At 39.6% G+C, this 237,651-nt stretch overlaps 2 protein-coding genes across 2 annotated transcripts in view; one reads left to right on the forward strand and one right to left on the reverse strand.

Annotated features, from left to right (window-relative positions):
* SRBD1 (S1 RNA binding domain 1) overlaps nt 1-48,061 on the reverse strand; it is a 75,687-nt gene extending 27,626 nt beyond the window's left edge. Inside the window, exons 1-18 of the mRNA XM_053458905.1 lie at nt 47,972-48,061; nt 47,099-47,147; nt 46,544-46,614; nt 45,287-45,437; nt 44,660-44,773; nt 43,847-44,188; nt 43,208-43,374; nt 42,417-42,534; nt 42,153-42,291; nt 40,168-40,264; nt 39,596-39,737; nt 36,017-36,120; nt 32,348-32,455; nt 30,915-31,072; nt 30,648-30,744; nt 28,514-28,621; nt 22,373-22,464; nt 5,821-5,903 (exon numbers count right to left, since the gene is read on the reverse strand). Of these exons, the coding sequence (XP_053314880.1) occupies nt 5,821-5,903; nt 22,373-22,464; nt 28,514-28,621; nt 30,648-30,744; nt 30,915-31,072; nt 32,348-32,455; nt 36,017-36,120; nt 39,596-39,737; nt 40,168-40,264; nt 42,153-42,291; nt 42,417-42,534; nt 43,208-43,374; nt 43,847-44,188; nt 44,660-44,773; nt 45,287-45,437; nt 46,544-46,614 (2,091 nt within the window). The 5' untranslated portion in view covers nt 47,099-47,147; nt 47,972-48,061. The remainder of the gene's footprint in view (nt 1-5,820; nt 5,904-22,372; nt 22,465-28,513; nt 28,622-30,647; nt 30,745-30,914; nt 31,073-32,347; nt 32,456-36,016; nt 36,121-39,595; nt 39,738-40,167; nt 40,265-42,152; nt 42,292-42,416; nt 42,535-43,207; nt 43,375-43,846; nt 44,189-44,659; nt 44,774-45,286; nt 45,438-46,543; nt 46,615-47,098; nt 47,148-47,971) is intronic.
* A 12,078-nt stretch (nt 48,062-60,139) lies between these two features.
* Nucleotides 60,140-215,335, forward strand: PRKCE (protein kinase C epsilon). The gene is made up of 15 exons (XM_053460623.1): nt 60,140-61,057; nt 119,229-119,292; nt 144,474-144,633; nt 149,647-149,681; nt 152,553-152,638; nt 153,235-153,364; nt 154,189-154,331; nt 156,361-156,457; nt 157,131-157,345; nt 157,824-157,997; nt 190,361-190,515; nt 198,562-198,700; nt 201,334-201,522; nt 207,391-207,537; nt 212,969-215,335. Exons 1-15 carry the CDS (start codon nt 60,710-60,712, stop codon nt 213,113-213,115), a joined length of 2,229 nt encoding a protein of 742 aa, XP_053316598.1. The 5' UTR covers nt 60,140-60,709; the 3' UTR covers nt 213,116-215,335.
* Nucleotides 215,336-237,651: the final 22,316 nt, after the last annotated feature.

The raw sequence follows: 237,651 nt of genomic DNA on the forward strand, positions 1-237,651 counted from the left end.
AGGGTTCCAAATAGGTCAGGAACCAAGAAAATATGATTATGTATTTTTAATGTGTGTTTCTGGAATTGATGTGCATTGTCTCACCCACTCATCCAAATATTTAAAGTCAAACACTTGTTGGTTTTGTAATGTCTGGCATACGGTCATCTTGGCACAACAAACCACAAGCACATTCCATCCTTCTAATGGCACCGGCTTTGTGTAGCCTGAACATGCCAACACAACACAGTATTTAAAGTACATTGCATAGTGTTCTGAAATAAAAGCCCAAAATCAGCAAATATAGAGAGTCATTCTTTTTTTTGTTCTAAATTAAGTGGGCATTTCACCCCCACACGTTTACCGCATTTTATGAAATCCAGTGGGATGTAAAAGCTGTCTATAGGGGAAGTGCCATGAGCATAAAATACGGCGCTGTATACCGTAATGCAGATTACCATTGATGAAAATTTGGTTTTATTTCATTTTGTTCCAATAAACCTCCTTTTCTGCAGACCTGAAGGCTGACATTGTAGTCCGTCATCTGATATTTTGGGTGATTTGCCATGTTTATTATTACCTTTTATTTATATAGCGCCAAAAATGTACGCAGCGCTTAATACAATACATATATTCAAGGGGTAAGACCAGACGAGAATTGACAGATGAAGACAACCCGATATATAAGGTGGAGAGAGCCCTGCTCGCATGTTTACAATCTTGAGGACACTTCCTGATGTCCAATGAAATCCTTCCCTCCATAGACTTCATTAACAGGATGTCCACATCTGGGTGATTAAAACATTCTGTTGTTTCCCACTGGCACTATGATAAGGAGTCAGGGTGTTTAGTAGATTGAGCCAAGATAACAGACCCTAAACACATACAAATGCTGTCTGAATATCTTATACTATCCAAAACTTTATTTAAGAAAACCACACCTTTTGTTAAAATGTATTTTTAATCTGATGTAAGTGATAAACAAAAAATTGTTCCCCGCCAAATATTTCATGACCGCTCTTCCTACCACCTTGTATATCCTTACATCCATGTAGTATGTTGTATACAGCTGGACACTAGAGCTGTAAATCTAGAGTTGGCTATTTCTAATTACAAAAAGGTAATGAAAATGTGTGAGAACCTGCAAGTTGCTTCTTGTTGACCTCAATGGATACCAATGGGAACTTGTTGACCAGCAACACAACGGGGCACTTTAATTTCACCAGACACACAACCAGCAGGAAAACTGAACTCTGATTGATGACGGTTTCATCCATCCTAATTCATTAATGTTCATGTGTAGTGGACAATATCTGAGCCTGGAAAACCATAAAAGAGGACTCCAAGCACCTGTATGCAGATTAAAGCTACACGAAGAGAGTTCTCGTCAACTAAGTATACGGAAGAGGAGCATTGATTTTGACGCTAAACAGAAAAAAAGTAATCTCTGACACTTTGACATTGACACCTGCCACATTTTCCCTTATGTAAATCCTTGGGACACCCTGGTGTTTTATGCAGTGATGGATACTTTACATACACACTTCTATTCAGTTTACAAACTATTTCCTGTATTTAAAAAATAGGCAATCCAGTGTTTCAGAAAGTGTTTAGAACGTTATCCGATTTATATGGAACATCAACAAAAGAAATAACAAATATTACCCAAAAGCAAAGTCAGGCGAGCTTAATTAACTACGCGCTGTATGATGTGATGTTTGAGAGCTACCATCACAGACCAGTAAATAAAATAATGAAAATAAAATATAATTTGAAGCAACGAAATGAACAAAGAGTACAGGGTGTCCCGCAATATTTACAACTGATTGCTTACATTGTATCATTCTGTACACATGGCAGGATAATAGAAAATAGGCAGGCCCAATAAGAGGTATCATCTCCAGCTGGGCCAGGTCAACGGGCTTATAATGGTCGGTGGAGAAGACATTTAACAAGGACTCCACAAGCACTGCCATAAAGCAGTCAGCACAGAGAGGTTTGGAAGAAACTCCCGGCATTACAAGCTAACCTATAAAAGGGAGCTTTGGGTCCACTTATCAAGTTTAAAAGGACTACAAATAATGGTGGAAAACGTAACACTTTATGAATATCATATTCACAGCACATGGCTATTTTAGAGTATGTGACGTGTTCCCATGTAACGTGTGATAAGAAACAAGCAAAGCACTAAATTTAAGCTCTTAAAGACTAGCGCTTATAGCATGAAGGGAGTCGCAGTCCTAAACAGTTTACAGGCCAGAGGTTGCCTAAACTGTGAACAACACTAATCCTCCTATTTTTAGATTTTTTTCCCTCTAAATATCATAGCACACGGTCATGCTAAACTTCCATTTTAATGCTCTATATCCAGTTTTTTTTTGCCGGTTTCAAGAAGGTAGGAGACAAAATCTCTTTTATTTGGTGATAGGCTATTCTATTTTATTAATGCCTGATACTCTGTATTTCTTTACACCATTACACGTTCATCTGTGCAAAATGACTCAGCCCAGCCTGACCGCTGCTCTTCTAAAACCACACAGACGTTGAGTCTGGGCAACTATTTCTGACCCAAGTATTTGCCTCTTTGTAGATTTTCTTTTTAAATTTAACATCAACTAAACTGAGCTCTGAAAGGTTAAATACTAAGTTAGAGGATTTAATACCAATCCGAACAAGTATGCCATTTAGAACGACAAATGTCTGGTACGAATACAATAAATATGTTAACAACTGTGCTAGATTACATAAAAGTGTCCAGCCATTAATCAATTAGCATTATGGAGCATCACCACAATATCAAATGTCTACACTGTAAGGAAATCAGATCCTCCACACAGGATTGCACAGACTGCATGAAATTAATTGGACAGTTGGTCCCTCTATTATACTGTATATTATGTGATTTCCAAATTGTTCTTTTTCTTGTTCTTCTTTACTTTATTTTCTAACAACTTCTATCTGTTGATTGTTGGCTAACCTTTGGAAGCAAACACCCTAAGAATATACTCAGTATATTCAATAAATCCGCACTACTAGCCGCATTAGATCTGTACAATTTAATATTACAATAAAAGAGGAGACATTTGGATTTTCCTTACTAATTCATGGTAGCAGGCACAAAAGCTCTTTCTCTGGTAGTTAGGAAAATATAAACCGGACCTCTATAAAATCCCCCCCGCAATACCCAAAACACAGTACTACAATAAAAAAAAAACATGCAAAAATACTAATTTATTTGGGAGGGAATGTAGCTGGGTGCTACCATGGGATTGGCAGGAGGAAGAGTTTTCAGGTAAGAGTTAATGCTTGCTTTCCATGCCATCCCTGGCAGCACTCACAAGACATAAGGCATCCACTTAAGAAGGGAACAGTGCAGCATTTAGCACCTTCCTCCCAAAATATGTCACCAAGAGGTCAATACAATAATGTCTGCATAAAGTTTGAGGATCAAATGTGATGGCTTTGTAAATCTGCTCTCATGCAATGCACCTTCATGCCTTCCAGGGTGTAAATATTATCCAACTAGGAGGCAGCAATGGTCAAATAATACATATTGACACAGTCCTCTGGGAAAAGTCTTTCTAAAATCACTAGTCTTAATCAAGAAAGCACACAGCATCTGACTTCCACACAACATAACTTGTTCAGTCTATGTGGCCGGATGGGGACAGAAACCGAAAGAATTACCTTGCTAACATCTGTAAACCATCTTTTTTAGACTTTTAGCAAGAATTCAGGAAGCCCACCTTGGCATGCAGAAGACATGGCCACCAGAAAAGACATCTTGGTTTAAAGTATACTGAGGGGAGTATCTGATATAGGCTCAAACGGAGCTTGAACCGGCTGCTGCAGCAATAAATTTAGATCCTGCGGCCTGTCAACGTAGCTCATAAGAAAAACCATCTGACGTATGGGTTGTCCTCCACGGAAGAACAACAAACCCCAGACACACGAGATTTAATAACAGAGGTTGTTGCCCTCAAATAATCTTTCCAATGCCTGTTCCTTCTTGTTATCCACTGCATTGGAGAAACAGACAGGATCGAAGGTAAAAAGCTTACACAATAGCCTGAAAATTCCTCGCTGGATGCCTCCATTCTTCCAGAAGGACATTCTGTATGGCTTTGTGAAAAGGAAATACTAGAAATTTCTTCCCTAAACAGCAGGTCGTCCTGATCTTCAGATTTCTTTAATTCATCTTTAATTGCCGTAACTAATTTCACAGTAGAAATAAATGTTTATTCAACAGGAGAAAATGAAGTACTCTCTTGAACATCCCCATCATCAGCAGCTGAAAAGGAGTCTCCTTCAAAATTATATTCTTCAGGTTCTGAAAAATTCTCAGGACGAAAGGTAGAAGAAAGTTAAGGAAATTGTGGGAAAGATTGAGAAACCGATGGCTAAAAACTCCAGAACTGCTCCAAGGTGGATAAACTTTCAAATTTTCCACCAATTATGTCACAGATTGCGGAGAACCGGTTTCAGCATGAAGTACACAGTTTCTTCTAATAAGTATCTGGTTAAGTTTTATCACAGGCAAGATGTTTATCATTTTCCTTAGTGGACACACAAATGAAAAGGAGCCACGATCACCAGCTCCAACAACAAAACAGGCAATGTACATATAGGAATGTAAGGGGCAGAGATAGAAAATAATGTGGAACGTCACAAAGCACTGTCTCTCTGTGAACATCAGATGCTTGGTACAACCCCCAACTATAGGGGAGACAAAAGGAGGAGAGGGGCCAGAAGATTCATCAGTGGATAAGAACCTAGCCCGTAAAGACGTTGTCTTAAGGAGTAGACGTGTCCAAGAGAATTGGACTGGCAAGATGCCAGTGCATGTGCACAAATGATAATGAAGTGCTTTGGCACAGAACCTGCCTGTAATCAAGAAAACTTGGCAGCAATGGCCAGCTCTAGTCATAGCTGAGTCTAGGAAAGAAGCATCATCAATGTCGATGTACACAATATCAATTCCTGCGGAGGTAAAGGATTTAAGAAAAGGAGTGGGAACTGGAGCCAAACAGGCTACCATACCTCCCCTCCTTCCAGATCCAGATATCTGTACCTGGCTGACAATTGTTGCTTGGTTTGCGCCATGCCAACACCTGACCACCTCAGTTAGTCAGTACAGTTCTTTACTATTAATAGTAAGGGGCCAATATTTTGTTCTACTGGAACTTTGTCAAGCTTTAGAACACAAAACAAAATCATTGAAAACCTTTGGGCTGAACACAATTTTTAGTGGCTAAATGTCAAATTATCTTTCATTTCTGTAATGCAAAACAATCATACTTTTAACCAAAGGATAAACTATGATTTACTATAATGATTTGCCTTTTGCTCGACTGTGAATACTAGCAGTGCCACTATTAACGCCTTAATGTTAACCTAGTCCTCAAACGGTAACAAATGCAGACATGCATTGAAGTCTTCCAGATCTTGAATATGGGTGTTTAGAACAAAGAACAACTATGGTCTATAACTTTAATAGACAGGATCAATAGGACTACACACAAAGTGCTGAAATCCCAGGGCTGTAATGATGTGAAAAGAGAGAAGGCTCTGAAGATCAGATTACCGGGTCTGATCTGATTTTTTTTTTATAGACAATAAATCTTGCAGAAGCCATTTGTGAAACCAGCACAACAAAGGAAGGAAAACAATTTCTATAAAGACCAAAAAATATATACACCCTATGTTTATTAATTCCCAAAACAAAATATTTCTTTAAAATATTTCTAAAAAAAAAGTGTGTGATGCTTAATTATAAAGTGTGGTAGTCCTGCTTGACTGTGATGGATATATACCAAGGTTATATGGTCTGCAATACGTTACCTGGTACATTCCAACTCCAATATGCTTCGGCTCAATTTTCACAAGCTCAGCTAATGGATCTTGTACACGTCTTGCTATGGAAACTGGAAAACAGAATTGGGAAAACAAATGTGGTTTTTATGCGAAAAGCAATGCCGTATAATTAAGGGAGCTGGTGATTTCCTCATTCAGACTACTACTTAATATAATTCCAGTAATAAGGGGTTCCTTCAAAACATGTTTTGGGAAACCCCTGCTTTTAGTGTAAAAAGGTCATATTACAACCAAAGTGTTAAAAAAAAAAAAAAAAAAAAAAAGTTATCTATGGCGAGCAGCTATCACAAAGAATATTTCTACTGTGGATATGGATCCTGTGAGGTCTTAACCATAATTTAGATTATAGAACACCCAGTAGATCAAGCAATGTAATGATTAGGTTAATCAAGGAAACTTATTGGCCATGCTGACAGATCTTATTGCAGTTACAGTGATATTTTAAAAAGATAGTTCCCCTTTAGAAATAACACAATTGACGTGTGGCTGTTTTTCTGATATTAAATAATGCCCATCTTGGAAACATCTGGATATGTCATTTTCTAGAAACTAGATGATGTGTTCTACTTCTGAAGCCAATTGCTGCAAAGTGTTTTTAAATATAAAATGCAATAAGCAAGAGGACGTCTTGATTCTCCTGATGGAAATGTATATGTGTAGCTTGAAGAACCAAGTAGCTGTTCCAAAGTGGACTTAATGGGGATAGAAAAAAAAATAAAAATTGTACTTGATTGAGTATCCACATTCCGTCAGCATCCAACTGACTTATACAATACAATAAGCTAACATGAGAAGAACAGAACGCTAGTGGGTAGGTTAACAAATAACGAAACATTTTTCTAAAAAATAAAAAAAATGAAATAATATAACATATACTTTGAGTTTTCTGCTGTATGTACATGTATCATAAAATATCTGAAATATATAAAATAGTTTTTTTTCTGTACAGTATGTATGAGTGTGTATATTATACCAATATATATTTTTATAATAATAATGATTTTTGTATATAATACACCTTTATTCTCTGCAGTCCTCCCCATAAGTATTACCAGAACCTTCCAAGTCATTTTGGCAGCCAGAAAAAAATTACACTTTGTGTTTTTTGTATGAATACTTTCAAGAACTTTATTATGTAGCCTACTACCCTTCGGTTCGTAATATTTCAGCGGGCTGTAACCATGGCAGAACATATGAATTGTTCTAAACTTTACCAGATGTAAGATGATGTTAGATTAAGTTATTTAGTGTGTGCTACATGATTTTAGATTAGGGTAAATTAGCATGTTTGGGAGGGATACAGGAATTGCAAACAGGACCAGCCTAATCATGTAAAACTGTTTTAACCCTACAGAGTGGATTTCAGGGTCGGATCGGCATGGTTTAAAATAGGCTAACAGGGCCGGCTAAAAATAAAAAAAAATTAAAAAAATGAAAAGCCATTTTTAATTACAACTCTTGTTTCGAGGTCATAAAGGAATACACTTGTAATGTCTTTCAGGTCACAACTGTCACGCACAGCGTATGGTAGAACCTGTAATCAGGTAGAGCAGCGTGTGCCAGTCCAATAGACAGAATACCAGAGTCCAGTATAGAATAGCCAATGAGCAAGCCGAGGTCAGGAAGCCAGAAGTCAGGATCGTAGCAGGGTAAGCCGAGGTCAGGAAGCCAGAAGTCAGGATAAACGTGAGGGAAGCCAGAGTCAAACGCCAGGAATCAGTATCAGGAACAAGCCGAGTCGGTAACGGGAAAACAACAGGAACGCGTACTGAGATGACACTATGCAAGATAGGTACAACCATCAGAAGGCAAGGCTGGAAGGTTTCTGAGGCTCTTAAATAGGAAGAGGAAGTGTAGTCATCATTTAGCATTTTCCCGCCACAAATTCAAAATGCCGTTACGTCACTTCCGGTCCGCGGCCATCTTGGGATTGGCGAGATCTCAAGTTTCTAAAAGGACCGGTAGTACCGGCTGGCGCCACTAGGTGGCGTGCGGAAGCGCGAGTACACGCGGCAGGTCCGGACCAGGTTCCAGTAGGCAGCGGCGGCTGCCGTGTCGAGTTGCGGGGCCTTCCCCGTCCTCGCGGTGGCGGAAGCTGTCTTGCGGAGGAGGGAGGTCTCCCTCTCCTCCGCGGCGGTTGAAGCTGCTGTGGTAGGGCGGGGGGTCTCCCCCTTCTCCGCGGCGGCTGCGGCTGTCGTGGTAAGGTCGGGGGTCTCCCCCTTCTCCGCGGCGGTAGCGGCTGCTGCGGCAAGGTGGGGGGTCTCCCCCTCTTCCGTGGCGGCTGATGCTGCAGCGGTGAAGCCGGCGGCCTCCCTCTCTTCCGCGGCGGCGGAAGATCCGTGGACCCGGAGGAACCGGCAGCCAGGTACGTTACAGTACCCCCCCTTGAAGGGGCGACCACCGGGCGACCCCTGGCAAGACCCACACGTCTCCTAGCGAGGAAGGCACATACCAGACGGGGAGCGTTGAGACGAGCAGCGGGAACCCAGGAGCGACTCTCCGGACCAAGACCTCTCCAGTGAATCAAATACTGCACACTCCCCTGCTGCCTGCGAGTAGCCAGAATCATCTGAGGACAACGCCGAAGGGAATCTGTTGCAGAAGTGCCCACCGGTGGTGGTCTTATGGTAGTAAAGCGATTGCATATCAGAGGTTTCAGAAGGGAGACGTGGAAAACTCGAGGAATCCGAAGGGTTCGAGGTAACAAAAGTTCATAGGCTACCGGATTGACCCGGCGAATTACAGGAAAGGGACCAATGAAACGTGGAGCCAACTTCATGGATGGTACCCTTAGCTTGAGATATCTGGTGGATAACCAAACCCTCTCTCCAGGCAAATAAGCAGGGGCGTGAGAACGTTTCTTATTTGCTTGACGTTCTTGTCGCCTGCCCGCGAGTCGTAGTGTCTCCTGTACAGACGACCAAGTAGCCCGGATGGCAACCAGCCTTTCTTGTAAGGCCGGAACCGTAGAGACGGGAAATGCCCCAGGGAAAGGCTGAGGATGTAAACCGTATAGGCAGTAGAACGAGGATACCCCTGTAGATTCCTCTACGGAGTTGTTACGGGCAAATTCAGCAAAGGGTAGTAGATCCACCCAGTTGTCCTGGTGATTGTTAATGAACAGGCGTAGATACTGCTCCAGATGCTGGTTAGCCCTTTCAGCTGCCCCGTTAGATTGGGGATGATACGCGGACGAGAAGGCCAGAGTAATGCCCAAGGCTTTGGTGAATTCACGCCAGAAGCGTGCTATGAACTGTGAGCCTCGGTCGGAAACAATCTCGGTAGGTAGTCCATGGAGCCGGACGATCTCGCGTATAAAGACATCAGCCAATGTAGCAGCAGAAGGTAATTTCTTCAATGGAATCATGTGAGCCATCTTGGAAAAACGATCCACCACCATGAGTATGACTGTATGCCCTCTGGAGTTCGGTAAGTCGACAATGAAATCCATCGCAATGTGTGTCCATGGTGCTGGGGGGAGTGGCAGAGGGTGGAGCATCCCGGCGGGCGCTCTCCTGGAGGACTTGTTAGCTGCGCACTTGGTACAGGATCGGACAAACGAAACAACGTCCTTGGCCCAACCTGGCCACCAAAAAGTTCTGGAAACGAGATCCCTTGTGCGTGCAACCCCCGGGTGTCCTGCCGTTCTGGAGCCATGGGATAAACGGAGAACTCGAGACCTGAAACGAACCGGCACGAACAGCTTGCCCGTAGGTAGAGATCCCGGAGCTTGTGACTGCAATCTGGCAATATGATCCACGAGAGGAGTAAGACAGGTAAGGTGGGTGGCAGCTAAGACCTTGGTTGCTGGTACGATATTCTCGGGTTCGTGATTCTCCTCATCAGGACAGGTGTGCATCCGCGAGAGAGCGTCGGCTTTGGCATTCTTGGACCCCGGACGGTAGGTCAAAACGAAGGGAAACCGGGACAGGAACAGAGACCACCTGGCTTGTCGAGGGTTCAGACATTTCGCGGACTCTATATATTGTAAGTTCTTATGGTCCGTCAGGATCAAGGTTGGAACCTGTACACCCTCCAGAAGATGTCGCCATTCCTCTAAGGCCAAAATGACAGCCAAAAGTTCCTTGTTGCCGATATCATAGTTTCTCTCCGCAGGAGAAAATCTTCTAGAAAAGTAACCACACGGGTGTAGTGGCCCACTGTAAGAGGCTCGTTGAGAGAGAATAGCCCCTACCCCAGTCTCCGATGCATCTACCTCCAGGACAAAAGGTAGTCGGGGATCCGGATGTCGGAGCACAGGTTGCGGCCAGTCTCTGATAGCACGTACTTTAGCAGGATCCATCTCAAACCCTTCCGGGGTAATGACGTATCCTAGGAATAGCACCTTGCAAACCTCGAACTCGCACTTCTCCAGCTTGGCGTAGAGCCCGTGTTGTCGTAAACGGTCTAATACTTGAGCCACTTGTGTGCGATGGGTGGAAAGTTCTGAGGAGTAGATCAAGATATCGTCTAGGTATACTACGACGAACTGTTGCAGAAAATCCCTGAGGCAATCGTTAATGAACTCCTGGAAGACAGCTGGGGCATTGCATAGCCCGAACGGCATAACCGTATACTCATAATGTCCTGATCGTGTGTTAAATGCCGTCTTCCATTCATCGTCCTCGCGAATTCGAACAAGGTTGTAGGCACCCCGCAGATCCAGCTTGGTGTAGATTTTCGCTCCGCGCAGTCTGTCAAATAGCTCGGAGATTACTGGAATGGGGTACGTGTTGCGTCTGTTGATTATGTTCAACCCTCTGTAATCGATGCAGGGACGAAGCTCCCCATTCTTCTTTTTCACAAAGAAAAACCCCGCTCCAGCGGGTGATGTGGAGCGGCGAATAAATCCCCGACGAAGATTCTCCTCAATATATTCCTCCATGGCTTTAGTCTCTGGAACCGAAAGCGGATAGGTCCGACCCCTGGGTGGCATGGTACCAGGGAGTAGATCGATGGGACAGTCATACGGACGATGTGGAGGTAGTTTCTCCGCCTCCTTCTTGTTGAACACGTCCGCGAAACAACGATACTGATCTGGCAGCAAAGAAGTTCCAATGGAGCTTAGTGTCACAGGAACAGTCTTTATAGGTGAGAGGCAGTGGTCCATACAAGTGCTGCTCCAAGCCGTAATCTGGTTCGTAAACCAATCAATCGTAGGGTTGTGATTGCGCAACCATGGATACCCCAAAATGATCGGCACAGAGGGAGAGCTGATGACCAATAACTGTACTGATTCGCTGTGAACCACTCCCACCAAGAGGGTAAGAGGTGATGTGTGAAGAGTGATGTGCTCCTGAAGGAGCGGTCTCCCGTCGATAGCCTCCACAGATAACGGGTTGGGTAAGGGAAGGGTGGGAACCAGGAACTGTTTACAAAATTCAGAGTCAATAAAGTTGCCGGCGGCGCCGGAATCCAGGAAAGCCACGGTATCCACGGAGCCCCTAGCCCAGACTATTCGAACTGGAACTGTCATACGGGTGATTTTGGTCTCAGGGGATGGTCGAATCACACCTACAGTAGGTCCCCTCAGCCTACCTAGGTGCGAGCGTTTCCCGGCCTCTTTGAACAGTTCTTCAGGAAATGCCCCGAAAGGCCACAATACAGGCATAGCCCCTCCCTTCTTCTCCTGCTCTTCTCCTTTTCGGTGAGTCTAGCTGCCCCCAGCTGCATGGGTTCCTCCGCGGAGTCAGGCATAGTGGATGGGGACGGAACTTGAAAAAATTGACACACGGTGTCCCTCGCTCCCCTCTCCTGTCGTCTTAGTCTTTCTCGTTGAGTTTGTCTTTCGCGAAGACGCAAATCCACCTGGGAGACGTACTGAATCACCGCGTCCAGGTCCGTAGGAAGGTCTCTAGCCGCAATCTCATCCTTCAGGGATTCGGATAGTCCATTAAGGAATGCGGCGACTAGTGCCTCGTTAGTCCAGTCGACCTCTGCCATCAGGGTACGGCATTCAATGGAATACTCCTGGAGAGAACGAGAACCTTGACGGATGGAGAACAATGATGCGGATGCCGTACTCCTCCTCCCAGGAACGTCAAATACTGAGCGCAGTGTCGAGACAAACTCCGAGTAGGACCGAACTGGAGGAGCATTTCTCTCCCATAGTGGAGAGGCCCATGCCAGAGCCTTGTCGGTGAGCAAGGAAATCACATAGCCCACCTTAGCCCGTTCAGTAGGAAAGGCGTAAGGCGAAAGTTCAAAATGAATCTCACATTGATTCAGGAATCCTCGGCATGCTGCAGGCTCACCACCGTAACGTTGAGGAGGAGGTAGATGAGCAGGTACAGAATGAACAGTTGCAGGCGGAGGTGGATGGACCGCAATTGACGGAGGGCCTTGTAGCGCTGGGTCGGTGCGTTGCAATAACGTCTGGAGGGCTTGGGCAAACTGATCCAGACGGTGATCCATCCCATCCAAACGATCCTCCGTGGAGCTCTGCTGTCCTACCGATGCAGGTCTCATGGTGGCCTTCTGATTCTGTCACGCACAGCGTATGGTAGAACCTGTAATCAGGTAGAGCAGCGTGTGCCAGTCCAATAGACAGAATACCAGAGTCCAGTATAGAATAGCCAATGAGCAAGCCGAGGTCAGGAAGCCAGAAGTCAGGATCGTAGCAGGGTAAGCCGAGGTCAGGAAGCCAGAAGTCAGGATAAACGTGAGGGAAGCCAGAGTCAAACGCCAGGAATCAGTATCAGGAACAAGCCGAGTCGGTAACGGGAAAACAACAGGAACGCGTACTGAGATGACACTATGCAAGATAGGTACAACCATCAGAAGGCAAGGCTGGAAGGTTTCTGAGGCTCTTAAATAGGAAGAGGAAGTGTAGTCATCATTTAGCATTTTCCCGCCACAAATTCAAAATGCCGTTACGTCACTTCCGGTCCGCGGCCATCTTGGGATTGGCGAGATCTCAAGTTTCTAAAAGGACCGGTAGTACCGGCTGGCGCCACTAGGTGGCGTGCGGAAGCGCGAGTACACGCGGCAGGTCCGGACCAGGTTCCAGTAGGCAGCGGCGGCTGCCGTGTCGAGTTGCGGGGCCTTCCCCGTCCTCGCGGTGGCGGAAGCTGTCTTGCGGAGGAGGGAGGTCTCCCTCTCCTCCGCGGCGGTTGAAGCTGCTGTGGTAGGGCGGGGGGTCTCCCCCTTCTCCGCGGCGGCTGCGGCTGTCGTGGTAAGGTCGGGGGTCTCCCCCTTCTCCGCGGCGGTAGCGGCTGCTGCGGCAAGGTGGGGGGTCTCCCCCTCTTCCGTGGCGGCTGATGCTGCAGCGGTGAAGCCGGCGGCCTCCCTCTCTTCCGCGGCGGCGGAAGATCCGTGGACCCGGAGGAACCGGCAGCCAGGTACGTTACAACAACGTTTTTTTTATTCTCCAGAAAGTTGTGAGAACAGATAAAATCCATGTTCTAGCCTCATTGCCCAACTATAGTCCCCTCTGTTAAGATCCATCTAGAAGACCCGAAATTGCAGTACTACGCCAGATAGATGGATGCCATATCCAGAGACGTTATGAAAATACATGCATCAGGATCTGAATGATTACAGAATTTAAACCAAAATCTAAAATTTGTGGTTCTCCATTTTTTTTAAATCTGTGTGACCTTGAATTCAGGCTTTGGGGGCCAATATTTCTTGAATAAGATCTTCCAACTCTTTAACCCCTTAATGACAATTGCCGGTCCTGGCACGGCACGGAAAAGCATGTGCTTTACGACAATTGACGTGCCAGGACCGGCACGTCTTTAAACGGGTGTAGAAAGCGATCTACTATCGCTTTCTGCACCCAAAAAGCGTTGCTGAATGCCTCGACCTCGAGGCATTCAGCAACGCCGCGATCGGCACGAAGGGGCCATCTCTGGCCCCTCCACGGGGCGTCAACATCCGCCATACTTTGTATGGCGGCGGACGCCCGTTTTAAAAGCGTTTAGGAGGCGATCGACGATCGCCTCCTAAACTTAAATGGTGTCGCTAGAATGCCTCGATCAGGAGGCATCCAGCGACACCAAACACTAACCTTTTGATGGGCTGTGACCGCTCCGGAGAGCGGTCACAGCCGCAGCTGCCGGCAATCTTCGCCATCAAGGAAGATGGCCCCCGTCCTGTAACAGGAACCACAAAGTTTAAAAGTTCGCTAGATGGTCCAGACCATCTAGAGAACTTTGGCTCCACTTGCAGGTTGAATACAGGTACTGCATTCACCATGCAAGTCAATGGAGCCCAGCTTTCTAATCACAGTGTGATTAGTAAAAATAAATTAAAAAATAAAATAAAATTAATAATAATTAGAAAAAAATAGTAAAAAAAACAGTAAAATGTAAAAATCATTTCCCACTGATGTCACTATCAGGGGAACCTCCAAGTTGAAAAAAAATGTTAAAATTTTTTTTAAAAAATAATAATAAAAAAATATATATATAAAAAATATATTTTTGTGAGCAAGTTCTAAAATTAGCATATTAGCTTAAAACAATTCTCGCATGGAAAGAGTTAAAATACTGGCATATTAAATGCCCGTGGGGTGTCTACTTTTAAAAAATGTATGATTTGATGGGGTAAATTGAATGGGCCAGGTTCAACAACGTCCCAATTAACACGGGGGGAAGGATGGCCACACATCTAATTTCCAATTTAAAAAAATGCACACGTACCAAATGTGGCCTTTTAGTTCCCCCAAAAAATGACACACCCATGCATGTGGGGTATCACTGCACTCAGGAGATGTTGCTGAACACATTATGGGGTGTCGTGTGACAGCGGCATATACCAGGAGCTGTAAATTCATACATAAAGTAGGTGTGTGTGGGAAAAATACACACACAAAAATATTACTGCAAACTTTGAAAAAATGCTGGTGGTAAAATGTGTGCATGCAAAGAGTTAAAATACCAGCATTTAAAATACCCTGTGGTGTCTAGTTTTGAAAAATATATGGTTTTGTTGGGCACACTGAAATGGCCTGGCTCAAAGATGTACCAAATAGGGCATGGGCAGTGGATCCCAAATGCCAAAGTTCAACATTGAAAAAAGCGCATGCCCCAAATGTGGCCCTTTTGCCCCAAAACAGCCAGGCAAAATCATTCATGTGAGGTATCGCTGTACTCAGGAGATGTTGCTGAACACATATTGGGGTGTTTTGTGATAGTGACATATACGAGAACATTTTAATTCATACCTGAATTAAAATGTGTGTGGAAAACCAAATGCAAACAAATGACTACCACAAAGCTTGACAAAGACTGGTGGTAGATATGGTGCATGGAAAGAGTTAAAATACTAGCATTTGAAATACCCTGGGGTGTCTAGTTTTCAAAAATATATGGGTTTATTGGGCACACTGAAATGGCCCGGCTCAAAGATGTACCAAATAGGGCATGGGCAGTGGATCCCCAAATGCCAAAGTTCAACATTGAAAAAAGCGCATGCCCCAAATGTGGCCCTTTTGCCCCCAAACAGCCAGGCAAAATCATTCATGTGGGGTATCGCTGCGCTCAGGAGATGTTGCTGAACACATATTGGGGTGTTTTGTGATAGTGACATAAACGAGAACATTTTAATTCATACCTGAAGTAAAATGTGTATGACAAAACAAATGCAAAAAAATGACTACCATAAAGTTTGACATAGGCTGCTGGTAGAATAAGTGCATGGAAAGAGTTAAAATACTAGCATTTGGAATACCCTGGGCTGTCTAGTTTTCAAAAATATATGACTTGATGGGGTAAATTGCATTGGCCGGGTTCAAAGATACCCGAAATGGCACAAAGGGGGAAGAATTACCAGATTTGGAAAAAATGGCTTTGAAATAGCAAAACGCTACCTGTACTTATTGCCCCATAATGGGTAGAAAAAAGCAAAAAAACATAAAAACATTGGGTATTTCTAAACTCAGGACAAATAGTAGAATCTATTTAGCAGGTTTTTTCATTACCTTTTATAGATGAGTAAAAGATTTTTCAACTAAAAGTTAGAAACAGTCATTTTTTTCTAAATTTTTCACCATATTTTATAATTTTTTTAATAGTAAATAATATGATACAATTAAAACAATGTCATCTAAAGAAAGCCCTTCTTGTCCTGAAAAAAACAATATCTAATGTGTGTGGGTTCAGTAAACGGGAAAGAAGAAAATTACAGCTAAACACAAGCAGCGCAGAAATGTTAAAAAGGCCATTGTCACAAAGGGTACAAAAAGTAAAATCAGCCTTTGTCTCGAAGGGGTTAATCGAATTAATTTAGGACTCATGTGAATGTGCGTTTGCTCCCTTCCAAGGTTCCAAAGTTCACCGCTTGGTAAGATGGAAATTTCTGAAGTTATTGTTGATTTAGCAGACAGTAATAGTGGCAGTTTGAAGACAGGTTTCTGAGACAGGCCAAAAAACACTGTCATATGATCCCTGCTTCCTTCTCAATTACTGCATTTGAATTAAATGCTATTTGAATGTCATTTTTATACCCAATTCACAAAAGCATAATCTCCCTAAAGACAGCAATTTGCAGATTGTTTGCTTGCTTTGTCTTTTAATGAGAAATAGTTTAAAGACTTGAAAAAATGTAAGATGTGTATGTATATATATACACACACACACACACACACACACACACACACACACACACACACACACACACACACACACAGTATATATACACATATACATATAGACACAACAGTTTATGATCACCTCTTGTTTTATTCTCATGCTTCCTCCTCCCTCTATCCATTTATTCTTTTTTTTTTCTTCTCTTTTCCCTGTTTTTGCTCTTTTCTTACGCCCCCTCTTTTTTTATTCCGCCCTGCACACAACACTACTCACAAGCCCCCAAACAAATCTAGCAACCCCTTCCGCTAAACAAAATATTGTTGTATAAATTGTTTAAAAATGGTCACCATAACAACTAGGGGAGATGTTCCAATTGGCAAAACACTCCATTAGTTGCTATGATATTAATATTACTTTTCAGAGTTTGCTCTTTTCATACATAACTCCCAAAATGCAAACCAAAAAACCAGCTGCCACCACGTACGTATGAGCAGGAGCCGCTAAATTTGGTTGGCTTCCAGGAGCCAAACAAAAAAAATTTGGAGCAATATTGTAAGAAGTGCTGCGTAAATTGTTGGTGCTATATAAATAAATAATAAAAATAATAATTTGTGGCCAATCCAAAGAATAGTTAAAGTCTAACAAACACAGCCAGTGCTTACAGTTTCCAATACTTACATGACTTTTACATTTGCATGGTCCTTCGTCCAAAAGCTTCTTTACATATGACATTTACACGTGTATGGCCCTATCTAGGGATATTTCGGTATACCTCGAAATACTTTATTGCATGAACATTTCAAAATTCCTGAAGCGCTGATAAACATATATAATTTTTTTTACTTGGCACTTCAGAGCCGACAAGTTACATTTAAAACACAAGGTGGAATTGAGGGTAAATTTACTAGCGGTTTAATATGAACTTAAGGTGAAGAAAAATGGGGATAAATATCTGTAGAATGACCTTGAATGGCAAAATGTGCCAGGAAATATAACCATAATGGAAAGAAAAAAAAATATATATATATATAATATACAGATGCATTTAAGACTACAGGATCCACATACAATCAGTAAATAAAAACAAAAGTCACAGAATACAAATGTCAAACAAAATAGAAATCAAATACTGTGGTCTTTTTTTCTGGAAATACAAAAAAATATAATTGGGTCACTCACTTTAACATTCCAACATAACCCATAAATGTAAAATCTTTGAACATTAGCATTTTAACAACACTGGATGCCAAATTTTTTATATCAATGCAAAAAAATAAAAATAAAAACTAATATACACTACCGTTCAAAACATTGGGGTCACTTAGCTGTTTTCATGGGAAACAAGGGCATTTCCAGTTGTAACATAATTGCAAAAGGGTTTTCGAGCGATCAATAAGCCTCCATAACTTGGATTAGTTAACACAATGTGCCACTGGAACACAGGAGTGATGGGAGTGATAAAGGGACTCTCTACCCCTATGAAGATATTCCATTAAAAATCAGCCTTTTTCCAGCTACAATAATCATTTACAACATTAACACCGTCTGCGCTGGATTTCTGATCCTTTTCATGTTATTTTAATGGATTTTCTTTCAAAAACAAGGAAATTTCTAAGTGACCCAAAACCTTTGCGTGACTCACATACACACACACACAAACACGTATACACACACGCGGAAATAAGCCAGCATCAAGTTAGTTTATACTTCTGATAACCAGCCAGGGCAAATATTCAACGTGTTTGGCACTTTTGATCTACGCTGGCTAGCATAATGACGGTATTGTATGAAAGCGTGATGAAAATTCTGCTAAATAAAGAGCACAACGTTTATTTGCTTCATGTATGTAATTAGTGGAAAAAATGAGTTGGCTTCCAAGTGACTCCAAAAGAAAACACCAATCCCGACCTGCCAGTGGTTCCCAAACTAACTGGAGGATCTTCTATTTTAAGCACATAAACCATGTTTAAACTGAAATTCTGTTGATATTTAAAACTGTAGCTTACTGATCACTTCAAAACCAGAAAGGCACATTGAGCACTGCGCACACTGCGGTCTCCTTCGCCTGCTTCAGGCTCCCGACTAACTAAGAGCCAAGATCTAAAGATAGATATTACGCTGTCAGGACCTTAAACAGATCCAGGGCTGTTTGGCCTTTTTTTGTTCGGGGCCGCGGTTGCATGAAAGTGCAGGTCACATACATTTGACAGTTTAGTTTACTAAATTAAGGCATACAATGTTTACAACTTAAAATAAATCAGAAAATCATCTTTCCATCCAGACAGGAAGTTGCAATTCACTTCCTGTTCTGGACGTGCATTATTTCATAGGGGGCTACCACCATTTTTTAAATACTATAATTATGTCATAAAAATGTTACCATAAACATGACTTAGAATTTCATATTAACTCTGCGGGACCGTGCCCAAAACTCAAGACTGTCCCATGTGGTTATCTTAGCCCAATCTACTAGACAGACACCATGACACCTCACCACGCTGCCCTGACAAACAGAATAAAAGTCTCAGTCTTAATCACCCAGCTGGACACTGACTAATAAAAATATAGAAAGGGACTTTATTAGCATTGCCATAACGAATCTTCTCAATGTGGTGTTTGACAGAAACTTGGTTTCATTGTATTTTGGGAGACCTTCCCTGCCCAATGCTATTTATTTCATGGCACTTCTGCCTCTTATGGTGGTGGTTCCTCTGTAATGCTACCCCTACAAATATCTGTCATAAAAATAAAAGTATGCCACCATCTTTTATACACGGCACCAAATAAGATGGAGTGATATAGCTATTTTTTAAATAAAAGAATACGACATGTATATTTTGTATGAATGTTACTGTGACTGGGGGAAACTAGAAATACGGCAGTTCCACTTTACTGTCTTCTTATGAAAATGCCCAAACCTTACCAAAAATAAATTGAAGTTGTGGGTTTTGGGAGCTTTACGGTAAACCAAGAGGCCTGCCATGCTAAAGGGAATATATTTTCTTGATCAAGGCCATTTTTAACGCAATCCGACACCTTAGGATATTTTTATTTAACATGTTCTGGCCTATTTGCGGCTGGATCCCATCAATGGGGACTCAACAAAGGTTGGGTGAGGTAATTTGCTCTCGGACATCTCAACTTTCGCTAGCACATTCGTTGCTAAGGACAAGTTACTAAACAGAAACGACAACCTACACATGACAAATATTACAGTTCAGTAGCTTAAATAAATCTATACAATGGTGATTACGGATTAATAAAGGCATTGCATATGTATTGGACACCTTTTGTGGATGTGAGCAGCCATTTTAACTTCCTGTTCCCAGGATCTTCAGAATTATTCTTCCCCTGTGGTTACTGCTCTCCCTTCGTGAAAGCGGCTTAGAATGCCTTTATTTTTATCTTTTATTTCTTCTTACAGTCCATACATTCAAAGGGCCTGACAAAACTAGAACCGACGGACTAATACACACCAATACCCTTTGTAAGGGTGGTATGTAGGTAGGGGGCAAGAAGGAGGGTATTTGAACACGTTAAATTAAATAAAATGACCAACAACTCTCCTTGAAGTAAAATAGCTCCAGGCTTTTTAAAAAAATAATAATAAAATCAAACAATTCCAAGCTGTAAGAAGAATTTATAAATTAATGTAATAGTGCTAACAGCTGTGGACGTGGCAATTATACCATTGAAGATGGACACTAAAAACAAAGGAAGAAATAATATAATAGCGTGAAATAATCATCCAGACATTTAGGTAAATAATTTATATTCCGATGAACCAGAAAATAAGTTGAATATGAGTATAAGAGTTCAAAAACCCAGTCTTCAAACAATGCTATCGCACCAACGTAAAGCGAGAAACATCCGTATGAGGTAAATTAATAATACATTTAAATGGATTTTTTCCCCAGTACATAAAATATGATCTAAATCGTGAAATGTGATATTGGGTAAAAGTGACAGAATCGCTGTTTTGGTGCATTTTCACTTAAACAAAGTGAACTCACTAGTATGTTACGCAAATAAACCTGAGGAGATCTATCATTTCATTTTTTCCTCTCAAGGTTTAGTCACACAAATACATCTTACACAGTGGCTTTTATATAAACGAGGCACATCTTTATACGATCAAAGAATGATTTCTGGGAAATGACTGGGCATCTAGCGGTACTAGGAATAGCGTTTGTGATGCAGCGTTTAGTTTACAAGTGTTTACAGGTCACTTAAGTATCACTCTCATCCCTTAACGTAGGGCATATATCTACACGGCTCCAAGTACATATATAGTAGAACATAACAAAAACCTATAGTTAATCTTTGGATACATTAACCCGAAACACAGGTATTAGTTAGATGTCACTGACATTGGACCCGATAAGAGCAGCTCCTCGCTGATTAAAAGGAGGCCGCAGAGAATAACACAGAAAAGTAGAGGATGAGCTGCCTGAAGGGACTTCACGTTACCAAGTTCTACGGCACCACAATAGAACCGTCCAATAAATCTCATTCACCATGACAGGACTCTTTCACTCGCTTACTTCACACACTGTTATAACTGCTGATTTATACAGAACTATCATATTCTGTAGAATGGGTAAACATGCCATAACAAGTAGCAAGTCACATCATTTGGACTCACAGAAACAAAAGGTTTGTAAGAGCCTGCTGGAACATGCTTACAAACCTTGGGGTATATTACAAGAGGTAAAAGTTTGAGGTGGAGTGCATCCCAGTGTGAATACTGTTTAAAGAACAGAGTTCCCAAGCACTTTAACGGTATATGACCTTTGCTACGTATCCTGTTCATACAATGCCCTATAGCTTCAAAACAAAGCAAACCCCAGAAGGGAATTGCTTTGAAATGTATATATACGTCCTGGTACTTGCAAGTGGGTCACAGCACAAAAAAGTTAAGTTCCATCATGTCAGCAAGTAATGTTCAGCGACACGATTCTCAACCCTGAGATATACCGAGGCCATGTTATCTTCAGCTTTATATATATATAAAAACAAAGAGCGATATAAAAAATAAAAGACTCCCTACAATTACTGGGGAGCACCCAGGAGACCCTTCTGAGACAGGTGGTGGGAAGCTTGGATAGTCCTACAGCTTTAAAACCATAGTGTTAGCAAAATCAACTGGATTCGTGCGAAGTGATTGGTGCTGTATGAACGTTAACAAAACTTTGTTTAAAGATATAAACTCTTTTCAACAGCCAAAGGGGAATAGTGCTCTTTTTACAAAGGATGAACAATTTGGCTGAAGCTGACATTAAAGCCCTATGTCCCACACATGCAATCATCGTGTGGACTTAGTCTCCTAGAGAAAAACGTCACAGGGAATTACACTGCCTGATATATCTACCTTTAATTTTTTTTGGCACGATGACAGCTATGGCCTGCGATTTCCTACCTGCGATGTTTAACACCCTGTAGCCTACTTGAATGAACCAACATGTCCCGGATGCCCACGGGGCATGCAAAGCGCGCTGTAACCGATGGAACGCAACAGCACAAGATGAGGATTTTCTTTTCTTTTTTTTTTTTAAAACTTATTCTATGAAAGCTAAAACGCTTAACCGCTGGTCAAAACTGTGCTAATAAACATAGTTAAATATTTTTAAAACTTCATCAATGTAGTCGCTGGGGTAGATTCCAGCACACTTGCTATCAGTTAGTAAGATGCCAATAGCTTTGCCGAAACTTTTTGTTGTAAATAGATATGCGTGTGCAGAAGCCTTTTGCAAGACTTTGGCAATATGACATGTTCTATACAGACAGAAGAACCTTTGTTTGACACCTGCATATAACACATTTATAGAAAAAAATATTTATATAGGTCAACGCAACGTAAATATTAAATTGTAACTTTGTTTCTATTGTCCTTGGTGAACCGGAGACGAGTTTGCTTCCCTCGAGCTAGAAAATGTATAAAAAAGATAGATATTGGTGAAAAAAATAAAATAAAAAGGACATACCTGCACTCCGTAGGTTAGGATCTAAATCCGGCATCTCTTTAGAAGCTTCTGGACTCACGCTATAAATGGAAGCTCCGGCTTCATTAGTGATGCTACAAAATAATTAGAAAAACAGTATGTTATTTTTCCAATGGAAACCTGCATTTTTTCCTTACCAAAACATACCTTTCTTTGCATAAAATAACTTAAATGCCTTTTTAATAACATTAACAACATAGTATGATAGGCTCCGTTATAATATAGTAATGTACAAATGATAATTTTAACACAAAGAACAATTCCCAAAGAAGAAGCCGGCATTGTAAACATTATAAGACTATCTACAATGTCAGAAAAAGCTGCTTTTCTTCCTAGAAAAATAATAAGAGGTAAAAGAGGGCAGTGGTGATGAGAGTTGTAGTCACAAAGCAGTGAAAGCATTATTATCGTAGGATGGGGAATTGGGACACATCTAAATCGGGATTTTGAGACTAAAATACAAATAGGAAGAGAGTATTACTTAACGCTCCACATGCTCATTACCCGAGGGGCAACCAGAAGTAACCGTGCCACATTTATAGACAAACAATTAACGGCCACACATATTAACACCCAATAAACACGGCTATACCGAGATATATTACTACTTATATAAAACAACAGTCCTATTGTCGACTGGTAACATCTTAATAACTTAGCCAAAAACATTTCTTTGCAAACCTCAATTTTCACCAACTCACTTATGGAGTAATCCTGTCCATTAGGAAACAATAACTGACAGTACGCCTAAATCACGGCAGGACTTTTAATACAGAGTATACGAACAGGTCTACTTAACAGAAAGGGTAGTAGATAGGTGGTATAGCCTTCCAGTGAAAGTAGGACACTGAAGGAATTTGAGAAAGCTTAGGATGTGCATAAAGTTATCTTAAGGAATAAATAAGTAAGTAGTCCTATAGGTTCGTATCAATATCACAATCCATGTTTCTATGTTATATAAATAAACACAGGGCGAGGTTTCTAACTTGCTAGTGATGTGTCTACTTCTCTTTATTTTTACTTTTACAACAATAAAGCTACAAAATATACAATATGTTTTAGGAAGTTCAATAAAAGTTTAAATATAGATCACAAGCTGAAATAACTCAAGATCCCATCTCTATTATATATATATATATATATATATATATATATATACTATTCTAAAGTTTGGGGTCACTGCTGTTTTCATGGAAAACAGGGACATTTCTAGATGTTTTTTAAGGATCAATTAGTCTTTGAAACATAACCTTGGATCAGTGAACACAACTTGCCATTGGAACACAAGAGTGATGGGAGTGATAAAGGACCTCTGCACATCTATGAAGTTACTCCATTAAAAATCAGCTGTTTCCGGCTACAATAGTCACTGACAACATTAACCCCGCCTGCGCTGGATTTCTGACACATTTCATGTTATGTTGGACATTTGCTTTTGAAAGCTTACACACTACCCTTAGAAATGTCCATGTTTTTGAACCAAAAACTAATTTTGTCCATTAAAATAACATCACACAGATCAGAAATGCAATGTAGACGTTGTTAATGTAGGGTTTTTTCTCTCTAGTAACCCTTCACACAACTTCTTCAGAAAAGGTCACATGGGTCCAGCCAGAATTAATAAAAATAAAGAGAGATTAGCATATTGGCGGTATAGAGACGCTCGATGTCTCAGTCCCTCGCCGGAAGTTTTATGAAGAGATAGAGTCCTACGCGTTTTAAAAAGCTCTGTTTTAAACTTTGCTTAACTTAGACACAGTTTAAAGGGGCCATTTGGCTAGTCCCAGCCAAAAACTCCCACTGAAGTAAAGGATAGATTTCGTACATAACGAGCTTTAACAGCAGCTCCAACCATCCAGAAGTGCCTAGAGGGACAGGCAGTATATCGGCTGACACTGGGAAACCTGCCCACGGCGTGGGGCTGAATTACCGATCCGCTCCAGCATACAAAATAAATACGATCCGCTTTTTACTTATTTTTTTCCCTACATTTATTTGTGCCGTATTACAAGCAAAAAAAAATGTCATAAGTGATGAATTTCTTCAATTAGCTATCTTCTAACCGCATGAACACGATACATTCATTCAAATACAAAAATAAAATTATATATACGGTATATATTAGGTTACGGAGCTAAAGGATAAAAAGTTTCAGACGGGCCACTAAACTGCATACTTTAATTCATACATAATTCAAGCAACAATATCGCTCCGCCAGTGAAAGTTACATTATTTAATTAGTGATAGTTATTTAAGTTAACAGCTTCATAAATTAGACAAAGGATTAAAAGGCAGTATGGGGCCTAACTGTGCAAAATAATTTCCAGTGCTGTTACGAAAATCTCATTATTCATCATGTTTTCCCTGCAATGTTTGACTAAGTCAGAACATTTTGAAATAAAGATTAAAATTAAATAAACATTAAAAAAATAAAGACGCTAAATGCATAACATGCCAAAACTCCAATCAACGTAAAATTATCGTAGATTTTTTTAAAAAAATTATTTATTTTGCAAAAGCACGTTGATGCAGAATGTGACGACATTATACAAGTCAAATGCTAATAAGTGGAAGTTTAATCATCTAAACAAAAGTTCCTTAATTAAAAAAAAAAAAAAAAAAAAAACAGAATTATGGCTGGTGTTCTAGAACAGATCCTTTCAATGTCACTTCACTAAAAAATCACATAGAGAATAAATCCCAATCTCTAAGAATTTCAAACTGTCAATTATTTACAGACGAATGAGCACTGGGTTTAAGAAAGTCAAAAATTGTGAAAATGCACAGTTTTCAAAGAGTTTCTCTAATTATTCCTTTAAATCAGATGGAAGTATACATTCTACTTATGACAGTATTTTTTTCTTCAAAACCGCAGAGAGGCGTCTGGTTGATTTATATGACGTTTTATATTAATTAGAGTGAAAGAGAATGTTATGGGGGGGGAATTGGTGAGTGAAAGTAGAGGGAACTATCAAACTATGTTGCACTAGCGCCACCTAATGGTTACTGCCAAGCCAATCAACACACTTCACAAAAACATATTTCATAATCTTTAGAATATTTACGTGTCACACTTAAAAATGTTAAATGTGTCTCACACCTTAACATTTCATACACCATAGAAAGACCACCACAGTGAAATATTCTAACAAAACACAATATTTCTAATTTTATGTTCATGAACAAATTCAGGGTTTTTTTGTTTTTTTTTATGATTACGAAACCCTATTCCTGTCTACCATTTATTCAAATTATGTCAAAGTATATAAATGCAAAAATATAGACTAAAATAGTACATCAGCAAAGATGACAAACTATTGCAAATAAGGTAATCATTTTGGATATTATTGGATTCTTTTTTTTTTTTGTAAAACACATAAAATAAAAGTAAAATGGAAAAGTAAAAAGCATCAAATTAAAAATGTTACTTTAGCATTCAAAAGTACAAAAAAAGGTTTATAACACCTACATTTTTCAACAAATTATTAAACCTATTCCATTTGTACATTGAAAAATAAAAACATGTTTTGTGCCTTATTATAGCATTATTAAGATTAAAAAAATAATCCTTGAAAGCAGCCATGAGATCTGAATCAAAGTATAGGTTTGCTAACGCCACTTAATGAAACATGAACCAACCACTTCAAACAAGAATGATGAAGCCTATTAATATATAAAAAAGTATAATGCTATTAATGTATGTTAAGATGCGATACTGCATAATTAACACAAAGTATATAAAGAAACCTTATAAAACAATAAAATTAATAAAAAAATAGACCATTCACATAAAAAAATTCAGAAGCTTGAATTAAAAAAGACCTATGACACCAGAAACATTATATATATAATATATAATATGAAGCACAGGAAAGAAAGGCTGAAAACAGTAATTCAGACACTAATGTTTTTTGCTGAGCATTCCTGAAATGCAGGTCTCTCTCGACTTAGCATGAAAATCGATGTCTAGAACACCGTATTCCATAGAAGTGCATGGAGTTTTAATAAAGTAATAGAAACTGTCTATGGCACTGCATCTCCATTCATCTACAAGCAATGCCCTCAGAACATCCACATAAAGGCAAGAACAATCAGATATCTGTCTTTATCTTGTCTGAAAACGATGACATTTTTCAGAAGGAAAAGGGTCCAAATGGCAGGTGTCAAAGACTTTTAGCTTCACACGTGACGCTAGAAGGCAGAAAAGACAACAGAAGCGTGTGCTTATGTCAGCCCCACACGGTACTCGCAGTGAGACCGCACATCTGAAAAGAGCAAACCTCACAGCCGGTTAAATCAATCCAGTGCCAGATGCTATTACAGAGCAAAGCTGGCGCTCTACATTCGACCCGAGGTGAAATATACATCCGCCGACACCCATGAAAGGAGAAGAGCGGGTCTGACACCTCCCAAGCCTCAAGGTGACAGCTACCTGTAGGTGCCTCCACTTTACTTATTGACAGGAGGTAAAAACAGGTTCTGTCAGGACCCAGGAGCTGGTAAGACTTTAAGCCTATGAGAAAGGGGAGCAAGGTATATAAAACTTTCACCAAAGAAGACATGTCACTTTACATAAAACGAGTAAAGGGAGACATGACTCTTCCATAAAAGAACGCAGCAACGAAGAGATTCACGAGATGTCCAAAAAGCCACCGTTGTTATGCAATGAAGACCTCCGAGTAGACATTCCATTTCAGAATGCGTTTCTTAGCATTTGTATCCGTGTTTTATGAAAGTGTGCTTGCTAATGGTTATTTGTTAGACCTGGAGATGAAGCCTAACCTGGCTTCAAGGTATGTAAGACATGCAGTCACTATCCTGTAGTCCTAGGAGTTTGCAGAAGAGTTAAACATTTCAACTCACAGACTTCACTACGCCTCAGTGGGCTTCTCCAGCAAAAAATGCTGTGCTGGCCCCATATTATTCATCGTCAAATCAGTGAGAGGACTTTCAATAAACCTTTTACACATTTACTATGCACCATGCAGGAGCAATACATGCCTTCTTTCATTGGGGAGGTGTTGTCTTAAGATTTCATTAGAGGCTTAAGGGGTTAACTTGGGTGGCTTAAGTCTATATTAAATATATTCATAGTTCTTTTACATAAAAATAAGGCTGACCTAAATATCACACCCTCAGATTATATGAAAAGATTTTAAAAAACGCACGAATAAAACAGACTTTTTAGACACAACAGAATTACTTGATCTGTCGTCTGCATTACTACTTGTGTTACACTCCTTTGAAGCATTTGTTTACACTTTTCTACAAAGAACATCTGTATTAATCAATGCCAAGTCTTAGGAAAAATAATCACAAACTTATTTGTCGAGCCAATAAACGCTGTTTTAACATATCCTTGTGGGTTGAGGGAGCCAGTCTTCTGGCTAAATTCTAGAGGGCAACTTAAAACCATTAGGAATACTGATACAGTAAATCTAGCTGGTAAGAGTTCAGGCAACAACATTCCAGGTGCAGCGTGACAACCGCTGTCCAGCTGTAACAAAGAAAGTGCTGTAAGATTTGTCACCGCCGGCCTGCCTTGTACGATGTGTAACTCCTGTGGAGTAGTGGCTTCAGGGGCAGAGGTAGCCCTGTTTGGAGTAGGCCTACAGGTAGGGCCATCCAAAGTACTGAGAATAATGGGATGGGCATGGCTAAACACCGCTCACTCAAGACTGGCAAAAAAAGGACATGGAGACCCAAGGAAGCAGTGCTTCATCCAGAGTCTCTGTGTCAAACCCAGAGATTCCCCAGGTATGCCCATAAGGCTTCTTTTTCAACTAGCAGACCACAGAAGTAAAAGGGTAGTTTAAAATTTAAGACATAGTAGGAATGGTGTTTGCAATGTCACCTGGCTCCTAATGTTTTACCTAGCTCCTAGATTCCGAGCAAACCTGTGAAGGTCTGCACCAGGGGATACTAATATTATACTTCAAAGGTTTACACTAAGATATTCCATTATAATACTTTATAGCGAAAGCCCCAAAACCATAACCACTTATGAAATATACAATAATAGAGAAAAATCTCCGATCATATACAATAATATTCCAGGATTTCTGCACAGCTGCTTGTGTTGCTTTATTTGATAACTATTAACTATGCGTGAACCACACTTACCAATAGACCACATCGAGAGGAGCAAAAAATCTTCTTTGAATCAAATCAGCAAAATATCTCTCTGTCTCTCGGCACGCTGTCCCGTTCCCAACGGCAACTGTATAGCAGCTTTTAATCCAGAAAACAAAAACATAAATAGTGTTAATTTTATAAAGTTATTAGTGTTATGATGAGGCAACACTATTCACCAAAGCAGAACTTTGCAGGAGAACCCCCCCCCTCCATTAATAGACTCTTGTATAATGTATATTTAAATAAGCAAGATCTCTTTAAAATCATCCTACTGATTGAACTATGCATTATATAGGGACAGCTCAGACACTTTGCAGAATAAAATCACGCCAAGGGTGGAACTTCCTAATGATGTGAAACCACAACTCCTACGTTAATTAATAAAAAAAAAAAATAAAAAAAAAAATACTTAATCACCAGAATCTATCCAAGTTTAAACGACTGCAGTCGTAAAGGGTGGCAGGTATATATCAATCCTTTGTACATACGGTATATAGATATAAGCACGGATTCGATCATAAACTCACAGCTCAGTATAGCTGATGGCTTTAATGGAAACGTAACAAAAATAAAGTTCGCTGCATGCTGGAGAGATAAAAAATCCTCCGATACATCCTTACATGCCGCTCTATAAGCAAAATATACTCATAGATTGTGTTTCTTTCATATAATCCTAGTTTTATGTGTGTATACAGTGTTATATATTCCTCACATACTTGATAAATTTACCAAATGGTTTTTTTTTTCTGTGTGGTTTGACATATAAAGCTAAAGAATATATAATTCATCTTTTGCACTTTATTTATGAATAGCTAAACCTGTCCTAAAATAAATATATGTTTTCTTCAGTAAATTGTAAGCGGTTGGTCAAGTAAATAAAGGAATCTTCAGTAGGAGGCATTTCATTGGACCAATACAGGACATCGAAAAAAATAACATAAGTATCACAAGCTCCAGCGACCTCAGGAGGTAACTTCTTAAAATGCAATGAAGAAGCCTCAGGGTCTCCCAAAAGCTTAGAACACTTTATATGTTTTTGGGTTTTTTTTTTATCTTGGTCTTCAACAACTTTCCACGGACCCCTAGAAGTATATCCAGTTTCCTTAAGATCTCCTAAATCTAACTAAAGAAAAACTAAAAAAAAAAAAAGATGGACTCCAGGATACCCCAAACTGTTAAACGAATGGATAGAAAAAATAAGCAATAAACTTACCTAAAACACATTCTTAAAAATATATTTTTTATCAGCGGGTTACTGAACTGTACTGTATGTTCTTTAAACCCATCCTGATCGTAACTCAATGTATAACGTACATGGCTGTGAGCAAACATGACCGATGCTAATACCGGCGTACATGTTATCACAATCCCGCTCAATTAACCCAACTCTAATTATGACGAGAACAGCTTATTTTGGAAAGCAACCCTTGAGTAACGCTGCAATTACATGATATCTAATTACTGGCTTGTATTTTCCCAATTAGCTTACTTCTAATTAGCTGCCTCTCGAGGTACGTGCGGTATTTTGGATGAAACATGGTGGTCCGGTGCTTAAATATATGACTTACTATATTACCTAATCAGACTTGTATGCTAGCCCGTTAAATCTAACACAGTTTACAAAGCTTGCAATTATGTACTGTGTACATAATACCGAATACTGCCAATATAAACACGGTGTTCAGGAAGGTTATATACATCCTACCACCGTATTAAAAATAAACTACTAGAGAAACAACAGATGCATTGTTATTTATGTATAATTATGTATAATTATACATAAATTTATGTAGAATTTAATTTTATAAAATAATCTAAAGATTGCAGAGATATTTTTTTTTTGTTTACACTGGGTTGCCACGGAAAATAATATACAAATTAGAATAAAAAGAAATCAGGGCTAAAAAATGGTGTGTAGCTAACAATAATAAGGCCGACTGATGAAAAAGAACTAGATTATGTGAAAGGTAGGTATCATGTTTCTGTTTTACAGATCAGAATTAATTTGTCTGACTTCCATTCTTGTACGTCTATGGGAACATTTAATCATTATTTTTTTTTTTTTTTATACAAAAGAACATTCTTCTCAAATATTTAACAGAAAACAATAAACGTCTCATACTTGTACTTAAGCAAAAGCCTCTTAATCTTCTCCGCTTCATGCATTCCATGCGCATGTCCAGTGTGCAAATAAACCACGTCTGTGTGCAAGATCTGACCTAACGATGTAAAAACGAGACACAAAACGCAAAAGGTAAGCAGAAAATCATACATTTACGTATCATAGAGCGCTAGTTTCTAGACCCAGGAGCTCCACGGGTCCAGCGCTGTAAAGTTCTCATGTATCTTAGTTAGTCGCAGGCCTAGAACAACTAAAGAAACTACTCACTGGTAGGAGAAATGACGGCTAGTTTGCAGCCATGTTTATATCCGGGATCGACACCCATGATAGTTCGTCCTCTAACAGGGGTTGCTAGCAGCAGTTGGCGCAGGTTTCTTCCAAACATCATTATGGATTCCTTTTCCGCATCGGATGTCAATTTTGATCTTTCAAAAAATAAAGACTTTAAAACACAAAGATCTGAGACGGAGCGCACAGTTTGATCCTCTACAAGCCTTTTTCATTTGCAAATTTAGTAACTGTCACTAAGCCATTTACGATCATAACGCGTATTTTTAATGCATGGCTTGGACCCAGCGGGTTTTTTGCATACGGCAGTCGGTGACCAGGGGTGGTCAGTACCAGGCTTTGTAATGGACATTCCGCTAAATGCCCCCTGGGCACTGATTACTTCCACAGGTCGCTTATGCCTATGATGGCTCTCTATAGCTGACCCCAGTGTGCCTTCCACCTAATGTTGGCTGGGAAAAGGGCTTTAAAATACGAAATCCTGTAGGGTTTTGAAATTGTGTTTTCGCATTATTTACCGATCACAATTACTATTTCTTTAAGGTTAGTCTGTAACGCCTTAGCAAAAAAACTTTAGGACGGCAAACAGAAGATTAAAATTTGAACCAAATACCTAGACGCTGCCTGTATCGCGTAACACGAAACATATTATCAAAACGGCTAAAGGACACTTGTATGGCAGGTTCCAGCACATTCTGCGCCAAAATATTTTAATATAAACTGCATAATCTTATCTGCATAAGGATCCTACAAAAACATACCGAGGAGAGCCAAACGCAACAGGGTCAGGTTTTCAGACGTGAAAGACAATATCAACATTAAAAGGCGGAGGAAAGAAAGTCATTGAAATAATAAGCGTCCTGCTTGCCCAGTAAATCTAAAAATCTATGAATATTTCCACACCTGTCACTACATAATAAACCATTTAACTGGCATGGAGAAAATTCAGACTGCATGTCTTGGGGCGGTGTGTAAACTTTCCGAACTCCGCTGAACGCCACGGGACTCATTTTTATTGGGTGTAGAAAGGGATTGCTCTTCAAAAAGGATAGTTGGTTGAAGTGGAACGTAGGTAGTCAGCCAGGCTCTGAAGTAGCTGATCATTATTGATCCGGTGTTATATCAACCACAACTGTTTGATGCCAAAATATAATGTTGTCTTTGCCTTCCTCTGAACCATAGTTAAGCTGTTCTTAAGATCACCAATGCTTTATGAAACGTAAGCCTGAGACCAAGCCTATGTTTAGAAGGACCTAAATCAATAAATCCATCAACCGAGCAGCAAAATGCTGGACAGCATAGTAGATTGTCTTGATAAAATATTATAATTCTAGATTGTAGCCCAAAAAACGTATCATAAAAGAATAGAAGTGCATTCACCATGATTTTTGGTTAGTAAGTAATGCGTGTACCTGTATTCACGGCAGAGAAGGGGATAAATAAGGCGTTTGTAGGAATCGTCCACTGAATTATGTAGTGTTTTCATCAGTTCTGGTCTTGCATATTGTTTTGGTCTCCATCTTAAAGAAACAAAGATTCAAACAATGAAAAAACCCAAACCGACCGCAATTATTTTAACCGTATCAAAGTCACATGACCTTCGCTGGATTTTTCAGTGAACCGTGAGTTTTGTCAAGATGTAACATTCCAACAACACTTAGACATTTTGTGAACAATTTGTATTGGTGATTTAAGCGACATATTCTGACCTAGATTGTCTAGGCCTAAAGCTGGGGATTATTATTATTATTTATTGTTTTATATAGCGCCATCAAATTCGGTAGTGCTGTACAACGGTAGATATGACATAACAAGTAGCATGTAACATAACAGTTTGACTTACAGAGATAGCAGGTGAGGAGGGCCCGGCTCAAACGCGCTTACAATCTATAGAATAGAGTAGCAGGTAATGCTAGCAGAATGCTTGGTGGTATAGCGAGAGGTATTAGCAGTAGAAAGAGGGAAGAGCTCATGCCGTTGTACAGATCACTGGTGAGACCTCACTTGGAGTATTGTGTACAGTACTGGAGACCGGATCTCCAGAAGGATATAGAAATGTTGGAGAAAGTTCAGAGAAGGGCTACTAAAATGGTTCATGGATTACAGGATAAAACTTACTAGGAAAGGTTAAAAGATCTTAACATATATATATATATATATATATAGCTTGGAAGAAAGACGTGACAGGGGGGATACGATAGAAATATTTAAATACTTAAAGGGAATCAACAAGATAAAGGAAGAGAGTTTATTTAAAAGGAGAAATACTACCACAGCAAGAGAACATAGCCATAAGCTAGAGGGGCAGAGGTTTAAAAGAAACATCAGGAAATATTACGTTACGGAAGGGTTAGTGGATGCATGGAATAGCCTTCCAGTAGAAGTGGTAGATGTTAATACAGTGAAGACATTTAAGCAGGCATGGGATAGGCATAAGGCTAAGCCAGATATAGGATAAGGGCAAGTACTAAAGAAAAGTACTCAGAGGTTGGGCAGACTGGATGGGCCGAATGGTTCTCATTTGCCGTCACTTTCTATGTTTCTATGGATGTATGGCAACCAGATGATATTATTTTTTATGTAAATCCCTGACCATTACACAAGTTGATTGAAAATGTTGTTTTGCTCAGAAATGTTTTAGACTTGAGAAAGGGAGAAGAGCTCCCGAAAGCTTGTCATTCCAAAATTCTGTTAGTCCAATAAAAAAAGGTATTATCACAAGATACTTATTACATCTGTTATTTGATATATATATATATATATATATATATATATATATATATATATATATATAGTGTATTTGGTTAAAAAGGAGTAATATTCCTCAATGAAGTTTAGAGGCAAATAACTGGCATTAAAGACACCCCTGGCTTGCCCGGTTATAATTTACTCCCAGATAAAGGAAGCTGTTTGGAACAAAAGATGAAACAGTTTTTTGTTGATGGTAACTTTTACCCTTTACAGCATTGTTTTTTGTTCCATTAGACTTTCCCATTAAGAAGAATAAGATGTGTAAACATGTGAATACATGAGGGGATTAAATTATTGCATGCTTTTTTTTTTATATATAACTTTTATTTTGGACATATCAAATTAACATACAAAAAACTTGACTGTAGAATTATCTATCCTAAATATACGTCACAATTTAATAAAGTGTGTATTACTGTTTCAAAATTCATACTGCGTCCATTCATTTATCTTACATTTCATAAGGGGGAATCTCGGAGGCTTCATCGGGGATTTATCTACTTTTATTAATTATTTTCTGTCCCCCCTTCTGATGCCTCTCTTATTTTTTTGCCTCATCTCCCCTTTAATATCTTACTTCAGTAAACGTCTCTATATTCCAAGTTTGCTCCGATCCTCTCCGGGACAGTTCGAGCCGTATCTATATCACGTAGGTTTTACCCTCAGAATATATTATGGTTCCATGATTGCCAAACTTTTTTATAGTTGTCAAATTTTTTGAATTGAATCTGATTAAGGATTTTATTCCAGCTAATTGGCCCATTCCGTTTCCAGTGTCTAGCAATACATATTTTTGTTACTCTCCTATCAATGTATAAAGTAAAGTATGGGCATCCGCTCTAAGGGGGATAGTCCTAAAAAGGTACAACATTTTTGGGATTTGATATCCGTTGATGACATTTAAACAGTCTAGCCAAGGCATCTGAAAGTTTGTCCATTTATTTAGTTGTGTCTTTATACTTGAAAGTAAATTTCTGTAATTACAGAAATTTATGATGTCCTGATCCTGTCCTGATGAAAGTCTGAAAATAAAAGACTGAAACGTTGACTTATAACACAGAGTTTTGAGAGATTTATTGAAACCAAGTCCCAGGAGTGCTGGTAACTAATATTGGAATTTATATACATGACTGCTCCAGTTACCAGGCACCGGGCAGAGAAATTAAGGTTGGTGTGCAATTGTACACTTTGGACTTTATATATATATATATATATATATCAAAAGATATAGAATGTAATGCACTCACTTGACTGGAAGCAGTTGTAATATGCCCGGATGTTAGCAATCCAAAAAGCATATATAGCAAATAAAGTTAAGGCACTCAGTGGGTCTTCTTTTTATAAAATGTATTAACTTAGTGAAGGTCCAAAGTTACCTTCACCAAGTTAATACATTTTATAAAAAGAAGACCCGCTGAGTGGATCAACTTTATTTGCTATATATATATATATTTATAGTGTATTTGTTATTCAACTCAATTTGTGTGAGACGCATAGTTTTACTTAAATTAATTTTATAATTAGAAATTATACCAAATTGTCTAAGCAGGTGAAAAACTGCAGGGATGGTGGAGAGCGGGTCCGTCGGGGACAGGAAGATGTTATGGGATTCTATATCAGCCCTTACTCCGGTAACTTCCTCCGATTGTCTTATCAATTCTGCCAACGGCTCAAAGCTTAATACATAAAGTATTCATCCAAGTGGGCAGTATACCCCAATAGGGCGATCAGGTTCCTTGGTGCACTGCTTAGTCAAAGTGTCAGCTAGGAACATCAGAATCTTCGCTAGCAACTGGCACATTCACAATATGGATGCCGGTGATCTTCCATCTTATACGCTCTCTGCCCACGTCCAGCCCCTTTAAAGTCTAAACCCCACACTGGACCCTAAACCCAAGTCTGACGAACACAGATCCATCACTCCTACTGTTATCGAGTAGGAAAGGGCTTTACAGCTCTTTCACATCTCCATTAACCTTAAACTTCATACACAAAATGACATCTCTGAAGTGCTCCCTTGTTGATTCTTTGAAGGTACGGCATCCTGAAGCGAGATTTGCTCAGGAGCTGGTTGAATTGTTTAAGCAGTAGCTTTCAATTATGCACACAACTGTAAGCCGATAAGATGTGTCTTCACCAAGAACCTCACAAGTAGTTTTATGCCACATGACGCGTATAATGAAATCAGTCAAGCTTCGGAAAAGTGTGGGGTTTTTGTCCATTAAGTTTAGTGTTTGTCTAACTGCTCTGCAAAGCATTAAGACAGCGAAGAGGCATTTCATTCCATGATGGCATTAAATAAAACAGATTCTGTAAGAATGTATACAGACCTTTCATTCACACACCACCTACAGAACGCATCCTTCACCCTGTCAGGAATGATGACCTTTACCGTCAGGATTTTCAGATTTTCCCCTCGGTTAATGGCCAGGATCTAAGCAGAAACATAAATGGTAAAGACAGATGACACACAAAATACCCAAAAGATAAACTTATCAAGTCAAAATTCATAGAGGCACTTTCTCGACATTCAGCAGGAGATTGGAAGCGCAGCAGGTAAAAATAAATGTAAAAAGAGTTTATATATATAATGATTTGCTTTTAGAATGAAAGTAACTAAACAGTTTATCTTAATTCATTATTCATCTTATTAGAAAATCAAATATAAGTGCAAAACAATCTTTAATTTACCTTTATGCATTATACAGGGCAAACTTTGTTTGTGAAGGAAAGCTCACCTGGGTCAGCACTTTATAATGCATTGTAAAGTAAAGGTGCAAACTGGCTGATAACAGGCACGGCAGTCTTTAAGTTTAATGCAGACCTCGGCGGGGGGGGGGGTGTAGCTGTGGATGTGCCCTAGATGTTTGGGCTATAAAAGTTGGCCCTCTTGCAGAGCATGAGGATTGCACATGTGAATGTCTGGTGTAATATTCCATACTACTGAGCTACTGTCCCTGTATATAAAGTCACAACTCATCTTCATAATAGCCATCACTTGTGTAGTAGAGTTGGTGTGACTCTTAAGGGTACCTGATTTAAGAAACTTGGTATCTAGGCAGCATTTATTAGATGGGTTAATTCCATTCCCTATATTTTCTAACACAAAGAACAGAGTTCTGAAGAACTTTCAGTATTTCTCTAACAGATAATACATATGACCCATACCGATAAGCCTTGTAATTGTTATTCACAAAGGCTATAGACGTTATGGTCTGAGGTTAGAGTGCATTGAAACAGCCTAATCAGTTTTTGCCCCCCTGCCTTAGCGGGTCGCTTGACAAGTTGCCGTCCAACTCCTGTGTGTCTGCCTTCTCCATGTTACCACCACAACACCTTGGCGTCTATATGAAAATATCTTGATCGATGATACACAAACAATCCATTGAAAAGATAAACAATTAAAAGCACAGGGCCGTATTTAAAAGAAATTATAATGATTTGGGGGGAAAGTTCAAAACGCAGAGCAGTCACCATGGTAACAATAGAACATTACCTATAACAGCCCCATAACCGAACCGCTCTATATAAATTCGGCTCAAACTATTGGACAAATTTAGATTCTAAAAAGTCATTTATGAAGGAAAATGTCATTTTTAATTTCCACTAGTTTTATCGAATTTCACAAATGAAAGTACAACGACACACTGTTTAGCCGATACGTTTGCTGTTAAAGTGGCGGCCGTCTCTCTTACTTTAACGGATCTGTCAATTTTCGAAGAGGCCCAAAGCACTGTCACTACCAGCCGTGCAGTGTCAATCACGCTCTAATTCAATCACTGGCAAACTCAAGACATGTCACATATGTTAAATGCAACATTTTAAATCACCTCAGGACATAGTAACAATTTATATTCCTCAACTTTACTAGGCAAGTGACATACTAAGCCTGACATATCACCGAACAAGAAAGTTCCTAATAAAAATCTCATGTGAAATTCTACCGCAACGGGCACCGACGACTGCCAAGCCAAATGTTATCCTGCCGAGATCAGATGTTTTTATAAACACAAAAAAACGAAGATGTTTTTACAATTAGTGGCACCGAAAGATAACGTTTCCTCAGAACTATTTGTCTCAACAAAGACGCGTCTCACCAAAATGTTAACATAATGAAAGTTCTTATATTTTTACTTCCTCCGCATACATTCTTCAAGTGTGAAAATATATATGTCTGGAAGTCAAAAAGCTTGTTCCTTTGGCCCTGGAATTAAATAGCTGCTGAAGCTCTCATTTTCATGTGATTTAACCACTTTGAGAACGGCAAATAAGAGAGCCAGGCTTAAGAAAAATGTAAGAAGAAAAAAAAAATATATATATATATATATATATATATATATATATATATATATATATATATATATATAAAAACATCAATTATGATAGTAGAAAAGAAAAAAAATACATAAAAAATTATTTCACCAAAAAAAGCAAGCAAAAATATTGACAATTTGATTATTTGAGAAAAAATAAGAATTATTACAAAAAAAATCATAAAAATTTACTTTACAAAGAAAGGAGAAAATATGCAAGGAAGCAAAAATTTTGACAATTTGTTGGATTAATAGAGAAAAATGAGCATTAAAAAAAAACTTTTCAAAAAAAAAAAATACAAATTGAAAAAAAAATTATAGAGGAAATAAGAAAACACGTTTGTCCACTGGATTCAGGACCATATTGTTTTCAAATGAAATCTAATCAAAATCTAGAACACTGAGGTCATGTCTGAGGTGAGCAGCCTCAGGAAAACAAGTCCTTACTATAAGCTAATACCACAAACTAATGAGTCAATACCATTAACACCTGCACATTAAATGTATTTCAGTTGGCAGAACTCCCAGAAAAAATGTGAAATGTAATACATCGAGGTAGACAAAAAAATACATTTTGAAATGTAATTAAAAAGCGATCTTTTGTGTGGGACTCAGACTTAAATGTTTGCCCCTGCAACCAAACCTAATACTATAAGCCAAGCAACTTGGCACGCACTTGAAGGATGATGGGTCTTGACACCACAAACACTTGCTTTTTGCCAGCAAGGAATGGGCTCAGCAGAGAGCTGAGGCAGCGAAGTTAGACAGTGGGAGAGAGACAGACATAAACAGAGGTTAAATGGAATAGCTGTGGAATACGAACGCCCGGAAATGCTGTGTATCGTACATATATGTGACAATGCCGTCTAGAGCAAAGGGAATCAAGCAGCAACTTGTGCAGCCAAGGTCCAAAGTACATTTTAACCCTTTAGTCCCAAATACATGGAAAAGAACAAGCCCAAAAAGGCATTGTCTAAAATATTGAATGACAAATACGGCAGCAGATGCCCAGTAGAGCCAGAAGTAATGCAATCACAGACAGTGAAGGAGTGGGTCGGTGAAGACATCATGGTATATATCTCCCTGTAAAGCCTGTGTATAAACAAAATGGTACGTTTACCATATCACAATATCTTCTAGTTTTATCCCCTGGAAAGGGAGAATGTTATAAAACATAAAAAGGCCGCCAATCACAAAACATTTGACAACCACTAACTTAAGGGATTGAAGTGTCCTAAAATGTAGATCTACAAGAAAGGGAAGCGACCAAAGGTTTAATGATTTCTCTTTTCTATAGGACATCTTGACTTCCTTATCAAGTTTCTAACAAGCTTTAAGACTTTAAGAATCTAAGACGAGTCCAAGTATTATGATTAAGGTTTGAAACTTTCCATCAGGCAGAGGAGATGAGCGGAATGGTTCTTATCTGCCATCAAACTGTATGCATCTATAGAAACGTCTCAAAGACTGCAAAAGTAATTATTCTCCAGAGATCTATCTAGCCCAACCTTTGTTTGCTACTCAAGAAATCGCACCTCTCTGGCCACCAGGAACAAACCGTGAAACTCGTGGAAAACGCATATATACGTTTCTTACTTGGTGATGCTGAATCCGATTTATGTTGCAAGTAAAATCATGGTATAAATGGAATTTGTCAACATCTTTGACGTGTCCATCCTTTTCTTTCCCCGTTGCTTTAGCCAGCGTGGAATGGATTGTGACATAATTTTGTTTACATCTGAGAAAAAAACAAGAAGATTTGTCATCAAGGAATGAGAAATAATGTTATAAAATGTGTATTTGGTCAAGTCTTTTCAAAATGACCACACCATCAGAGACACAGGAGGAGCTCCACAGGCCAGACATGTGAGATCTAACGTAAGGCTTTAATTGAAGGCATAATCATTTTAACCGGTGCTAGAATTCTCAAAACGTTCAATTTACTTTAAAACAAACTTTAGAGAAATACCAATCGTTCATTTTACCACCATGTACAGCTTAATTTAGTAAAAGTTTATGTTTCAACGTGACAGATGTGCTTAAAGTAAAGTAAAACCGGAGGTCTGGCTGGAGACGAGTATATAAAGGTAAGACATTAGGGTACGAGGAGCACTTGCACACATAACCATTCACATATAGCAAGAGTCGCGCATGGACCGACTACTTACAGATTTCTGATATGGTCCAGGGTTTCCTTGTCCTTGGCTATCATGTCTGCTAAGATGTGCTGCACTCCAGTCTCAACGTCTTGGAGAGTTGAAAGCCCTTTAAACGGAGCACACACTCGTGTCAATATTCCCACTACATAAATCACAATATACATTAAGAGGATATAAACTCATCTATATGTTTAACACAAAGCCATAGTTAGGAAACATTTCCTTCTCACCCCAACATTCAACAGTCAAACACATAGCCTTTCACGCTCTCTGTATCGTCATGAGGACGACCTTGAAGCGCCCTGAAGACCAATGGTGTCTCCCATCCATTATCCCTAACAAACACTTTGCATACGCATGCGGTAAATACTGGGTTTTCACTGCCTTTTTACCATTCAATCCATAAACACTTAATTAATTCTTAACTATGAAGGTTTTTGTCTTTTTTAGGCATATTTGTTTTTTTATTATGTTATTTGCAGCCATTTCTGAAAGATCATTACACCTCCCCACTCACAATTGCAGCAAATTACCGTATTATAACTTGTGTTTTTTCCACCCACACATTACTTTTCTTATGTGATAGTTTCATACCGGTTATAAGAGGGTATAGGTGGCAAAGTGTGGAATTTAAAGTACCAGAGAACAAGGAAATTAGAAGTCAGCTGTAAATACGCATTTTATAAAGAAATTTGAAAATTGTATTAATTTATCCGATATGCTGTTACACAGTGCCCTCTGCTGGCTGACTTACAAACTAGTCCATTACCAATGTCACAATTACTCTAAAAATACATGGTTATCATTAAACAACCTTTAATACGCGGGACTGTACAAGGAGTTATTAAACACATCTGAAAACCTATGCAAACCTAAAAAAAAGTGTGCCTGCTATGAAAATAAGTACATTTTCCTCAATATGATTTTAGTCCATTCAAATATCTTGCTTTTTCTGGAGATATATATATATATATATATATATATTAAAAAAAAATCCAAAAAAAGGCTGCAATCGTAGTAATTGAAACATTTTCTGTCTGAGCCGGGTTCAGCAGAATGATCCTGACAAGGTCCTATTAATTCAGCAGCTACCTGGATGCTTAAACAGTACAGCCCTTCAAACGTTCATAGCTAATCTCAGCAAGAATCATCTCCGTCTAATACATGCTCACTTAACACAATGGAGTTTGGTTAACAACAATTAACACAATGGATTTTTATCCAAATTGGTGTGTGGCACAGAATGATGACAAAGCCGAGGGGGACTTTATCTAAATGCTGGAAGCAAAAATATGCTGTTTTGGTACATTTGCCTGCCTTCCTATATCTAATAGAAAGATGTCAGATCACAATATGTGTGGAGGGGAAAACGTGTGACCGTTTAAAGACAGCGTCACATCTTTATGTGTTATATGTAATTTGGACAAATGCTATAAACTAACTGCAAGGACTTTTCTTCTTTTATTTTATGGACCAATATGTATTCACTAATGCTTAGCATTATGCTTTAGCGCTTGGAATTCTGCAAAGTGGTCGTTCACTGCCCCTCTGGAGTGAAAAGGGCTGTAAGAAGTTACAGTCTGATGTCCGATAAAGCCCCCACCAAAAATAAATGATGAATATTAACGTGGCAAATAGACTGGCTGTAGGGAAAGAGAGCGAATGCATCGTGGGGATTCTGATGATTTGTATGCAAAAAAAAACAAACATAGCTGCCATTTATTTATCGCATGGATTTAAGTGCACTTGATGCCTGGAGTGCGCCTTTTAATCTTTTACAACTTATTGCAGGTTGGTTGAAAATGTCATGTATTTGGCATAATTGAATTATGAGCACGGAAGCTTTTTAACCTCTCCAGAATAGCAAAATTTGATTTTCAGTTTCAGTTTTTTGGTTTAATAGCTGTTTTTAATGTTTTCTGAAGCTCTGTGTGGGTATAGCTTTCTGTCTCTATGAATTATTGGTTTAAAAAAACAAACAAAAAACACATTACCTTCAACATTATTATTAATATAGGAGTACAGGTTGAGTTGTCCTGGTGTTTCAATCAGAGCTTTGGCTGCGGTTTCGAGGCCAAGTTGTCTGGCTCTTTGCGCCTTTGTTCCTTTGCTTCCCGTTTTGAAAGGGGCATACTTGTGTGAGCGGAAGAAAAAAACAAGAGAAAATATTGTATGGCTCGTTATTTGCATTAAAACAAATCACTTCTATTCTATTATTTGCATTAATATTTTTTAAATATATAGACAAATGACCTTACCACATGCTCAAGTTCATCCATTGTCTTGGAGTTGAGCATGGCTGTTTGCAAGCTGGAAATGAGCTTTCCCTCCTTCTTTAGCTTTTCAATCAGGTTGTGGGCTTTCTTGGCTACAGACCTATATCAGAAAAGAACCCAGATAAAGACATTCCATGCAGTATTATTCAAAATAAAGAGAGGACAGGAGAAAAGATGAACTGGAAAAGAGAGAGTGGAGTAAGGTGGAATAAGAGAATATAAAGGAGAGGAATGTGGGGCCATCAATGAAAATATTGGACAACGGAGCAAGGATTGTGAAAGAAAGATGGTGGGACTGGAGAGCTGCAAAAGAAGGGATGACATGCATTGATAGAGTAGGAACAACAAAGCTGGGGTATGTTTACTAGGCCCAAATTAGATATTCACTTAAGTCTTAAAAGCAGCATTCATCAGACCTATGGAATCCATACTAGGGTAATAAAACACAGAAAGTCTAAGTAGAACTCTATTCCAAGCTTATCTAGGGAGGCTGGCGGAAAGCCAGGTACTCCAAGAACGAACCAAGTTAATTTTCAGCTGATATTATGCCAAAGCTTTGACTGCATAGAAAAGAGAAAATGGGGAGTGCGTTGTTTGGAAACTGAGGGTGACTGAGGTTAGACAGAACAGACTGGGTGTAAAGCTGAAATGATTCTGAATGTCAGGATATGTCATGGACACAGTAGCATCATGGTAAGACACTCCCAAGAATATTTGAAAAGATGACTTTGTGTGACTATGTTTTGATGCCAAACCATTTTACTGTTACTTACCGTAACTCCTCCAGCCCTTGTTGGACTTCACGCAAAGCATCAGCATCCAGATTGTTAATAAGCTCCTTTCGGTAGCGGGCAATGAAAGGAATAGTGTTCTCATCCTGAAACAGCTGGATCAGGTTGGAGCACACCCATGGATCGACATTGGTTTTCTCAGATAACACCTAGAAACATTTTCATTTAACATTTCAATTACTACCCAAATAGTTCATAAATAACAAAAAAAACCTGCAGACAACAAACTATTTGTGACGCTCAACATTACTTCCCTTTCTGTAGATCCCTTCCTGCTCTTTCTCCAACAATACAGATGCTGGCCGTGTCCATAACGGGCTGTCTAATCCTCACTGTCAGAAAGCGAGGTTCCAACCGCACATTACGGGCACTGCCAGCACCCCTACTATTGGAAAGCACTCTGCAGTAAGGTAAGTAACGCAGATATTTTACTCAAACAGGTAAGATTTGCTTAATCATTTCGGTGAAAAACATTTTCACTGCTTTAAAGTTCCTGAAACTCAGTCAGTAGGTCTGCACCGCTCCGTGAAACGCATTTCTGTCTACTCTGGTGAAATTGCTGGCTACGGGACACCACTGAATACATTTTTATAACTAAAACATACAGAACTCTAAACACACCTCTACAAAGTTCCAGTTCATGTCCATCCCTTCCCGGAAGCTGGCGGTGGCACTGCGTTTAACCGGTTTGCCCAACGAGTCAGCGGAAGCCTTCAGTTTCTTCAGCGGCGGCTCGCCAAAGGTGAAGTCATCTGGTGGCTCCTCATCATTTACCTTCACTTCCATTTTGACCGTGCTGGTGGAGGGGGATTCCTCCCTTTCTGCCTTTACCTGGGCTTGCACTGGTTTTGGAAGTCTTGGCTTTTTTGGAGGGGCTCTCTTTGGTGTTTGAATTTCCTGCTTAATTGGTTGACCTTCCAACCTTTCTTCAGAGATTTCATTAGTAATAATCATTGATTTTCTCTGTAAGGAATTCAATGAAAATACAAAAATGTTTCACTTCTTCAGTGGTATTAGAGTCATACAAATACTATGTATGTGAAATAAATACAATGAGATGCAAAACTGCACCTCCTGCAGATGTGGAGCCTACAGGAATACGGTTTCTCAAATGATTTCCCAAGTGGGATAAGTTGGGGAAAAGTGCAACTAAAAATTAAATAAAGGCACATAGCTGCACTACTAGACAATAGTTTAGTTCCATGTGCCCTAATAAAAGTAATGATTGTAAGACTGGTCATGAAAAGCGGAACCTCATTAGAGAAATGTGTGGGCAAGCTTACAAGTGTATGAACATAGGAAGACACAGGTAGAGGTGTCACCTCTCCACTACATATCTACAAAAATGAGGCACTCTGGGCACATACGCCCGACATGCCTTATGGAGAATCCAGACGTTGGTCTCTGCACCAGGACAGCACAGCAAAGCTTTACCTCTTCCTTAATCTGTACTCCAGTCACGTCTTTGTCAATCATGGCGTTTCCAGAAATGTGTTCGGGGGTCCTGCGGGTAATGCTGGACACATCAGTAACTTTTCCTGCAGCAGGCTAAAGAGCAAGCATAAATAAATGAGTCAAAATAACATGAGTATCAACCATTATGCCAGAAAAGAGAGTTACAAACTGAAGACTACTGAGTAAATATACACAGAAAGCTCAATTCACTAAACAGCACTGGATTTCCATGTAAAAATTAAATTTGCAAATCAAGTACCATGCCTTCTATCAAGGAGCTTTACAGTACAAAGCAAGATTAGTCCGCTTTATGGTACACCTTGGCATACAGACTGTCTTTATTTGGGGCAAGCAAAGCACAAAGGCTTAGGCGGCAAGTGTTTGCAAGCGGTCTGTCTAAAGAAAACCACCAGGAGGGCCAACAAGTGCGGATAAGAATAAACCTATGATTTATATATAACCGTGCCGCACGCTGTTCGGTTATGAGTCAACATACAACACAAGAATATCCGAGGGATTCCTGCACAATAAAATAAAAAAGTATTTAAATCAGCCTTTAATAGCATTATGGGGCCTTTAAATCTCAGTGATTCTTGCCTTGCTTACCTTCCTCGGCTTAGGAGCAGTTGCACGCTTTGGTTTTGCTGTGGTCCTCTTTACTGGCTCCTTTTTAGCTTTTGGTAGCCTCTTGGGTTTGGGAGCTTTAACCTCCGGTTTCCATTCATCTTCCTCTACAGACTCTTCTTCTGAGTCGGACCTAGTTTAAAAAAATACAGCTGTGTAAAAGCAAATATACCCCAAATAGACTTTCTAGATTGGCTGCCATTCATGATACCTGCAAAGTTAGTTACCTGGCATGAAAGAGGAATGATAGTAAATAAAGAGATGCAATAAAATATATACGTTCATAGCGCGAGAGAAGAAAAGCTTAAGACCCCAGTTCATCTGCTTCCCCCGCTTAGGAGAAAAGAAGAACATTATGTGAGCTCTTTAACACATCACGCAATAAACCATAGAAGATCTGTCATTGTATTACTTCCTTTGAAAAAGCTTTAGAATAGCGTCTCTCTTATTTGTGTGTCATTAAACCTTCCGTTTCCACGGCAACAATCTAATAGGCGACACGTGACAAGCATTCTCTGAAAAATTGTGAATGAAGTAACATTTCACACGATTGAAGATTTATTATCATGAGACATCCAACAATGCTGGGATTTAGAATGTTAATATATTGGGAAAAGGGTGAAAATCCTGCTCGGGGGGGGGGAATATCTCAACAGCAAGGAAGAGATGAAAACACGCACGGCTGAGAAGCAGCATTTTATTCTGTGGTTATTCATGCTATTTCAGCTAAATTTTACTTGGAAATTCTTCACTTAGTTCCCAGCGCCCGTCTCCTTTCCACACGCGGACCCCTAAGAGGCTTAGTAGGCTTGTAGCTGGGTGCAGGGAGGTTGGGGGAACCCAAACGGTTATATTAACAGTCTAGTGAGCGATCAGGCTTATTAAGAAAGGGCTATAAGAGTTTACTTCAGAAAGAATAATTTCCATACATTCACATGGCGATATATGTCTCCATGTACATAACGACCAATATTTAAGAAATTCAGGGGCCGAGGCATACGCCCAAAGCATTGAGACACGTTACGGACATTCCTTTGAAAAAGAAATAAAACTTCTTTTATTCATCTGTTGCCTGCAAATTTGGTTCTATTCTTATAAAGTCCATCATAGCAAATATACTATTCCCGCTGGGTCATCGTTTAAAATCATTGTTAGAAAAGGCAGCGTTTATCTTTCATCTGTTTGAAGATCCAATGCAGAAAGTATATCATACAATGAGATGTACTCGTTAATACTCACACGATAAGGAAGGAAGACTCCTGCGTGGCGACCGCTGTGCTCTGTTTAGCTCTTCTTGGAAGTCCGGACATCTACAATGATCAACACGATGGTCTTTATTAAAATGCAGTATATGATTGAAAAAGAATCATAGAATTTACAGCGGAGGAACACCGACTGCACACTGGAGACAAAATCATAGAGTGGCCCTGCCACCAAAGAAATACAGTATCATTTAAATAGTGTACAAGGGGGGTCTGAAATACTTCCTACAACTCATCTAGGGGTGTATTTACTAAACAGTGAGATTACAAAGTACTGTTAGCTATTCCTACAAGAAGGGCTGAGCTGGCCCTGCATAATGCATAGTTAAAATGGTGAGCTAAGTAATAACTTAGGTATAACGAAACCAGCAAACAGTCCACAAGAAATGGCCACGTATCTTAATGTAATACCCCTGGCTGAGAATGATGGGAGTTACCATTTAACACGCGCTGGGCAGGCTTAGTTGACCCTGTCCTGATGTATAACAACATCTGACACGTCTGGGCACTCTGGGCAGGTTACACTGCGTACCTTTGTTAGATTTCCTCTGTCAGTCTGGAAAGTCTCCTACGACCAAAGCCTGAATTATAAAGAAAGAAGAAGAATTGACGCATCGAAACAGAGCTGGCGGGTGAATCGGGGACTGCATTATATCAGCATTAGATTTCAGGCGTTACACAGACATTTCCGGGAGCACCTGAAAGAGAACCCGTAATTCAGACGCCCGGATCACTCGATCCACTACAAACATCACCAATGGCACTGAATATGTGTATATGTATACAGTATATACAATACACACACACACATGTGACATTACATGAAAGGGGAAACTTTAATTTATATGAAATCCCCTTGGCCCAATGAAGCGCCCGGACATGATTGTCATTTAAATGCATCAGGTAGTGAATCTGCAGCGATCGCACTGATCACAGGTGCTCTATCAATCATAAAGGTAAATGGATCAGCTGCCAGCACCCCCTAATAACACTGTGTACAGTTGTGTAGCTGGTATTGTCTAATAACACTATGCATGGCTGTGTAGCCGGCATTGTCTAATAACACTGTGTGAAGTTGTGTAGCGAGCGTTGTCTAATAACACTGTGTACGGCTGTGTTAGGGGGAATGTTGTGTTGTGTTGTTTCTGCACTGGTCTACAGATAGGGAGATGGCTCCTATACCCCGGGCCCCGGCTCCGTAATGTTTGAATCACACCATGAGCACAACAACAGCGACCGTAACGATTCCACAATGAATATGAAGGCTTTGTTAATGATATACTTTGTTTCCGTGGGATCTGCTGCTGTAAACAGTGACACACACCGGCTTTACCGGCTCCTGTATTGGAGAACACACGGTTATAACGCGAGCCGTACAGGATACTCCACACCGCGCTTCTCTTACCGGGAGCCGAGGGGTGAATATGCTGGGCTGGAAGGATGTACAGCAGCCCGGGTTCATTTGATTCCCTGCTGCGCATGCGCACAGATTCGAGGTATCCTGAGTGGCTGCGTGCTGGTGACGTAATCCTGAGGCCCCGCCCCGAGACGCAATCACAGGAAGTTGGTAGAATCTCGAATTGTGGGCGTTGCTCTGGCTAGCGGTGATGGGAGTGGGAGGCGCTGGGAGTGGGAGGCGCTGCGATGGGGCAGGAGATGCTTTAACCCGACTTGAAGGCCGGTTCCCCCTCCGGGTTTTGTCTCAGTGTTTCATGATCTGTTACCGGGGGAGGGCAGGAGAATACATTAACCCATTGAGTGCTGGGAGTCTGGGCACATTTTCCACCGTGACAGTTTTCGTGGTTTTGCTATAGTTAGGTGATTTACACCCCCCCACACACACACACACACACACCTATGTGTTTTTAGGACAGTAATATTCATAGAGGCCTAGACAGATCCAGACGTGTATTTACCTTCTGTGCCGCCCAAGGCCCTGCCTACGGGTCCCATCTTCCTTTGCATTTAAAGGAGTGGATATGATATCAATATTTGTTTTTATGTTTTTGAAAATTTTGTTTCTCTTTTCACTTTGATCCTCATAGCTAATGCTGCAGTACCTGTGGTTAGCCTGCAGGGGAGCTTATACAATAATTCAGAGAGGTCTGGAGAGACCCCCTGAGAGCCTCTTTACATTTAATATTGTTTCTGGCGGTGGCATTTTCCGTTATTCCGGTGTATCAGGCGCTCACACCAAACGCGCTTGATCGGTCAGCAGGAAGCTAGCGAATGAGACTGATCACCGGTGCAAAAACCATAGGATGTACTATCACATCCTCTTGTCATCTTGAGCGTGTTTTAGAGGACGTAATAGTACGTCCTATGTCACAAATTAACAAGTTAAAAAAGTCCCTACCCCCTTTCTTACAGTCCATACACTCAGATGGTCTGACAAAACCAGAACTTACAGACTAAAGCAAACCGATACATTAGATAAAGTGGGACCGGCTCACAAGCTTATAATTAGTAAATGTATCTGATAAATGGCGTTGTACTGGTAGCCTATATAGGTGACAGTATACAATGCAATTATAATGAAGGGTACACACGAGGAGGCAAGTCCCATAATTGTGTTACAGAACCTATATAAGAAATAGACATGCCCACAAGTATGCTCCAATAGCCCTCATTACCATTCTGATTAAGTGCAATAGGAATTGGGACCCACAAGGTCCATATTTTATTGTAAAAATATAAAAAAATTTAAATAAATGTATGTGTTTTTATTTGTTAGCATTTTTATTGAAGTGAAAGTTTTTCGTGCTGGTGGGGCCCCTGCGATGGTAAAAGAGCCGCGCAATTGCCACAAAGAAAGTGAACATCTGTGGTTGCCCAAGTGATTACGTATCCTATGGGGTGAAAAACAAGGGGCATGCATGCTGCTTTGAAACAGGTTGCTACTACACACCACAACTCCGCGTGTGCAAGGCTGAAAAAGACTTTAGCAGCAATACTGTGTCGATTCAGGTCTCTCTCCAGCTAGGATCATGAGCTAAGCCCAAATGGCGGTGATCTTCTCTCCAGGACACAAGACATTTATTTATAGAGCGCTCTTACAATAAGTGGTAGCAAAAATAAATGACTATTTCAAATGGCATGACTCATGTTGTGTTGACGCATACTGGTACAGAAGGAAGAGAGGGCGCTGCTCCTTGAGCTTACAATCTCGTCAGGGGTTGAGGGGTAAGGGAGACATTAGGAGAGGAGAAGCTGCGTAACACGTGTAACACGCTAACCCCTGCATCATGTAGGATGTATAACTCAGCAGTAGAATCCCTTTTGTGGGCATATAATAGGAGTTATTTAAAAAGAAAATATGAATGATCTTTACTTTGACAAAGCACCACCCCAACCATATTAGATAAGGAGAAGATCTTTGTTAAGATGACAAATATACATTGCACAAGAAAATATGTAATCACCCTTTTCTCGCTTCTTCTTGTTCTTCTGCCTTCTTTTTTCACCCGCTTCTCTCTGGTATCAGCTCCATTGACCAGATCTTCTGGAGAGCTTCAGGAGCCTCAGCGCACACCCTATCTACCTGAACAGGGGAACGTTTTCCAAAAGTATTCCAAGAAGCCAGATGGATTCGCGGAGAATGAGAGGTGCAGAAATGCTTCTCATTCTCCATCAATCCGTTTGCAATATTGTGGCCTCCTGGATTACTTCCCCAAAAGAGCTTCTTCCTGTTCCTCTAATCGGGGAGAGGGTGTGTGGAGGCTCCGCGCTTTGGAGGAAGTGCTCTAGGAGACCTGGTCAACAAAGATGATACCAAGGAGAAGCAAAAGAAAACAGAAAAACAAGTGGAGAAGGTAAAGAGACATTGAGAAAGCATGCATCAGGGATATTCTTGAGTGCGTCAGGGAGGAGGGATAAATAACTGAATTTCATGGAGACCCGTGACCTCTGAGACAGGACAGGAGAGGTAAAAACACACCGGTCACCATCCTGGCTATCTAAACCTCGATTATAGACTCCACCCCTTATTTAAACATTTAAATTATGGAAAATAATGCACCCTATATTAGGGACAATACGGTAAATAGAATGACCGTAAAGTGTGCACTCTTTGAACCCTCTTTTGGCTGATGGGTGCCAGTAGAATATTCTTAAATCCACTTTCTGACAAAAGAAAAATGTCATTGCGGTGCCTGTAACAAACCGTTATTTATTCTCAGTTATTGAGGAGAATTCCCATGATTTATAATAAGCAGCATTCACAGTAGGATTACACAAGCCCATTTGATTGCTACATGATGCGATGCGCAGGAATCCACGACCTGTCAGCTTAACGTGTTTTAAGTAAATTTGTTTAATATATAGGAAATAAAATGCGCAACCTAAGGAATACTAACACCAAAAGCTTAAGGAACGTTTATCAGTAAAAGAAAACGTTATGACGCCTGACATTTTGAATAATGATAATAACTAAAATAAATATGAAGCTGGGAATTTTTAGAGTTTCTATCTATATCAACAGGAGACAAACTGAAACTGTACAGGTGATACTTTCTAAAAGGTATCAGCTTCTTCTCTTTATAGTGCCGGTTAAAAGCCCTGTTACTATCCGTAACTAGAGTGAATTGTTCTTGACCAGCAGCACGATCACCATTTCTGTTCCCTTGTCATATTAATCCCCTCATTCGTTATAAAGGGTCAACATTGGTAAGTTCCTCCATCAAGGAGGCTTGGCTCTTCATATGGTATAGTAAAGTCAACCACAACTCTCCAGCAGATTCTCTTGACAATGCACCCTTTAGTGAATAGACCCCAAGATGACTGATGCATACACCCAGGGAAAGTAATGTGCGGTAGATTTGACCCAGCTTGTAGCGTTTCACTTTTCTAACACTAGGGTGCGCTGTTTCCCTAGCAATTAGTTTGAAAGGCCCAGGGCATTTAAAGGTCATGAGCTACAGAGTGTAACTGTATTCATGTGATCATCTATTCCAGTCATCAGGTAATGCCACTACACGAAGCCGCAGAACGAGATTATTTTACAATATAACACGTATTCCCTTCTGCGCTAGCTTCTTTTTTCTCACTCCCACATATGTGAGAAAGCTGTGCAAAATAAAAAGGAGGTGTTGAACATCTGAAAATGTAGCATTTTATTGTTCTCGGAAACTGTGATACACTTTCAATATTTGCTTCGTTTTGAGTGGCTTCAACATTCACTTTATTCCACCGCCATAGCATTGGCTTCCTACCCCAGGGTCTGTGACTGATTACCTGGCAAAACTGGCAAACGCCCAGTGGGCCAATGCCAGATGCATGGTCCTAGTCGCGCAACAGATCGGGCTCATTAACATGTGGCCGTGAGCTGGATGCAAGTGGCCACAAGCGGTGCGAGTCTAAGATCGTAGGGTGCAGATGCGTGTATCCAGAAGGCGCTGCACATACATAATTAATGCCTGCAAGGAATGACCAAAAAATAATGTATACACCTCTGTGGCCACATTTGAACTGCATATAAAACATTTTTTTGTGGCCCACATTGACATATAGAATCTTAAGTCATATATCATGTATTTCACGTGGCCAACAACAAAGAATCACATACGCTTTGCGGAACACATCGGTTTCTTCCTTGACCTGGAAATATTTCTTATATTTGAAGGAAAGACCTCTATGTTACTCCAATGAAAGGTTTAACCCCTTAATCACAAAGTCTGTACATGTACAGCCTCAAAATGCATTGTTTTCAATGGGTTTAGGGACCGCCCATTCAGTCCTTCAGGGGTTAACTTAAAGGTAAGATTCCAAATTCCTCATAGGGCAGAATCCTAGAGGACAAAGCAAGTGCATTCTAAGTGGCGGTCCAGCATCTTCTCTGACCATATACTTTTCTTATACTACAACTGGTTAATGATGCGGGTTTGTCCCGGTGGGAAGTGGACCCTCGCCGCAGCGTGGTACCTGAGTAAGCCACAAAAGTCTAATACCCTAAGAGTTGACCAGGCTGCCCGCAATTCAGAAGGTTACGCTTGTATTCGTTAAACACTAATAATGGACCCAATGACCTGAACTCTTACTTGGAGTATGCAGCGAGCATGATAATAAAGCACTGGAGCAGATCCTTATTATTATAATGGATTCATACCTTCTAAAACGAGACTATATGACATCATTATTACTGCATTGCACCTAGCAGCTGTTAACATTAATATTAGTTATAAACATACTAAACTGTGTTTAGTTTATAGTCTCCCCAAAACCTGTGTATTTATATCAGTTGTTCATTTTTCGTATTAAATATTTGCAGAGTATTGTCATTTTTATTACATTATGTTTAGTTAGGACTATTTCCGTGTACACTTATTAAATATTTACTACAGAGATGGCATAAACAATAACTTTGTGCTAAGTGCAGACCATTACATAACTGTAAGAGGCCGTTACTTTATCATTTGTATGGGAAAAGCTTGAAAACCTATGCAAAAATTATATTTTTAGAGCTTAATCGAGAAAACCCCAAATATATTTTAATTCTTTTTTACTCTTTCATATAGATATTCTCTGTACTACTGGTGGAAACAGATGCCTCCATGTCCTAGATACTGTATTCACTAAAGACTCGCACGATTTGACTTAAAATCACACACATTTTATTCCGAATGTGGTTTCATCCCAGTCACGTAAGAGAAAATTCTCCATTCCACGGAACCCATACAACAGAACGTGTAGCGTCATTAGCAAAAACTCTTTATTTGACCTCGAAATATTTGTCTCACTGGACAAAGTTTTAGTAGACACAGTCATTTATATAGATTTTATTCCATGGGTTACTTTTCTCCTTTTTTGTTCCAACTATTAATAATCCCCTGATAGATATGCAGTAATCTCGTGACCTTCAGCACCGCTTCCTGCGTCCTCCGCGCCGAAGTCCTTATTTTTTTTTTACACAGCTTACTACAGTTTGGTGTTTTTCTAGTTTGTTTTTTGTCTATATTTTCGCCGGGATATGACATCATATCCCTGCGCTCCACTTTTAAAGGAAGTACGGTGCGGAGGGAAACTATGGAGTACTGGGCCAACTCCAGAGTGTTAATGGGGCTGCTGGGGAGACGAGCGGGCTCCCTTGTAACTAGCCATTTCCGTAGTGGTGTTAATACGGCGATCAGGCTCCCTGTTATGCGGCAGAGTGGATGCCGTCCTAGGCCAGTCTCTCTGTAGATATGGCAGTTCAATAGAATCTTTGGGTTTAGATAATTGTCTACCTACCAGTTATACGTTACACATGATTCAGGAAGCACAGGAAATGATGGATTATTCAGGTAATATAACAGGGGCTTAATATCGCAAATATAAGTGTAAATGTATCTTGTGAAGCTACCCTGCGCACCCCAGATATTTGGAGCTGGAGGTGATTGGAGAGAATGCCAATTTTGGTCCCTTGTAAACGTTTGCGGAACAAAAATGGTTTCTGCATCTAGTTACGTCTTGTGCTAATTGGCATTTACATAACGTAATGTGATGTTTATGGCATTTCACAATTCTGCACATTTTTTTTCCAGAGGCATTCCCATTCCCATGACGGATACCGCGGAAAGGGGTGTAATTGTGTGACTTTCCCAGAAACTCCCGCAGGAAAATCCCTGCTCTAAAATATTTTCTCTTTCTTTTTAAAAAATTGCGTATGTTTAAAGCAATACTTTAAAAAAGGTTACCAAGTTCAACCATTTCAACAACCATGTAAGCAAACAGAAGGCCATTTTGTCACTTCCCCCGCCTCCTAGCATTATTTTCCCTTAAGATTTAACTTTTGGGGACCATTATTGCATGAACGGCTTCCCAGTAGTGGGGCTCATTCAAAGCCGAGGGTGGAAAGTAGAAGAGATCTGCACCCAAAAAAACGGGTCCCAAAACATTTACTATTTAAATGTTAAAAAAAAAAAAATTCTAATATAGAATGTATATTACTGTAGGTGTACTATATTTTCTATGTGTTCAAAATGACCCACATAACCTGCCTAGGAAATGAATTACATACATTGGTTAAGTTGCTTTAAATAACCTTTATAGTTACTCCTTTCTCACGTTTCTCGTAAATGTATTGCCAGTGTTAAAAGTTGTAAAAGAAAAATTCCCCAGATACATCTTTATATCGACCTTGTTTGAATATTTTTGCATATTCTTTTTATATCCCATAGACATCTGTCTTTCAGTTTCATCAATTTTGCCACCCTTTCTTTGTAAGTAAAAACTATAATTACCATAATCCATTTACTAGTTTTACAATGTACTGAAGCATGGAGTGAAAAGAGGTAAAACTTTTTTTTATCAGAGATTCCAGATACCCAACGATGGTCGCACTTGTATATCCTCAAAATGCACAACCTTGTTTTTATCAGTGTTGACTATAGTTTATAGTTAATGCTTAAATAAGGGCTGATTTTAAATTAAGTGGACAGAACTCATAATGCAATAAAAAAATATACGCACCACTCAAATACACCAGCCCAATAACATCTTTCAATCAATTTGATATAATATCTGGTATAACTGGACTAAATGAACACATTTATTTATTTATTTCTCTTTCCCTGTCACGTTTGCGTCTTTTTTGTTGTATAGAGGGTTGGATTTATATGTGTTCTTAAGGATATCTCATTATAATTTGGGTTAAGAATGCTGTACTTAAAGTAATAGAAGTAGTGTTTGTGCATATTAATGTTTCTTTAAAAGCAAATGTTTCTAAGTATCGCTAACATTCATTTTACATGTTGTATTACATTAACCCCTTAAGGACAATGGGCGGTCCCTAAACCCATTGAAAACAATGCATTTTGAGCCCGTACATGTACGGGCTTTGTCATTAAGGGGTTAAAGAAACTTAAAATGAACCAGCCCTCTGAAACCCCATAATTATTTGATATGCTGGCTCTGCTGGCACGGTGTTGCGTACATTGACATTATTTTGCAGCATCACAAATATCACAAAAAAAAGTGATTAAATATAAAATAAGCCACCAATCAACAGGAGGATATCATGTGCATTAATGAAATGTTAATGTATAATTCCAAAACATCTTACATTTTCCATTTCTGAATGTCAGTGGAAGCAATTAAAATTGTTTAAGTAAAGAAAATAATTAAATTTTGTTTTGGAGGATGAAACGTTCTGTCCAAGAGTCAAGATCAAAGAGAATAGGGAGCACCTGAGCGGGGGGGACTTGACCAAAGAAAAGTAATCTAAACATTCAGGGAAGTGGTCATGCACGGATTGGGTCCCTTGTTCAAATTATGTTGTTATTGGTTAAATATGTTTGTTTTTTTGGAAGATATTACTTATTGTGACTTATATGCTGAACATGGCAATGTATATTCCAACCAATAAGCTGTTTATGTCAAAGGCTGGCTTTTAGACCGTTGGGTGGCATGCCTGCTTTCATATTGTGGATCGCAATCACCGTAATAAACGCATAATTTAAAAAAAAAACGAGAATAGGGAGCAGATTCCCCAGCACGGACATGGAGATCCATTCAATATTACTGAAATCAAAGCTTTGCAGTTATGCGACTTTTCTCATCTAAGTTAATCAAAATTTGATGTTATTTTTGCGAATATATTTAAATTTACTGTCTTGGATCACATTATTTCTGGAACATTTAAGGATAATCTGACCCCCAAATCCCATTAGTTCTAAAAGATCTGTATCAGTTAAAAATCATATTACTGCACCAAACTGGTAAATATTACGAAAACCTTCTTATAAAATACATAACCTTTTAAATATAGCAATAAACCACGATAAACTGTTATACTTTTCATAACCTGAGAACTTTCCAACTTTTTTTTTTCCACCCTCGCCCCCAACCTCTTCATAGCGGAGCTGAGTCAGGCCAAAAGAATGAGCGCAAGAGAAATGTAATAAGAGAAATGTTGAATATTTTATTGCTTTGTCTAAAAATTAAACTAATTACAATAAAAACTCTACGCGGCAGGCAATGATCTTGCAGCTGGCCCCAAGTCACGTAGGGAATTCCCCTTTCTATATTATACCATGGTTAAAAGGAGGATCTTCTGCAGGGTTTTATGTTCCCAACCTGTGGTTCTTTAGAGTTTGTGTCACCAAAAAATAAATATTAATCAAAAAGGGGATTCAAATGTTATATGCCACTGTTTAAAATAATCTGTAAACAATTTCCACCTGGTTGTAGTGAAGTCTACTCAATCTCATGTCCTCAGCACTGGTGCAATTAGTTATTTCTAAAGCTGTTAGATGAGCCATCAGTCAGCAATAAGGGGGTCGATGGCATGCTGGCATACATTGGGATTTATTCACTAAGGTGTATTTAATCTCGCCTGACTTCTTTATGAAGTATGAGGGGTTAATTCCAGTGAGTTTCTTCTGCAAGGAGTAACTCTGCCCTTCCGGTAAGCAAAGTTTCTTTGGTTCGGCCCTTTATCAGAACCATTTATACCATATAGGCAAACTAGGTGGCTGCCTAAGAGGATGACCTGGTAGGAAGGTCATTATTATTATTATTATGACTGTGTGCTTTTAAAGCGTATAAAATAATTTATTTAATAGCATTACATTACATAAATCAGAATCACTGCTGTATGGTTACAAGGCAATGCATTTACTTTACTCAGGTACCCTGGATGATATAACGCGTGCAGGCCCGGACTGGCCATCTGGCACACTGAGCAAATGCCGAACACTCAGTTAGACTCATTGCTCTCCCCATGAGGATCGTCACTGGGTTGTTACACCGACCAAAGATAGGACTTTATTCATGTCAAATCTTACCCGAATGACATAGAAGCAGGTACTGATAGCTTGTTGGCATCAGAACTGTAAATACTTCCTTAAAAGTTTCTGGGTTGTTTATTAATGTAATAAAACCAGAGCAATAAATAAAATAAAAGATCTGCTACAGTTTATTTGTTACAAGCGGAATTACTGTTTTGTTGAACAGCACCCCATTAACACAGCACAGTCCTCTATAGTTTTCTTCGGTGCTGCCCTGTGTTAGGCCTACATCAGTGCCGAAGGCAGATACATCACTGACAGCACTCACCGTCCGTGCAAAAGCATGGGTGCACGACTCAAAAGGCCACAAATTATGGATGTCCCAGATTTAAAAAAAAAAAAATTCAAATATTTGTTTTCTAGAAAGGATGCACTAAAATCGCGGTCTGTTTATGAGGACAGGAATTGTGCATCACTGGTGTAGATAGTTTCACATAGAAGTGTTTTAATAGATTTTAAGCTTTCAAGAACAGTCCCTCTTCTCCTTCGCTACTCGTATGACGTGCTGTGTGTTAATCCTTTTGTAAATTTGGCATACTGTCAATGTTAATGTTACTGGTAATTTTCACGCTCCCCCTATTTGTAATATAGCTTTAGAGTCCGCTGGCACTCTACGTGATGTATGGCTGCAGGAATTGTAGTGTTGACAAGAAGCAGGTAGAGCAAATCAGATTGACATCCCTGTTCCTTTAAGGCGTGGGATGACGATAGCAGCCATGTTTTGAAAGCACATACTATCTGATAAAATAGTTGGCTGTTGGGTAACTTTGACCTCACCTCTACCAATAAGAAGCAGCAGGGCTTCCCTGCGCTGACACAAGAGCGAGGCATGGTGACCTCCAAGACCAGTGTTATGATTTGACATACCGAGGCATCGTTTACAAGTTTCCATATAAACACACCGGGGAAATTAAACCTCGCTGACCTTCCTGCTTGAAGACCACTGACTGTGTTGTGTAACTGAAGGAATGGGCGCGATAAGGTGACAGGGTCAACAGTGACTGGCATCCCTCCAGCATACACTTATTTATATTTATATAAACTGTATATTGTAAGCTTGTTTGATCAGGGCCCTCCTCATCTGTTGTTCTGTAGGTCAAATTGTTATGTTACATACTACTCATTATGTCCTGTCTACCCATTGTACAGCGCTACGGAATATGATGGCACTATATAAAACAATAATAATCTATACACTATTACACCAACAGGGATGTTTATGACATCACATTCTAAATACACAGACATTAATATGTAGTTGGTCCCCCTTTGCAGCTTCTACTCTTCTGGGAAGGATTTCCACAAGATTTTGTTGAGTTTCTATGGGAAGTTTTGCCCATTCCTCCAGAAGAGCATTTGTGAGGTCAGGCACTGATGTTGGGCGAGAAGGCCCGGCTTGCAATCTCCATTCCAGTTCATCCCAAAGGTGTACGGTGTGGTGAAGGTCAGGGGTCTGTGCGGCAGGTCAAGTTCTTCCACACCAAACCTACCATGTCTTTATGGGACTTGCTTTGTGCGCTGGGGCACATTCATGCTGGAATAGAAAGGGCTTTCTAAAACCAAGGGCCTTATAAAATCAAGCACCTATCTATGCAGTGTGCATTTACAAACATTTGTGAAAAAATGAATGGTCGTTCTGAACAGTTTGGGGAAGGGCCTTTTCTGTTCCAACATGACTGGGAAAAAAGTCCCTGTTGGTGTAATGGTCAGGTGTCCCAATACTTTTGTCCATATAGTCTATATGTCAATTTAAATGTCATATAACATGCATTGCATTAAGTATGCATTCTATATATTATTATATTGGGGGAACACAGACCCCTTAGATGTGCTAAACTGAGATAGTTTTCTATAGTTCAAGTCAATACTTTTATTGGTCCAACATAAAAAACAATGTCGAGTTACATGAGCTTACATGTTTTTTTATTTGAAGAAAAGACCTCTGAGTTCCCAAAAACTTCACATGTTTTCCTTCATTGGCCCAATAAAAGGTATTCATTTCAACTAAAGACTCCATTTGCTCCTGGGCCAATATTGCTATATTATTATCATCTTTAATTATATTTTCACAGTACTCCTTCCTGTACAAAACTAGAACTGACAGACTAAGACGAACCAATACATGAGGTAAAGAGGACTCGGCTCGCAAGCTTACAATCTAAAGATCCATTTTCCTTTTCAAGATTGTGATATGAGACAGAGGTCTCTTGTGTGATGGGAAACCACCAGTACTCTCCAGTCCTGTGAAAAAGACTAAAGCAGACCGACAGCATCCTCAATGACAGATTCATTTGGCGTGATGATCCCACAGAGACCAGACTGATTTTAAAAAGAAAAAAAAAAGGTCATAGCTGCCTCTGAACCTCTTCAGAAGCAGATCTGTCAATCTTGGTTAGAACACAACTCCAGCCACCCAAGTGTTGGTTAATAATTCTCCTTCTGAGAAGCTGCTACATCAGCTGAGGTCACTGAAACCCCTCCTGTGCCAGTGAAGCATGTTCCCAGCCTCTTCTGTTTAAATACATTGTAACCGTTCTTAAGGTTCTATTTAATACATTTAAACTCTGGCGATCTGTTCGTGTCAATGAGACGTTTCTGCCCCCCCGGGGTAGGAGAAAGGCTGCCGATCTGCCCCACGTAGGTACTGCAAATGAACCGGGGAAAACCTCCAAGCCCTCCATGTGTCAGCCTCTCACACACTCACACACACACTTACAGACACACACACACTCTGACGTCTTTTGTGCATTTCCTGCATTAGAGGCAGAGGGGAGGAGGGGCTGGGTGTTGCTAATGAGCAGCACAAGCCATCCATCGGGAATACACACAGATATTTGCCTTTGCAGCCTGAACCTCTGCAGCCGGCCCAGCCCAGGCTCATGTATATTGCATGCTAGCAGCTGGAAGAGCTCCTGTCCCTGGGGATGTGAGCAGGATCCAGTCCTGATGCGGATGTGAGCTCCCTGGCTGTGTTTTGTGCTCAGCTCAGAGGGAGGCAGGGGGGAGCTGGAGCAGCATTTTTTGCCAGGAAAGCTCACATTGCAAGCAACACAAGCCCCGCATTTGCATGGATCATCTAATCTAGGTAGGTAGAAGAAAGCCATCACCAGATCGTAAGGCAAGCACTGTCCAGCCTTGCTGACCCCCCCTCACCAGGATTACATGTGGATCTTTAAGAGCATTTGCCTGCAGGAGGACACCCCCCTTGTTTTCCCTTAGAAAAGCAGCAAGAAATCCATGTATTGAGTGGGTGTCGCAGGAGGGAAGGCAGAGGAAAGGTAATAGAGGACAGCCAGAGATCCCTACTATCTCCATTGATTAGCAGGGAGAGGTGGCATTGCTGCTGCTGCTAGGGTTTTACCCTGTAATTCTCACCCATCATGGTTGTGTTCAATGGCTTGCTGAAGATTAAGATTTGTGAGGCTGTCAATCTGAAGCCCACAGCCTGGTCATTAAGACATGCGGTGGGTCCAAGACCCCAGACCTTCCTGCTGGACCCTTACATTGCTGTGAACGTGGATGACTCCAGGATAGGACAGACCTCCACCAAGCAGAAGACCAACAGCCCTGCCTGGCACGATGACTTCTCTACCGATGTCTGCAATGGGAGGAAGATCGAACTGGCTGTCTTTCATGATGCCCCTATAGGGTACGATGACTTTGTGGCCAATTGCACCATTCAGTTTGAGGATCTGCTGCAGAATGGGAGCCGGCACTTCGAGGACTGGGTAAGACTCTGCTGCTGCCGCTGCCCCTTATTTGTTTTGCACACACATGGTCATCTGTCTGCCTATTGTTTTACTGCTCTGCTGTAGAGGAAATCCTTTAGCATGGAATGACACTGCCAGATATCCCCAGCTCTTCCTTCTGCACACTCTGCAGCTGACCTGGGGGTAGTAGGCAGCAAAACATGCCCCAGCCCACCATCTCTCCATGACCCATTCTGATGCAGAACATCTTAGGAGGCAGGGCTACCCATCCCCATTGTGCCATTATGATCTGGAGTCTATTTACATGTATTAAGAGTATGATTGACAGTTCTGCCTCCCCAAGAGGTTGTGCAGCAGCTGATGTTGCTGCACTGGCTATGAAATCACTGCAGCCCAGTTGGAGATGGACTGGTGTTATCCCACTGGCTCCAGTGTGGAGGAAGTCATTTAACATGAGATGACAGCAGGTATTCCCAGGCCTCCCATGTGCCTGATTTGGGCACGGTGAGGATCAAAGGCACTCCTGCTGCTTTACAATGTGGGAGTCGGTGGCTCTTAATATATAAGGAGGTAGCAGCGAAGCCACTAATCTTACATTTAACTCCTTATATGTGGCAAGCCAGTGAATACAGGGCATTTATCTTTAAAAATATATATATTATTTGCCCATCAGGGTCATAGATCCATCTATAGGATGTGTCTATCATAGGGTTGTGGGGTTGTTATCATAAGCGGAAAGGGGGGGCATCACATAAATAATTTGATGAGATTTGGGGCTCTTAGGGGTGAGAACCTGTTCCGATTATTCAGCAGATTGTTCATATTTCTGGATATCTGGAATATTTGAATGGTTATTTGTGTTTGTCAGTTAATGTTTTCCTAATATTGTTGCTTTGATAGTACTGATTGCTTTTAAATCATACATGGAGGAGGGTTCTAATGATCTCTATACACCGGTGTGTTTCTGGCTATTTTGTAACATTTGAATAAATAATACAAAATAATAATTGTTATCCTTTGTAGTCATGTTTTGGCTTAATCCATCTGAGGGCCACATGGGTTGGTTAGAGCGCAACTGTGTGTCCCTCATATGGTTAGGCTATGGGAGATAGATTGGAACGAAATGCCTTGCTAGAAACTGATTTACTCTGGTTTACTATAATTATAAGGGTCGGCGTTGAAATGACATATTACCGGCCATTGATGAATCCTTAATGTGTCTGTGGCGGTGTAGGATAGGGCACTGGATCTTATCTAGGCTAACTCTAATAGGCAGATAATTATATACAAACCTCCTTGAACACAGGTGTATCAGCCCTAGACCATTGTTTGATGTTCATTCAATGCTACCTTGAGATCCTGGTATTCCATCACATCTGGTACTCTACGTTGTTGTCCTATACCAGGAAGAGCCAGCAAACTAGTTCACTAGTGGCTGGAGGACTACCACACCGGCAACACTCAGCCAACACCCCAAAGTAAAAGCGATGGGTTTAAAGCAACTTGCTCTTGGTATCCCTATAATACCACCATGATACCTCTGTGTTCTGTAGAGATGTTTGCTTGGGTACCATCTTGGAGCTTACAATGACTGGATTCAAGGATTATCTAAAAATCTAACATACATTTTAAATTCTGCAAATGTAGAAATTTGCATGCTGAAGGTGCAGCCGGCCCTCGCCAGCTCGCTATTATTATTATTATTTTATATAGAGCCATCGTATTCCACAGCGCTGTACAATGGCTTTCCCTTATCACTATCTACGTAGCTCAAACTGTTTAGATAGCAAAACAGAAATGATACACTCAGAACGGTATTTACAGAGCAGAGACAGCTCGTGGAGTGAATCCAGCATTACAATAAGGCACCTGGCCGCTGGTTATCATGGCAGCGTGTCCTAATGCAACATCATAGCTGTCTATGGGGGTTGAAAAGGGGATAGGTTTGCTGTCTGGTGCAGAATGAATACACAATCACTGTCATTGACAACCATTTTCTAATGAAAATTCACACAAATACAAGGGCCTGGAATTTAGAGCAGAACCTAAAAAAATGTACTGTGATATTCCGTGTAGACTCTTACTTTGATTAACCATTTAATCATTGGAATGCTGACACATCTGGAGCTGAAAGGGTGTGCCATTCTCATTCATTTTATATTTATTCGGTTTTGTTGTTACTGCTTGATTATTATGATTAAAGGAATATAACCTTATTCAGTGTATATTGAGTATCATGCGTTACGGTTTGAATCAATGGCATTCTTGGTGGTCAAACCACTATTGCACTATATTTCCCAACCTTCTCCAATCCAGGCAGGTTTCACTAGATAATGATAGGCATTGTAGTCCATGATGGTAGCTTAGAGTGAGAGGGCTGACGTTTCTCCAGTTCAGGCTCAGCGCAAATAACTAGTCCAGTAATGTTCCCCAGTGGGATTTAAATGTATTTAGGGCCACCTTTACCAGAACAACGTGGTCACTAGAGTTAGAACAATCAGGAGGAAGATTGTCTTCTTTGTTTTATGATTTTTGGTTTGTCCAGCTTGATTTTTGATATAAATGCATTTATCTACCAAATCGTTGCTTCAAGCTCTACCTTTCAGAGTGATAATGTGATTATGGAAGATGTCACCTAGCGCTACAGGTTCAGCTCTGTTGAAGAATGCTTCCATCATTTAGTTTACAATACCTCCAGCTTACGGTATTGTCTTGGCAAAATAGGTATACTTTACAATATGAAAAAAGGAATAAGACCCCTTGGAACTCACGTGTAGTGGATTTCTGGGAAGATAGTCCAAAAGCCTAAATTAGTTGTGGGTTAGAACCATGATGTATGAACTTAGAATTAATATCGGGGGGAAAAATGTGCATCTGTTTCCATGACAATCATTAAGGTTCAAATAAGAAAAGCAGTAGGCAAGGTGTGTGATGATAAATTGAGTTTGATGGACTTGATTTTCCTTGACGTTGATTTATTTAGCCAAAATCCAATTGACGATCATGTTTTATTGATAAGGCTGTGTGATTTACCTACAGCAACGAGTCTGTGAGTCACGGTATCCATCCCTGTCTCGTGAGTCATTAGGATAACACAATGCAGGCCTTGTTTCAGTTCTTAGGGCGAGTTTGGTGATGAGAGCAGGTACTTAGTTGGCAGAGGGTCAGGAGATGTGTAGAAGGTGTGGACACTCCAAGCATGTCCTACCGAGGCAGGCTCGCATTTGTTAAATAGTTACTTTAGTGCATTGATTTAAACTTTATATTTAACTACGGGCTGTATAGCTCTTAGACTTGGTTGCATTAGTTCTAACATGTTTCTTCATGACTTTTCCACAAAGTCCATTCCCTCAATTCAATTGGCTGTTTAATATGATTGCCGCTGACGTTGGCTTCCGCCTTTCAAGAGCACATTACATTAGATTTATAAAGCACCACCAGATTCCGCAGCGCTGTTACAATTTGTGGAATAATTTAAAATCACGCACATTAACAAACTGCTACAAAAGGAGAAGAAGACCTTGGTCTTGTGAGCTTACAATCTAGTCGGTGGTTAAGGGGGAAGTGAAATGATAGGAGAGTAGTAGAGCATTGATTCTGGGAGAACAGACAGTGGCGTGCCCCGTATAACACCGTGCAAACAATTTAATGTGATTTGTAGCATTGACAAAATAACACAGACAGCTCCCTGTGCGAACTAGGCCTTGGAGTCCTGTAGACAGACCTCATGCTCCTCCAGCATTTGGCTTTAATGTTTTAACCATCTTGCTCTCCCTGATAATTTAATTAGATTTTATGTTGCCTGCGCACTCTTTTGGCAGCTTAAACCCAACAGAGGATTTAACCCTTTATTTCGCAAGGCGTGTTTTCTTTCCAGCAAAGGAGTTAACACCATACTGCAGTTGCACCGAATGGAAGAGAGAGGAGTGAGGTAGAACCCTGTCCCTGAAAGGCATCTTCCAAAAACTGTTACCAATTTATTTTATTCTCCGTTGATTTGAAGCAATTTTTGTTTCTATATGCATTCTAAATACTGCAAAATTGTCCGCATATGCAAATTTGGTGTGTGCAGCCAATCAGAATACTGTTCACTCCCACGCAGTTGTACCCCGTATAGCAATGATAAAGGAGGCCACTGCCAGGCTGCAATTAATAACTGGGGTATGCCAAAAACTGCTAATAACACAGCGCTCCAAGACACAGAAATCTGTGCAAAGAATGTTTTGTTGCCCCTTCTAGGACTGAAAGGATTCAGCATATTTGACATGCATTTATTATATCAACTTCCATATCAAGGACAATGGCCAGGAACGTATAGCAACCTATATCTAATTTTATCAATGGCAATGAACATTTTAGAGCATCCCACATTTCCTGATTTTGACACCTATGGACTCGGATAATTAAGATTTTACCGGTTTCGTTTTTTTAATGTTATTTTTCTATAATAATTGTTCATAAAACATGTATTTGTTCTTATTGTTTCTGAATCCAGTTACTTGCAGACATGTAGCTTTTGTAACTGCTTAAAGTCCAGACTATGGAGCTCTTATCACCTGGCCTATGCAAGCACAACCAACATTTATCCTAACGTTAAAAACCCTAACAAAGTTATATAATATATTATTATTATTATAGTAAATACATGTATTGCTTTTCCCGAATAATGTATATCATCACACATTAATTTTATGTCCTGCTTTCCACACATTATTAAGCTCCATTGATACAGAACATGTGATCGCTTTACTTTAAGGTGGCTGATCTTTCATGTTCACTTTTTTTTATTGTTTGCTGATTCAGTTTCTAAGAATCATGACCTTTTGGGTAACAGAAGACAGATCAGTTACAGAATAGGAAATAGGTGTGTGTGATACTAGTTAGCAGTGAAAGGTTTCAACAATGACTCCCTATGTAAGCAATATTTCAATTTTTGTAAGTACTGCATGATTGATATTATTATTATTATTAATATTATTATTATACTTTTCAGTGGCGATAATATGGATTTTTGGTATACTTAGATTAGACGTCCAAACGAGGTTATACTCACAATGTTCACGATGTTGACACATTCTAGGAAAAAAAACTTCTTTTATTAATGAAATATAGCCTGTAATATGACACCTGCTGTAGAACCGTTGCCGTGTCCTTAATAGTGATTTTCAAAAGCCCGGCTTTTTGTATTTATAAGGAACTGTTTTATGCCAGGGAGTCTTGGATTGTCTCAAAGGTGGCAAAACATGCATATTAATTAGCTCCTTGTCCTAAGGATATCTCCCCCATCCTCTACCTGCTTTTGCAAAGGCTCTGTGGGCCAATCAGAAATAATCAGCAACCTAACCATAGGGGACCGATAACTTAACGAGGAGGAATAATCATGCAGCTTCCTAAAGAAAGTTAAGATGGCTGCTCGTTTTGATACACATAACGGGTTTCTAGCACTAATATATTTCTGATTTTAATACAAATGACGGCTGTTTAGGGTACGCAGTGTAGGGAGCGCTGAGGAGGGAGCTGCACTCTTCAGTGGTGTTTGCTGCTCATTAATAGAGAGTGCGTGATGCGAGCTCCATGCGTTAAGCAGACACGTTGATACAGAAAGGGTGAGGCGCATCAGTTCACATGATAACACGTACATTCATATGGCACGGGGCTTGTGAGGGCGGGTAGGGAATTTAACACTGACAGTGCCAGAGGAGGTGCATGTTGCTCCAGTACTCGAAAGGTTAAATGGAAAAAAAAAAAGGATAACAAGAACGAAAGCTTCATCACAGCTTCCAAAAAAAATTCTTGAGCTAAAATTGTTGAGCTATATTATTAAAAAGGGGTAAAGTTTTTTGTTTAGGGAGGTTTTTTTATTTTTTTAGCCATGAGGAAATAATCCGTTGCTCATCTCTTCTGGTACTAAAAGGGTTAACGACAGTGGCGCAGTCTGATACCATGGCGACACTGCATCTATTAGCACAGAGTGCAATTACTGCACTAATTTCCCTTTCATCAATATGAGTGAAAAATGCCAATATAACAGTATATGTTACAGAGCTACTGCAGTACACAGCAGCTCCTTCAATAATAGCTTAACCCTTTCACCACCAGGCAGGGAACCATGAGGTGCTATACAGAAATTAAACATAATAATAAAGTATACAAGTGTATTAAAAGCTGGTTTAGCTCATGGCTATGTGAAATTCTAACTAAAACCATTTAGTTATTACATGATAATAATATAATAATAAATCCAGTACCCCATACCCTGCTTAAACAATATTATAAAAGTGTGTGTATGTATACGTGTGTGTGTATGTACATATATATATATATATATATATATATATATATATATATATATATATATATATATATATAAATGTTAATTTTATATGCAACATTATTAATTTCAATATTATTATATTACTTTGTATTCATTAAAGAAAGCACAATGCATCCTCTGTGTGCACTTTGTTTAAAGCTGAACGCAAAATACAATATTTACATTTATAGAAGCATAAAATGCAAATCAAACCAGATAAGAGGTGAGTTTGTTTAACAAATGTTGCACCTGAATGGCTTTCTCCCAGCCGGTATAACTGTCTGACGATGTCCGGAGGTTATAGAACATTTTGTATTTATTTATCTACTTTTTTCCGACTCCGTTACCGCATATACTGTTTATGGGTTGGTGTAAAGCATTGGATTAATTATCACCCGTGCATCATAGCAGTAAAAGAAGGGTTATGGGGACAATTCTGCGATTCACAATGCTCGGTGCACGCTGGGGTTTCATGTGTCGAACAAACTATTATAATTTATTGTTTTATATAGCACCGTCGTATTCCATAGCGGTGTACAATGGGTAAACAGGACATAACAAGTAGGTTATAACAACAATTCAACTTACAGAAAATAGGGGTAATGAAGGTCCTGCTCAAACAAGCTTACGATCTAGAGAGTCTGCGTGTGCTGGCGGCTTGATGTGATCGGGGCTGGCTCTAGGGTTTCTAGTGCCACCATATAGTAGGGCTCACACCTGCTCGGCACCCGGGGGCAACTGCTTTTTTTGCTTATATGGCAAATCCTGCCCTAAATTGAACCAACTCTCTAAATGGTTTATTCACTAAAGTTGAGAATTAGAAGCACAGCTGAACCCAGAACTCATCTACTTCATTATGTGCGATTAGGAACCGACTCTGGAAAGACTCTTCTGCTAGAAGGTCTAAGCTCATATTGAATAATGCTGGGTTCAGTTGATAAGATGACTTACAAGAAATATATATGCTTGGTCGCTAAAACTGGGACCTTAGAGGATGGGACCATAGTAATAAAAATATATAACATTGTGATATTGCATCTCATTGATAAAAGGATTAACTGGGGATTCACCAAACCAACCAGCCAACCAACCTACTCTACTGGTGGCTTGCAGGTTTATTATATAGCCCTGCCTAGCAGAATTTTATAACAATTTTAGGATAGTTGGCCAATATGGTCATGTACAGAGCCAGTTTTTCATGCCACCATATCCATAATCCAGTCTTTATTTATATAAACATCGGAAAAGGTTTCTGAAAATGTTTATCTGGTTTATACAGAGTTAACAGCACCACCCTTATCTTCTTCACCAAGCTGTCTCTACACCCAACCCTTTGATATAATTTCGTACCAACCGCATGGTATGTCTTTGCGCTGAAATCACCTTTTCAAGCAGATATTTTTATAGCGGCTCATTTTTCAGTTTAAAAAAATGATACAGTCCTTCTCTTAAAGGGCCAGTGACGAGGAAAAACTATAAATTGTTTATGAAACCCCTGCAATAGACCTATTTTGACGCGTCCCCTGTAAATACATTGGGTGCAGATTCAATCCATCTCATTTTGTGCTGAAAGGGTTAATAATCCAGTGTCACGGAAGCCTCCGTCTCTTAATCTAATTTGCTGCAGGGATCTAGCGCAGGTAAAAGACATTGGTGTCGGTAACGCACAGGCGCATTCAATTTAGTTGCTGCGTCTGACACAGTGCTGCGTGTGTGCGGAAAAACATTGCATTTAGTTAAAAACATTGCACTTAGTTAAATTTAACCCCGCGCACACTTATTAACAACATGGGACAGAAATGTACCCCTTTTATTGGACCAAGGACCTGCGACATTTGGATACATTTTAAACCACCTGACACTAAAAAATATGTTTTGTTAGGTGCTTTATTTAAATTCTGTGGTTCTGTTTTTATTAACCCTTCCAGCCCTGTTTGTGATATCTTAGCAGTGGGGTTTGTAAACATGGAGTAGAAGCTACTGTTTCATTTAGCAAATGTTTCCTTTTTTCCTCCAATAGGAACACGTCCTTCCGAACCGATGCAGCCTGTCTGTCTCAAGTACCTCTGCATTGTCCTAACCGCATCGATATAAGCCGTGCATATTTAGCACAAGCTGTTTTTAGAACGTAATCGTGGAACCTTTCAATGCAGATGTATTGTGTTTCAGGTGTGTAAGTGCCGCATTATGTGTAATGACTTTGAACATAGCCAGGTAAACAGATGATAAAGGATACGGTACACTGGATTCTGGATGTAATCATTTTCTGAGACATTGAGGTGAAATCTTCCCGTCTCGTTCTCCAGGAAAGTGCCTGCTCTGTGTCTTGTTATTATGTTTCCTATTGAATTGCGGCTGTTCTGTATAAAAGGGAGCCTGCAGATGACTTTTCGTAACCTATACTGCTGACAGTACATAAGCTGTCCACTCCAAGATTACATTACTGAAAACCACTGCTGAAACACTAATAAAGGAAGGCCTAGGTCTGCAAGACTCCAGAAGGTCATGAAATCTAACATCAGGGCCACCCTTAGGCAGAGGAATCCAGGGTTCCCACGTTGAGACTCGCGGTACTGCTGCTTACTGCTCTTCTGCAGGCGCATGGTTTCTCCAGGGCTGAGTGAAACAGACCTCTACTCCCCTCAGGCCATCAGAGGCCACCAGCATTAATGTGAGTGGGCATCCCGCAAACCATGATGGTAACGCACTAAAGTTCTGAATCACATACCATATAACTGCCTAGCTTTTTGTGGCCAATATGATCCATTTTTGGCTGCTTATGGCCAATATGCTTGTAACTACTTAGCATGCTTCTTGTGGCAAGGATAGCTCCATCTGCAGCCTTTGATGAATTCCTTGGCTGCGGATGTTTCTCTTCTATAGCCACAGCTCTGTATTTTCCACAGCCTAGTAATTTAAACTCCTAATAGCCAGATATGCTTCAACTAACCTAGTATCCAGTCAGTCGTCCCTGGAATGGTGTTCATATTGTTGGTAAATATTCATCAAGAGTCATGTTTACTCACATAGATGCATAACATCACAAAGGTATGTTTCTAACCCTACATGTATGTGTTCCTCAGCCCCTAGCCACTTATAGGTTTAACCAGTGACATTTAAATTTCCACCTTGATGTACATTGATATGCATACTTTTTCCTAAGTTAAATAATACATTGTGTTGTTGAAAAACAGGGATTTTCTTCATATATCTGTATTTTGTACGTTTATTTCAAGACGTATTTCATATAATAACCTCCTCCCCCTCAATGTGTTCAATTGTAGACAAACTGTTCCATTAAATCACAAACGCTCCAGCCTGTGCTCGCATCCAGCCATTGCTATTAGTCATGCCGTTGTATGACTCTCAATTATCATTAGTACTTTCTCCGATCACATGTGGAGCTCAGGGGCAGATGGTAAAGTACATGGCAGATGGAATCCGCCGCAAACACCGGAGGGTACAGAAATAACATGCCTTCAGTGAGAACCAGGCTTCAGGTGTCTCTTTAAAGCCCTGGGGTGCTAGATCGCGTTCCCTGCTGCGTGTTATGTGACCATATGGAAGCATTATTATAACCGGCGGATACAATGAATGCTGCTTGGGTTAGAACATGGAAGACGCTGGCTGGTTTAGACATAATTATTCTCCTAGCAGAACATGGTGGTCACGTTATGATTATTGTTGTGTTTTTCTCCTTGGGTCTTCCTCTAGTTTTATAGATAGTCTTATGAAGTCAGAACATGTTGCATAGCAAACAGCTGCACCCGAGTACCACGTAGCTCCTGGAACATGGTTGAGAGATATCTGCATCATCTGGGAAGATTCCTTTCATAGAGTTTCTCCTGTGATACTCCGCAGACCACAGCACTTTGGACTTGGTCAATCCCTCTTTAGTTCATAAGAATGATATACATTAAGATCTCAACACTTGGTTGTTGCTGTATGTTTTTGAAGAGGAGGCCCCTTGCCCATTAAATCCAACTGTAAAGGAAAAGCAAGTGAACCTTATTGTTGAGACTTCATCTCCATGCCAGTTTGTTTTCAAAATGGTTCAAGTGCTCAACAAGCAGGGCCATTGTTAAAAGGGGCAGCTGCAAAGGACCCAGTCTTTACCTAGGGGGCCTTTGGGACCCCCACTCAAAGCCACCGTAGCCAACTGCCGGCACAAACCTCTCCACTAGCGCTTCCTTCATCATGGCCACATCACCGTCGGCATAGGACATTATGTCCTGGTGCCCAACAGCAGGTGGCACGCAGACAGAGAGGTCTGTTCTGGTGTTAATTCCGGTGCAGTAAGCGGCACAGCACCTTTAAAGTGATAACTGTGCATACAAAACACATGATGTACAGGTAAGGGACGCAGCCGCACATGCCGTGCGTTCTCCTGCCAGCCCGAGGCCACAAGTGCTGTAAACGATAGAGTTTTCTCCGGGCTATAGTGCCGAGGTCATAGAAAGGAAAGAGCATGACTTTCTGCCCTTATTCATGTAAACCAAGAAAAACAGGATGATGTTTATTCCACCCTTCAACAGCAGTCATATGATTGTCCACACGCATGAAATATTAAACCTGCATATCTCTTTATGTCTAGACTTGCTTTCCAAATTCACGCTACGGATTGGACGCTTCATGAACGTCTTCCAACAAAAATACATTCTGTAATCCTAAAGATAAATGCGCGATGGCTCTAGTTTTTATATTTCATTATAAGTACAGTACCTCACAGGGTAGAACCTTCTTAGAAGATGGCGGACCTTTTATAAGTTTGGCAATGAGGGAAACGTACAGCCTGTGGCAGTTGAAGGGTTAAAATGCCCAGCTACTTTGTAACCGATAGTGTATTATAATGCTTGCACTTGCTGCAGGGATAATTAACTGACAGCCTTCTTCTTAGCCATGTTTATTGTTAAATCAAGCATTCGCTGCACATTCGACTGGTTTGATATTCCGCTCGTATGCTCATTCTATGAAATTCTTAATGCTTGTTTTCCTCCTCGCCACAGAATTCTGTACGGCGGGCTCTCCACCTACCCATAATGCTGGGGTTTTTTTTTTTTCTTTCTTTTTTTAAATTGTTGTTTTTACATTTCTATACAAATATTTAAGATAATTTAAATGACTCAATTACGGTTGCCACATCGGGAAATTATAATTAGGGATCTTAAAATTCTATGCTGTAGGTCGGATTGCGACAAACGCAGCCTGCAGTACATAGAATTTTTATGCTGACTTAATATACCAATTAAATTTTATGTACATTCAGGCACATTTAGCTTTAAGACTGGCCAGCATCGTATAGAACCCATTGGTGTAAAGTCATAAATGGCCGACAAGTCACCCCAAATGTCAAATTGACCCCTTTTAGTGGAATAACCATTTTTAACCCTTATACTTCTGGTCCTTTTAGCCTTCTGCAGCAGATAAGTAACCCACTTAATGCACAAATCCTACAATTGTTATGCCTAAAAACTGAGATTTTGAAACATTTTCCTTTTTTTTTTTCTTCTTCTTCTTCATAGAAAGAGTAGACTATCCGCCTATGAAGCATTGATAATGTAACAGTAAGAGAGGATTCTACAAGTTAACATGGTTGTCGCCTGACCCCGTTGGCAAATTAGCACATTTACCAGACTGTGCTATTTAATCATCATATGAGCAAAAAACACTCGGTGCTATTATTTTATGCAGCTGATGCGTCAGCAGCGAGTTATTTTAAACTTGCAGATGTATTTCTTCCATAAATTAACATGAAATGATATTATCGGAGAATGCATACCTTGGAAACATTTCAACATGAGTTCCAGGGGCATTTTATGTTTATATTAGTATTTATTATACTGTTTTCTTCCACGTTTCATCATTTTAAGTTATTATTTATTGATTTATATAGCGCCATCAAATTCCGGAGCGTTGTACAATGGGAATTATCATAGTAAATAAAATACGTTCTTGTGGAAATTCTGCTGATACTACTTATTCCAGGGTCCTCCTAACAGATTGATCCCATCCGCGTTTAACCCTGCGGGTAACCCTGTTATAGGAGACAAGGGGGCTACGTGTAAATGTGACTCTGGTGCAAAATGTGAAATGTGGTTTTGTCACCAAGGCAACTGATAAATTGGTCCAGTCAGTTGGAACATTCCAATGGTTGCTATAGTGACCAATTTTCAAACTCTGTACCAGATTTACCTTTTTTATACATAAACCGCAATGTTGCCTGTGGACTAGAAAAGTGGCAGGCTCGCGGACTATTTGACCAAGAAAAGATCAATTAACTATGTATTGGTTTTGTTTTCCACAGAAACGCCATACAATAATCTAATCGCTTTTTCATTAATTGTAGCAAAAAGTTAAAATATAATATTCGTATCCGTTATGAAAAAGGCCAATAAAGGGGTATAATGTTGGAGAGTGAAGGCTCTAGGCAGCTTTATAATCGCAGATCAAAATTTTAGATTTGAAAAGACTTTAAAACTAGGGAACTATCGGGCTGGATGACTGTAACCTGGGACTAGCCCTGCTAATCCATGACGGTTAGCAGGTATGGCTGATGAACTGAATGATAACCAATCACTACTGAGCTTTAGTCTTCTTATGAATAGACATATAGATTATGTTTGTAATGTATTGAAGCGGGACCCAGTGAATGCGTTACTGTCCCACCTACCCTTCCCCTGTACCCAGCCATGGGTCATTTTCTAAATCGGAGGGAAAGGGTTAATAAAACAATAGCCGGGCCAGGAAGGAATTAGGTCGAATTAGTTTGCAGTTGGAAAGACTTTTTAGTTTTTATCATTTGTGGATGTTGACTTGTGCATTCAAAGACCTTTAGATTTGTTGACACAAGATAAAATATCGATGGCCCACAGCTTATGATTGCACGTTTCAGTTAGTGCTGGTAATTTGTCATATCTAAATAAGTAGAGCCATATAATCCCTGAAAGTCATTTAATTATCATTTTTGCACGATTTCTGAGATCTTTATGTTTTTATGTGTTTCAAGTTCTGTTGGAGAATTAAAGAGAAAGTATCATGATTTTTATTCCTCCAGAATATACCGTTAATATTGATCTAATATAATATTAATGATGAAAACCTTTCTCTGCAGACCTGGAGGCTTCTATGGTTGTCGATCATATAGAATGTACGATGACTCCAAAAAAGTCTCTTCCTCCAGAGACCTTTGTTAGTCCGACTGGGTGATTAAGAGTGAGCCATTCTAACAAACTAGTATCATGCCAGTATAATGCCTCCCAACTGTCCCGCTTTTGCTACTCCATCCTGCTGTCCTGCCGAGACTCTGCCCTCAAGAGTCCAGATTCACCGGGGGGGGTAGAAGTTGGGAGTCATGCAGAATTACAAGGATTCAAGGTGTTTGTAGATTGACTAAGATAACAGATCTGGGACAAACACACGTGGCTAATAAGCAGCTGCCTGAACACATTGTGTTATACAAACAAAAACCCTGGGCATTTACAGAATAGGTATTAACCCCTTTGCTCTATAGACTTGAATGATTTAATGTTTCAATTCATATATAAAACTGTATTTAGAGCCAAACTTTTTTTTGTCAGAACTGGGTACATACTAAATTCTGACCATTAAATTAGTGATCCTGCTAACTGGCGTCTCTAGTCTGTCATCAGAAAATAACAAGAAGCCCATAATGCAGAGGTCTCTGATTTCAGGTTTTCCCAATTTTCTTTAATTATAAAATGTATGAAAATGTATCTAATTCCAAGTATGTCTGTCAGGGTTTTGATTATTCACCGTTGAATGTTCTATCAATAGAAGTTTGCAAGTATAAAATCTGCCAGGTTCATAGGTGACATCTTTCAGGGTCAGGTCAGCGTTATATGAGATGTAGTTTTGTAATAATAACCAAACTACTGCCAAAGAAGAATATGATTGATCTGGACATATTTGTGGTTTGTTTTGAAGAAATGTTCTGTCTCTGCCTCGCCAAAAATTAAAGGGGCAGACGCCATTATTATTTTATTTATATAGCGCCAATAATTTATACAGCTCGTCTTACAATATATATATTTAAATGGTATGACAAAACTGAGTACGTTTTTCAGCTCGTTTTTGAAAATTATGGACAAAGTTCTCCAAAATGTAGGGCCTCGGTGGGTACCAGGTCCTCATTCTTCACCTTCTGTGACCTGCTCTCCCCGCAGGGGTACGTGCAGTCTCTTCCTTCCCTTTTTGCCGTGACTCAAAATTTGTGTTAAAAATTAATTGAAAACCACAGGTGTGCATAAGGAACACAAACGTGCTCAGTGAAACATGTGGAGTGCTGTTCCTTGTCCCGGCCCATGGCTGGTGCCATAAAAATGATTCTCCACCCATCAGCCAAAGGCTAGGACATTTTAAGTAAGGAGTCAACGCGGGGAAGAAATGGCGTATTGAAGGGCCCTTACCGGCATGGCGTGTATTGCAAAATCAGCGCCCCATCATGAAGGACCATTGTGCTAGCGTCCTGGTGAACCAAACAATTATTTGTTTCTGAAAGCAGAGGAGCTGCATTTGGTCACGCCCACTCAGTGCCCATGTCCCACCTATTCCCTGCCCACGTCACACCCCCTTCAGTGAGCCAATCACAGGAGAGGGATACCTCCAGGTAGCCTACCGTGGAAAGTTCTTAGATATGATTTTTGTCTACACAGGCATCGTGATACCGTCAAGATTTACTTTTCTGTGAATTATTATATTGTCCTTGACACAGGAAAACGGTTCCTTCTTTATTCATTGAGTATACTCTTTTTATTATGATTACAACTGGCTGGCCTCTATAACTAAACCTAAAAGGGTACCCTTGGCAGCCAGGACCCTGCACTGTTTAGTGCCCAGTCTTTGATGAGCTGTTGAGTTAGATGTTGTCTCTGCCGAGTTCCGTTGAAAACTGAAAAGCTATAAAAGCTAAAGTCCCCAAAATATCCTCTCTTCGTTCTTTGTGTCTGCTGAAATTTGCTCAGTTTGATAATGATTCCAGGTAACTTATAACAATCTTATTTTAATGTTTGGTCCATAGAGAACTGCATTTAGAGATAATTTCCAAAAGCCTTCTTCCGTAATTATTACCGCTTTCTTGCCGTATAAACCTGTCTCATTTGTTTTTCCATAACACCACACCTTGCATTTAAAATTCACAATTTAGCGCCATCAATCACTTTCCAATCCTCCAAATCTTCATACACTTTTAAAACTGGTCTGTTAGCTTTGTGGATGTCTCTAATATCAACCAATTACTAATGTGGCCAGCCCTTGAACCTGCTGTTCAATTGAATGTTTGTGTGTGTGTGTGTGTACGCGTGTGTGCGCGCGCGCGAGTGTGTGATTTTTTCCTATGTTTTTTAATATAACACATTCAAAACCTAAACTCTGTGTAGGAATTTATTATTTATAGCTGTACATCAATGTTCTAAGGGCTTCGTATTCTCTGCTTTACAGTAAACTCAACCAAAAACATATTGCTCTTAATATGATTTTAAAATACAACCATAGCAATTATGACCGTACAAGGCACTCATTGTTAGAATTTTTTTTCGTGGTAAATGTACTTCTGAATTTTTTTATTTTTTAATTAAAACAGATAAGTCTTAAATTGAATTTATTTTAGTGCATTTAAATTTAAATATTTTTCTGGCTAATGAATAATTTCTTTGTTTAATGAAAATTTTTAATAAAAACATCATGGTTTATTAATAATCTCCTTCTGTATTTCTGCTTCATCTCAACAACACAGTACATTGTAGATTGTCAAAAGCGATCCTAACACCAAGGTTAACTAAGGTCATCCATAAAGCATTACTGATAACAAGAGAAACAGAATGTGTGTGCGTGCAAAACAGAAGAATAAAATATCCCAAAGAGATCTTTTGATAATTTATAGTTTCGAGAGAGAGAGACAAGCTTCTTTTAAAAAAAAAATTTAGGTGCATTTTATAATGTTTCTTCTGCAAAAAAAGAAAACAAAAGAAAGAAAGATAAAGCACATGTAAAATATATAAGGCTCCTTAAAAATCGTATCCAGTCCTTTCCTATATGAAACCAAATGAATCATTCATTCAAAATGCAATTAATAACTACACCTTGGACAAAACCAGTTATGCAAGAAGATTTGCTTGGTGTGTTGTAAACAGAACCAAAAATTGGTTTAACCCTTTCAGCAAGTGTTTAGGCAGTAATTGCACTGCGCAAATTCTGAATTGTAACTATCTTGGTTTCCATCATGCGTTGTTACTTTATAACACGTGCTCTAATCCACGCTGACACAGTTTAATATACATTGTATTATATTGTAGAATTAAATTTTCTAGTGTCACTCACTGACCTGGACACGAGGTGTAATAAATACTTTATACCCATTTAGGTAATTGTTTCCCTTTTAAGCTCCAGGCTAAGCTCTGTCTGTTGGAGGATCGGGGGGATGGGCACTTATAAAGCATATTACATCATCAGGTTGAAGAATCATGTTATATATATACAGCTGTGTTTGTTCCGATACAGAAATCTGAATGCGTTTCAAGATCCACATGACTTTATTAAACACAAAAAAGGCATTTACAGGAGAGTAACACAAAATGCTGGGATCCCTGCAAGCTGTTGTCTTAAGAAGACATATATAAATTAGTCTGGTTTTCCATCTAAATAGCAATGTCTTGGGACATGTCATTGTGTATGTCTGATATCATTACATGCCATTTTATTACTATATAAATAAAAGCGAGGTGCCAATTTTTCAACAAAATAAAGGGTGTTTTAAGACATTGCGCATGCCTGATAATAAATCATTATGGTAGTCACTAACAGTAGAGGTCATCTGAGCGCATCAAAGAGTCCACTTACACGCCAAGAAGCCTTAGGGTTCTCCTAAAATCCGGGCCTCCGTCATCATTTTCATAACTTAATGGGATGGAAGTATCACATCCCGCTGGAACGTTTCCTTTGCGAATGCTGAGTTTAAAATTGAGCTCTTCTTACAGATACTATAATCATGGCTGCTCCATGTTTGCACCGTATTTGATGGGATCTATCGGTGCATGTCCACCTCTACATTATTTACTAGGGTAAGAAAAACAAGTACTGGAAAGAGGCCTTCATTGCAACAACTTTTCTTTTAATGAATGTTTTAGCATCCCATCTACATGATGCCATGATTATTGGCAAAATTTACTTTTATTTCGTTCACTTCTTAGAGGTAATTTACTTTATTTAGATGTTGGTAGATAAATGGACCATCCTTCTAGCAGAAGTGGTAGACATTAATATAGTGAGGACATTTCAACATGTATAGGCTTATGGTTCCCGAATCTAAGATGACCAAGAACTGATTAAAGGGAAACTCCCACCAATTTTTCTTACTGGTATCAGATTAAAAATAATTGTGCTGTTTTCTTTAAAAAAAAACAGTTATTTTTGCAGAATATGATGTTTTCAGGCAGCTGCATGTTGGCCATTTGTATGTGTTCTAGCTACGTTATCATAGCCCAATCTACTGGACAACAATCTGATTACTTATCATACTGTTTGTGGCAAACAATAGAAAGCCTCGGTTTTAATATCTCTGTCGGACATTCTGACTAATGAAAGTCTGTAGAGGAAAGTAACTGCTAATCACAAGGTTTTCACATTCCATAAAAATCATCCATACTGGTGGCTTTGGGCTATGGCTGCCTCGCGCACATTGCCGCAGCCCCTTGGGAGTACCAAATGATGCTGTACTTATCTCCTAAAAAATAATCAGCAATATCAATATTAAAGCTGTTTGACTAATAAATTACCACGCGTTTATGAAAGTTCATAATCATTTTTGTTTAGTTTTTAAACATAATTCAGGGCTATCTATATTTGTGAGCAAGTAGCCCATAGAGCTTCAGGGCTATTAAACAGTAAAGCTGATGCTGTTACATTTTACAGCCATGTTGTTGCTTCCACGTGTTTATTATTAATCCCGTTGGAATTTTGTCTAGTCTGTCCATATAATATCAGGCAGGTAATACCCCCTAAACGCAGCCTAAAGCCCGTGGCATTTTCCTGGAGCCTGGAGGGTAATAAAATACATGTATTTTTCGCTCTCAGCCCTGCCCCCCCCCATTAAACACCAAATAAACGTTGTGAGGGATTGGGAGATCTATACGTTTTCAGCGAAGCACACCCTTCTTTAGCTTGCCGAGTGCCAAATACAGAGAACGCACGCTGCTACATGCCGTGAATGAGGATAAGCATATCTGTTTATTGTAATGGCTCATCTTGATGACATCGGGAACATCTGGATGAGATGTATGGAACGGGAGGGGGAGTTGGGGCTTTACTCACAGCGAGTACAGGTTCCAGCTTGCCCCTCTGTTGTAAAAGTGAGTCGACAGAAACCCGCCAAGCCGAAAAGAAAGAGATGTCTTTCAGGCATACGTTCAATCAAAACACATCTGCGTTGTTAATAAAATATATAAAATAAGTAAACCTAAGACGCGTTGTTGCAAATGGGGATCTATCAGACGTCGGATATTAATGTAAGCACAGGGGCTGATAAGATGGGGTCCAGATTATTATTAGCGAAGTTTTTGCTTTGTAAGAAATGAGAACGTTGTATAGTATTAACATAACAGATGTTTAAAGGTTCTAGTGCTAGTGTTCTAGAACCTTGGCAATGGTCAAGAGGTCCGGTATTGGTTGCTCAGCATCAGGACTATACAGATATTATATGTTCTGTATGCAGCTGCCTTTTGTAAAACTTCACTGCTTGAATCAAAAAAAAAATAATCACCATGTGTAAAACAGAACACTGATCAGCTGCCTTGCCAGAGGCATGTGTGGAGGGGTGCATGCGCAGCCTTAAAGAATTAGCAACTATAAAAACAAAAAAAACAACTTATTTCTAAGCATATTCTTATTTCATGAACAAACCTGAGCTTGTTCGAGAAGTGGAGCTGTAAATATAGGGACCTACCAAAGTGTATTTACAAAGCTCTGCCACTCATTGGATGTGCTTTAAGCACCTGGGATACTCACTGTTGGCCTCAACACTTGCAGTTTTAGTGACTGGTGGAGAGTTCCTCGGTGACCGGCTGCTTGGGGTCATTTTTAACGCAGAGGTTGGGAAAAGCCAGCTGGGAAAGACCTTTTGGCCAACGCCGTTTTTAATGAATGAATGTTGCTTGGAAGCCAGTCTCTTGGTGCTGGGAAGCCAGTCTCAGCTCTGGAGCTAAAGGCCTAGTATTGATTAAGAAGATTTTTTCAGGGGTCCGAGCCGACATCACAAATTCAGTGTTCTTAGAAGCTGCCGTGCATTGAGGAACCCTGAAGTCCTTACGGCATTCCTCAAGATTGAATGTATGTATTGTAAGAAGCGCTGCGTAAATTGTTGGCTCTATATAAATAAAAGATAATAATAATAATCTCTTAAAAAGAAGAAACATTTGGCCAAGACAAAAATGCAGAAAAAATTACTTTTATTCTTAAAGTTTCGTGGCCATGTCAGGTCTCGGCCTATCATTTTTTAAATGTAAAAAAAAGAAAAAGAGGAGGATGATTATTTTAACCCTTTAACCACCTCACTGTGTCCTGAACACATCTCTTAACACACAAAGAGGGAGCTTTGTAAAACGTCTCCAAAGGTCACGTCTCACTAAGCGTTTTCTAGATAGTCTTCGGGGAGCATGTGACGGAGAAATACAGTAAGGATTCCGAAACGCAGGAGAAAACTGCCAAAAAATACTAAGGAAAACAGGAAAAACAAGCTCTCTTTGTTTTGTATGAGGCCGCGGCCAATCATCCTTTTTATCGATGACTATCATATATCAGAGCCTTTCTTGCCTCTGGATGCAACGGTTTAAAGCTGAGGGCGACCAGAACATATGCTTTGTTTTAAATGTTTCTGGGGGACGTGATATCCTTTTTTTTTTTTCTTTTTTTTTTAATTTTTAGTTTGTTTGCTCTTCCAAACTAAGACGGCAAGATAGGAGCGTCCTGCTACTTAAGACAATTCAGGCTTTAATATTTCATGCCAGATTTGTCCCAGAACCCCTCCTGTGATGAAGGGGTGCACTCACATGTGCTGGAGGGGGGGGGGACTTTGATCCAGGACTCCAAAGTCAGACTTTTGTAGTAGCAGAGGGAATGAATTAAAAGCTGGCCCTTCCTGTGGAATGCCTCCGCTCGCTGATGGAATACCATTATTTCATATGGTTTCATTTGACCCTTTCCCTGCTGGTTCCTCCTAAAACCCATCAATAAGCATTTCAGTCATCAGACTTTGTGACCCTTTAGGTACTGAAGGGAACGGTGAATGTACTTCTAGCCCTGGAGCGTATATGTTGATAGAAGAAAATAATGGACAGCGCTACGGAATATGATGGCGCTATATAAAACAATAAATAATAATGGTAATACTACTTGACACCACACACCAGTCACAGCATACTAGCGCTCACCATGCATGATTCCATAGAGGGACCACCGAAAGGATCTTTTTAGATACTGCAATAGCTGCCAAAGTGTAATTTTGTGTAAGGTTGGCAAGTTTTACAAAGAGACTTTCCAGTCTTCACCGTTGCATCCGTTAAACCCCTCTTCCAACCCCCTAGCTGCTAAGTATGTGTGGCACGTGGGAAACTGTATGGGTCACAACAAAATTCAATGAAATTAAACCACAGCCAACAATTTATATTTTTAATCCATAAATATATAATTTCTTATCATGAGTGTAGGTGTGTTTTGTCCATCTATATCAAATCATTAATAAATCCCAATCAGATGTTTTTCATGTTTCACAACACGTGGATTTATGAAGCTGTGAGGACTCGGCTGAGATAAATATCTGCAAATATTTGTCACTATGTAAAGACTGGCATTTTGCCAGGTTAGCGTACGCATTAACTCCTTTATTCCTCTCTTAGATAGTCCAGGTTACCAGGATATTAACCCCTTGACTGCTAACGACGGCATGGTGCCGTCGCTAGCAGTCCCAGTCAGGTGCTAACGACGGCACCATGCCGTCGCTAGCACTCTCCTACCTTGATGTGGGTCTGTGGACCCCCATCACCACCTACCCCGGCGATCTGCCCCTCATTTTGAAGGGCATCACTGGGACCACCCGATCCGGCCGGTGACGTCGCGCGTAATGACGCGATGACGTCACCGCGCAACTTTATTGAAAACTGACAATTGTCAGTTTTCACGGTATGGGGGCATGCTGCTTAGATGCCTGTATCTCAGGCACCTGAGCAGCTACAGACCCCCAACATATACCGTTGGAAAGGTAATCGCCTCACCTTTCCAACGGTATAATGCTTGTAAAAAAAGAATAAAAAATATTATGTTAAAAAAATAAAAATGTACAAAAAAGTAAAAAAAATGATTTGGGGGTCTCTAAAGGCAGATAAATAAAGATCAAAATTGCCTAGAGACCCCCAAATTAAATTATCTAAACATAAACTGGTTTAACTTTAAAAAAAAAAAAAGTTTAAGTATTCTAGCTAAATGATCACTGTGGTAGCCAATGTTACCACAGTGATCATACAGCTATAAAAAGTCACATTCCCTTTTTAAAAATGGCCGATACTAAATTTTAACCCCATGATCCCTTTGATCATGGGGTTAAATTTAGCCAATGGTAGAGGAAGGCAATTTTTGAAATCCAGATGAACTGCAAAAATCAGCCGTATAGCCTGTAGTACGTAAGTTAACCATGTCATCCCTGGAGCCCCTTGCATTTTTACTGCAAAACTTATTTTTGCTGTAAAAGTGATTTTTTTCTCCCTTTACGATCATCTCTTTGGGATTGTAAGGGGAAACAATGGTGTGTGTGCGTCTGTGAGTGAATGTATTTAAAGTATGGTGTGTGCTTCTGCGAGTGAATGGAGATATGAAAGGCGTGTGAATGATCAGTAATTAGGGTTGAAGCCTTGACGTGGCATTACTGCTCACGTAGGAAGTTAAATTATGGCACAAAAAGTACATATTTTCAAAAACTACACCCCTCGGCGCATCAAATGAGGGGCTGCATGTGTTTCTAGAACAAACCTGGAGTGCGCAAGACACAAATGAACATGTCGCTATGGTTAGAAAAAACATATTTTCTAGCCAAAGCGACATATTCCACCATTATTTGTGCACTCAACTTTTGTCCTAGAAATACATGTAACCCCTCATTTGAAGCTCCAAGGGGTGTCGTTTCTTGAAATGTGTACTTTATGTACCCTAATTTAACTTCCCAGATGTCTAGACCACCTTAACTTCAGATATGGCAGATTGGAGAATCTTGTTAAAAAATTGTCTTAAAACATTTAGGGGTGATGGCTGCATTTAGACAGCTCTAGACAGCTGGGAAGTTAAATTATGGTACATAAAGTAAATATTTTCAGAAACTACACCCCTTGGCGCATCAAATGAGGGGCTGCATGTGTTTCTAGGACAAACCTGGAGTGCGGAAGACATAAATGAACTTGTCGCTTTTAATTTTATTTATTTTTTATTTTTATTTGTGTGATATTCACTTATTTGTTGTGCAAGTCAGATTTGTGATACAAATACAAATAAGACCTCATTTGCTGCGGCTGGGGGTGTAGTTTCTAAAAATATATAGTTTTGTTGGCATATTTTAACATCCCGGGCAGCTAGAGCGGTTTAATTGACGGCAGCCATGCATTAAATTTAAAGATGTCTTTTGTGATAGTCTAATAAATTTAACTTTTAGCAATAAAATATTATAAAAACACAGTCTACTGTTCTCAATGTCTGTTTATTTTAGACCGGTTACCTACTACAAATATTTAGCAACACAGGTTTTGATATTAGAGTTTAGAAAAATAACATTACGAACTAGTTTTTATTGAGTTGGAAGTGAAAAATTACACTTTTTTCCCATTTTTGGTTGTATTTTGCAAACCTAATGAGACATACACATATAAAAATGGTATATTTGGAATCTGCTGGGTGTGCTGAAAAAAACAATATATGGTTTGTATAGTTTATTCCCAAGAAATTTACTTGAAACACGTTTAAACGTGAGATGCACCAAAATGCCGAAAACTAGCTTAGCACCAGGGTGTGAAATGGCTTAGCAGCCAAGGGGTTAATGGCTGCAGATGCCTCTGCCTAATAGAAAACTGTACTAGGTTTCAGCGGTACGCTCCAACCATCGTGTGCGCTTTAATGCATAATGCATGTCACTTTATGTCAACTTTGTTCATGCGCATGCAAAGAGGGATTTATTAGAATACGTTCTACACATTTGCTCTCTTTTTTTTTTCTGCCCCCAATCTATTTGCCTTGCAGGAGATGCATTTCATTGATTGCATTTACCGCTCAACAGTGCGCATGCGCAGATACTCCCTGCACCAGCTCTGGAGCTGCAGTATCTCCAGCAAGTAAGGGGAAAAAATGAATATTAAAGTACTTACTAAATACTTTTAATATGAGATCGTGGCTGGTGACACTGTAGCTATTCAACCACAGATATCGTTAAAAAGTCCCCATGTGGCCCTTATTGGTCCAATCAGTTGTTTTGTTTTTTTTATTTTATGGAGCGTCTAATGTTTTACCCATTTAGGTATAGGCCTACGGATCAGTGAAGCACAATGATTATTGACCTATACAACTGCTTATACTTTTATTCCTATGCTATATCATGTACAGGGCACTGTGGATTTGCTAATGGGAACCATCAAACAATAAGCTTTTTGATCTATACGTTTGATAGCTGTCCAACTACCATGAACTAGAGAAGAAACACATGGAAGATGGTCGTTCATGTGAGGTCATTGTGGAAAAAAGTCTTTAAAGTTAACTTGGATATATTCACTAACACCGCAGTGAGTTTCTAGAGGGCTAAATGTTTCAACACCCTGATACCACTGTAAATAGTAGAGCTCTTGCTACAGAAGAAGCTCATTGGGGTCAGACATTTGTCACCACAGAGGACTCAAGGGAAGTTTTTGTTGAAAACCTCTTATCTTCAATGAGGAAGTATGTTTGAAAGTCTGCGTGTGCTAATTAGTGAGTGAGATTTAATTGTATTCCTGTATTCACATTTGCTGCACACCATTTTGACACAGAACTTGCACACTGTCTGACCTTCGTTAAAAAAACAAAAGCAGCATTCTTCGTCAGAGTCCTGCTCTGGAAACGTAAGGAATTTGTGGTATTTCTCATCAGAGCCACATGGTGTCAACTTTGCCTTAAGTTGAGGGCCAGCGTTCAATTTTGTTTTTTTATTATATATATATATATATATGTTATTTATTTAAATTGTGATTCTTCTGAGGTGAGGAACATGCGGGTGATTGTGAGCACCGGTTCTGCTGTGGTTTCGCCATCAGGTGCAGCCAGCTGTTTCAGTTTAACTGATTTTATGGGCCACAAAATAAAATAAAAAAAAAGAAATCCCCAAGTTGATCTGCCTCTGAGTCACCGCGATGAATCACAGATGATGATTTTTGATGGCCCGTTTGGGTGTTTTAATTATGTGCTTCCCATAGATGTAGCCAGAGCTTTCTGTAGTGTTTTTTAAAGTCTGCTTCCTAATAGGAACATGTCAAAACTCCTGTCTGGGGAGCGATGGAAGGTGGTTTGCTTTCCAGCATACGACAAATGATATGTGAAGCAATTTCATTTAACCCATTAAATGCATGAGGATCAAGTAGGCATATGGCTATCCTCAATCTAAGACAAGACCAAGGACTGATTAAGGTCCGTACATCAGGGACGACGCACTAAATGGTTCTTATCTGCCATCAAATTCTGTGTTTCCTCAGGCATTTATAGGGTTAATGTGGATATGTAAAAAAAACACTCAACATAAAAGTGGGGTTTATTTTATTTTTTTGAGCAGTTCTCCTTTTTTTAGGCTAATTTAACTTGTCCTTAGGACACACCTGTAACCCACATGCAGCAATGATAAAACTTCAAAGATTTTAAGATATAGATCGAGAAGCTGTTTCTCAGTGCATGATGGGAAATACTACATTTTAACATTTATTTTGACGCTTTAACGTGTCTCTGCGTACTCTGCGCATGTTGAAAGAATAACGACCCACGTTCAGCGCTTTCTGCCATATACCCTCAGAGGATAACGCTAAATCAAGGGATTTGCGGAGTATTTTTGCATAGACATGGATCATTCTAATTCACCTTTGTTCTTCCCTTTTCACTGGAATGCATTGGCATTCTCTATGATCTATCACGGCTTCCGTTTCAAAATAATGTAGTAAATTGTTACGATTACCATTCCTCTCTTTGACTTGAACAGGGCCTTGGGATCTCCATACCTTTTAATCTTTAGCCCTGGGTTTAGCCTTATGTGTTCCTAATCTTTCGGTCAGGAGGTTTGTATAGATGCGATAGAAGTTTTAAGTCTGTGATTCTTAACTGTCTATCGGTAGCCTACCTAAACCAACAAGAAGGCTCCGGATCTCTAGATTGTAAGCTCTTTTGGGAAGGCCCTCCTGATCTGTTTCTTTAAGTCAAATTGTTATGTTACAGGTACTTGTTTTGTTCTGGCTACCCATTGTACAGCGCTACGGAATTTGATGGCACTATATAAAACAATAAATAATAATAATCTAACAATTGTACAAAAAAGGGAAAAAAGTAAAACAGTAAGCAAAAAAGTCCTTGAGCAAAACACCTAGTACAATACCTTGATGTAATGCAAAAATTTGTGATGTCCCTAAAAAATGCAGTATGTTTTCTTTGCCGTTAAATCTTCTTATTGTTTTTTTAAGCTTTGTTTATATAAGTTTCTAAGTTACTGAAATGTCATCTTTTTGTACCGATCTGCATAACCGCATTCTTCGCTGCATATGCTTGGAGTGCTTGAAAAAAAGGATTTATGCTTTATAGATATCCTACATGGGAGATATATTTATAGTAAATAATATGAATCATTGGATGGATTAATGTTCTGCAAGGCCCAAGGTGAGGGAACCAAGATAAATGTAGACGTGCGCTCCATTTACTGCTGCCGCCATACCCACCGCTATACTCTTTGCTGTGGCCCGTGTCCGTCTTCCCACATTGCCCAATAAGTGAGTTATCCCCTCCGCATGCAAGATTTACCGCGCATGATGGGAGTTACATTTCAGAGCTGCTAGAATACCCTAACGCTTTATGTCCATGCTGCACTCATTAATATTTACGAGAGTTATTTTAAAAACAAAGCAGGCACTTCCACTGCAACTTTATATCACAGTAATGTTCCCAACGGAGACTGCGGTAAAACCTCTGAAACAATGATAATCTGATGAACAACTTTCCCCGAGATTAGGAGTAAGGGTGCGCGGAAAGCTTCCTGTTTTTAAGTAACCCTGCAGAACAGATCTTTGCCTGCGGAATGGTTCTTTGTGCCGAACCCTATAAACAACACAATGCAACGTTTTTTAAAAGAGATAATAAACCAAATTTATACCCACTTTTAATTCGTACACCGATATACAACATATCGGGACTCTTCTGGGTTCTCGGTTATACTATACTATAAAAATGCCCCTGTTATCTTCTGTTGTCTTCTCCACTATCTTGATGCAATATTATATTGTCAGGTCGCCCACCAAGAACTACACGATCATCCAAAACCTTAAATGCTAGTCCTTCGGTTACATTCTGCTAAAACCATGCAGAGCGAGTGCAGGAAGTATGTTCCAACTTCCTGCGTAGGCTCAGCAGGATTCCAACATCAGTTATGGGGTTTGGATGAGATTCCCTGGCCTTTGGTGGAAAGCGATAGATTCAATTGTTTTTACGTCTTAAGTGTGACAATCTCCTTTGACCGCTCTTATCTGTAGTTATGTTATTTTTATTACATTTTACATACCAATATATTGCCATACACCCTAAATCTTTTTCACAAGGGCCAGAACTACCTGTGCTGTGACGTTGCTGTTTTATGTATTGTATCCGTCCCATAGTATTTGCTTATTTATTGTTTCTAATATATCCGTACACGCCGTTACATAGGTTTGTATTGTGTATATTGTATTTGTACACGACTCTAAAACCTAAAACTTTGAGGAATACGTTTCAACAAAACTTAAACGCGGTCAGGATTGTGGCCTCCATCCTCAGCCTTCTTAATACCCAACATGCATTCTAGACTTGTAGACAAGAGGTGATTAGTTGTTGCTAAACTGTATATATGTTTTAAGTATGAAGTCAGCAGCTTGTAGAATATGCCTTTCTTACCTTCCCGGCATGCAGAGAGCGACTGGTATTTTTTCCTCTCCTTCCTAATAACTTCTAATAGCTTTTCTACGTAGTTACTGTATCTGACGGCCATTTTTTGCAATAGTTCTGTAGAAATAACGTATCTTAGGTATTTTTTCCCTGCATCTTGGAGTGCTGGATGTGCTGCTCTAATCGCAGACAGAAAGCACTATAGAGAGGTTTCAAAGAGTTACAATAACGTCTTATGGAGGCTGAAAGTGCTTTCTGTCTGGAATTATCTCAGCTCACTAGGGACAGCAAAACCTCCAACTCTTCATGTTGCTTCAGAAAGTCTAACCACAGAAGATGTTTGAACTAATAAAATATTCTAGAATATGTGGAAAACGTAATCGTACATGGGAATTAAATTTAAAAAAGCACGTTCATTTTCATACGATATACATACTTACAGAAACAGTCTGGACCTGTGCTGGAGGCACCATGTATGGAGGCTTGCCTGGCCTCTGGTTCATCCTTTTGGTGTTTAGGTAAGGGAAGAAATGTCTAGCTTCACCTACTACTCAACTGGCCACGTTCTCCTTGTGATTAGTAATACCCGCACGCAGCTCGTCATGTCTCCTTCTGCTGGTTGTCCAACGTCAGTTAGCTAGATTCTGATATGGTTGGGGTAAATCAGCAGGGGTAGGACTGAAGGGATGCAGGAGGGCACCAGCTGCATCGTACAAGTGACTTTCAATCACTCAAGTAAGTGAATTCTCAGTACATCCAAAATAATTTTTTTTATTATTTTGCATTTTGTGTGTAGAAAGAAAAATATACAGTGACCCTAAACATGTTGGTTAAATAAATCCTCTGCAGAATACGTAATGTGACAAGCTTAACCACTGCCAAGAGTCGCGTGTACAGTACATAAACAAACAAAAAAATACATAAAAAGTTTCATCAAAATAAGCCAGAAAATTATAATTCAAAGAGAAGCGTCGCTACCCGATGTTCTGTAGTCCCAATGTTTATCTGGCTCCAACCTGCCGGTGATTAAGCTTACTACGCTGCCATTTACGATGTTCGACTAGATAATCAAACATTTTTCTTTGCATTGGAGTGTTTGGGTGTGCGGGGGGATTTATATAGTAGGGTGTAAGTCGTTGTAGTATGTGTTTCTAATTTCTATATGTCACTGTATGCAAAGGTTAGAGTTAGATCTGCATTATTCATTGGTGGGGCTTTATGGGACACTAGACTGACCCTTATGGCTTTCCTTTTAAGTAATGGGACTTTTGGTAAATAAACCAGTTATGTAAAAAGAATGCACACAGTAACACGTTTAAAGGAACGGGCCACAATATTGGGATCCCACTCAGTTTTTCACATCCGTGGCTCTATACATGCCAGTCTTTCCTAATTAAAACCAGAGATGATGCCCTCTGCAGCTGTTGCGCATGCTGGGTGAGATGAACATGGAAGCTGATGAAAATAGCAGAAAATCCATAATGCGTTCTCTTCACGACACTAAATTGTTTGCAAATAGAATCTCATTATACCTGATTCTGATGCATCAGACTGTGATTAAGTGCATGAAAGACTTTGTTGCTTCCCTGAGCTATTCCAGGGCGCCTTTTAATTCTTCGATTTAGATTGACGGTTTAATTTTAAGTACATTTTAAACTGTATATAACTATGGATTTCTCATGTAGAATAAACTTTCTACAGCATTCTGTTGGTTCATAGATTATACTGAAACTTAACTAAAAATATCAGAGCCGCTTCTGAATGTATTACTAGGACACAGAATGCTATATGGGGAGTTTGTGTATGAGGATGTATTTTATTTATTGGTGGTGATTCACTAATGGAAATATTACACATCTGGATTTCACAGTTTAAGCATACATAGCATGACATAGACAGCGTTAGCCACATATGGGATCATCTTGTAAATTGGGGGAAAAGACACTCTAAAACATGGAAAAAAAATATTATGAAACAGTGTTTTGCCGATTGTATACCTCCAGAGTGCTTTATTTTAGGAGTAAGTCCCTCTTTCTACAGTCTTTCAGCTCGACTTTATATATTATTAGAAATGGGTGGACTAATACCGCCAAAATATCAGGTGGGCTGACTAATGCAAGTTTAAATAAAACTGTTCTGACTACAACTAGGAAGACTTCAAAGAGTTAATCAATAAATGTACCAGAAGGCTTACAATGGTACAAGGACACAATGATATTTCATGACTAGCACCCCAGAAAACTCATTGCTGCCGACAGTCCAATATTGACCGGGACAGCCCTGACCCCCCCGGCAGTCTTCTCACCCAGCAAGTATCCTGGTTAAGTTCAAGTCGCTACTTTTGTAAAGCCCCCCACCCCAAAAATAAAATAGATCGGTGGAACAATAAAGCAATTATTTGTTGAGTCATAAAGCTCTTTCCCGGTGTGACATGCGTTCGGAACAAAACAGATGGAGGTGTGTCACGCAAAACCAAGGAAGCCAATATTCATGTTCTCCTTGCTTACATGTTTCTCGTGCCCACACATACAGCCTACATTTCATCACAGAGATTTCAAAATATAACTAACTTGGAATAAAATTGTTAGATGATGATGAGAGTTTTGGCCCCAATAATCTAGAGGCATTGCGTGGCTAGTCCTGGTTTGAAGTACGTAATCTGGAACCCCAATAAATCAGTGGTCTGGGGCCTCACCTTTTCCCTTCCAGTTGGGACTGGAAATGATGGAGTCCAAAACCAATTGGTCAGCAATAGACAACTTATAGCTGGGTGGAGATTGGATGTACATTGTCTTTTGTGACCAAAGGCATGAAAAAGAAATACTCGGTGTCTAAAATATGATGTAAGTTGAATAACTGATGTTGTGACTCATTGATGGTCACAGAAGCTGCAGGGATCAGCTGCCTTTCATTGCTGCAGATCACGCAGTGAGTCGTTGCCCCAACAGTCATAGAACCTGCAGTGAGACAATGAACCTGATGCTCGCAAACAATGTAACTGAAAGTTGGTCATACTTTTTATAAGAGCTGATGGGCATAAATTACAATAGAATGATGAGGTCTTTACAACCTGCGGTGACAACAATAGTCCAGTAATTGGCGAACAAGAAGTTTATTTAACGGTAAAATTAAAAATCACCTCTTCGTTTGGGATACATATTAAACCAAACAAAAAAATCATTGGTAAATCTTACTTGTAAGAGCCAATCTGAATAAAAAAATAATAATCTAGCAGTGTCCCGTTTTAATTATTGACTGTACGCACGTGTTGTTCCTGTTAAGTCTTTGAATAAACAATAAAGTGCCGGTAGAGTCCAGGAAGTAGGTTATAACTTTCTACTTGGGCTGACAACAGGTCGCGTATGCAATCTTCACAGAGACATGACGGGAAATGAACAGAAATTTGCATGGAGTGCCCTGATTATGTCTCTGGTTGAAGTCAGAACCCAAAATAATGGAATATGAAGAGCTTTATAACAGAACATTAAATGATACATGTAATACATAGGATAACTGAGGGACTCCTTTATGTTTTTTTGTGCTCTTTTCTGAAAAATTCCCCAATGTCGATTTGCCCCAGCTATAAGCCGTGCAGTAGATGTGTTTGGCCAAATACCCCCCTGACACGCGATATACCTACCGCCAGTCCGTTCTAGTGCTGGCTCGGCGAGTGTTGCATGGAGGACTCTCGTTAGACCTAATAATGGAGTGTGTTTGTTAAGTGTATTATGTACCCTTTGCTGCTTAAAAAATATGAAACTTCTGAGGTCGGCCTCTGCTGGGTCTGTTGGGTCGCGCTCCTTCCCCTCCCCCTCTCCCCCCCCCCTTTTTTTTTTTTTTTTTTTTTTTTTTTTTTTCTTCTTCTCTCTCGTTTTTCCTCCTCTGTCCTCCCCCCTCCCCTCTCCACCCTGCCCCCCCCTTCCCATGCTGGCTCCCCACACCCTGTGCCCCTTACGCCCTCGCGCTCGGGGAGCTGGGGAGTTGTGATTCGGCGCCCCGCGCTGTGGACTCCCTTGCGGTCACGCTGGCGCTGTTTGCCCTGTGCTCCCTCACTCCTGCACTCCCGATTTTGTTCCAGTGCCGTACTCGCCTGTCACGCAGCCCTCGCGTCAACACCACGCCCCGCACTTGGCGGGGGCGCCACCCCGGGTGCTCGGAGCCCCCTGCTCACTGGCCCCTGGGCTACTGATCCATCAGGCCTAGGGCCGCCACCCCTTGGCATCCTCTTGGTGGGTGCCTGGCAATGGGATGTGGGCACTCCTGCGTCCCCACTATGCTTTGAGTCTCTGGGGTGGGATGTGGGCAGTCTGTTATCTGTTGCTGGGTACTGTTTTATTCCTGCCGTGTTGATTCTTACACTGTATACATTTGGCTTTGTACTCCTGTAGTGTTGTTGAGTTCTCTGTATGCTGCACGATGGGCTTTGTGCCTATTCCCCTTCCCCCGTCTTCCTCCTTTTTGCGTTCTGTACCCCCCCCCTCCCTCCTCTCTTGTATAAAATACGTTGAAAAACTTTAATAAACATTGATTTGCCATAAAAAATATGAAACTTCTTATATTTAGGAGAAGCTTCTGTGCATGTGCTCCAGGGTTCTCATTAGACTTCCTTGGACATCTTGCATTAACCAGAGATGGAGATGCATCTCCCTGCACGTGGTATAGTTACCTCCAGTCAGCTCCATTGCTGGCTTAGGTTACATTAGGTGGGAGTCTTTTCAGGACCCCAATCTGCATGTGTGGAACGTCGACTTATTGATTTCAATGGGAGCGCTTTCCTGCCTCTGATTAACTGCTTCAAGGAGGACGGTGCTTTACTTTTTTTTTTGGGTTTTAGAATAATAGTGAGGTTGTTGAAGGCTCAGTATCATGTCCCTTCAAGATGTCATCCTTAAAAAGAAATTAAAAATGATGGTACGCATGTTTTAGAAGGTTGGATGCCTTACTTCCTACAGTGACTTCAAGCTGTGTGCGAAGAGTTAATGTTATCTTCTAATATGTTTGAATACAACAATGCATCCAGTACCATAAAAAGCATGTAAAGATGGGATTAGAACAGATAAAGGTAGCCATGGTCAGAAAAGTTTCTGAATTGATACCCATTTTTCTGGTGTATACACCTCATGCGACGGGGTCTTGAAGCCCCTCCGTATTGGGAGATATTGTTCTTAAATATTGATCTTAGATTATGGACTAAAGAGAAGAATCCCTGGATACGGTGTACCCTTTTTGGCCCGACTGATGGGTATTTGTTACCAAAGGAAAAGCAGAAATGTAACATTATGATTTTGCTTTTAATGACTTTTCATAGTCGCATGTATGATTTTAGATGTACTGCCAGACGTGCGTAATGACTTTTTGTGTGCATATGATCATTCTTTTCTCTGTTTTATTTATTTCTCTGTTTTTGTTCAGCTTTGTATGTTAGTCCTGATCACTAATTGGGCGTTCATGCAAATATGGATGAGGCATATGATTTGGAAGGCAATAGGGTACAACAGAATTTGCATAAATGAGTGGGAGATAATGTGTCATTAGTCTGACGGTAGCATGCTTTGGACTGGACTTAGGAAACATCGTATAGGCGAATGTTAACTAGGAGGAGGAATCTTTCTTTTCTTTCTTTTTTTTTTTCTTCTTTTCTTTCCAAGTCAAAACATGATGAGGAGGTGGATTATACAGCACTTGACGGTACCTTGAGTCACAATGTAAGGCGTTTTACATACGTATTTCAATGAATGGACCAATGGAATACAGAAAAGAGGAGATCAGCGAGATGTTTAGCTTTAAGGGGAACTTCCACCATATTTTATTAATCATATTCATTTATAATGGTTCTAGTGTTTGCATAATGCTTCTAGGCAACTGCATCTTAGCTGTTTGTATGTATCCTTGCTCTGTCATATTACCCTAGATTGTAAGCTCCTCACCTGTTGTCTTTGTAAGTCAAACTGTTATGTTACATACTACTTGTTATGTCCTGTCCACCCATTGTACAGCGCTACGGAATTTGATGGCGCTATATAAAACAATAAATAATAATAATAATTACCCCAATCCTGACTCCTTGTCATACTGTCTGTAGTAAACAATATAATGTTAATCCAAAGTCCTATGTAGGAAGGGACTTCATAATCATTGCCATAAAGCATTAGCTCTGTGTGGTGTTTGAGCAGGGAAAAACACCTAAAATAGCATGATTTAGGAAGTTTATTGCAACAAAAGATACAATCTTGTTTTAGTACATGCTAACCTACGATACTGTACACCGCACTGTACTTTATGGTAAAGTTGAAAAATACTTAAATATAATTCATTTATTACTAGAATATGAGAGTTCAATTTTGTGCTAGAAATAGCATACATTTCTGGAACAGTTCCTTTTATCAGCTAAGTTGAAATTAAGTCATTTTTGAGAGACAATTAGATTCTTCACAGTCTGATTCAATTCATTGAACACGTGCTTTGGCAACTACTTCTTATTAACGGCAAAGAATTGTCACATAGTAAAGCTTTCACATATGTATCCGGAAAAAGGTAACACTGTGTTATGATTCACATAAAAGCATGTAACGTGTGTGATTGGCCTCTCTTATAACGTGAAAATAAAATGGAAAACATAAAATGGGAATACATTGGGGGGAATCACGCTATCTGCTGATTATTGTGAGACACATAGAAGTGTGGGTATTGTTAGTTGCATGGCGGCTGTTTTATTGGCTGTCATATTCTGTAGTTTAACAGATCCCACACATGATGCAAGAGTGAATGTATCATTGTTTGAGTATGAAGTTCCTGAGCAGATTTCTGGCTGATGTTCTTGACCAACTCCCCAGCTCCAGAAATACATGCTTCTCTTCTCATGAAATGAAAAATATCAGTCGCTTTTTATAGGATCTTCTTTGTTGCAGTTGATACACTCTCCTCTGTCTATGGTAGATCATGGTTGTCAATGGTGGTTGCAGTTTAATCTCATATGTGCTCCATGACCTTCCAAATGCAGGATTAGAAACATAATTCCTAGTACTGATGAATGTCTATACCTTTTCCAGAAATAATTATTTAATCATGTACAAATTTGCTGCATTTATGAGTTTTGGCAGGAACACTTTAATTGCCATGTAACACAAAAGCAGGTGCTGATAAGTTGTCATATAAACTATAAAACCTTCCTAACTGTGTTCTTATGTGATTAAACCTCCAGAGGTGAGACTAAAATGACAGATCTATACGCTTAGCATACTAGAGTACAGTAAGTGGATGAGCACCTTTTAACACCTTAACAGACAATAACATGCTCATTTCACTTTATTAAGGAGATGTTGCTGAACATATATTGGGGTGTTGTTTGGCTGTGACATATGCCAGGAGCTATAAATTCATACACAAAAAAAATTACTACCACAAATTTTGACAAAGGCTGGTGGCAGAATTAGTGCATAGAAAGTGTTAAAATATGACCACTTCTATTCACTGGGGTGTCTAGTTTTCAAAAAATATATGGTTTGATGGGGTTAATTGTATTGGCCAGGTTCAAAGATGTCCCACATATGACATGTGCGCAGGATGACCAGATTTGAAAGCAAACAGTTTTGAAATAGCAATAAGCTACTCGTACTTAATGCCCTAAAACATGAAAAAAAGAAAAGAGAAAAAAAAACAACATAAAAACATCGGGTATTTTTAAACTCAGGGCAAATTTGAGAATCTATTTAGCAATTTCTTCATTAGCTTTTGTAAAATATTTTTCCAACTAACAGCCTGGTCCCTAAGGGGTTAAAGCTTTACTGGTTTTACTACATAAAATTTTCTACTGTATCGGTAAGTAAATTATAAGACGCTTAGATGGTTTTGCAAGCCATAAAAACTTCATCAGCAAAGCACATATTTCTTCTTCAGTAGTCATGTAGCCATCATATTAATAATTAAAATGATGTCGAAAATCCCGCAGATCAGCTAGTGTTTGCTGAGCCGAGAAAGGGATCTAACAATCTACAGCACAACACAGCAGATGACTCTTCTGGTTCTCTTTGATAAGTGGATGTTTTTTTCCCATGTCGGGGAATGTCACAGTGCTGTAATTACCTGCCCTTTGCATCATTAGCAGGCACACATCAATCACACGGCATCACAGACTAGAAGAACATCCCCTGTCCCCTTCAATGGTTTGATCCACAAAAACCATGTTCTTCTGAAGGGTGGTTCTTCTGCTGATCACCTCCCCAATCTATGCTATTTGTAACTTGGGAGGTAGCTTCAGTGCATGCGCACAATTCTGAGCATGTGCAGTATGCATTCCCAGGTGTCCCATACACCGGAGGGTGAAATGAGGATCCGCAGGATTGCAGCCCAAATCTCGCTATCCCGTCAAGCTCTACCTCTGTCCCGAAATGCTGGACAGAGTTGGAACTTGGTGGGAAAGTGGGATAGAGTGGCAATATCGTGACTGTCTCATGCAAAGCGGGACAGTTGGGAGGCATGGCATTATATTGTGAACAACAGTGAACCTAAATACACATATCGGCCCAACAGAATATTACTCATGCAGTTTATTGAAGGCAAATACCCGTGAGATCTCCCCGTTTCGGTTAGAAAACACCTTCCTCAAGGGATAGATTTTCAATAATTAGAACATTAAATACACCAATAAAATCATTCCTTCCTGCTTTTGCAGTATGCAGACCCCCCCCCCCGACTCATTCCATCTTTTTCATACTCCCTAAGGGCTGCCTCGTTCCACAGTTACTACTATCAATCCTACTGGCAGATAGACTTTAAGTTTTTGTTTATTACTATTTGGTATATATAGCGCCATCATATTCTGGAGTGTTGTACTATGCTAATTGTTTTTAGGGGGGGGAATCCCAAGGCATATTTTATTCATGTAATGCTAATAAAGAACTCCTAAAATGTGGCACTTATAGGAGATAAAATAGTTAAATCATTACTCTTCCTGTTGCACATCTTGTGTGAATTGAGGCCGCTTGTGATGTTGTAAGAGCGCTGGAGCTGTGCTTCCTTCCGTGTAGTTATCGGTTTCTGTGGAGGTGCTTATTAGTGCACCAGGACAGAATTTCCCATTCCCTGGAGAACCACAATAATTTATTCACGGGTTGCACGTTGTGACGCCTGAGAGAATGCCGCCTACCTGAAACACCTACTCTGCCTACAAACTGCTCCCTAGTTTCATGTCCTGATCCACAATGTTTGCCAAACACAAAGCTAGATCAAAGAGGTACTGCAGCAGCTGATGGAAATCCCTCCATGCTGTTATTATGAATGGAAAATGGCCCTCCTTTAAAAAAAAGCTGTATATATATATACTATTATTATATATAATGAACTAGGTTCAGTTGGCTGAATGTGATGGGTGTTGTAGTGCAGCCACCGCATATGTTTTATAGATTTAACCTTAACTTTTAAATTTCAACGCTGTTCAACCTAACTCTGTAATTGTTTATGCTTGGTTTTTCCAAGGCTCTATGAGATGGTGAATTTCATGTAACCGGAGAGCACTATGTAGTTATTAATTAGCTGCGTCAGCTGTATATTTATCACTGAGCTGCACATGAGATTCGGGATGGACTTAACCTCTCTTGGGACTGGACTAATCACCATGTTTTCACAAATCTGTTAAAAATGTTTACTTCTTGTGATGTCTGTGCTAATTAGCAGAGTGCTAAATGCTTATAATCCTATCTGATCCATCACCACGTGCCTGGTTCCACACAAGGACAGACGAGGAAACGGCTCCTAGCGAGACATTCATTGCTTGTGCCGTTTGTTAATTCAGCCACAGATTCCAAAGTTAAGGAAGAGCGTTTTAAGGAATATCAGGAACATAGCGATATATTCATTGACCTGGGAGTTTGTAAATATTAAAGCTTTCGATATCCTGAAATCCCGAATAGCTCCCGGCATCCTTATGCATCGTCATGGCCCAACTCAGCCCTTCTTGCAGGAGAACGTCACTGGAGTTGGTCTTTATAATAAATGGTGATATTGGGAAATTGAAATGTAGAACTTTTAGTTCATCTAGACTTCCTATTTTGTCTACCGATTATAAAACCACAAAGCTTACTTTATCTTTGGTCAGAATAGTAAAAAAATGAGACATCTCATAGCTCGGTTACGATGAATTCGCAAAATAGACTCACTGGCTTAAAATTAACTCCTCAATGGTTTTAGCTTCTAGCATTTCTGCTGTTAGGTTAGTAAGTACACTTATCCAACAACCTCGCGTATCTAAATAGGAATATCATCTAGAAGGAGTACTATGTGAAGAAGACCGTTCTAGATTCAAGTAGAACGCCTAATACAGAAACAGACTATAACAGAATCATGAAACTTCAGGTCAAACCCAGGGGAGTTTAACCTAAAATGTGGAAGCTGTGAATAATGGTATAACTATACATATATAACAAAGCTCCTGATCTCGGGGGGTTGATAAAATATACCGAAGTAATAGGACACATATTGTTTTGTTGGAGATCAAGTGTGGTATCTCTTTTAGGAAGCAGGAGATCAGCTGAAGTCCAAGGTGCCTTAACTCTCCCGTACTCGGTGGCACCTAATTGTTGGGGTTTGGATTAGCACAGAAGGCCTTTTTATGACGAAGCTCACTTGTCAGCCCCATCCTTGTGGCATGCATAGAATAATTTTTACAAAACCCAGCCTCTGGGCCGGGATCTTCTTTCGCCACCTATTTATTTATTCATTTGTTCAGATACACTTTTTTTTAGTTGCACCACACTTTTTTTGTCACAGTGGGTCTGGGTCCCGGGGCTATTAACCCAAAAGGAAAGACATTTCTTGGTAAGTCAAATCGGTCAGTTTATTGGTTCTGAGCAGTCCTTCCCTAGTGATAGGCCAAGTAAAGGGTTCTAAAGCCCTGCTGCATATGGCAGCCAAATACCCTGCCCTTGGTGAAGACCTCATGGATGGAAATACATGGGGAAGAAGACTGAGACAATCCATTGGAAGGTTTGCCACTGGACATAATCTTTAGTTTTTTATTTTCCTGAAGTTGGAGCGCAGCACCTCCAGACTTCAATATAAAACCCACATTCATGAATTACATTTCTAATGCATTAGAGGGGCACTCAAACCATCATGTGTACCTTAATGCATAATGCATACAATCGCTGCAAGGTCTCTTTAATTTTTCATGTGGACTGTCTTGCAAACACAATCGGGGTAATTCTGCATTAGACTGTCCCATATAGATATATATCTATATATATATACTGTATATATGTGTGTGCTTGCTTTTAAACCACAGGCAGGAGTTACAATAGAGAGTTTATTCATGCATGTGGTATAATTAGACAAGGTGTATTATGAATGAGACAGGAGGCCCAAGCACAGCATTTTAAAAATAACTATTTTTACAATATAGACTTTGTGCCTTATCTTTACATTCCGTCAGAGCAGGTGAAGACACTTGTCTAAGGTTTTCCAACGAAAACATTTAATTTAAGAATTCCCAGAAACTCAGAACGTGAGATCCTCAAAGCGGGAAGAATATATTTACTGTTCCATGTCTTTGCATCAGCGCAATGACTGTGTCCACTTCCCCGAGAGAGATATTTCAGTTTCAAAACACACTATTTGCTCATCACAGTAAATATTTATGAGATCGAGCTTGAAGATTCCTGTTGTCACCGGAGGCAGAGGTACTGTAAAAATCACATCTTTTTAACTCTTTATGCCAACGATTCTTTGGCTCCTGCCCAAGAATGTGTGAAATTTATTATCTTTAGTGAATGTCCCAAGAATATGTTTGTTAAACAAGAGTATTACATAAGTAAAATCTCAACTTCTTGACAGGAGCTTGATATGTTTCCGCTAATCCAATGACTAAATGGGGGCAGAATAGCTGAACTTGTACAGAATATGCCAGCAAAAAAAATCCAGGGTTACCGAAAAGAAATTGCGGAATGTGGCTGTTTTGCTTGCAACTCTTGGACTAGTCGGAGGTCTTATGATTGTAATGTTGCTACCAAAAGCCAAATCAAGTGTAACATGTAGACTTTAATGGAGTGGTAAAAATAAAGGATGATATATATATGTACAGACCTTATATTTCATGGGAAATGTGCCTCTTATATAGATTTTACAGTAGCGTTTAATTTGTCCCCGGCTTTATTAAAATATAGAGAATTACCGTATTGGCTCGGATATAGGCCGCCCCCGTATATAGGCCGCACCCTAAAAGTTTGGTGCTTTTTTAAAGAAAAAGTTTTTTTTCTTTAAAAAAGCACCAAAAAAGACATGCTGCCACTCTGTCCCTCCCCCCGAGATACGCTGCCACTGTCCTCCCTCCCCGAGATATGCTGCCGCTGTCCTCCCTCCCCGAGATATGCTGCCGCTGTCCTCCCTCCCAGAGATATGCTACCACTGTCCTCCCTCCCCGAGATATGCTGCCGCTGTCCTCCCTCCCCGCAATACGCTGCCGCTGTCCTCCCTCCCCGCGATACGCTGCCGCTGTCCTCCCTCCCCGCGATACGCTGCCGCTGTCCTCCCTCCCCGCGATACGCTGCCGCTGTCCTCCCTCCCCGCGATACGCTGCCGCTGTCCTCCCTCCCCGCGATACGCTGCCGCTGTCCTCCTCTGCCCCCCCTCCTCGACTTACCGGAGCAGACTCCCGGGTGTCTTGCGGGGCCGGCGAGGGACATCTACGCAATACGCGTATGCAACTTCCGGTACCGGTACCGGAAGTTGCATGCGCGTATTGCGTAGATGTCTCCCGCCGGCCCCGCAAGACACCCGGGAGTCTGCTCCGGTAAGTCGGGGGTGGGCAGAGGTAAAACGCTTAGATAACCTCCCGTGCCGGCACCCCCCCCCCCGTGGGAAGTGCTGGCAGGGGAGGCTGTCTGAGCGTATCGGGGAGTAGGATGCAGGTCCCCTGCACCGCTGCGGGGGATCTGTATCTTAACCCCGCTGCCTGCCCGGCGCCCGGGACTGCATGTCCCGGGCGTCGGGCGCTAGACCCCGAATATAGGCCGCACCCCCACTTTAAAAACTTAAAGTGGGGGAAAAAAGTGCGGCCTATATTCGAGCCAATACGGTAATAACGGTTTATAGGCGAGTACCTGTAAAGTTTAACCTGTCTCCGACATATGTCACAGCTTACCCTGCTATATAGCTATCCGTTTCCGTGTCCTTAATTGACCTGATAGAGCCCGAGCCAAGACACAGCTCTGTATTGTAAGGATATGCGCCATTACTGTACAAGGTAGACTACAGTCTCCGGTCTATGATGATGTGTGTGGTGGGATCTCTAGTTTACTCTTAACGTGATTCAAGTGGAACTGTGGTAGGCCAACCATGCTATAACCCTTAGTGTCTTACTGTGGTTTCATATGTTTTTATTCTACAAGAGATAGAAAATACATGTTTCATTTCATTGGGCCCATAATATTCCACATTTTCCAATACACTTATCAACAGTAAAAAAGAAAAACCCGCTGCCCACCACTGGATTAAACCAAAGCTGCTTACATATAAAATATAATCCCTTGATCCATAATAGCTACTTTTGTATTAGTGTTTGCAAATAAATTAGAATTTCAGTGGGTGTTTTATTACCCCTCGATCATACAATGGAGGGGTATGTAGTAGAAAAGAATTCCCAGAATTTGTCTGTTTGATCTAAATGTCAAAATGATCTTTTTTTAGAGTTGTCCCATGTATTGTTTCACTAATTAAACATTCAGACCTCTGAAAGACTTTGTTGTCTTCTGAGGCACAGCATAGGTACAGTTTTGAGATCCGTCTCTTCTGAGTCCCTTCGTATAGAGTAGTCCAAAGACATTTGTGATACCTTTTAGTGGATCAATATTCATAGCAGAGATTTTCGGTTTAGATGCTGTATATGCGTTCCTCGAAATATATTTAAATTTACTTAATCTTTGGACCTCCTCCCAGTTTGTGCAGATGTTTAAGGCTTTCCGTGAGTAGAGCGATTCTAAAAATCTGCACTTTGCAGATGCGTGAACTGATCCAGGCTTTAGCATTTGCCCTTATTTTCTTGCCTGGAAGTGTATACTTCGTCACAGGTGAATGTTACTAATGCTGATGTACAAACGAACAAAAGCATTGGGGCATTTGCCTCATGGAGGTCACCTGACCCTGGAGTTGCACAATCTGTTTAGGGATCATCAAACCCTAGCCTTGCTCGTGCTATGGGGGACAGCATTTCCTAACTGCCGTTCAGGGACACCTACATTCTCGCTTACTTTCACGAGTACATCGCACGTATCTGCCAATGCATTTTTCGGTATTCGTGCAACCAATCACAGGGTCCTTAAAAAGGTCATACTTCTATAGCTGTTAGACATCTATTAAGAAATACAGGAAACAAAACAAGCTGAACTTTAAAAAACTTGTATAAATTACTAACCATATATATTAACTACACATTTTTTAATAACATATATATATTACTGTAAATATAGTCTGAAAATAAATATATTACTAACAAGACAGGGTTGGTTGTTCAGTGCCAGCAACAAACATGTAAAGCCAGCCAGAGGCTGAGATGCCACCTGTCAACCAGAGGCTGAGATGCCACCTGTCAACCAGCCAACCAAAGGATGAGGAGCTACCATCCAGTGATGTCAACCAGCCAACCAAAGGATGAGGGGCTACCATCCAGTGATGTCAACCAGCCAACCAACGGGTGAGGGGCTACCATCCAGTGATGTCACGAAGACATCCGCTCGCTACCGAAGTCAAAGCTTATTCACCGACAGAGCTCATTCCGGGACACCACATTGTCCATGAATAAAGGTGCCTGGCGCCCAGGACACTGCCTCAACATGTGGGACTGTCCCAGGCCATCCAGGACATGTGGTCACCCTGGCTCATGGTACTGAAGAGCAAATGAATAAAACTGCTAGGTACAACTGCATAAAGTGCCCTATAACTCGCCCTGGCTTGTGCCCCTTCTCCCAACGACAGTCTAGACCCCTGACTCGAGCGGTAGACGACTGGCCAAGTCGTACATATGAAGTATGTTTACAGTGTTCCTCATATCTCTGGTTGTTGAGCCTTTAGAGATAACCCTCTTTGAGGCCATCCATATGTTTTCCATATATTTAATGTCTTCTGATTACACTAATCTTATTTTGTTGCATTGCGTTCTTGCAGGACTCCTGTAAACATATTCTCAAAATGTATTTTTGGCATCGTATGTGTTTGCAGTGTTTTGATTTTGTCTTCAAAGCAAAAGGGAATGTTCTGCTGTTGACCTTTGAAATATGGCATGCTTAGCGATCAGCCCTGCCATCTAGTGGAAGCTCAGACAAGCAAGCAGCTTATTCTTTTGGTAGAATACCTTTCTTATTTAAGAGAACACATGGGGGGAAGGGTGTCATACATCTTCAAAATCTAAAATTTCTTAAAGAAACGTGAATTCTTCACTTTATTGTAAACAGTTCTCATGAATGGAAGCAACTTGTAGATCGGGTTTTAAATAATAGCTCCCATTACCCTCAGCTGGCAAGAGCTGATGGGAATTATTTGGCAACAGCTGGAAAGATGAACTTACAATAAAGGCAGATTCCTGTTATATACCGATGATGTTAGAAAATCACCATATAGAAGTCTGGTAAGGAGTAAGTTTATATTCAGGGTTATAGTTCCGATACGGTTTGTTGTAGGTTGTTTGCGGAATGTGTGTCCTTTAGGTCAGGAGGGCATTTTATTCTTGGAGGTACAATATTATTGGGTTTTTATGGACATTGCTTAGTGTGCTTTTTTTCAGCTTTTTCTTTTTTCTTTTGTTTCAGTTGCAGATCTACCGACATTTAAAATGTCCAATGATAGACTATTATTTTTTTTACAAATACTTTTTTTTAAATGACTTCAAGTCCTATTTTAAACTATGTCAGTAAGTGAGTAATGTGCTTAGAAGAGGTATTTTATTATATGTATTTTATTCATGCACATTATTGTGACTTCTAGGTAGTGGCATATTCTTGCCTAAGCTTAGGGTAGCAGTTCTAGGGGGGCATTAGCCCCGCTGCCGCATAACCTAGTACATAGTAGATTTTTTGCATTGCTATGATCTATATTCCATAAGCTAAAATTGTATCAAGTTCACTCTTAAGTCATTTTATATCTACTGGTATAGTTACTGAAGTTGTAACTCTCCAGGATTCCTCTGTCCCTGTGTTTAGTCTGTGCAGTTTAAAGAGGAACGACCACAATTTTTTTTGTTTAAGAATAAGCTTTTTTCAAAAGTATTGTGCTTTCATTTTAAAAAACAGTTCTAATTTTTGCATAATACAAATGTATTAAGCGGCATATTAGCCATTTGGATGTATTCCAGCTTTGGTATTTTAGCCCAATCTACAAGATAAACACCTTCACTCCTTATCATACTGCTTGTGGTAAACAATAGAATGGCTTGGTTTTAATCACCCAGCTGGACGCTTTGACCAATGAAAGTCTATGGAGAAACAGACTTCATTGGCATTGCCATAAAGAATCAGCTTAGTGTGGCGTTTCAGCAGGAGAAGTCACACAAAATTTCACGACTGACGACAATGGCAGCCCTAAGGTCGGCAAATAAAATAATTTCATTGGAATAAAAGAACATAAAACCAGATTTTGCCAATGGCGACCTATATTACTGTCATGGAGGCTTCCCCTTCCCAGGTTGTCAGTTTCTGGAAATGGATTTTACCCTACTAGCCCGTTGGCTAGCACAATGTGTATATCACTCTCGGGGACAGGACTTTCATAGTCTCTTTATTTCAGTTTGATTTGGCAACAAATTACGTTTAGAACTGAACAGTAACTTTTCCTTTCTCTAATCATATTCTTTATATTGGATTTTTTTGTATTTTATTTACCAAACCCCTCTAAGCCATGTTTTAGAACTTTTTAAGCCATGTTACTAGTTTCTTTTTCCCTTCTTCAGGAGCTGGGGTAGACTTTCCAGGACGTCACTTGGTTTGCTCTATACACCACACGCTAGAAGCTTAAACCATGGACGCATAATTTAGGAAAAATAAAATTAGCTTCTAAAAAGCAGATACATTACAACCAGGCAAACTTCCATCACCATATTACTTAATTTAATGTTTTTCCTGCGGTCTCTCGGGAGCGGAATGATCGCTTAGCTGCCAAAGAATGTCGTGTGAGAAAAGTAAATACTTCATTAATGTAACTGCAGAGAAACATCAAATAAATCCCGTAAGAACCATGGATTATCTTTATTAACACAAGACCAGGAAATGTTTACTGCAGCCGAGCTAACGTTGTAGGAACCAAAGATATCAAACGGTTTATTCCAATTTAATCCACCCCTGCAGTGTTTAAAATAAACTATCCCAACCTACTATAGAGATCAGAGATAATAAATACATTTATTTGAGTTTGGTCAGGTAGGCTTTTGAATCAAAAGGACAACCTCTTTCAAATCACAGAAACGTGGAAGAGTCATATCTACTAACAGGGCCGAGCTATCGATGGCGGGGCAGCTCTGGCACTTTATGGCCAGTGGCCACCTGGCGACGTAAGTGCGGCTGGCGGCTGAGTATGTGTAGCCGCACGCTACATTTTAATGGCCCATTCTGTCACTGGAGTGAGTGTGTGGTGCTGTCGGTCAGTGGCCTACCAAGAACTTGTCTGGTGTGCCAGATGGCTCGTCCAGGCATGGAGCACCACGAGATGACGACATGCCCCAGTGCCCAGCAGCAGGCGGCACGCAGATCTTGAGGGCCGAAGTGTTTGAAGTGGCCAGCAGTCGCGCAGACCTCCATCACACTCGCGTACAATTGGGCTGGGGTGTGATGGAAGCTTGCCTCGGGCCCCATTAGATAAAAAATGTATTGGTTTTTGAATCAGGGAGGGTTTGAGGATATACACCTTTGATTTATAAATTAAAGCAGTGTATCGGAATGCTTGCTGTGACACGTTCCTGGAATGGTGGTAATATATAGTCTGCTTTCATCATACTTTGTGCGGCTGCTTGCTGTTTAGTGAAATATGCCCATGAATGAGGGAACCCACGTGAATTTAGCAAAACAAAACTTTGTTTTCTTTCTCTAAAAATGTGCCATAGTTTACATGGAATCAGTCTGGAGAGCATCCCACGAGGTTTGGAAAAGGAAGTTTTGCTTTAAGCAGTGGAAATTATTCTTTACATTAAGGTCAGCAGGGGATGAAGAATTACTCACCGAGTGGGATTATAAATAGTTAACAGCGTTTATCCCTTCACTGGGATGAAGATATATAAAAAGGGGGCATTGTGGCTGTTAGATTTGGGGACATTTATTTGCCTTTTATACTGTTTATGAATTAGGACACTAAAACTAAGTTTGTAAAAGATAACTACCCTACTAGTGAGCATCGTAACAAGTCATAGGATCTGAATGACTGAACGTACAGTATCTCTTCTGGTGGAAGCTGGTTTTGCGTGATTTATCATACAAGCTCATAGGCATGAGGAGTTAAAAAAACAAACAAAAAACCCCAAAACATTGAGCGAATATCTATAAATATATAAATAAATAAGCCATTTCTCAAGAGCTATTACAATCTCAGTAGACTTCATCATGACCTACATATAGGAAGTTATCCTTCTGATTAATTATTCTCGTTTCGTACTGGTTACCTTGATTTTACACCAAATTCAGGATGTTTATTTATTTATTTTTTTAATCCTACTTTTTTTTCTGTGTATCCGTTTTCATGTTATAGTCTTTAAACTTGTTGCTCCACCTACTTGGCCCAGTTCAACACCATTCCTGGTTATGTTGGATATGTTGCCTTGGTAATTTTTGCCAAAGAACTCAAAAGCAGACACTGATAGGTTGTTGCCATTGAAACAGAAAACCCTTCTCAAAGCTTTTTTGTGGTTAAACCTTTAAAGGAAAGAATCGATGATCTTTTAAGGGTTATTTGCAGTCATGTAACATCACCTTTAATCAATCACTATAACCTTACAAAAGCAGTTGCCCAGCAGTCTCGCGTGGCCAGCTCTGCATTTGTCCAACGATCTAGCCTATAACTCCCACATCAAAGAGAATTCTTCGCAGACATTTACGCGCTAGTATGATCATTTTACGTTATACTTATTAGAGACACATTAGCTTGACGGCATGACAAGAAACGGCAAAGCAAACAGCGTTGTTTTATATTTATAAATTTCCTACCCATCTTGTGTCTTTAATGCCAGTGTTAACTTTCTATGCTTATGACAAGTGGGCACAGAGGGTACATTTTATCTTGGCAGGACACATGTTATAGCTGGCGTGATCTGGAGTCTTCTCTCCTGCCTTTGTTTCCGCTGGCATGGACGAATGTTCTTGCTGTCGGAAAAGTAATGATTAACGGGCACGTTGGGATGGGAAAAAAAATGAATTGGTGAACCCAGGGACAGAGAGAGAGAGAGAGATGCCATCTGGAGGAATGTGGGAGCCGTCTATAGAAATAAAATTGCAATCTGTATGATTGAATAAACGGGCATTATTTATCTGTCTCTGGGAAGAAACCCACAGTGATGTAAGTGGTCTCTCCAAAAGGATTTTAGCGCGATGGATCCAAATCCACTGTAAAGTCCACGGGAATTTATCTTGTGCCATAAATTAAGAATAAAATAAATGAAAAGCAGGTTTTTGTATGCGAGGGAGCGGTTTAATCTGCCGGCACATTGTATATTATGTTTAATTTTAGTTGATTGTCCGCTCAACACTCACTGTAACAAAGCACGAAAGCTCATCTGGTCCAGCGTTGGAGGAACATCTATTTCGTGTCTTCATCCTGTTATTGATTTCTCTATGGAGACGAGGACGTTCGCCTCCCTCAAATCTCATTTACTTTCACTAAGTTGAATTTCCATAGACTGCATTTCAGTTAATTTTTCACTGATAATATTTAACTCTTCCTTGCATGGAATTCCATTTCTCAAACACCACTAAAAGTCATGAACAAACCACCACTAGCATCTCATGTGATATACTGAATATATATATATATATATATATTAAAAAAAAAAAAAAAAAACCCGATCACGATTGGAAATATTATCTGAGACTTAATGAGCTCTCCATAAAACCAATGGTTACCCTTCAGGAGAACGCATTTGATCCAAGCATTGAGCAGCAAACGCATAGATCAAATGTATTCCCTTTTATTTATTCTGTAGTTCTGTACTACAGTGTCATGTTTATAGAGGTCACCAATTTGGGCCTCAAACAGCGCCTCCAGCAGACCCCTCAGACCTCCTGAGCAAAGGGGGACCTCCGCCACTGCCTGCGCAGATGGTAGGGATATAACGTAATATTGCAGCGCTCCGCATTAGTTTTGTGTGGAAACAATACTACAAATGGGCCAGTTTTAAAGGAGATCTTTAATCTCCTCAACTGCCCCCATTGAGGACCTACTAGCAATCACACAAGAGGGCAGTCAGCCCCTAGGAAAGATGCCCAGAGGCTTCTACCCCTCTTGATCTGCTGCCCTTTGCCAGAATATGCCACTGCTGTACAGTGTTACACAGTCTAGCCTCAGCGTGGATCTTTAGCAAGGTCATGTTAGGTGACATCCATTTCATTTTAGGGACAACCAGACATGCACCCATTATCTATGGGTACATGACCCATAATGCAGAGACTCACAGACAATATAATATTATACGTTTTTGTTTAAAGGATGAATCCATTGCTTGTAAAACTAAATCAATCCGCAAAAACATTCCTTTGGTTGAAATGGTGACTGCACCACTTTTACCAGTGTTTATGATTATCGGTGTTTATCAGAAATAAAGAGTGCTTTATCTGCTTGGTTTTGTTTGATAAAATGTCTGTTATCATCAAACAGCATAACTAGCGGAATATCGGCCATGCAGGAAACTTGCGGCTAGCCATCTCAATTCAAACAGATGCTATCAGAAAGTTTACAATAGAAATGTCAGCATTGCCTGTGTATTTGACGACTTGTACAGCGTTTTTATTTGTGTTGCCTGCCAGTTGTGGGCTCCGTAAGAAGAAAACCCACTAAATTAAGAATCTCACGAAGAATCACATCTCTTAAAAAAAGAACATCTCCGGAAGGGACTGTCTGGGGCAGCTAGCCTCCTGAATCCAGTCGCTCGAGGACATTGCATGTTGGTTTTATTTTGCTCCTTGTCAAACTGATGTTTGAAATGAATTAAAAAGCATTACCCATTATTATTATTTTTTATTGTTTTATATAGCGCCATTATATTCCAAAGCGATGTACAATGGATAGACAGGACATAACAAGTAGTATATAACATAACAATTTGACTTCCAGAACAACAGATGAGGAGGGCCTTCCCAAAAGAGCTTATAATCTACACAAGCATATCGTTAAGATGATTTTAATGTATGGATTTTGCTTATTTACAGAACATGAGTTTGCATGGTTTTTGATATACAGGCCTAAATTCCAAGTGCAGATGTGAAAAGTTCCACACGGTCTTAACACACCAACGCAAACCCTTCCTCGGCAAGATCGGCCATTATTCACAGTTACGTTGTAAAGTTAAGCAAGGCTAATTCCATCTAAACACAAGCAGCTTCGATGAGCCATCACCTGCAAGAAGATGCTTCCTAATGAAGGAAAGAACTTCACCGCAGATAAAAGTCTTAATAAAGCCCTGTCCCCTAGCCACCCCCTTAACCACGTCAACTAAAACAAGTGTCCTTCTTTGATCGTTTGAAATGTTGGGAGGTATGGGTAAACATGTTAATGGTTTAGCCTTAATCACCCGCTGGAACCCTCTGAGTGATGAAGATCTATGGTGGAACAGATTCCATTACCATTGTCGTAAAGAATCAGCTCAGTCTGGTGTTTGATTAGAGAAAGTCACCCAAAAAATCACGACTGACAACAATGGCAGCCTCCAGGACTGCAGATATATTGGAACCAAATTAAATGGAACCAGGATTTATTCAATGATAACCTCTCTACAGTACTGTATTTTATGCTTACGGAGAAAATATATATTGTTTTCCATTGTAATATCCCTTTAAGTCTTTTCCAGTCTGAATGGGATTTAGCTATTCATTTTGATGCCGACACCATTGTGAAGTTCAAGTAACCTTTTTTAGAGAGAGTAGAAGTTGATCCATGCCAACAGAGAAAACAGCCCCCCCCCCCGGGAAAAAAGTTGAAAGCAACAGATTTCTGCAGCACGGTGAACGAGGTCAGGGAATTAGAGATGGAACTTGTCCAAAAATCACACTTTGCCATGTAACACAAGCATTACTGAGATCTAAACCCATAAGGATTTTTTTTCTTGTTACGTTTGGCCGCAGTATCCACACGCAAGGTCACCCTCGCTGCTAAATCATTTCCATCATTACTTCGGTGTCACAAATTACAGTTAGAAATCTCTGACAAGAGCAATTAGGGTCGTATCCAAAGTCATTTTGATGTGTGTGTCAGATCCTCAATGGTTTTGGCAGTGCTGACTCTGAAGGCAGTTCATGTTAGCTTTTAATGAGAACTTTATGACTGCTGAAGGATCAGACGGAAAGGATATTCTGGACCGTTGCACATTGTATTCTTATTAGACACATGCTTGGTGAGTTAGAATGCCTCCTCTGAAAAGTTTTTAATCCTTTCAGTTTTGAACGTGTCGAAACTGGATCGGTTTCTTTCACTCTGTGTAATAGGTATTAAGCAAATTACATTTTGTAACAGAAACTTGCTCGTCTTATTTTTGTATCTGCCCTTGATTGGGTGTCACATATCTGAACGACGATATAACTATAGTACACCATCAGCAGGAAGAGTTGCAGGTAGGATTGTCAACATTTGATGAAGATTTACCAGCTAGGTTATTACATCCTTTGTGTTATCTACAGAAAAATGTTAACCAGCTTAGAAGTGGCAACAATAAAGTGTCAATAGGCACTGTTTTTGATTCACTTTCTTTGGACGGTCTTCTTGACAACCACAATAATGGGCATATGAAAAATAATTTGGATGAGAAATATGAAACCCTTGATTCCAACGGTCGTAGATTTGGCGGTTACCATGTATTCCTATAGGGATTTGGATGAGACCAGGACCATAAGTGGCTCTGGTCAGAAGGGTCTGATCACTGTCTGCTTCCTCAGAAGATGATTATAAATTGTTTTTCGACCAGTTAGACAAGGCATAGATTGCTTCAGGTGGGGGGGAGGATTCAGCACCCATAAAAAACTATATATATATAAAGTGGACATTTGAACTCGCAATATTTTCTGCACAGTTGATGAGATGTTATACATTATTTAAGGGTAAAAATAGAAGATAAATGAAGATTATTAGGAGAATGATTTCCTTCTTGAAAAAAACCTCTTATTCCAACTTCAAATATCTGATATTCTGCAGACCCCAGGAACCCCTTCCTTATCTTCTGTTTAGTTGTTAGTCGATGTGAATAGTTCCCTAGGATTAAACAGGTTGTGTTACAGCCAAAGTTCACTACATGTGTTTACAGTGAGAAGAAACTCCAAGGAGTCCCTGTGTATATCATCTTGCCTTGCTGACCTATTAGTCAGGAGATGTTTTAGTGTCAAGTCTTGTATCTTGGTTTCTACTATTGTGGTTATTATAATCTTTTATTTATGTAGTGCCAATAATGTATGCAGCACGGTTTTAATACCTATATATATATATATATATATATATATATATATATATATATATATATACATATATACGCTGAAAATACAAGATACAAGGTTCATTTTCTGGTAAAAGGTTAATAGGGTCCCCAACTGCCTTGCTACAACGTGGATACCAGCTGGATATTTTCGGTTTCCTTAAATAAGCGCTCCAACAAATTGTGCTGCGATAGGGCATGTATTTGGTTTTATGGGAGCCAGAAAATGTAATGTTACATGTGATTGGATACAGCTACTCTTATTGATTTCAAAATAATATTTAAATAGGAACACAAGAGCAGACATGCAGGGAGCATACTTAAGTACTCTTCCTGATTTCATTAGAAGCAGGCAGGGGTGGAGATACATGAAAAGTCTCATTTTCTAACCCCCATAAAAGAATGCATGCAGTGAAATGCATCAGAGACAATGCACGATGGACTCCAATATACTTAAATTGAGTTATCTTTTGAGTTTACTGCTTTTAACTTCTGATAAATAGATACACATTTTTCATCTCTCATCATTTTACAGTTGAATCCTTTTCCCAATATGTGTGTGTGTGTGTGTGTATATATATATATATATAAATATATATCTTTTTCTTTTTTCATTTTTCTCCGGAAAAAAAAGGCCAGGGCTTTGTTAGTGGGAACACCAGTGCGCTGATGAGAATGCTACACACATCTTATCACATTGAACCAGCTACTGTCACCCCTGAATGTATTAAATGGCATAATTCCACCTTATAATAAAATTACCTCTGTTCTTTATTTTGAAGTCGGCATTTGAGTTTGCTGGCCTTTGGAACATCTAGTTCCAAATTCATTTCATTTACTGAGCGAGAACAGATCACGCAGACATTATGGAGAAGGGTATGGCTGGGACTCTATTATTTAAAATATGGAAACAGCCTCCTGTTAAAACAGATACAGACACTATTTATATATGAAGAGTAAAACGGATCTGGTTTTCGTCTTCTAAATCCCATTGCTTTCAGAGAGAGTTGAGAGACGGAAAATACCTTATGTCCTTCAATCTTATTATATAAAGGTACCCAACATGGAAGTTTCTGATCATGATTCTATGCCAATAACAATATGACAACATCTGATAGATTACAATACGAGACACAATCTCTGCATGAGATTGGATTCGCTGCTTCATTCTTCTGTCGGTATTTTGACTGGTTATCCACTTCCTTTCTCTTGGAAATCACTTATTATGTATGCTATAAATAGCCTATGTTTAAATGTGTAGCTTAGAGTAGTTATCTTTTGCTGACTGTGCTACTTGTTTCCTATCTAATCGTGTGACACGTGTGAACCCTGGACTGTGTTTATGGCAGGTCTTTTAGAGAGCTAATCGTAGTGGTTGCTGCGTCTGGAGAAGACTTGGATATACAATAAGTCTCTATATGGATGTATCTGAACTCCATAGCTGGAAACTCACAAAATGTGAACGGTTTACACACCAACTTGGCAGGGAACGGGCTATACAATTAAACTGTGGCTTGTTCATGAAGTTCACCTACAGAAGTAAAAATACGACAATGGAACAATGAACAACCTTCTACCACTTGAAGGTCAATGGGAATTTAAGCTTGTCCTTACACAGGGCAAATGTTTTGGGTTTACCGTTTTCATTGGGCTATAGCTTATCTCCTTTACCCACTGATTGTCACAGGGAGATGGTGGAAGTATGTAAAAAAAGAGAAATGGAGTATTGGTCTAACCCTCTTGAGAAAAGAATTGGAACTAGCTAGATCACATTCTGTTTAAAACAGCTTATATTTGAGTCTAGAGGACTACAAACAGACCAGGGTTGTTTAATCAGTCCCAACTTTTTCAAGTGCTCATGATGGGACCTTTTTGGCTCCGGCTACCTGGAGGTCCCCCTGGTGGGATGAGGGTAGGAGGTCCCGCTGATGTTGAGGGTCTCATGCTATTGTTAATGGGGACGTGGGCAATGAATGGAGTGTGCTTCAACGCCGCTCTTGCGACCCGCGGTTTCCCCACACCGACCCAAAGAGTTCCCAGGTGTGATGAAGGGATATCCAAAAAAAATCTGCTTCTGGCCCTCAAGGCCTGGAATTGGACTCCGCTGTGTCTAGAATGTTTCTGGTAGATAAAAAGAATCAACTCAAGCAGGAAAACATTGAAGTTGAGAGAGTTATGGTCCAAAAACAGCAGATGATCAAAGCATACTTCCCTGGATGTTAACCACTTTGAGTCGGATAAATGTGAACTAGTGGAAGCCGTTCTCCGAGTAAAGAAACAGGGAATGACAAACACAATTCAGTGCAGGCTAAATCCTCATAACAACCAGCGTTCTGCTTAGTATCAGAAAAAAAATAGATATTGTAATAAATTAATTTAGTAAAAATAATCTTCATTAAAGCACGTTAAGCCTTTTTACCCATAAATATATCCTCAATGACCGAACCTATATGAGTGAATTTAATTTAACATAAATGAATATTCCAATAAATGTGATGGCAGCCTTGTGCTCTGAGATCTAATCATTTAATCTCTATTTTCCTCTTAAATCTGATAATTTAATCTCCTATTTTGTTCTCTGTAATAGCGAGCGCAATCTGTCACTTGTGGTTTCCACAGAGACAGAAGTACGGAAGAAAGGTTATACCGGCTTTTTGTTCCTGAAACGAAGAGACTTGAAGGCTTTTTTTTTTTATGGGATCCCAATTGTGTTAAACGGTTTGTTATAATCATGATGCTTGCATATTTATTCTGACCAGAAAAGGTTTCTTATAATTAATTGTCAAACATTTATTGCTTTGAAAATGTAGCGTAATTGACTAATATAATCCAAATATAACTGAAATGTTCTAACTGTAAAGAGATACATAAACCCATTTCTTTATCACTAGCCCCCATCAACTTTTGGCACGGATTCTGCCCCCAGCAACCTCTTGCAACAGCCCCAACACTGGATTTTGGACCTGTAATTGCAGGGTATGGCACAAAAATTTCTTAACTACAAGGACAGCCATGTTGGATATGCTCATAGTATGGTTCATATTCAATATATTAAGTTAAAGATAAGCTAGGCATGGCGTCTTGATCTATACCTCCCTTTGTGATTCTATGAGCACGTTGTACATACCGCCCCGCAATGTCTGAAGTACAGAATAAATTTTGCTCTGCAGAAAATAACCAATTTTTTTTCCATTAAAAATAAAATGTATAATTATTGCTTATGTGCAGAAAAGTTAAAAAAATATATACTATGTATGTAAAAAAAAAAAATGTATAAATAGGATTGCAGATAAAAGCACGGGACGCTATAGAACCAAGTGGAAAAATACTGTATGATTCTGGAGCTGCTTGTATGTGCGAGTAAATCAGGATGTGCTTGTTTAATAAACTATCCTGTTTTGGAAAACACGGTTTGAGGCAGCCGCTACAACTTCTGATAAGCGAAAACCTTAAGTTCCCGATTGGGGGTGCCTTCGGATTATACACTTTTCAGGTGATCGGGCCGTTGCAGCCGGAATGCTCTCCAGCTTTGGCTTTGTGGCATGTTTGAACTATTTGCATTTCTAAAACGTGACATTGCTAGAGTAAAAGGATCCGTATTAAGGCATTTAGGTCTAATAATAGTATAGCGGAATCCTAAGAGGTTTATTCTATTTCCTCCTCTGCCATTAATAGAGATTCTGAACAGGACCGCACTAACAGCAGCGGCAGTGAACGTGTCCCTTTAGGACGTCGGAATAATAATAAAAAAATCATTGCCTTAAAAAAACTTGGTGGCCTTGAGAGTCAAACAAGAAACAACAAAAACGGCCTTGATTTCCATTTTAATGTAATTTACTGAAATAAAGCTACTTGGAGCAGCCATCGTCCAGTTCTAGAAGAGCATGTTGGGGAAGTCCCTTGTTTGCAAACTGGGGGGGGTTACGATTATGTGATAGACATAGAGTTAAGGTTCATCGGTTACTCATATCTCAGACCTGGGAACTTTCTAAATGAGCTGCACTTAAGACTCTGAAATCTTAACCATTAAATAGCCCATTGTGAAGATTCTATGTAGTGACTCTCCAAATGTGTGACCCAAATGGGTCTAAAACCAGTCCCTATGGAACTTGCCATTATTTAAAGATACATGTAATTGAGTCACCTGCATTCAAGCAGGGATATCAATCGTAACACACTGGGAGCAAAAGCACCAGTTGTGAGTCTTTAAATGTGATCACAGCAGTGCAGAATAGGAAGGAGTCCGCTCCAAACTGTGTGACCCTGAGAATCTACCCCTTCACTCTGAGAGCTTGAAATTGGGGGGGGAAACCCTGTTTTTCCAGGTATACTCATATTCATCAATCTTGGTCAGTGCTTTACCAATAAGTCATGTCAGTCATGAGTCCACTATGTTAAATGTGCCTTTGTATCTTTCTATTGTATACTTATATTCATTTTTTTGCGGTAACATTTGTTTTGAGATGACACGAACCTAGCAATGAGTGTGGTTTTAAATGCTCAGGGTCAGCTGTGCAGTGTCTAGCATAGAGTACAAATTATATCCATTAATGGAGTATTCCAGATGTAGAGGGTGGGCTACAATGGAATGTATCCATAGAGCCACTCACTCTAATACTCATTCATTCCATTTAAACACCATTCACACACACACACACTCTCTCCTACCATCAGTACAGCTCTCCCTCCACTTCTCCATCCCAATGCACATTACATGACCCCCACCGATCGCTTTGGTTGCGGGGGCCATCCGCACAACTCCAAGCTTAGAAGAACCGTGCAGTTAAAAACCTTGTGGTGTTGCCCTCTATCTGCTCAGTGCCCTACGCAGCTGTCTAGTTTCTCTATATTTATAAACGGTGCCAAATATTAACATTGCATTACCATTTGGAAAAAAAAATGTTGCAGCCTAAACTCTTAATATTTAACATTTTTTTACATTCCTGTCTTTTTGTTCAGTTTCTATGACAAGAAGAAGAATTATCAATCTTCATTATGGTGTATTTTGTTTATATCGCCATAGCAACAGGGTGGGAGGCTGTCATCAATGGTAGAGTACAGTTGTGCAATATCACTTGGGAACTAGTTGTAATGATGCATCAGACTGACTCACTCCGTATTACACATGGCATCAGCTAAAATGCACTCCGTGTTTCGCAGCTGTCGCAGTCATTGTTAATCTATGTGTAGTTAACAGTAAAAACACTTAAAAAAAATAAAAAAAAACAACAAAAAAACCCCTAAAGAATGACTGTTATTTTTTTCCTTAACCGTGTTCTTTGATTTGGTTTTATTTGTGTAAATAAATTAAATTATTAAAAATGATATATATATATATATATATATATATATATATAGTTTGTGATTTTTTTTATCAATCACTGTTTTTGTTTGCTTTTTGTTTGTGTTTGTGATCTTTGGCAAAGTGTGGCAGATTTTGCATATGAAATTTATTTCCTCTCCTAAGTATTCTTCTCGCCTACCCTTACAAAGGCTGTCTGAACCAGCTGCCTTAAAAAGACTGATATCTGGAGGGAGTAATGATAGCCGCCCCCATGGAATACATATATGGAATATTTCTAAAATATACTGGCCATCTGGCTTTGTCATTAAGGGGTTAATCTTCAGGAAAACTGACACGGAAGGAACTATGCATTTAAAATCCATAAAATTGCATTGAAATACCCGCATTTCTCAGCATATTAAATGTTTCAAATAGATAAAGAAGGTCGGTTGACATTTGGAGAGCCCCGACTTATTCTCAGGTAGCCAGCGGTTTAGAATATGTATTTTAGAGAAATGTATGGTTGAAAACCCCATTGCTCTTACAGAGAGATAGAGGAGAATTAGTGTTCTGTTGCACGGGGTTTCTGAGTGGGTGAACATATTTAATCGCACAAAATCTTAAAGCAGGTCTATAGGTTCTAGAGCTTGTTGGATATTTTTTGTAGAACAATGCGGGCACAGTTAATCCAATTAATTCCTCCCACATCATCGGCCAACGTAGCCTACTCCTTCATTATTATTGTGCTCAACCACTGCTGTGATCAATTTTATTCAACACGGCTTTCTTTCTTCCTCCTCTCCTATTTATTCTGCTTCTACTCGCATACTCCCGGCAGAACATTTCTACAATTATATATATATATATAACTTTCTATAATCATTTCTATCTTTCCTTCCTTCTTTCTTTCTTTCTTTTTCTTTCTTTCTACTTAATCACATCATAAAAATATCAAGGTTGCACTATGCAGAGCTGAAATATTCATCCGTGTATAATAATAATAATAATATATACTACCGTTCAAAGGTTTGGGGTAACTTAGATTTGTTTGTTTTTGGAATAAATAAATAGCATCAGATGGATCACAAATAATACAGTGGAGACATTGTAAATGATTATTGTTTTCATAGGCGTACAGAGGTCCGCTATCACTCCCATCACTCCTGTGTTTCAATGTAATCCAGGTTTAAGTTTAAAGGGCTAATTGATCATTAGTAAAAACAAACCCTTTTGTAATTGTTACAGCAAGAAATGTCCTTGTTTTCCATGAACACAGCTAAAACAGCTGTGACCCCAAACTTTTGAATGCTGCGTGTGTAAATGTATATATACCTCTTTGCATGCCTCCTAACAGTCTTAGTTTTCACATTTCAGTCTCGATATAAAAGCACTGCCCTGCTCTCCTGATTTTGTAGGCAGTGGGGAGCATAGGCTGGTAGGGGAGACCCTTTATAACGTATAGAGCAACCCAGACCTTCTTTGGAGCTCCTAATTTGCATCCTTGCCAATTGGAAACTTGAAGTTGTTATTTGGGTGCCCCCTGGTCACGCCCCTAAACACAGGTGCCCCCTGGTCACGCCCCTAAACACAGGTGCCCTCTATCTGAGTCACACTGGTGCATCCTTTAATGGGCAGGAGAAGGAGAGCTCCAGGGGGCCGCTGTGGGAAGCTCCCAGGTACGATCATGGCCCAGCAGACGCCAGTCATCCCAAATCATCATTTTGTTTTATGTCTTCTTCTGTTATGTGAGCAGATACTCAGTGTTTTCTTGTTTTTGTGTTTGCAGATTGACTTGGAGCCGGAGGGGAAAGTATACGTTATCATCGATCTTTCTGGGTCCTCAGGTGAAGGTAAAAACTCTTAATGATTTTCTCATTGACGCTGTCCATAGCTGAATGTTCTTGACAAACCGAACGCTCTTTTGTTCTTCTGTTTCTTTTCTCTTTTTCCCACAATCCCTTGGGGTTTTCACCTTTTCCAGTAATTTATGATCCTCCTCTTTGTTTTTCCATACAGTTGAAGCTGTGCTTTAAATATTGTATGTCCGAAGTGCTGTATATAGATATATGTATGTAATGCTTGAGTGCATTTTTTACAAGTTGAATAGGAATAGAGACGTTAAATGTCATTTCAACACATATTGTGTTGTCATTTATTATATATTTTTTTTACTAAATACACAATTAAACTTAATCCCTAGCACTGTTGAATGCTCAGAACCCTTAATCATTGAATATTTATTTACTCTTTCATAGTTTGTCAGGGAATGCCTAATTGTCACATGACACAAAAGCAGGCACTGATAGGTGGTTGTTGTAGAAACTGCAAAATATTTCTTAAATTCTAAGCGTTTTATCAAATACCAGATCTGCCAAAATAAGAGAACGAAAGTGTCACAGATCCACAGACTACTGTGGGGTTGTTGGGGAGAGATGTCTGAAATATTCACAGAGAGAATATGCAATTTTTATGAGTTCTTCACAATTTGGAGGAAAGAGAGAGAGGGGATGTGATAGAAACATTTAAATACATAGAAAGATTTAATAAACAGGGGGAAGTCTATTTCCGAGGAGGAGAAATGCTGGAACAAGAGTTGATAATCTAAAACTAGAGGACCAGAGGCTTAGATACAATGTAAGGAAGTTTTATTTTACTGAGAGGGTGGTAGATAAGTAGAACAGCCTCCCATCAGAAGTGGTTGAGGCTAATATAATGGGGGAATTTAAACATGCTTGGGATAGGCATATGGCCATTCTCAATCTAAGCAGAAACCATGAAAAATGGTTCTAATCTGCCGTCAAATCCTATCTTTCTTCTGGAAGAGCGCAGTAACTGTATCTGTTATATAAATATTTTGTATATATAGTTTGTAGACCTTCTCTGTTGAATGGCATTAATGTATCCGTCTATATCCACAGAGATTATTCGTGTGCCATTCTGTTCTTTAACACTGACCTTAAACCATCTTGGTGTTTAATAAATGTACTTGCCTTATCGGGTCATACGGCTAGCGGCAGGGTAACCATACTGTACGCATTACGTAGCTTCAAGCAGAAACATGTGCTTTCTTTGCTGGCGTGGGCTGCTTCAAATTTATTTTATGTGATTACATCATCATCCAGCTGAAAACAATTGGGATGAAAATGCAGTTTAATACAGAAAAGAGGCTTTGTAGTTACAATTCCCATCGCTGAATTAATAGCGTGCTCGATGTGTGCACTTGGCACCTTAACCACATGTCACTGGATAATGAACACATAATGAATGGAGTGGGACTAAATCAAGAAATATTGTTTTAATAAGCGCCTTGTGTTTAATTCTTTTATAAGTGGGAAGTGTTGTCAGCCATTGTGCTTTTGTTGAGTGGTAACGGCCCTGCACCTGATTATTGTCATTGTATGCTCCCCTATATGTGAAATATTACTAAAAATAAGGAAAAAAAATTAGCTTAAAATCAGTAGTTTAATAAAGTAAATGTACCCAACATGTAAATTCTGCATTCCTTACCATACGTACCAACATTTCAAACGGCCAAAGAGTAACACGTCTAGGGGCAATGCTAAGAAATGTGGTTGGAGGGCTCTATTGAGATATTTTGTTGTGACTTTGTGTCTCATTGATTTTGAGCCAGAAGTTTAGAATTTATGGATACATATTCCGCTGTTTCTACCCACATTTTTGTGACTTTTAGGGCTGTAGAACACCGAAACACTCATATCCCACAAAGAGTGACATTAGGGGAGGAAAAAATCGAGTACAAATTATATCCATTAATGGAGTATTCCAGATGTAGAGGGTGGGCTACAATGGAATGTATCCATAGAGCCACTCACTCTAATACTCATTCATTCCATTTAAACACCATTCACACACACACACACACTCTCTCCTACCATCAGTACAGCTCTCCCTCCACTTCTCCATCCCAATGCACATTACATGACCCCCACCGATCGCTTTGGTTGCCGGGGGCCATCCGCACAACTCCAATCTTAGAAGGACAGTGCAGTTAAAAACCCTGTGGTGTTGCCCTCTATCTGCTTAGTGCCCTATGCAGCTGTCTAGTTTCTCTATATTTATAAAGGGTGCCAAATATTAACATTGCATTACCATTTGAAAAAAAAAAATGTTGCAGTCTAAACTCTTAATATTTAGCATTTTTTTACATTCCTGTCTTTTTGTTCAGGCTTTGTAGTTACAATTCCCATCGCTGAATTAATAGCGTGCTCGATGTGTGCACTTGGCACCTTAACCACATGTCACTGGATAATGAACACATAATGAATGGAGTGGGACTAAATCAAGAAATATTGTTTTAATAAGCGCCTTGTGTTTAATTCTTTTATAAGTGGGAAGTGTTGTCAGCCATTGTGCTTTTGTTGAGTGGTAACGGCCCTGCACCTGATTATTGTCATTGTATGCTCCCCTATATGTGAAATATTACTAAAAATAAGGAAAAAAAATTAGCTTAAAATCAGTAGTTTAATAAAGTAAATGTACCCAACATGTAAATTCTGCATTCCTTACCATACGTACCAACATTTCAAACAGCCAAAGAGTAACACGTCTAGGGGCAATGCTAAGAAATGTGGTTGGAGGGCTCTATTGAGATATTTTGTTGTGACTTTGTGTCTCATTGATTTTGAGCCAGAAGTTTAGAATTTATGGATACATATTCCGCTGTTTCTACCCACATTTTTGTGACTTTTAGGGCTGTAGAACACCGAAACACTCATATCCCACAAAGAGTGACATTAGGGGAGGAAAAAAGAGCCAAAGGGATTTGGGTTCTAAAGAGGGAAGCTTGGGAGGTATGGTCGTAACAGTAGATTCAAAACCGATAGGGCCGTTTCTGAATTCACAGCATTTTTGACCAAAATAAAGCATTAATCTGCCGGTGCTCTACAAATAAAGTAAGAGATCATAAGTAAATGAGAACAAAAACAGGGAAGAATTCCATATTCATCTCTCTTCTGGTGGGATTGATTGGCCAATGGTCATGAGAAGTGATCCTTAACTGGAAAGCTACCGGCTAGCTGCCCTTCCTCTACATGCTGTACCTTTGCACTTGTCTGTCTTACACTTGTTTAATACCATGAGACGTTATTACCAAATAGTTATGAGAATCCCCGTTTCCTTGAGTGGGACTCATTTTCTTTACCATAACTGTGTCTATCGCCGTTTGCTCTGCTGACCAATGTAGTAACGTTGTAATGATGTTGGGTGATTCTGGCTGTGCGTGGGTATCGCTAACTGTGCTAACTCTGTGTGGTTTCTCACACACTGTCCTAGAAAACCACAGCCCAAAACCTGGCCAACATCCAGATTTGCTTCTCCTAAGTTATAAATACTTGTCTTAAGTTTGAGAAACAAGAATACTGTGCGGTGTGATCCGAAACTCTATATACATCTTCATATACATCTATCCCGTGAGTGGAAAGACCTGCACTCCCTTATTTTAATTGCTCTTCTTCTTCTTCTTCTTCTTCTTTGGTCTTCTAAGAATTAACTGAAGTATCTGAAGAAGCCCTCTCCACAGTCCTTAGCTGTGTTGGGTTAGTTTTAGCCTTTTGGGAATGGCTGGACTCACTGAACTCTAGAGGTGGTTTAATAATATATGTATGTATATTTCTGTGCACGTCTTTTACCAAGGAGGTCGAGCAGCCGTTACGTCTCGGGGGAATGTCTTCAGCTTGCTCGCTGACATGGAAACTACTTGAATGGAGGCAGTTAGGCTGTGAAGCCGTGTGCCGGTGCACCTAACTTTGATTGTCAGGGCAGTTCGGGGGCACTTATCACTTGGATTACTCTTGGAAAGGGAAGACGATAAGCATAGGTGTAACATGCATGTTCTGCATTGTGTAAAGGCGCTGTTCTACATAATAATATTTGGCCTCCCTAGCTTGTTACGCAAATAAACTTTAGCAGATCACAGAAACGTGAAGATTTTTTTTCAGTTTCGTTGGCAACAATCTATTAATGACTGATTTGGTGCCACGTGGCAATTAGGCGTTCTCTGTCACGTTATGAATGCGTAAGAAGAGTTGATTGCATGGTTAAAGAATGACTTGCAGGGAGGTTTTGTGCATTTAGCGGCACTGGGAATTATGTTTCTAACGCTGCATTGAGTTTCAAAAGCGTTTTGAAACGCTGTATGAGCTCCCAAAGTCAGCCCAGATACGTTATATACACAAAGACACAGCGTCTGAATGTTTGTGGGGCAGCGCCAGCTCACCCTGGTCTTATTGCTCACTGACGCAGGTTGTCCATCCAGTTTCAGCAGCCACGTCCATTACTGATTGGCAGCGACATCAGCCACGTAACGAGGCAAACAGCCGGCATTTACCAGCGGCCCGGCATTGATCTTTTGCAATCTGTGCTATTATTCAACCAGGAATGAGTTGGCAACTGAAACCGGTGTTGCATTTGATTAAAAAAAATGTAGAGATGACTGTGATATTTTCATTCTAAACTTCTACGAGTAACTGAATATAAATATATTGGACGAATATCTCCTATTCCTCCTTAGTGCAGAAGTGCCATGCTTTTCCAAGAACTGTTAATGTACCTCAAAATAAATAAACAAAAAAAAACCAATTGGTCCACAAATGGAAGATCACTTTGAATAATGGAAAAGCCAGCTTTAAAACAAAAGTCGATTTTTTTTTTTCTTTTTTTTTTCTCTCTCTCTACGGACACCAATGATGGCACGGAGCGGTGATGAAGTTGCTGCTGTTGGCAGGGTTTGACTGTTTTTGTGTTATGTTCATATGGCGTATAAATCATACTGGCAGCTCTGTACCCGTCGAAGAGCAAACAAAGCAAACGTAGAATATATACCTAGAGATCTGCCAAATAGTAGGTTTGTCTGTTGTTTTTGCATCCTAATTTATTTCAAGGCTGCTTGGTATACCACACTGATCCAGTTTTTCAAACGCATTCATTTTGCGAGGAACGACTTGTTACGTGTACCTGTGCCACCAGTGTTCTTGGCACTTTTTAATAAAACGCTTCAAAGTGAGGGTTTTTTTTTTTTTTAAAAACTATGTTATTGTCATTAATCTTGCCCCAGTTTCAGCAAATCTCTGTTTATAATTATTAATTACGATACGTGGTTAGCGACCTGGCCAGCTTTGTTCATAGCTTATGTTTTTAGATGTCTCAAAGTCATCTGAAACACATCTAGCTCTTTTGCAGCTTGGTAGACCTGCCTTGGCTTTCTCCCAGCTACCTAATGGAACATCTGGCAGGCACCGCGTTCCCAGCGAAGACGGAGATCAATTCCGGGTTTTTGATCTTTTGAAAGTTTCCATTTGTTATGCTTTGTTATACGGGATTAACATTGCCACCTGGCTTTGTGTTATATTAACAGGTACCTACAGCTGAGTTTTCAAATGAATCTATTAAATAAGCAAAAAAGATACAAATTCTTGACGTGAGGTCCAGTAAAACATATACCAACATATTTCATCCTGAAACTGGCATTAAAATGGTTATATTTTCACAGTTTTGTTTTATAGCAGATCTTTACTTTACTCAAATCCTTTACTCAAATCCTATTTCATAAACCAAATAAATGTGGTGGCATTTACTGATTAAATGCGTGTGTGTGTGTGTATATATATATATGTGTGTGTATATATATATATATATATATATACATACATATATACAGTATGTGTTTGTGTATATATAGATATACATATATAATATTCATATATACAGCATGTGTATGTGTGTATATATATATATTTGTGTATATGTGTATATATATATATATATATATATATATATATAAAACTTATAGCTAGATACTATGTACATGTATCATATTCTATGAGTCAAAATGACATTGGTTTATATAGCAAATAAAAATAGGCAGAATTAATTTAAAAAAGTATTCATCTAATGTTAATGAGGCAAAAGTAGCACAATCATGCTAATGTATTTGCACCTAAAAATATTTTCTTTTGTTTTATTTTGTGTTCAAAGTGAAGTTTTGATTCCAGGCTTTTTCGGTTTTATTGCCAGACAGACAGTACATTCGCTTGGCGTGTTCAGTGCTTTGTGGTATGTGATCATCCTCTTGCTTATTGACGGTTTTACGGTTGTATGATGGCTAGCTGGAAGTATGCATACCGGCATGCGAGTCGGATATATACATGCGCATAACCAGTGAACTCCATGTGCATCTCTACGAGATGCCGGGCATTCCAGACCGAGATTCCTAAGATCCGTGCTCCTTCTTCAGGAATCTGGGTAAAAAACATTCAAAACATATTCATTTTTACCGGTATAAAACTTACAATAACTATAGGAAATAGGAAATCATTCGGTGAGAAGGGTATTTTGACAATAAAAATATTGAAGACGTAAAAAGGTATTCTTTGTGCTGAATAGGCTGGATCATCAGACTTATTATGATTGATGGCAGTTGAAAACTTAAAAATATAATTTCATTATTTCTATAGTCAGGAAATGTCTCAAATTTTCATTATAATTTTAGTGCCAATGTATGGTGAATGGATTTTCCTAATATTAATGCTTCTAGAGCCAAGTTCGGTGTCGACAAATACCACAATTTCAGTAGTTATTTGGTCTCTTGCTTTGAATGTAATGTGTACATATTAACCATTTAAGTGATGTTTTAACCACTAGTAGTGAAAGCTGAGACGTCTGCCTAAACATGGACTGTCGCCGTCATAACCTTTAACGTATATGTGAATCCATTTACTCACGCTAGTTATAGCTTATTCTATTGGTTTGATGATCTATGTCATTGTTTTGGAGGTATTACGTTTCAAAGTTCACCTCTTGGAAGCCAAAATCAATGGCAGCCTGTGGCAGAGCCAGCAATATCAGATTCAGACATTATGGCTCCCACACACCGGATCTAATCCACTCCTTCCTCACAAGACGGAGAAGGTAGTGCATGGCGCCGTGGCTTTGGGTTACTTCGGGTTACATGATCTTGATGAATACCTTGATGAATAAAGTAGCTTATATAGTAGCACAGTGCATCTACTCCTCCTAGGCAGCTGGTGGTGGTGCCTCCAGAGCTTGGGGTCTTCTAGGCATATTCTTAGCATGTTTAATGGATGGTTTGGCTCTGAGGGCCATATTCATTTATCTAATCAGTTTATTCAATCTAATCAGAATCCCCTCCGTACATTTGCTTTGTCTCCCTGTAGTATCCGTATCACCAGCCAGTTCCAATGCTGGCTCGTATTAGATTTCCAGCGGGGGTCTAACAAAACTACACAAAAATAAGGAAATTATCTTATACTACTATTTAAAAGAAATCTTAGCTTAAAAACTATATTTTACCATTTCAACATCTTTTTCACACATTGTAGAAATATATGCTGATTGCTTTAATCTCCATTTGCCGCCAATGACTTATTTTTCTCTGATATATTGTCAATGAAAGTTTAGATTTGGGCTAAGATTTTTAGTAGCCCGTGACATAATTCTGGTTTTACAGAATGTATTCTGCACCGGTTATAAAAAAAATAAATAAATAAATAAAAATGATGTGGCTTTAATCTTGTTGAACAAAATATTAATTTTTATTTGCATTGACACCTTAAATAAGATAACGCTTCCTCTTAATCTAAATAATCAAAGCAAATTTGATTATAAAAAGGCGAGATCTGCTTTCAAGTACAATCATTAGAGTTTGGCGAACATTTTTACAATTAACATTTCCAATGGGAAATATTCTTTGATGTTGTAAGATTATGCTGGCTGTGTACATTTTATTAATCACGTTTTAAGTGCTTCAAGCTTTTGCTGAAAGAACACGGAAATATATTGTGTTTCACAAAGGGCCCTAATGATTTTAGCGCTGAATTTTAATGCTACTTATAGCAAGTGAATAAAGGAAGGATGTTTTTGAACTATTTGTATGCTTTCCAGCTGTGCAATTCACCATTTTTCTCTCAATAACTGATTTTAGTTTCATATTCTTCTGTTATTCCTCTGTGTTTTTCTTTATAGGGACACCTCAGTGTTTTCTTCAAACATACCGAGATTACTTTACAAATATCACATGGTTACAGAACTACGTTTTAATCATTTGGCCCTGTTTTTTTTAAGAGCAATTCATGGGAAAGTGGTAATTCACAAGGGTTCTGGGTTTGGCCCAGAGTCTCCAGGTAAAACCCCGCTCAGTTATTCTCCTGAGAGAGAAGTGTCTAGCCATGCCTACTCTCCCACTCGCTTCCCGACAACTTCCAAACCCTTTCCCCGCCACTTCCATCCACTAATGGTTGTTGGGGGCTAGCTCAGCCATTGTGTTCTGCTTCCCCGGGTCTCTGGGTCAATGTCTTCGTTCCCCAAGGTAGAGGAGTGGTGTGTGTGGCCGTGCCGACCCTCTACCATGTTCTGCCTACATTCTCTCCAACAAAAGGCACTCTGGGTCTAGCCCAGTCCCCTTGTGTGGCAAACTATGCCCCCACATGAAGCCACTCATCCACATGAGAAAGTGCTCCGGGTACCCTGCCCTGAAAAGCTCCCAGGTCTGCTCATTTGTTTCCTTGGTCATTACTCCAGTTTCAGAACTTTGCCCTAGAATTGCGATGCGAGATGAAACCTTGGTTACCTTGGCGTTCACTGTGCGTTACGATGGGCAATCCCCAGGAATGGCTTCCATTGAGAAGAGCCAAGTTAGCCCAGCATAATGTACAGCTGGATCAGTGAAATGATGTCACAGAATCGCTTCCTCTCCTCTGAATCCATGGGTCTGTGAATAAGCCCCATTAAATAGGGCTGCTCTCTATGCAATAGATGGGGGCCCAAGAGAGTGAGATATGTTCGTCGATACGCTTTCTTTAAAAAGTGGGGCTTGTATAATTTCTTTTACTTGCTAAAACCAGGACTGTGAAATGTATACGCCTAGACTGCTGTCGGCTAACAGTCCAGGGTTTCTGCAAATTTCTCTTTGATACACCTGTTCTCAAACACAGATGTCAAGAATCCATTGTGTCTCGAGTTGATAATACCTGATGGATAATAAGGATAATTAGTTTATGGGGTATGTAGTAAAGGCAATAAAAGCGCTTCAGAAAATGCTCTGTTTTAGGTAACATTATGTTTAAGCGCATGCACTAACAATGGCGCCACCTGGTGGATGTTCTTTATATATTGATCTCACTATAAAGTGGAATCCTCAGCGCTGCCCTCAGCACCGGTGTCACAACCTGTTATTTATGAAATCCAAACAGAGACTGCTGTGCTGTACCGTGCAGAATAATATGAAATGTGGCAGGCGGAAGCAGAGGTATCACAGAAGGATAGGGACGTTTTGGAAAGAGTTCAGAGAAGGGTTTGCAGGATAAAAATAACAGGATCTCATTAAAGGATCTCAACTTGTACAGCTTGGGGGAAACGAGCGAGTGAGGGGAGGTGTGATTAAAAAAAACATTTAAATACTTAACGGGCTTTAACGAAGTACAGGAATGAAGTTTGTTTGGAGAAATGTTAGAACAAGAGGTCATAATCTAAAACTAGATGGTCAGAGATTTAGATGTAATTTAAAGAGATTTTATTTTACAGAGAGGTTGATCATTAAGTGGAACAGCCTCCTAGTAGAAGTGGTAGAGGCAAATACAGCGAGGGAATTAGTAATATGGCTATCCTGAATGTAAGTCGAGACCAAGTGGTGATTAAAGTCTTTATTTTAGCAATAATGGGTAGAATAGATGGGCTGAATGGTTCTTATCTACCGTTTCTATGTAATGTGGTGTTAGGCGTACTCATAAGAAAGAAATATACGATTATTATATTAAATAAGTATAATTATATTCATACTTATTTAATATTATATTATTATATATAATATGAATGATGAACTGAAGATTATGTTTTATATTTAATGAAAGTTGTTGGAATGACTAGATGAGAGGACTCTAGGATAATGAGATTAATTCTGCAAAGTATGTGCTGAATCTAAGCGAGGTAGTCCCTTACTCTTAAACCACATATCTCCACAACACCAAGAAACGAAGTATTTTAATGAAACGTGTTTATTAAATGAGTTTATTACCGCTAAAAGTTGCCTTGGTAGTCGTTCCGCGGTAATATCCTACCTAACAGCACACACCGGGAAATCACCAAAGGCCAAAGCTATTTTTAATTCCAGCACCTAAAAATAGCCGTTTCTTCTCCGCGTTCTGTATAACAGCTGCGCTGCCGGCCGTGTCCAACATTTCAAAAACATTCTACAGCGGGAACGTACATAAAACTCTCGGCTCGTCAATCATTAATAAATTAACCCTTTTAGCCCAATAAAAGCTACAAAAACACATTATGTGAAGAAAGAAATCAACTCTGTAAATCTAAATAATGCCTTTCTACAGAAGAAAGGCTTAAAAGTATAAGATTTAGGTGGTAAGGCCTAATGGACCATGACCCTCCATACCGTTTATTGTTTGTGTATAACCCATCCTACGGTGCTAAAGAATCAAGAACTATATAGATAAAAGGTAATAGAACATCTTAAGAGCATTTAGGGGGCTTTATGAGAACTTTGCAAAGGTTGTATCTTAATTGTTATAGTTACTAGATAGCAAAAGTTGCGTGTTCCTGACAATCGTTGACGACGTTTAGGCCAGGTCACACTAGTTGCTCATATTTATTTTTAGTTTTGTAATGTTTGTTAATCTAGTAACATAAAGGAAACACATATCGGTATTATTTAAAGAGACACATACCTTTATGTTAGCCTTATAGCCACGTAATAGAAGATGTTGACTTGAATTATGGAATACATCCTCTCGTCTCCCAGTGCTGTGTACATTCTGTACAAGAAAATTCAATGAAGAGTAACCGTAGGTGACCTTTTGTATGTACGTATATATATATATATATATACGTATATATATATATATACATATATTAGTGCTTTACTTTTTACTAAAAGTAATTTTCAGAGGCATGTTGCGGGGACAGTTGCTCCTTATACAAATAAAAGCACATTTTGTAAAGGGTGGAGGCTGCATAAGAAGGCTGGAAGGACGTAACAAGATGGATAACTCTTATTTAAGACTGAAAGTTTGCTATTATATTGTGTCTGGTTTTGGGTTTTTTCTTCATGTGCATTTAAATGAATAGTTGTATATTTTATTGAAAAGTTAATTATATATATATATATATATATATATATATATTAATATATATCTAACCTTTGAGAAGGGTAGCAGGTTTTGCTGAAAAGTCACAAACAGTCGGCCTTTTTGTTTTATTGCTGTTGTTTCTATTCGGTATGTATTTTATGAATTTTTATGCTATTATAGACTATGTGGAGTCAATGAAATGTATAATAAATGCTGTGATTTATATATGATACTTGCGTGGATCTTATGGTATGTTACATTATTTGTTTTATGATCTGCACTTTCACCGTACGGAGATGTTAATTATTTATCACTGTTGTCTAATATTCCCAAGCGCACTTCCAGTCACGCTAAACTGAGCTACAAAGCACAGTAGACAGCTGCTGATTATCACAAAGAATCTAAAAGTGTTGTTCAGCAGGACCCCCCCCCCAAAGACTCTTGCATCTTGTATGGGTTAGCGTTCTTCATAATGACGCAGCTGTGTAATGTAACATACACAGGGGGCCCTGTTTGTGTGAGGAGAACGGGTGACTTGTGGCTCACAGGGCAAGCCCAGCCAATTGACCTCTTTGACAGTTCCTGAGTGGCAGATTATTCATTAGATATACTAGGCATGTGCCTAGGAACCCCTAAGATCCAGGTGGATTCCGGTGCTTTAATCCATAATCTGTCTGACAGATTTGATTAGCGTGTGTGTGTGTATTCGCACGTGTCTCACCCCAGAGACTTACTTTGCACTTTGTTTTCTTTCCTACTGGGCAGTTGGCCAGATTCTTATGTTCATGGACATTTCTAATGCAGTTATATAAGTAATAAACATGGCTGTGTCCTGTTCGGCGGGGACCTGGTGTGGATATGTGGATTAGTTAAGTGGATATTTTGTCACACTCTGTCCTCATTACATAACCGAATTACTATAGTTAGAAACTGTATCTGATACATCATCTAAGGAAATGAAATTGCAGAAATTTAATTAAACAAGTTGGCCGGTGAGCATATCACGATGACGTTGAAGTTAAAGAACAAGTTAACGTTTAATATACATTACCTTTAGGTTTACGATGGGTTCAGAGGAAACATCTAAGTACAAAGTATCCAGGAAGAATGTTCTCTGGGCAGCTGCCACCTTAAAAGCAAAGTGATCTGTCACCCTATCTGTTAGGACAGATCCTGAACAGCAGTAGTCTATCTGTCTTACTATGTCTCACCCCCTACAGTCAGAATGCCAACGTAGGAATTGACCTCTTGAGACTGCCCGCCGTGCATCGCAGAGGCCAAGGTGCCCTAGGCACTGGTCGAGTCACCTGGCACTAAGACTGGCCCGGCTGCTGGCAGCCTCTCTTAGTTCTTTATGTTCTATAAAATGTTTCACCCGCCATTATTTATAATTTTCTCCCCATTCATTAAATTTAGTATGATCTTAGTGTCCGATGTCTTTACTTATTCCTGCATTTATTGCATGGATATTGCAGAATGTAAAAACGGAGCAGAATAGTGAAGTCAGCATTTTTATATATATTTTCACCTCTTCTACGAGCCACGCTATATAAAGCTCTCAAGTGCGCTTCTTGATTTAGAAATATATCTCAAATTCCAATTGTTCTCCTTGGATAGATGCCTTTAAAAGGAAGCTAGACTTCCTTCCCTACTAATGAGGCTGCGGAGTCGTCCATTAGATACAATCACGGTTAAAGCATTTGTATTATTTGTTATTAAAGAAACAACCCAGCCCTACTTTTATGTAGAATGCTTTTGGAATCCATTTCACAAAGTGTTTAAATGTTATTGCACACATATTGGTGCCTATAATCTTTTTCCTTTCTTTGTTTTATCTTTTTTTAAATCTTTTTATTATTCTTATTTTCCTCCATCTGACTGCTTATCCTAAAATCAAGTACTCTCTGTATAATTAATGGCAATCCAGCTAGCATGCTTGAAAATGTAAATGGGTTGTAAAACTGGGCTGGATTAGGTCAAACATTGTTAAATCATAATATTACACCACCGGTCAAAAGTTTGGGGTCGCATAGTAATTTCCTTGTTTTTGGAAGAAAAGCATATTTTGTGCGTTAGAATAACATGAAATGGATCAGAACTACAGCATAGACGGTGTTAATGTTGTAAGTGACTATTGTGTCTGGAAACGGCTTTTTTTAATGGAACATCTTCCTAGGCATACAGAGGGGCTTTATCACTCCCATCACTCCTGTATTCCCATGGCATGATAGGTTTGCTAATCCAAATTTATGTTTAAAAGGCTAATTGATTATTAGAAAACTCTTTTGCAATTATGTTACAGCTGGAAATTATTTAAACCGTATATATGTATATTTATATCACTAAAGCGCATAAGATCATCATTTATTTTATTGTATTTATTGGTCACTGGCCACTGCTGTGCTATTATACTGCACCATCATTACAAATGTTTAGCTGAACACTCGCCTTGTTGCTATCTGTACAAATTATCTATTTCTTAATTTTTATCTCATCCAATTATTGTCTTAGTTTTTAAATTATAACCTTGAATACATATTTTATAAACGTAATCCAAGGCATAGAAAACGAATACACATAAATAAAAGTAAATAGAATGACCGGCATGGAGCCTACTTAGAAACGCGTGTACTTCCAGCACAATCCGCGTCTGTGTAGCAGCACTGAAGTCTGAGACATACTGAGGCTTGTCTATTTGTTTTAGGCTAGCTGCAGATGGCAAAGGGAATGCGGGCTTTAATGGTAGCCCCATCTGCCGAACTTATACCCCACCAATTTCAAGCATGTTGCATGTTTAGTGAAGGCACCAACCCGTTTCTGTCTGTGCCGGGCTTCTCCACAAAGCCTTTTATGATATATTTTTACTATTGTACAGACGACCACATGTCTTACCCACAAGCCTATCTAATGATGATGAGCACTGTGCTGACCGAAATGCGTTGGGTATATGGTTGGAAGATGTCCCGTATTTCCCGCTTTCCTCTCGTTTGGTTTCCTGCTCCTGTTTTGGCCGTTGAGGTTTCCCAACGCCTCTGATCTCAGGCTTTAGCCTTTTAAATGTGTTTTGTGTCATTGTGTCAGTAAACTTGCTAATGGGATGGATGTGAGTGATTTACTATAACATGCTTCTTATTGATTATTTCACCGAGGACTTTAAAACCCATTTGTCAGATTACTCACTGGAATTTTGGGATTCTATATATGTTCTAATTTTTCACACGGCGTATTTAATTATTTACGCCGTTATGGGAAATGTCAGAATTGTTGCCTCACTTTGAAGATATATGCAACTTTTTTCTTTGGGGTTGCAGGTATATAGAATTAAAAAAAATATGTATATTTCAAAATAACCAATGTTTAATATCTTGTGAAACTTTGGAATATGTATTTAATTCATTTTAGGATCATGGGCGTTGCAGAGCACAAGAGGGAATATTTAAACTTTCATCATATAGTTTCCAAAGACATGCGACGTACAAAATAACTTGCAACAGTAATTTTGCCTAAATTATTCCTCCCCTATTATGTATATGTATTACCTCTGCTTCTTGGAAGCTGGTATGCAGGATGTACGTAGAAATATTTACGGCAAGGTGAGGAGGAGAGGAAACTAATTAATTTATCCTGTCGTTTTTCTTTCACCCCCTTCCCGCATTATACTTAAGATTAATTACATAGAATAATAATGATTAGAGGTGTCATACGCACTATATATATTGTATCCAGTAAATTCCCCCAATGCGTTTTTTCTCTTTCCCTACCCCAACAGATGCATGCCCAGTTATATTGATGGCAGCGCTCTTGTGCCAATGATTGGCTGGTTCAAGCAGCCAAAATTCAGACTACATAGTAGGCATTCCGTTGCAGCTCTGGAGCTGCAGTGCTTTAGCAAGTATTGTACAGATACAAGTAAAAAATAAAATATATACAATACTCAGAAAATGTTTAAGGCAGGTGTGAGAAAATGCTGTAAAGTAAGAACGCTTCCAAAAATAGACATATCAACAAACGTGCATCAGTTCTTCTAGGTACGCTTGCACAAAGTCGGACATTTTGTAGGCATATAGTTAGATGTATGATTAAACAATTATACCAAACGTTTGCCACTGATGATCAATTTAATATGTAGGTTGAAACACAATCATTAACTGAAACAAGAAAGCTGCGTGGGAGGAATAGAACTGGGTGAGGAACGGCTCAACTCAGTAACAAGGTCAGGTTGTTTTGTCAAGTCATACACCGAGGCAAGACTGAACGCAGCGACGAGACACAATGTGGTTATACTGCATTGGCAAGGTCCCTCCCAGGCACAGATGTTAAAGCAAACAGGGGTTTCCAGATGTTATGCCCAAGCGCTTTTGAAGAACGGGCGCAGTCTTGAGGATCCTTGAGTGATCAGCCAAGGAACCTTCTTGCAGCAGATAAGACACGTCATGCTTACTTCTCTTCTCAATTGCAAGATGTCCAGCACTGCCAAACACTGGCAGAAAACAGTGAGACTCTGGTACAACCATCTACTGTCCTGAATAGTCTGGTCAGAAGCGAAAGACTTGCAGCCAAAAGCCATACCACTGATGTGAAAACAAGGCCAAGCAACTCAACTATTCATGCAAACTCAAGCACTAGGGTGTAGAAAAGTGGCAGCGGGTGCTCTGGACTGATGAATCAACATTTTTAATGTAGCAGAAGGCAGTCGGTTCGCTGAAGGCTTGGAGGGCGGTACAAGAATTTGTGTTTGCAGGCATGGTGGAGGTTCATCGCAAGTTTGGGGCTGCATTTCTGCAAATGGAGTTGGGGATTTGGTCGGATTGAATGGTCTCAATGCTGAGAAGTACAGGCAGATACTTATCAGTCATGAAATACCATCAGGGAGGCATCTGATTGGCCCCAACATCTCAACATCATCGCCTCTATCCGGAATGACATGAGAAGATAAATAAACAATGAACGTATCTCTTTTTGCACAGTACTGTGTGTTTGTATGTATATATTATATACTGTGCGTGTATATTTGTAAATGCCGAGCTTTTACTTGGAATATTCCTTTTTGGTTTTAATTCCACATTATCCCAATGATTGTGCTGCCTTACTCCTGTGCAATTGTTTTAAAGGACATAATGAACCCGGGGCCTAATGAGTCCATTAGACGTGGTAATCAATAATGAGCATCTGACTATTATGTTTATTGATGAGCTGATTGCTTGAGACAGTCTTTAGAGAACACAAATCCGTTTTGATACTGGGAAATTGGCTCTTGATGGTCGCAGCAGACTGAGTTTTAAAGGCAGCGAAAACACATCCCGCAATATTCTAAAACTCATTAGGGGCATCAGCAGCTTAGAGAACATTTACAGGAAAGCTGTGCACATTAAGCGTTCTCTCTGGGTTTTGGCAAACATTGTACGGTATTTGCTATAAAATGAGATACAACTTTGTTAGATTGTATCAGCTGAGGTTACAACTTTTGTTGTGTAAGGGCTACAGTACATAGAGCAAGGTCACATAGGCTTTTCACAAATCACAAATTTGGATATATCGGTTAAAATATAATATTTCTTAAGCGGAAATGGTGTTACCCAGCGGAGCAAAAAAATAACATTGCTACTTTTGGTTGTAAGTAGTGGAACCAACGTTGTACCAAAAGGGTTATTGGAGCAGTCATGAGTTAAAAAAAACCCATATATTTATGCAATATAGGGTGTTTCATTAGTAACACTTGTCAGAGCTGTTAGGTTTCTGCTTTACATAGACCCCACCTGAGCCAACTCAGGGCCGTAAGTTCCATAGGGCAAGAAGGGCAGCTGCCCCAGGAGCCACAAGGTGATGGCTGCACTTCTGGAACCACGTGCGACATCAGCCGCAATGTGACCTCTGACCTTGCCATGCACCTGCATAAGTAGGGTGCCGCTGGTAATATAACCCTAATGGCGAATGCATTGTATGTACCTGTACGTTCACTGCTTCATGACATCAAGAGGCTCTCAGTAAATTTTGTTATTAACGAAAACACAGCACAGATCACAATCAGAAAGGGAAAGTGTAACCCAGCTTCAATTAAATCTGCTTGAACAACAGAAGTATATCCGTCCCTTGCTTTGCTTTCTAGTGTACTACAAACGATGTGACGGCTGAAGCAAAGTTTCGCCATGTGTACGTTAGATGTCTACAAATTCCAGGCAAATTCCCCCCCATAGGGAAAATAAAGAGTGCTGTAGACATATTGACTTGGAAAAGTCTATAGGAAAATCTGTAAGGTTGGTAAACAATTTACTGGCTGCATTTACCTGATTTAACATCCAGACTATTACGTAAAATAACATTGGTTTTAGATATTTTTTCACTCATACACTCAGTTTTGGTATAAATACATTAAAACCATATATATTTTGACATTTAATTATCTGTTTTCCATATGTCCTTAATGCACTTTTAGTGTGCCAGTTGTATTATCTTAAGTAATACTGTCCACGTTTGCCCTGGGATCGACGGTTTCATTTTTCCCTGTCTACTCAAAAAAGTTGTAATAAGGTGGAAAGTTTCTTATTAAGAAGTCCTACAAAGTAATGTTCTTGGACCAAAACTATATTTTAAGAAAATTATGACACATTATTGCAAGCTTGGGTTTCAAAGGACGGCACATCTGGGATTTGTCTTCACTTCCAGTGGAAACTTGTCCATTAAAGGGACAGCCTAGCGACCCATGCAGCACCATCAATGGAAAAATTCATATTAAAGTATTTATTATACATTATACAACTTGTATGGAGCAGCAAAACAAGCAAAGACAATTTGTTTCCTGTCCTGGAGTCATCTCCATTCTTCTAAGCCCATTGAAAGGCTTCCAGAACCAATCAGTAGTCAATACCAGTGCTTAATTATTTTATGCATAGACCTTTTACATACTTTTTGTTGTTGGTTTGGCTTTCTAATATATAATAAGACATTTTGTTCTCATGTTACTATAAAGAAGCGGGTTCCATCTTTTCGGATAAATGAGCCTTAAATATTCTTTAAGGGAAGCCTGGGGATAATATAAAATCTAGGAATTAAAATGAAATGTGAATCACCATCCATGTATAACGTTGGTGTACATGAATCTATATATTTTAAGGACTAAACCAATGATTTTGGATGGGGTACAGATACTAAACCCAGCAAACGAGCAGACCCTCAAAATATATTTGATAATTAGACGTTCCCTTACAGCTCAGTGGGGTTTAGCACATTCTGTAAACACATTGTATTCATTACTAAAGAACTGGTGTAAAACCAAACCTAGATGGGACTGGAGAGATCCCATGCGACTTTACCAAGTAAAAGTACCTATACCTTGTAGGCTTTTCATCTATCAGCCCTTCTTATACACTACATGAATTGCATGTCCATGATTTTTTTAACCTCTAGCTTTCTAAACGCTGGCAAAGAATAGTGGAATTTGGGAGAAAGATTCTGATATTTCATTTTTATATTTTATATGGCATTTGGCTTTAACGTAAATCAACCAGGTCAAGCTAAAGGTACAGATTAGACTTGTAGATAAGCCTCAGCTATATATATATATATATATATAATGTTATGAAAATACCGATCTCCAAAATATTGCTCAAAGAATCTCATCATTATTTGTTGATAAATTCATAATCCTAGAAATACTGTGATACCATTTTTTTAAATCTCTAGTCCGTTAATCAAATTAATGCAAAAATAATTTACTGTCTAAGCTTAAATAACAAAACATGATACATCCTTAAAGTAGCTAAACCAAAATGTATGTACCATTAACAAGAAGATACTAAACTACATTTTACCCTCCCCCCATTATTCATATATGAATACTCCCCCAGAGTATTCATCTGCACCACCTGCTCCATTGATTCGCTTTGATTTCTCGTTATAAAGATACATTACAAATCCGTAACTTTTTTATTTTCTGAGAGTGACTTTTCATACTGTAATGATTGGTAACCTAGAAACAGTATAATCACCTTCAGTTGTATAGGAATGGAAAAAAAATACATACTGTTTTGTTTGTATCATAGATGGAGGTAAAGAACCAGCATGTCAATAAATTAGGTTATGTTGGAAATATATATTTTTTTAATGTGATCTGTTTTTTTTACTTAATTGTCAAATCAGATACTGCTTCGTCTGATTATCCCAGTTCTGAGAATTGTGTAAGAGAATAACAGGTTTAGAACATTTGAAGATCATATTTATTTGTCCTAAGTTAATTGCGGCTGGAACCGCAGCAGTGTGTCCTACTTACATCATTAAAACCTTTTCTATCCATTTTTGTTTTTTTTAAATTGGTATATTTGGCACCTTCTCGTACCAGTGAATGGTTCTTTTTCTAAGGTTGCGGAGGGAGGGATATAGTGAACATGTGATGACTAAGTTAATGAAACTATAGAATTTTGGTAACTTATGATCTATATCATCTTAGGTCAGGGTCATTTGCAGGATCTTGTAGTGGTTAAGATGCAATTTAATGGACATTTCAACTTTACTTGTTATTTTATTTAATTGTTCATCCATGTGTTGTCTCTTGACACGGGGAATGGAAGGATAGTGAAAAACTAGCAACTTAGTGAATTACATTATTAACCCAAATGCTTTAGGATAATTAGATTCATTTGTAATCATTAAGAGAATGGTATATTACCTAAAACTGTAAGGTTTCCCCTGTTTCTCGTTAAAATAAAACCCATGTCAGTGAGTATTTTGGTTGGGTAAATACATTTAGTGCCAGGAACATTACTTATGTGTTATTGAAAATCCATTTATAGGCAGATTTTTGCATTGAACTTGTACAAGTTCCAAAGCTTCCTAATGATGTTGGCAGTGTAGCCAGATAACGGAGTATGTCATGCCAGTCAATTCTGTAAGAATAATAAGAGCCTGACTACATATCTTTTCAGAATGCAAAATAAAAATCTTAAAAGATGGGCCCAGCGGATACAGGCAGCAGTTGTATTGGGCTGATCTTTCATGCAAAGGAGCTAGGAAGTGAGAAAGAGGCAAATGTATACGGGGGGCTGGAGGATGCATCAGACCTCAGAAGTTCATTTTTGCTCCTTAGTTAGCACCAGACCTTAGAGGTCTAGGTGGGCTCCTCACCAAGCATCTAACCTTAGAGGTCCTGGTGGGCTTCTCACCAAGCATCTGACCTTAGAGGTCCTTGTGGGCTTCTCACCAAGCATCTGACCTTAGAGGTTCAGGTGTACTCCTCACCAACCATCAGACCTTAAAGGTTCAGGTGTACTCCTCACCAACCATCAGACCTTAGAGGTTCAGGTGTGTTCCTCACTAAACATAAGACCTTAGAGGTTCAGGTGTACTCCTCACCAACCATCAGACCTTAAAGGTTCAGGTGTACTCCTCACCAACCATCAGACCTTAGAGGTTCAGGTGGGCTTCTCACCAACCATCAGACCTTAGAGGTTCAGGTGGGCTTCTCACCAACCATCAGACCTTAGAGGTTCAGGTGGGCTTCTCGCCAATCATAAGAACTTAGAGGTTTGGGTGTGCTCCTCAGCAAGCATCTGACCCAAGAGGTATGCAAAGCTGGGTGAGTGCTCCAAATCACCCCTGCAGATTTAGTTGCCCCTACTGCTTTGTGGAAAATAGTCAGTGGAACTGTCTGCTTGTTCATTGTTTATACCTAACTTGTATATATTTTGTCTTCTCCAGCTCTATTATATTTAGCATTAGTAATATTGATTAGTGTTATATCATTAATAATCTAATTGTGTTTTACATGCTTCTCATATATATGAAAAAGCAGTAACAAAACTACTGGATCACACTGAAAGTGTACAGAATAAAAGTCACAATAAAACCTTGCATGCTTCAACGAGTAAATATTTGAAACTGATGGAATATGCACAAAGAATGCATACTCTAGGACGTTCAAAGCACTTTATACAAAATCTTTAAATATTTATGAAGCCTTTTTCAAATCCTCTAGCACTGCAAGCTATGCATTTAGCGATCCCTACGGGCCCCTTTGAAGCAAAGTTGGAAATATACCAACTAAATTGCCAGGAGAAAGCTGACATCCTGCATCAAGCCTACACTTTAGCATCATCCGGGGGGGGGGGGGAGTCTATTGCTCTGTTAGCACATACATCCTTGCAACAAATAAATAAAAAAGAATATTTCCTTTTTCTGTTTGTTACATATCATTATCCTGTTTTACCGTTGTCGATTTGCTTTATAGTTTAATGCCTTGCAGGCAGATATCTAAATATATACGGGATTAATTAACCCAGTAAGAAAGTACCAATGTGACAAAGTGTTCTTAATGGGAGAGTCCCATGGAGAGGAAAAATAGATTTTCCGTGAACATTAAATACAGTTTGGAACACAGAGAAAAAAATTGTGCTGTAATTCTTCCATTATGTTTCTGCAACTCCTGTGCGTTCCATTTTAGTCTATCATGTAATATCTAATTGTCACCGCATGCATGCAGACCAGTTGTGCTGATTAAAGGTCATTCTTGATGCATCATGGGCCAGGTGGTTTGACCATCTTCATACCGTCCATTTGTCCTGTTTTAAATGGTTCCACTGTTGTAACCATGGTTTGATTGGGAGATGAGTGGATCTTCCGAGATCAGCTTACTCTTCTGTAAATTGAGGTCATATCCTGGTGTTTTGGTTCAACGCTTTGGCACACCATAGGGAGGCTTTCATTTTTTTTAAAATAGCCCCACTTGGTCCAGCTAAAATGTTGGGAGGTATGCATCTTGCTCATGCCGTTCCACCTTGCACCTGTCACAATCGCACTTTAAGGGTGAGTAAATTACTGATGATTTACTGAAACCAGTAGTCATTTGTAATTGTTAATCAGCATCAGGCTAGATTTCCACTTGTTTTTTTTTTGCTAAAAACGCCTATAAAAACGCCAATAGCGCCACCTGGCGTTTTTTTAGTGAAAAACGGCTGCAGCCAGATGTTAGCTGTTCTTCAATAGGAAATCGCAAAATGCCATTTCCACTTGGCGTTTTTCTGTTTGGCGTTTTTTCAGTCCTCTTTGGCGTTTTTCTGCTTTTTTGGGCTCTGTGGCAGTTTTTCAAAATCGCAGCATGTTGACACTCTGGCGTTTTTTGCAAGGAAATCTTGGCGTTTTTCTCCAATAGAAGTCTATGGGAGAGAAAAAACGCCATGAAAAAGCCATGTGGGTTTGTTGCCTTGGCATTTTTTATGGCGTTTTTTCCACAGTTACAATGCAGAGGATGGACCCAGTATCTGTGTGTCCTACGAGAAATAGGCGGAAAACAAACAGTTTCACACAAAACAAAGTCCTGGACTGGTTCATATTGAATTTTACACCATTTGGAACAAACATGCCATTACAAACAAACATACCCAACGCATCAACTGGATCCTGCGTGCCAAAAGCAACAGCAAACAATTTGCACCATCATTTGGGGCCAATCTTCCCAGAGGAGCAGACATTCGGAATAAAGCATGCCTTACAAACCACAGAAAAGAGACAAAAGGGTCTACCAAGTAAATGACATCAGGAGAGGGCAGATACTTGCCATTTATCCTAATCCCTTTTAGCTGGGTGAAACTTCTAACTTGTAAAGGCTGGAAAAACTGCCTAAGGTCAAAAAAAGCAATTTCCACAGAAAGGCTAAAACGCCAGAAAAAACTCCAGAAAAAACGCCAAAACGCAGGTAAATGCAGTGGCAGTTTTCTTGGCGTTTTTCCTGGCGTTTTTCATCAAGAAAAAAACGCAGGACAAAAACCCAAGTGGAAACCTAGCCTAACTGTTTTTTCTTTTATGTATTGAGTTTAAAATGTCACCTTCTGGAAGGGGAGAGAGAGAAATGGTTTAATAATAAGACAAATTAATCAGCTTTGTTTTCCGGTGCCCTCTTCTTATGTGTCAGTGCCCTCTCCAAAATACCATCTAGATACATATGCAGAAAATAAAAATGTCCTGGTTGCAGTTTTTTAAGCAGTCTTGTTTAAGTTGTATCTGTAGCTGTATTTGGGTGTGCAGTTTTATACATGCCGCTTATATTCTGGCTTTGCTGCCCAATTTATCATCTGACTTCTAAGCAATGTACTCGTTGTCTTGTGGGTAATGGAAATATTTACCGTTGTTTCGGTATACAGTGGTGTACACTAACTACTCGACAAACCTGTAAAATTAAAATGTAGCAAGAAAAAAAGATAATAGTGATTTCTTTAAGAGGTTGTTTTACCTTTCAACGCAAAGGGTATATGAAGTCAGCAAAAGCTGTATTTATCAGTGATTCATAGGTTATGTAGTACACTATGCTCACAAAATAAGCTTCATAAAGCTTTAAAAAACATTAGTCTGCCCCAATATGTGTATGTGTTCGCTGTATAAACACCTAGGAATATCTGCAAAACATTATGAAGAGATTAATAGTCTCAGACATCAAGGCTCCAAAACGATGTAAAGTAGAGCCAGAGACAAAATACCTCTATTATCTTTTCCCTCTCTGCTATCAACACCATAATGGTCAATCTGTTAATTGAGCATAAAGTTTAGGAGAAATCAAGTGTTCTGGTTGTGCTGGTTGGAGTCGTGTATTGCCCTAATTCCCCTGCATTAACACCTCTAAGACTTTAATGCTTACATAGCTGTATTCATGGCTTACACACAGGGAATTCTAGCTGAGAACACTAGACTCCATCTATTCAGGAAGAACTGCTGCAGGCATGGGGTCAGCTTCCAATGGAATGTCCAGATTTGCCTTGACAAATGTGATCCATGACCATACCTAGGATTCTCCTAGGTCAGTTGGCCTGGAGGTCTTCCTTTCCATGTGACAATGGATGACCTAGCTTGCAGAAATCCCATATGATCAGCTGTTTGACTGCAGGTTTGCACAATGGATGGTCCCCTGAGACAGAGATCACTTGGGGGTTCCCCTACAGTAATATGTATTAACAGAGGACGTCAACATTTTTGGCACTCCTTACCCTCCTTGTTCTTCCCGACTTATATACCAATTTTATGGTCGAAATTAATAATATAATAACCGTGTAATTTAATAAAACAATAATATATGAAATAACGTTTTATCCAGATTAACCCCTTTGAATGTTTTATGACACACAAGATCCTGGTTTACCCATGTTGATGCTGATTCGTAACAAGGACTGTCTGAACTAGGTAGCAGCAAAGCTTTTGTTCAGAGAATGACTTCTTGTTCCTTCCATACATTTATTTCCCCAGAAAGATTTTGTGCGCTTGGCATTTTCATCAAGTAGATGGAGTGCCGTGGTCTGGTTTTGTTCAGCTTGGAATTTTATTTTCTCATTAACATTATACTCTGACCTTGGGATCTACTTCACAGCAATTGGTTTTTCTGGCCTGCTGGTTATTGTTGTAAATTATCAATATACTCAGAGATTCTACACAGTGTGATGTCCCCCCAGGCGACCTGCCATTGTACATGTACTTAGCCGGCCAGGAGACAGCTCACCACGTAGTTCCGAGCTCTGATGCCTCTTATAACAAAACGGGGTCTCTGTGACTCTAATATGCTATTAACACTTCCCCTAGCTTTTTGAATGTAAAATATAGCCCGTGACTACTAATATGAGGAGCCACGGCAAACACGTGATTTGCATTTTAACTCACCTGTTAACATCAAGAACACAAATGACTTGCCTAAACTGTGTGTTCAGGGAAAACTATTAAAGAAAAACCATAGGTGTCACCAACACCTATCTTGTACAAACACAAAATAAGACATAAATTCTAAAGAATTGTATATAATTTTTTTGTTTCATTTATAAAACAGAGGAGCCATTCTGTTTGATAGACTCTACTTCACCTTGGTACCTTCCACCAGTTTGTACATGCAGTTCTCTGGTGACATGAAAGCTTTATATTCATATGCACTTTTTTGTCTTTATGTTTTGCAGCACCCAAAGAAAATGAAGAAAGAGTGTTCAGGGAGAGGATGCGCCCTAGGAAGCGTCAGGGTGCTGTGCGGCGCAGGGTCCACCAAGTTAACGGGCATAAGTTTATGGCAACGTACCTTAGACAACCAACATACTGTTCACACTGCAGAGATTTTATATGGTATGTAATTATGTGTACTCTTTTCTATAGCTTACCCTGCTGATGTCATTATTACTATATTATACAAAATTATATTACATTTTCTTTACAGAGAACCAGCAAGTTCCCTAACACTTTTACAGAAGGGGAGAGTGAAAACAAACATTGACAATAAAAATACTAGGTCTGGACTGGGCGTCTAGAACAGGCTAAGGGGACTTTGTTAAAAAAAAAGAAAAAAAAAAAGAAAACAAGTAAAAAAAAATGACTAAGGGGCACAAAAAGCAAAATAAAACAAATGTCCAAAGTGTAACATAGTCCAAATTTTTTTTTTTTAAGTCACGCAGTCCTTAAAATGTGTTTGGGCCCTGCAGTCCTGAACATATGGATATGTGGTGTTGCTGAGCATAAATAAGATTTATGTTTTGCATTGTTCTCTAACCCTGTGGAAGAAATCCTAAGCATTTTTTCCAACTTCTGTCTAGCTTTAGAGCTAACAAATATCTCCATAATAAGACAGACTTGGGTAACTAAGTGAGTAACGTAGTATTCCGTTGCATTGTTTTCCTACAGGAGAGCTCAGTAATGACTTTAACAGCTTTTTTAAAGCTAAATTAACAGCAAAATGCCCATTTACCATCAAAGTAAAATTCACTGTGGTATATCGTTTTTTCCAATTTCTGTTCCGCCATGGAGCTGATAAATATCTCTATAATAAGACAGTCTTGGGTAACTAAGTGAGTAGCACAGCATTGTTTTTCAACAGAATAGCTTAATAATGTCTTTTTTAAAGTTAAATTCATGGCAAAATGCCCAAATACATAATTGAATAGCATTGATTGATAACCAGTGCCACGCCCTAGAGGCAATTTTACTGGCATTATAGTGCAATTAGTCCTTTAGGCTAAAAAACTCACCTTTGCTTGTAATCCTAATGATACAGAACGTGGCCTGTGACAGTGTTGTTTACAGTAGCTATTGAATATCATCGTGCTACGTAAAACTAAAATAAGTAATCATTTGGCTCCTTAGATATTGATTTTTCTTTGATTTTTAAACATTTGAAGGCAATTTTGAGTACTTTTAAGTTTTGCAATGAGCGCATGCAAAAGTCAAGTTCAGACTTTAAGTAAGGTTGGAATATATTTGTCCCGACCCGTAAAGCAGTTTAAACCCCAAATGTTGTTTACAAAGTGATGTTTGGTATGTAAGAAATATCGTCTTGTCCGCTGTGTCCGCGGCACCGCAGGCTTTATTATCTAGTTCTATATGTATGAGTATGCCATGGCTGATCTAACTCTGTGCGGGTACACTAAACACAAAAGCAAACATATGGTAACAAATGCAAAAAGGAGGGTTTTAAAGGTTAACCATCTAAATGCTGGAAGGGCATTAAATGCATTGCATTTAATATATATAAAAAACTATATTTGCAACCAACAAATAAGAATACATTTTCTGGGTTTGTGAATCAATAAAATAGAAACAAGAAGAAGATTCTTTTGTATCTGGTTGGCATGGAAACTCCAATTTCTCTAGTATTTAAAAGCTAGAATAATAAGCAGTACGGTTCCTTTCCGAAATTCATAGCAATGATTTAAATAAATCAAATCTGAGTTGATTCTAAGGTTGTCAGAATATACAATACATGTAAGTTTTACTTTGTTTCAGTTTGATGAAAAATGCATTTTCAATTTGATTTAATTTCCCAAAATCATATTCAAATGCATACTGATTGCAAATAATACATATATATATTTAAATGTATAGGTATTGTTGTTCCTTAAGCTAATACATTCATTTTAATTATTTAAAGACCAGAGGGCTGAACCCACACTGTTTATCCCTTTGCAGCGGTTTGCTTGAACCTTTCCTGGCTATCAAGGGTTAAATATACATTTTAAGCGGGGTATACAAAGTCTGTAGAATCAGACGCTGTAATTTCTGGTGCATATAGATATAGGTCTATAGTGCGCACATACACCCTCCTGACTCGTACGGTAGATCCCGGGATTCATTTAGATTTGGAGGCTTTTAAATAACAGGAAGCAGGCCCTCTCCTTGTCTCGGTGAGTAGCTGACTTCCTGGCCAACCGTTTACAAAAGAAATAAAGCTTTCCGTAGGTGATGAGATGGCAATTAACGTACCCAGAGACAACGTCAGCTTGGGAAATAAACGCTCAGACCGGTTATAATGTTATGTAAAAGAAAAATCACTGTATGTTCTTCAAAGGAATATAATGTTCTGAAATTGAGATTGTAATGGGAGAAGCAGTTTGGGCACCACTAATGGCGGTGACAGGGGTTGAGTAAAAAACATGAATGGTCACGGCAGACAGGGAATTAGAATAATCCGTGAAGAGTCGGAAATGGCAACAGGATATCAGATCAAAGGCAGTGTCAGGAACAATGTGGGTCAGACGCAAGGAACCGGTTGTATTTTAAAATGGGTCAATGGCATGCAAAATCAGGTATATTATGTTAAGTTATAGGTTCACAGGATGGCTGACATTTAGCGTATTCTTTTTAGAGCGTATCATTCCTGATGATGAGTAGATGGAGCTTCTATTCCTCTTTCCTATAGGATCATGGGGTCCAGGGCCCTGAAAATGGCAAAATATGGGTGGGTAGTGTGTGGCGGGCTTGGTCAAAGGGATAAAATGTGGAATGAAGTTGTCGAGGGCTAAATCAGTGAGGGAATTTAAACATGCATGGGAAAAGGAGTATGGCTACTGAATCTAAGAGAAGACCAACTGATTACGATGAGTCTTTACATCTTGGAAATTGGGCAGACTAGATGGGCCAAAAGGGTCTTATGTGTAGAGGTTTTAAATATAGATTTGTGCGTTTACCCTGAATTGATGGCACCAAAGTATGCGCTCTACTGGATACTCTTTTTTTTTTTTTTTTTTTTTAGGTGATGTGGAAGCCAGGTCTCCTGCAATAGATGCCCATTCCTTGTCCCATAATATCATTAATATTAGCTTTTAAGATATTAAACTTTTTTTTCCTGTAGGTGCGCAGGCACGTGGTATTATAATTTCCCTTTCATAGAAAGTACATTGTTGACCTGAGCACAAATGCAGAATAATCTTCGGTGGAGGCCTTTGTCTGTGTCACTAATGGAAACGTTGGTCTATTCAAAGAGTGCATGCAGCATGTAAACACTGCCGGCTAAGAATAGACGAGGCTTTCACATTTCCCTCTTGTAAACTTGACATTAAGGAAATACTGGGGTCATCTCGTTTGATTTTGAGCCTCGTGCATCCCGCTCATTTCTCTCTCTCTCTATTGTGATCTCTTCCCTTGTGTTTGGTAGAGTTAACCAACACGCATTGTAATTCTAAATATAGAAGTCTTTGGTAATGAAAATAGATATACATCAGTTTTCACAAAACTGAATGAATTCAAGGAAAATGGTTGAGAAATTTAGCAGCGACTTAAATGCGACCCCAGTCAAGCGTTTAGTCTCTCTTCACACATTTTTATCAAGCCAGTTTATAAAACTTATCGGTAATGCTAATTTTCTTTATAGGAAAAAAGTGTCCAAGAAAAACATAACACATAGCATTCCACAATCCACACGTATTAGCTAGCAACAAGATTCCCTAAAATAAAACTAAAATTACAATATTTATAAAATGATCTGAAACATTAGTTTAAATGGCAAAAAAATAAATATGGGTCAATAAATTGTAATAAAATTAGAGTGCAAAACAACGTGTAATAGTGCAAACCTAAATGCAATCAATAATGCAAGTGCCAATCTTTGATCTCTGAGCTGTTCAAGCATCATTTCACAAAGGCTGTTGGCTCTACACAAAATTGGGACTGTCCCGCATCTGGGCTCTAGGCCAGCTCCCACCTTGCTTAAATGTAGCTTGGGCCCTGTTGCCATTGCACTGCTGGGTTTGATTCAGAATGCTCAGGGTAATATATTGGCACAGCTGCAGAGATCAATGACACAATTAAATATTCCCTGAAAAAAAGGTGCTCCTTTAAGCTGACTGTGCTGTTCCAAAAATAAGCATTTATAGGATATTCTTGGATCTACGTGGCTTCCTGTGTTAGTGCTTTATTTTACAACACAAACATTTTAAGTAGGTAATTCCTTCCTAGACCCTCATCTGCCTTAACAAGAGGTGATGTTCCAGCTAGCTCTAGAAGTTTCTAGGTGTGATAATCTCTATGGGTTGAATTCCAAAAAGGAAAAATGTAAATGCTTTGGATGTCTACAGTTACACTATGTGACCAAAAGTATGTGGACACATGACCAGCATACCTATATGGGCTTGTTGGACATCCTATTCCAAAACCATGGGCATTAATATCTCATGTGCTGATGTTGCTTCTAGAGGTAGTTTGGAATTCTGTAGTAAATGATGCTTGCACACTGACTTGTGGCAAAGTTGGCATCATATGCCCTGCTTAAAGTCACTGAGCTCTTCAGCGTTCTACTGCCAGTGTTTGTCTATGAAGACAGCTGACTATGTGTTTGATTTTATATACCTGTGGCTGAAACACCTAAACTCAACTAATTAAGAGTGGGTCCACATACTTTTGGTCATATAGTATATGCATCAATTCCATAATTAAATATAGGTGTTTGTGGGCTTTACATTTTCATTTTAAACAAGAGACATTTAAGAAGGTTATATTGGATAACTAATAATTAGAACTGATCAGAAAGGGGGCCAAACTGGGGAATAAAATCAGCACTAACACTTTGAGGGCAGTGGCCGATAATATGAGGTACGTGCTATGCACTTATGGTTTTTGCAGCATGTGGCTGACGGCCACCCACTAAAGGACGGGATCTGCTGCCCAAGCGACAATATTTAGGACGCCATGCATTTGCCCAATGGCCGATCCAGTCCGCATCAGATGTTTTAGAAATTGTGGGAGTTCAATTCATCAATTTTAAAGGATCAATAAAAGCATAATTTTTCCCAATACAACTTTTCTTTCCGCAACTTACAGTGCAATTTAGTTGAAAAGGCCTACGTATCTAATTGTTCTTTTTGTCATTTACAGGGGAGTCATAGGAAAACAGGGATACCAATGCCAAGGTAAGGAATAATGTTACATCCTGTGAATTATACTGACACTTAATAAATCACAAGCAATCAGCAGATCCCAAGGGGGAATATATGTGTGCATGATATAATGAACTGAACAGTACCCTCTAACAGACAAACAGATCTGCTGTTGCACTGTCCATATAGCTTTTCAACAGCAGTCCTCAAGTACTCCGAACAATGCGGAATTTCTATCACTCTGAATGAGCGAGGGGCATCTTTAACATGGGGCAAATAGGCAAGTGCCCGGGGCTGAGGCTTATCACGGGAGCCAATGGCACCTCAACAGCTGGCAGGATAAGACTAAATGGAGGTGGAGGCACATGCATCTCCACCAGCGATTCCTCCTTTGGGTCTGGGCACCTTCTGATGTAGCACAATGCAGATCAGCTCAGCATCAGACAAATGGGGAATAGCTGGCAGCACAGGTAAAGATAGCCCTATATAAAACTAGCCAATACAGATGTCTATTACCACTTAGTTATGCTTTCTGCATTATTAACATTAAATCACCCTTTTAACGTAAGAAAAAACTGCCTGCATATCACAAAATGTATAACTGAGAATTGGGTTACATCGGTGTGTGATAACCAAGGAAATTTACACAGTGCGGAATTTTGGTGCTGGGGCATCTGACAGTCTTTCTTAATGAGATGACCTTGAGACCCCTGAAATATTAACCCATTAATAGCCCATTGAGACAATTCTATGTAGCGACTCATGAAATGTGTTATCCAAATGGCTAGTCCTCATGGCAATGTTTATTTAAAGATACATTTAATTGAATCACCTTTATTCAAGCAGGAATGCCAACTATCACATACTGGTAGCAAAAGGACCAATCGGGAGTCTTTTATATATGATCACAGGGGGGTAAAATTGGAAGGAGTCGCTTCCAGACTGTGTGACCCCGAGAATCTGCCCCTTCACCCTGAGACTCGGCGTCAAACCCAGAGAGTTCCCCATTATGCTGACATTGTTCGGCTATTCAAGCATCAACATGAAAGCAGAGTCAATAATTTGTTAAAATGATCTGAGAGAACTTGAGGTTTTTAAGGATTGGCCGATGTTAGCGTGTGTTCGGTTATAGTTAAACCTGCTGTCCGCTAAGTGTAATTTCATCTAAGCTGTGCTGGTTTCAGGGGTGGAAAATGCTCTTCTTTGCCAGCTTTTCTTTCTCATGCTCCTTATTGGGTATCTTATCTCCACCCTGTCTGCTCCCTTCTTGCCCCTTACTTTTTTTGTATGCGTTGGGTTCTTTTGTAGTAACCACGGCTTCTAGCCAGATCCAGAATTCTGGCACAAACTTATTCTTTAACTTAATAACACAAGGGATGCTCATAACTCTTTGGGTGCCAGGGGGCACTAAATATATTTATTTTTAGCACATTTCATGCATTACTAGTAACAAATTAGATTTTCCAATAACTTCATCCACTGTTAAGACTGAAAGCAAAGTTTGGGAGTTATGAAATATATGAACACAATTTTATAATACTCTTTAAATGTAGCTGACAGATTCTTGACCATATTAAAGGGTTATTGTGAGTTAAAAGTGGAATTTACAGCTTTAGGGCAGAATATTATAAAAATAATCTGCTATGGAAACAATTATTAAAAGAAAACTCAAAAAACGTAAAAACGTCGCTGAGCATTACATTTCCCTATAAAATGCTCCCATAGTGCTTGTTGCTTGCGCTGCAATAAATGGATCCCGTTCTGTTTGAGTCGAGTAGTTTTTGGTGACGTTGCTGTCTTGTAGATGTATGATCAGTACTTTGAAGGAGTACTTTAGGAGAAGTCGTCCTGGGTGATTTCAAGCTGATCCCTTTGCAGGAAAAATTACAATTTGCTTATTGCTTGCATACAGACACATTCTATTCCATATTTCTTCCCAATTGGAATTTTCTCTTTTTAAGTCCACCCAGGTCAATTTTAATTTCTAATCCCCGCTCTCCTATTTGTTTTCTCGCTCCTTGGGGTCTAATATCACTTTCCCTCAACCCAGCCCCGTTTTACATTTTTCAGCTAAATACTGTAAGCAAAATACAATTTTTTTTTATTCTAAAAGCCTTACAAATTTAGATTGCAGACCTTATGCAATGTAAAGAGCAAAGCATTTAGGGCCACGGTTCTTAAAACCTCTTTAAACAAGTGCAGCTTTAAAAAGTTGAGAGGTATACTATCCGTCGCTAAGAGCCTGTCCCTGTCATATATGTAACCTCTTTTTGACAGCCTTGTTTTTGCTGTTTTGGTCCTTAAAATAAGACTGGACATAGAACACACATTTGGCTGTTCTGAAGGTATTTTTACCAATGCTTTCCAAAGGCTTGATCATGTTAGGGGTTTTATATGCTATAAATACACCTTCTTCTTTTTGTTGATTTTTATAGCGGCTAAAATAAGTTAGAAATACTAAAAAAAAAAAAAAAATCCTGTCTCAGACTCATGGTGGAAAAATATTTTGTTCTAAGCAGCAGAAACACGCCGTACAACCTTCAGACGGGTCTCTGCTCTGTTATTTCTGAAGGTAAATGTGTCAATTTCTTGGAAAGCAGTTATTTTATTAAGTAGCTTAATGTAGCAGATGGCAGAGGCGCTCTGGAGACAGCCTTTCGGGATTGTTAAATAAGGATGGGCTTTAAATAAAGGTAGAAATACACAGATTTGGGCAAGAAGCGGGGTCTGGAGGAACATCGCAGGCTGTTGATACACACTGCACAGCTACGTGAATACGCACCCAATGCAGGGAACGTCTAAGGAATGTTAAATACGCAGATTCGTGGAAGAGTAATGTAAATGCATACGGTCAGTTGGCACCAGCTCGCCAGAGCTTCTCAATCTCTCATCCTTTGTTTACAGTTTGCACTTGCGTAGTTCATAAGAGATGCCACGAGCTTATTATAACGAAGTGCGCTGGTTTAAAGAAACAGGAAACCAACGATGAGGTAAATATTTACATTCAAAAACGATGTCTTTGTTGAAAAAACAGAAAACATATTTCTGCTTACACACCCTTGCCGTCTGGCCACCATCTTTACCGCCAGAGTGTCCTGCGGTGGTATTGTTCAGCGAAAGGCCTGTATGGCGACACTTTCGCTTAAGTGGTAGTTTTCATGTAATATATTGAAGACTAGCTTAAAAGATCCATATTCCTTAGACAGGAAATGACATAATGTTCTTCATCATCCGCATAAAATGGACTCTGTTAACCGCTATAATATTCATGACCGTATACCTCTAATTAGGAGAACTGTCTGAAACGTGGACATAAGCCAAGGGATGGCATATCGTTATTATACTAAATATGAAACTATTAGAGTGGCTGCATGAAAGTATATTTCCGTTATGATCATGCCAATGGTTTCCATTTATTGAGACCTAACCTGAGGGCTATCACCAGTTGATCATTTGGCTTTAAGAAAACACCAATTATGCTGGGGGTGCTATCCACAGGGGCCATATACAGAATGCATTACCACGTGTGCCTATTATTATTTATTATTTATTGTTTTATATGTCTTCTCTGTTACTCTTTTGGCAGGTTGGCTCCCAACGTTTTAGCGTCAATATGCCTCACAAGTTCAGTATCCATAACTACAAAGTACCTACGTTTTGTGACCACTGTGGTTCTTTACTCTGGGGCCTCATGAGGCAAGGTTTACAATGCAAAGGTAAGAGGACGTGGTGGCATAGAGTACCGTGTCAAGATGGCTTATTAAATATATTACTAACAAATACGTTATGTTTCATTAGATATCATCCCTACTACGGTTGCCCAGAATGCCAAGATGATTTCCCCCAATAATTGTACAATCATTTACAATTTGCTAATTATTCCCAGGAATAATTCATTGTCATGAGAGGTTAAAGCAGGCACTGATAGGCTATTGCCATTCAAACTAAAACAACTAGGTCTTCAGTCATAATACATGGCCCTTTAATTCTTGCTGTGGCCATGCCAGGGTCCTTCCGTTAGCACGGGGCAGTAGACCGTTTCATAGTTTTTCTTTTGTGCCCTATGAAGTTTTATATCTAGAAATTCAGAATAGTAACTAGTAAATAGGCTGACGTTTTATAACATGTGCCACTAGAGGGCAGTGTAGGAGAACAGTTTGCTAAACTTTTCAAGTTTAAAAAAATCTCTGAATTTGATGAAAAAAAGAAAAAAAAGTAATGTGGACAATAGTACATATCTTGTAATCTTCAATAACAGACAAGATCACAATTAAAACGGGTCTGTTTTATTTACTTTTAAAACTGTAGAAGAAAGTGGGGTTGACCTGCACAAAAAGGAAGGTAAATAGTATCATGTATTTGTTATTATTATAATAATTATTATTAGCATTATTATTATTAATAATATATAACAATATATATATATATATATATATATATATATATATATATATATATATATATATATATAGTATATAATTATGGAAGCTGTGTAATAGTAATAAAGTAATACATGCTTATGTTTTCTCTCTTCTCCCAGTCTGTAAAATGAACGTACATAGACGCTGTGAATCTAATGTAGCACCAAACTGTGGAGTGGATTCTAGAGGAATAGCAAAAGTATTAGCCGATCTTGGCGTAACACCAGATAAAATCACCGCCGCAGGCCAGAGAAGGAAAAAGGTGAGAATTCACAATGGGTCCTGTCAAAGGGACAAAGCACACCTTGCTATAGGGTGTGGATATAAGTCAGTCATAAGTATATTCATACATAAAATAATACAAATGTTTGAATCAGCCCGTGGTTTGAAATTAATAAAGTATTCATCTGTCTTCTGACTGCGGTGTCAAGGGACAGTTTATTGTCCCATGCACCCTCACCTGCAAATAATGAGGTTTAATATACATTCTTCAACCTTAAGAAGAAGTTGCAGCTCCAGAGCTGCATTGCACCCCTGCCTCCATACTTTAGCAGCCAGTTCGTGGCAAGAAATCAAGGAGTGCTTTCTGCATATGTGCGAGGAGAGTCTCCTTCGACCCCACTGTCACACGAGCCAACACTCAAGCTGATTGGCAATAAGTATACAACCTGAGTGCAAGTATCAGAGGATGTATTTGGCTGAACACATCTCCTGCAAGCTAAGTAGATGGGGTGCCGAAGAAAACAGTAAATGCTTGGGGGATGGGAGAGCCTACAGGATCCCACCATACATCTGCAGTGGTGTAATGTATTAAAGTGTATAATGTCCCTTTAAGTGCGCTGTCCTTGATTAGTTTAAGTGCTACATATTCAAAAGGAAGTTCACTCCAAGATGTTTCCAGTACTCCATAAATACTCCATAAACTTTCCAACATGTGCAATATCAAAACTTTTACTGAATGTTCACAACAGAAAATTCTGTTTTGTCACTGTATATTTCCATGGCCCAGGCTCCTTAGCCAGTGATGTGGCCAGATAGCCATCATGCATTATACTGAAGCGGAATCTTAACTACATGTGTCTGCACAAAGCCAAATTAGGTCTCGGTAGGACAAGCCATGCTTGTCTCTTGAGGTAATATGAAAAAACATTCAGTGAACAGCTGAGTTTATATTCCCACAGACCTTTGCCTGCCACGCATCCTATGAGTCTCGCTGTAAGCCAGAACTCTGTGCCAGCTCCTACTCCCTTGTCGAGTCATGGGACAGTGGCATGACAAGAAGCATTACATGCTGCAACTCCGTGACTGGCACCGATTTAGTACTTTCACAAAGAGCAGATCACATTAAATATGCAGCAGAGAAATTAAGTGATGTTAAGGAAAATGACTGCAGATCACGAGGGATAAAGAGTCAAACAAAGGTGAAATTTTACCGCAGAAATAATTAAATACGTCTCCACGGCTCATCCGTAAACTAATAGCAGAACTAAGCTTTTTAAAGAGACATAGAAGCCTCCTTACAGTATATGACGTGTTTTGGGGAAATCATGCTTAATGTAAAGACCATTTAGAAATTTGAAGACTATCTCCCAATCTTTCATCTTTATTCTTTCTTTTGATCCATCTTGGCTTTGCTAAGCACAGAACCCATAGATACCCCCTGCAAGGTTACTCAACTACAAAATATCTGAAAGAATGGGCACCAACAGCTTTGAACATATCATCTCATATGTTCTTAGGCACACAATGTTGTAAGACTCTGTGGATCTTCTTCATAGACATGCATACCTCCCAACCATTGCGTTTTCATCTGGATGGTCTTCATGTTAGGGCACTGTCCAGCCCAAACCCCCACCTATCATCTGATCTCCCCTGACCACAAGGTGTGGCATTGATTTTGCAGCGCAGACCTCATTCAAAGCCCCCACATTGGCACCTCACAGTGCAGTTCAACCAACCAAGGTAGCCAGATGGGTGAAGTAGGTAGGTTGTCCTGCCCCCATCCTGCCGTTGACTCTGCAGCCACCATTCCTGTAATCATATTCCTCAATGAAGGTGTCCAGATTTGGTCACCTGAAATGTTGGGGGGGTATGTATATTTATAATGTGATCTCCTCGAGATCATTGGCTCATTATTCAAGAATAGAACACTGATTTTTAAGGTGAGTCTGTAGTCTCGCCTCCTGTGATTGGATCATGGATACTTAGCAAGACGATAGCATTCTTATTTTTGTCAGTTTGAATAGATGTATTTGAGTACTCAACACTTTTTTCTTTGTTTTTTTCCCCAGTTAATTGCAGGCGCAGAAACACAACAGCCAGTTCCTGGGGGTCCATCTGTTGAAGATGACAGGTCGAAATCAGCTCCCACGTCTCCATGCGATCAGGGTTCGAATTTTTTTTTTTCCCGTACAAAATTTGCTGAGCTCTTTTCTGCTGATTCTGCTGATTTATGAACAGCCTTCATAAATGGGCTAAAGAAAAGGGCAATAAATGGCTGACATGTGGAAATGTTAAGGCAAACCATTGGCACACAGTAAGAGATAAGTATCATTTTGTAGCACTGTGTGTGCCACGCAGGTGAGCAGCTTTAAATATACGGTTAAAAAAAAGTAGTTTATAATTAAGGAGGTTCAAGATAATTTAATGGAAATTTACATCTGTAGTGTACGCAATGGCATTTACAAAGAATATATAATGATATATCTTTCCTTAAAAAGCAACGGAAAAACCCAGTGCCAAGTTCAGCTTTCTGTTATTGTAGAAATACTGGAAACCAGTTCCTGGCACTGACCTTGAAAGTCCTACACTTATCAGAAAGACAATGCCATCCTAGGCACCGCTAGATTTTTTAATTCGCCTCTGCAGAACTCTGCAGACCATTTTATCGATCTTGCTAACACATTTCTTGCAAAAATATAGGGTGAGGTGAAATGTTAACCTTTGGTTGGAACAAAACAAAAATCAAGATTTAAAAACCAAGCTTTTTACACTCATTCTTAACGTTTCCGGGTGAATAATTCTCTCGTGTGTTCTTGTTGCTTACTTTTATCTTCACCAGAAATTAAAGAACTTGAAAACAACATCAGAAAAGCTTTGTCCTTCGATAATCGAGGTGAAGAACATAAAGCAGCAGGCACCACGTCAACAGAGAGCCAGCTGCCGATTCCCGGGGAAAATGGCGAGAATGGGGAGATCAAAATTCATCAGACGAAGAAGATAGGTCTGGAAGATTTCAATTTTATCAAAGTATTAGGAAAAGGCAGTTTCGGAAAGGTTTGTAATAACTAATTATCAACAAACTAACGGCTGAAATGAACAGCACTGTTTCATTTTAATGAGTTTTGGTGAAATTCACCTGGTCGGCGACCTAATTCAATTACTCATGTTCAGCTTCATTGTTATAGCTGATGTAGAACCTGTGATGATTCCTCGTAGTGTATCAGCCTTTGCTTATGTTTAGCTGCTAAGCTCAAAATGTTCTAGGTAATGACCATGCATGGCTGGTTGGAATGTTTTTAGCCATTATATTTATCATTAGTGGCTAGTGGGGTGCTCTTCGTCACCCCAATGCACCCATGGGGCTGGTTGTCACTTGTCAGGCCTACGTAAGTGATCCCCCAATAACATTTCTCTTAAATCAGTGGTTTTCAGGTCCACAAGGGCCGCGTATATTTCATGCTCTTGGCTGTCTACTTTTCCCGTAACCAGCCCTGTTGTATCCTATTAGTAACTCTATTTTAATTGGTTTCAGGTCATGCTCGCTGAGTTGAAAGGGAAAGACGAGGTATATGCTGTGAAAGTCCTTAAGAAAGATGTGATTTTACAGGATGATGACGTAGATTGCACTATGACAGAGAAAAGGATCTTGGCACTGGCACGAAGACATCCTTACCTAACGCAACTCTACTGCTGCTTTCAGACTAAGGTACGGGCACAAAACTACATGACTTTTTTGTTCTTTACATAATCATATCTAAAATAATCACTGACTGCATACTCATTTTCTACATTGTAATGGAAGGTGAGTGAAAATATTCACAGAATGTTCACAAGCTTTCCAAGGGCAGCACCTTACCCTCTAGAAAACGTACCTCTCTTACCATGGTGAGTGTGGGTCTCCCGTACTGGTTATATAGAGAAGTAATAGTAAACTCAATGTATCTCTATCTCTTATTATAACACTTCAAGTGGTTATGTGACTTTTTCCAAAATGTCCCCTCGCCGGCAGCATCTTTCGTGATTGAATTTCCACATTGTCATCCTACCCTTGCATGAAAGGGCACAAGCGATTGAGTTTAACGCACACACGGGCAACTGGCATGGTGTGAAGAATAAGTGGAATTAAACATCTCAGGTTAAAGGAGCCACCTGGCTACCCTACTACCAATATTTTATTTCTGTTGTCGATTAATGGGTAAATTACACATGTTGACAAATCATGCAAGAAGAACTGAGCGGGGCTCAGCTGGCAGGGAAATACCATTCGCATTTCAAGTAAACAGGATCTGAATAACCTTAAGATAACGGCAGCGAGATACTTCTGTGTTTAACAATGTATGGATGCAGATCTAAGCTCGGTGTTATTATTCAACAGAGGTTTATATACAGGAAATGGTTACACGCCGTGATACGATCGCAGAGCGCAGTCCTCGGTAGAATCTGCGGTAATCACAAGGGGATTCCATAAATGTCCAGGACAGAGCTGGCCGCTTTCACCCCGGGGAACAAGTCCAGTGATCCCGTAATAAAGCAGCGGACTGGTGTTGGGGTCTTCCCTTTGGTTGCTGTTTTGCTGTCCCATGATTTGGTGGCCCCCTGGATGTGTTTTTGCATCTTGTATGTGCACACGTGCCGCTGCGTGTGGAGTCTTTTATGGCATCCCATTGCATCACGCAGGTCATGGTTAAATGTCAAAACATTTCTGTCTTGGATGGCATTTTGCACATTGACTTATTTTTAACCCAAGCACCAAGTGCATGTCTGCACCCTCGTACTGAGCCTAATTGGTGGTCTTTTGGTGCGCTTAGATTCCCAGAGTTACACATTGGCTGCATTTTGACTTTGTTGCTTTGCTGCCTGTCCTGACCCTTCTGTCTATTCATGGACTATTAGTTTTGGCCCCAAGTTCTGTTGGCGAGAGAGAAGCCGCCGAGTCCTGTTGGTCCTGGTGGTCATAGTACAGACTTAACTGAAGAGTTATGGGCAGAAAACTTACTCTTAGTTGTTCCCGGTTTGCCTTCCCCAAGCGTCTGGACCTTTGACGTGGTTTTGTTACACCCGGGCGGCAACTGCCGACCTACCCCCTACCCCCTACCCAACCCTACGCTGCATATTTCCAGACCTTTCAGTGCATGTAGCTGTTTCACTAGTCCGTACATGAAAGCTAAAATTGCAATGTAACAATATATATACAAAGAAGGTGTACACCTTAGCCAGATTAAGATTACATAGGGCCCAGGGCACTAAACCGAATTGGGGTCCTTATACCTCTATACAGAGGTAACGCTATGCATAGATTTGCTCTGAAACAAGCCTTAGCTTTCTGAAGCTTATTGTGGGTTTTATTGGCATACAAAGTGATCTGCTACAAGTTTACACAAACCAGAGCCTGCAGTGGGGTAAGTAGATAGCAGAAAGTTAGGTTGCAACTGAAACCCCCATCAAAGCGAAGAGAAATGAACCTATATAGGCCTGCCGGTCACGTGGTGAGCACATGGGTGGATATGCGAGAAGAAGCCAGGAACATGGCCCGGTGGTTTGCCTCAGGACTTCCACTAGATGGTAGCAAATACCTTGGCTATGACTTTTGCGTCGCTTTATAGCGATTGTTTGTCTGGACTGAAAGAACCTGATAAGGGATGGGCCGGCTACTGTATATTCTCAAAATATCATCTGAAATGAACGCATACGAAAAATGCTGCAGTAGAAAACGCCCAAAATGCCTACTTGCCCAAGAAAGCAGAAGACTCAAGCTGACTATGTTCTAATTCAGGAATCCAGGAACTCCAATTTATTATTTTATTATTACTTACATACAATTTACTGATATTTTAACAATTGATAGGGGGCTTCCAAATGGTAATTCAGTGCTTACCTGAAGCCTAGAATCAAAATTACAACTTTTTTTTATATTAATTTTATTTTATATATATAGCTGTCATTTTTCTTGGCCCAATTTTCTGGTCAGGTAGCCTTACTTAATAGAGCCTTTGTGTTCGCTACAAAGCTGCAGCTGTACTAAGTATAACCACATTTCTTGGTTTTCTTTAATAAGCATCCCACATTTTTTATTTTTACTGAGAATTTAAAGAACATCTATTCCAGGAATGGAAATTAGTGACACTAAATATAGCTTCCAGTGTCTCTTGAGATGTGTGCAGTTATGACTTGTATGGGACAATAATCAGAGCGGCATAAACAGTACAGTGCTAACATTTAAGTGCAAATAACGAACACTTAAACATATTATTATATAATAAAACATTAGAATAATATCAGCACGGACATTAAAGGGACCGTTTTCTGATGTAAAGACTCAAACTTTAATCAGTTCTTGGTCTTGTCTTGGATTTAAAATGAGCTTATGCGTATCCCATGCATGTTTAAATTCCCTTACTGTTTTATTCTCTGACACACCTGCTGGGAGGCTGTTCCACTTATCCGCCAGCTTTTCGGTAAAGTAAAATTTGCATTACATCCAAGCCTCTGACCCTCTAGTTCTAGACAGCCTCCCATCAAAAGTGGTAGAGACTTATACAGTCGTGGGATTTAACCATGTGTGGGATAGGCATATGGCTATCCTGACTCTAATACAGGACCAATGACTTATTAATGCTAAAGGATCTCAATATGTACGGCTTGGAGGAGAGAAGAGAGAGAGATGGGAGTTGTGATAGAAATATTGAGGTTTATTTCAAAGGAGGAGGAGGAAGGTTAGAACAAGAGGTTATACTCTAAAGCTTGAGGGTCAGGGGTTTAGATGTAATTTAAGGAGGTTTAACTTTACTGAGAGGGTGGTAGATAAATGGAACAGACTGCCAGCAGAGGTGATAAAGGCTTATACACCGAGGGAATTTAAACATGTATGGGATAAACATATGGCTATACTGAATCTAAGACAAGTCCAAGGACTGATTAAGATTTGAGGCTTAATATCAGAAATAATGGGCAGACTAGATGGGCCGGATGGTTCTTACCTGCCAGCAAATTTTATGTTTCTGTGATGTCTTTATTGTAACGTTTATCATTGTGTGAAATATAGTCCGCTCTTTCAGCACTGGCTTCTCTGACTTTATACAGCGGCCAGGCTTAGGGCGCTGACTTCCACACAACAAGAATAAAACAAAACATTTTGAATGAAGTGTTTTTTTATTTACCATGACTTGCTATTTGGGAACTGTCTCCAGTATCCATCTTCAGATAAGAGATGACGTTTTTTCCAAAGATAACTCTGTGACTTGCTTGAAATGCCAAGAAACTGCTTGCTTTGGTCAATATAATTCTATAATCAATAATAGTCAATAATAACTCCCTCCAGCATGCATTATTCCTTATTGAAGTCTATTCTTAATCTTATAGTCATATTGAATTTGAAATATTCAAAGAAGATATATACTGTACGCTGTAGGCAGTTTGGAGCTCTGTAGTGAGTGATGCTGTACACACAGCAGCACTCGGCAGCCCCGCTTTGTGAGTGTGTGTGTGATCTACCGCTTCATGAGTGAGCTTCCACTTCACAGTAATAACACAATAATAGCGCTTACAGCGGACCGGGGAAGATCAGTAAAGCAGAAATTCCACAAACTGGCTTGTGGCAAAGGTGGCATCCCCTGGCAGTACCACGAAGTCACTGAGCTCTTCCGCACGACCCATTACACAGTGTTTGTCTATGAAGGCAGCTGCCTATGTGCTTGATTTTATACACCTATTAGCGATAGGCATGTCTGAAACACCTAAACTCAATAATTAGGAAAGGTGTCCACATATTATATAAAGTACATATATATGGCTGCTTTCATCCAACATAAAGTTAGCTTCTTTCCTCCCCAAATCAAACATAAATTTATTATTTTCCTTTTAAATCATGTAAAGGCATATGCACATCCATGTTTAGTTTATGATCCATTCATAATTAAATTATGGTAACATAAACTTTTTGATCAGGGTGTGTCTGCCCCAGGCTTCTAATAGATAAAACAAATCCGCAGAGAGGAAGGTCTGGATACACTTACAATTATTGCAGGCACAACTATATCGTAGTGTTCAAAAACGCAAATAAAACGAAGTCCCAGATCCACTGTATAGAATACTCTCTCGGGGTTATGTCAGCTCTCTCTCTCGACGCGTTTCATTTGTATCATGTTTATATATAAATATATATATATATATATATCATGTATATGCGCTCCTTGGTTGTCTTGTTGTATTGCTGAGCATCTTGAGGAAGAGTGTTTTTTGGAAGCTGCTATCTTGGGGAGTATTTATTTATTTATTGTTATTTACACTTTTTACACTTCACACGTGGAATTTGGATCTTTGTCTTTGTGGTTCTAATAGATAAATTATGTTATAGTTTACAACTAAGAAATGTAAGATTCTTTTTTTCTTGCTCTCGCCCTTGGTAGGTTTGCTTTAATGTTCAAGATTGTCTTATTTTAATTATCTTTAGAAGATAGTTAATAAACTAGGATTTCTGTCTTTCTAAATGCCACCTAATTCATGGGTAGGTTTATGTTAAACGTGAAACAGATTGTATCCTAGAATCAAGCCTTGGGTAACAGTTTTGAGCTACAATAACTAAATAAGACTCATTATGTGTTACATTTTTGCATCCTGTGTTAAACATAATAACAGTTATTGTGACTTTATTATGTTTTTTTATTATAAAATATTGCAATGGTTGGACTTTATTTGTGCAAGTTATGATTTTATGATTTTACTGGAAATGGATAAAGGCCATTTTTGGATGACATCATCTGTTTTTTTTTTTAATGACTATATAAAATAAGTAGGTTGGTCATCCGCGGTTTTAGTACTGATCCACCTTTCACTGGCACAAAACCTTGGTACACGTGATTTATGATAAGGAAGTAAATTCACAAAAAAATATCCCAACATCATGTAAAAGGCGATGATATGACCCCTTTAACATTGAAAATATGTTTACAGTTGTGCAACGGATGTTAAAAGAAAAAAAAAACTCCATTTATTTGGAGTCTCGTCATAAGCCAAACGCTTGTATTAAACACGAGATAAGCAAGCTAAAATCTTAGCTTATTGGGGATTCCAGCCAGTGGTTTGAAAAGTGTGATTGTGGGAACTATAAAACTTCAAATATGATCCATGGCATGTTTATCACACCTTTATACTAACCCGAGGGGATCAAACCTCTTACTGAAAATACGTAATGTTCTTATTACTTGTAGGATTTTGAGCAAGAATATCTGTATCAGTTTTATTACTAAATTATATTACGCTTTATTTATAGAACCGCCTGTGGATTACAGTAGGGGAAGCGTTAACGGTAACGTTAACACTGACAGTATACAAAATTGACAATAACCTAAATAAATTAAGACATACTGGGACACAATAGAAGTAGAAGCCTTATCTATAGCCTCAGGCCGGCATATGATTGTACTGTGTTGTGACAAGGCAGTAGGTGGTGGAGATTTTGGAAAGAAGAAGTAGGAGTAGGTTAGTGGTAGAAGAAAGAAGAAGTAGGAGTAGGTTAGTGGTAGTCGGTCAATGAGTAGATTGGTTTGTGGAGGTCTTTTAGGTTTGAGAAGCGATGGGAGCCGCGGCAGAGTTGGAGGTTAGTAGATGGTGGTCAGACAGTGAGAAGACGGTGTTAGGGAACTGGGAGCAAGTGAAGGATAACAGATTAGAGGCAATAGGGAAAAGGGGTTGTCGAAGGGTATATCAAGGTTTTTTCATATATCGTTTACTTCTCATGTTTTATTTAGAAAAAAAAAATCACACGTGCACTGCCCATTACCTTGTTTGTCCTCTGCAGCTGGGTTCACCATATTGGTTGGACCTAAACTGTCCATATGGGTTTATTTAACAAAGGTAGAGTTGTGGTTAAAGCTCCCTTGCTTCACTATTTATTATGAAGAACCAATACTTGCACGTTTCTCTAGAGCTAAGCATGCCCTGAATAATGTATAATTCAGTGGGTGAGGAGACGTTGAAGAAATCTCACTGATTTAACTATGGATTATACATGGCCAGCCAACCTCTTCCTGCAGCAGAAGCTCGACAGGATTATATGTTCATAATGTATGAACACTATCAGTAATTTTCACTTTAGTGAATAGACACTATAGAGTGTAAGCCTGTATAATGCCCTGAAAAGATAGGAAAATGAATATTTAATGCAGAAGTGGGCACAGCATACATATATGTGCTCCACACGCATGCCTGCTTCTTCTCAATGACCCGGCCAGCGTAACAGGGCCCTGGAGGTAAGTCCCGAAAACATGTTTCACACTGAAAGGCTGAAAAAAAATGTTAGTGAATACTCCCAACCTTCTACCTTCTAGTGATTCTATCAGGAACCAAAGGGTTCAACACATATATTGTAGATTGTTTAAATTATGCATAAGGTTTTGATTTTAAATTGTTGCCACTTAGATAACATAAGAATTACCGACCCCAACGAATTACCAAATTCTTATTCCCATATTTTTCTTGTATAAACATATAAAAATGTTTAGTTTACTTCCCCTAGGAATATAAACAGTAAATTATTTTATTGGCCTTGTTACACAGGAAAACATATTTAATCTCCTTGAGAACTGATTTTTTTTTTGTTTTATGTAGAAAGCTTAATATAGTTTCCGTACGTATATTTATTTGCATAATGTTTTAATTAAGAAGACATTAGTAGCTTGTCACAAAAAAAACACTAAACCTCAGCCCTCGTCATTCAATTTATAGCCAAGGCACCCAAATTCATTAGGTCAAGACAGCAAGGGCGAATTAAAGAACTACTTTAGGAACTTTCTGGCGGTATGCTCACCGATTCTGTAAAAACATGGACATATTTTACTGCTCGGCCTGTTATATGTGGAATTGAAATACTGAATTTACATTTGTAGCAAACTGCATTGTGTTTTTGTTTTATTTTTACTTATCCAGTATTTTTACGCTCGCTACTATTTTTCCATATGAAATTCTACTGGGCCATTTCACCTTCCGGGATCCCACACACATCATGGATTCAGTTCATGGAAGGCAGGAGAATTGGGCTTGTGCACCTGCTTCCAGATCATTAACATGACACAGAGATCATGGAGAAGCCTGGAGATATCAGATTTGGTGCAAATGTTAGTGGCGAACCAGGAGACATATGCCCGTACTGCTTTTGTCCCCTAAACAGAGCGCCATTCCATGCATTTTGGGTATTGTACTTGGTACAATTGCCTAACACTGCCGACAGTACCAATAGCCCATGAGAACAGCTGGCAGCCGGGTCATAGAGCTGGCTGTATGGATTGTTGGCTGTGATACAGAGTTACCTAAGAGGTAAAATATAAAACCTTCTTTCTATAGATGGCACCTTTTTTCATTCATGGGTTAGTTGCATTTGTACCAAAGAAGTCTCTAGTGACACCATTGGATATCGAGATATACTAAATTGGGGTTTCTCAACTTACCTTTGTAGTAGTTTGCTTAAAAGGTTCCTAGTCTTCGGTGTAACTGGATGGCAATGGAGTTGGTTATTAATCAGATTAGATATAGATAGCATATGATGTCTGTATCCTCTCTCCAATTATGACTGTGCTCGATGGGGTTTTAAAAACTCTTACTGCCCTGGTTTTGAGCATGGATCTATAATAATGCTCACCCTAAAAATAGTTATTAGATTATTAAACCTCTTTATTTCCTCTTTTAGTGGAAGCTAAATTATATGTATGTATATGTATATATATATATATATATATATATATTATACATAAGATATACAAATATAAACATCTGGACCCCCACATGAAGCCCTGCTTCCCAGTTTGTTTCTCCAGGCTGGGTGAGCAGTATGTGGCCACGGCTCTCTACCCTGCCCATGTTCTGCCTACTCCCTGTCCATGTTTCCCTTCTCCCTGCCCACTAAATGCTGTCTGGGGCTAGCCCCACCCCTATATATGGCTAGCCCCACCCATACCATCTACTTGCCCTGCGGGCTTGAAATTGTGCGTTCTTGTTAACACAAAAGTAATTGTGTATACGCAATCCCCGCGCTAGATCTTCATCCGCCTGATATATATATTCTCTTAATCGGTGTCGGCGGCTTTACAAATCGCTCAGAAATATCAGAAAGTTTCCATTTTATCCATTTGCCTGCAGGCGTCTATATTTACTATATATATATATATATATATTTATAAAGCACATTTTGCTTATTTATTCTTTAGCTAAACAACTGTATCACTCACTAAAGAGATTTTAGGCAAATAATGCAGCGCTCACCGTGATTAACGATACTGCTTACAAACAAATAAAACAAATATTTGCCCGCGGAGGATGCCCTGTGAACTCGCTATGCCCTGCAAACATTTTTTTTTATAAACATCCTCAGCTTCTGTGACTTCTGTGTGTGTTTTTTCTGTTATCTACATTGTTTTTCTGAACTCTTAATAAAATAACATTTATGTTTATTTAACCCCTTAAGGCTAGGGCAATTTTACATTAGTCATTTCAGCCATAGCCATACCTATTGCACAATATTTATTTGAACTAAAATAGAAAATAAAATAGCAAAGGATTTCACATAAAAAAAATTAATAAAAACAATTTTGCTGAAAATATCTTCCGCAGTTGCCTTGTGGATCTTTGCAGACCACAGCAATCTCTCTTATAACTAGATGATGTCACCCCTGATGTCATTGTGATATTATGAGGTCCCTTTAAATATTTTGTTTTGTTGTTATTATAATTTTCCTTTTAAAATAGTTTTCTAATATCCCTCTCTGCTGATCACGTATTGTTCGGGATGCAGTACTTCCAAGTATTTCCAATTATTTTATGGATATCCATTTCAAGTCCTTAATTAATGTGAGTGTAACACGTTTCTTTATAGAAGAATACACCAGAATCTTTAACATGTCAAGTATTTTCTGAGATATTTGTTACAAATTTCCCATCAAATTTTTCATAATAAAAAATAAAATAAAAATCAAAACCCATAAAGTGATGTCATACTGAGATAACATTGCATCATACCACTCTAGTCATTGTGAAGTAATATAAATGTAGAAATGGTTCAAGTTGTTTAGGAAACTGCACCGTTGGGACAACTTAACACCAATAATTGGGTTTAAACAGTAAGCTTAGTAACCTAAATGATATTTGTGTAAAGGTCACAAAGAGACATATCAAAATGTTTTTTTTATTTCCACCTAACCCTCATTGTGTCATTACTCATAATTAAATGAGAAACGTCATTAGAATTCAATTTGCCGTTTGTATTCATAGTGAGCTGTGCTGAAAAGTTTTATTCCCGTGGAACTTATTGTGAATATTGCGCAACGTTTCTCGGGAGCACTAGTGCTCGCTGACATCATGATGCACACAAAGACTATATTTACTTTGTGAACGTTGTGGTCTAAACATCGTTATATAACAGGCCACAGAAGCTCTTGGCAGAAAGGTTTTGCCCAACTCTGCTGAGATCAGTTACAATAGTGGCACTTTGTACCCTGTACCATGCATGTCTGATGGTTCAAAGCCTTTAGCTGATAAGCGAATTCAGGTAATGTCCCTAAGATGTTGTGGGTGATGGACGATGCCAAGCACAATGTCTGTCTTCCTGCCTGAGGAATGGGATTTGGTCTACATAGGAGGAAATGGAATGTTAGCATCCAGACAAGTCATTCTATAACTATCTTGGCAAACCACACAGAAATTTAAACAACAATGGGCCGATTTTATCAAGGTAGGGATGGAACAGTTCTGGGTCAAAGTGTAGGGACCCGGCTGGATATCGGGAATAGAAGCCCAAGGGCTGGAGTAGGCAAGAAGGAGGCTGAGGTCGCATAGTGCTTATGGAATAATAACTACAGATTGTTTCCAGCTTTGTTTTGGTAAATATGGAGCCAGTTGTGTATTATATCTATTTTTCCACTTACTTTTGTTTGTGTTTGAAAATGTAGCTTTGAATAGTGCCAAGTTCCATAGGTATGAAGACCCTAAGCATTTCTTGTGGTAACACCTTCTGCCAGAACGGTTGCATGAGCCGCACTACCGCTGAGAATGTCTGGATCTCTATGTCGAGAGCTCTGAAAAGGGTACCTTGGGTTGCAATGCATTCGCTGTTGTGCATCACTTCACAATCTAATGTTTCAGATTAAATGAAAAACATTTCCTAGACCCGCAGGTCTTCATTATTGGCTAATTTTAGATCAATTCTTCAGGAGCCAGACAATGGATGACAAAATTAGGGGTCTGCTCTCTGATAAGGTTAAGCCGTACCTTTGGTCCATTGAAAACTTATGTTTTCTCAATTAAGGTATGCCTTTATTAAACAGTACACATTGTTCGGTTCAATGTGAAAAAGGATACTTTATGAATGTTCTCCAAGTCAACGACGGTTTGCAGTCTTCAAGCTGTTTCCCAGACGCAACAAGAACATTGTGTCTTGGCAGACTGGGTGGGGAAAATGTGATCTTCCAATAAAGAAATCCAAACTATGAAAACTAGTCTCCCAAGATCTTATCGCTCTGCGACAAAGTGTTGTTCTAAATGATTTCTTCCAGCTACTTCTTAGTCTAGCGTGTAAAAAAAAAAAAAAAAATATTCTTAAAATTAAGTATTTCATATGCAGATTATGCAGATATTTAGAGGGAATTCAGGAGAAAGGGGTACTGATCAAGAATATGTTCCCAACCTTTCTCCCTGTTCTAAAATAATATTATTTATATTCTATTTATCTAGGACCAATTTAAGCAGTGCTTCTTACAATACATACATTTAAAGGGTATGATAAAACTAGAACTCATAGGCAAAACTATTACAACCATTTGTAGACTGAACATCAAACATATTGATTCCGGTTGCCCATTGTTACGTACTTTACGTAGAAAACATTTTTGGATCTGCACTACATATCCCATTATTCATGGTGTCTCATATATGCTTTATCGTTGCCATAACCTGATGTAATTGTAGCCCCTTAAAACATGTAAAAAATGTTACATAACCTTCTGCTAACATGTTTAGACTGTTTAAAGTCATGCTTGGCAAAAAATGACATCCTATTGTGATGATTTAATGATGGCATAGGAGAGAAGTCAGAACATGCAGCACTCAGATTTGATTAAAAAGGAAAAACATGTCAAAAAAATAGGGAAGAACATTACATAATAATTATCCGTAAAAAAGAAAGACTTTAGAACTTTGATATACAGAGGAGATTTAGATGTTTTCTGTGTGTGTTTGATACATACACATTACACAAAGCATTTATTAACAGTTAGCGCAATAGCGTATATTGTTGGCTTGTACATATCATGAATGCTTATTCAGATTATTGTGCAGCGCAAATCATACATCCCTTATTTACAATCAAACAATGGGGAAATAAAAAAAAGAGGAAAAGTGTAGGGGGCAAGTTGTAAAAAAAAAAAGAGAGAGAGAGATGTGATGATTTGTAATTTTACACCCATGAGGCTGTAAGGGACATAAGACTGCTAAATAATAAAACCATACTAAAATAAAGACACACACACCGAAATTTGGATGAATCAGGCCGTGGCTTTTATTTAGTTTCACCAACATAACAAAACCATATACCGTAACTCAACTCTGTAACCATATAATATAAATAAACACAAGCCCTTGGCATAAGCCCCAGAGCACCATATAAACCTTTAAACCTTGCCAACCGCCCTGAAAGCCAGCCAGCATAGCAATAATTACAGTTCACCCATAGGGCAACTTTACCCCGATAAAAGCCACGACAATAAATAAAACATAAGGGTGGGTGGGAGGGAGCATCTTCATCAGCTCTTCCATGCTGACTCTTCGGTTCACCACTTCGCTACCGCTCACCAGACTCTTACGGTCAGTGCAGATAATCGCTCAGTGGATCGCCAGGTAAGTGACCGCTCCCCTCAGAGTGCGCCTATTTATAGGTGCAATTCCCGCCCTTTAGCGCGGCGCGAGGCACCCGCGCGGACACTAAGAGGCAGCACGAGCCACTCAAAAAGAGCGGCAACGCGCTAGCGCAGGCGCAAACGAGAATAAAGTTATATAACCTATTTTTTTTTTTTTTTTTACATAACCCCTAACCTGACCTTTCTATGACCTATCTGACCTGCCTTACACTGTATAATACCTATCCCTGTCCCCACAACCTCATGTCAGCCTGCCCTATTTGTTCAGGCTTTTTCATGAGGCTGTAAGGGACATAAGACTGCTAAATAATAAAACCATACTAAAATAAAGACACACACACCGAAATTTGGATGAATCAGGCCGTGGCTTTTATTTAGTTTCACCAACATAACAAAACCATATACCGTAACTCAACTCTGTAACCATATAATATAAATAAACACAAGCCCTTGGCATAAGCCCCAGAGCACCATATAAACCTTTAAACCTTGCCAACCGCCCTGAAAGCCAGCCAGCATAGCAATAATTACAGTTCACCCCAACCGCCTCAAATGAACTATTCTTCATTTGAGGCCCTACCCCACCAAACCACGGCCTGTTCAACCATACCCTGAAGGTCCACATTAAAAATGTCATTCCCAATATCTGACAAATGAACCCCATCCTGCCTATAAAGACCCACACTGCCACCCTCTAACTCTGTATGTCTAAAAGATAAACCACCCTCTAACAACATAAATTTCTCCATTGCTCTGTTGCATTTGCGTCTAACCCTCTCTAAAGCTTTCAATTCTGGCCTTTGAAGCCACAGAAGACGAGGTATTATCTCTGACCATATCAATAAAACATTCTGAAAACATTCTTTAAGACACAAAATTAAACTTTTACAATAACAAATTAACTCCAATGACTTCATTTTACCCATATCGTTACCACTACAATGTATTATTATGGCATTAGGCCAAGGAAAACATGTAACACATTCATCTAAGTATTCTTTAAGTTGCTCTACCCGCAAACCCCGCACACCCAACCAAAATATAACTAACTCTTTTTCGTCAAAACCTAAATTCGTGCCATATCTTCGTACCGCCGCTCTTCTCTGTGCCCAAAACACGAAAGAATGCCCCACAATCCAGACAACCAATGCCTGGTGACCTGCAAGAAATTCACAAATAACATCATAACCACATATCATTATAACAGGTTAGGACGAACATATAACTTGAAACGATCCGATTGCCATCTCCCTAAACGTTTAATAACTGACTCATCCAATCCCAATAAAGCTGCCTCTGTCGCAGCCCCAATTCGAAAAGAATGGGACGTATACCTCTCATCAGCTAAACCCAGCTCCTTTAAACCCAAACTTAAAACCCTACGAAACTGGAACTTAGTCAATGGCAAACCAGACTGATGCACTAGCCAATTACCCTTCACCGCAGGCCTAACTGCATTAAAAAGCTCAGCAGCCGCCACTGGGCAGATATCAACATCATGCAACCTATTCAAAGACACCCAACAACCTCTACGTTTCTTATCCGTTTTAGATGTTTCTATAAACAATCTTAACTGCTCCGAACAGCTAACATTTCCAAACTGTAAACCAGAACATCCATCCTTATTATGCGCCACAAGCTCGCTGACTCTAAAAGCACCAAAGAAAGCAACAACAAAAGCTGCTCTAAACAATCTACATTCGAAACTATTCCAACAAACTTTATGCAACACACCAACTAAATTCCTTAACAACCCTGACGATAACGGCTTCCTGTTATCCAAAACTCTACTCTTAATACTATAACCCTTTAGCACTTGCCTAACCAAAAATTCCTTAAATGCACACTTCTTACCTGCCAATTTAAAAAAGAAAGTAACACCAGCCAAATGCATGTCTATACTAGACCTAGCCATTCCCTTATTGATCAAACTAAACACAAAAGCTAGCGCTCCCTCAATACTACCCTCAAAAATATCCCAACTTCCTTGCTGTACAAAACCAGACCAAGCCTTCCAAGCCTTGGAATAGCAGTTCCACGTGTTCTGTGACAAAGATTTCGCCAAAAGCTCTCTTAGCTGGGTGAAGTCAATTCCCATACATATGCCGGAATTACCATCCCCACTTCTTCCGCTTGTGGAGCCAAAGATCTGAAAACCTTGAAATTGAAACGAGACAGCGCATCAGCCACAACGTTCCTGCAACCTGGGATATGTCTGGCTTTAAGCCAAATATTACCTTGTAAACATAAATAAACCAATCTTCGTAATAAGTTAATAACTGGAATAGACTTAGCATGTAAAGTGTTGATCACCCACACCACTCCCATATTATCGCAATTGAGCAAAATCCTCTTATTCGCCCAATCCTTAGACCACAGCTCAAAAGCAACTATTACCGGAAAAAGCTCCAATAAAACCATATTTTTAACCCACCCGGACGATACCCATGAAGCGGGCCACTCCGCAGCAGCCCATTTCCCTCTCCAGAAAATCCCAAATCCCGTTGAACCAGCCGCATCCGTAAAGAATTCCATAGCGTCATTATCAATAAATTCTTCCTGCCAAATAGTTGATCCGTTAAACTCACTCAAAAACAAATCCCATATTTTCAAATCCTCTTTAATCTGTCTAGTCACTCTAACTCTATGATGCGGCTGCTTCTTACCCGAAATAGCTCGTGCTATATGTCTAGAGAAAACCCTACCCATCGGCATCACCCGCGCCGCAAAATTAAACATACCCAGCAAAGATTGAAATTCTTTAACTCTTAACTTATCACTACTTATAACCTTTTTAATAAACAACCTTAACTTAACAATTTTATCAACTGGCAACCGAAAACACATCTTATTCGTATCTATCACTATCCCTAAAAATTGAAGTTCCGTCGTTGGGAAGACCGTCTTATCACCAGCCAACGGAACACCAAAACAACTTGATAACTGCAAAAATGACTCCAACATGGACAAACAATCATTGGAACCAGCCTTACCAATAAATAAAAAATCATCCAAATAATGTACTATAGAGTCAAAACCAGAAACATCTTTTATAACCCATTCCAAAAATGAAGAGAACGCTTCAAAATAAAAACAAGAAACTGCACAACCCATTGGCAAGCATTTGTCAAAATAAAATAAATTATCAAATTGAAACCCCAAAGAACAAAAACAATCCGGGTGAATTGGTAACAAGCGAAAAGCCGCCTCAATATCCACCTTAGCTAACAGCGTATCCTTACCCATAGCTCGAACCCATTTAAGAGCATCATCAAAAGATGCATAGTGTACTGAATAATCTTCTTTCACAATCTCGTCATTCAATGAATCGCCCTTAGGAAAGGACAAATGATGAATGAGCCTAAAAGCACCCGGTTCCTTTTTAGGCACCAAACCTAGCGGAGATAAACGAAAACAGGAAAAAGGGGGCTCTACGAAAGGCCCTTCTATTCTTCCCAAGCTTAACTCCTTCCTTATTTTAACTCTAACAATATTTTCATTGTCCACCACAGATCGCAAATTATCCACCCAAACCATACCTTTCTTACCATAAATGGGAATTTTAAAACCGTCATTAAAACCATCAAAAATTAACTTAGCCATCCGACGGTTTGGGTACCTGCCTAAAAAGGGGAGCAGATTTATTAACCTCACTGGCGTCACCGCCTTTTGATACCTCTTTTCCTGCATTGTGCAAGTTCTTCCGAAAACACCGAAATGCTGGGTGATTCCCAGCACAAACTGAACATTCATGTTTAAATTTACAATTATTGGGCCACTTGCACTGGCTCTCATTAAATGCCCAGCAAAACCCTTTCTGCCTATGTTGCTGCTGCAAATTACCACTCATTCTAAAACTAACATTCTTCTGGGGCAACATAATGCTCACCCACGAACCCACATCCTTCATTCCCCATTTCAAACTTTTATGTACTGACATTTTCTGCCTAAACGTCTCATCGTAATAGAACCACGCCAGACCACCAAAATTTTTATAGGCTTCTAATACTGCGTCTAGATGCTGAAACAGACCAGCGCAACTATCCTTGTGCTTCTCACAATACACACTAGAGAAGATGCAAAACGATTGTAACCAATTGTTAAATGATCTTACTACTGGCCTGCGTCTTTCTTCCTCTTTATCATTTTTCATAAGAAATTCCTTAGACGCAGGCAACAATGATAAAATGTCCACATACTCATCATTCCAAATTTTCTCCTTGACCCCTTTGCTTAAATGAAAACCAAGAGGTGACACCTCACAAGACATGACTTCTTTCATGCAAGCTTCGTTCACTACACTTGCTCTAGAACCAGCAGTATCCTTAACCCAAGCCTGAGCTGGACCATGACTTTTCTCTTGAATGTCCTTTAAAACATTCACCAAAGCAGCAACAGCATCATTAAGATTTTTAACAGAAACACCAGTAGACTCACCCACAGCATCCCCAGCTCTGCCTTCAGCTTCATATTGCTGCCTTACAGCATCTTGTTCTTGTCCAGCAACCGGGACAGCCAGAGACTGACGCCTGTCCTGGTAATTCAGGTGCTTACTGCACCCCTCACCCGGATCCTCCACACTCCTGGGCCGCTTTGAGGACACCTTCACCCGAGAAGCGGGCCTTTTCTTCTTCTTGGATAAGTCCGGGACACTTGCTGAGGATCTATCACGACTATTAGCCGTGACCGAGACCCTGTCCCGTAATCTGCCTGCCGCGCTGACCTCTCGCGAGCCGACTCCATCTCGCGAGACACTTGCCGGCAACATTTCAATATTCCGCTCCTCCTCCGGCACTTCTTCTTCAGCACCGCCAGGGGTCGCCTGAATCAGTTCCTCGGAAACCGCAGAAGAATAAAGGCATCTCCGAAGCCACTCCTCTCCTCCTCGCTCCGAGACCCGCTCCTGCAGCATCTTCATCAGCTCTTCCATGCTGACTCTTCGGTTCACCACTTCGCTACCGCTCACCAGACTCTTACGGTCAGTGCAGATAATCGCTCAGTGGATCGCCAGGTAAGTGACCGCTCCCCTCAGAGTGCGCCTATTTATAGGTGCAATTCCCGCCCTTTAGCGCGGCGCGAGGCACCCGCGCGGACACTAAGAGGCAGCACGAGCCACTCAAAAAGAGCGGCAACGCGCTAGCGCAGGCGCAAACGAGAATAAAGTTATATAACCTATTTTTTTTTTTTTTTTTACATAACCCCTAACCTGACCTTTCTATGACCTATCTGACCTGCCTTACACTGTATAATACCTATCCCTGTCCCCACAACCTCATGTCAGCCTGCCCTATTTGTTCAGGCTTTTTCATTATGTTAAGTCGCAAATGCTGATATGCATATGGGCCCCTTATTTGATTTATTATTGTTTTTTTTTTAGTGGCAATAAATATCTAAAGTATATAACTAATATTATTGGTTCATTAGTATAGGTAAAAAAATAAAGGTAAAAAGTTTTTCTTCTAGAAGAATAAAATGTCAGTATATATTATTAGATGTAGCTGTTCTTAAGAACAAATAAACCTATTTTTTTGGTATGCCGTCACATTTAGATTGAATATGTTGTATGTGGACCTGGTTAAAAAACAGTGATTTAAAGGGAAAGTCCAATGGAAAAAATATTATTCCTATTAGTCCTTGAGCATATTATCCAGTTTTGTATACAGGAATGTATTTTAGCAGTGAGAAAAACCTGCTGTTATCTCATATCGTTCCAATAAACTTCCTTTATCAGTAGACCTGGAGGCTGCCTTGGTTGTCTGCTGTTATGTCTCAAACCTCATGCTGAGCTCATGCTTTATGGCAATGATAATGAAGTTTGATCCTCTATAGACTTTCATTAGTCAGAGTTGCTGGCTGAGTGATTAAGATCGAGCCATTCTATTATTTACCACTGGCTGTATGTTAAGGAGTCAGGGTGTTTGTCTAGTAGACTGGGCTGATATGAGAACTACAAATGGCTAATATGCATCTGTCTGAAAACATTATATTATACGATAAACTAGAACTGTTTTAGAAAAGAAAACCGCACAGTATTTTTGAAAACTTATTTTTGATCGAATACTAAAAATAAAACAATTAGTGGAAGTTCCCATTTAAACTACAGGTTGCCTCTTAAACCCATAGGATCCTGCAGTCACCCTCTCTGTAGTCAGCCTATGCTAAATTTGTGTCCGTTAATGGAAAGCTAGAATAGACTATTTATGTGAATACACCCCGATTGCTTGCATTTAGCAATTGTAAAGTTGCTTACCTATTATAATAATATATTCTAGTTTTCTGCCAACTCTTACCAGTGGAATTTTTTGATTAATGCTTTTATGAGACACACCTGTTTATTCAATACCCTCTATTATGAAAGGATTGTGACCTTAGCTGGCGTAGAGCCCCGTGTTTATAACTCTGCAGTGTTTGCCATGTAACATAATTCTAGGTAAAGGAGGTGTGCCCTATACGGTAATTACATATACATTGCTTTCTGTTGGTGTTTTTCTAAATACTTAAGTAAATTAAATGGGAAATATCGTTGCGCTTTCAGTCTTACATTTCTTCGAAATAGAATTAAGTAAATATTAAATAAAACAATAATAATGCATAATTACACAGTGTTTTACGTAGGAAAATATTTTCTTATATAGCTTTACAAAAGGCAATTATCAAAACTATTGCATAAAAATGTCTAATTTGCACATATTACTTTTTATTGCAGTGGAAGTAACATGTGATCTTATTAGATGTTACAACAACCTAGCAAGGTCTTTAAGGTTCGTAAGCCTCGGAATCTTGTTGTCCTGCTGAGTTCTACCCCTGTCCCGAAAAGCAGGACAGCGGTATAGAGTGACAAAATCTAGACTGTCCAGTGCAAATTAGGACAGTTGAGAGGTATAGGCTAGTACAATCCCTGCTAGGATACAGCTAAAATATAAAACAAACAAAAAAGAAAAGCACATAAAATAATGTGTTTTTTTTGTATTTTTAAGTATTAAAAAATGGTTTCATGTGCTTTAGTGAAGCAACACTCCCAGCCTTGGGCATAATTATTATGATGAGAATGATGAGAGTTGTAGCCCTCATTAGTGACTGCACTAAAGGTTGCCGTACTCGTGGAAATGTCTTTCTGCTTTTTCTTTAGCGTGTCTATTGTATTTAACCCGTCTTTATGTATGCCTACCCTGTATTGTGTTATGTACATATTACATACAGCTACTCGTGTGGTCTATGTGTTGAATCACAACTTGAAGACTCACTATAGAAAAGCTATGACAATTGGCCCGGCCTTCGATGGGGGAAAAATATGCCCATCCCCTGGCTGTCAGAGGGTTAACATGTAACTTATAGAATTGCTACTTATATGCATTGCATTCATCCTGAGAACCCCAGGGGTTTGACTTTTATTAGTTTGTGGTACAAATGTTAAAAATACGCATTACTAATAGCATTATTTTATGATTCTTGCGTGCAAACACTTTTACCCTTAAACCAGCCACTGATTTAGCTTTCTATTTGTTTTATTTTTTATGAATTGAGCAACTGAAAATAGTTATTAGCTTTCTGTGCAATCAAAAATATAATTTAACATTTCTGGCAAACATAAAATTGGGTCCCGCAACTGCAGTTCGTATGTTTTTTGGGCAGTTGTCCAACTTTTGTTAAAATTTCTGAAAGTGGACACTATTTATAGGATACTCTTCTTTCTCAAGTATTTCCACTTAGAAGATTTTTTTTTTGTTAAAAGCCAGCTTTAACAGAGTTTCAGTAATAATGAAACCTTATCTAAGTTTCCTTTCCTTCCTACTGTAGTGGAAGACCATATTTGTTTGTATTAGCCGGGGTATTGGTGATGGTGCATGCACCTGCCTTCTGAATAAAGTGTGTGGATTTCTTGTGTTTAGTTTAATCATTGTCTGCATAATCTACCTATCCCATGTTTTAAAATGCACAGTTGGTTAAACAACCCCGATATTTATGTTCCCTGTGCTACTGCATCTGCCCACCCAATACATAAGCATGTGTGTATGTATGTATGTATGTATGTATGTATGTATATATATATATATATATATATATATATATATATATATATATATATAATGTGACACACCAAAGTTGATGATATATTATGAGATGGTTCTTTTTTTTTTTTATTAATGAAACCGAAAAAAATGTCTGTTGCTGGAAGATATTTTATGTAATTATACAAATTCCTCCTTTTTGCTGATCATGACTTAATTGTTTTGACTAGATGTGATGGATAAAAGAGAGGGCAGAGACAAGGATGACACCAAGGCAGTGAACTTGGTCTGTTGGTTGAATGGTGGAATTGTCAGCAATATATATATAGAGAGCAAAGGATCACCGGAGCTGCTTATAAATGTGAACTCCACTCTGTAGGTAGCAACAATGAATTTATAAAAATCTCTCAATGAGAGAGACAGGGGAAACCGAGGAGTAGTAGGTCAAAGCAGTTCTTGTCTTTATTTCTGGAAACACCGACCGGTTTCAGCGTGAACAAACGCCCTTGTCAAGGTGAAAACATGTTGTCAACAATAACAGAGATGTCAAGAATTGTGGAAAGTGGGGAACGGAGGGATTACTATAAACCTAGGCTTGGAGATAGTGGGACGCCATCCATGATGCAACTCCTGAAAGAGTTAGAAGAGAGGGTGAAAGGACAGGAGAGGAAATATAGATCAGGATGACATCCCTCCTTTACTGTTTCCATAAAAAAGTACAATTCATTTAACATGTGTCGACTAAAAAATATGAATAGAAGCAGCTCTCTAGGTCATATTCCTACAGACTGAGTATAGTGGATACTTAATTATAAAATGTGCATCTCTATTAATGTTCTTGGATATATTTTGCTATTAATTCAATATGTTTTAACTGGTGATATAGAAACATTCAGTAACAAAATGTCCTAATATGAACTTTATAAGGAGAGCTTAATCTACAACCTAATAAATACATCCTTTATTTTTGTTGCTTCTTTAATATAATGTAATATTCCTATATGATTAACGTTCTAAGGAAGGCGTAGCTTTGGAGAGAGAGATAACGAGCCAAATATTCCCATTCCGTGTTTAAGTTGTCTAATTTTAGGTCACACAAATACTAATCCTCAGTATCTTAAGAAGCTTGAGTTGGCACATGGCCTCTAATGGGCTAATTAAAGAAATCAGTCACAAGTTTTATTAATTATTCCACAGTCTATATGACTGTAATTGGAAAGTTGTTTTATAATTGGCATTTTTAAATTGATTAATTTTCTCCCTGGAGCCATCTTCTGGTGGCCTAAGTTACAATGGTTCTATTCGTATAACTGTGTCTGTAAGTGTCGCCTTTGGAAGGATACTTTCACCCCTTTCTGATACTCTACATAGTCAAAGAACTGCTTGGGCCTCCAGAAATGCTACTCTCTATCTCAGTGATGGCGAACCTATGACACGCGTGTCAGTGCTGACACGCGTAGCCATTTGGGGTGACACGTGCAGGATTTCATCCTCGGCGGCCGTGCAGGAGCCGAGGATGAAATCCTGCACGTGTCACCCCAAATGAAAGAATCTGTGCTGGAGGAACGGAGGGGGGGTGGGACGTGCAGTAGCGTACCTAGCGGGGGAGGGCGGTCCGCACCGGGTGCCGCTCATCAGGGGGGTGCCAACTTGCCGGCACCCGGCACCCCTCCAGAGACGGACAGTAATGTCCGCCGCTGGAGGAGCAGGCTCGCAAGGGAGCGGTATCGGAGGTCTTTAACAGACCACCGGCTCCCTTGAGTGATTTTAAGCCGGTTCAAGGATCTCCCTTGAACCCGGCTTAAAATCACTCAAGGGAGCCGTAGGTCTGTTAACCCCTTCAATCCCAGGGGTTTTTGGTACCTCAAAGCCCAGAGCAATTTTGCCATTTTTGGGGTATGTCGGTTTAGCGATGATTCTCTTTTCCTGTGAATAGTGTACCCATATAAACTATATATCGTTTTTTCAAGGAGAGATAGAGCTTTTATTTGATACCATAGTTGGATGATTAGCTGGAAATTTAGGATGAGAAATTTAGTAAAAACTAGCGAAGATTAGAAAATTAAACTAATTTTTTTTTACATTTTCCCTCTGAATCCTCACAAAATTAGGTAAAGTGATGGAAAATCCCCTCCAAGTTTATTAATTTAGGTGTCCTGATTTCAGAAATACCTAATTTATATAGATTTTCCAGACTTTCCCAGCACCAGGGAGCGTTCTATTAGGTGTACAATTTTGAATAATTTTTATGCCTATGGCTTAACGGGTTTGGGGGTTGTGAACGGGGGCAGGAGGGTTATACTGGGTAGATTTTATGCTAGGGCAATGGGAAGTAAGGTTTTTTAATAATTTTTTTATTATCTTTTTTTATATATTTTTTTTATATTTTTTTTTAATTTTAATTTTTTTACATTTTTTTTTATTTTTTATATATTATTTTTACACAGTAATGGTTAGAGGTCCTCCTAGGGACCTCCTGAACATGCCAGTGATGTCACAATGACATCACAGCCCACATTATAATTTTTTTTTGTATTATTTATATTAATATTTTAATGATTTTTTTAATATTATTTTTAAATGAGTAACCGTTTTTTTTTTTTTTCTTCTCTTCTGTTACAGGACGGGAGGGGGAGTGAGAGAGATGGTTTCTCACTCCCCTCTCCGCGATCCCCCTGCACCGATCACACTGTGATCTCTATGCAGGTCCTCACAGACCTGCATAGAGATCGCAGCGTCTCTGTGCCTCATCGGAGGGCAGGATATCCCCGCAGGGGATATCCTGTCCTCCGATGACCTTCCGGGTTACGTCAGCAGTGACGTAACCCGGAAGGGAATGCCCGATCGCGCGTTTGCAACTGCGCGATCGCGCGATCGGGCACTTTCAACCGTAACAGCTTACCGGCTTTCATGCCGGAAGCTGTTACGGGAGATCGGGCAGCAGAAAGCCGGCAATGCCGGCTTCTGCTGCCAGGGGGGAGTCCAGGCTGTCAAACGACAGCCTGGTCTCCCGTGCAGCGGCAGGGATGTGTCCCTGACGCTGCACGAAAGGCTGGACGTACCGGGACGTCCATAGGGGTTTCTTTGTGGGCGTTTTTTGGACGTCCCGGTACGTCTATAGGGGAACTAAGGGGTTAAAGACCTCCGATACCGCTCCCTTGCGATCCGCGCGGCAACAGCTGTTGGCCGGGGTTTGTTGTCAGATCCCGGCGCACAACACTGAAGCCGCACCCACCGCTGTCCGTGCCCTCTGAACCCCGTGCCCTCGGAAGAAGATAGAAGAACTGAAGAAGAAGAAGAGGAGCGAAGAGCAGGAAAAGGAGCTGTAAGGAGAAAAGAGGAAAGGTAGGAAAGCATACAGTGAGAGTGGATTGGTGTATGTGTGTGGATTGGTATGTGTGTGGATTGGTATGTGTGTGGATTGGTGTATGTGTGTGGATTGGTATGTGTGTGGATTAGTGTATGTGTGTGGATTGGTGTATGTGTGTGGATTGGTATGTGTGTGGATTGGTATATGTGTGGATTGGTATGTGTGTGTGGATTGGTGTATGTGTGTGGGATTGGTGTATGTGTGTGGATTGGTATGTGTGTGGATTGGTATGTGTGTGTGGATTGGTGTATGTGTGTGGATTGGTATGTGTGTGTGGATTGGTGTATGTGTGGATTGGTGTATGTGTGTGGATTGGTATGTGTGTGTGGATTGGTGTATGTGTGTGGATTGGTATGTGTGTGTGGATTAGTATGTGTGTGTGGATTGGTATGTGTGTGGATTGGTGTATGTGTGTGGATTGGTGTATGTGTGTGGATTGGTATGTGTATGTGGATTGGTATGTGTGTGTGGATTGGTGTATGTGTGTGTGGATTGGTGTATGTGTGTGTGGATTGGTGTATGTGTGTGTGGATTAGTATGTGTGTGTGGATTGGTATGTGTGTGTGGATTGGTATGTGTGTGGATTGGTATGTGTGTGGATTGGTATGTGTGTGGATTGGTATGTGTGTGTGGATTGGTATGTGTGTGTGGATTGGTATGTGTGTGGATTGGTATGTGTGTGGATTGGTATGTGTGTGGGGATTGGTATGTGTGTGTGGATTGGTATGTGTGTGGATTGGTATGTGTGTGTGGATTGGTATGTGTGTGTGGATTGGTATGTGTGTGTGGATTGGTATGTGTGTGTGGATTGGTATGTGTGTGTGGATTGGTATGTGTGTGTGGATTGGTATGTGTGTGGATTGGTGTATGTGTGTGGATTGGTGTATGTGTGTGGATTGGTATGTGTGTGGATTGGTATGTGTGTGGATTGGTGTATGTGTGTGGATTGGTATATCAAGGGCAACATACGAAATCGACTGATGAACAAAGAAGTTACTAAGCAGGTATGTTAAATAATTTGTTTTTGGTTTATTAAATACAATTATATATTGCAATTATACATTTTTGTAGTTTAAACTATAAATTGCGCAAAATTATGTTTTTTTGTCGAAGTGACACACCACGCGAGTAATGCTCGATTTTTTGCCGATTTTTGACACACCGCGCCAAAAAGGTTGCCCATCACTGCTCTATCTGGTCAACTAAAATCTGTAGAGTTTCCAAATACTGGAAGTTTTCTAGACGTTCTCAAGACTGTCATTATTAAAGACGTTTTTTTCAGAAGCGAACAGGTAAAGAATGATCTACCGGTGCTTAGAACACTCAGGATTTAGACCATTGAGGAGCTTCTCAATCTAACTAGTCCTTCAGGGGGAGAGGCAAACCAATGCTTCCTGGATCTAAATCCAAATATTCTAGTTTAGCATTTCTTAGTGTCAGTCCTCAAACACCTCAATAAAAAACTATAGTCGTTTTTAGGCCTACTTTAAATCGAGATCTGGATCTTGCTGCGCTCACAACCCATTCTGTTAGAGACACTCATAAAAGTTGTAGTTGATGGATATCCCCGTCTTCTCTTTAGCTAGAGATTCATGAGTTCTCTTGAGCTTGCATCAAAAATGATTGCTCGTCGGACATCTAAGAGCAAAGAGCAAGCGTAGGAGTCTGTGGAGGCCAAACAAATAATAAGAAACAGAAGAAATGAATCTATATAATAAAAGATCAAAAAGACAGAACTAATGTACATCAGTAAAAATAGATACTTCTGTTTATACATTCTTATTCCTAATTTCACAGAAACTCACTTGAAAAAAAATATGTGGGAAACCAGTCTTACTTTTGCATTCTTTATTCAGAAATTTGGATCCAAACATTGGTTCCCATTCCTAATTATAGCAGAAACACAATAAAGTTGATTAATAGCAGAGATTTTGGTTCATGGGGTGTTTTATTTGACTTCCTGAACTCAAACAGTAGAAATAATTCTGTATTGTTTTCTGCTCATTTGTCAGACTGGAAAAGATGTTTTTATTGGCTTTATTTCGGGAAATCCACCTGATGTATAATGGAATTGACTGTCTTGAGACTTGTGCAGTTTTTGCAGGCTCCTGGATTTGTTTCCTTTTCTTTGCATCCAGAATGTGCACCGCATGAACAGAAATGCTCACCGGCAGGAATACTTTGCCGTCCACTGGGACACTTGCAGTCAGGGTATTTTTTATTGCCCTCAGCATGTCTTAAATGAATAGGTTCTATAATAGTACATAAGCTACTTAATGATGTGCCATCAGAACTAACTGCCAGCTCTTTGGCTCCTAGGCGCATGCACATACACACACACCAAAGAGAGCGAGCTGCGGATCCATATGTTGTACTGATAAACCCAGAGACGCAGAAACATTTTGTTAGACAAAGATAAAGCTCCTCAGTTGAAGGGTCCTTTGGCATTCCATTTACCAGTTTTGGTGATGTGTGAGGTCTGGTAGGGGCCACTCGGTGCAGGGGCCCCTCTCCTCCAGCACGGGTATTTCCAGAAACACAGACAGACTCCATTATGGGCATCAGCTATGGCAAAGTAGGCATCCCAGGTCCTGTCATGTGACGGGATCTGCCAGTAACATGGACGCTGCTCCCATGGTTATGGCATTTTGTGTATACGTATATCAGTAAAGCACATGGACAGAAGCCATATAGACGACATATGTAAAGAGAGATAGACTGTGTTATCCCAGGGCCCCTCCTGACCTTGATCTGCCCCTGAGAATGTATGTGGAATCCTTGGACATGATTGCTTATGTATACCATATGGGCTCTTCTTGCCACAAACCTTGTTTTTAACTCCGTATTTTCCATGACCACAATAAAATTGCTATTTTCCTTGTGATTTTAGTAAACACAGAACCCGTTTATAGATGTAGGTCTCATTAAAAATAATTATATGATATCTAAAGGCGCAACGTCTGATTAGTACATAAATATTGCTTGATTTGGATAAATGATCTTCCTGCACGCAATGGGCATACAGTAGGTACCCAAAAAAATCTGGGACAGGCGGGTGGGGTGATGTGACGGAATCGCTGCACCTAGCCGTACATCCTAATTTGCGGATATTTATGTATAGTTGTGTGATAAAAAAGTTTGTGTGTGCGAGGGAGGGTATATATATATATATATAGATATATATATATATATATATATCTATATACCGTATATATATATATATATGGGGCTGCTTGTAGTCACCCCCCGTATGCTGTTTATCAGATGCCAATTGTTATGAAAGTCACATACCTCACATATCTCTAATGCCGTGGGAGATCTGCCAGAGACAGATCGCCAATGGCGCTGACTTGAAGAAGTGGTCTTTTTATTAACTACCACTGTTATTAACTATAGCCAGCATGCAGGAAGAATTCTCTCAATCTTGTTAACTTGTAGATTTTGGTTTGGTCCGACTTGCATACGCATTTGCCTCCTTTCGTCCAAGGCATGCTGGAGATGAGTTTGGGTGAACACATTCCCTGCTGCCTCTGCCCGCTTACCCCAAGTCAATCCAGTGTTGGCTCAGCGAGAGTTCCCATGGGGTCTAACAAGACCCCGTCCATATACACAGAATGTTTTCTAACTGATTTTAGTTGAAGTGCCACTGCTTGTCTGCTTCTAGAGACTACAGAGGGAGATTTGATAAATATAGTATTATAGCTTTCAATCAATGTGTCTTGATTTTCCTGAAAGAAATGTGCCTTTTTGAGAAAAGTGTGAGAGCAGAGAAGCTGTGTCATCTGAGCTCCAGTAAATGCACGCAGTCCGTGTCCCGCATTACCCTTGTGTCATCATTTACATGAACTCAGCTGGTAAGCTTCTGGACAGGTGGCCGCTTCACACCCAAATGATTATCGCCCTTTCCTTTATATAATCCGATTTATCTGTATCCTATAAACACTGGATCTGCTCAAAGTCATTGCCACTCATGGGAGATCACCCTCACGCAAGGAGCAAGTTGATGGAACAAACATTTTCTCCATAATAAGTACAGATACTGTTTAAGCTTAGGAGATACCATATAATATATACACTTAACTCCTTGGTACATGTTTGGAGTCTTATACCCCCTGTGTTAAAGGGACACTCCAGCAATCAATGCAATTTAATTTATAAGACAACGGAATTGTTCCCCATAAAGACCATCAGAATTCAGCGTTCCTCTCAAATGCTTCAAGCTTAAAGAAGGCTATTCAAATGCTTAAAGATTTATACACCTATCCGGCTTTAGCTGGAGAGAAGCTAGCCTCGTGCGGAGTGGGGCGAACCATGCGTACGGATTGGGCTAGATGAGTCCTCCGCGTAAAAAAAGATGCAAGTTGGGTGGTAACAGTCATGGCTACATAAATTCACCCTACCATAGAAAGAGGAAAGTGACCCAGAGACCCAGGGACGCAGAACTTCATCCGGAGTTCCCACGTATACACAAGACCTCTGTCCCTCTTTTATATGCATTCATAATATTTGGTTGGAATTGTTCGAATGCGTTAGTCTATCTATAGTCACAACATCAAATAAAAATTCTTGGTAAAGCCAGGTCCCTTAGAACAAGTGTCCCTTTTGGGCCATCTTAAGCCGTGTTGAAAGGTATTTGAGGATATTGAGTTTATTTTTAATTTTTAAAAGATGAAATGTTATCATACAATACTTAAAAGGCAAAAAATAAAATAAAAACAGTGGATATGTTTATTGCTCTGATATATCCAATGCTTTGTCCTCCTTTTATGTTTCATGTTAGGGGGCCGCCTTTGCCATTTTAATCAGTGACAGGAAATGTTTATTCATAATCGATGGGTGGATACTGTTTTCAGCCTTTCTAAACAAATTCTTGCTGCATCCTGTTTAAATAGAATTGCGTAATAATGGTAGCTGAGTGAAGAAGCCTTCATGGTAGGCAAAGTGTGTTATTTATTGACTATACAAGGAGGCTTTAAGTAAAAGTCCGGTTATAATGTGACCAACAGCATTAGCAATATTTCTGCGAAAGATGTATAGATATAGAATGAGGGTCCTGCTGAAAATCATTCTCACAGGACCAACGAGCTATAACTGATCCTGTCCTTATAGCTAATTATACCCCTATATATTCTTTGCTTAAAAAAATCAGCTAGCCCATTTATAGGCATCTAGCGAATATTTTAGGACAAGGTCTGTGCGTAGTGGATTCCACACCTCTATTGTAAAGAACCTTGTTCTCTGCTTTAAGTGCAAATTCCTTTCTTCAAGTCTGACCTACATGGTTAAAAAATGAAAGCAGGTATAGCAGGTAAGCAATCTATATTATTGTCATGGAAAAGCTCCTCTTCCGTAATTACAACACAGCTTCAAGTAGAGATGTTTTTGTTATTAATCATCTCCCATCCTGTTTTTCATGGGACAGTCACTCATGTGGCCACCTTATGAGTTTGACCCTGAGTCTCCAGGTAAAGTGCTGCTTCTCGAGGTCTCAGGATGATTCTTTTATTACTGTAGGTGGTAAATGGTCTTTAGCTACTCCTACTTCCCATCCTATTCCGCTCCCACCCCATTTAATGCTATATGGGGCTTGCCCTTGTCTGTGATTAACCTGCCCTCATAGAAAGTCATTTCTCCAAAAGAGGGAGAGCTCCACGTAAACTACCCTGGGAAGTTGCCAGGTAGGGATGAGTTATTACTCTATAGGGCTTTTGCCATTTTTTTTGCTGGCCATAAGCATTAATCCTACTACATTTTTGTCCCTATTGTTCCCCAAAAAGAATTTTTTTTTACATAGTTATAAACAGCTATTTCCACTATAATTATAACATTTTGGATAAGCGATGTAAACATTTAACACAGCTATGTATTATGTAATAATGGTAAATTGTTACTTGGCATTTGCTGATAAGGTTTATTGAGCAACTTAATGATAGTTTTCCTGTTTTGGTTAAGAAGTATGGCAGCAGTTGGTGACTAGAGCTTCTGTAGACTTCATTGAAAAGCTGCACAATTACAATACTGCAATAAAGGAGTTTATTCACCGTAGGGGACAAACCAAGATATTTTGGACAATCTTGAGCTTCCAACTTTGTGGGGACAGTTTGGAGGCGGCCCTTTTCTATTCCAGCATGACTGTGCTCCAGTGCACAAAGCAAGCTCCATAAAGACATGGTTGGATGAGTTTGAAGAACTTGACCTGCCGCACAAAGCCCTGACCTCAACCCCATTGAACACCTTTGGGATGAGCTGAAACTGAGATTGCGAGTCAGACCTTCTCTTCCAACATCAGTGCCTGACCTCACAAATGCTCTACTGGATGAATGGGCAAAACTTCCCACAGAAACTCCCCAAAATCTTGTGATAAGCCTTCCCAGAAGATTGGAAGATGTTGGAGCTACAGAAGGGGGACCAACTAACAGACATATTAATGTCTATGCATTTACAATGCAATGTCATAAAAGTCCTTGTTGGTGTAAAAGATTGGTGTTACAATACTTTTGTCCATATAGTGTATGTATTTACAAGAAACAATTGTTTTAACCATCTAAAATTTGCCTTTTTCATATTTTTTTGGGGAAACTGAAAAAAGCTTTTTAAAAGAGTCCCTTCACCTTTAGTGAAACAAATAAGATGGGCTTCTAAGGTGTGTTTTCTTAACACTATAGTAAATTACAGTTAAATTGTGTCTTAGTGGAACAGCGTCTCTAAGAAATCAGAACGAGGCAACTTTAAACGCCTACTGAAGATAAGAAAGCCCCAAAGAATTCCAGTTAGTGACCAATCTGTTAATGTGAATTATTTAGTTACAGATAATCCTGATTAGTGTGACAATATTTAATCAACATCTGTCGGAACGAAACAAAACATCAAAGCTATTCTTTCAGGCAGTTTATCGACAATACTATCCTCCCACTTATAAACAAAAATATCGCGTTCATCAAAATATAGCAGGCTGGCAGAACACTTTGTGCCGGACTTTCAGCCTGCTTGTCCGTCACAAATGAAGTTGCACCTGCCACATTCTTCAATTTAAACTTAGAGTGCTGTGGTTACAAAGATAACTAGATCCCCCCCCCCCCAAAGGACATACTTGTTTTCAACAAATTATTGTTTGCGGTTTACATAGTATATCCCTACACACATCCTTAACCTTTGAGAAGTCATAGTTCAAGAGTGGGCTTTGTCAAAGCAATAGTTTGTGTACATTAATGGTAGAGTTTCGATGTAATGACATGGTGGAAGGAGAAGACTGGCATAGGCATTTTCTAGCCATGTTCTGCATTTGTGAAAAGGTCTCTTGGCCGACGTCCAATTCCATACCTGGAAGTTACTCAGGGTAGACTATCCAGAGCTCCCTCTCTTCTGTGGAAAGGGACACGGCCGGGCTGGGGAAACTAAGAAGGGAGTGGGCAGAAGAACAATTTGACTCGTGAAGCAGGTCTTCGAGGCTGTAGAAAAGTGTAACCAAAATATATTTATTTATATGATTTTGTGTCGGTTGACTAATATCATGAGGAAATATAGAGGCAATATAAAGGAGATGTTCACAGTGTTACGGTACATGTTTTCTGGAACCACTGCTATTATTTAACCGAAAAGACTTGCAATAAATGTACTGTTACAGAGCTAATGGCTGGGTGGGGCAGGCCGCAGGGGTCCAAAAGTCTTGAAAAAGGTCCGACATGAATGAAGGGAGGACAGCTCCTGAACCATGTCCCTAGAGGAAGAGTGCTCTAATGTAAGATTTACCTCCATAGTGTGCCGTAATTCTCGATGAGTCAGTTGAGGAGACCAGAAATTTCCCTTGAAACCCTCCCAGTCGTACAATGCATGGCTAGAAGTTTGGGGCAAGCATAATGAGATAAACCGGGACGAATAGTATACAAAGATGAAATATAGCAAATAATCCCCACTCCCCACCCAGAAAGTACCATAATATTTATGCACAGGGGAGTATACATGAAGTTTTTTATATATATAAAACCTGAAAGATTCATAAATTTGTATGTTGATCTGGCTTTCTCCCCAATTGTGTTTACATTGTAAATTCTGTTAAACCTTAAATGTTCTATTGTGGCAACATTATAAAATGTAATATAATGAAACAGTGAAGGCAAATAATATTTTATATTAATATTTATTGATTGGTCAGTTTACCAATCAATATATGCATAATTCGGAGAATGAAATACTCTTCTACATATCCTTTTAGTTTTTTTTATTTATATTTCATTTTCTTTGGATAAGTAAACTGCAAAGGTCGAGAGAACAAAGTGTGACATTTTAGCGTTAATAGCTTTCAAATGTTGGCATCCCTCAGTAATTCAATATAATTACATGTGATTTCTAAGCCATGGGAACTTCTGCTAGCTTTGAACTTCGTCTTCCCAGTGTTTACTTGTTACTGGCCTGGGAGAATAAATATATACATAAGTCGCATATCAGCTGACCAGTCTTTTGCAATGTTTCCCGATGCATGTTATATCTAACCAGAATAATTATCTAAATGTATGTAACATGTTGTTTTTTAAACATGAAATAAAAAAAAAATATATTCATGGTCAATATTTCCCAGTTGAGGTTTTAGCATAATTTATTTTCATCCAAATACCCTTCTAAATTGCTGCCTGTAGCATGTTACATTGATCATGGTCATTAACAACTTCTTTTTTTTTTAACCCTGTAAGTTCTGAATAGTAATAAAATGATGCCACATCGCCTGTTGGGTATCTTGAAATTTGGGTTCCAGGTCTCAGACAGTGTTACTCAAGTATTGTGATATTTCTTTCTCTAGGATCGCCTCTTTTTTGTCATGGAATATGTGAACGGAGGAGATCTAATGTTTCAGATTCAACGTTCGCGTAAGTTTGATGAACCTCGGTCGCGATTTTATGCAGCAGAAGTGACCTCAGCTCTCATGTTTCTTCATCAACATGGTGTTATATACAGGTAATGCAAATTTGTTGGACTTTATTTTCCACTTGGTACGCTTGAATATTTGTACAACTATTTGTACCTATGATGAACTATGCACACTATGACAGTTCTAAATGACATTCCCTTCAGTGTAACTATCGTGAGTGCAATATTTGTGGGAGTTGTTGCCCCAGGCATGAGCTTGGCCACTGCCCCCTTAGACATAGAGCTGTGGAGAACCTCCCTCCGCTGGGTCTTCTCCTCCAGAATGCCCAGATATGATGTCATATTCCAGCACTCCACATTAGTTCCCATGGAAAAGAGGGTTCTGCTTAGAAGCTTACAGTCTAGAGGATGTTTTGATATATTCTGCTAATATAGGGTGAAAATTCTTAGTTACAGCCTTTTGTATAAACTAAGAGCACTTTTTTACATAACCCAGAACTAGCCATTCCACAGATGATCAGATCCATTCACACTAGGAGCACCTAGATTGCTTTGCAGCAGTTGGCTTGGCACTTATAATGCATAGGACTTTATACAGGCAGCACTGCAACACCAACTGCCTAAGGGGCAGCACTGCAACACCAACTGCCTGAGAGCTTCGGGCAAAACTGATTTATTTAGCTGAGGAACAACTATTGCCAAATTGTGCCCTCTGCTACGCTAGCATGAAAGGTCTTTTGCTCAAGAATATACATTCGCAATCGCATAGATCACATGCATTATCATGAGAAAAGGGACCCCGACCTTAGGGTACAAAGTACCTTTGGTCGGGAAGGGTCAAATGATTATTCCAGTATCGCATATGTAAGCGTTTAGTTAAACAATTGTAATTACGTTCAAAAACAGTGAGTCTAATAGCCTTGGCTTTGTAGGTTGCAGATTGTCCCATCACAACCTGTTCCGGATTACTTGTTTAGAGAGCTGCAGCTGTTTATCTTTCCTGAGTTTTAGCGTTTGATGAATGCCTGGAGGCATCTCCAGTTTTGTGTGCCAGTACTATAACACAAATAAGAGTTTCTGGCACGGTTGGTACACAGTGGCCCATCAGTGACCCTGCGTAGATCAAGGCAATCTAGTTTCTCCTCTTCCCCTTGTGTCTCTACTCACTGGCGCTTCCTGAGTTTGTTCAACTCGTCTCCAGAGTAAAGGAGTCAGTGGGCAGCAGATGTAAGGCTTTTTAACCCAGTGCCCTCTCCTCTCATCACTTTGAACAGAAAGACGCTTTAACAAACTGAAATCAGACTAGAAGAGAAATCTACGAAAACAAAACTCTACATTAAACCAGTTTGTTTTCTTGCGGATGCATTTATTAATTCCAGTTTGCCTGCCAGAAAAATAATTTTTAACCAAAACAAATAAACAATAAACAGATCTACTATATGGAAAAGTTCTAAGCTTGTGTCATTTGCACAAGTCAAGATTTTTAGTGTCTTTTTATGCTTTGACCTGGATATAAACTAATGAAATTTTTAAATTTAAATATAAAACTAGGAAATTTCCCCAATTGTATGTTTTTAGCATTGCATAACCCAAACCGGACACTTGCATTGGGGAACGGCTATTAGAGGCAGGCGGGAGGGTATGGTCAGAGCATTGGTTGGGATGTGGATTGGGCAGAGCCGGGCCATGCACTTTCTTCACCATCTATTGATATGTGAAGACGTACGTTGAGATGCATCATCACTTCGTGGCACACAGCTCCAGTGCCATGCGAGGGGGCCATGTGAGAGCTGGGATTGTGGTCCGTGCTGCAGACCTCAATCAATGTTACAGCTCAGTGGGCCACTTAAGGGACTGTTTGAAGGTATGGCAATTTAATGCGTCTTTAAGCTTGTCAGTCAGTAGAACTGTATTGTATGAAGTCTCTAAGATAATGGAAGCTGAGGTCCTTGCCAGCCTGTGGCAGAGCCAGCATTATATGAACAATGTCCTGTCCTGAACTTATCTCCTTTCTTCTCACCGCACCCTTACCAAGGCTCTGATTAGAGACAGAATAATAGGGAGAAACGCTGATCCCGGGCAACAAGAACTTAAGATGGTTTTGCCATAGTATACATAAGTGTTTTGTTTAATTGATATATATTGCTTATTTTAATCTGTGAAAAATATTAGATGGGCTCATTTAGTGCAAAGATCTGTAAAATGACTTGGAAAGTGACATTCATATTATGTATAGATTTATATACATATATACACACACAGCGCTGTACATTTGGTATACAGGACATAACAAGTAGTGAATCCCATAACAATTTGGGTTTATAGAAAGGAAAGGTAAGGAGGCCCTGTTCAAACAAGCTTTCTTGAGTGTTGTTGTCTAGCGGAACAAGTGTGTGTTAATGTTCTACCTACCTACCCAACCTGCACGGGCCTGCCCTGAACTCCCACTGACCCAAGCTTGCATCATTTACTTATAAGCTTTAATATGTTTATGTTAATGCAGGTATGTGCCAAATTCAACACATCATAGCGTTCAGTTATTATTATGACATTACACTCAGATTACATTTTGATTTTGTTTGCCCGCTTATTTAAATCATCATCAGCTTCTTCCACTCAAAGTGTACAGTTTGGAGGTACCAAGTTCTAAGGGAATAGTTAAATATAATTCCAAAAATGTTTAACTGGGGGGGAATTGTGATCAAGTTATAGTAACAAATACATCTATATATTAGACATTTCCATTATTAACTTAATCTTTACCAGTTCTTTCTTACTCTTGGCTTTACCGTGCACACAGACTAGTCTGATTTAAAGGTTGTGTATTATATACGGTAATAATATAGAATTATAGAAGATACCTTCTATAATTCTATATTATTATATAATACACCACCTTTAAATCAGACTAGTCTGTGTGCACGGTAAAGCCAAGAGGAAGAAAGAACTGGTAAAGATTAGTTTGAATTGTCTATATTTTGTCTATATTTAGCGGGTTTCTGCCAGCAAATAATGCCTACATATCAGTTTTTAGTGACGCCTAAATATAATTAAAATATTGTAAATTAGATCATGGTATTAACAAAACCATAACAGTGTATTTAATCATATATATAATATTTAAATACCTAATACATTTACAAAAAAATATGCTGTTTTCTTTTTTATAAAATGATACAAAGCATTGGGTATAGCACCCAGGAGCTGATTATTGTGGATCCCAGAGGCACAACACTTTTCAGATTCATAGATACAAAAAGAGAGCTTCCTATTTATTTAACTTTTAAATGACTGCTCTCTATTTCCATGAATTATTTTGATTGAACAAAAACAAATAACAAAAATTCTGGGTTTTAATATTATTTAATTCCTTTTCCAAGTTCTGGGTTGTGTGGACGTTTGGTTCATATATCCTTTTCTGCCAACACAGCATGTTTTTATTTGCCAATCGTCCTTTAGACACAAAATACATTTAATTTGCCAGACACCGTCTAACAACTACAATGGCTCCAAATTGGCATAAATGAAGGCCTCTTCAGTGTATACAACCATATTATGTCATCATGTTACAGAAAATATTTTTAAATGTCACATTACTTGAAAGGGAAAACCCATCTCCTTGTTTGCTGAAAGACATCCTGCTCCAGAGACATAATTTATATTATTCTAGTTGGCACAATAGCGTTTCCTGCCTTATTCCAAGTATTTTTGTTTAAAATTACCACCATGATTAGAGGAAAGACAGGGTGATGTTAATGCAGTTGTATAACCGGATTTCTGTGAAAATGCCGTCTTCCTTCATTGCGCAAACAGATCAAACTTTTTATTAACTTTAACATTTGAGCACAGAGATTAAATGTACCATTATGAAAGGATTCTTTTCAAATCTTCTTCTTTTGGACAGTCTGTATGTGGATGCAAATCCCTCTGTCCCTCTCTTGCTGTGCTGTTAGAATGGACAATGAGTAGGAATGCAGTGAAGTTCTCTCCACGTTGAGTTTCATTCCCTCCAGCATTGTGGAGACCGTTCGTTCTGATCAAATCCCCAACTCTATTCGCAGAAATGCAGCCCCAAACTTGTAAGGAACCTCCACAATGCTTTACTGTTGCCTGCAAACACTCATTCTTGTACCGCTCTCCAGCCCTTCAGTGAATAAACTACCTTCTGCGTCCTTGGCCACAAGTCTTCCATGAAGACCACTTCTGGCCAGACTTCTCAGGACAGTAGATGGTTGTGGAACAATAGTCTCAAATAGATGTGATGGTCATGTGCCCACATACCTTGTGAGCTGTGTAAGTTTGCGTGTTGATATATATATATTTATATATGTGCGTGTGTGTGGTGGCTTCAAAAGTCATGGTTTTTAGTTAATAATATCTTAACCTAAGACATAGTATGTGTTGGCACCACATTGTTGGGTTATTATGGAACCCCTGAATGTTGTCTGAGTATACTGAGTGCTACAGAGGAACCGGTGCATTTTCTAGCCGTCACCCTGAGGTTCCAGAGAGTTCAGTCTGTTCAAAAGCTGCCATTCACAGTTCACAATGTTCTGTTCTCACTAGACTGTAACTGAAAGTCAGATCCGTGCGTGCTTTACAAAGAACACAAAAACATAGATTTAAAATAAACCCCGTTTCAGGAAGCTAGAAAATTTGACTTGTTATGCAAAATAAGCAATCCCTGAGATCTGTGGAATGTGGTAAGTGCACCCAACATACCAAAATACAAATATGACGTACCTGCTTCAGGTATTCACAGGGGCATACAGGCAGCTTGTGAGAGGGTGGGAGTAATATTGCTATAAATCGATGGATCATACCTTTATATTGGCCAACCCTTCTAATAGCATGTTAGCATAATAGCCTAAATCCGTGAAATTGCATAGACTTCAACACATTTCTGATGTATCCTAATCCGAATAGGATAAATATATAGGAAAAGTACCACTTTAAGGAGAATTCCCAATAAAATACGTCCCAGGTATTTATGCAGTCATTATTATACGTAAATGAAGTCTATGTCTTGTGATACTTATGTAACATCTTAAATTGGGTACAAAATAAACGTTCCGCTTGGATGTCAGAGTACAATATTTAACTTAGATGAACTCTTAAGCCGTACAGTATGCCTTGAGGGAAAATTACATCATAAAACGTTTGTTGACATATTTTGAGCATTGAACCATTAAGACTTGAACTGACAAGAAAACGCTTAATGCCATTGGTTACTCCTTTCATCTAGTGTTTTCATCTAATAAACTTTAGAAATTGTTTTGCTTGAGAACACACAGAAACTCCTTTCTGATTGTATTTTGTAAAAAGTGCTTGTTTTTGTTTGGGTATGTTAGGTGATCGCATTGCTTTGTTTTTATCATTTGTTTTATTTAAGCTGTAAACGTGCAGGATAATGTATTGTGTAGACATCGAGTCTGATGAGGTCCTCAAATGACCAGCTTAAACCATGAGAACTAGGCTAGATGAGCTTGGGTTCTAGGCTCACATTCATACTCACGTACCTACTTAGCCCAAATGTAACGGTCAGAGCTGGGGTCATGTTTTAGTGGGTTCATACATAGATGTATCATTTCTTAATAGAGAGAAGAAGCCCAGTGATCCCCTGAGGCTCTCGATTGCTGTAGAAGCAGATTTCAGTAATGGTGTCCATATCCAGAAAACCAAAGAGGTGTAAATGAATTATTAAACGAACAATGTTATTGAATTCCGTTGACCTCCAACCCCAAACAGCTTTATACCTTTATACCTACTATAGAATGCTAGTATACATGGTCTCTGTAAGTGTAGATATATGGACTCTCAGTGTTTACCCCCATGTCTCAGGGTTTTTGCCCCAATCTCATACTATGAGTATGTTATAATTGATATTCCTGCTTTAATGCAGGTGACTTAACCCCAGATATTGCTCCCCTGTATGGAGACTCTATGTAGAGGAAAGCCCTTTGTATTACCTTACCTGTCAAGTTTTCAGAAATGCATACATGTAAACATAGTGGAATTATCAATAAGGCGATTTCAGGTGCACCTAATGTCCCTCGTGGCAAAAACATTATGTAGCAGCAAAAATAGTCCCCTATAATCCCACTCTAAAAGTGGTGTTACGGTGCGAAATTAGATGAGCCCTCATATAATTAATGTTTTAGTAAAGCCTCATAAAAACATTCTTTTTCTAGCAATGAAAAAGTCTGCGCAAATGAGCCTTTAGACTATCGGTGTACCAAACCACCGAGACAAACACCTTTTTAATCTTAACTGTTTATTTCCATTTACTATTAGCACCAGCAGAGCGCAGAATGCCCTATATCACTAAATACCCTGTATCACAAAATACCCTGCTACCCGGTGGCCTCATAATCAAGCTCTAATACTAGATATATGAAAAGAACAAGTCTAGAGCGCACAGGAATCGCAGATTACTGGCGTTTATTTTAGATGTAGCGTGCATGCACATCAGAAAGGGCAACTGAGAACCCAATAAGAAGCCTTTATTCACACTTTATCATTAACATTATTGAAAGTGGGACACCACTGAAATCATCTTATTTCATCACTGTTTAAATGTTAAATTGATTTTCGAGCCAAATCATTTGTTGCGGATTAACTATTCCACCAGGTGTCCTTTTCAATGGTTGATATACTGTAATTCTGTGTCTACTAAAGGCGCTGCTTTGAGCTTGATCTGAATTTCAAAACGCAAATGTGTTCGCTCTCATCGTTTCTTCATTTATTAGGCACACAAATGTCCTTAATGTTTGCCAGCACTAGCTTGCCAAGCAAAACAGGACACAACGGCACACACTGAAGTGTGTTCCAATATTAAGGAGATTGTTTAAAGTGAATTGGAACAGTTTACCATTTCACTCCTTTCCCATTCTACGTATATATATATATATATATATATATATATATATATATATATATATTTGTTTTCATACTCCCAATACACAAAACCTTTTTTTATCTCATATGATTCCTTCTACTCATTCCTTCCAGAATTAATTTGACAATGTAAAGAATTAAAATGGCCTTTAAAAATACAAAAAACTAAGGTATTCTCACATGCTATAAATGATTGAAAAGACAAATTATTAGCTAAAATGTATCCACAATGGTAATACTGTTAAGAATGTATTCTTGCAGTGATCTGTGTCCAGCAGATATGATAATTGGTCTTCAGTTAGGAGTGTCCTGTAATACCGATTAGAGTTCCATGTTAAAGAGCTAGCATTTTTATTTTTTATTTTTAAACTAGAGGGCTACAAAAATAAATTGGATCCTAGTTTATAGGACGTATTCTTTAATACCTTTCATTAAAAAATGTTTTATCCATAGATTTATTTTGATGGTTTTATTCATGTGTTACAAAACTGCATAAAATCTCCCAATACATCAAACTTTTTAAAGACCTCTTCAATAAGAAGCTATTGATTATTTCATCCAGCCGACAAATTTAATCTTTCTATAAATGTTCTTCATAGTGTCGTATACTAACATACAGAAGAAATGATATATGTTTAATTGAATGCATTGGTTAAATGTTTACAAAGTCTTTGTAAATCTGGTATTTTAATCTCAGTTTTCAAGGCAAGTCATTCAGCGTACAGCTGATATCTGGAGGCTGATAACTTGCAGGGGGGTTTTTGCTCCACCATAAAATCTATTTGTTTTGAATACCCCCGTAGAATCTATACTGTGCTTACTTCTTTACTAACATGTCGCAGACTGGGCTTGCATTGCACAACATATGGAATACCTTTATTATGATAACAGTCAGGAAAACAGCTTTTAGATCAAGCCCGGGAAAGATGTCATCAACGTACCTTATATTTTAAAGAGAATGAACTTTATAAAGGTGCATGTGTTATCACGCCTCATTATTTATAGCACAATATATCTTGTAAGTGCCATGTTTTTGGTTAACCTTCTGAAAACTGTTAACTTTGGTAGAAGTGATAGCAAGTTCATGTACTTATTAGTATAATTTAAGTACATGCACTTCATGTCTTCTCTTTCCATTAAAGACATTTAGATAATGATTGTGTATGAATGATGATGGAGCTTTTACAACGTATCCCAATGTTCTATTTTGCTGACACATTTATCCTCTCTTTTAAGGGATCTTAAACTGGACAACATACTTCTGGATGCAGAAGGTCATTGCAAACTCGCTGACTTTGGGATGTGTAAAGAAGGAATATTGAATGGAGTTACTACTACAACATTTTGTGGTACCCCAGACTACATTGCACCAGAGGTGGGTCTTCTTACCTTCAATTTGTTAATTGAAGCTGTATGGCAGCATTTGTTCTTTCACGGCCAAGTATGCCATAGGAAAAGTGTTGGCAAATGTGAATATAACTATATAGACGATGGGTTCTAACTGCTTCTACTAGCTCGAAGATTCTGTCCCATTCTTTGAATGGAAGGTGAATCGCAAATATAATACTAAAAAAACTGATATAAAATAGTCAAACAAAAAGCACTGTATCAAAGAAAAAGATGCAGCACTACGTGATCTCTCTTAAACCTAAGTAGTTATTTCATAGTTTGTAATTTTGTTGTATTTGCGAACCAATTGCAGGTTTGATTATATTATAGCTTTTATTTTTTCTGTAAATTTTCTTTAACGTTTCTATGCAGATGGTGTGAGCAGTTTTTGTTTCAGCCCACTATTGTCCCAAACTAATGGACATGAGATGAACATTCTTCTTCCCTTTTTGTTATGCTTTTTCATGTCTGCAATAGCATTTATGTTTATTGAAGATGAGCATATTGCAAAAGTTAATTCCAGATGCCTCACAGTTTTCTGATCTGAGTCATTACATTTGACCTTATGTTCCAGTTCCCAGTTTTTGTAATGTGGGAACAAGTCTTAATTTGCCAGCTCATACTACATATGATCTCAGACATTCGTCTGCATGGTGCTGTAGATGCCATTTTTGGATCCAAGCCTAGATACTTGTCACAAAAATGTGGCATCGCTTTGATACACGCAGATAATGCCATCTTCAGTCTTGAACCTGTGCGAATGTATTGGATCCTGCACATTTATCCACATGCTTAAAGAACTAAAAGACAGTGAAATAGATTGTATGTACCTGTGAGGGGCATGCTTGAGCCACCCGGCATAAATACCCCTATTACTTTCACTTCATTAACAATTTCACAAGCAGGTGTGAGGTCCATGCAGGACGTCCGACCCTGCCCCAGGCACCAAGAGCCCTACTTACTGCTCTGACACAACAGTAAAAGGTGAATTCAAAGTACCCAGAAGTAGACAAACCACTTACCTAATATTTTGGGCTGTTGTTAATTCCATCTGGCCTTAAGCAAACTCTAAATCCTGGGCTGGAAACGTATCTCCTTCAGGATCTTGGAGTCTGTGCCCATTCTGTATGAATTATTTTTTATTTCAATTGTCTTTAACTCTGTCTTAATCCTTAAAATAGAGACTTTGACAAACATTATATTTGACACACTAACACACCTCAGCGTTCAACTCACTCCCTGGGACTGTTCTGTCAAATGCCGGTAACTTAGATTTGGTCAAACAGCAGATACTTTACCATTTATAGCTTAATTACCTGTATTTAGTATGAGTATGATTACATCACATGTACATAATAAAAAATGAACTGTTCACCTGGGTTCTTATTCAGAATATATGCATTATATGTGGAATAGGTGGTCATAGGTTAGAGGTGTTACGAAAGATGGCTTATTTTCCAGCAAAACAGATTTCAAAATGCGATCATTGTACATGCTAAATTTTCATCTAGTTGCCAGTGTAATGCATATATAAACGTATATTTAAATGTATACCGGATAACCTCATTAGACATACAAGTCCAGTGCCTCAACATGCTAATATTGGTATGGGAGTAACATGTGCCTATCAAACATATTATATTGCATTTTATTAATAGAGGGCTATAAATTATGTAGCGCTGTTACAAAAGCGAAGTGAAAACTAAATATTAAAATTTACAATATCCTAAATCAGGGGCGTCCAACGTGTGGCCCTCCAGCTGCTGCAGGACTACATCTCCCATAATGCTCTTTCAGCTAAGGGGCTGGCTGAGGAGTATGGGAGATGTAGTCCTGCAGCAGCTGGAGGGCCGCAGGTTGGACGCCCCAGTCCTAAATGATCAATAACATATGTTGAGACATACTGGTACAGGCAGAGAAGAGGGCCCTCGCAAGCTTACAATATATACAATTTGTAGAAAAGGTTCTGAATTCTCTGTGTAGGTACAAAATATTCCTTAGCATGTTGGATCTCAAAGCCATTGTCCACCTGACGTAGCAATGCGCTGCATGGGCGGCCTATCATTCAGATGCTTCCCTTCTCCACAACGATATTGACATTTTGTGGAGAGTTCAGAGGAGGGCTGCGAAAATGGTGAATGGTTTCCAGGATAAAAATTTAGGAAAGACTGGGGGAACTCAATGTGTTTTTAAATTAAAAATAAGTCTTCTGATCGGATTTTGCTTTTATGTATGTTAATCAGTGCAGATTGTGTTGAGCGAATGTGACTTTAGAACACTTAATTTACAACACTAGCCCTCGTATTATATAAATTAGAGTATGACATTATGAGTAGAGTATGACATCATGAGAAGCACTGAGGTCCTTATTCTACAATCCACGTATGTTCCTCCTTCACCAAGCTAAGCTATTGTCTCATTTGAAACCCTTATATCTCCTTGGACAAGAAATATAAGCTTTGTGTTTCATATTGAATCCATGTTTTTAATGTTTGTTTAAAAATCCAAAAATATAACCCATTATCACCTGAGAGTTATGCTAAAAGTAACGCCAAATTGAATTTGAATGCAGTAAGCCCCTCTCTGTAGCTAATATTTCATTTCATTTTGTCATGACAGATATTGCAGGAGTTAGAGTATGGACCATCTGTGGACTGGTGGGCTCTCGGCGTCCTGATGTATGAAATGATGGCCGGCCAACCTCCTTTTGAAGCCGACAATGAAGATGACCTCTTTGAATCCATCCTTCACGATGATGTCCTGTACCCAGTTTGGCTCAGTAAAGAGGCTGTCAGCATTCTGAAAGCAGTAAGCCTTCCTAATTTTTCCCCAGTTTCTTACATAAAAAAATCCTCAATTTGGCTAATACAGAACAGTTACCCCACTGGGAGTTCATACACAGTTCACAGTATCACTGGTAGGATAATGGAGCCTGGGACGCTTCTTGTGGGAAAGGAACATCATGTTTGTGTTTTCTGTTGTGCACTGTACAAACCTGACTATTGCACAATTGTGTTAAATCTGTAAAACGCAACAAAGCAGATCTCTGTTATCTCAGTGACAGTGTGTAGTTCAGGGTGTGAAAGAAGGGGATTCCTACTTCATAGACTTTTATTTTCATAATCACTCCTCAGTCTCCAGTGGAAACTATCCTTAGAGCTATATAGTAATGTTATCCTAACTGCAAAATCTCGCACACTCCTGGCTTAATCATTCACTATAACATCGAGAATCCATAAAGAAGTATTTTCAGTACCTAGAACCAGGTGTTCTTTTCTCTCACCTTTATTCACATTATTTTCCTGTTCCTGGAGCATCTTCTTCTATCTTCTGGGCTAAAGGTGTGGGAAAGTAGAAGGGTAAATTACCTTGTCCCTAAGGTCACTGGTATATCATAAATGAAATCTGCTAAATGACAGGTTACTTAATTAAGAATATAATTATCTCCTTATCTTTACAAGTATGAGTTATAATGAGAACTATTAAAATAACCATGTGACTGCCACATTCCGCAAATAGCCGCAATACAATGTTTCTGACGGACTATTAATGAATACATTTTTTTTTTTATTGTCAGGGTGAGGAGCTTCCCAGTTAAACAGCAGCACTGATTCAGCTTCTCTCCTTTCTCCATAGCCAGTTTAATTTTATTGTAATAATGTATTGCACTTAAAATATAAAAGGTACTATCCCTACTCCCAGACCTCAGCCAGGAATCACATCCATCCAACAGATTATTAACCCCCTTGGTATGGGATGAGTGGATGGCCTTCACTTACCTCTCCTTGTATGTTCCTCGTGTTAACCCGTCATTTTCAGCCTGAAATGGGGCTGTTCCTTCCTAATCTACTCCATTTAAGCCTGGCCAGTAAATCCTAATGTACATGTCTTGCCGTTTTAAGGCAGCGTTGGGTATTATCCTGAGTTATTTGCAGAATAGTTAAAGACTATGGCTAACAAAGGCAGCACAAATGATTTCGCTTGTTACTTTTGTTCACTATGGTTGGTTTCCTGGCCCGTAGCCATTGCCTGGTGACTTTTGCAGCTGTTTTCAGCACACTTTGTATTAAGGAAGTGTGCAGAACAAGAAAACCCATTCTGTGTTACAATTATTTCCTTCTGAGGTCATTACATGTAGCTGGCATTGTCAGTTTAACTAGATACAACAGCCTACAATTTTATCAAATGAGACCAAGCTGAAAACCTCAATGGATTTGGGACTTTTTTTTTATATACAGATGCGGTGTTTGTAATTGTTACAAACTTCTTAATTCATTATTTTAACATGGAACAGTTCCTTCCGCAGTTCTTGCAGTACCTAACTTTTCATTACTATTGGATTTTATTTAACTCCATTGGTTCCTCGGTATACATATATCAGTATAACAAACCACTCAATATTTCAGGTGTCCAAACCAGGCGTGGAGAGCAGGGCCAGTACCAGAAGTCAGCAGCTCTGACACTGGTGCCACAAAGTAGCCACAAGGGAGCTACAATGGACGTCAGGGCAGGTCAAAGCATCTCCTCAACTGGCTCCTCATCCCTACTGCCTGCAAAAGCATGACAGTGCCTTAAAATCGTGAATATCCCATAAAAACAAGGACTGATGTGAAATACATTCTTATAACAATATATATTATTGTCTCTTTAGAGAAAGCGTTTCCTTTGATCACCTCTGTAAAAAGAACAGGTTGAGGAGGTTTATTATAAATATAAAGCTATAGATATATACACTTCTCTTTTGGTTGAATGCTACATTCAGCTTGACTTAACAGAGGGCAAAAATGGTCCCCCTTTTTTACCATATCGTGTGTATCCAACCTTAGAGGTGGGTCATCCAGATCACTGTAGCTTGCCGGAGCAACACACAGTGAAGAACAATACCTATTTACTAATAACACCAGGAAAAGCCCCTGGTTATAATTTGCACGTTTATTTGTATGCCCCCTTTTACCTCTATACCCGTAGACTCGCAGGAATTGTAGAGCCAGTGGTAGCTCAGTTCTATGTGGACGTGTTTATATAATGAAGAATTAACAATATCGTTTTAGCATTTAAGTATTTCTTTTTCCCTTTCCTCGCTTATATCATAAAACCACAGAATCATTTATCATAAACTTTACTACTGATTAACAAAATGTTTGACATAGAAATTGTGTTGCATCAACATTTGCTCGATAAGACATGCACAATGGGATGTTTATTTTGTAAATTTAAACGTCTGAAACTAGGAAACTCTTCCCAAAGGGAGATTTTTTGGCACCAAAGACTCACCAGGTTGCCAGACTATTTCTTTTTTTTTCATATATTAAGATGTTAAAATGTCCAGTTATTCAGTTCCCTTGTTTTGTGAATACTGGTATGATTCTTGCAAAAAATCAGATTTAAATACTTTTTAAAACTACAGTTCGAGTTTTTGCATAACATATTTTTACATGTATTTTAGCTGTCTTAGCCTGAACTGCTAGACTCCTAATCGTACTGCCTTGTAGTAAAAAGTAAAATGCCTAAGTCTTAATCACACAGCTGGACTCTGTGACTAATGGAAGTCTACGGAGGAACATTGCATTAATGAGTTAGTCTGATCTGACAACAATGGCAGCCTCCGGTATTGTTATGATCTATGAGTAATGTTACTATAGATTATGCCGTGCGGTAGAATTAGGAAAGTATACCCCTTGTGTTATTTAAGGAAACAGATGTGTGATGGAATGTGTGGAAAGATCATTTGGCTGTATGTTTTTTTTTGTTCTCCTTCATCACTGGCTCATGAACCATTTGATTGGATAAGAGTCAAGATTTAGGGGCAGGATGAGAAGAGTGATAAGCCGGTGTTGGTGGAGAGAGGGTCCAGCTGGTTAAGAGGTAGCATTATCCAGTAGCCAAGGGGAGGTCGGTAACCACAAATGAAACAAACACATAAGCCAAGCCAAGCCAAGCCTGAACTGAGCCAGGCCTTAGCTTGACTCTAAGGGAAAGTAGAAGATATGTTATTGATATGTAAATAAACCACCATTTCCTCTACCTGTACAGCTTTACCATTTAGTCGAGCAGGCACTTGACTCTATTCTAAAGGGTCACCATTTGGTGTTACTCCTTTTTTTCCTGATTAAGGTCATCTGATAGATTATGACATTGATTAAAAAGAAGGTTTTAAGTAAGGTCTGTACACAGAATCCCAGTTACCTGTTATATATAAAAGGGGAAGGCTGACTCTACATATTGGCTAAGACGTTTACACCACTGCCCCAAACAAGTCCAGGTACTTTTGCTATTGTATGGCAACATACATGTGTAACTGGCCCATGCGCTGCTCCACCACATTTTCCCTATGTGACCAATGGCCAGCCCATGCCTCATTCCCTTTAAAAAAAGCACATCCCACAGTAGATTATGTTTGTATGTTTAAATTAAGGCATCAGGCACTTCCTTCATTTTAATACTTGTTTAATAAGGTTCGGTGTGCAGAATTTGAATAATAGTCTCCATTGTTTGCGCTGCAACCTACAAGGGCGTGCACTACAATTACAACAAATTATACTAAACGAGGCTGGAAAACCAAAGTATCAATGCTGCTCCAAAACAAACAGAAAACAAAAACAGTTAACCTAATGACGCGGATTATCCGCCTCAGAAAATCCATTGGGAATATTACCATAGATTTTAAAAACAATATCCCCCCCAAAAAACTACATCTTGTGGAAAATAAATTAGAAGAGTAAATCCATTGTGGTATTGTGATTGTTGTGGAGTACGAGTGGGCCGCTGCTTCAGAAGCATAGAAGGTCAATAAGCCATCCAGCGGGAGCAGATACAACAAAATGCTAGAAAAAAAAATAATTGTATACTTATTGTATATTGCATATTGTCCTGGGCTATTGAAAAAAATGATACTGCGTGGGTAATGGTCAGGAGGATATGGAATCATCCCCACATTTAAGCAACACTAGTAAAACGCGTTGGTCTATGTGACTTCTAGAAGAAATCCAATTCTAAGATTGAGCTCCAGAAACTTACCACTGCATACAGATGAGAACTAGCAAACCTAAAGAGGGTAGTAAACCTCACGTGGGTGCCCGAAAACTTTAACCGTGAGCGGAGTATTATGGGAAGAATAGACAATGAGGTCTTACATGGATTTTGTTACAACCAGAGCACCCGCACACATGCTCACGTAACATCATTCTCCTGGTCAGCTTACCAGCCATATGACCAGAAAAGAGTTTGGCCCTCACTTGTTCATTGTTTCATGGAAATGGAGTTATATGTGTGAAAAAAAATGAACCCCCCCCCCAGCACCATTAATACCTATTATTCTAGGTATACTTATCTAAGGATTAAAAACAAACTAAGAAAACATTAACTGTATCAACAGTCTAAACATTCAAGAATCTCTTGGATGGCCAAAGTTAACATATATCAAAGGATAGGGGGCTTGTGTATATTACTATGGCTAAATACTGTATATTATGGAAATAAATATATAGAAAGCTAACGGGAAAATTCTGTTTCATTTCTCAATTATTAATAGCTTTAACATTTTCTGTTTTGTGATCTCAGTCACATACCCAAGTGATGTTGTTCTGTGCTACAGGAAAAGTAGAGGAAACAAGGAGGCGTCTGTGCGGTTCACTGTAGAATGCTAGCAAGGGATTAGTGTTGGATCCCTTGATTTCCTTACATTGTGCTTGCAGACACTGGCTTTCAAGCTTGAGACAGAGGCAGGTCTATGGGTTTCTGCAGTGTGACCTTAGGCATCAATAAAGCAAATCTGATGAAGATGATACCCTTATAGACTAACTTTGAAGTATAATAGATTGCAAGCTTTCAAGACTACCCAGGTCTCTTCTGAGGCATTCTCTAGGATTTGTGGAATAAGGGATAAAATGTCTGTTCTTCAACATTATAAGCTAATAAAACCCTGCTGGGTATTACGGGGTTATTTATTAATCCCTTTGTGACAATGGCTGATTTTATTTTTTGTACCCTTCGTGATAATGGCTGTTTTAACATTTCCGCGGTGCTCATGTTCAGCTGTCACTTTCTTCTTTCTCACTTACTGAACCCACACAAGTTTATTTATTGTTTTTTTCAGGACAATCATTATTTTGATTATCATATTGCTACTCCACACAACAAATTTCATTGATTTTCGAAAATTCCTTTTTATTTCTATGCTTTGCAGTCTTTTTCTGAAAAAAAAAACCATTTCTCTTTCCAAAGAGAAAAAATGACAGACATTAACAATAGAGGGCTGGCACCTTCTGGTTCGGGACCAAGTAAAGCCAAGCCTGCCTTCCATAACGCACATTCTGACACCCACACTTACCTTGCCTGGTACCTGTCTGGATGGGCCATATTTTGGACAGTCTGCCCCTGGGCATAAAATCGGTCAATATCTAATAGTACATTAGGTGAAAAATTTGAATATGTTAAGAACTGGTAAATTATAGTGGCCCCACAATGTGTCCTATTTATCTTTGTCAGTCTAGATACATAAATCCCAAAGTGACATTGCATCCACATTCATATTTTCATAGCCGGTAGATAAATTGGCAGTGTATGGCCCCATATACCACACAGGTTGGCTTCATGCACAGAATTGTTTTAACATTAATGCCAGCGTAACCAGAATATCCATTACCAAGTTTTCTTATGTAACTTTTTTCCCCACAGTTTATGACAAAGAATCCCAACAAGCGATTAGGATGTGTTCCATCGCAGGGACTGGAAGAAGCCATTAAACAACATCCTTTCTTTAAAGAGATTGACTGGGTACTTTTGGAGCAAAGGAAAATCAAGCCGCCTTTTAAGCCTCGAATTGTAAGTAATTTCTTGTCTCAAATACGCAATTTAGATTTTTTTTTCAGCTTTTCACAAATTTCAATAAATATTATTGTTTAACAAACATTAAAAAATATTTGCGTCTCAACCCTGCTTTTCCCAACCCCAAATTCAAATTCTTCTTTTCCAAACATGAAATAATGTGGATTACGGCTTAAACTGTGGTGTTGTGACAAGCTTCTAGTACAAAGGGCGCTTTCGTAACAACTGAAAAAATTGGTTGAAAAAGCTAAACTGACAGCCAGCAGTTTACGTAAAGTGTGTTCTTTTTAAATACCTACCCCTCCTGTTAAGAATTTTGGTTTCACGCTTTCATAACAACTAAAAGTGGACAGGTAACAGCAGAAAAAATACTGAAGTGACAGCCATACGTGTCTCCATGTTAAATAACTGCTCCTGCTGTTAAGTATTTTTGGTATTTTTCTTCCTCCTGTTTCTTTAGGAGGTTACGGCCTAGCCCGGTTCAGACCAAACTTGGGTTGATGAGCCTCGTCAATCTCAATTAACATAGTAATAGTGAAATCTGGAAAAGTTTTTTAGCAGCTGCTTGGTTCCACCTCTCCTCCACTCCCTGCAGCCACCGATGGCCCTGACCTTTTACGTCCTCTTTATCAGTTAAATTAACTTATTTTATCATTACTAAATTCTACATATTTTATTATTACTTCCTCCACATGTATAGCTCTTGATATACATCTGAGATATGACATCTATGCATTCTGTGCATGCAATGAGAGAAGGCTGCATCAGCGCAGTTCCGTCACTCAATGAGTAGACTCCATTCAGTGGTGGCATAGACCAGCAAGACCATAGGCAGATATTCTACGTTTTTATGGGTTGTAATGCTTTAATTGTGTTCCATGTTTACAATTAAAAGTTAAATTGTGGCACTTAAAGTCATAGTAAACAAATATAGTCTACATGTTGCTTGGAGAAACGCTGACTTGGCGTTTTGTTGAACCTAAGAAACCTAAGAAAAGAACAGAAACCTCTTACTTTAATCACTACCGCTGTCTGTATGCGGTATTAATATTTTAGGAGAGTTGATCGATGTTTTTAGTAACATTTTCCATTACAGTCTCATTCATCTATGCCACATATTTTATAAGTTGTGGAACTTGTTTTGTAACTAGTGCAGAAATCCAGAAAGCGGTAGAGGGTCATATCTACCCCCCAGCATAGTAAACTCAGAGACAATAGGGTTAACTTTTTTACCAAGCAACCCTAGACACATTTTTTTTTCTTTTTGCGATATTATCAAATGTAGATTATTGACATAAGAAGGAAATGTCACCAATAAAAAAAACTTTTCTTAAGTTATATAAAACGCGTGCTCCCAATGCAGTAACACACTTAGAAACAACTTAGAAACACTGAATTTGATGGTATATCAGAACTGTTAAATCCATCTAGTCCGCCCATTATTCTTGCTGTAAAAACCTTAATCAGTTCTTGGCCTTGTCTAATATTCTGCATATGAATATGAATATCCCGAGCATGTTTAACATCCCTTAAAGTATTACTCTCTTGTAATACTGAAAGGTTGCTTCATTAATCTACCACCTTTCCAATAAAAACTGAATTATGACCCCCTTGTCTTAACATTTGTCCTCCTTTGAAATAAATTTCCCTCCAGTACTGTTATAAATCTCTTTATATATATATTTAAATGTTTCTATCACATTCTTCTCTCCTCCAAGATATACATATTATCTAAATAAATGCATACATATTTTTTCCTGCAAACCATCCACAATCTTAGTAGCACTTCTCTAAACGCACTCCAAAATATCTATATCCCATAACGCATAACACAGAATCCTGGGGACCCCACTTCAAGCTCTCTTGATGGGTCTCCTTCATGTATTCATCCTGTTTTGGATATAAATATTATTATTGGAGCAAATAAATGCAGTTTTGTTCAGTATATGAGCCAATGGTATGTTAACAAACACCATGGCTATACTTAGTAATAAGTCGTTAGCGATTGGGGCCAATTAACAAAATAGTCCATTTCACTGCCAGAAGCCTGAAGACCCCCTAAAACCCGTGACTATGTTACACCCTTGAATGCTTCTTGATATCGGTTGTCCACAACTATACCAATACTCTTGGTGGATAACAGATCAGTTGAGTGATATAAGCGATAAATAGTCTCACCAATTTAACTATATTATATGCTTTAGAAACCCTTTTAAAGCTGCATTGATACCAATGGCGATGGCTTTATTTATTACCAGGGATACACAAGTATTTTTTTTATCATCTGCAAAATTGCATGAAAATAACACAGAATAATAATGACTCTGTCTGTAATTAGTTCTGGGTGTTATTACACCCTTATATTTGCAGACGCCCCTTAAGGCTTCGGTTAGTGATGCAGCAGTTTTGGACAAGTTAAACCAGATTCCTGTTTGTTCAGAGAATGTCAGAAGCAGGAATGTTATTTTGAGGTTTGTGTGACTGACATATAGTCAAGCAGCCCCAAGAGCTTTACTGGACATACATTCCCACATAACAATCCCTTCTCTCCCGGGAAGCCAGAAATATGCCCTAAGTGGCCCCTGGTGAAGAATTATGCGTGAATCTGTTCTGTACTTTACAAAATGGAAAAAAAATTATGTCACGGCATTCACTGGGTTTGGAGGAATATGTATGTATGTGTGTCTGTATATGTTTATGTATATATGTGTGTATATATACACATATATATATATATATATATATATATATATATATATATATATATACACATATAATATGCACACACACCACAGAGCGCTGCAATTCTAATATACCTTGGTGCATATGGTAAAAGATAGAGGCATTAGGTCACATTATGTGGTTTTCTAGGGAAAGTATGCTTAGAGACAATTTTCAGAATACGGTTTAGCAAAGATTTAAACTCACACCCTGCTGGTGATCGGGATGTAGCAGGTTGGAGGTTTTTTTTGTATATTGTTATTGTTCTTTTGGGGGAATGGGAGCACCTTAGTTGATCCTTACAACTAGATAAGGACCATTTCTTCTTGTAACTTCTTCGTTTTTATTATTTTCCATCTTGTGGTAATTGGAATATAGAACTCCAGACATCCAAGGACATTACATTACGGTTAAGCTGGCATATTCGCTATTGCGGGCAAGATGACTGCTTGTCTATAAAAAAAATGCATCATAAATGTTAAGTAGCTGTATGTTAATGTGAGTGCAGATGTGTGTGTTAGTGTGAATATGTCAGCATAAGTGTGTGTTTGTGTTGGCATGAATGTTAATGTGCGTGAATGTTAGTGTGCCTGTGTAAGTGTGTATTATCATGAGTGTGTAAATGTCTGTGCTAATGTGCATATTGCTTATGTTATGGGGGGGGGGTTAATTATCCAGGGTGGATAATTAAACTTTTGGGATGGAAATTCCCTAGCAGCCTCTCTTCAGAATGTAGTGTGTTAAATGTACACCGGCTTAGCTTTGAATATATGAAACATCAGGACCAGTCCCCTAGTCAGTTCTGGGTGCGTAGACAGAGGCATTACTTGTTTTGTTATGATTGTATGTCACAGGACAAGTAATATTTCCAATGTGACTTACTGTATAATTTAATATTATATAATGTCATTATCTGAGGAACGGCTGCGTAACCGGCTGAACATTATAGGCAAGAAAATAGACTCTGGTCACACTTGTTTGCACCTAAAATCCTTTCTTACAGATAAAAACATCTTGCATGTCAGTCTTAGTCATCTTAAATCACACAACAAGGACTTTTTACTTCAGACTTTCCCTAAAATATTCTGCAACTTGGATTACTCCAAATATTACTGCAAAATATGAAATGCAAAAAGGTCTTGAAAATGCACTGTGAAAAAGATGAAAATTCTTATGGAATGTCAGGAGATTTCATTTTTTTTTTTTAAATGCCTCATTATGGGTTAATTTGGTGAAGCCTAATTGGTCACATTTAAAAGAAATATTAGCAGATTGTAAATGAAATTACACTTTATTATTATTATTATTATTATTATTATTATTATTCATAGAACTTGAGCACTTCCAGGGAGCAAATTTTACATTTTCTATGCATTGTATAAATTGCTCTGCACTCTTGTGTATCCCGGCACAGTGTAACATTTTCTGAGCAAGTACGCTTGGACGCTTCAGAGGTTTAGCAAGGGTTCACTGTTATTTCATCAATTACAGGAGTGCATCAGGGTTTTTTGGGACACAAAGAAAGAAGGGCTCTGAAGAGTTACATTTGCGAAGACTGAGTTGACTATCTATTCTGCTACACAACACAGCTGAGGAATAATCAAATGTTTCACTTTTAGGCCCAAATGCCTTAAAATAGATGCTTTTTCACGCAAAGGAAATAACATCATTGGGGAATCTTGTAAGCAATAATTAGTAAATAGAATTGAAGATACATAAGCAGTTATGAGGTTATATGCGAAGTTGCAGAATATTTTTAGTACTCGACAGACTAATAGCCCGCTTATTAACCATTTCATATGTGTGAACTATTTCTCTACATACATGACTGAAAAAGATAACGCAAACTTCAAGCTCATACAGGCTACGGTATAATCACAACCAATTAAAACCTAAAGTTCATTCGCTGCGGAGATCCCCTGCCCCAAACGAGTGGTGTAGAGTTCTGGATTACTATATGCCATAGACATTTTGTCTTCTACAGATGGAACTGAGATTATTAACCCCTTAAGGACAACTGGTTGTTCCTTAAACCCATTAATGACAATGCATTGTGAGCCCGTACATGTTCAGGGTTTGTCGTGAAGGGGTTAAAAAAAACATTAACAAACAAGATGTCAAAACATTACATGTATACAGTCATAACAGAGAATGTGTGCAAGCATTGCATAGTTCCAAGTACTGTCTAAAAATAATATATGCTTCATTTTTCCATGTTACCCGCTGCATAATCTTGCACCTGTATCAACCATTACTATGAAGGTGTTTTGATCTCTTGTTCCATGGGATAAATGGTGGCGACGCAGGCACAGAGAGTGCTGATAAGTGACAAATGTCAATGTGTATGTAAATCTTGGTTAGATCACGGAGGCTTCACCATTAAACTTTGCATCGTGCAAGGACAGTGCACCCCTTCTAGCAGAAGAAGCCTGACGGCCTGGCTCCTCATAATGCACGGTGGGGTTAGTTACTTCAAACCGTAACTTTCTAATACTTACCTTAAACGCCTGCCTCTGTGAGATCATCCATAAATCATATGATTTAACACTAACTTCATAAAAATCCAGCATTCACAAACTACAGGCTGAAACAGAAATACAGAAGTAAAGGAGATGTGAAGATATCTACCAACTATCTAAAATAGGTATTACTGTCATTGATCTTTTTTTTTTTTTGCTTATATATATTTTTTCCCCCCTCATTTTAGAAAACCAAACGTGACGTAAACAACTTTGACCAGGATTTCACACGAGAAGAACCTGTTCTAACACTGGTGGATGAAGCCATAGTAAAGCAAATCAATCAGGACGAATTTAAAGGATTCTCTTATTTTGGAGAGGAGCCGCTGGCCTAAAGTGGATCCTACGCTGGCCGTTCTTCAAGCAGTAGTCCTATGGAGACAGACACGTGACTGAGATTCAGCGGATCCTTACAATCTTGTTCTATTATGAGCCTGCTCGTGTAAAAATGCTATTTATTGTTGTTCATTTTATTAAACTGAAGGCACTCCTAATTTCTGTCTTACAGAGCAATGCAAAACCATGTTTTCTTTCAGTAACTGTAACACACTGCCATGTCTGTGACCACGGTGTACTAGACAATCTTACAAAATATATATATATATATTTTAATTTTAACATACAGCAAACATGACAGGGACAAGAAGCAGGGCAGGTATGAGTACTGAATGTGTCGCGTATCCTTTTCAGTGGTTCACTTGAAGCCACTTCCACTGATTTGTGCACCAACGTGGAGAAATAGCTGTTTTTATGCTGATACCCCACACAGATCAGTAAAACATGAAATTACTGCAAAAGGATATGTTTACTCTCTAGAGAGTCAAAATGTGAAAACGCACACCTTTTTTTTTTTCTTTCTTTTTTTCTCACTCGTGTAAACACACACGCGCACTCTGGCACACGTACACTCAGATAAAAATAAAATGGTCCGTTACAATGAATCCTGTGTGGATCTATACCCCATAGTGCCCAAGGAACTCATTGCAGTGTAAAAGTCATGCTGTGTATTACACGTTCATTAAAGCACATTTTGGGGCTATGAACAAAGCCATTGGGTTTTTTTAGGCAGCTTCACAAGGGCTTTTTTTCCTTATATTAAACCATTCTAGTGAACTTTAATGCAACACATTTCCCGTGACCTGACACTATTTACCGGCATTCCTTAACCCTTTACAGTGGCTGGGGTTACTTCAATATTTAATAGTTCTGTGGTTCTGCTACCACCCAGCCGCCCTCCACAGTAAAGGGACATTGAAATACGGTGCATTGCAATTGCCTTTAGTTACGCAATCCTTTTATTTATTGAATGGTCCTGCAAAAAAATGTGTTCTTCATAGGAAAAAAATATGTTTAGAATTTTGAGGGACACAGCTAAAAAAAAAAAAAAAAAGGAATGCAAATCAAGGCTTACCGATGTCAATTCAGTTTTTGTCTACTGAATTCTACATTTCCCTGAACCTTTAACCCTTTGGCTTCCAGGAGTGGGGTGTGAGTCTCACCGTTATGCAGTTGTGCATAAAGGATTAGGCAGTTACAGTGCATTGTATTGCTTTTGCACACATTAATTAGAACTTGGCACTATTGTGTGTGTTTTTAAAATCTTTCTTTTTGTTAAGACTTCTTTTTTTTTTTTTGTCTAATGTGACAAAGTGATACGCAGAATGAAAACAAACAAAAAAATGGATAGAATTAGAATCCAGGATTTCACACTTATGGGGGAGTGTGCATATGATCAAAATATTGTGAAGAGGTGTAAATTAATTTTTAGGTGTGTGTGTATGGAGAAGGAGAGGAGTTACCGTTTGTTAGATGCGCTAACAGTGTTATGTTTGTGTGTACATGTATTGCATTTGATGATGTATTTTACTGGACTGGTAACTAAGCAGTTCAAAAGATTCATTTAAATAGCTTATGTCACGGATAGACAGCCTGGTCCTCTTGTGCTAGCTGGGAATAATGGGAGTCGGAGGCGTACAGTAACTGGTTGTCCACCCTTGACTTGACATGAATCTTCTGCTTCTTGAAAATAAAAAAAAAAACACATAATAAATAAATATATGTTAGTGGCAAAGTGGCACTAAATAAGCTTTTTTTGCCTTTTTGTACAGGTGAGATTTTGTAAATAGTGTTTGCTGCAAGGCCTGTGGAGTCTTATTCATTATAGAGGTATTAAACTGCTGCATGTTCAGGCATATTATAAAATGTTAGTCCATGGAAAACATTAATTATAATAAGGTCAATGTGCAATACTCTGTATGTGTATTGGTTCAAGTCTCTGTGAGAGATTATTATTATTATTAATATTATTTTTGTTTGTTTTTAAAGATGTAAACATATATTATGCTACCAGATCTCTTGTATAGTACTTCTGAAATTTATAACTGAACGAATAGGAAAGAATCACAGATAATGTACTGACATAAAAGCAACTGTGCTAGCACCACGGGCAAGTTTAAATGTGTTTTTTTAATTTTATTGTTTTTAGTGTTAATGATTTTGTGTTTTACATCCACTACCTACGTTTTCCCTAGTTATTTTCTAAGAAAGAAGAAAAATCACTGGTATATTCTTCCCCGGCACCCGGATAGGTAGCATTAAATTAGTATTGGCAGATCTGGGAAACTTCCAGTGCTGGTCCTCTGGAGGTTGTCCTCTTCCCTGGGAGGAGGTTGGGACAGGGCTGAGTTGGGGAGGCGCAGGCAGTCATGTGTAGGAGGTTGGCTAGAAGATTGGTGGGGAGTGGGCCGAGTCAAAACAACCCTTCCCAAATATCCAGCGCCGCCTGGAGGTCAGGTATTCAGCTTTGATTCCTGAAGCATTCAGGAGAGTTCCCAGGTATAAGTGTTGGCCGGGGTGGATATTCCTTAAGGGAGCGTCCCCAACTGAGTCCCCAAAGCGCACCAGAGAACCCCTCTATTGGAATATAACGTTGTAATTACTGAATCCTGCTGTTAGTCTGCCTTGAGGACTAGGTTTCGAACCATTGTCCTAAGGTAGGCTTGCCTTTTAGGAGAACCTTCTAAACTAACTCCATGTTTTTGGACACGTTTTCTCAATATCCCATACATGCATCACCTGCAAGATGTCTTTTTTTTTTTTCTGTTAAGTTGTGGGTGACCCCAATAGTTTTTGTACCGTGTGGTACCTTGGGGCCCCTTGAAATATTTGTTTTGTTGATGCTATCATGGACCAGGAAGTAAAATGTTAGATGTTGAGGTTCCAAGAGTTGCAAACAAAAATGTAAAGGACAGTAGAACATCGTTCTATAGGAAGCTGATGATTGCACATAAATGGTACAAGATACACAAGTTTACTAAGAGATAAACTTACCCGCTAGCACCGCTGCTGTTTAGTCAGGACATTGGCTTATTGAGGCCGTCGTAGGCCTTGAACCGCTAGTTATTTTGTGTCAGTTTTGTGTCTGGCTGCTCGCAGCCTGTATTAAAGAATAATGACATACAGTTCCAATTTTTTTATGAACTCAGGTGTAATTATATATTCTTATAATGATTTTGACTATAATGCTAAGTATATTAACTCATTTGTTTGTGAAATGGAGGGAGTTTATAATTGATTCAAACAATTTATTATAATTTATCAAAAGTAACTCTATGTACTGGGGGAAATGTGTTTCTGGAATCACGTACAAGCACAGAAACATCTTTATAAATGTATCATCTCATCTGTAGGGAAAAAAGAAAAATGAAAGAAAAAAAAATCCCAATGTATCACTACTGGTTCTGTGTCTGCATCTCTGGACAACCAGGCAAATAACTGATAACGATGTTAAGTGCACTTTCCCATAGATCAACAGGCTCAGAAGACAAAATTATTGCATGGTGCACTATTATTTGCATAAGTTAGAGGCCTTTATAAAGCAGTGACTGACATTTAATATTTATGGGATTGGGACGTGGGTAAGTGTAAATTTATATGCTAAATAGCTTCTTCCTGTGAGCAAGCAGGTAAATGTACTCTGTATCTCGCATGAATAGGTTGGATCAGCTTGCATTACAAAGATCCCCAGCGCCTGTACTTTAGTACTAACAAAAAGGAACTTTTGCATGGAGGATGCTACATTCCTATACTGGAGTCTTCGGGTACCACAGTTGATTAGCGGACATCAATGACTACCTTTTTGATCAATGGGTGGGCTAGAGTGTCATTTAGCTCCCCACTCATGCTTCGGATTTCTTCCTGCCATTCCCCTACCTACTTGTGGCGAGCCCATGCATACCCCAACCTCCTTCCTTATAGGAAGAGGGTAATGGAGACCTGTGGGCCAGTATACCTTGAAATTTCCCAATTCTGCTAACAAGCCAGTACTCGTTTCAATAATACCCTGAATTTAAGTTAAAAGTTACATTTTTCTTTTATACCAGATTTAGCTTGTTATTATAGACAGGGCTGGATTTCCATAATGAACTCTAGGTAGAGTGCGTAAAGTAATTTAAATACCGATAATTTATAGTAGGACTGCCTAGAGAGGCTGTCACAAGACACAACTGGATGTTGATTTAGTTTCACCTCTTCTGCGTGTGCACTGCCACAGTGTACCTACAGTGTGTACTGCCACTTTTTTTCTAGTTATCTGTATTTTACGTGTCTGGACTGTAAATTCCAAGCCTTATTGATGCATTTGCAAGGAGTTATACACTAAATTCCACAGAAACTAAAAAATACCCCTTGATATTCATCATCAGGCATCATGGATAGTGAACAGATAAAACCTTTTCAGATGGAAATCCTCCCCTGTCTATTACCTTTTTACCGCCAGCAGGGCCAGTGACAATGGAATGTGCCGTTACATTTCTTTCATCTTAAAATTTTATTTTAGCCATTTTTTTTTTTATGTTTGTGCACATTGCCAAAAATATATATCTCAAATAATGGATGATCACTGCTGTTTTACATTATTTTCTAGTATTCCTTCTGGGTTGTTAAAATAGAACTCCTTGCCATACTCAGAAAAAAAAGGTTCTATCCAAAAGAAAAGAGAAGAAAAGCTTAAAAAATGTACCTCTTTTTAAATTATGTGGAAATAGTTCTGGCTATATATATAAATATAAATATAAAGCGTATTCCATTTTTGTAATGTGTTGCTTTATTTGTACAGAACATTTTTTTTCTCATTTGGATGTGTTTTAAATCTATTGCCATTCATTTGTGTTAATTCATTGTAAACATTATTACTGTGCCAAATGTACTGTATTCAAAAGGATGTGAATGTGTATTTGTTTCAGAACCCAATAAATACGACGTTGTTGCATTGATCTTTCTGTTATTCTTAAAAAATGGCTACAGGTTATATACATTTCTGTGGACAGTATGGATGATCAGTTGATCTGGTGATGTCGGATCTACGTTTTTTGGGTATTATTTATTTCATATGCTTTAAATAAAATGTCCAGAGACATTAAAAAAAAAAAAAATTTCCCCCTGCTTTATACATCAGCTCATGTAGTGAAGATTAAAACCTGTCCCAATTGAAGGTGGACAAAAGACCACCCTAGGCTTATTTGCAGATTTATATTTTTGCCTCTTTGACCAACCCGGAGATTTCACTCCCTGCTTTTTTAGGTTTATTCCAACAATATTCTGGTCTCCTCCGTAAAATTAATATGTCAAAATCTCAAAGCATTAAGCATTAATCTCAGGTTGACAAGGATGCCCTGGCAATTATTAACTTGAGTGAAGATGTGAGTTTTTGATGCATCTTTGCCATCTAAGACCCCTCACACACTGAACTCCCTACATTTTGAGTCCACATGGAGGCAAGTTAGAGATGATTTAAATGGAAACTAACTTAACTTTGAACTGTCGTGGTTAGCTAGAATTGGGCCACTGACAATGTCAGCCTTACCTAAATGAATGTAATGCACACAATCCCCTTAGAAATTCCACGAGGATTGCTAATCTCTATCCAAAATGCTTTCTTTGATTTTATCAAAGTCTGAGGTAGATCCAGAGTAGCGAGAGACACCTAATATGTGCCTAGAATGAAAAATGGACTAGGAGTTTCCTATGTAGTCCTTTTTCACGCAAGGGACAACCCCCCGCTTTCGGTCGAACAGTGGCCCAACATCTGTGGCTTGAAAAACAGGGAGACAAAAATTAGCAAGATGCCAATGACCAGATATGCTATTAAGGTATGGGGGCAGAATAGCCCAATGGATTCCCTACTAGAACAGTAGCCATGCCTGTGGATACCTTAGATTATCAAATGGGATTTCCCCCACCATATCCTCCACTTGGCGTAAAGTGAGGGATTATCACATGGGGAGTTCTTCAAATATCTACAAATCTGACATCTTCTTCCCTCGAGGTGTTGGCTGTTATTTGGGCAGGTGGGCTCCATGGTGCAAATGTGGTGGCAATATCTGAAATTGCAACCTCGGTACTGAAATTCTTTTCATTCCCTAAACTCAATACTTACAATGAGATTGCCGTACTCCACGGAGTGCGCGCTCGTACGCATGTTCCCAATAAGCCTCCATAAATAAGTCAGTTGTTCATTCAGGGCTGTCCCTGGGGCACTGGGTGTCTGTCCGGGCGGCTCAGTCCTGGGATTTCACTCAAGTGTTGCTGGAGAAGTTTTTCCCTCTTTTTCTTCATTTATTTTTGTGCGTCAAGCGGCCATGTTTTCCAGGACACTGTCAGGTAAGGGGTGCGGAGCGTGGCGCAGGCACCACTATACAGAGTCCAAAAAGCGAGGTACAAAAGAGGGGCAAATCCAGGAGAATAGTCGGGGTCACGGTCCAATGGTCAGGGCAGGCAGCAGACAGCATAAACGGAGAACGAAAGGTTAGGTCAGGTCAGGATACCAAGGATACAGATACACAATAGAGGTACAAGCCACACTTGGAGCTTAACAAAGAAGCACTGGGGTAGAGGCTGGGGGAGTTTATATAGGGGCAGGTAATTAGGCTTCTACCCCCTATCACCTGTACTCCTCCCACTCACAGTGCCTGTCTCCCTCCCCTTGTTACACCTGAGTGGAGGGAGACAGAGCGGGGTCTATCTCCTCCCCCTCCCTCTGGTGGTTGTAGGAGAGGGATTTTGTATTAACGGGGTTAAGCCCCGCCCCCCTCCTCTCCGGGTGCGCGGCGCGTGCTCGGCACTTCGTGCCCGCAGACCAGGAGTCCGGGAGCGCGGCCTGCCACGAGGCAGTGCCGCGCCGTGATCGGGAGGTCCGCGGGCAGGAGTAGACCTCCTGCCCGACGGTTCCCGCGACGCTGGACCCGATACTCGGCGTGGCGCACGGTTCGGGGACCGTGTGGCCACGCCGCGAGGAGGTCTGCCGGTGGGGACCGCGCTCCGAGGCGACGGCCCCCGCAGCAAGGTAGGTGTTCCCGGCCGGGCCTGACATACCCCCCCTCGTACACGCGACCCCCGGGCGCGACGGGGAACGGGACGACCAGGATGGGAGCGATGGAAGGATTGGATCTTAGCAGGGGCGTGAACGTTGGCCAGGGGCTCCCATGACCGTTCCTCCGGGCCGAATCCCTTCCACAAAACTAGGTATTCAAAACGGCCCCTGCGGATGCGGGAGTCAAGGATGCTCTCCACCTCAAATTCCTGGTCGTTGTCCACCAGAACCGGAGGAGGCGGACTGTTGCTTCCCCCAGTGTCCCGAGGAGGGACCCATTTCTTCACCAAGGATACGTGGAACGTTGGATGAAGACCCCAGGAGTCAGGGAGCTTGAGCTTGACGGCAGCCGGACCAACCAAATCAGTGACGAGAAAGGGTCCTAGATAGGTGGGACCCAACTTCTTGGAGGGTGTCCGAGTGGGTATGTATTTGGAGGAGAGCCACACCTTGTCGCCCACTTGAAGAGGGGCATGCGGCCGATGGTGTTTGTCGAATTGTCTCTTGTGGTGTGCTTGGGCTTTCTGCAGTGCGGCTCTGAGGACCGGGACGGTTTGTTGTAGTAGTTGGATACGATCCCGGGCCGGAGGGACACCCTCGGTGGAGGGAAGGTCGAAAAGGAAGGACGGGTTGTACCCGTACATGGCTTGGAAGGGAGACATCCCTATAGACCGTTGTAGGTGGTTGTTGTACGAGAACTCCGCCAATGGTAGCAAGGTGAACCAATCGTCTTGAAGATGCGAGACGTAGCAGCGCAAGTATTGTTCCAGTATTTGGTTCACCCGTTCTGTTTGGCCATTGGTACGGGGGTGATAGGCGGAGGACAAACAGCGACGGACTCCCAACCCCTTACAGAACGCTTTCCAGAATCGGGACGTGAACTGGGTTCCTCGGTCCGACAATACTGTGTGGGGAGTCCCATGTAGTCTGTATATGGCTTGCAAAAACAGTTCGGCCGTCTTGGCCGCCGTGGGTAATGCAGTGGTGGGGACGAAATGAGCCATCTTTGTGAGACGATCCACCACCACCATGACTGTGTTGTGGCCTTGTGAGGGTGGTAGGTCCACGATGAAATCAACGGTGATGTCTGTCCATGGTCGCTCGGGGATGGCGAGGGGTTGTAGGAGGCCTGCTGTTTTGATGGTGGATCTCTTGGATCGGGCGCACACTGAACATGAGCGGACGTACTGCTCGATGTCTTTTGACATAGTCGGCCACCAAAAATATCGTCGGGCGAGGTCTCGGGTCTGACGGTGTCCTCCATGACCGGAGGAGGGAAGATCATGGACCGCGTGGAGAACTGCGGGTCTCGCTAGGAGGGGTACATACACCACCCCGTCCTTCAGGAATAGGCCCTGGGAGGCCTTGCACGACACTGTCTCTGGTTCGGAGTGGAGGGTTCGGCTGTGTTTACGGAGGTCCTCCATGAGGGACGTCTGTATGCCCAAGAAGTGGGCTGACTGTAGGATCCTGTCTTGTGACGAGACTGGTTCCTCCACCGGGTCGTACAATCTAGATAAGGCGTCGGCCTTGATGTTCTTTGTCCCGGGTCTGTAGGTGATATGGAGTTGAAAGCGCGTGAAAAACAGAGCCCATCGGGCCTGCCTAGGGCAGAGTCTTTTGGCTGTACGAAGATACTCCAAGTTGCGATGATCGGTGAATACGGTGATGGGGTATTGTGCTCCCTCCAACAGGTGCCGCCACTCCTCCAAGGCCATCTTGATGGCGAGGAGTTCCCGGTCCCCCACGTTGTAGTTGCTCTCAGCCGGGGAGAGTCGTTTGGAGAAATAGGAGACTGGATGGAGAAGGTCTTGGGCTCCGTGGCGCTGTGAGAGAACGGCACCCACAGCAGACTCCGACGCATCCACTTCCAACCAGTAGGCCTTCAGAGGATTTGGGAGCACGAGGATGGGTGCTGTGGTGAACTGTTGTTTCAGTATGTCGAACGCCTTTTGTGCTGGTGGTGTCCACCGAAACTTGGTATGTTTCTTGGTGAGACTGGTGATGGGGAGGACCAGGCGAGAGAACCCCTTGATAAATCGCCTGTAGAAGTTGGCAAAACCGATGAATCTTTGGACGGCCTTAACCGAGTTCGGGACAGGCCATTGCTGGATCGCCATCACCTTCCTGGGGTCCATCTCTATCTTCCCAGGGGTGATTATGAACCCCAGGAACTCCACCCTGGTGGTCTCGAAGGTGCATTTGGACAGCTTGGCATATAGGTGGTTTTGGTGGAGCCGAGTCAGCACCAGAGCCATGTGCTTTCGGTGTTCTGCTAGTGAGGATGAGTAGACGAGGATGTCGTCCAAGTAGACCACAACACATGAGTCCAGCACGTCCCTGAACAAGTCGTTGAGGAAACGCTGAAACGTGGCTGGTGAATTGCAGAGACCAAACGGCATGACTCGGTACTCGTAATGTCCGTATCTGGTACGAAAGGCTGTCTTCCATTCGTCCCCCTTCCGGATGCGAACCAGGTTATAGGCGCCCAGTAGATCTAGCTTGGAGTACACCTGCGCCCCCCGTAGGCGGTCCATGAGTTCGGGAATCAGAGGCAGGGGATACTTGTTTTTGATGGTGATGTGGTTCAATTCTCTGTAGTCGACGCAGGGTCGTAGTCCTCCATCTTTCTTTCCTACGAAGAAGATCCCTGCGCCGGCCGGGGAAGTGGAAGGTCGGATGAAGCCTCTCCTCAGGTTGTCCTCGATGTACTCCTTGAGGATCTTGAGTTCGGGTTCCGAGAGGGGAAAGATACGACCGAACGGTATGGGAGCCCCCGGGAGGAGGTCGATAGGACAGTCATATGGTCTGTGTGGTGGAAGACGTTCAGCTTCCTTAGGGTCAAAAACGGAGGCAAAACCACGGTATGGGGCGGGTAACATAGAATCCCCAGCGGACGGAGTCGACGAAAGCTCGAGAATGGAGAGCGCAGCCCCCGTAATACAATGTTGCATACAAAAGGTCGAACAAAACGTGACTTTTCCTGAAGACCACTTTATTGCGGGATCGTGTTTACAGAGCCAGGGAAGACCCAGGATGAGAGGGTACGTGGGGGTGTGGACAAGGTTGAGGACCACTGTCTCTTGATGTAACGTTCCGACGGTAAGGCGGAGAGGGAGAGTCTCGGAGGTAACCGGCCCTGATGATATCGTTCTCCCATCCACCAGCCGGACTTCGAGAGGTGGGTCCCGGAGACGTGTGGGGGTGTGAAGGCGGCGGGCTAGGTCAGTGTCCAGAAAGTTTTCGCTGGCCCCGGAATCCAGGATGGCGTGTAGGGGTACGGATTTACCGCCCCACTGCAACAACACAGGAACGGAGAGATGAGAGGCAGCCCCGTTTAGACATAAAGAGGTACGTAAAGACGTGGCCTTACCTCGAGGCGGTGCTAGTGGACATACACGGACCAAGTGCCCCGGCTTCCCGCAATACATACAGAGGTTTTCGTTCCTCCTTTTGGTTCTCTCGGCTGTCGACAGGGGTCCTCTTGCCACCCCGATTTGCATGGGTTCCACAGCATCAGCAGAGGAAGGACTCGGAGTCACAGTCAGAGGACGGTTGGGGAATCCTGAACGAGAGAGAGGAGGAGGACCCCGCTCTAGGCGACGTTCCCGGAGACGGCGGTCCAATTGGGTGACCGCGTGAATCATGGCATCCAGGGTGGCCGGAGGATCCATCCTGGCTAGTTCATCTTTCAGGGACTCCGCCAACCCGAGGCGGAACTGGTGGAGCAGGGCAGGTTCGTTCCATCGGGTCTCTGTGGCCAGGCTCCGGAACTCCGAGATGTAGTCCTCCACCGGCTTGCGACCTTGCCGGAGGTTGTGGAGGAGGTTCTCAGCAGTCCCCCTTCTGTGGGGGTCGGCATATAACCCGTCCATGGCCTGGCGGAACAGTACCCAGGTCTCTAATGCAGGGTGTTGCGTGAGCAATAGGTGATGGGCCCAGATCATGGGGCCATTGGACAGGAGGGAGATAGCCGAACGTACTTTGACATAGTCCGTGGCATAAGTGCGAGGCTTTAATGCGAACAACAACTCACACGAGGATACGAACGCCTGGTACTTGGTGCGGTCTCCATCAAAGACGGCAGGCAACCGAACAGGGGGTTCCGGGTGGGCCCCAGCCCCTTCCACCACTGGTTCCCCAATGGGTACGGGGAGAGCATCAGGGTGTGGTTGGGGTATGGCCCCTTGGACAACTTGTAACTGTTGGCGGAGCAGGAGTTGATTCTCCTGTAGGTCCATCAGGTTTTGGGCCATAGCCGTAATCTGGTGGGTCAGGTTGTGGAGCGCATCAGCAGCGCCTGCAGGCTCCATACTGGCTTCTTTGTTTTGTCAGGTAAGGGGTGCGGAGCGTGGCGCAGGCACCACTATACAGAGTCCAAAAAGCGAGGTACAAAAGAGGGGCAAATCCAGGAGAATAGTCGGGGTCACGGTCCAATGGTCAGGGCAGGCAGCAGACAGCATAAACGGAGAACGAAAGGTTAGGTCAGGTCAGGATACCAAGGATACAGATACACAATAGAGGTACAAGCCACACTTGGAGCTTAACAAAGAAGCACTGGGGTAGAGGCTGGGGGAGTTTATATAGGGGCAGGTAATTAGGCTTCTACCCCCTATCACCTGTACTCCTCCCACTCACAGTGCCTGTCTCCCTCCCCTTGTTACACCTGAGTGGAGGGAGACAGAGCGGGGTCTATCTCCTCCCCCTCCCTCTGGTGGTTGTAGGAGAGGGATTTTGTATTAACGGGGTTAAGCCCCGCCCCCCTCCTCTCCGGGTGCGCGGCGCGTGCTCGGCACTTCGTGCCCGCAGACCAGGAGTCCGGGAGCGCGGCCTGCCACGAGGCAGTGCCGCGCCGTGATCGGGAGGTCCGCGGGCAGGAGTAGACCTCCTGCCCGACGGTTCCCGCGACGCTGGACCCGATACTCGGCGTGGCGCACGGTTCGGGGACCGTGTGGCCACGCCGCGAGGAGGTCTGCCGGTGGGGACCGCGCTCCGAGGCGACGGCCCCCGCAGCAAGGTAGGTGTTCCCGGCCGGGCCTGACAGACACATATAATGCTTACATATTGCTGACCAGCCCAGATAAAATGCTGCACTACAGTATGGTGGAATGTATAGACTTATGGAAGGGAACCAATTAGCCATATATATATATATATATATATATATATATATACATATGGCCGATGTGGTCACCCTAGTCAAGCTGCTAGACAGCAAAAGAGCCTGCAAGTTTCAGGAATATGGTTGGAGGATCATCTGCCTGACAGCTTTTGTTTAAAAAAAAAAGTCAATGTTCCCGAACTACAAAACACACTACTAGTAACACAACACCACACATAAAGGAGAAGCGCTACTTACATCAAGAGCCACAACACTGAGTGCACCAGTGTGAGGTTATGGGGGATATTAACCTTGGTATGGTTACGTTGTAGGATCCCTTGGCAGTTATATTGTTATAACAACTTCTGTTGTGATTCTTCACGGATATGTTATGGCTGTTCCATTTGATTCACTACAATGCACATATCGAGTGTTGTATTGTTTTGCTTGATATCTACCCGCTCGTGTCCTAGTACACTATACTCTAGTAGTCTGGCATTTTACAAGGTGTTGGCACAGCCGGTTATATAGACTATACCACCAACTCTTAACTAAGTCCAAGATCTGTAGCCACCAGCAATGATATAAACACTCTTAAAGATGTGGTCCTAAAGAAAAGGATGTTACACTTGTGTTAAAAGGACGGTCCGATGTCCCTGACACACCTTCTTAAAAAAAGAATGCATATTAAAGTAAAATGACTTATCTAACCTAGAAGTTGCTGCCCTGCTGCAGGAGCTGCCCTTCTACTGAACTCAATGGGGACCCTTGCTGTGCATGTTCATAGGTATCTTAACAGACCCATGCCCACAGCATGTGAAATGTATTAGTGCCGAATACATCTCATGTGCTACAAATAACTAGATAAGGGCCAAAGTCAGAATCCCCTACACCTTTGCAAGAAGGGGACCACGAACATTTGAAGGGACCACCCAGCTATCACGTGCCTTCAAGTTATTTAACTATTGAAAATTAGCACTGACCATTATTTATAACTTGACAGGAGATCTTATTAAGCTGTTAATCTTGTACAGTCTGTTGGTCTATTTCCCAAGTAGGCAGTCCACAGGGGACAGGTAGACACAGGTAAGAACAAAGGTAAACATCTCTCGCATTTCACAGTTACGTAACATATATTTAAAATGTATAGACATCTCACATAACATTTCTTAATTGTATGCAATATTCTGGAAACACCCCGTTAGAATAGCTGGAAATAAAATATGTAGAATTAGAGTTCTCAGTAAGAACAGATTTGCTGTGATTATTGAGTAATATCATTGCATGGCTTGGCCATATATATATTGATAACGTATATTCAGGTAAGTAGAACTGCTGATCACCATCGTTACCACAGATCAGGCTACTCATTCCAGAAAATGTGGGTATACAATGTTGAAGTCAAAGCAAATTTGGTTAAAATGATGCCTTTATTGGCTAACTGACATATAATGGATTGCAAGCCTTCCAGACTATCTAGGGCTCTTCTTCAGGCATATTATAATATGCGTGGTACAATATGCTTAAAGATAAGACCTAGATAGCCTCAAAAGCTTGCAATCCATTTTACTTCAGTTAGCCAATAAAGGTATCATCTTTTACAATTTTGCTTTCTCTCTTTCTATGGCTTACGAGGTGCAACTCTATAAGTCAGGTGTCCTCAAAAGCCATTTGGACTGAGATGCCATCATTACTAACAATTTGTTGAAGTACGATTTTAAAAATGGCATCTTGTCACATGGATACATAGATCTATGTAGTCTGCGGGAAAAAGAAATATAGCATGCACTGCAATACATTTTTTAACGTAGTGGCACCACCCAATAGTTTTTTAGTAATAAGTGTGCCCCTTTTCCAATGTACCTGCCATCTCGTGTTTGGACAGGTATCTTTGTCTTGTTGATTGTATGATAACAGTGGAACAGCAGCAACTATCTTTGGTGCACACAGCCACCCAAAGTAATATTGTCTCTACCACAATGAGTACTCAACCCCTACTTTATGGATGGATCCCTGTAACGGGGTAAACGGTTTGTAACTTTTCAGCCGTTTCTAAATTACAGTTCTTGTGATGCTCGGCTAATCATATAAGCTGGCAAGAGAAGTCTTTGAGGGTATTGTTTGACACCAGTGGGGGGGGGGGGTCACATGTTGCCTTCCTATAGAAACATAATATTTGATGGCAGATAAGAACCATTCCGCTAGTCTAATGTGCCTATCTGAGGTAGAAACCTCAAACCTTCATGTTGTCCTTGGTCTTCTCTTATGGTCAGGTGTTATACCCATGCCATGTATATAAATCTACCACTTTTGTTAGAAGGCGGTTCATCTGCCCACCACTCCTGTGGGCCTTTTTACTACTTTTAGGGATTCTCTTGCATCTTAAAGTGCATTTTTGCTTATAACCATGAGCGCATGGATTTCAGCGTGGCTGCAATGAGATTAAGTCTGATAAGTAGCCTGCATTTTCTTGCTGATGGATCACACGTTTATGTATTGTGTGTGAGTTACAGGTAATGAATACAGTGGCTGAATGTGTCAGACCAAATTGCAGGTGTAGAATTGTGACATGATTCCCAGCCTAAGGCATTCTCCAGGACAAAGTGCAATCAGCTCAGTACCTTTCCTTTGAAGTGTTAAGAATTTTAATGAAAGTTAGAATTTGAACAGGTCGTTTCAGGAGCACTTTTCAAAAAAGAACCTGGTTTTGCTACTTTTGTAAGAAATTTTAACTGTAATCATTCTTTTGTTCAAACTAAATTAATATTTACAACCGACACGGCACGGCTACTTAATCCTTTGTAAACTTTACACCAATATAGGTGTAAGTATATGTGGCACAGCCCAGCAAAAATGAGTTAGACTCTATTTTTGCAATTTAAATGGTAATGATATATATACACTCACTGGCCACTTTATTAGATACACCTGTTCAATTGCTTGTTAACACAAATAGCTAATCAGCCAATCACATGGCAGCAACTCAATGCATTTAGGCATGTAGACTTAGTCAAGGCAACCGAGCATCAGAATGGTGGGGAATTAAGTGACTTTGAACGTGGCATGGTTGTTGGTGCCAGACGGGCAGGATAATGCACAGTGTCACAAAGCTCACATCAACTGGTTTCTTGAACATGACAATGCGTTCACTGAACTCCAATAGCCTCCACAGTCACCAGATCCCAATCCAACAGAGCACCTTTGGGATGTGGTGGAACGGGAGATTCGCATCATGGATGTGCAGCTGACAAATCTGCAGCAACTGCGTGATGCCATCATGTCCATATGGACCAAAATCTCTGAGGAATGTTTCCAGCACCTTGTAGAATGTATGCCACAAAGAATGAAGGCAGTTCTGAAGGCAAAAGGGGGTTCAACCCGCTACTAGCAAGGTGTACCTAATAAAGTAGCCAGTGAGTATATCTAGTAATGGCCACATTATCACAGTATTGGTCTATGTTCTTTCGCAGCCTTTGACTCATCAGTAAATTCCAGGAGTCCTATTTCATGGTGGACTCTGAATAAAAGCTGTGAAATCTGCGTTTTTTTAATGTGACAACAAATATTAAGCTTTACACTTCTACTCAATGCTACATTAAAAAAGTAACTTGTGAATGCTGCGACTAGGAGGTTTCTTCGTATCAATGGTTAAAGTATTGGGACTTCACTCTGAAGACAGCAAGAGCTCACGGTTGGCAGATTTATACTTTGTGTATATAGAGCTGCTGAATTACTTCAGAGATAGGTAACGGTGATTATTTTATTTTTATTTAACCTAAGTTTTTGCTTTATGCAATCTACCTTTATATAAGCCCATGTCTCATATATTTATGTATGACAAAATGTTACTCACAATAATATTATTGGAAAGTCCTGCAGTATTCTGCAAACCTTTATGCTACTTTAGGAGTAATAATCTCTTTTCATTTTTATGCCCACCGTTCTCTGAATTCTGTGTTTCTGTGGCAGTGGATTTGATTACTGGGTCTCCATGTAATGAGATACATATTTTGCCAGCCACACGTGAAACACATTGTAATAGCCATAGCTAAGTTGTTTACTTCATCCTCGAGCTGTAAATACTGGAAGAACAGGTTGCTGCTGCTTGTTAGAAGCACACAAGAGACATAATGTGCAGCTCCTGGGAACTTCCTGTTGACCTTTAAGATTATGGGAAAAACAAAACAGTGAGATTAACAATGCCTAGGGAAGGTGGGAGAGACACTGCACGGTGCCTGTGGGTCCCTGTGTTAACCTAAACAGGGCCGCCATCAAAGGGTTTCACCAGTACTTGTGTGTGGGGTCCGAGCAAGCAGGATGGCCTGGCCTCCCATATCTGTAAGCCCCCTCACTGTGGGCTTTGATGGCCCGTTTCTAGGAGTCAGAGCCAAGTTGCCCCTATCTGGACTTCTGGGTCCTGGTGATCCAATTGGGAGTAGATAGGATGGGGCAGGGAGGCCCTGTCCCTAGTTTTCTTCTGGACCCGAAGATTTCTGATGGCTGTGTGTTAATGAAAAAATAAAAAAAAGATTTTTCATCTTTTCCACTTAAGTTTGCTTGGGTATTCAAGTTACTTTGATGGTAGCTGACTATTAGATCATCTAATAAATTTTGTTGTTGAATTAATCTACCCTCAGTATGTCAAATATAGAATACTTATGATAGGAATGGTAAACTGGAACTACAAATCCAATGAAGCTCACCCATAACCTACCTGTAGTTGCAAACAGCAAGTTGGGTGTTTTAATCGTTATTATTATTATTATGCAAAATTAGCACAAGCATTAGACTTACATTCATGCTTACACGCCAACATACGCTCATACCCACTTACTCTAAACCCATACAATAAAACCTACACACTCACTCTAACACCATACACTTACACATACCTACATACACATATCTCTTTGTCCCAATCTCTCCCATTCTCTTCCCCTCACCCTGGCATTGACTCTAGACACCATATGCTCACACACTCATACTAACACTATCATTTAAAAGCAATTTTCAATCAATATGTATTCAAAGATTACACAATTGTAATAAAGACATTGGTAAATTTGTTTAACAAGCAGGGTACCAATAAGATTCGTAATCTGGTACCAACGAGCTTGGAAATTCTTAATTTTACACAAAAACAGCGAACGGTGGGCATAAAAATGAAAAGAGATTATTTAAATTTAGATTAAAAATATTCACTGTTTGAACTTAGTGGAAACCCAATATAAAGTCGTTAATCAATGGTACTTGGTTCCCACTAGGATTAATAGGAAGTACCCTGATTCTCCCCCAAACTGTTGGAGATGTGGTGATCCAGAAAGGTTTTTCCCCCACATATGGTGGTCTTGCAAACATATTAAAGATATATGGAGTAAAACGCTTGAGGCAATAACTAAATTGACATCAATTGTGTTAGAAAGAACTCTGGAAACTGTATTGCTGCATTTGAAATGGCCAGATATGTCAAATACAAATTCATTGTTAATACCGCATATATTGGTAGCCTACAAAATGATAATTGCTCGCAATTGAAGAAAAGACAAATAAACGTACACAATTATTATTTCAAGTTAAAATGGAAAATGCAATATGCAGGTCCTCAGGGTATTGAAACAGGTCCAGTTTATTATGGCCTCAATGGGTAAGACAACTAGAACTCCGTGGAAATCCCTGTACTGATATCCGAACATTAAAAAAAGAACAATATGAACTTAACAGACTTTGCCTCTCCTATTGATGCCCCTTTTGGAAACAAGAGGATAAAGACATTAGATTTAAGAATCTTAAAATTTAAATAACCTCTTATATGTTATAGGTAATAATGAAATTTTGTTTACAAAATTTAGCCAGAATGCTTTTTGTAAATACCTTTTAACCTGTGTTGCCATAATTAAGCAGAAACCTGCCCCTAGAGGTACTATTTTTAGAATGCTAACTTTTTTATTAAACGTTCAAGTAAAAAAACATAGACGTTAAAGATATATAATGTAACAAACAGCCTGCTAGCTGTACATAGCCTGTGTACTTAAAATAACAATGGCTTATTCGGTAATTGGCTTCCGTAAATGAGCATAATTATGCCCAAGGCAAACATTGAAGTTTCGCTGTAAATTAAAATGGCCTCTTCTTTTCAGTTTGTTCCCTGTGTTGTGAGTGAACTTTACAAGTGTGAGTTCACCCTGAATCTCAGGAGAAGCCTAGATTCATTTTCCCCTAGAAAGAGAAATCGAGGTCATATTTTCTCAGTTTTCTGATGCTTATGAGTTTACAATTACATTATGAATTTTGTTAAGTATCTTTTTCTAATCCTTGTATCTATGGATAAGACAGTATTGCATCAAGTAAATCGTAAGTAAATAGATAAGTGACTTTATATTTGTAACATTAAAGTCCCCCAAAAATCACATATTAAAATAAGTAAAAAAAACCCACACACTAAACTAACAATAACCACCCCAAAAAACACACACATTAGATTACAAAAAAAGAATTATTATTATTATTTTGTTTTCCTTTCTATCACTTACATCATATCCAGCAATCCCACCAAGTTTAAACTAACCAAAAGAATAAGGCTCGTTACTTCTTTTATTAATTAAATCCTAAAACATATATAAATGACATAAAGCTGTGTATTACATGTATACTGACCCGACGGATCGCTGTTATGTAGTGATTTGTGGATTAAATCATTGTTATGTTGTATTTTTGATCATTTTGATCACTTTCTGCCAATCTCTCTGCTTAATGCCGGAAGACTGTGGCAGAGACCGCTACGCATTGGTGAAAGTTTTGTTTGTTGGGATAGAGGAGTCCTGCTTTGGACACCTGGAAGGTTGGGGTAATTGGTAACAGGTATTGTTTACTTTTGTATTGGTGCAATTCTTTCATTGATGCATTAAGGTGTTTTAAAATACAATGCATAAACAAGAACACAATGACGCTGGCTTTGGGGTCTTCTCAAAACATCTCGGTACATTTGCATCAGTGGAGTTTTTTGTTTAAAGCAGCAACAAAGCTTTTTAGGGGGTAGTTTCTACTGACGTCCTGACGTTTCTCACGTAGATATATTATCCTTAGTTTACCAATACATGTTCTTACCGCCTTAAGTATCAAGCAATAGAAACCACCTACCACCGGTGTTACTATGTCTAACGTTCCAAAGCTAATCCGATTTTTGTTACTAATGCATAATTTAAATGCTTATTTAAAAAATTAAAATTTTACATATTGGTGTAAAAGTGTCATTCAGGGATAATGTGGCATATAAGCCTATCTTCAGCATCTTTTAATACTTAATTAAGGGTAAAGGAGGCTACTTTGGTGTAGGATATACTGGAGGATATAAAATGCATCTGAAATGCAGATATATATATATATATATATATATATATAGTGTATCTGTAGAGTTTTATAATTGCCCCCCTACTTTGGTCCCTGTCCCTCCATGTGCCCCCCTAAATATGAAAGCTGGAGATGCCACTGCATATTGGCTACTCGTTGCTAATTCATTTTCGTCCTTTACTCTACCCCCTCCTCTTAAACCCACCTTTCAATTCTGAAATAACCAGATTAACCAGATAGGGGAATAATTGAGCGAGGTGGAATAATTACTAAACAAAAGTAATTGACATACTATGAGCTTGCATCATTTGTTAAATATGGTAATTTTACTTAATTATCTCTGTTTGAAGGTATGTCCAATGCTGTTTTTGTAAAAAAAAAAAAAAAAAGATAAAGTGATATGATGATTAATTGCTTTGAGAGAATGAGCTGTTTATCTCCCTAAAGCAAAGAATAAATTCTGCTTTAAAGAAATTTGTTCCACCTTTGACTTTTGACAAGCATAACAGTTCATTAGATTATCTGTCAAAAGTTTTTTTTCCATAACAGTCACTAGCCATGGCTTCATGTTACCTGCCTGTCTGTACAAAAACTCACTCTGTTTTACTTACACTATATGACCAAAAGTATGTGGACACTCCCCCTAATTATTGAGTTTAGGTGTTTCAGCCACAGGTTTGTAATCAAGCACACAGGGTTCCATCTCTATGGACTAACACTGACAGTAGAATGGGTCGTACTGGAGGGTTTAGTCATAGAATATCACTTTTGCCACAAGTCAGTTTGTGAAATTTCTGCCCTCTGTCTTTTCACTGGCCCCCCGTGTGCTCCAGGTTTCATTCCAAAATCCCGATTCTTAATTTCAAAGCACTTCATAGCGCTTCCCGACTTACATCTCCTCACTCATCTCTAAATACCGGTCTCTCCGCTCATCCCATGATCTCCGTCTCCCCTCTGCTCTGATTTCTAGTTCTCATGCACCCGTTTCTCAAGGGCTGCCCCTGTTGTTGGTTGAATTAATGGTCGAATTCTCCTCAGAAAAAGTTATCTCCTTTATTTAGATCATGCGCATAATCGAGACAAGGCACACAACACACAAAAGTCGAAGCGTTGTCTAATTACGTATTTGGATTACATGGTTTATATAACTTCTTATATTTCTTATCTACTTCTAATAGCATGCATCATTCTGATTGGTTACTTTTTAAGCAGGTTACGCCTCTTAGTAGATATGTTGGCGCAACTCGTGATACATCATAGACTAGACATTTTCTACTGTCTTAGTCAGCAATAATATTTATGATTACATAAGCATTTTTCTAACACCTGTTCTCCGGGATGCCGCTCCACGGCCTATCCATCACTCTCTGTAATATTTATACTAGTGTGGCTGGTCCAACTCTAACAGTGGCACTTTTACCTCTTGTGTAAAAATAAAGCTTGTGTAAGTCAAATTGTTATGTTACATATTACTTGTTGTGTCCTGTTCACCCATTGTACAGCGCCGTGGTATATGATGTCAGGTGTCTGTCTACATGCTTTTGGTCATGTGGTGCACCCGGAATCTACAAGCACCGTGTAAGGTTTTACTGAGATACAGAATTGTAAATTGTTAGCTGCAGAGAGAAAATGAGCAGATTTGGTAACAAGGAAGCAAGCTTTTGGGACTACTTAGGTATCTTCTCCAGGCATCATACGCAGGTGAACCAGGAATTCCTCATCCTGTATAATTGAACTATCTGAGATTCAGCCTGGGCTTCATGGTGGAACTTCCGTGGAACCTTTCTGTAGCAGAATTAGCTCCCACCTACAGTAGCGTCTAAACTTGTTGAGATGTTTGTGCTTGATGTGTATTTTTCTGCATGTGTTGATTTGCCCCTCCAAATAATCAATGATTCCATTAAGTTTGTCTAAACTTTAGCCCTTGTCTATTTGTACTTTCCTACTACTAGTTTTTGTGACATCCCTAATGTGTGAGGTTCACTGAAACCTGTAATATATGTGCATATTGGCATGTACATCCTTCCCTTATAGAACAAAATATAAATTGTTATACCATCGAAGGGCATGTTGCGTCATAAAAAAACCCAATATGTTATAATAGGCTTGATGGTCTATTGGGGTTTGGAAGAAATGCTCATTGATAGAAATGTATTGTTTTTCTGCACAAGTATTATAAGTGCTCCACACAGGTGCTTGCTCGCTTTCTCTCTGGAGTTATGAGGGGAGGCAAATGATTCTGCCCCCATAAACAGAAGAAGAGGCTCGCTTTCAGCTCCATTTCCACAAAAGCCAAGAGCAAATTAATTTTTGTCTCTAGCTGTAAATGTGTATAAATCCAGAGATGCGTTTCTGAAGCACCTAACATCTAATTGTTACCAGCAATGGTGTAAAGTCTAGTCCCAATGAAGCTGAGGTTCCAAAGGTCATTATTGCTAATTATTTTCATCTTTGACCCTTGCTGAAATTTCAGCAAGTACTCACTTGATTTTAGCCAAAAAGCGAGTACTGCTATTACTACTACTACCAAAGTTGGTGTAGAGAGAGTAGGGTAAAAGTTATGATCTACCCAATACTAATGGTGGGATCCTTGAGTTGGTTATGGCCCATGGGGATATTTGAAAAGAAGAGTCTAATTAAAGGAACAGTAATGCACATTTGTGTTTTTTTACATGACTGTTCCTTTAGTGAAATAAGTAGCCTCCCTTTCTCTGTCAAAATGTTCCCTTTTCCATGCTCCGGCATGTTAGTCTTTCTCGCTGGTTATCGAGCCACTGGCATGGACAGAAGTAACTGGGAAAGATCTCCCTGCCCGATCGAGGCTAGTGACCTAGGTGGGGCAGGCAAGCATTACAGTGTAATTATCTGAAAAAACAATAGCTTTTCTAACACCCTTTCATCAGGCTCATCACGCAGACTACTAAGAGATACCATCTAACTAGTTATCACCATATAATTTCACTTACCCTTTTGTGTCTTCCTAACAAAAGCCTTGTTTTATAAAACAAACAAAATAACAAACAAGCCTTTACAAAACACAAAACACCGCATTTCTCTTTATTGATGTCATGGGATTAATCCAGTAAATATCAGTAGTTTATTTTTGTTTTAAATCCCAAGTGACTGCATACTTTCCAATTTAGCAGATTTCCAAAACTCTCTCTCCAGTGTCCTGCTGTCCCGGCATATGTCCCGGAACTAAACACTATTTACTAACGGGGGCTTACTGATCACATTGTGATTAATGTGGTTAATTATCATGGTCTTGGTGTTATGTAGTGATATTTTGCTGTAATAATGTTTGTTCTCTACATATTGCCGCATAGAGATGCAACAGTAAGTGTAGGACTGCATGATCAGAGCTTTAAATACCGATGCCCCTATTTCAGCACTGTCCGTTCTTGGCTGAGATGAGGCTCCCATTTTGTTATTCAACTGATAATTAAAAGATTTGAGTTACAATTCTAGGTGAATTTGACGTGATAAATTCTCCAAACTTGATTTCCAGCAATTCCCAAATATTTCTGCTGCTGAACTTTACTGGATAGCTTGGTAGAAATGTAATATTATGGTTTTTTTTTATTATTCGTAATTATTTTTTATATTTTATATTTATAATTTCAGAACTAATTTGGTTCCCGATTTTGCATACTTTTGCTTTCTTTTCCTCCCGCATTTATCTAGCAACATGGGGTGACTCCAGTGGGCAGAAAGTGGTGGTATCTGTCCACTTACGTACTTTTGACGAAGGTATCACTGTAAACACACTACGCATTTTGGAGATTTGCATTGTATTGTAAATTTTCTGTTTTGTGTTAAACATTTAAACCCAGCATGATCAACATGTACAGATTGGCAGCCTCCCCTGAAACTAAAAGGGTGGAGAGATTCATTTGCTATTAATAGGTATGGAGTACAACAAATTCATTTTTGCTGTGAAATGCAAATAATTATAGATTTAGATGAATTCTTATCCTATTAATGGTTGTATAGCTTGTAGAATTGTGCTGTGATAACAAAAAATAATTATAAACACTATAACAAATCAAAAGAAATAAGTAAATGTCTTTTATTTGGGAAGTAAAGTCATAATAATAAATATCAAAATCCTGTTACCGAAGTTCCAAAAATGTAAAAAAAAGGACAGGGATAGTAAAAAAATAAAAGGCAAGTGGAACTAGTTTTCTTTGATGTTAAATGTCCTTGCTAATTTCTTTTAGCATATTCTCACCCATAATAATAATGAATTCATAAAAGCATGACTAAAATTTAGACAAATACTTTCGTAAGATGCTGCTTATTTTATTTGTATATCTCATCTTAATTAAAGCAGTATGAAAATATTACGTAATGAAAATAAACGCATGAGAACGATGTGCGATCTATGCAGGCTAAATCAGTGATGACTTTGCCGGCTGCTAATTAGCTGTGCAGTCCGGAGCACTTGGGTGTAGACCAGTCTAACGATTCTTTCCAGAGAACATTACCTGGACTGACCCTTCATCATGGGCAGTTAAAGGAACACTCCAGTCGTCATATGCACTTTAATGTATATGATAACCGTCTCCTTGGAATCATATCTATGTATTTGCTCTTTTTCCTCGCCTCTTGTAGCTATTTGCCTTGCAGAAGATGCATTCAGCTCATGCTCTTCTCCTGCCAGCTCTCACAAGAGCGTTCCAGGGGGGTCTATTAGGTCACCTGTGTGGTCCCATTGCGGACAGCAGAGGGGGTGGTTAGCTGCCGCCCTGGAGCTACATCATTTTCAACAAATCTTTTAACTTATTTAATTTTACAGGTAAAGAATGCATGTTAAGTACTTTCTCTAATATACATGCTTTGTTGGTGAGGCTATAAGAGGAATTAAACTGCATCTTTAAGATAGTGAGATAAAATCGTCTCATCTCACCTACATACGACTCCCTGTTTAATGAATAAAGTCTATAATTATGGTTCAAAGTTACTTCAAAGGTATACAAATGCTGGCTGGAAATACTTCAATTTCAAAACTCGTATTTATCAGGAATAGGCAGATACAAGCTTGTTGGACCACA

This window comes from Spea bombifrons, chromosome 3 (assembly GCF_027358695.1).
Source record: "Spea bombifrons isolate aSpeBom1 chromosome 3, aSpeBom1.2.pri, whole genome shotgun sequence".
In the NCBI taxonomy this organism is placed as follows: domain Eukaryota; kingdom Metazoa; phylum Chordata; class Amphibia; order Anura; family Pelobatidae; genus Spea; species Spea bombifrons.

Excerpts from the sequence above, each read along its gene's own strand:
- PRKCE (XM_053460623.1), top strand. The coding sequence starts at position 60,710 with ATGGTTGTGTTCAATGGCTTGCTGAAGATTAAGATTTGTGAGGCTGTC. Across the intron at positions 154,332-156,360 it reads CAGGCCAGAGAAGGAAAAAG|TTAATTGCAGGCGCAGAAAC; the intron begins GTGAGAATTCAC and ends TTTTTTCCCCAG. Across the intron at positions 207,538-212,968 it reads CGCCTTTTAAGCCTCGAATT|AAAACCAAACGTGACGTAAA; the intron begins GTAAGTAATTTC and ends CCCTCATTTTAG.